General features: G+C 37.1%; 1 protein-coding gene across 4 annotated transcripts; it reads right to left on the bottom strand.

The window, feature by feature from the left end:
• Positions 1–72,571: 72,571 nt before the first annotated feature.
• LOC150092847 (LIM domain only protein 3-like) lies at positions 72,572–284,739 on the bottom strand. 4 transcript variants are annotated; one of them, XM_090414552.1, is made up of 5 exons: positions 284,502–284,739; positions 144,882–144,955; positions 114,144–114,408; positions 88,512–88,637; positions 72,572–73,628 (listed from the first exon to the last, which is right to left on the bottom strand). In XM_090414552.1, the coding sequence occupies exons 3-5, from the start codon at positions 114,398–114,400 to the stop codon at positions 73,424–73,426; spliced, it is 588 nt and encodes a 195-aa protein (XP_090270678.1). In that variant the 5' UTR covers positions 114,401–114,408; positions 144,882–144,955; positions 284,502–284,739; the 3' UTR covers positions 72,572–73,423. The 4 variants fall into 4 exon arrangements, with proteins under 4 accessions (XP_090270678.1, XP_090270680.1, XP_090270679.1 ...); XM_090414554.1 differs by lacking the exon at positions 284,502–284,739 and adding an exon at positions 245,616–245,700; XM_090414553.1 differs by lacking the exon at positions 284,502–284,739 and adding an exon at positions 200,724–200,874.
• Between the last annotated feature and the right edge of the window lie 3,619 nt (positions 284,740–288,358).

Here is a 288,358-nt window from a genome sequence, read left to right as displayed (position 1 = left end):
GTTCACGCGATGTCTCCAACACTCTTTGTATGCATTTGATATCCACACCGTTTCTCTATCGACGAAAGAAGCCAATTACTGTTATTCTGAATACACCAGTGGACTTGGGCCTTTCTCTCTGTCTTTTTACTGTTCGTATATTAAGCTGTCCAGTTTTTTCGTATAGATTTTTTTTTTCTTTATGGGCCTCTTCTAGTCTGAAATAAATCGTGTAATGTCTGTGGAATCGTACTTTTCCATTTCTAGTGGATCATCTGATTGTATCTGATAAAATTCCAGACCTTATTATTTTCTACGAAAATAAAATTCTTTGGTAAAAGTTGCTTATTTTGTAAAGCCGTCAAGAGTGGATTATGGGCTCAACTGTAAGTTGCCTCCACTCAATGCACCGATCTCTTTTCATCGCATTGAGTTTCCTACTGACGAACTTCTGACCATGGTTTAGTACCACCATCCGAAGTAGAGGGCAGCAGCAGTAAAAAAAGTATAGAAGTCTTCCACTGTATGGAACTTTTTATCGAATATCAATTTGAATTTGTCCGAAAATACTCTCCGCTGGTCACTTGATATAGTTTAAAATAATGCAGCACCGGTCTTGCTAAAAATTCATCATTACCATCTTCCAAGTACGGTTAATCGAGTCTCCATAGTTTCTTATACTTGTTGAAGCGTATATTCTTGGGCTAGTTTGTCTGTTCCGAGGGCAAATAAAGCCGAGTTTTTTTTTTTTTTTTTTTTGGAAGAAAATGCCTTACTCCTTCTGTATGAGATTGGCTAACTTACCCCTAGTCGAAAAGTTCATTATAAAGATTTCTTGCGACTCAGAAAAGATCAAACTAAGCTTTCCTGCCAAAGGGTATTATCGCTAAGGAAACGCCACACTTTAAATTTTGAAATAGTGAATTTTAAAATTATCACTTCTATTTATAATTAAAAATTAAACTATAATTATCACTACTATCTATCTCAAACTTGGAACAGTTTCAAACATGTCATATGTTTTCTGGCCACACGACGTATATAACAATTAATAATTTGAATGCGTTCAAAGAAGCTAATTTAATAATATTACTATATAAAACTTTTAAAAGTGTATAATATATTTTAGATTTTTTTTATGAAATTAATTTAAGTGTAAAGTTGCACTTTTATTTATAAGAAAATAATATTTATTTCTTTTTTGATGAATTGCAAATTGTGTAAAAATCTGATAATCTTCCACTTTTCAAAGTCTTTCAACTTTTTAAAAAGTGAATACAGTTTTTTTTTTTTTTTTCTGTAGGGATATTTTTAATACATTTCGTGATCTCTGCTGGAAAATGCATCCCGAGAAAGACTACTAGTTGTTCCCCAGGAGATTTTTTTTGGGGGGGTATCCTTTGGTATAATTCATTAACATAGTTTTCGAGCTTGTTAAGATACATGAGCTGGTCATTGTTCATTTCTACGAGCTTGAAAAGTTTGTAATACAATAAAGCATAAAAATGAATTGTATCAATAATCACTAAAAGTCATTCGTGAAAGGATTCTTCGGGATTGCAGATGCGTGTCGTGTGTGAAGTAATTAAAAATTTCGTTGCAAAGAAAAATTCTACTTCAGAAGATTTCCAGCTTGTTATTAATATTGTTATCAATTATCGGTTGTCGTGGTCAGGTGACGAGTGTGTGCAAGGATCGAATACTAGTACTAGTACACAACTGGTTACGTAATATTTGTTTTCCATATTTTTCTTAGTATAAAGCTGGTTAGTCTCCTTATTTCTACTTTTCTTTCTCAAAATATATAAATTACAAGGAAAAATTCTCATTAAATTTATCATAAAATATAATTTTATGTCTATACTAGCCCCCCCCCCCCACTGGCGCCCAACCCCCCGAGTTCCGGGCTGGTAAGCCGGTTCTCCTTCAATCCTGATGACTCGAGACATGAGACAACAATGTGTTTGTCTCATGAAGGCAAACACATTGTTGGACGTTTCAAAACAATGAAGAGACAAAAAACGTGTCAAATTTCGGCTTATCTTTTTATATATATAGAATAGATTTGTTGTCCTCTTTTTTTCAACAAAGAAATTATATAAATAATATATTTTTCTTTAGGTTCAACTCATAATTAAAAGACGTTAGAAAACTTGTGATGTTTTCATTAATTATATTAACCCGATCAGATTAGGATGACGCGCCAGGCAATATTTTGTAACCTCAGTCCAATAACAGCAAGTAAAGAACAGAACGTACTAGGTGAGAAATACAATAACTTTCATTAGGACATGGAGTGCGACAGAAAGAGAATGAGAGAGAGAGAGAGAGAGAGAGAGAGAGAGAGAGAGAGAGCAAAAATAACATAACACTGTCGACCCTATGTCTCTGTCATTAGAAGAAAGTGGTTGATCCTCCCTCTTTTGTTTCCAACCAGTTCGGTCATGTGAACCAATCTCCCCCACTGCAGCCTCCCTCGCCTCGTCTCAGTATCCCTCCCCTAGCAGACTTCCATTTCCACAGGCCAAGATGGGAGAAGCGATAGCCGGACATCTCATCAGCGGAGTCTTCCTTGTGGTCACAACCTAATCATCTCCCTGCCTCCCGGGATCCATTAGCTCGAGCTGCCCATCGACCCCCGCCACTTTGATGGACACGATAATTATCTCTCGTGTTCCGACGATCACTTCTAATCGTCTCCGAGGCTCCCCCTGCTCCGATCGGCCTCCTTGGACAGACACCATCCGCTGGCCCTGACAACCACGTACTGTTCATTAAACGAGAGCTTTCCAGCTCGGTGCCCACGAAAGCCTGGAGCCAGGATTAGCGATTGTGACGTCACCGAATGACGTCAGCGATCACGGGGATAGATGTGAACAAACGGGTAGAAATATGCAATCTCTAACAGACGTATAGAGTACCGACCTTTGCGATATAAGGAAGATTGCTGGCAGTGGATTTATTTATTTTGATTATCAAAACGGAGAATTATGATTGGTTGGATGCGATTGGATGCCTGATGAAGATGGAAATACGTAGAATGGGAAGCCAAATATTTTTTTCGCGTTAACCGTAACCAATTATCTGAAAACGCTAGCGGACTAAATATTGGGAGTTAAAAAAAAAAAAAAAACACTTTTAACTTTCGGCTCTAGTGTCAAGTTGACGTCAGTAGAAGGCGAAGAACGCCTACTGTGCTTCCGTTAGCAAGTGTCCGATGCGTTAATCGTTATAGAAACAGCAATCACTTTGTTATGCTGAACATCGCCATGATGGATGAGGCTGTCCTACTACAGTATTCTGTAATGTTTTAGAAAATCGGATAAGATAACGACTGCAAATATAGACGTTTGATTAGTCAACTCGTATCACTCTTTAACCCTCCCCCTCCCCCGTTTCTTCCATGTCTGCAGACCAATAGGGCGAATCACTCGATGTAGTTGGAATTCATCGTCAGGGTTCTCGGGATATTTATTTCGTTTTAGTATCTTTTAGAAAAGTTTTTCTTTTTCCGATAAGCAGCTGATTGAACCCGAGTTTATATCTGATCTGAGGAGTAAATGTGAGAAATGCATTTATGTATACGCATACAGCGGATAATTATAGTTTTTTTTTTTTTTTTTTTTTTTTTTTTTAACTAAGAGTGAGAGATAAGGGACCATCTTTAAACGATCCTATTGTTTGGGACTCTATTTCATTTGAGTTTGACTCACAAATTATATTTTTTGATTGACTGCATTTCATGCTCAGTTTAAACGTAACGATGAGGTGCATCCTGATGAGGCGCCACATATGGAAACGTCTAATTACAAGAACGAAGTGCGTTATTTTTTTTTATGTCTTACACATTGTTCAATAAAATTAAAGTATGCCATAATCACGCGACGTGTGAGTGGATTCAAATAGAATATATTTATTACATTTATTACAATAGATTGCCGATTTCTTATATAAGGAAGACATTTAAAAATTATAAAAAATAATTAAATATATATTTTTCAAATTAAGTGGATATTGAATCTATCATTATTTCAAAGCCGAATAGAGAAACTATAAAAGTTTCGGCGGATCCAAGCGTAAGCAAACCTTTCGTGATAGGGGCAACTCGTAGTAAAGGTGGTGCAAGATTCGATCACTATCCTTAGTATTTCCCATAATGTAAAACACACCTCCTAGCGGACATGTATGATGTTATACATTATGGGGGGGGGTATCAACTCGTATGGTAAAGTATATGAGTTCTGCATCACTACAACCTGAGTATTTACATTTACATCTGGGTCTAGCTCCCACTGATGAGACCTCAAAAAAGGTCGAAACCAGTCTGGGTAGTGACCCCCCCCCTCATAATATATAACCTCATACATGTCCGCTAGGAGGTGTGTTTTACATTATGGGAAATACTAAGGATAGTGATCGGATCTTGCACCACCTTTACTACGAGTTGCCCCTATCACGAATAAGCTCTTTCATATAAACCTAATGAATATAATGATAGGTCTGTCATAATCTACATAGTGTGGCTGTCTCCTGTGTTGGACAAAAAATAAAAATTTTGGGGAGGCAAGTTCTTCCACTTCCGTATAAGACAGGTTCGTACACCTTCCAAAGAAAAGTGTGCTTCACGACCTACACAAGACTCGAACAGTGGATTTTCCAAACAGAGAGTTGTTGGTTATAAAAATTATAAGACACTCTTACAACTTTTATTTCAGCTAAAAAAAATCAGCTAACGCCTTTTTATTCCCGTATAGGGAGTAGGCGAGGCCATTTAGCCCTATACAATTTTTATTTACTTATTGTTAATTTTTTCCACCCTGAATACTGCTACTAGTGGGAAAATGTTTTGGCACTGGAAGGCATAACAGCAAGGATGAAAGCTCAATGGCGATGGTTTTGTTTAATAATAGAAATGGGGGGAAGTAATATACTTTTAACCAGGTTTACTGATATTAGTCTTTGGTCAGTTCGTACGATTGAAGCACAGATGAAACTGGAATACCCAGAATCAGCAGTCCATATCATTAAAAGATGGAAATATGATGATGGGGAAAAAATCAAGAAAATTCAGTTGTTGGTGTTTACAATTATTGAAACAGTTTATTCAGTGTTGTTGATGATAGTTAATTGTTGAGGTTCGATGTAAATATGATTGTTGGTATTTAATTAAATGATACAAACATAATTGTTAGCATTTGATTGTTGAGGCTCTATATATCCTGCAGACAGCAATCACATACTATAAATATGATTGTTGGCCTTATTAAATTATAAGAGCGAGGTTAAGAAGGGTGTAAGTTCTTTCCGAAGTAGTTTAATAAAAAAAAAGACGCCACGTTTGGTTGGTCAGAAGTTAAAAACAAATTATATAACTCTTGGCCATAGTGCTAAATATATAATATTTAAAAACTTTCATGAATGGAGGTTAGATGAAAAAAAAAGAAGGGGCTGCCGTGTTTGATTTCTGATTTTTTTAATCATATTATAGCATCTTATTTATTTTGTGTGCTACGTTATAGTGTGGGAACGTTCTGTTTCCCCTGTAATTGAGCGTCAAGGATTGTTGACCTTCTGGACAACTCTGCGTTGCGTATACTGTGATTTAATTCCACGAAAACAACCTACTCGACTATGCTCGTGATTATACACTGCATCACACTGCAAGAACTGCGGCGACATAGTCGGAGAAAGTACAAGTGTGCTAAGATTGTGCAGCGTAGAGTCTCAGTCTGAGTTCTACAGAGCATCTGAGAGAAGGGTTGAGATGTTATTTGGTGGGAGGGTAGGAAAACCATCTGCTTCGCTACAGGAACTAGATGTGCGATAAGAGGGCAATGGTTGCTGGAGAAAGGGGGTGGGGAGAGAATATGCAATATTCATAATGGCGTCAGCTGTATACTGGGGTTTGAGTAAATGAAGGGTATTGGAAATAATAGGGCACCATTAACCAAAAACTTCGGTAAAAAACAGACATTTCAAATAAATAATTAATTGGCACTGGCCTTTATGAAAATGAGTTAATTATTGATTATAAAAATCAAGTGAATATTCGATCCAGCATTATTTCAAAGCCGGATGTAGAAACTATGAAAGTTTTGTAAAAATAATGCTGATGATGCGTAGATAGGCAGGGCAATCAGGGATGCTACTGATAGTCAGCACTACAAAATGATTTCAATAGACTGGAAATCTGGGCAAACGAAAATGGCTCTCAGTTTAATGTTAGCAAGTATAAAGTTATGCACTTTGGCGTGAGTAGAGATCCAGAGGCATATTGTATTAGCGGGATTATGCTACATGAAACTGAAAAGGCAAGGGATTTTGGTGTATTGGTGGATAAGAATTTAAAGTTCCAAGGTCACATAGCAAAAGTTGCAAATACAACTCGGAGGATAATTGCGATTTTGAAGCGAACCTTGACATGTAAGGATAAGGAAGTGATTTTGCCTCTTTATAAGGCTTTGATAAGACCACACTTCGATTACTGTACGCAGATTTGGTCTCCTGGGTTCCAAGGGGATAAAGAAGCTGTGGAAAGGGTGCAAAGAAGAGTTACAAAGATTATATCCGGATTATGGGATATAGATTATAAGGACAGATTGAGAGTATGTGAATTGCAGACTCATAACAGGAGAAAGAGGGGTGATATGATGGAGGTCGATAAACTTTTGAATGGGTGTTATAGCATTTCAATTGATGAAATTTTTCATTATATGGGAGAGAGCACGGGGGGCATCCATGGAAGTTAAGGTTGTTCTCAGTTTTTATCTCACAGAGCAGTGAGTGAGTGGAATGATTTGCCCTTAGGGATAGTGAGTGCATCTAGTGTGAATGAATTTAAGGGAAAGTATGATAGCTGGGGCGGGTACTTTACAGCCTCCCTCGATGAATTCTTGACTCCCTGCAGGTCTCAGATAATAATAACAATAACTTGACTAGAGAGCTTGCGAGAATACACTTGCTGGCATTTACGAGTTGCCATATCGCGGACCATTTAGAAAACATGAACGCTGCCCAGGCGTTCATATATTCGGTTTCTAAGTAGTCCATTTTTGATAAGGTTTCACTGGCCTGATAGCTGCTTCGAACTGGTTGGTTCTCTTCAGAGACCAGGCAGTGCTCTGAAGAGAGCAAAAACTCTCTTTCGATGCTAAGGAACTTGAAACGTCGGAGAGGTGTATTTTTCGTAAGCGAACTCTCGGTCGGTGCGTAAAAGTATTTACTAAAATAAAGAGCCAAAAAGCTGCAGATTTCGGCGATGCAAAATTATAAAAATATTTTGATTTTTATAAATTTGCATCGCCAAACTGAAGCCTTTTGGCTCTTTATTTTAGTAAATGAGTTACTGATTTTTATGTTCAATATCGGTATTACATTGGCAGAATTGCAACCTTCCCATTTCTCTCACCCACTTGCGCACAAAATGACCACTCAGTTCTTCAGTCCACTCCGCCCGTCACTTCGATCGGTGCAATTTTTGTTGGTCACTCTGACAGCCGTTTCATTTCAGTTATCTCTTTTTATTAGTGAAGAGACAGAACGAATAAGTTTCTTTCTTTTCTTTTTCTTTGCTTTTTTAATATAAGGATGAACCTAATACTTAACACTTTAGTGGAACCGAATTCCCCTGGTAAGCATTATCCCCAAAGTAGTCAAAACCAAATGCTACCGCATTCGACCTTAATCTCTTTTGACGTCAGAAACAGGAAGTAGCATTTGTGATAATTCCTTCACAAATCAAGTTGATCGCCACATACGCCTTTTCACACACCATGGAAGTAAAAGTTACAAAAATATGTTTTGTACATTACAAGCATATAAACTTTAGAATTCAGAGTTTTGTATTTTGTAATGCGAAAGCTATGGAATATAGATTTTACAATTAGTTCACTTAATACGCAGAAGCTATGCACGCATTATTGTTGGTGGTTCACAATTATTGAAACAGTTTATTCAGTGTTGTTGATGATATTTAATTGTTGAAGTTCGATATTAATGTGATTGTTGGTATTTAATTGTTGAGACTTGATATAATTATAATTGTTGACATTATTTTTGCGGTTCGATGTAAATGATTGTTGGTATTTAATTGTTGAGACTTGATATAATTATGATTGTTGATATTATTTTTGAGGATTGATGTAAATATGATTGTTGGTATTTAATTATTGAAACTTGATATAATTATAATTGTTGACATTATTTTTGCGGTTTGATGTAAATATGATTGTTGGTATTTAATTGTTGAGACTTGATATAATTATGATTGTTGATATTATTTTTGAGGATTGATGTAAATGATTGTTGGTATTTAATTATTGAAACTTGATATAATTATAATTGTTGACATTATTTTTGCGGTTTGATGTAAATATGATTGTTGGTATTTAATTGTTGAGACTTGATATAATTATGATTGTTGATATTATTTTTGAGGATTGATGTAAATGATTGTTGGTATTTAATTATTGAAACTTGATATAATTATAATTGTTGACATTATTTTTGCGGTTTGATGTAAATATGATTGTTGGTATTTAATTGTTGAGACTTGATATAATTATGATTGTTGATATTATTTTTGAGGATTGATGTAAATGATTGTTGGTATTTAATTATTGAAACTTGATATAATTATAATTGTTGACATTATTTTTGCGGTTTGATGTAAATATGATTGTTGGTATTTAATTGTTGAGACTTGATATAATTATGATTGTTGATATTATTTTTGAGGATTGATGTAAATATGATTGTTGGTATTTAATTGTTGAGACTTGATATAATTATGATTGTTGACATTATTTTTGCGGTTCGATGTAAATGATTGTTGGTATTTAATTGTTGAGACTTGATATAATTATGATTATTGACATTATTTTTGAGGTTTGATGTAAATATGATTGTTGGCATTTAATTGTTGAGACTTGATATAATTATGATTGTTGGTATTTAATTGTTGAGACTTGATATAATTATGATTGTTGATATTATTTTTGAGGATTGATGTAAATATGATTGTTGGTATTTAATTATTGAAACTTGATATAATTATAATTGCTGACATTATTTTTGCGGTTTGATGTAAATATGATTGTTGGTATTTAATTGTTGAGACTTGATATAATTATGATTGTTGACATTATTTTTGCGGTTCGATGTAAATGATTGTTGGTATTTAATTGTTGAGACTTGATATAATTATGATTATTGACATTATTTTTGAGGTTTGATGTAAATATGATTGTTGGCATTTAATTGTTGAGACTTGATATAATTATGATTGTTGGTATTTAATTGTTGAGACTTGATATAATTATGATTGTTGATATTATTTTTGAGGTTTGATGTAAATATGATTGTTGGTATTTAATTGTTGAGACTTGATATAATTATGATTGTTGACATTATTTTTGCGGTTCGATGTAAATGATTGTTGGTATTTAATTGTTGAGACTTGATATAATTATGATTATTGACATTATTTTTGAGGTTTGATGTAAATATGATTGTTGGCATTTAATTGTTGGGACTTGATATAATTATGATTGTTGATATTATTTTTGAGGTTTGATGTAAATATGATTGTTGGTATTTAATTGTTGAGACTTGATACAACTATATTTGTTAGTATTTAATTGTTGAGGCTCTATATATTCTGCAGACAGCAATCATAATATAAATATGATTGTTGGCCTTATTAAATTATTGAATCTTGATTAAAATATACATATTGTTGTTCACATGTGTATATCAGCGATATTCTGTTAGTATATGTGCTAATTAAAATAATTATTTAGTGTCTTCTTGTTAGAACTTGCAGTCGCATTTTCGTTTTTTTCTTAAATAGTTTTATTACTATATTAAGATATTATACTTACAAACCGTTTATACTTTTAAAAAGGCGTATTAGTTATTCCGAATTATTATTTTAGATCTCCTTGGTGCTTGAAATGAAATCGCACAATCAATTAATGATTCCCACTGGTAAAAAGAAGCGTGTTTTTGATAAACGATAGGAAACTTAAAATGTCCAAAATTTTGGAAGGTTTCTCTATGCTAAAAGTTATATTTGAGGCCTGTTTAGTATACAGAACATTATTATATCACTAGAGATTCGTATATCCACTAAGAAGTTACTAAAAGGATCTGAAATATGATAAAAATGAAAGGTGAGTTGTTTCTTTCAAACTTTTCATCGAAGCATTATTGAAAAAGTAATTTAACCTAATCCAATAACAGACTATCTATCAGAAATTAATTCAGATCCATTGAAGTTAAAACGCTTTTATCATTTGAAGTTTATACTTCTCTCTCTCTTTCTCTCATTCCCGGCGGAAAAGCAAAAATGATCCGGAACCTTCACCGAAGAGCATCTAGCAGACGCGGTACATCTGAAACAGTTCCAGTAATCACAAAGTTACAGGCGGTAGAGAGGAATAAAGAGGGGGGGGGAAGAAAGAAACGAAAAAAAGACAAATGAAATATGGAGTAAGCGTTAGTTGATAGATAAACGTCTCTCCGTGAGGATCGATTTAGAGTTAGGAATGGAAAAGTCGTTCTTTGATCCGGCCCACAACGAAGCAGCCTTCAGAGATATCAAACCACTTTCATGTAAAAGGTTCGCTACAATCTTCTGACAATCTAAGCGCTTCGGCTGTATTGAATTCGTGCAGTGACACTGCTAAAATACACCAAATTACTCTTTCTTCTTCTTCTTGAACTTCTGCCGCCCGCCAATAGCTGCTTTAGTCATAGAGAAGATTAGAAGCTTTGATTTTTATCGGCAGACGTTTTCTCTTTCTTAGCGTAGTTTAAAAGAAAATTAACGATTTTATCATAGGATCAAGGAAGTTTAGTAGAAGAGGAGGAAGAAAAAAAAATGAAGTTTGCTAGTTTTAAATAATTGTTCATCTCCTATCAATTTACCGGAGTTAAGTTTTTTTTTTTTTTTTTTTTTTTTTTTTTTCCCCTACGGAACTTAATCGATGATTGGGGAAAGACGAATTTAATTGATCGTAGATGAAAATTCCGTTGTGCATGTACTGCTCGGAATAATTTATGGTAAAGTCAGATTCTTCCTAATGTATTGATTGAAGAGGAAGATACTAAATAAAAGAAAAATCTTATTATGCTAAAGACAAATTATTTTTTGAAAAATTGAAGTTTTAAATTTCGAAAGATAGACGACGAACTTTCAAGAATAAGTTTTTGATCGTAGTCTTTTGATCACACGATAGTTATTGTTGTTGTTGCTGCTGTTTTCTAAAATTAGATAGCATAAGTGGTATCCAAAACGAAAATATCACAAATTACGTTTTTTTACTGACCTCAACAATCATGAAACTTGATTTTCCTAACAGCATTGTTATGACGTCATTTATGATCGCAACAATTGAACTTTCTGAAATACATAAAGCCGTTTTAAACTTATTCATTGTTTATTTAACTCACTGTAAGCCATTCGATTTTTTTTTTTCATTGTTACTCGTAACAATGAAAAAATACTTATACTTCCACTGGTATTATTCGATGGTAGTATTGTTGATTTTATTTGAGGCTCCAAGCGCCTTGAAAAAGTTCTCTGTGGTTGAGTATTTTTGAGATTACGTAATCTTAACCCATCCACGTTATACTAATGGGCAATAGCATTACAACTTTTCGTACATGGGACATCCACTTTCAGAAGTGGAAGGATATTTAATTTTGTATGGTTTTTTCAGAAGTTAGCTTGACTAGAAAGAAGCCAAACTTGAGATGATTGAACATTTTTTAGAAAATATTCCAAGTAATAAATTTCATTAAAATCCAATTTATACCGGCGGATAGACAAAAAAATCCAACATATTTTTAGGCATTACATGAAACTCACCTAAAAACAACTTCGGTTGAAATATTGAAAATGAAACAACTCCTCTGGTTCCTTCTGACGAACAGCATTTTGAAAAAAAAAAAAAAAATGGACACAGAAGGAATTACATTACGAAGAACCCTCGGGCATTATTACAGATAATTAGCTTCCTTATAAATGCTACGACAATGTCAACAGGAAGAACAGATTTTATTTTGCATTTAAAATGGAATCTCTTAACTTTCTAAATGTATGTTAGGCACTAATGGATTGTAAATTGAAGCAGTCATCGGTCTGGGAATGCGAAAAATGCAATGAATTCATTAGAGCCCATTATATGCTGCAGGAACGTACCTCTAGAGTGGCCCAAGTAGATTTATTGACCGTACACTGACTCTGGACTTTCGGCTGGTATCGTAAACTGCTCTAATAATAAAACGAAAGAGAAGCTATAAATTGTCTCATTCGTTAAAGTGTGATTTTCCTAGGGAATTAAAAGTCATCGTGGTGTTACGAGGGTGGTGATGGTTCGGGAAGATAAATAACTGAAAGGAATTAAAAATCTTTCGAGCAAAATCAGCGAATATCGAGCTGAAAGGATGCGCAAAGAAATGACGATAGTTATAATAATAAAAATCAATTTACGACCTTCTATGACTTAACTAGTGATCAGTCTTATTATATAACTGGACAGGTATCGGGTGCACTATAATAATTGACGAGAGAGGGCACTACGATCAGTTGGGATAAATACGATTTTGTGGTATCGTGGAAACCAATCTCCTTTGTTTCTCCACAAATTATTATTATTATTATTAATAATTTTTATAGATCATAATGATGTCATGGTAGTGGGGGGGGGAATACACATATACTAGGGGATCCCCCCCGGCGCCCAACTCCCAAAAGTTCCAGACTGGTAAGCCAGTTCTCCTTCAATTCTGATGACTCGAGACATGAGACAACAATGTGTTTGTCTCATGTCTCGAGACATGAGACAAACACATTGTTGGACGTTTCAAAACAATGAAGAGACAAAAAAAGTTGCAAATTTCGGCTTATCTTTTTATATATATTGAATAGATATATGTGCCACTTGAAATTTCTGGTAAATAATTTAAATAAGTAACTTAATATTACGTTATAACTCATATTTTTAAATTATGATATAAGTTAATAATTTATATCGAAAGTAACAGTTAATCTACATTACATTAGCTTAATTAATTTGCCGATTGGTTCGATTCACTTGCATTTAATAAAGTTCCAAAGTTGGTTTGGTAACAAAAAAACAAAACAAAAAAACTTGTTCATTATTACGAAATTATCTGTTATCAATAAAATGTTATCATTCACGCATTTAGAATAATTAAAGTGAAACCGACTTATTTATTTACTGTTCAATAAGAATTTTCCGGGTTCGTACTAGTTCTATTAGAATTTAAATTTTTTTTTTATTAATTTATTTATTATTTTGGCTATATCATACATCTTGATGCCAAACTGTATATATCCATAAATGAATGTGATGTTGGTTTAACACTCAGCAAGTCCTCCCACAAAGAAAAAAAAAAAAAAAAAAAAAAAGAACTGACCAAGAAATAAAAAAAAGCGAAACAAATTTCGCTTCATAGATCAGTCTAAACAGGGCGCATCTTTCGTTATTTCGGGATATCTCCGAGTGAAATTTCTGGAGATCATTATCGTTATTTTTAGGTACTATTTTAGATGCGCGCGCACGCCCACGACGCATTTTAAAAAATTGTCCGGAGTGCAAAGTGGCATTCTTATCCGATCCAGATTTCTTAAACGAATCTTCTCCTACGCTTCTAAACAGCCGATAAATGAAAACAAACAGCCTGCCACAATTCAAAGTTTGTTCAGAGAGCACGCGTATTCAAAGTGACATTTTTCAAATTATCGGTACGTGGCGCCCTCTGCCGATCATTTTTTTCAGTCCCGGCTTCGGTAAATTAAATCAGCCACCAGAAGTGACCTTCTTGACCCGTTCTTGTTCATTTCGTCTTCTGTCTTCTCTTTCTTCTCTTTGCTTTTCGCTCTCCCTATTAGCCGTGAGAGCTGTTAGCAGCCCATTTCCCCTGACAGGGTCAAGGGAGGGCGATGCGCTAGTATCAGGCAGAGTTTCTCCAATCCTTTTCATCTGCCGTTGATTGCCTACTTCTAATCTTTTCTATTTCTCGTTCTTAAGAGCAGTGGCAACCAAGTGTCCGGCCCCATCGTTGTGATTCATCTCTGCCTCTAAGCCCGAACCAAGGCGGCATCCTGCCCCCCCGCACACCAGTTTCTTCCCCCTTTTTTCCGTCGTGTTCTTTCAATAAAAGCCATTAGCGAAAATGCTCCTTCGCAATATGAGACCAAACTTGGCCGCACAGACTTGATTGGAGCGCCAGAAATAGCCAGCTGGCTACGCAATCGATGCGCATCACCGCGCGCAATCTGGAATGCCGCGTTTTCGATTGTTGCCAAGAGCGCGTGTGAACCAAAGAACTACAGCCTTGTGTCCAGGCTAAAGGCTCGCTTTCCCCCTCGCGGTATGAAACGCAAGGACACGCGCAAGAAGAAAGAAAGAGAGCGAGGGGGGGGAGAGTACAAGGGGGGTACAAAAGTGAAGCCTCCAGTTGTGCGACCTTATCTCCGAACTGGCCGCTGCTCTCGCTTTTTCGTGGGTTCCCGCGTTTTCCTGTACATTAGGTCGGCGCGCCGCTCCATTTCCGGTCTATCGTATCGTTCACTATCGACTTGGAAGTGATGCCCTAGTCGGAGTTGAGGATTCAATCTTCTCCGGGCTCAGACAGAATGGGCTGGAACTGATCAGCGCCTGCGACAGCTACTTGTAATCACCCCGATAAGGCCTCTCCCAACAATACCCCGCTAGTATAGATCTACTTGAAAAGTCTGTGTTGGAGCAACTCTTTGATTGCTCCTCGCTACCTTTCCTTGGGCTACTGGCGATTGTAGAGTGACCTGCTTTGAACAGATTCTCTTACCCGAGCCTGTACAGCGGGTATTAGCGGACTCTCATTCAATTTCATCGCCCGGGAAGACTATCTCATAACTGGGGCAGAAAAAAAAAAAATGATAAAAAATACCCAGTAAGACTCTCGTAAGTGTCCTCAATAAGTTTGTTCCATCACAACTTGTTTTTGTTTGCTTATCAGATAGGTGGCGCTGTTCTAATCAAAGAGTGGCCTCGGGGAATAACCGAATAGAAAGAGGAAAATTCGAGCACTTTTAATACAGCTATTGAAGCACCTAAAAAAGATCTATTTTAATCTTTATTCACTAGCTAAGCCGTAGATTTAATTCTCTAAGATTGCAATTATCTTGTAAGCCTATTATATGAAGTTAAACATTATAATACTTACAAAAAGGCGGCGTCTCGAATGGAGCTGTCGCTCTTTGGAGATTCTCGTCTAATCTAACTACAAAGGCTTTCAATTATTGAAATTAATTTCTTCTAATTCTGGATACGCTAACCTAATATAACAGCGAACAACCATGGTATGATATTTAATAAGACTCGAATTGTTATTAGTCTGATTGTTCTTCGCGGTATTGTTGTCTGCTGCGTTATTGTTTCCCAGAATACTCGCAATTAGAAGTACCATGGAATATAATTGAGCAGACGCCATTATTTATCCATTGTTGAGACAATTAATTAATATGGAATGCAAGCGAGTTTTGTACGTTGATTTGAGTATATTTTATTTTAGGATTGCGTCAACACAACCGAGTTCTCACATTAAAGCTACAGTTTCACGAGCATGCTGTGTTTTCTACAATTTAAACTACACGGATACTGTCATGGATTATTTGTGTTTCTCCGTATACAATTTCTTTCCGAAATTGTTGTCTTGGTATGTTTTGGTGAATCCCATTTAGTTCCAAACTAGCCCTATGTAGTCATAAGTTTTGAAGTTGTCAAATTGGTCTGGTCTAGTTACTGGCATATCTGCTTATTCTCCCCTTGATGATGTACAGTCCACGTACGTTTATAGCATGCATACACTTTGATAAATAAGAGACAGTTTACGCTTACAAACTTTACTGATTTATTTTTATCATAAGCATCGTCACACACCATTGCTATAAATCGAACGTGAGAGAGGAATAATCGACTAAGATTGCGATCTGGCTAAGCTTAAACCTGGTTAAATTGGCTTCGCTATAGGAAAAATTAACTTTATTTTGATTTGAAGTAAATTTAATCAGAAAGAATTCGAGGAACAACCAAATATCCAACGCTATCTGGTGGCAACATCAGCAAGATTTTAAACAGCGCCCTCTTGCTGTAAGAGGAGGAAGGACGCATGCCATAGTTCCTATGGATGTAACATTTGCTTCTGTATAAAACTGCAAATTAAGTTTACACAAACGCACAAAGTTTTCTGAATATCTTTGTGAAGTGTTTTGACATTCTCTGTCTGCCTGGAAAAGTTGAGAGCAAATGCACGTGAATCGCAGCTAGTTTGTTGAGTTTTCTTTAAGTGTACTGTAAATATTTGGGAAGCTCGTTTCATGGGATTTTGCATGAATGCGATGTGTTGCCAACTGTTAGCCACATTTAGCGGCTGTCTCAGATTTACTTCGAGTCACGCGACATAAATAAACAATTTTAACATTTTATAACTATCATCGTATTGATTATTTTTATTACGGTCTCATATTCGAAAAATCCTGAATCCGAGACGAAAGATATAAGTAACAAACCATTTGAGGTCTCCGATAAGCAAGGTAGTGGTCCAGCACCGGGTGGTGAAAATCATGTACCATCGAAATCAAAGTGAAGAAAATATAACTTTGATAATGCAACTATTATCTGTGATAATCATGCGATAAGGTCATTCTGCGATCAAGCATGGTACATTATCATATTAAAGTTAATGGAGGGTTACGGCTACCAACTTGGGTTTCTTAAAGGCATTTTTTATGTCGCTTCCATTGTCTGCTATATGTGCGCGCGCGTGCTCCGCTGTCGATTTGTTTGTAACGTGGAAATAAACTCTTCCGCTTCCGTGTAAGATCTACACCCCACCTTCAGTTGAAAAGTCTTTCCATATTCCTTGTGTACCTTTTCGAGTGAGCTGCAGTTTCTTGAGAAAAAAACATAATATGCACCTATCTGTTATATTTTTTTATTTCAATTGATAAAGTATTTAAAAAAGAAAAATAGAAGTACGTTACGCAGAATCCGTGAAAATTTTCTTATAACTTCCAATATGGCCGAAAAAATTAATTTTTATGTCTTTTTTTTTTTTTTTTCCTTTTGCAATGTCAGTCCAACTCTCAGGAATGTCCAAGAAATGAAATAATATTCTCATGCTATTAATTCTGCTTAAATAACTACCGAAAAAGAAACTCCATTGAGGCTATTCATAAACTACATTTTTAAAAGTATGCCGTAGGATTTTTTGAGTTGTCATGGCAGCCGGTAAACAATACGCATTGTTTGGACGGTCATTGTTGGGCACGTGCAACAACAATTAATCGCATTCAAACGAACTCATTCGTCCAATGCATAAATTTTATGAGACAACGTTTATTTTCCCTCTTTCTTTTTTTCTTTTTTTTTTTTTTTTATTGCGCCAACCCACCTATCTTCGGCATCAGCATCCAGGGCGAAACGTATCTCCCAGAGTGGCAGCAAGATGGAATTTTAATCCTCTCCCCTTCGCACTCACACAATTCCCGGAATCCGTGCACTCTATCCAAACGATGACTGGTGATTGCGATGTTTCCCAGAACATCTCTCGCATCGATTACGGAACTGTTATCCTCCGCCCGCCACACGTGGCACCGTAATGTCTTAAACTGTAGCAGCACCTGCTGCGCGCATTTACCCGCTATTTATACCTGATGCAAGTATCTTAGCAACTGACGCATGGTCACATATTAGCGGCTGCAAAATACATGCAGACATCCTTATAGGGTGTAATTTTATCTTATCGGGGATCATCTAAATCATCCTCACGGAAATGTGAGGTGGTGCGAGGGGGAGAGTATTCTATGCGCGCGCTAACGCACCGCAATAACAAATAGGCTGTTGTATTAATGAAATAGCAAACCCAGAAATGATGACCCAGTCATAATCGGAATTCAGGAAATAGATGTAATTTTTATTTCTTGTTTTTGCGTATCTCACAGTGTTCTTAAGCGACATCTATCGGTGCAAAGCAGAATTACTTTTTTTTTTTTTTTAAATATAATCATAGAATTAATCATTGCTGAAGAAAAGACAGAATCGTTATGACTTCCATTATATTTCGGATCTTTTCATTTAGCTGGAAAGATCTGGGTTCGAATCCCGTCTGTGAAAATGCGAAAAAGATGGGCGAGTCCTCTCAGCCGAAGGTGACAACCGCACCGGGGTCATACGGAAGTGGCAGAATTTTCTCTCAATACGAGATTAGTTTTTTTTTTTCAACCTATTCAATAAAAACTCACAGACTCATAAATCGAATGAAATATCCAAAATAGTTTTATTATGTACGCATCAACGTATAAAACATTAATAAATAAACAGCGAATAAAAAAAGAAGAAATATATAAATTGTGGTTAAGTACCGATGAGGTGAAGAAGTCCGCTTAAGCGAATGGAAAAACAACACAATTTATAAATATTGATTGTGAATGTTGGAAAGTATTCAAATTTATTTTTATTACGTGTAACTGTTTTACACTATTTTACATTATATGTTCTCTGCTGGTTACTTGTGATTTCCTCACAGTCCAGATAAAAAGACTACGGAGAATGGAGCTCGGGTTGTAAGTTATCGGCAACTTAGGCAACTGCCTACATAATACTTTAAATAATTTAACATAATCATTTCGAACAACTTTACATTTATAAAAAAATCATCATCATCATCATAACACTAATTATGGGTATAGACCATATTGGTCTGTTCCGGTCTCATTATCCATCCAACATCCTTTTTTTGAGGTCTGCCCTGCCTTCTCTTTCCAATTGGCTTATATTTTAGTATTTGTTTAGGATGTCGGGTGTTGGCCATTCGGTTTACATGTTCAATCCGATTTTGTTTATGATTGTTTCGTTTTTCTTCTATTGATTTTGTTTTTAGTTCTTTTGAAATGTCTTCGTTCCTTTCCGGATCTAATAATGTGTATTTTGCAGTTCTTTTCATAAATCTCATTTCACTTGTTTTTTTTATTCTTTGTTTATCTTGTTTGTTTATTGCCCAAATTTCACTGCCATATAATAATGTACGAACTGCTAAAGTATCGTATATTTTCAAGCGTGTATCTTTTTTGTACTATATTAGTACTATATAAAATCATAAACGCTTATATAATAAAATGTTGTTGAATATTATGCTTAAATAAAAATAATAATATTAAATTAATCTTATATTTGTGTATGTGAAACATTGTTGAGCTTCAAATACGACGAAATGTGTCCTTGAATAGCAGGCATTATTTTTCCTTTGTCATAAACCCGTATGAAAATATCAAGGATCGTCGTTCTCGCATAAGACTCACAGATTATAACACTTCGTAACTTCTTTTGCTGTTTTGAAGTCACCTGTGAAAACGCTAATCCAGCTTTTCATCTAAAGTGACTTAGCTGGCCTCATCAGGTGATTGCAAGTTTTTTCCTCCTCAAAACAGGGCAGAAAAAATTTCTAGACAGTTATGTTTGCCTTTATAGCTTAAGCTGTTTTGGCGTAACATAAACAATCAATCAGCCGTGCAATAGTTTCCTGTTTCTGAGTTTCGCTGAAATGTTTGATGAAAAACTAACAGAATAACCTTTGAACATGCGCAAGCTTCCTTTGTTTTGATCCGTGTTCCTTTTTCTGTCATGTTCATAGTTGTTTCTGGGTATGTATGGTCAAATAACTCGCTTGAGGCTGGTGATCAAAGCATTCTCAGCATAACGTATTGGAAATCAAGTTTGTGTGTCTGAACTTAGCTTTTTCTGAACTTTATGTGTCTGAACTTAACTTTTTCTGAACTTTGTGTGTCTGAACTTAGGTTAATAAGTTTGTGTGTCTGAACTTAGGTTAATAAGTAAAAAAAGAATCCTTCTTTTTTTGCTTATTAAACGCAATGGCATGTTAATGGCCAAGTTACTTGACTCATATGAACCTAATTCTAGTAAAGAAAGGCTGGTTAATCCTCTATACACAGTCCGCTATGTCGGGCAATGCACGTGTTAACCGTTTTCGGTTTCTTTGTCTTCCTGGATGAAAATCCTACCAATTCGTATGAAATCGATCAACTCACCTTCAACTGAAAAGTCTTCGTCTGTAAAACTTCCTCTCGTCCTTGACAGGTTGAACCCAAGCCTTTCAAACCAGAAGACACGAGGTGTTTTTGGAAAGACTACGAAGGCAGTAGATATATTTAAATATATCTTTTAATAAAGTTAAATATATTTAAATCCTACAGTACCTTAAAAGTCATTATTGTAAAAATAAGCCACGGCAATCGAACTTTTGAGAAATGTTAACACTGGTAACATTGCCCCTCGTAGCTCGTCAATTAAACTTCTTAACTACCTTTTCTAACTTTCTAACTTTTCTGTTGACAAAAACCGAAATAATTTATTCATTATTTCGAAATTCTGTCTTTTCCACCGCTAACAATCGAACAACAGATATTAGTTGTGTTATGTCGGCTGCTTGTGCCACAACAATGAAACCAATATAACAATTCGTGTGTTTATTATTAATTATTGTTCATAATTTCAAAAATTGCATTGGGAAACTATTTAAATACTTTACCAAAGAACTAAACTCAACTTAAAGAAACACAAGGGGAAGATTTTGATTTTATTTATATATCTTATTTATATAACTTATTATATTTATATATCTTATTTATATATCTTATTATATTTATATATTTTATTTATATACATACTTGCTTATTTAGTAAATTGAGCCTCCGTCTCGTACACCCATTGTGCATTGGCTTCGCATTTTACCAACCCTTTATATTATGTAAACCTATTTTATATTAATCTTTTAAATGCAAATGTCCATCGTTACTTAAATATCTAAAGGATAGCATATTTGCATTTCCTTCATAGGAAGAAGAGTCCTTAACGAATTTCATAAAATTCTCTTGATGAAATTATGCAAATCCAATATTATATTTTCATTATTTAAATTAAGGGGATATTAACTCCCACATTGTTTCAAAACCGAATAAGAAACTCAAAGATCGGAATCAAAGAGTTTCATGCCGAATATAGTAAACTATAAAAGTATCGGCGAATCCTAGCGTAAGTCAAAGCACGTGGTACAAACTAGGGCAACTCGTAGCAAAGGTGGCTGCCCTAGTTTGTACTACGTGCTTTGACTTACGCTAGGATTCGCCGATACTTTTATAGTTTACTATATTCGGCATGAAACTCTTTGATTCCGATCTTTGAGTTTCTTATTCGGTTTTGAAACAATGTGGGAGTTAATATCCCCTTAATTTAAATAATGTTACATCGCCGAAGTGAAGCCCATTGGCTCTTTATATTTAAGTAATTATATTTTCATGTTATTTCATACAGTTTATTAAAAATAGTAAAATAGATGCGAAATTAAAGTTTATCATTGTAGCAAATTTTTTGTCTGTGTATAGGCATGATGAATAGTATTAGGGACTATTTCGCCATCTATATTTTGAAGCGCATTAAATAAAAATCAAAAGGGGTAGTTGGATCTTCTGTTTGCAGTTTTATCTTAGAAATTTTTTTTTTTACTTAGTCTCAAAATTTAGTAACAAGTTGTAATAATTTTTTTTTATGAAGAAAACGAAAAGATAGTAAATTTATGAATGAATACATCTCAGAGTTCTTGTGATAAAAGGAAGGGGGGGGGACGACGAATAGAGAGAACACCCATCTGGAAGTTTCAGAGAAAAAAAAATCAATTTACGATGGTCGACTTAATTCACTGTTGGCTAGCGGGTCAGGATATTGGTGTGCTCCCTTTAATCAGGCCTCGCGACACCGTCTCGAGCGTGCACTTCCTCTATTCCACAGCGCCCTTCGCATTCATTGGTTCATTTAGGGTCACATGACCAAAAAACTGGCATTCTTGGCGAACGGGCTCCACAAAAGGAGTTCGACACTTCGCTAACGAAGGCTCGCTCTCGTCATTTGTTACGTGTCACTCGCGCCTCTATCGGTCGCTATTGTAATTAGAAAAATTTCCCCCAATCAAGCTTCGATTTTCCAGCGCCCTAGCTCGCTCGCTGGGTGCCCCCTAACGACGTGTCTCACGGAACCATTGCAGACAGCGGCCCGAAAAATTGGTCTTTGTCGTCTCGTGCGAAGGTTCTCCTCTCCGAACTGCCGGGAAATTGGGTGGCTTCGCGGAATGGCCGACGGGGGCGACCAGCGTGAAATTGAAAGCAGTATGCACGGAAAGTGGCGGCAAATGGCAGTGGCCGGTAGGCTTAGGCGAACAGTCAGCCCGTGATAATCATCCAGGTTTCATTTCTGCGAAATGTGGAGAGGCAGCGAAATTAGGGTCGCCCGGGCCTCACTTCTACCAGGGCCGCTGTCTGTCCAGGGAGCGCACACAATATTGGCAACCGCGCGCCTTTAATTCCCTGCCCTGCTGTCACGCCAACCCCCCCCTCCCTCCCACCCACCCCTCTTCATGTGCGTTCGAGGCCCACAAATAAGCACGCTTGATGATCGCCCATTTTCCTTCTTTCGTAATCGAATTTCGCGCGGTCTTCTGCCAACTGTCGCCGTTCTTCAAGGCAGCAGTCGTCGGTCGTCGCGTTCCAAGCGCACACAGCGCGCGTGGAACGCAGGAGGGGGAAAAAAAAAAAAAAGGGGCTTCGAGACAAACTGCAGAGGATAGCTTTGGGACTGATGTTGTGACTTAAGGGTCAACAGTCTTTCGTTGGAAGAAAGGGAATGCGGGAGAGTTACGGCCGCCTTCGGAGATCGGTTTTCTCTTTCAGTGAGTCCAATCCGATTAACGAATGTGAACGACTAGGATCTAATTATAATTAAAAAATAATTTTAATTTGATTAACTGGTTTAATTAGAAAAAAATTCATCTGTTATTTGGTTCGACACTGTAATCGCTTGAGACCGTCACACCGTAAGTATTCGGGATATCGTGAGGCATTTTTTAAAAAATGATTTATCAGTTTTTTTTCTATAATTATATAACCAATCAATTAAAAAAATAATGGCAGAATCTCAACAGTTTTTTAATACATTTCAGCGATCTAAACTGTTTTGAAACTTTAAAAAATTAAATATTTTTTAAGAGCGCATGCGCTTTTTTATCACAGTATTTCTATAATACTCGTACAAGCTACAAGAAACCATTTTCTTTACATAGATCTTGTAATTACTGCGCAGGAGCAGCTAAGCGACTACGCTATAAAACGTCCACACCTATGAAACTTCGGTGGATCTATCTACAAAACGAATAATGGGAAAATAATGCAGATGGGAAACACAGCATGTCTGTTCAAACACGTGCAAATAAATCTGCATATTAAAAACGAGACTTGTTCTCAGAGATTTTTTATCTATTTGCTTATCTAGAAAGCTAATGGTGTGGAATACTTCATTCTGGAATCGAATATTGGAGTAGAACAACGGGTGGATTAAGCCGTTGAAGAGATGTTTCGTCCGGTTAGCGCTGAAGCGAATGACCTGTATGCTGTCTTTCGTTTCACGTAACCGGGGTCATCAATGTGTTTTCCAGAATGTTGTTGGTTATTTGTATTGGATTGACGGTCCTGTCGCTTCCGCACAAGACCAACTAACTCACCTTCGGTTGAAAAGTCGTTATAAAGATTCTTCTAGTCGTAGACAAGATTGAGTCCTTCCAACTAAAGAGCATCGTCCATCTATGGAGTTTCTCCATAGATGGATAGTTTTTGGAGCGGTATCTGCACTTTAACATACCTCAATAAAGATAGAAACCGGTCTGGGTAGTGTCCATTCCCATAATACATTGCATTATACACACCGAAAATGCTTGCTTTGCATTATGGGATACTAAAGCAACTGATGTGAAATCATTAACTTTTGTATACAAATAACCCGGTCGTGAAGATACTTGATGCTCAGACATTGTTTGCTTACAATGGGATAAAGGATTAAACCAAGAATATAATCTCTTGGCATCATTAATTTACTTTTATTATTGTTATCTTTTATTTTTAGTGGTCTGTTCAGGGTTTTTTTTTTTGCCCATCACATCTTTCATGTCTCTCAATCGTGGCATTGAAGTCTCCATCACCATTAGGAGGTCCTTTTTGTTCATATTGTCAATAAGGTCGTGTAGTTGCTTGAGAGTATCTAATTCTTCATCTTCGTGTAATTTATCTAGAGCATAAACTAGACTAATTTCGATGAAAAATTCCTTTTTCTTTTAATCTAATTGTTATAATACTGGGACCATGTGATTCTATGGTCAAGCTGGAGTTTAGCAAGTGATTATCGATTAATGTTGCGACACCCTCTCTATGGACGTTGTCTTCTCTTTCGGAGTAAAATAGGTTTTTATTCTTCAGATTTACCACATCTTTTCCTGACCAGAATGTTTTGGCAATGCCTATTATATCTCCCTCTTAATCCTCTCTAGCTCTTTCTCCATCAATTACCAGAGATTATTAAAGAATTGCAATTTTTATGCAAGGTCAGGAGCATCCCATTTTTTTAAATGATTTTCCACAAAAAATACAATAGTATGAGTAGTTAGAAATGGTTAACATTAGATCATTAACTGTTTCTTGATGTGGTTAGTGATCCACAGAACCATAAAATATTTGGTTGCAATTATTATAATCATTGTCAAATCCCAGGATCGAATTCTCAAAAAAAAAAAAAAAGAAAAAACTTCGAATTACTGGAATTGATGCAAAAATTAGAGTAGCAGTTAGATAATAATACTGGACAAGTTTTCAAACTGAAGGTAGGCGATACTTTTGCTACATTACATATTTTAGGAAGGATTGCAATTTTTTTTATATTTTTTTTATTTGTAATAATGTTCTCATATCGATGTGTTTACTTCGCACCGGGAAAATGAGTTAAGTTATAAACACGCAATTGCAACTCTACAGAGAAATACAGCATAAAAAACAACATAATAATAATTATTATTATAAAATATTTATAATAATAATAATTATTATTATAAAATATTTATGACTAAACAAAATAAAATTTTATGTTCATTAAGAATATTGGTTTTACTTACATGTTTAATGGTAAAAAAAAAACTTAACTGCTTAATGTTTTTTTATTATTAATGGGAAATTGAAGCATACAAAAACTAAGGTATTGTTTACAGTGGATGCGAGATGAAAGTTTGACAAATTTCTCGTATAAGGCAAGGATTAAAATACGAAGAGGTCAGGTTATTGGAAGTTCGAATATTCTGATTTCCCACAGGAGAAAAAATTAAGACTTAAATGGATTGTATATTGGTATCAGTGGCGCACTCATGATTTAATCTTGGGGGGGGGGAGTTGAGTAGACGATTTGAGAAAACACCCTACTCGTTGCAAACGAGCTATGACTGAGCATCTGCAATGATCGCCAATGTATGATACCCACGATGTCTGGCCCGGCTTGGGCAAACAAAGTATCGCCCGAGCATCACTTCGTTCGCCTTGCGTTCACAACGGCCGTGATTCTCGAGAGCCAGAGGGTATTCTCACCTTATGTGACCTCTAATTCGTAAGTGGTATAGAAATAGAAGACACAACGACATAAATTTAAAAAAAAAAAAAGAATTTTAATTCGGAAAAGATTTTTGGAAATTTTTCTAGTGTTTTTTTCCCTTTTTCTATTGGGGGAGCCAGTACCCCTTGTCCCCCTCCCTGGATGCGCCAATGATTGGTATAAGAAAGTTTCTTAAGATTAATAAACTATCTTTTAATTTCACAGGCATCAGTGGTAACTGCTTTTTACTAAGTTCTGTTGTTTGGTCCCATTCTTGTTTAAATATATATTTCCCTTATACTTTCCTTTCCTTTATATATCTTATCCCTTTTCTCCGCGTATCTTCACTTCCGTACTAAATCTAAGCTCTTGCTCCTCTTAGTATCCTAAAGCATTTATTTTTTAAAGCTGCACCATTTAGGACATTTAGTTTATAAAGAAATTTAAAACAAGAAGCAATTCCAAAATAAGTCTAGAAGTGAAATAATCATGCAGTCGTAACCTTGATCTTTTCTTCCCTCCCCCCGCCTAAGTTCGTACGTTATTACAAGCGGTGCATTGAATGGCAATCTCAGACAACTGAATATTTGATAAGCAAAAGTTGATTAAATTCATAAATACAATACAGTACATTAAAATCTAAAAAACTACAATTCACTACTAAGATGATGCAATGTTAATAAGACCGGCCAAATGCTAACATTGAAAGTTTCACGCTAACACGTGGGAAAAACTGTTATGCCTCCACAAAGGACTCGACACACACAAGATAAAAACACTTTCCCGTCAATAATTAAGTTGGCTTAAATCTTTCACCCTCTTAAGCACAATAATATGACACAATAATTCAATTAGACCCAATTGGATTACACACATTGATTTTCAAGAGTCACGTGGGCTTAGCAATTCCGTTTCTATAATGAACGCCACATTCAATTCTCTTTGACCTTTCTCAGTTAAGGATAAATTACATATACTAGTATCTATACACACTCTCGCTCTTTTAGTAATACTGATAAACTACTTCCCTCTTTCTCTATACTATTAAGTGAGCTAAAGTCCTAGTTCGAGTCTCATTCAAGTCCTTCAATTGCTAAGTAATACGAACTACAATTACAGCCATTTTAGATTAACAGAATTGACATAAAATCTTTCACAATACCGTTTGATGAAGCTCTTCTACTAGACGTTACTTGTCTGCAATTCCTGAAAAAATATTCCTTCTGTAGTGGGACATATCTGGGGTACTTTGGATCATGAGGGCCACCTCGGTTCCACCATATCAGGCTTCTAAGGAAACACGATCTATCTGCTGATCTGCAGTCATAAGATTCGCCATGAGGATATCCACAATTTCTATTGATGATCTCCTTCCTTTAGACCAGGATTGGCTAAGTATACAGTAAATACCTTTCTTCCCGACCATGTGACGTCCTTTGTTCTCGATGGTAGGAAACGGGACCTCAATCCCACCTACTAATGTTCCATGTCGTGACGGACGGAGGAGACTCCGGTCCGTCACTCAGGAAACTCATAAGGTAACCTCCAAACGAAAACTGGCAAAAGACCTCGTGGAGGGGGGGGGGTTCCTAACCCTTTTATATCATGACTCTACCGGTACCTTCTGCATCTAAATCCCCCCCCCCCCCGACATTAGGATACGCTTATCGTAACCTGTTAGGGTTGTGTCTCCCTTCTGAATTTTCCATCTTTGGTGGGCCGTGTACACGCGACTGACCCGCAGCATTGTCTAAATCGGGAACCGTGACCTTGGACGTTACTTTGGTTGTAGTGTTAATCCTATGAGTCAGCTTTATCAAACTGTATCAGCTCACCCAATTTTTCTAAGAATTAGCATAACTTACAATCTCTTGTTTGAAGTGTATAACAAGCAAGCCTTCTACACGAAAAATCCTTATAACTAAATACTGTAAATTAATTATCTTATTTTTCTAATGTTATACAATTAATGTTCTTATGAGAGTTAACAATTATTCTTTTCAATATATTTATTTCATTTTATACTTAGATGCAAGCACGATTTTCTCATTAAGGTTTTCTACTTGTTAAATTGTGATCAAGTAAATTCTCTTATGATGTTTACAAGGATCACAAATTTAAAAATGTCCATGTAGTAGAAATCCGTATTAGTGAAATCATGAGATGTGGTCCTCTTTCTTATTTTTTTATCAAAGAAATTCCCTTAATGTGTTAAGGACAAAGCTTGCCAGAAATAGAATTCCAGTTCAATACTGTACGAATTTTTCATCGACTGGTGATTCATTAAAGTGTTTATATTCACGAATTTGAATCCTTGGTTACAAACTCCATTACGGACCAAATGCATTGAATGAAGAGCTGAAAGGAATGACACTTTTGAAACCAAATGCAAAACACTTTATAATAGACATGGGGAAATATTTAATGCTTAGAATGGAAAAAACTTCACCTAAAGGACTCCATTTTTATAAGGAACTTTCTCCATTATCCAGCCTAATATGCTAGTATAAAATTAATTAAGAACTCCTTTGTTAAATAGAAGCCTCCTACAAGATGACTCTTTTTATATTTCCCTGGAGAGAGTTCCTTTTTGTTCTGATTCAAGCAGAGCACTGCTGTCACCATCAGAACTACAAGATCACAATATTTAAGAAGGTTCATTTGCTTTGAGTCCTCCGTCATGGTTAAAATTGCTGTCTGAGCAACTAATTCATGACAAGGCAAAAAATTAAAAAAAAAAAAGTTTCATCAGCACTTAAAGTGAGTAAAGTCACATTTTTGCAAATGCTAAAGAGGAGGACAATTAGCAAGTTATTGAAGGAAAGGCCTTAATGACACCACTCACCCCCCTTCCCTTCCATTGGTGAGGTAAACATTGTTTTTCCTCCTATAAGAAGTTTCCTCTGATGGTCACATGAAATAAAGCTATTTATTTAAATATTCCCTTCAACCTTAACTTTTGTGCATACATGATGGAACTCCTGGGGGGAAAAAATATAATTTAAACAACCGTATCCTGCGAAGCATGTGAAAAAAAAAAGCCCTCGTGTTTTTATTCGTTGTGCAAATTGACAAAAACTGTACAGTCGTTAAAAGACCAACAACAAAATGCTATTAGCAAGAGTGAAGAAATCCCCAGAAATAGACTACAACGAGAGAGTTAAATTAGATCAACTTCACCCGATTAACTTGCTAACTGCTCTTAATGAGGAAATAATGGAAGCTCGGACATTTTTTGGGGAAGATAGAACAAATGTACTGATAACTGTGTCCTCTGAAGTCGCGTTACTCACTAGAAGAACCAATGGAACAAATAAACTAATTACCGATGAAGTAGCAGTTTCGTTTTTGGATTCTTGTGCACTTGAAAAGACTGAGCATAACTTCACTTGTGGTCTCTTTGCTTGCACTCCTGATAAGGAGGTACAAGAAAATTGAGAAAAAAAAATTAATTACATGACTAATTTTCGTGGTATAAATTTTAATTAGTTAATATTAGAAACATGTACGTCTCATACAATAAGAGGTGTGTTTGCATCGTAAAAATAATTAATGTTTTTTGGCTTGTTCTCGTCTCTCCTATAAATAAGCATATGCGATTTAAGTACATTTAAGAATGCATTTATTGAAAATTAGCATAAATGCATTTTATTTTCTTATCAGTCCAGTGGGTTCTTACGACTGAATAATCTGGCTTTTTATCAACCTAATTTTTGGGTTGGGTTGGGATGAATTGTTTTGGAATTGCGCCAAGACAACTAACGCTATGAAACCAAAGAGTTTCAAGTCTCTTAAGTTCGTGATCTTTTGGCTGGTTTGTCTGCTTTTCGTGTGAACCCTGATACCTACGTATGGGATCCCACTTTTGATACTCAGAGGATTAATCTTGTCTGCTGTTTATCAGTGGGAATATTTTCTGTCCAGTTTTTGTCAGAATACGAAGAATTTCGCGAAGGCAACAGTCTGCCACTTTTAAATTAGGGACTGGTGAGCTCACGTTTAGTTTCCAAGATATTAATGAACACAATGCTTCGCTTTTCGATAGGAGTAAGCGTTCTTAATCTCAAGATTGCACGACGAATATCATAATTTTAAAATTTTATGTTAAACGCCAAAAGATTCATAAAAGACTAAGATCTCCAGTCAAACTATCACGTTCACTATTCTAATAGTTGTTAGAGTCCATGGCATGGATGCTGTACAGGACCTTTGAACATTGCAGGAGGTGTTCTATATCACGTCGTCAAGATTTCTTCTCGTAGATCTGCGGATGTTCCAGGATTCAAATATCGGATCTCTCAATCTCCATAATCCTAGAGATGGGTTATGAGATTAGCGAACTCGGCGGCTATGATAATACCTGGAAGTTGCCGTCGTTACCAATCTTCACCGGCAATGTGGATCGACAGATTATCCTTCTGCCATCTTGGAAGACAATCACTATGAAGGTGTGTGTGTGTGTGTATGTGATTGAACAGCCACAATGGACAGGGACTGTCCAGCATTTATAGCGCTCCTGCTTGTTTCTGATGGACCATGACATCGATGTGATTCCTCTTTACAGGTTTTCGCCTAACATTTCACCTATCTTCTGCACGATATAGTTGGAAATGAGATTTATCCTAGAAAGCAACTTCTTTCTTGACTTCAACGGTCCGATGACCTCTCACTGATACAAGTTGCAAACGTAGTCGTACATAATCAGCCGTTAACGTAGGTACATTGATAACGTGCCTACTTTAGAGACCCACGCTGAAGAGGGGTAGGTCAGATTGTGTTCGTCCCCACTGCAGAAATTTTATTGTCAGTCATTGCACAGAGTTATTCGCCCATGAGTTTGAATAAAGCGAAACAAGTCTGTCAGAGCGCGAGACTTTCCCATGTCGATTAGTAACTTCAATGTATTGTATCAGTCTATATGATACTGGTGGTATGACACCAGTATCATATAGACTGATACAATACATTGAAGGGTACATTATATGATACTGGTGGTGTCATACCACCAGTATCATATAGACTGACCTTCACCATGACACGAGCACCACCTGAGGGAGTAAAATGGCTAATTGTGAAATAACGGTGGTCATAATATTTTCTGTGGAGTGTGTATGAAGGTCCGCGCGGTTAGCCTAGTGGCTTTGCGCTTCGCAACCATATGCCTGGGGAAGGAGTGTCTTAGGTTCGATTCCCGTCGCCCACGTGAGGAGCTTAAGGATCTTTCTCAGTCATAGCCAAGTTAGCCAGTCTTGGGCGTGGACAGCAGGGTGTTCCCCCTAGTTTATCTGGGGTTTTTCATCCCAGAAGCAGGCAAACCGGTCCCTTGAACACACACAGGGATACAGCCAGGAATATACTTCGAGGCATAGGGGTGACCATTCTATCCATGTATTTCGGTTACGAAATCCAAGCATGCTTGGAGGGTTGTGGGCCTTAAAGGCCTGTTAAAGCCATTGAGATAGATAGATGTGTATGAAGGAAATCGAATCCAGGTCTTTTCAACCAGAGAGAGAGAGAGAGAGAGAGGTGTTGCTGTTGAGTACTAGAGATTTGAAGTAGGTTGACAATCTCAACTTTGCATTAATTTAGTTAGTCGAATCTACAACATTTCTGCTGATCAATCTCTAAACAGTTTCAGAGATCTCATGCTGGAAGAACTTTGTGGAAGTTTTGAGGTGGAAGATGTTTTTCATCCTAAGAGATCTCAACCCGACTTATTGGATGCCTGAAGTATCACAAAAGTCCAAAAACAGGTCTTCAGAAAGCACGATTCCCGGATTATATAACCTTTAATTCATCGAATACAAATTATGCATTTTTCAGCAAAATTTTTAAGAGTAAAAGAAATCTTGGGAAAATTCTGGCAGCTTCTTTGACTTCGTTACATGAATTATGTTATGGAGAAAAATAATGAAAATAAACTTTTACTTATCTAATGGAATATGAATGAATTCTGTTAAAAATAAATATCTCAGTTTAATATTAAAAATACCGAGGTAATATCTAATTACATAGATTCGTGCTGAGTCCGTTTCCCATTATGTTTTCAATACTGTTTATTTTACACATTTTTTTTTCTTTATTTTTAAAATTTAAATAACAAAAGAAGTCCTTTTGAAGTACCTATTTCTCAAATACGTAGGCTCTATCAGATTAATTTTGTCTGTCTGTCGTTATGAAAGTTACTGCTTCATTGGAATTTATATAAAATTTGTTGGGCAACCTCAATTTTTATTTTAATCGGGTTCCTGCATTGGCAAAATCATTTCGAAATTATACATCGTTAAACTCCGCTCTGGCTGGGTGAAATTTAATCCTATTTAGTAATTAGGATCGCTGTTAAATGATGTAAGTTCTTACCTATTTTGGTTTCACACGAGCCATTCGTAATCACCACACTAGGCAAAATGAGATGATATTGGTATTAACACCCTCAGTCCAAAAAGAAACGGAACTTTTCGAAAATAGAAGAACCTAGTGGCGCCACCTGTTGTATCTTTTTGTTGTCGAAAGCGGCAACCTTCATTAGTGTTGTATCAACTGTTTATGACATTTGTTTCATTAGAAGCCGAGTTATAGTGCCAAGAGTGACAGTGGGTTTTGACGAATGGTCGGTCAACACGCTATTCATGCCGTACACGACAAATTCTCGCTATCAATCGCTTCAAAACTTCGAGATAAAACTCACCACTGACCGTTTGGCCAGGCGGAACGAATTCTTTGTGGATAATGCCCTTGGAATCGTAGAAACTAATCAGCATTGTCTTTACTTTTGACTTCTCCAAGCGACTTTTTTCCCAATGCTCCTCTTCTGGTGGCTCCACTCAGCACTCTGGCGCTTTGTTTCGGGCTCATACTCAAAGCACCGCGTTTAGTTACCAGTAAGGATCGTTTCAAGAAAGTTTTAGTCCTTACAAACGGTTTTAATGAGGTCCTTGCAGTGTTCAATTCGATACATCTTTTGGTCGTGGGTCAACTTGTGAGGAACAAATCGCGAATTCAATTTAAGAAGGCATAAACCCTCGGCCAAAACGTTGTGCACAGTTGATTTTGGAATCCCGAATTCATCTTCAATCAATCTCACGGAACGATTTCGAGTTTTCTTTGATGAAATCACGCACTTTTTGGATGTTAACTTCGCTCAGTCCAGTTTTTGGACAGCCTGGTTTTTCGTCGTCGACCTCAAGCGTCTCATGGCCACTTTGAAATCGCTTAAACCACTCGTAAACTTGAGTGCGGGATAAACATTCATCACCATATGCTTTTTGAAGCATTTGATGCGTTTCTGTAAAACTCCTACCGAGTTTAACACAAAAGTCAATCGCAGCTCTGTTTGAAGCTCATTTTCCGACCGTTCGTCAAAACACACTGTCACTCTTGCCACTATAACTCGGCTTCTAATGAAACAAATGTCATAAACAGTTGACACAACACTAATGAAGGTTGCCGCTTTCGACAACAAAAAGATACAACAGGTGGCGCCACTAGTTTCTTCTATTTTCGAAAAGTTCGGTTTCTTTTTGGACAGAGGGTGTATATTGTATGTCTAAGATACATAAAATATACGCACAAAACTATCCACGTTTCCTAAGATGCGTTATAACTAAGGCAAAATAATCAGATTATTAAAAAAGGGCCATAGTCGACAGAGTTCTTTGAATGCAGTAAGATTTGTCACATAAATCGTGATAATTCTCGAAAAAACGACGAAGATATTGGCCATGGGAAATCTTGATCCCGAACACTTTCAAACTCTCACGAGTGGGATTGTCGTTTCTCTGGATCAGATGCCTTCATGAAAATAGGTAAAAATATTTATTTGCTTGTGTGAGAATGTCAGAAGAATGCCACTTAACGCAGTGCATTGTCAGAAGATCATAACGTTGAAAATTCTCAAATTCATGTTCTATATATATATCGATATTTTGACAATTCCTTGATACTTTCAGGTGGTAGATGACATTGATTCTTCGATATGAAACCCATTGACAGGCATCTTGGAGAACGGAATGGCCTCCAAAAAGCATGTTGATGTTTCTTGGATACCATTCAGGCATTAACAAGCCATTAAAAGTTTACAAGCAATTTATTAAATGGCTTGCAAAATATCCATGTTTGTTCTAGAGCAGGATTCGCGGATTATCTACCCCTTCATTCACTCATGATACTGTCATGTGATATTGTGATAGGTTCTCAATCATTGCTACGTGGGATTCACATAATAAACCTTCCAAAATGACTATTTTAGGAATAGAGAAGCCATTTCACCAAAGAGCGACACCCAAATGAGTGGTGCATGAATGAAGAAGCGAACGTTGTTCAGTGAATTGATTATGATGTTCCATGATTGCTGCTCATGTCTCAAGAAGATTAGAGACGATCTTGGGAAATTACAGATGAGTTCCTTTTATAGTTAGCAAAATTAACTCTGAATCCTCACTGAAAAAATGTTCGGTGATCAGCATAACTGGTGAAAGGCGGACCATAAGATCGAGGCTTATTGTAAAAAGCATCTTAAGCCAATTGGATCAGATGCCTTAAGATATTAAGAACAATTTCTCGAGTTACTCCAAGAAAAAAATCCATGCTATTTGTCTAGAGGTAAGCGATATAAACAAGATGATGCGTATAGTGGATGTGCAGCTGTGACATCCATGGTGATAACCGTTTATTAACAGAGACGTTTCCAGATAACGTTTAAATACTAATTCAAACGTTTCAATTTGAGATGCCAGTGGAGCAGGAAAATGAGAAAGTGAACAGCTGTGGAGTTCGACACTTAGAAAGCTTCGTAAATATACTTGCCCATAGGACTCGAACACATTTGGTGACGATGTTCATGACAATAAACACAACTTGATTGCTTCCAACATAAAACTATCAATTATGAAAGAATTAGAAGCAACTGCGCAGCTTACAAAGGCATGAATAATTTCTCAGTTTAATTCTGAATAATTTTATAATACATTTCTATCTAACATCTAAAATATGTAAAAAAAAAAAAAATTGTGTATTCCACTTTTTTTTCCTAGGTGGCGCTCTTAAGACACTGCGTATTTCTCCTGTTTCTTGCTTTCTTCTTGGTGTTACGATTATGTTGGGCGTAGAAACTTATTTTGTTTGCACTATCTATTCTTTCGTATGCATGTGAATTGTTCACAAATCTAAGTTAATTTCAAGAAATATCCGTTGTAATGCTGATATCTACTAAGTGCACCGTTATTCGAAGAATCTCACTATGAATGTGTTAGTCATTTATTACCTCCCCATTTTGTTCCTTTCTTCCGATTTTTGTGTTGCAGCCAAGTGGTGGGACATAATATTTTACGCCATGTGAATGATTGAGGTAAGTGATCTTTATAAAGCGTAATTTTGATGATTGAATGCATTGAAATGTATTATAAGAGTTAAAATGAAAATAATAAAAAACGTATAAATATTAATTACAATACATGCACATATACGAAACTAAAATTCTTAACAATGTGGCAGAAAAATTAACATAAATTCCTAACAATGTGACAGAAAAATTAACATAAATTCTCAACAATGTGGCTAAAAATTTTGATTCCTAACAATGAAGCTGAAAATTGAATCTAACTTCTTAACAATGAGGTAGAAATCGTGTACAATTATGACAATGGGGATGTAAATTCAATAATACAAATTAACAGCATTTAGAAATTATACTAAATACGAGCATTTAGAAATTATACTGCGTAGGTATATTCTGCAGAATACTTGAAAAGGAAATTAAACAAAAAAATGTCATTTGCATAACCTTCAATTACGTGCTTACCTTCAGATTTTAATTTTCGAAGGTTTTCATGTGTAATCCAAAAGAAATACTTCTGCAAATATCGAAGGCCGCTTTTCTGAAAACAATAACGACTCTCGTCAAATGTTTGAGTTACCAACATACTCCAGTTCTTTTAGTGAAGATTTTTACTCGGATTTAAGACAAGCTTATAAATTAACGAATTAAAAAAAATGAGTATATTTCTTCTTGTACAAATCCTTAGTGCAATAATTGTAATCCGATTTTAATCTGTATCATTTAATGCTTAGGAAAAGAATAAGGAATTGGATTAATATACATAGTGCATTGTTAATAATTAAGATTTTATTAATTAAAATGATAAAAATAGCTATTTAAGACTTTTGCAGCAAATGTCTCAGTTGCAAAAATTGATGGGATACGAAACGTAATTATGAAAATTTCTTTTCTCGTCAGCTTAATTTTAAAGCAAACAAATCGCGAATAAAAATTAATAAAACCAAAGCTCTTTGAATTCAGCGCAGATCTCTTAACTTTTTTAATTAAAGAAATCTCTTCTCTGGTCTACGCGAACCGGGAGTAATCTCTTGAAGGGGACACTCGTTTCTTAGCGGAGGAAACAAGCACTTGGTTAAAAAAGAGAGCCACTGATGTCAAACACCTTTCCACGTTCAGTTCTCTGTTCATGCCGACTAGGACGCGTAAGTTGCCGCTAGTGTAGAATATGGACCGATGATTTTTTTTATCCTGCTTTTACTGTATTTATGTTCCATTTTTTTTTTTTCACTATTCTTATGAAAGCATTTGATGTGACGTCACCCGATCTTTTTATTGCGTCATTTTTGCATTTCTTGTCTCGTTAAAGAATATCCCATTGTGTTTAGAACTCACCTAAATTTCTTTAAAGGAAGAAATATTAATATATCGAAATATCAAAGATAAAGACAGTTATGACGTCTTCGGTTGTAGTCTGTGGGTACGAACATGGCCACTCTTCGTGTGGTGTTAATTTACGTGCGTTGACTGGTTGAGTCAGGCTACCTAGCGAGAGCCGAAGGCACGAAGTGTGCATTTACACGCGGAGCTTTGATTGCATTATAGTTGGAGATGGTGGTGGATCGACGTCACCCCTTTACGTTGATGCAAAGAAAGCAGGACGTTCTTTTGGTAGAACATCTTGCTTGTTCAGAGCCAGGCGAGGTAAGCAACCGCGTTGATTAATTTCTACAGTTCAGCTCTTGTTGAAGTTTAACTGTAAGAATTTTCTTTACTTTCTTCTTCTTGGCTTCCCGCATGAGGCAATTGTTTGCCTGTAACGTTTTCAAGGGTTTAAAAAGTCATCTGACCATCTCCTCCTGGGTCTTCCTCATGATCGGTGTCCCTTTACGCTATTAACTGAACAAAATAACGACACGTCCGTGCTTTTCCATCCTGCCACAACGAGTACCACAAAGAATCAGTTTTCGGGCGCCATTTTAATCAGACTAGCGAATAATACAACAAATCAACCAACTAGTAGAAGTATACGATGCTAGTGGAAACGTAAGCAAAGCACGTCGCCTGTCGAAGAGTGTTAGTGACGTCCCTCTAGCGATCATTGCGCCTCCTAGCGGAAGAAGAGAAACAGTGGATAGCCACGCGGAAGAATAGAAATAATTCTGCGAATAATTTTCTTTTTACTAAATGTTATTTCGATTTATTTCTAACATATTTTTCTTCATAGGGTTTCTTGCAGTGAATTTGTTGTAATGTTATTTTGATTGTGTTGTTGTGGTCTATTTATTTTCGTGGATTTTTTCTTTATTATATAGTTTGTGTGTGCACAATATATCAGGAAATCTGAGGTCGCTGAGCGACCTCAACGTCCAACTACAAACGCACCGAACCTGCTTCTTCTCTTATGCTTTTATTCCATCTACCTATGTCTCGATCCTCATTTGCACCTCACACACGGCACTGATGTGCTTTATAGGTCTCTTGACCTCACGTGTAAGGGATCAGTAAAAAAAAATAATTCCTTTTTGTGTAGACAGGTGTGCAAGGTTGTGTGCTTTTTTTAGAGGTGCTCAGGGGAGTGTGTTTCTTAGGCGGATGGCAGCGTAGGCGGGTGCTTTCTTGACAAGGTCGGAAAGGTGACGGGCAGACTGGGTGGGTTTTAGAAGGGTAGGTATTTTTTTGAGGTGGTGAAGGTTGGTGTAAATTAGGGTACTTCTCGAAGGCTGCATGCAAGAAGTGTTTGATTCTTGATGCCGATTTCTGATATTGATTTTTTTTTTCATATTTTGGGGTTTTGTTTGTGTTGGAGCGGAAATGACAAGATATTCATTTTACTGACTAAACGGCCAGGTTGCATCTCTGAGGGCCAGAGAGGTACCCCCCTCCCCAAGGCGGGTTCCCACTTGATCATATGACTTTGCTTACGTCTCTGGTATCGGGAAGCACACTAACACCCTATTCTTAACCAATTTAACTGTTCGGCCTTACCATCAGCTATCTAATTGTCCAATCTGCTGATGATAAAGGCATTTTTTTAAACTTAGAAAATGTCTATGTAAATTTGAGCTTAGAGCAAAGTAATATTATTTGTGGAATATAGCGTGTGTGTATGAACCTCCGTAATTCAGTCAGTATAGACGAACCCCTTCGGTCGAAAAGACCTGGGTTTGATTATCGTCTATCACGTGAGGAACTTTTATCTGGCTCTTTCGACTAAAGGTGAGTTAGCCGGTCTCATACGGAGGTAGAGGGTTTTTTAACCAGGAAACTCGGGTTTTTCGTCCCCCATAACAGGCCCCTTAATTTCTCATTAGGAGGGCTCAACCCCTTCCCCCAAAGGGACGGGGAAGAAAAGGAGGACCCTAAACGATTATTACAAATTTGTAGAACTCCGCTAATATTGATTTTCCGTTATTCGAGGTTTTTTTTTTTTAGTTATTTTCTCACTTACCTACCTTATATCCATTCTATCACTCCATTTTTTTATTTACTTATCTATTTAACCTTAGTAGGCAAATGCAAAATGATTCAACGGCTGATTCCATTTTTGTTTTCGTTTCAAAAATTCTGTAAGATTAATGCTGTTGGAAGAACTTGATTCTGACAACAATATCAGGTACTAATGTCGAAGTACCATCAAAACTGAGCTATTATACATAGCTGATATCATTACATTTTATTGTATAATAGACATTTCTATGCTTTTCAATTACTCATTACATTGAACTTCAGTTATGCAATACTTTATTGTTCTGGTATCCTAGTATTCCAGATCGAAACATAATTTTCACCAATCTTCCCTATCATTTTATTTTTTATCTCGAATCCTGTACATTTTGTGGTCTCCTCTACTTCCACCGTAGGATCGAAAATCCAAAACTTCAGGGCCACTGTTTTAGGATACTTTTAATGCAGAAGGAGAATTTAAAAAAGAAAGAACTGCTTTCACTTTCAAAACCCATCCGAATTTTTTGGGCAATGTCTTTCTTTGTTCTGATCACAGCAGATGTGTAGAGTGGAGAATTAAATAGTAAGATAAATTGCGTACTCTGGCTGCAAATATGTTGAATTCATCCACAAAGGAAGCAATGTTGTCAGTGTGATATTCTTATTCAATTTCTTCGTTTAACTTTCTCCATTGAGCACAGAAATGTCGGTCCCTCCCACGAAGAAATCTGATGTTTAACCCCATTCGTTATATGTTGATAGATCTCATTGCTATCAATATAAGACCGCATTCAAATCTTGAGTGTTATCTCATTTAAGATATTTCCAAAAATTCTTGTCGCATCCTGAAATATTTCTTTTATTTGAAATAAAATTCGGTTGATGGATCCTAATAAATCAGAATTGTTTTAGGCGTCGTGAATAAGAATATTTCATCGCACACGAATTTAATTCCAGTTAACAAAATTTGGTTAATTGAAGTTAATTCCTTTGAAAGTAGCGTCCTTTAAAAAAAAAAAAAAAAAAACTTCGAAAATGTGAACATTTCCAGTGGCAGTCAACGAATGATTTTTGAAACTTTTATATAAAAGGGAGAAGAACAAAGCATAAAAAAATAATAAAAAAACTGGAAGTTTTCTCCATTGCTCATTTTATAAAGACGTTAGTGAAGGGCATTTTTCCGACCAATATCTAATTCTCTCTCTCTCACTCACACACACACACGCACGCACGCACACATTCTCCCCCTCTCTTTCTCTCCTTAATATGTGGCCTCGGCAATAACGCTTTGTTCTCGTCTCCAAACTTCATTTCGTCGATTTCCCTGTGATCAAGGCTCTTCCGAAATTAAAGTCCTCGTTGCTTGGCCCCAGATCCCATTGTCTTGACCAGGCTGCAGTGCGGTGTCTAGCTCGTGACCCTACTTACTGTGATTATACCGCAGACCCCACATCGCCGTCTAATGCCCTTGATTACTCATAGTTGTACGGTAATAAAACCGGGATGCCTTCGACTCGTGCTTCGCTGCTTCTCATCACCGAGCGCCGTCCGTTAATCGAGATTTTATGAGATTTCGCGAGATAATGGAGGCAAACGAGAACAGTCAGGTAGCCGTGTTTGGTCGCGAGACATGAGACTGGGCCTCGCGAGGTGTATCTGGTTAATATCATCCGAAGCTCGGGGTTGTCTCGAGTGCCGTCTAATGAGTGCTGGTCGTCCGCACGTTGACAACAACCAGCTGCCACGAGGAGGCGCATTCATTTGGCAAAACTTTCTCCATTTCTCCCTCGTATCCGGCCGTGGCGTCATCAGATTTCTTTCCCCCCGAGGGAATGGTCAGTTGGTCTGTCCGTTTGGTCATCAAGCTGTTGATGAACATGGCAGAAGTTACTCGTTGATGACATGTACTGTTTCGCTATTACGGCGAAAGGCGGGGCTGTACGTGTCTCGTGCGAGTTTCTGGTTGTTTCGTTTCCTGAGTGCTTGCTTTTTTTTTTATTTTATTTTATTTTATTTCTTTGACACTAAATGGACAAAAGTCGTTTTACAAAATAGCCAAAAAATGTTATGCAAAAATTTCTATTCCGATTTGAGAGGAACCTGAAATAGATTAAATGACGCGTTGATTTTTTTTTTTTTTTTTTTGGCTTAATTTAGCTGGAAAAAAGTGGTTCGTATGCACTGATGGTATGGTAATACTGAACATTTTGTTAATATTAAAACTATACCTTTAGTGGATATAATATAAAGTGAAAAAAATACCAGTTGCCAAATATCCATCGCCTATTTCATTCTTGATGTAATGATGCATACATATCACAACTTTTATATTCTTCGGGAATAAGTATATACGTTTCTAATCAACAACAACAAAAAACTATTAAGAGAGGAAATTGTTTTAAATCCCGCTACAAAATCTTATTAACATTTATCCTAATTTTTATTCTCTCTAGAGAGAGGAGAAATTAATTTTTTCCCCTGTCTCTAGGGGAAAAAAGAAAAACACAGATGGGACCGGTTTGCCTGTTCTGGGAGACGAAAAACTCGAGTTTCCTGGTGAAAAAACCCCCTACCTCCGTATGAGACTGGTTAACTCGAGTTTAGTCAAAAGAGACTAGATAAAGGTTCATCACAACAGACGGAAATCGAACCCAGGTCTTTCCGACCAAAGGGCTTCGTCTATATTGACTGCGCTACCCAGGCTCTAGTTAGTTAACAAATAGACTAAATCTGAGATTCCTATATAAGGCTTTGAAATCACTAATGGGAACTTTGTTTAAAAACAGTATTTTTATGCCACTAATATATTCCCGGATGCGGAGATATCTTGGATGGTTTTTCTCTTCTTAGTAAACGAAAAATGTAAGAAGAAATAAAGACCTTTTATTCTGTGTTTTTCTTTCTAAAATACATTGCAGTTCTGTCCTTGGCTCGCGACATATCATCCCCTATCCTAAAAAGCAATGTTTTATACCACTATAATAAATTAATTCAAGTGCAAAAATGGATTATGTTGAAAGAATGCGAAAGAGTTTACGAGGGTCTTTTCCCAATCCCGTTTTTACAGCAAAACTGAATCTCTAAAGTCTGTAGATCGTAGAAATGCAGTCGTTGATGGAACTAAAAAAAAAAAAAAAAAAAAATCTTTTTATCGGCCATTGAAAAATGCTCATAAGTCTGATTTGTAGTTATTTATTTAGTTGCAAATGCGTGCGCTAAAAAGTATAAAAGCTTCAAGTTTGAATACGCATAAATATAGGTTTTTCGATGGATAAGTATCTAGTCCTATTCTTTACCCTTCCCCACCCACCAAAAGTAAAGCTAAACGATATTTAACATATACGAAAATAGATATTTTTTTTTCACACATGAAAATGGAAAGTGTGAAGAGAATTTTTATAAAACCACGTAGTTTAGATCCATGAACATATTGTAATGTAAATAGAAACGACAATCACATTTCTAAATAAAATAAACGGGAATGCGTACATAGTATTTTATGTATTGTATATCGTTAGCATTGCTAATAAGATTTTAATCGCAAATAAAGTTTTATCTGTTCGGGTTAATACAGCATTAGTTACGTAAACTATAATCTTATTATGCAATAAAGACAGCTGCAAATAAACAATTTCATAGGAAACGCTTCTCCAAACTGACTGTGTTAGGACTCGAACTAGTCCTAACACAGACGACTATGTTAGGACTAGTTAGATGCTTTCTTCTTGCAATAATCTTGACAGGCTATGGGACTAAAAACTTTCAGAATGAAGGACCGATATTTACATTCATTCTTCCAAGTCAAGTCTAAGAGATACATCACTGCATCTCCTTCTGTATAATAAAATAGTTTTAAGACAAATGTCAAGTCTTCCATGGCAGATTGGTCTTGCAGTAAAATATTTCAGCTTGAGTCTCAGGCTAGTTTGATATTTTTCTACGTGAATTGTACCTGCGATACAGTGGGAACTTATGGTACTCCAGTACCGCGGTGGGGTAAGGGTTAGATAATGAAAAAAAAAAAAAAACTGCAGTAAAATCACATGGCAAGGTATGGCCAAAAAAAACAGTACTGAACTTTGACACTCCCCCTTCAGCACACGCACTATGAGATATGCCGTTAGACTGCATGCATATCAATAGAAGGGCAGGTGTAGAGTCTACACCATTACATTTAGCAATGGGGTTGACGTTGGAAGAAAAGACGTTTATTGTTGAGCATCGTTTTAGTTCATACGGAGTTGGTGGAGCAAATGGTCCAAGCCTACAAGTTGGTGAGCTGCTTGTTCGTCGTCCGCCGTCAAACGTTGATGAACTAGCAAGGGATAAAAATTACACGATATGTCCCAACCTTGTTCTCCAAGTCGACAGAGAAACTTCGTATGTGCTAAGAAACCTGTCTTGAAAGCAAAGGGCTCATTTCGAGCACGTAATCTACCATTTAATTCGACCAAGATTTTATCGATTGTTGTGGATGAACATGTCATCACGAGTAAACATGTATTTCTTTGTAAAAAAAATCGGTGTACTCCACAACATATCGTTGTAGTTATCCAATACTTTTTTTAGCGCCGTTTTCAAGCCGTTCCTTAACAAGTAGGTGGCTTCACATCCTGCTATGACTTTACTGCACTGCTTAAAAAACAGATCTCACAGTTTAATACTCAGCTCAACGACTTTCTTTGGTAGGAACAATCTGGGTTCGAATACGGTCTACGACTCAAATAACCTTGTATAAGGTCTTTTCGACTGAAGGTAAGATTGCAGAGATTCTCTTCTGGTGACACTTGTTTTTTAGCAGCAAAAAGAGGCAAACTAGCCGAAGAACACACGAAAATAGGCAATGAACAGATTTCATAACTGATTTCATTGCGTTAGTTACTTAGGTCCGAATAGTAAAATAACATATGTTATGGTACAGTAGATGGATTTCGGTTCCGCAGAATCAAAATTTATTTGATTCTGTGGAATCGAAGCTCCACAAATTCAGTGATATTAAACGCGCCACGAAATCAAATAAACTTTTAGCCTTCTAGAAGTCTGCTAAGGAATCGGTCGAGGATCTGAATGAAGACGCATCCGACTTCATCCATCTTCTTACGTGCCATTACCTGAGCGCGATATTGGACATTTAGGAACCGTCGACAAACATCGTCGTATATGGCTAGGTAGCCCTCAAAGTAGACGTGTGAATGGCATAATAAAGCCGCTAAATGGAAACGTGCAAAAGGTCATTATTACGGAGTCATAAACGGAGCAGTGCACGTTACCTTAACCAACGCTACGAATTGCCAACGAGAACTCCTAGGTGGCGTTGGTTATTTCAAAACTAACAACCGTAAAGAGGTATTAACACTTAGAACCACACAGATTTTTGAGCTTTACGCACCCGCACCACTACACGCATTCCCCCTTCCTCCCCGTAACGCATCGAGAAGACAGATGCGACGAGGCTCCGAGGATATATGACTGTCATTTGTGAACTGGAAATTTTCGACACTAGCCAGCTAACACATTATCGTGTGTGTGTGTGCTTGGGCGCACTAGCACGAGACTTTGGAAACTCTTCATTTCCGTCCATTTCCACAGCCAATCTGCCTCTTGTAATTACCCGCAGTTTCACATGCTCTGTCAGCGTCTCCCCCCCCACCCCCCACTCTCCAACCGTAAGCGCTGTCTTCCTGAAATGGCAATGGTTCACTTACATTTAATTCGTCTTTAACTGCTTCAAATAGCTTCAGGAAATGGCGTAGCTTGTGAGACCGTGTCGACAAACCCTCCAGGTCTGCGATCATTAAGAAATGCCTACGTCAGTAGCAAGCGTCCATTAGGTCCCGTGGCAGGAACCCAACCGGATAATGCCACAAAACCCTACCTATCTTTCGCTACCCCCCACTAGCGCGCAACCACCACTGATTCCACATTAGACTCCTGGTTATGTAAATCATTCAGCTACTGTGACCAATTATGACCGCCGATGATAACCCACAGCGTTTCTCGTGGGCGGCAGTTCGTGATTTAGAAAGAGAGAGACGGTCGTCAACACAGAGATCCGCTATTTTCCCTCAACTACTGAACTACCTAGATTAACGGAAACTTGAACCATTACTAGTGATATATTAATTTGTTCCCTGATATGATGTTTTTTAATCATTTGTTTCTTATGTCCCCTTATCAAATAAATTCTTAGGCAGACTTTTCCATTGATTTCATTGTCATCGACAGGGTCGTAAGATTTGATTATTGCTGCGATAGGATATTCATTTATGTATGCATTCGTATTGTTACGAGTATCCTTATTTTTTAAGGAAAAGAGTTTACGATTATTATATCCTCCCCCAAAAATCTATTAGATCACGAATATAACTCTTTTTAATAACTCCTAAAAGAGTTCGTAAAATTATACAAATTATCTTTTCAAGGCTTTGCTTCATTACATAATTTGATTAACTTCAAATCATTATGGTGTATTAAGAATTAAACAATTTATTAAACAATTTCTCAACTTTTCAGAATAATAAATAGAAAGTTTTTATTTATAAATAAATTAAAATACTTTTTCTAATACTTTTTTTATTGTTTATTTCATTATCATACTCAAATAATTTCTTGCACAAAATTAGTAATGGAATAAAAATATTACGCAAGAATGTGGAAATCTTTCTGATGTCCATATTTTGAGCCTTCCTTTTCCGAAGGTATTCCTAATTAAGTGCCATTTTCTACGCCACTAGTCAGACACCCAATTTTATTAAGATGGTTCTTTTATATTCTTAAAAATACAGAAGATTGTTCAATTGACGTTGCAAGTTATTTCGGCACAAATTATGATAAAAATTCTATAAAAAAGTAAGAAAATTATTATAGTTGTATTTCTTCCGGTTATGGACTTCTGATAATGTACAGAAAGGATCAGCAAGTGGCAGAGAAAACGAATGAAATTGGAATGACGGATGATGCAATGTATATTTTTATAGGTGCCGATTCCTTGAAAACATTCCTAGAAAATGCACGTGGAAGGAGTCTAACAGCTTTTAATCTGACAGTTGAGAGTGACAGGAATAATTAATGTATCCATCTGCTCTCTACTTCATAGGTAATCTTTTTTTTAAAGCCTCCATTCAAAGGTGGAAACAGTATTCCACAGTTGAATGGACTGGATCAGTGGAATTTCAGCTCATTCCAACGGGATGTTTATTTCAATGGAATGTTTTAGGATTCCTGATTTTAAAATTAAAAAAGTGACAGGAGCCTTTGTAACTCCTTTGAAGCGAGGATTTTTTAGCCGATCTCATTATGGAGGTAGCAGGTTTCTTTACCGGAAATGTGGGTTTTCATCCTTGTACAACGCGGTTTCGATATAACACGGTCTACAAACTGTAGTAACCCTTTATCTTTTCATATATTTTTCAACGCGCGACTTAAAAATCAAATTTTATCTTCGTTAAATTTGCGTCTGCCCGAATCGCGCATGTACTTATAAGTAGCGAATTTTTATTAGGGGAAATGCCCTCTAGCACGCTTGTATGTCAATTGTTTACCGCAGCGCTTCCCAAACTGTGGGCCGCGGCCCCCTTGGGGGCCGTAGGTTTTGTTGAGGGGGGCCGTGAAATAATGAAAACAAATTTAAAATGTTTTAAAACTAAGTATATATTTTTTATTTTAAAAGAAACGTATTTAACTTTTATTATTTCTTTTTTGTTATTTTTTATATTTTAATGGAAAAATTCACACATTGGTGTTGGTTCACAAACTTTGCTTCCTGCGTATTTCGGCGCTTAACGAATATTAGTAAATATTGCTTATTCATATGTTTAATTTCAAAGCAGTGGTTAATTGTATTTACTTCGAATATTCTCCAGGGAAGTTCCAAATCTTTCTGTCCCTTTCATAACGCGTTCGTAATCAGGGACTGTTGATATTGACTTTATATACATATCAAAACTCGTTTTATATTATCACTGTCATCCGAGCTAGTTTTCTGTTACCAATAAAAGTTTCGCATATACTTCACACATGAAAAAAAGCTGAAACATGTTCATGTGGGGAGACAGTAACTCCCTTACAGCGGTAAACAACACGCCCTCCCTAACAGCCACTATACTGCAGAGGCAATAAAAACAAGTACTTTTATTATGCCAGCGAATAAGGTATGAGGAGTCTGTGTAATATATTTCTCAACAAATAGTGCAATTAGAGACAACTGGGATAAAAACACACTAATTAATGAATCATATGTCCCCCTCATACAGAAACTATGCTGTATAGACTGAAACAAAACCATATGTCGCATGGGCAAACACAGTGTCTAACTAAAAACTATTGTTATTAATTAGATGTGTGTGAGTTCGATTTCCCAAGGCAGCAATAAAATTCTACCGAACGTGTTAAAATTCGTAAAAGTGTTAAAACTAAGTAATATATATATATATATATATATATATATATATATATATATATATATAATGAATGTTATGGCAGTTTCACATATGGAATTCGGTTGAAAAGAGTTAGCATTTCAACTCAATTGTTGGCTATGCTTTTATCTTTCGGTTGCGCGATCTTTTGTTAATACCGCACCAATCATCTGCACGTTTTAATAACCTGCTTTTGCTGTCTGTTTCGCGTTAGGCTTAATTACCGTAAAAGGAGAAAAGTCACAAAAGAGAAAAATGTTCCTGGTCCAGGGATTCCCTTATTCAGGTAATATTCACTAATTTCATGTTATCAGTCTGTGGTGTGCCAGTATTGGTAAGTGGTAATATTATTTGATCTATTCTACGTTAAAAAATTTAACCCTGAGATGGGTAAGTGGTTGATAAAAAATAAAAATAAAAATCCCGCGAACAATCAGAAGAAGCAGAAACAGACTAAAAAAAAAAAAAAGGACAGTATTTCATATTTTACCAGAACAGCCCGCATCGTCTTCAGAACCAAACGGCAAGAGGCAAAAAATGTAATATATGCATTTGATTTTTGCAATATTCGCTGTGTATGTTTTGTATTGAATATAAATACAATAAATATTATAATATATCTCTCTATTATGTTTTTTTTTCGAGGGGGGGCGTGAAATATTTTAATTTTGCAAAGGGGGCCCTGACATCCAGAAGTTTGGGAAGCACTGGTTTACCGTATAAAACGTTTACTGTTGAAAATTGGCTTCGTTTTCTGCTAGGAAAGCGCATTAAAAATCATAAGTGTGTTCATCTCAAGTTGAGTACTTTATTTTCTGGTGAGTTACATACAATATGTAATGCTTGCTTTTTTTAGGTAAAAAAAATATCTGTATAGTAATGGCCACTTACAGTTCTTTTGCGATATGGTTGAAAACGAAATTAGTGAATTAATTTATGGGGGAAATAGATTTAAATGAGGAGGAACTGGTACAATTAATAGATGTTGTCGAACCAAATGGCGGCGAAAGTTCAGCCGAAGATTCTGATTGTGATGAATCCGGTAAAGAATTCAGTTTAAAGAAATTAGCAGAAGGAATGGACTTGGCAAGAAAGTTATTTTATGGATAATGATCACTCAATGGAGCGCTCCGGTAAATTCACGAGACAGTTGGATATTTGTTTAGCTCCATATTATGAACTTAATAAAGATTTTCAGCATAGTGGTACGCAAGGCCTTATTACTAACATTACTAACTTCTTGATAACTAAACCAGCCGAAGTACGCAATGAGAATTATACAAATGATGTCAAGAGATTTCAAGTGATGACGACGTCTGGCAACTCGTAAATAAAGAACATCTACGAAATGTTAGTGTGAAGACGATTAAAGTATGCACTTTATTTTATTTTGCCTAAAACATTTATGCGTTACGGGCAATGAAGTTTACTTACAAATCGTATTTTTATAAGTTTATACTATGTATTTTGTTTCGTAATTTATGTTTTCTTAACCTGAATTAAATAAAAATATTCTTATTGGATACGTCATTGTTGTTTATATAATTAAAAAAAAAAGATTTCGGAACCTAACCCTACTTTTTCTATGTGATCTGAGACTCGCATAACGCGATTTATATAACGCGGCATTTCTGTGGAACCTAACATCCGCGTTATACGAGCGAGGGTTACCTGTACCAAGATTAATGACAGAATGCTACTTTCTAAAATTAAACCTACGGAATGTTTAGTTTTGGAGCTTATTTCTAAAACAATTAGTCTTAACTTTCTGAAAATTTTCTCCAATCAAACAAAAAATATAAAAACATAGCAAATTAGCAGTTGCCATGGTAATGAGTAAATATGTAATTAAGAAAAAAGTAACCCTATAATGTAGAATTGGGATTGTGGAATGCATTGCATTACAGTCCATTCAATGCGCTTTTTCACTGTAGAAAAAAGTCCAAACAAAAGAGGATGTAGGAACGACATTACACGAATAATTTGTCAATGCCTTGGACAGGCTATCAGCCAACGACCATTACTTTAAAACAGCTGATCTACACAGGAAAGAACGAATGTTAATCAAGTGGCAGTGTGTTTATAGAGTGGCCGTAGATAAGACGAAGCTACAAATGTATTTATAAAAGCAGGCGATTTTTACTAGATGAAAGGGAGTTTGCATGTTTTAAGATAGTGATGGCTTTTCTTCAAATACAAAACGACTGCTCAACACGTAAATTAAAAAAATAAAGTGATTTCTACGTAAAATGCTTATCATGTTCGTTATTCTTTAAGGAGAGCGATTCCCAGCGGAAAACTTGTATCTGCAAGATGTGGGTGATTTTTCTGAAGAAAGCAAACCCGAACTTGGTCTTTGCAGTTTCCTAAGGAACGGCAATCATGGAAAAAAAAAGAAAAAAAAACTCTTTCTAAATTACATTTTGTTGTTGACGTTTATTTCCCCCGAGGACACAAAACCGTAACGAATTAGCATTGTTTGCTAGCTGACAAGGGGGAAAACAAATAACAATAAGAGGTTGCTATGCAACAAAACCAGTATTTTAAGGATAATTTCTTTAGGGAAAAGAACAATGACTAAATATGGTCGATTACTTGTGTACATATTCACAATGGACAACACCAATTAAAGTCAAACATCCTTCGGTGGTATGAATACGGAAAATGCAACGCTGTTCTTAGCGGCCTCAACTACACCGTATAAGAGCGATGATTTTTTTTTTTTTTCTTTTATATCGGACAGATCTCCTAAATTGATTCGGGTGTTGTATAGCGACTCGATTTTTCCTAATATAAACATTCTTTAAATAATTAATTTCAATTCTTTATCGGGACGCAAACATTACAGAATTTCCCTTGCGACAAATATCATCCGATAGCTAATTAATACCGATTTCTCAGTTTTTAATTACTTGTTGGCTTATTCATGATGTAATTTGTCACGTGACAGTGTTTGTATATTTCTACACGCTGTTTCTTTCGTCTAATAGTTCTCATTCCCAGTGGATACTTTATGATCAATAGTTACCGAGAAAATATTGCGACATTTTGGACACTAGGTGGCGCATGGCAAATGGTCATCAGAATGCACTTGCGCGTTTGTTGTAGAAACACGCAACGCATGCTGTCCACTCAACACGGAATCAATGTTATCGTTTATCTCAGAAGAGACAGAATATGTACAGCTGGTAGTAATGGCTGACAGCACGTGCTGTTGCCTTTTGACGGCCACGTTGTAATGATGGACAGGTAATGTAAATTATGGGCAGCTGTAATGACAAATGAGCGTCCAGTCTTGATTACCGTCATCCCGGTTCATACAGTTTAGAATAATCAGATATACAGAGATGAACTTTAACACAAGTGGATCCACCCATTCTCAGGCGTATTCAAAGAATTTTGAAGTTGTATTGGTGCAAAAGCATTGTGGAATTTCCTTTCCTCCCATCTAGAATGGGATCTTCATAAGAGGTTTTCTTGTGAAGGAAGTGGCAGGTTTTTTCATCCCACAAGACAGCCAAATCGACAGAAGAACACACGCAACTTACAGATACAATACACTGCCTCATGGTCTTAGTTGCTACAACTCTAAATTCAAAACACAAACTGAAAGTGTGGTAACGGATCTCATAGAGAACTACGTGTAATTTGTAGAACAAACTGACTTTCAACCTTGTTTAGGTTAGCGTAATAACAACATAATGTTAAAGCATTCTCCAATTTGCTCGTGACTTGAAATCGTGGGGGTGCTGCAACTTTCGAAATATACATACACATTGTAAGTACAATGTGTACGTGTTTGGATAAAATATCAAAATTATGGTAAAAAATTAAGAAAAAAATTAAACATGAAAAAATAGTTTATTATCGATAAAGTTATACAGTTTAGTATAATTCAAAATCACTTAAAAATAAAATCCATTCCTTTAATTGTAATAAAGGAATGGATTTACAAATTTTGGACATTACAATTAAAACCTTTTTAATTGTAATGTCCAAATATTTAAAGAGACGGAGTAAACACGATAAGCACTACGAACACTCTACTACTGGCGCAAACTGCATATAAACAACAGTGGAACTGCGCGACCAACAGTGCTGCAATACGCTAATAGCTCGCATCTCACTGTGACGTGCATATGCTTGCGCGCGCAGCAATATGACACTGTGGGAAACACAGTGCTGCTAGCGCCCTCCTAAGTGCTACAAGATGGATTTTTATTATTTTTTATACAAATTAAGAGAATGTATAGGATTGTTGATGATGAAATGAAATATTGCAAGCAAATATAAATAAATTTATAAATATATTTATATATCGTGAAAAATTGGGGGTGCGGCAGTTCCGTAGTGCCTATGCACGAGCCGCCCCTGTTCACCAGTTAGCATTCTCCAGAGTGTTCTCCAATTACAGCGAAACAAACTTTATTCACAAAAAGCCTTAGCCGGAAATAGCGCATTAGTATAGATAACAGAAAAAAAAGTTGAAGACAATGGGGAGAGACACACACACAGATCATTCAATACATGGAAAAGAAAGACAAAGATTATCCTTCTTTCTGCATCTATTAAATGCCTATTTAAAAAAAAAAAAAAAAATAGACAATCAAACAAAAAGATTAAACAAAAATCATAAAGTGAGATTAAAAATATGAATAGAAAAGTGTGGGCTCTAAGAGGAAAGCTTTTTAGGACGCATGAGAATAAAAAAAAAATACACCTCTTGTTATATCCCTAAGGGTGGCCTTTTAGTTGGCTGGTAGCGCACCAAGTAATCTAATTCTCCCATTTTTTGTGGCTTTTTTATGCACTTTGTGAATATTTCGGTGCATTAAAATCACTCCTCTATTTTATCTTCGCGGCGAGGGTGGCGCTGATGCTACTACCAATTAAAAATCCATTATTTAATCACATTTTTAAATCACAGAAGAGCTTAAAAAAAAGACAAATGAAGCTGATTTTGTGAGGGCTTCACGTTTCTTGTCTTACATGTTAATCCACTCGGATTGTGTCGCTCTTTCCCTCTACTGGGAAATCATCTCTATTAGTTTTTTGTTTTGGTTAATCGCCCGTTGTGCGCCATGTTTTTTGTAGCGACAGATTTTAGCTCTGGTCAGAGTTAATACTCTAATTACATTACCAACAGCTCTTGTACGGTGATGAAGTTTTAGGAAATGAGAGAGAGAAGGGGAAAAAAATAAAAAGAGAGAGGGGTGGAGCCTAGCAGTACCTTATTTTTCCACCACCTCTTCTGATCCTAATTAGATCGGTTATCGCAACGACATTTTTTTATTCTCTCTCTCTCTCGCATCAAAAACCTCGATAAAGCACTTCACAAAATAATTCCGCCAGGGGATACGAAAGCCGTTATAAAAATTCTCGTACGGCCTCTGATTACGCCTAAATGCCATAATATTTACACAAAGTGGTGAAATATTCTCAACTTATGTTAATAACATCAATAATCACACACACAGTTCTACTTTACCTCGCGGACGAATACAAATCAGGGTACCCTGGTGGCCTAATTAATCATTACATGATAGCGAAGCAAACTCGAACGCTGATCGTCATTTTGCATGTTTCCAAACGGCCCTCAATTTGATTAGGCCAAGAATCGCACACTTGAAATATAAGCTGAGTAATGTTTGCGGGAGTCAGCACCAACTGGCAATTTAATCAAAGGTGAAATAAAAATTCAATGAAAGCAGAAGACACTCCGAGATTATATCGAGGACTGCAATTAAAATTAGTGAAGCAGAAATGGCCGCAGACTTAATCACCTGATAAAATAAATTTCATTAGCAGAAAGAGTTCTTTGATTATAACAAGAATAACAGTGGCGCAGCGGGCTATAACAGAATAAGAGCACTTTAAAAGGCTTCGTTAAAAAGATGGGCGCGACATCTGGTGATCAAGTCAGTGACTGATTTAATATCACTAGTTAAAAAAACATGACTCTGACAATACAGTTTGTTAAAATCACACTAAAGAAAGTACGAAATAAAGATAAAAGAATGAAGGTAGCGTGAAAAAGAAAGATTGATGAAAAAAAGAATGAATTCTTTTCAATTATCGGATACTTACTTTTCTGTCTTGCAATTCGATAAACCGGTCTATCAATCCATCCAATTGTCGTTATTTCTTAGAGAGGGTTGAGTCCCCAAATTGGGCAGTTTAATGCATCCCTCTTCTGAACATTCCGAGTTCGATTTTATTTTCATTTTAAGTTCGCAGATGTTCAAGGGTTTGCCTGTTTTGAGAGATATAAAACCAATTTTCCGGGAGAAAACCCTTCATCTTCGTAAAAGACCATCTAATTCACTTTTAATTGAAAAGCTCTGATCAAGGTCCTTCGCGTCATAGACAGGATTCGAACCCAGGTCTTTTCAACCACCAGGCTTCAGCAAAACCAAGTGAGCTACAAAGGCTGCAGAACAGATAGTGTAAGATGAAAATTTCCGGAATGTATATTGGGTCCACATGAATTCAGGGGACATAATCTGAATCTATAGAATCTCTTAAAGTTGGATTTAGGGTCTGAAAGTGGGTGGACGAACTTCAGAAATATCGGAAACCTAAGTAACTCGAGTGTTTTGGCAGCGAATCTTGAAATGTGGTCCACCCATACAACCAACAACTTTACAGAAGTTACAGACAATAACATACCTAATTAAATACTCCTAATTGAAAGAATAAATAAATATCACTTGAAAAAATGCCTTCATTAAAGAGGTTCAAACAGAAATAGGTACGATTATGTACCAACCACCATTCAAAACATCTTAAAACAATCAGATGAAGTTAACTACGATCTCCCCACTAATGTAGAGGTTGTCGTGTGCTGATATTTAATACCAAATGTTCATTTAGAGGCTGCAGAGTACCGACATAAACATCTTTATTTTTCTTATCTGTGGATGACACGAAAGTGCTGAATACGGAGACACCAAATGAGATAAATTTCATCATAACCATTAATTCTGAAATATTAGAGTCATAAACATTTGTAAAGTTACTGAGGGCCACCGATTAAAATCGCTGGTAAAGGAAGGTTGTTTATGCAAATTATGGACACTTAAACATACAAAAACATGGTGAGAAACAGAAATGGAAATTAAAGAGAATATCACAGCAATGGCCAAAATACGTGAAAATGTAATGTTTATGGGGAAAGTACCCCACACAGAAATGCGTATAAAATAATTGAAGAAAAATAAAAGGTTTGCAGACTGTGAATATGAAAGAAAATGCAAGCAACATAAATATGAAGACGTGTCTGATACTTCTACAACATCTGCGTCAGTAGAATTTCCAGAGTCAGAGTAACATTTTTCTCATTACTTAACTATACGCATCGACTTCGGTCGCTAAGGGTCATATCTGCTGGTATATCCATAGCATTCGGAGTTCCTTCTATTAATTATTTTTTCGGGTAGCGATTTCATTGAACAGCTCAGAAAAATAGTCAATTAGCAGGAAGATTAATGCTTTTTATTGCAACAATGTAGACTGGTCAGAGATCTTTATTTCAACAATGTATACGCCTCTGTAGCAGTCTGGTAAGTGCTTTTTATTGCAACAGTGTAGACTGGTAAGTTCCCTTCATTGCAACAATGTAGACTGGTAAGTTCCCTTCATTGCAACAATGTAGACTGGTAAGTTCCCTTCATTGCAACAATGTAGACTGGTAAGTTCCCTTCATTGCAACAATGTAGGCCTCTGTAGCAGTCTGGTTAGTGCTCTTTATTGCAATGATGTAGACTGGTCAGTGCTCTTTATTGAAACACTTCAAGTGTATCATTCATTTTGACGACAATAAGTAATGCGCAAACGCGCCAAACTAAGTACAACATAAGGAATCAGGTAATTGAAATATGTTACGATTGAATAAAAAATAATTTATTTCGCTCAGCAGGCGTCACTATACATTTATTCTTTTAGGATATATCCTTGAAAGCAATACGATAAAAGGTATGCACAAAAATCTCTTTCAATATTTGACCCATTGAAAAGTTAACCAAAGTTAACTCTTCAATATTTGCTGAGCCCTTTTCCACGCATGGCAAAGTTCAGACATGGTAGTTGTTTTACGATTGCTACGATATTCAGGTTTTGTCCTTCATTTGTCCCAGCGCCTCTGTAGCAACTATTGAAGCAACTATGCCCTCTGGTGGGAAGCACACGAATTCCAAACTCACTTGAACGCAAGGAATAGCCGCCTTCATATTTTTTTTTTCCTCCTCGATTTTACAATAGCGCTAACCTCCCTGTAATGAGGCAAGCAGATAAACCAATACAATGTAAATGTGCTCGCTTCGTTACCAAGGTCTCTTGGACTTAATTGTTTTGAAAAAGTTATCTTGATCTGAAACAGCTGATAAAATTGACTGTCGCTAGCTATCTATGACAAATGATCGCTGTAGTTTAACATCAGGACTGGCTACTATTTTCAATAACGATAGATGGATTGTAGGGCAGCTCTACCACCATGAAGAATACATCCTAGTGAGGAATAAAACAATCTGGAACGCACAATCATTAAGCCTTCAGGGAATACAATAAGCAGAGTATAGTCACGTGCATGAATTCTCCAAAAATGCCGGTCATTTATTTTTCTCTGAATTTAAGCGCTTATCGTAGCATTTAATTCGCTTATTAATTTCCATTCTCTTTCAGACAGCGCTCTACAAATGAAATGCGTCAAGATGACCGAGTGATTTTTCCACCGTCCAGCTTCGTTTGTCCACCACCAGGTGTTTATTAATCCATCTAGTGACATTTAGTGCCGTTGTCCATCTGAGGATAACTCTTTTGCGTGTATACACACCCGAGCGCGCGCGCGCGCACACACACAGTCTTGCTACATTCTCTTTTCCGACGTTTCTTCCTGCCTAGCAGGCGCTGCTACCACGTAACCAGAACGCTCGAGCTAAAGAGGTAGCGTTGCAGCCTTTCATTGGCATTTGTTTAAACAGGCTGACATTTAGGAACACAAGAAAGCTTTTAGTGTAAGAGCGTCCACGCCGCTGATTACAATACGGCTGTCTTCAGCAGCGCAGGAATCGGATTGGGATCCGACGGCTCAGCGGAGAGAACTTAAAAGCTTCGCCTGTTTTAGTGGTTCCGGTTGGCAATCCTGCCAGGAGAAATTAATGCATCCGGCTAGGAGGTGCCTATTTCCTGGCCTGCAGACAGAGGGTGTAGATCTGTGTGGGAGGGGGGGAGGAGGTGAATGTACAGGGGGATTGTTATTTCTGGTGTAGTGGGTCCACCGGACGAAAAACAGGCGTATTGGACCCAAATGCGAATGTCTTTTGGTAGGTGTATACGTAGCACCCTCTAGTGGTGAGAAATGTACATTTATATTGCTATCATTTCCTGTTGGCTAATGCTACTTCCGTTCGCTTCCGGTTAAGCTCACTAAACCCACTCTAGTGACGAAAATGGGTTCGGAACCTTACTCGGTGGTTAAACTAGGCCCAGTGTCCAGAGGGTGTGGCAAAAAAGGAAATGAAACTATCGGGAAAAAAAAAGCGATGTTTTACGACATTTAATTGATAGGCAGAATGGCAGAATAATGTGTGTTCTGGCCTACTTTGAGTTTCGGGGCAGTCTCTTAATAGTTACTCAGTGCAAGTGTACCCACATATTTAACCGTACCGGAATCAGTTCTGAGTAACTATAAAAAAATAATAAATAAAAAAACTGAGTATTGAATCAAGCTGTTTGAGAAGTATTTACAACGATTCTCTTTTTGCTATTTCTTCTGAGCATTTTTAATGCCACACGCTGAGTTCAAATAGAGTGCTCATTCTGTCTCCCAGAGAAAAAGATTGATTATTATACACTGGAGCGATCTAGCGCATGCGCTAGAGATCTTGGATTTCTTCTGATTGTTTAACAGTAATTCTAGGAAAAGCAAAATACGCTTTCGATACAAATTTTAACGCACCAATCCTATTACTCTTTTACGATCGATATTTTTTTTATTTATGCAGAAATGATTTAAATATTATTATTATTGGAGATTGATTTAATCCTACGTATAGACGCTAGGTGGCGTCACGGCTCTCCCACTTACCCAAGTCATCTGTTTCACGTGCTGATGGCGCACGTTAAACAAACACAGTTTGATCTCGTCGCGAGGGGTTCGTTAGACGTACGCTCCATGAAGATTAACTAATGCCTTTTGTTGCCGCAGGGGGGAGCTAAGGTCAGCAACACTTTCTCCATCGGCACAGGGGGCTAAAGATGGTACTTGGACGCAAGTTGTTTGCCCGCGTCTCTGGCGAATGCGAAGCATTAATGTTACGGCAGAACCTGTGTTTGTTTTAAGCCTAATGACAGGAGCGAGCTAAATGGACCGGGAGCTGCCGTACATTAGGCTTAGCTACAGGTCACCGCAAGGTAAACTGTCAGAGGGAACTCCACCATTACTGGAGTCCGAGCTTGATTAAAGTGACTGTACCGTGTTTACTCTCTCTCACAAATGGTGCTCCTGCCGCTGTCTGACTCCTACGTTCCTCGACTAGTGGGTTCCGGGGGCCCGGCAAAAGCATCCTCAATCCATTTACGTAGTCTTCTTTCAGAAGTGGTGCGTGCATTCCATTTAAGAGACCCTTTCTGAGAAACACGTGGCCCTGCCATTGAGGGGTGGGTTGACAGTGCTAGTCAGCAACCACCATTACGAACATGTTTACCTATGGCACAATGCTAGGATTACGAGGAACCTGTCGGCTTTGGCCGTGTTTACTTTCGCGTTGATGGACGCTAAGTATTTGTGGTATATGTGCCCCACTTAGAGAGGATCCATGCTGATTCTTCACATCCACTTTCTAACCTGCTCGGTCTGAAAGAGGCTTTTATTCTATGGTTTCATTTATGGAACTTATCTTCACTATGAGTGTTGTTTATACTGTGCAGACCTTTCAAGGAATCTTGAAGTTGATCTTATGATCTTCCATTAGTTTAACACGTGGGTTGGACGGTCGGGTCATGAAAACAGTCTTAAAGGAATCATTAGGTGGAGTAATGCTTGAAAGAAACTTGTCATTAAGATTTTTTTTTTTTTTTTTTTGTTAGAAAATTTTCTTAGGATTCGTTTTTTTTTTTTTGACATACATTATTCATTACAAAGTTGCCTGGAATGAAACTAGTATCAAACACGAGTTCTTAAATTATTTTATATCACAAAATTCAAAGGAAGGTCATGGACATAATTTATAGAATTGCAAGAGGTCAACAAATGTCATAATTTTACCACGTGACTAATTAATTTTTATATACGAGTGAGATCGTTTTAGAACTGCATGAAAATTTTAATGAGCTTCTGTAGCTACCTCTGTTTGGATGATGTTATTGGGTTGGAAAGAACTGGGGTTCGAATCTGGTTTATGAAAAAGCCTGTATCCGGGCTTTTTAAATGAAGGTGAGTTAGCCGTTATCATTCGCTATTGGAGAGTTTTTCATGCCGTAAAACAGGCAAACTGGCTAAGAGAACACACGCATTTCACATACACAATAATTATTATTATTATTCATAAAATTATGGTTATGAAAGCCAACGATAACTGGCGTAGGTTGTGAAGCATCTTGGATTCTTACTTATTATGACGTGAATTTAAAGTCGATTAGAGGAAAAAAAATACGTTTCACATGAAACAGTTCTTAGCCATCGATTACAAAGTATCTTCTTGTTTTTATTCATATCTTACTGTCCAAGTAAGCAAAGAAATGTTTACGAGTTTAGTATCTTCACGACTTCTACTCGTATAACAAGAGCAGCTGGCTTCGTATCTATTTGTCCCAAGCATTTCATGATGCAACATCCTTCCTAGTAAAAATCGAGTTTTGCTTCCTTTATGGAGAATCAATTCTTAGACTGCTTTATTGAAGAGTCATCGGTGGAAACTGTTAAAATACAGAAACTAACTCGCGAGTAGTCCTTTCATATACAAGTTTTGCATATGGAGGAATTGTATGCTTTCGATTTCAGAATGGAAGTTTTATTTTTCCCGCTTGGTTAAAGAGTTCATCGTATTTGACAAGAGACTTTATTCTAGTTTCTCCATAGCTCAGTCCGAAGCGACATTTGCCCTTAGACCGCGAAAGACTTGGTGTTCAATCCTCTCCATGAGCAAAGATTCTTATTAACGATTTTGTAATGGAGCAATTCCAGTCAGTTTTTCGTTTTCATCCATATAAGCAAAGAAAGTTTGTGGGAGAAATATCTTGACGATCAGCTACTCAATATGGAACTCAATAAAGCATCTGTGCTTTAGTCGATACGATGTGTGTCCGATTCAAATTCTAGTTGCATAGCTGTTTGTAAACCAGACCGAGGCCTGGTTTGACTGAAACCTTTTCGATACAGTCTGGGAATTGGACTAGAAATGTCAACTTGATGCACCGTACATGGCCTGCAATGGATGGAATGTAGGTGTGAATAACGATGATAATGAGATCCAATATTTCCTGTTTTAATTTATGATCTGACAATAAATGTCATGCACAGTAATTTTAAGATTAAATAATTAACTAATTTATATATTTAAGTGTAAGATTGTTTTAAGTCAGCTACAGAAAGATGGGAGTATTTTCGTTTTTAGACCATTTGCATTTTTTTTCTTTCTGTAAAACTAATTTATATCCATGGTTGTCGTCAGATGTCTCTTTGCTAAGATCTCGTCACTGTCATTTAATTTACATTGGAGATGGGCATCTTAAATGCAATGGGCCTTGACGCGAATGCTGCTGGTATGACTCAGAAACCGGAGAAGGCATCCAGAAGCTTGGAACCACAACTTGGAACTAATCTCCAATTTCAGAGAGACGAACCCACAGTCATTTTCAAGATTTTGACCCTATGCACGTGTTTAATGGAGAGGTGAAGCAATTCCTGCCAAAAATGGGATCATTGAGCCAGGACAATATGGCGGCGACTCATGGCAGAACGGGTGCAAGCCCAGGTCATTGAATATCGCTATATTCAATAAACCTTTTTTAATGACGATTTCAATTCTATATATTATCATAGTTCCCATGTTTTCCAGAAAAACAGGTGTTATTGTAGGTTTCGATTGAATATTTTCAACTTGTGGTATTCCAATACCACTAATAAGTTTCGCTACCTACTGAGTAGTGGGATAAATGAATCAACAAGGGTATATCATTTTGACCATTGCTGCCTCTTTTATGTTACACTTCCTGTTGATATTAAAAAGTATCAGCAGGAAATGAAATACGATCCCTACTGGAAATTTGTTCTTTCATTTAGTGCAATATTTAGGCCATGTTTTCAGGCTATTTCGCTAAAAGAGAAATGACATTTTGTTTTAAAAAAAAATATTCTATCATAGTTACTAAATCAATTTGAGACATTGGCAACCACAAATGTTTTAACTTGAGGATCCTCGTTTCATTTGAATGCTAAGCCTACCTAACCACGTCTTTGTCAATTCTCCCATAACGTAGGAAGGTTAGAATGCATTCATTTTGTACAATGCTCTGAATGTAGAGAATACCCCTTCTCCCAAAAAAAGCAACCCCGCGATGTCAAAGCCCCAAGAGTCACTTTGTCTACTCGCATGATTGAACAATTTTGAGGGAAACCCTACCGTCGCCACCTGCGAGACGTAACACTGCATCGTCCGTAACTGAATCGGAACCCAGACTCGCCAACCGAATGAAATTTCTATGACACACACCACAGAAACATCATTCCAGATTATCAGAGGCTTCAGTAACCGTCAATAGAAGTCGTGGCTTATATAGCGGGTTTAAAATTTGTATTGCGGGTGACCTTTAAGAATGGGAGGTCACATACAAACCAATTTTTGAAACTAATTTCTTTTTCTTTTTAAATCGCTTGTCCCTCACGCACAACAAAACGTGTAACTAGAAACATCCGCTGCCAGGAAATATTCTGGTTGCCTGTCAATGGTTTGTTAGCTTAACCGTCTTCATTAAAAAAAGGGGATGAGATGCAGCAAAGTCAATGCCTGGCAACCAAAGAGGAAGTACAAGTCCACGAATATCCGTTGAGTAATTATATTAATCTAATTGAACATCTTTCGAAGATGTCGCATTTACTACAGCCTTAATAATGTTTTTACACTCATTAAAATGTTTTCAGTTAAAGAGGCAAATAATTGAATTTATTTTTCCCGGAAAGATAGCAAAAATAGCGAGAGATTTACAGCCTTTTCTAACTTAGCAGAAAATTAATTATGCTTAGTAATGATTTGGCTCAAAGAAGGAATTAGCTTACACCTCGTGGCATAAGACATCCGAAGATGTTCGTCTTTATAGTCCTCGTGAATGCTTTTGCTTCGGCATTCTTTTTACTGCATCTTTTGGAGAGCAAGGAGGAAAAAAAAGGAATGAAAGGAGTGATTGGTGGGTTAATCTCGTTCTCAGTAATGCCTCTTAATCCCCTTGCCTCTTTTTAGTGATAGATTGGTCCGAGAGAGTGACCACAGAGGGTTTCCTTACTAAATGACCGTCTTCCTCTCCACTTCTTAATCCACTTTGTCCCCACCCCACAATGGTGTCCGTACTGCGTTCCGGCACGGCATGCCAACAGCTGTTGTACTTGTCGTCCTCCGGTGTCTGGGACAGATTGGCAGCACGGGCGGGCGTCCAAGTGGGCGGCACCGCCTCAACTCAAAGGCCACAGAGGTTAATAGGCCTAGTTAGCCTGAAGACATCTGCCGAGTGCGCACGCGGTGATGGATCACTTCTGGGCCTCTTGTCTCGTCTGGTCGAACGCTGGCACAGCGTTCTGCCAGCGATGGCCTCGGGAAAAAGAAAAAAAAAAAAAAAAAAAAAAGGCCCAGGTCTGGAGCTCCCTCTATGCAGCTAATGAAATAACGAGATTGGCGCGCGTATTTGTAGCCCCCGTCCGCGGCTTCTGGTCCCCACGAGACGGGCCGCGCGTTCAGCCAGATGGAGCTGTAATCTGAAGTTGTTAGAGTTGGCAGAGGGGCCCATCGATGTCGAGACAGGACCTGATTAGGTTTCTTTTCTATTTTTTTTTTTTTATTTTTCTATTCAAGACTGGTGAAGTGAGTAGTTTGCCTGTCATTACCAGGTCTGAATGGATGCATTGCAGAGCCTTCTCGTTTGGAAATATACCCCTATATTTTCTTTCTTTCTTTCTTTTTACTTTTGAGGAAGTGAATTCTTAAGAACTCTGTAAAGTGACATCTTAAATCAACTTGAAATGAAAAAAATAAAGTAACCGAATTCGCCAGATCCGATCTTTAGAAATAGTCAGGCGACTACGAAATAATAATACAGTCAAAGTAACTGGGATAACTAAGATATCATCATCTCACTATGATCATAATGAGATTGTAACTAATGAAATCAGATTATAAAGATGGTCTGATGAAAAGGATTATTCTCGATCATGTTTATAGCTATATTTAAAAAACCTCAGTTATTAGAATTATTCTCCCCATATTTTTAATTCATTAAGCCTTTTGCACATCGATCATAGAGAAATGGCCAATAGGTGATCTTAATGGTATCCGATATATGTGGGGAAAAAAAAATTAAAACAAATCTTGAAACAATATTGTAATATTAACCTTTTTTTTTTCTTTTAATTTAACTTGAAATAATTTATTTCGAATATATATCTGGCAGTTGAGCGAATAGAATTTACAGCGGTGTCTCCTTCCCGATACACAAATATCGCAGCAATCCAATGATTAAGAACACTTTTCTATTGCCAGATGAATGTCTGTGTTGAGCTGGTATTCCCATTTTCTCTATCTATCCATCACTCTCACCTACCTGGGGTGTAGTTTGAATCATGTATGACACCCAAGAGCTAAGGTTAGAGGGATAACCACAGTACTCTTTACTTGAATAATAATATATAAAGAAATCAATTCGTTTATGTCGAGGTTTTTAATTTTGTGAAAAGAAGCATCAGGGAATATCGTATAGTGATAAGATATTAGCTGATTTAATGCTTTCTTCAATTAAGCTCATAAGAAGGCAATTAGAACTAAAGTATAACACTGTGGATAAGTCGATTTTCGCTATCCCCAGACCCTCTAAAACAGAAGCCTAGCAAGAACCTTTGGCCACAGGATAAAGCCAAATAATAAAATCCAGCTTCTAAAACGATTTAAAATACGCCAATTAAAAAAAAAAAGGTAATATTTTGAACAACAAGATCATATTTTTATTATTTAGTCTTAGACTAGTTAAAATGTACGAAACAGTTCATTTTGAGCCACATTTTAACTTAATGGTCGACCAATTTCGCCAGGTATTTCAAAGCAGCACTCTTTAACCATAACTTGCGAAATTTGACTTTCTTACGGATCAACCAACAACATCAAGTATCTTGAAAGGGCATGGCGACCTAATATTTTTCTACCTTTCCGACTTCTATTAAGGAGAATGGAAAGATCCGGAAATTTCTAGTTCAATACCAGAGGAGAGTTCTTCAGTAGAATCGATACCATGTCACACTTACGTCATTAATCTTAGTCTTAACTAATTAAGAATTATTTGCAGTGAGCGTCGTCGAATGAGGGAGTAATTTCATTTATTTCATACTTTTCTCTTGTTCAGGCAAAAGTACCTTCTTATTTGCTATATCAATAGAAAGAGAATTTTCTTTTTATTTACGTTAACTCATAATTACTTCTACAGTAATCTTGGCTTCTCTCGTATCGGTATTTCATGGGCAATATTTTGAATTGGTCCTCATCTTCCTCTTTCTTTCTTTCAACATTTATAAGAACAAAAGCAGATTCTGTCCGACATCCACTTATTATCCAGACTTGAACATCCCTCCTTCTGACTTCCCCCAAAACCACAACGTTCAATGTTCAAGCAACATGTTAACGGATAGTTTGTTGGTTTAGCGAAACTAATCTTTGGTTAACCCAACCTTTCATTTGTTGGTTTCGTTAAAAAAAAATGGTTTAACTTTGCATACAATCCACCTGGTTATCGCTAATTTCATTTAATGGTTTGCTTGCTGCACAGAAGCCTTCATACCTCAGGCAGTATTGACGATTGAGTTCGAATCCCATTTGCGATCCGAAGACCCTTTTAACGACTTTTCATTTGAAAGTGAGTTGGCCCGTTTCATAGAGAAATAGCAGGATTCCCTACTCGGATTTTTCATCCCACAAGCCAGAATATATATATCCAAATTACAACATACAATTGCATTAGTTGCTTCAGCCATACACGAAATTCCTGCGTCCTCCACGGACCAAGTATAGTGTGAACTAATACCAGGCTAATTGTGAAGAAATGGAAGATACAACAGAGCAGGATGACATGTTTGGTTCAACTGTTTTTCAATTTTACTTTTGATATAAACTGCGTTAATCGTAATAGAAACGGTCGACAATATGCTATTATTGCCAATGTATAAACAATGCGATTCTGTAACAATATTGTCTCATTGTTGAAGAATTAACATGGAATATACTAAAACTATCCAACGCCTGATTTTTTACTTTAAATCTGAAAGAGAACTTCATTTATATGGAATTATATTATCAACAGCATCTTTGAAAATTTAAAAGATACACAGCATATGGAAATTTTCACAAGTTAACATTCCATTGCAGCATATATTTATTTATTCTTACATTGGCTTCCATTCTGCCATGAGATCTTTATAGGCAATGTTTCCGCATTCTGCCCCATAAGTCAAAAGTTCTTTCTTCTCTCTCTCCAGCTAGTTCTCCGGGCTTCATAGTCAAAAACAGAGCGAGCGCATATTTCGTGATATCTTGACCCTTATTTGATGATTCTCCTTTCCCCGTAGGATTCTGATATCGTGTTCTGATTCAAACTTCTTTCACCACTAGAGGGAGTGATGACCTTTTCCCATCACCACTGTTGTAAATGATTATTTAGTTCTTTTTTGCTGCCTGATAACTGTTTTTGTCACATCTTGTTTTAAACTCTTTTCCCAACAGCTTTTTATTCCTGTGAAATAAGTTTTTTTTTTTTTTTTTTTATTAGAAGACAGCTTCGGTGACTATCTTGGCATTTAAAGTTGAAAACAGATCACCTTCGAAGAAACTTGCCACGAACTGAAGGATATCTTAAGCAATTTATAAATTTCATTTTCTTCCCTCCTCACCAAGGTAACATTGTTATCTTAGTGAGGTCAAAACTCAAAAAAGGTCAGTCGAAATTCCAAACTCTTGGTAACAGTTCATCCTTTTTTATATACCTTAAGGAGCAAAGTTGTGTTATTTGTATATAGGGGTGAGCAAGGCACCCATTCCTGTATGAATGTCCAACTTGCCAATGACTTCCGTCTTACACTATTCACACACGTAGCACAACTAAACACTGGGAACAGATTTACATTGCTACGCCATAACAGCAAACTTTCCAAATAATAAACTTCTCTGGTACTTCAGGTACATAAATTAAGCGATCTGTAACATATAAGGATGCAGTATATTAGAACCAATCAGATTTAAAGACAGGATTGCTTACATCCACCGTTCATCACCTTTTCTTAGTAAGTCGATGTTGTTTGCATTTTATCATACAGATGCGTAAAGTACTGAGGTAGAAAAATATCGGCTATGACCCGTGAAACTCAGAAATTTATTAGGTCAACACATACGCAAGTGCGTAGATTCTCCCGTCCCTGACTCTCAGAATAAACGAATATCTTCCAGATGATTGCTACTCACCCATCACCTTTTCTTGATTTTCGCGTCACTACTGCTTCTCAAACTTTGATTCTGACATTTCTACATTCCACTCATTTCTCCTTTGTGTGAGAGATGTCATAAACAGAAGTACATGCAGGCGATTAAAAGGGGTGCGTATCCAAGTGAATGTTTCGAAAGAAGACGATCTTCAGGTCAAGACAAATTCAGGGTGGAATGAAAAGTGTAATTGATATGACGATGAAAAAATTGTGAATTTTAAGGAGATTGATTTTAGGCGTCGTCTTTCGCGAAAGATAGACTAAGAGAAAGAAATACATTGGCCCTTATAGCAGTGGCGCACTCAGGATTTAATCTGGGAGGGGGGGGGAGGCGATTTGAGTAGATGATTTGAGAATATACACTACGCATCGCATACGACCGAGCATCTGCAACGATCACTAATTCATAAGTAGCATAGAAATAGAAGACACGACACAACATAAATTAAAAAATAAATTTTAATTAATAAAAGATTTTTTTGAAATTTTCTAGTGTTTTTTCCCTTTTCCTTTGGGGGTGCCAGGATCCCCTTGGCCCCCCTCTGAGTGCGCCACTGCCCCATAGACTTAAGCAGAAGATACGCTAGCTCATAAACAATTGAGTATTTACCAAAAGTGTTCTGTTAGCATCGCTAACACTCTTGAGTGAGCACTTTGAACAATTTCTTGCTAAAACCTTTGTAACAAATGTGCCCGAATAGAAGAAGGAATGCATTCATATTATGCTTGACTTTGAGGCTGGTTATAGCTCCAAATAATAATGTCATTCCCAACAAAGCTAGCTGCCAAAATTTTGAAGATGAACTCCAGATCTTCATTCAACTTAAAGAGCAAAATTACACCAATTTCCAGAGCTCCTGAACGGAAAATTTTGTGTGTGTGTGTGTGCGTGTATGTGTGTAGTCTTTGTTGTGAATGGATACGACTTCACTGAAATTAATGGAAAAGAAAATTTCTTTGTCCGTAACTCAATATTAAGATTATGGAGTACTAGACAGATATGATTCATTGAGCTCGCTTGCGCCACATATTGTGAAAAAAATAATTATTGAAATATTTATTGCCTGTTTCCTATTTTGTTTAGCACATTTCCTGTTAACTCAAATAAGGCCTCATGTCACAGAGGAAGGAACTATTGCGACAACAGTCCTGTTGCGTCATCTTCATTATTATTAAACTTCCTAAGCCTAATAACCTTGTATGCATTGCCATATTCAGGAAATTGACATGTGACTACTTTACATGACAATTGACTTTTCTAAAACATGTGACGCCTGTTTTGCATTTCCACGAGAATTTGGCGTCTCTCTCACCTTGTACCATATACATCAAGTAATGTTAAAATAATATTTAACAGTTTTCCCAATAGATTTTTAGATCTGAAATGGCAGATGGTGTTTTATCTATCTACATTTCAAAATATTTTTTCTTCACACATTAAAATTAGTTGTGCAAAACTGTGTAATCAAAGTACGAACACTTCAGATAAGTTGCACGAAAAAATCGGATTTATTCAGATCGGATTTTCTGATGTTGATTTGATTCATATCAAACTTTTTGCAGCTCTTTTTAGCTTTTATTCAGATCCTAGGAAGTGCGACTAACTGCATAGCCAGACAATATGCAACTGAAAATTATGGATTCAAAATACTTTAAAAATAACAGTGGAATTCGAATCCCGGTATCAAATTTCTTAGTTCAGGCGACGTGCGGACATTATTGAAAAGACAGTTAACTCATGAAAGGCAACTGCGTGCTGACTTGTGCAGCAGAGGTGTTTGTTCTGCACGTTTCCGCAGACACTCCCACCGCGGATTTGTTAATTTCATCTCCCTCTAGTACACAGATGTTTGGAAATATTTTAAATATTAATGATTCTCATGGCACAGTGCGAGATCACCACGTAGTCATTGGAGATTTGAACAAATATCATGATTGCTTACAGAAGGGTCCAAGATTTAGATGAACAGCGGATGATTTTCACCTTTAGATGTGAAATTACACTCTGCTTTGGTCTTTAGAGCACAGAAACTGATTACATAATCCTTAACCCATCTACGATACTGAGTTCAAAACAAGTTTGTGTTCGTTAGGCTTGTGGGATTCATATACAATAAATGCATTTAAGCAACCAGACAGAGGGGAGAATTCACAGAATAAAGTTGACATCAAGTAGAAACACTGCTGGAAGAACCACATAACACTAGATGTTCCTCTTGGTTCGATTAGTATATTCTGATGGGTGAGGATAATAAATCTGTACCTCACAATACAATCGTACAAGGCAAACAATGCCTGAGCATTTCGTCATTCACCGGGAGTCAGTTGCGAATCACAGCGGCCATTCCATCTTCAGGCCTCCCTCTGCTTTCCCGCCCACGCCCCCTACCCTTCCACTCTTTCTCACCCCTCTCATTCCTAGAACAAAAACATTGATTTGCTCGGCAACTGATACTAATGAGAAGATTAATCACTGATCGGGGGGAGGGGGTCAGAAATTATACGAACATGCCCGCCCAGCGAAGACATCGAACCTCCATTTCCTACCATTCTCGCAGACAAATGGAACACGCGACGGTTCGAAGTGATTCCCAAGCAGATCTCCGGACGGCCATTATTCGATACCGGTAAATGGTGAGCAACGCTCATAAACAGAACGCGAAGATCAGAACAGAAACGATAAATGGGGGATAAGGGGGAGGGCTAATGGCAGGTGTCCTAATGTCACCCTCCCATCAGACCAGCTTTGACAGCCCGTCAACAGCACCCCTGACGACTTCCACGGTAATTACGGACCAATTAGCCCGCTACTCTGACCGTGCGTTCGTTTCCGCCACTCTATAATTGAGATCCGTGGAGCGTGACGTGTCAGGGCACGTGTCACCTGCTTTGGAGCACGAGCTGAGCTGCAGCATGTTGCCTTGCAGCATGGACACAAGAAGCTGGAGGGGCTGTTGGGTTTCGGTAGCAAAAGGTTTGATTAAGAAAGCTGTTAGTGTAATGGAGGGAGCAGGAGGGGCCTTCCAAGTTTGTCAAACATGTACAAAAGATGAAATTTTAGATCAGCTTTATTTGCACTTTCTTTTGAATCTGGACTTTCGTAGGTAACGTGTAAATGGATGTTTTTGTTTTGCACTTTATACAATAGTTCAAACCATTTCGAATTCTGATTCATCCTTATAAGGAATTGCGTGATGTTATATTTTTCGACAAAAGTAAATTGTAATGTTGAACTGCAATGGGTAATGAGTCCATGCCCATCGCTATTGCAATACGATGGACGTTGTCAAAAGTACTACGAACTTGCTCTGTCTCCAGTCAGTAGATAAACTGATGCATTGCAAATAACACAAGACGTTTGGATTATCAGAATTCTGTAGACAATTTTGAACTAGTGTTTTAATAGTGACACGATTAAGGCTTACCGAAGCTACTATTTTGTCCGTTAATTGTGCATGTTTTGTGGCGGATAAATTTTCTCTTCAGGGGACTGCCATCTCTGCGTAAGACACCTGACTCAAAAGGTCTACGAGTCGCAGATGTGTTTGGGAGCCACATTTTTGTGATACCATATACGATAGGTTGGACAACGTCTAGTAAAGTAGGCAAGGTAGGGCTAAAGTAGGAATGGCAAGGCACTTCCGAAGAAAAATTTAATCAAAAATCAAAATCATGATCCAGAATTGAAATACAAATGTTTTACGTGGAAAGAGAAATTCAAAAATGCAGTATAACAAGTAAATATGTTAGATTTTAATGGAAAAGGTCATCAAGAATAGGATCGGTTTATAAACAGAAAGCTACAACAATCGAAACGAACGTGGAGCAAACACGTGAATATAATTGCAGAACTTCGAATACAGTTCACATTGTTGGGGGAAAAAAAAAAAAAAAGAAGAAATCCACGCTAAAATAACAATAACATATTTTGATCTGCTAATTGTTTATTATTACGTCATACTCGCTTGAATTATTATTTTTTTTAATTTTTAATTATTTGCTTACATCGGAATGGATAGTCAAGAACCAAAACTAACATGAGGACAATATATAATGGGAGCAAGATACTTTCTGCGAGGATCAGAGGAGCTGACGAGGATGGATATCATGGATTAATACAGGGAAAGAATCAGAATTGTCATGTGATCAAGTTCACTTTATTGCTGACTCGTAAATTATGATGCCACAGCTAGAAACGAATTGTTTTTATTTAGAAAGGGGGGATAAGCTGATTATAGGAACAGCCTCCCTGAGCTTGGAAAAAAAAAAAAAAAAGGCAAATTGTCGGAAAATGAAAATCAGAGTAAATAATAAAAAATATTGGAGTGAATTAAAGAGATGAACATTTTTTATCTTAATCATTTAAAAGTGCAATAACGATATATGCAAAACTTACCTGGAAGAGGTGACATCTTGATTTTGAAATTTCCTCATCCGATGTTATATCCTTCTTCCGATTTGCAATGGGAGTGTTTCAGCTAAACAAGGAATTAGCGCCGGTTGATTGTGAATCTTAAAAAAAATTTTTTTTTTTTTTGACAACTTTCGAAGTGAGACAGGAAGCTATCATTAATAAAGCACACTGGCAGCGATCAGTTGAGTACGATACTCAACTTGAGATGAGCATGGTAACAACCGAACAAACTGTTACTGAAGGCTACGAGCAGTGAAAAGAAGCAGCCAATCATAGATGGTCTTTACAGACTTGCTCAGAATTACGAGTAGCGCTAATTGAAATGAACGGAAGACAACTTTCAAAAGCCATTACAGAAGGGAAAACTTTTTCACCGAAAAATATAATTTATCCCGTTGAAAACTAACATTTTACGGCGAAAATTTTTTTCTCTTACCGGTGAAAAACCACATCGGAATAAGTTGGAAAATTTTATATTAAACTGATAATTTTCAAAAATTCGTGTGCTGTTGACTCATGAAAATCTCAGTTGTACGTGGGTGTTGATCCTTGCACGTGTAACGCTTATTAGTAGTGTTTCTCAGTGATGATAAATCAATTACCACAGAAAAAAAAATCAAATAAAAAAACTCGGTATGTTATAGAGCCGTCAGACGGCGCAGATAGTCATGTTTCCCCCCCAGTGCTTTTGTCTATCAGTGATGAAACTCTGTGTACTTCTTACTTATTATGTCTGCTAAAAAAAAAAACGTTCCTCTTTTCTTAGTATGCTTAAAAAGCCACCACATGCTTCCAAGATATGAGCACTCGAGATAATTAAAACGAGAAATCCTAGAGGAAAGCATTTATTAGTTTAATTACGAAACGCTTTATAAGGAGCTTCCTACCTGCCCACCGTTATAAGATTACACGGATAAAGTCTAACACTCTAATGATCGCCTCGTGCAGATAACACTTCCTTTTGCTTCATTTAGAAAGACGTAGGAGTCGTTTTCAGACTTTGTTCTTCCACAAGAAATCAGTTTTTCTTGAGGTTTTTTTTTATTTTATTTTATTTTTTTCACTAATCAGATTTCTGAAGGAAAAAACGAGCATTTAAAAAACGTTCCCCTAATTACAAAGTAGTTTTTGAACGCCTGCTAGCGTTTTTAAATACTCATGTCCTCTTATCTCTAAAGCACAAAACAATCGCCTTTCGTAGACAAATAAAAAGTTAATTAGTTTGGTCTTTTCTGCCCGAAAACGAAGATTCCATTTCCTCGTGCTTCTAAATCTCACTTCTAAACTTCAGGTTCTGATACCGTTCGTTTCTTGTTTTGCACGATAGGTGGCACTGATAATGTTCTCCCATTTGTATACACGTACAGAAACACTGGAAATTTACTTGAATTTTTTTTTTTTTTTTTCATATGAAAATGTATAAAGAACGAAATATTTTAACAGGTTTGTTTGTCATTTTGGTCAACTTCAGCACTTGACACGCCAAGGCCACCAGAGATTCTAAAAACTGGCGTTTTATTTGTTTGTAAACACTTGGGTTCGATTCCCGTCTGATGTGAAGAAAAATGTATACCAGATTTCCAAATTAAAGTGAATTTGGAGTGTCTGAGAAATAGAATCTGGGTGCGTGTGTGTGGAGGGGGGGAAGATGGTGAAAGTTGCGCATAAAAATTAGATCATCTCACATGTCACTAATGAGCGACATGGAACTCCGTAATAGCAGAGTTCACTATAGACATGCATTTCACCCATGATCTAGTATCGCTTGCTCTTTAAAGTGAAACCCATGAGTTCGAAACTCGCTGTCGCACTGAACGTTTTTCGGTGGTAGATGATTTTTAACACTCGGTGGGACACCGTCATAACTTTTGAAACTTTGCTAGTGGGACTGACATAAAAATATGAACATATCCAATAGTGTATTATGTTGGTAAATTGCGTATGTTCTTTGGCCGATGGATCCATTTTGTAGTGTGGTAAAGTTGCTGGAAGAAAAAAAAAAATCACGTATGACTTACCTGAAATTTTCTTATAATCATCTCGTTCCAGATGGGATTCGAACCCTGGCCTTTTCCACTAGAGAACATTATCGTGTAGATGGAAAGAATGAGCTAAAGTCCCATATTTGGAGATGTTCTGATTTTTTTTTTATTATTTTTTTTGGGGGGGTGTTTGCAACCGAGAGTCAATCGGGGTGGTTTCATTTGCAAATACAGGGATTATTCTTCCCGAGAGATTTCAGTCCTCTTCTATTCTTAAAAAAAAAATAGAATTAACGAAATAAGATAAGGCCATCTTATCTATTTCCTTGATTCAGTACTGACCAAAATAAATCACAATTTGGTGGCTATGGCTGCAAGATTTCCCCCAGGTATATTCTGGTTTCATAAACGAATAATTCAGTATTATAGTGACAATTAATTATTTAGAAATGAATTTCATCGCAATATTTTTTTCTTTTGGTTTGAGCGTCTAATATGAACTTGCCAATTTCAACGAGATTCTTTGTTCAAATATATATATATATATATATATATATATATATATATATATTTTTTTTTTTTTTTTGTATGGATACCAATTTGTAGTAACGATTGCCCTTTAGAAGCAAATTGTTTTAGCACACCAGTTTATATTATGCATTAGTTATATAATTCGTTATAATTTTAAGTTAATGATTGTTTCACGTAATTCTCTTGGCAATAATTCATCAGACAACATCATATAAAGTTGCTTATTTGTCTATGAAAAAAGAAATAAAGAGGACCAATGAAAATACAGGAAATCTACAGTTTTAATTTTGTATACAGCTGTTCTTTACATAAGCACATTGCGACTATCTGTAATCATGTTAATTTATATACATTTTTTTTTTTTTTTTTTTTGGTATTTCATGTATTGCCTAAACTGTTTAAATATATTAGCTAGGCTAGAGCAGAGCAAAAGAAACCAAACAAAACAAATAAAACGAGCTAGGAGCTAATTAACGTTGACTAGAGCCAAGCGGCATGACTATAGACTCTGAGATGTTTAACAATGAAAAAAATTACAACTTTCACAGTTAGTGTTGAATAACCCGTTTCACACGTGCACTCTCAGACGTCACCGGTTTTTGATGAACTCGCGCTAATCGTCCAAATGGAGTTCGTCACGTGACAAACGCTACAGTTGCATATAACTTATCGTGCAGCTGATTTCAGCTAACAAACAAATATAGAAATGAACTGCATTTTTTTTTTTCTTTGCTTAATTCAAATCCGGCATTTGTCTTTTTGTCCCGTAAAGTTTAGGACACAGTTTTATTGGCAAACTTTCTTGAAACACAACACTACAAAAAAAGTCTTTGTATCACTACACCTGATATGTGTCCATGCCACTAGGTGGCAATGAGTACAGCACACAGTGAGAAATTCTGTGGCTATTGAGCACCCCTTATCTGCCATAGAGTCATCGACTTGGCAAAGAAATCCTGAAATAGGAGTTTTTTTTTTTTTTTTTTCCATTCTCCATTCTTATGGAGACAAATTGAGAGAAGTCATTTTACAATTAAGGATGTTAACTACGGAAATTCTGGTTTGTATATGTACACACACCCACACTTCAAGAAGTCGTGTGGGGTGGCTTTAGTTGTCACTTTCCCTCGAATACTGAATCCGCGCTTCCGTAACCGCTTGAGCGATCATCAGGTCCGGGACCTAAATTCTGGGTCTGCCTTTTGATGAGGGAAATGCTGTTGACGGTGTAAGGGAGATTGGCGAAGACCATACGTTCTTCGTAGTCGTATTCACACAGGATCTTGTTTTCGTGTAGATAGAATCGATCGCCCACGCAAAACCTAGAAATAAAAAAAAAAAAACAATAAAACATGCTCAGCTTCCTCTTATGAGTTTCTTGTTACTAATTGGTGACTCAATTCTATAAGCTATGATTCATTGAAAAGAAAGCGTGAGACACACTTAGCCATTATAATGTCACACTTTCTTCTATGAACGTAGTAAGCAACTTCTAGATAAATAAAAATTCTTGTGAACCAACACATTCATTTAATTTTACAAGAATACCAAATCCCAAAACGAAATTATTTTGAACAATCGAAATTTGATCACAATTGTTCCTTTTTTTTAACAATGAGAAAAATGGTTCACGTGTTTTTGAGAGTTGGTGATTCATTAATAATATAAGCACGTTTCCATTGTTAACTACAACAATGACTACATACCAGCTGTAATGGCTATAATTCCTCAGTGTCTCACTTACCGAATAAGAAACTTAGGAAAAATATATTTAATATCTTTAGATGATTTAAATAAATAATATCGTTTAAGGAGATCAAAGAAGTGAGGTCCTATGATCGGTCTAAATTGCATTCAAATCATTTATCGTATTGGTATTGTATAAATATCGCAAATGTCTTTCTGCCTCTGCTCACGTTTCTCCACTTCGGTTATTAACAGTAATTTATTTGTTCAACTGACTCAGCAGAAGGTTTTAATATCTTTCCTATTTTTTTCTGCTTTCGTTCTGGTCGGAACAATGTTGGCAGGTAACCGGAGAAGTTTTGCATCCCAACTTAAACAGTCAATGTAACTGCATCTCAGAGACAGTTTGAGAATTAGCATTAAAAGCCCATTTCTTATATTACAGCCGTCTTATGGCATTGGAAAACAATGAAGAAGGCGCCAGTCACTTGTGCTATTTGCAATGCAGATTTCAGAGGGTTGATATGGGCTACCAGAAGGATAAGACTTTGTAGCCATCCAAGCTATTGGTGTAATTATTTATAAGATACTTCAACCTCATTCTTTATCACCTGTCCAATCAACTCGCCGTTCCCCTCTTCTCTCTGTCTAGTAATGCTATTCAATAGTGAAGTTTAGCATTTGCGAATATGATTACACTCATCTTGCGTCATATTTCAAGCAGCTGACGTCACAATACAGCTTTGAACATGTCCTGTTTCATCCATCATGTTGTTTTTTTCTTTGGGTGATGCGTTTTACTTCAATGGTTAACGACATCCAGAGCGTGTGAATGTATAAAAAGTGAGCCTTTTAAAATATCCCTTAAATTAGGAAAAAATAATCTATTTGAGCATATTAAGTAATAAATATAATTCTTGAGCTAATAAAATAATTAAATTTTGAATTTGATTTTTTTCGATCGACATAAAGGAATATGTTAATACGACTTGGATAGATAGAAATTAATTTTAAAATATTGAACTAGTTTCTTAAGGGTGTTGTGACGTGGAAGTAAGACGATGCTTAGGAGCAGAAAGTTTGGGGGGCGAAAAATCGTATCTCAGCAATTAAAAACACCGATTTTACACACGAGCTCGCGCCCGCACAGTTTTTTTGAATTTAGGGTTGGCACAACAGTGCTTGCCTAGGAATGGCATATACGTGTTCTAAGAACGGTCCTGACGATCCCTATTGTGAAAGGTTTTCGGTTACAAAATCCATCTTTTGAGACAAATCTTAGAGCAAATTTTATAACTCACAAATGAGATTTCTCCCCCCTCTCCCCTAGTAAAAATTTTTATTTGTAAGCTTTCTATTATAGTACAAAATGTTGAACAATCCTATGTGTAACCTAAGAGCAACAGCTCATCCAGGTTACGATATGCATAAAGTTACAAAAATTTAAGTAATGCATTTTCATTATATACACATATGTACATTCATATAATATACATATTATTATAATATAATTACACAATAAAATCGCAGGAGACATGCTAATATGTACAGAGAAAGTTGCATAACAATTAATTAGGAACAAAATAAAACCAAGCAGTTAAACAGTATTTACATTTTTACGTTTTGCACATGAGACTGGATCTTTGAATACAAACATGCTAAAAACCAATAATTTATACAATTATTTTGAACACAGCTTCCTCATTTCTGTGGGAAAATAAATACTCTTTGATTCGAGTTTTGTGTTAGTTTCATTTCTTATTGTTAAAGGTAGTGTTGAATACTTTTGGCGCTAAATAAGTATAATATTTGTGTATTGCTTCTTTATTTGCTTTTGGAACTATATATTTTAGGCCCTTATGTCTACTAAGGAAAGCCTCTTTTTTTGATATTTACGTATTCGTTGTCGTTTTTTTTTTTTTATGAATAATAGTACCCTATAGACGTATAAATATCTAAGGGGTAGTATGTTTAGTATGGTGTATTTATTACACATTGCAGTATCCTTATATTTGTTTCTAGTTACGATTTTAATTACTTTATGCTGAGTCGAGACTAAAGGTTTCAACTTAGTGCGATAGATTCCTCCCCAACTTAATATACCACATTGTAGAGTGCTTTGAATCCAGCAGAATATGATATTTTTAGCATATTTAAATTAAGAATCTGTTTAGGTAGTAAAGTCTGTTTAACATAATCCTTACTTTATTTAACCTGGAAATAATTGAAACTGGAAACCGCATATTACCGATGTAATATGCGGTTTCCAGCTTAAACTACTATCAATTTATAATCCAAAGTAAGTTATTACACTGACTTTTTCTATTTTCTCGCAGTTGCGATTTGAATTTGTCCTGCAATTCCAATCATGCAAAATTAATTGTGCAGTGAAGTTCATTTTTCCAGTTGTATTTCTCAAGTTAAAATTTACATATTTAGTTTTTGAGACATTCAGACTGAGTTTGTTTGACTGGAACCAATTTGTTACTTTCAAAGGATCAGCATTCACGATGGTTTTCATTTGTTCGGCTGTGTCTGTATAGAAAACTAGTACGGTATCATCTGCAAAAGTATTTATTTTACTGTTTAGTTTAAGATTGCAGAAGTCATTGATATAAATATTAAATAAAATTGGTCCCAAGACAGATCCTTGTAGTACACCGCAGTCTACTGTTTTGGAGCTGCTGTTGCTTATTTTTACAATTTGTAATCTGGCATTTAAGTAATTTTTGAACCAGTTTAGGGCAGTACTTCGCATTCCAATGACTTCTCATTTTTTTTTTTTATTAAAATTTCATGTGATACAGAGTTTTGCATGCACCTTTCAGATTTTGAATCATTAAAACATATAAAAAAGACGCCACGTACTCCTAAACAGGCCACTCGCTTTGATTAGATGTTGACTCATCATTTAATCCCACTTTCTTTCCATCTTTTAGGGTTGAAATATCTCAAAGAAAATACATTTTTGTTTACTTGCAAAATGAATTACTTCATTCTTTAAGGCTATTTTAATGAAATTTTCCGAGGCACTTGAAGCAGCGCACGTCTCTAAATATTACAATAACACCATAAACCACTTATGTTCAAGGTCACGGTCATTGCTATTAAGGGGGGAAAAATACCGGAAGTGACGCACACAATTTATAGGGGATGAACGGTAATTGCACAGGAAGTAATCTTTAATACTAATAACGTTCTTAGATTATTCCTTCTTGGTGACGCAATAAAATATAATTTTACGTGATCCATTCCTGGTCGTTCTGATCGCCCATCATTCAACTTTCAGTAACTTAAATTCCTTGGCTTAAAGAATGAGAAAAGTGCACTAAAACAATTTTTGTTATAGAACGAAATTAAAAATTGAGTTCTACTTGAGGTGCTTTCGACAAATCAAAATCTAGAAAAGCCCTGAAAACAGAGAGCGATGATGCAATAAACTCAAGTGTTGCATTCCTATATATATATATATATATATATATATATATATATATCCTATATGCGATAATTCTATTTATTAAAACAGTATCTAAATATCCAGTCCGATATCAGAGTAGTCCAAACAGTTACTATCAACTCAAATTGATAACCAAAGAGTGTTGGATCTTCGCATGCATCGAAATGTCTTGAAAACTTAATGCAGTGTCACGTTTCATTCTTGTCTATGGAATAATATTTTAAAATTAGATTATAGCCCATCAAAATGACAGACAAAATAGTGTAGCTGGAAAAAGTATGAACATAAACTTCGTTTCTTGACTTTATTGATTGATTTTAAGGATAGAAGGAATCCGTTAAACGTATTGGAATTCTCTACACGTCGTAAATTTAGTAATTTCTTATATGAACAATTTTAATAATAAAAAAAGGTGTATTTATAAAACTATTTATTTAACTTAGAATTTCTTTAATAAAAGTTACTTTTATAATTTATATTTAATCATTATTTATTTCCAATTATATTTAAAACATTTATTACATAAATTTAATATTATTTTAGTTTTATAGAACATTTTATGATTTGTCAAAAACGATCTCTTGTTAATACGTATTATCCTGTGGTTTCGTCCACTTTGGCCGAATAGAAATTAACTCCTCTTTTCAACTTGGAAATTTGAATCTCACAGCAGGCACGGATGATTGCAGATGTCTTTAGATGCTTTTCATTGTTCAATATAAGAACTCAATGCTGCTTATTGAAGGCCTGAAGTGGCTTGAAAAAATTTTTTGACTCTAGCGCATTTCTTCATTATTTAAGCATTGCTAAGCAATGACATTAAATTTATGTAATAAATGTATTAAATATAATAGGAAATAATAATTATTAAATACCAAATATAAGAATAACTTTTATTAATGAAATTCTAAGTTAAATGAATAGTTTTATAAATGCACCTTTTTTATTATTAAAATTGTTCTTATAAGAAATGACAAAATTTACAACATGTAGGTTGATACGAAATCTGGATTCATTTAATCCAATACCCTTGGAGGGTAATGAATGGCAATGCTGTAGCCAATGAAGTTCTAACTGAGGCTCGGCTATTGCTGTTACCCTCCTGCCATGATTAGAGCTTTAATTGCTCAATAACACCTTATCCCTACACTGTCCTCTATAGATAACGGGGAAGATGAAAAGCATTCTTGCTTCGCCCCTTTAAGCCAGTCCTTATAAGGAATAACATGTAGGTTGAATCGACCGTGAGATGCGGTGATTTATAACCCTTGGAGGGTAATAGATGGCAATGCTGTACCCAAAGAAGGTCTGAGGCTCGGCTATTGCTGTTACTCTCTTGCCATGATCAGAGCTTTTATAGCTCAATAACACGTTATCCCTACACTGTCCTCTACAGATAACTTGCTTCGCCCCTTTAAGCCAGTCCTTATAAGGATATATAAGGACGACATGTAGCGAATTCCAGTAGGTTTTATGGATTCCCTACGTCCTTCAACTTAAGAAGCGAAGTCTATGTTCATTTATGTAATAAATGTCTAATATAATAGGAAATAATAATTATTAAATATAAATTATAAGAATAACTTTTATTAAAGAAATTGTAATTTATATAAATACACTTTTATTATTAAAATTGTTTAGATAAGAAATGACTAAATTTACGACATGTAGAGAATCTCAGCAGGTTTTATGGATTACCTACGTCCTTGAAATTAAATGTACTACAATAATACACCCTTTCGTGGCTGGGATATATTTGATATATTAATATATAATTCAATATTCCATGCTTAATGCATTCACACAGCGAAGATGATATTTTCTTTTATACTTTTATGATATTTTAATATTATATTTAATTTGTTTTATAATAAAGCTCCGTCTACAACGTGAAAGGAATTAGTGTTAGCGTGTATATATATATATATATATATATATATATATAAGATCCTCTTCTCTTTCTCTCATTTCAAAAAAAAGAGGAGGAAGCTACCCAAGGGGATAATTTTCCCTTATTTCAAATATAGAAAGTACGTGCCAAACCCAAAGAAATCACTTCATCTGACACGTTTTGGGAGGGGGGGGAAATCGCTTTCACATGAGTTGATGATCACCTTTATTATTTAAACACATAAATGGGACCAATTTAACCTTTATCTATTTGCACTGCAGTTCACGAACTTTGATAGGCTTTGCAATTGCGCATTCGTGGATTACAGCTAATTAACTGTGCGAAGTAATTCTATTTGATATCTGTTGTTTAACTGCCCTCTCGGGTCGTTAGATGACAAAAGATACTTTCTCCTCGTCTTAAGTAACATAATTAACTTAAATGCATTTCGATAATTTAAATTTCATCCCTAGGTAAACGGAAGAACTTATCACAAGCGTTTTTCAGTGCTGCTGGGGGGAAAAAAATGCTCGAAGATTATTTCTACGTAAACAGTTTTAACGGAAAAAAAAAAAAAACAGTCGCTTCTTCCCATGTGCATTTGTAATGCGTACTGCTGTTAGAATTCTGTTGCTACAGCAGTAGATGATTTCTGAAAAAAAAAAAGTGATTTTTTTCCCCCCAAGATTTTTTTTCAACCACTTCGTTTTTCTCTTATAAACAAACAGCCGTTTTAAAAATGCATAACTGTGAGATGAAAGTAGAATTTGTATGATTGGAGTATGCAAACACGAAGTGTGGAATACTTAGTGAGAATGACTTTTTCGTGCTGCAAAAAAATCTGCATGTCAAACTATTTTAAAGCTTCAGCTATAACAGTGAACATAAGCATTCCTCGTTGAAGCAATGGAGGTAGGAAAAACTTACGTTTAGCACTAAGTAATCGCTTACAGCATAGGAGGCCATGCAAAATATCTTTTAAACCTCAGTACATAATGGTTTAAGAAAGTATGGCATATTTTTATTTATCAAATGACCAGTAATTAAATGTAAAAGACAGTAGCATCATCAAGAGGATTTTAAATGGCTTGGAGTCCTTCCTACAGCATAGCATTAAGACCCTGCTGCAGAGGCGTAACTAGGGGGGGGGGAATCCTCCCCAGGCGGAACTTTGAACCTTTTTGAACTTTTGCAGTTAATTCTAAAATACAGTCTTGAGAATTCAGTTCCAACTATTGTAATACTACTGCGAATTTTCCTCACAACTGCTATAAGTGTTGCTAGTTGTGAGAGGAGTTTTTCTAAACAAAACTGATTAAGAATTACCTACATTACTATGAAATAGACTTCGCCAATGTCACCGACGATTTTGCTAACAGAAAAGCAAAAAAAAATAACATTTTAGAATGTTGAAATTAAAGTTTTACTTCAAAAATAAACATAGTGTTTTAATTTATTTCCCTATACAATCATTTTGACTTTTTGTAGTATTTTTGGTGTGTATTGAGAGGGGCGACAATAGCTGTAGCTCTAGCTACACTGCCCTGCTGAGAAATGAGAGTCCGCGCAGTTAGCCTAGTGGCTATGCGCTTCGCAACTATATGCCTGGGGAAGGAGGGTCCTAGGTTCGATTCCCGTCGACGATGTGAGGAGTTTAAGGATCTTCCTCAGTCATAGCCAAGTTAGCCGGTCTTGGGTGTGGTCAGTAGGGCTTATTCCGCCAGTTAATCTGAGGTTTTTCATCTCACAAGCAGACAAACCGGCCCTTGAACACACACGGATTACAGTCATAAATATCGCCCTTAGGGGATGCAGCAGAGGAGTGGCGAACCGGCTGCATTAATATGCCAGTAACCCCTCATTAGGAGGGGACTCAACCCGTCCTAGGACGTACGAGAGAGATAGGAGAAATGAGAAGAGGGGGGGGGGGGAGAAGCGCATTTTAATAAAGGCGACACTGTAAAGAATGGTTGGCAGGGTAGAAATCTTGTGACCCTTCATGCTTATTGTTGGGATGGCATTATTTGAAAGAATGATATTCCTGGGGAGAGAGTGAACCATATCCCGTACATCTTCCATCTTTGAAGAACTTTGAGAACTGGAATGACGATCGTATACATTTTTTTTTATGTTGTTCCCACCCACGAAAGGTTATTTGCAAAATAGTACATTTTGTACCTTGGGCGGACTAGGAATATTTTTTCTATTTTTTAAAGCCACTTCAGGTCTCCAGTAAGCAGGGAGGTGGTCTCACGGCAGGCAATAAAATTCATTCCTCACCTAAAGACAATCACAAACATTCATGCCCACAGCGGGATTCGAACCCGCATATGTTGGAGAGCGAGTACGCCAATCCGGCTGATTTAAAGGTTTTCTTCTTACTCCACCAACAGCGCTCATTTTGGACAGAGCGAATAAAAATTAAAAAAAAAAAAAAAAAAGAGATTACGATGACTAAAATAGTAGGATATTCGCAAGAGTTCAAGTGGGGTGTCAGCTAGGACATAACCTCCGTAAAGCTTCTAGTTAGTTCTGCGTTGTGTAACATCACCGAGCCTATCAAAAGTGTTCGTTATTAATGCGGACAGACTGCAAACGTCTGTGCTCTGTAAGTTGCTTGTTCTGCTCTCGGTCGCCCAGACAATACGGTCGGATGTAGGCAAACACACTTCAAGGAGGGTAAACAAACAAACTCCGTAATTAATGGTGGACGGTCGTGAAACGCGACTAATTGCCTGCTTAAAATTCCGGGTCATAATAGTTCGTGTCCCGTCTAATTAACCTTCATTAGGCCTAACAAGAGGGTCTCTATGTGCCCGGCCGTCGAAGATGTTGTCCGACTTGCCCCAATACACTTCTACATATAATACATCCTTGGTGAGCTCATTAAGCCTAATTAGGCTTAACAGGCTCCCGTTCGAAGGCTGATTGCCTGGCCATCGCCTGTTTAACCCTCCTGCTTCCAAGCTATAACTCTTCATGAAGCTGCTGATTAGACCTAATTGGAAGTATCTAACAGACTGGCCGGGAAGTGGAAAATTCTCCTTTCATGAAACACAGACGCGTTTGTACGCGAACACACACACACACACACACACACACACACACACACACACACACACACACACACACACACACACACACACACACACACACACACACACACACACACACACAATCTCTGGGATTCGGGATAATTAGACCTAAAGGGTTTCATCGTTCGACGCGAATCTCACTACCGCCAATTGACTACGAGTGGTGTTTGTCAGTGATCACGCTAGAATTGCATGAATACCGTCCGTGCATCCCGACCACACTAATGACTATTGCCCTGGTGTCGTTTATAGAAGGTAATTACCGTTAGCCGAGGGAGTACCAGTAGGACCTCTTAATTGTGTCTTGCAGTTCGAAGTCTCATTTGTGTGTCTGGTTTGCAACGGCGAATTGAAGAGCTTTGAGGTTAGTGGCGGCCTCTTCGTCGGGGGGCCCTTTTTTGCGTGTCCAAGTGGCGATGCGCTGAAAATTTGCAGATTTTAAGAACGGTTATTAGTGGAACGGATTAATTGGGAGGTGCCTACCCGATGGTTGGAATAAGCATTCAGTTTTATATTAGCACCTCTGCTCGTTTGGGTGCGCGGTAGACTAATTGGAACCTCCTCGTAACCGCATGTGCGTTAGCAGTTTGCCAGTAACTGCAAATTGATACTTGCTAATTGGATTCAAACTCAACCAACAAGTTTTCTGGGTTTCATTAATATAAAACAGAACTCTCCCCCCCCCCAAAAAAAAAAAGTATTTCCAGTTGATCTTGGCACCTGCTTTCGTTCCCTGATTTGCATTTTTATAAAAATGCATCCTGAAATTCTTTTACTAAATCTGACTGAACATTTTAAAAAAGTGGACGGATTTTACTGGAATTTGAATTATTCCTAAAATTTCCTATCATTACAGTTTGTTTTAACTCGGACTATTGTAGGGGAAACATTCGATTTAAAAAAATAAAAAAAAGTCGAAATCTTACAAATGACTAAATGAAATGTGTTGACAGTACTTTTTTCCCGACGGTCGATGAATTTTATCGCCGGTGTGACTCATCACCGGGCGGTTTGCTGTTTGTATCAGTGCTTGGTCCCTAGAGTAGAATTTTAAGACAGCCCTACATAAAACAAATGCTATATAGTCCCAACTTTCTTGGGGGTGAGATTCACAAGGGAAAACATTCTGTGTTTGTGCGAGGGGGGAAAACCTAAGAAGAAAGAAATAAGGTAGGGATAGTTTTCTTGAGCAGCTAGATATTTCAAGGAAATATTATTAGAGAGAGATTAACAGCTAACCGGATTGTCTTCTTGTGAACAGTACCACGCATTCTCAAGGAGGTTTTTGTGCACGACGCCAAATATGGGAGCAATAATTTAAACATCTGTGGATTTGGGAATTGCATGCTGTCAAAAGCTTCAGGTGAAAGTAGTCTTCTTGAGATGGGAAAGGATAAGCCTTTTTTTGGTGGCTAAGGATGTGTTTGTGCCAAGACTACAGGTGGTAAGCCAGCGAAGAAGAGGAATCTGACTTGTCTGCACATCCGGGTAAGGAAAGGGCAAGCGAGGGGAGATCTTTCTTGCTAGAAAGAAGACAGAGCTATATAGTTAGAGTAGCATTAAAGTTTTTAAATTCCCACACACTGGATTGCAGAACCCGTAGCATTAGTTGGAGTGGAGAGTGGTAAAAAGAGAAAGTATCCATTCATATTATTTTTCAAGACAGTACTTATTTTGGGAACGAGGTTGTCCTAATACTATTGGAAAACGGCAGAATCGTTGATTAAGGCTATTTTGAAGTTGGAATTGTAGTTTGGTTTGTCAGATGTATAGGAGGAAGGATGTACTGTCAATGAAATCGAAATGGCATTTGAGGTCAGCGAGAGATGCCCATTTATGTGTATATGACACGACATGGTAAAGGACCAGAAGAAAACTTGCATCCCGATTATAAAGTGTGAAAGTGGACCATATCCTAGTGGCTTGCGAAGGTCGGTCTCTGTTAAGATTAGACTAAATGTCTTGCGAAGGTCGGTCTCTGTTAAGATTAGACTAAATGTCTTGCGAAGGTCGGTCTCTGTTAAGATTAGACTAAATGTCTTGCGAAGGTCGGTCTCTGTTAAGATTAGACTAAATGTCTTGCGAAGGTCGGTCTCTGTTAAGATTAGACTAAATGTCTTGCGGACGTGTGGAGCAATTATAAGTTTCCACATCTTTCCATGTGTTGTTGGCTAGGAGATCCATGATGATTTGGGAGTGGTCCGCCTCCAAATAGTGAGGAATTCTGCCATTGATGACCTCAGTTGTTTCGAGAAGACCGAGGCGAAACAGTCGGACAATAATTAGATGGCTGACTCATCCATCCTGCTTTTGATGGGACTATGTTGCCGTCAAGAAAGCTTCATACCAGGAGGGAGGGGGGGGGCATGCTATGAGCTGTTCTTTGTATAGTGCGAGATCTTCCGTGGTGTTTTTTGTGTAACAGATGAGAGAGAGTGATGCCAGGTCAATCTTATATTTGGATGATGTTGGGTGATATTACGAAAGTTGCAACCAGTGGTCTCAGTTTGAGACTTCTTACTCTCACTCATTCTTTCTTCAAGGAGGAGGTCTTGAAAGGGATTTTAATTCGCTGAAAGTTTTGCAGCTGTTGTGAGTTGCGATAGAAGCGAAAAACGGCTCCAGGTCTGTGATGCCGAAAGATCTTAAACATATACAAGAGAGCGTTGTACGCATTATAGACGAAACTCGTCTTTCGATTTTCAGAACGTACAGCAAATATCTTAATAAATAAGCTCTGAAATGATGGAACGTGTTTTAATAACTTTCTACTCTGATAGAGTAGAAGAAACTGCTTGTTCTCCATTAGCCACTACTCAACTTCAAGTGCATGACATCATTGGTTCGTGAAACACGTGATGTAAACGCGGATGGAGTCCTTGCTTGAAAAGTGTTTAATTGTTTACTGAACATAAACTATTTGATCACATGTTTTCTTTCTCTTTGTTCCAAACAAACTTTCATTTAAACCATTTCGCGTTATTCGGAGTGTCATCAATAAGTGCTTCTGGAACTGACTGCTTTTAAAAAGACTGAAAGATTTAATCTGTGCGTCCTGGATTATTTTCAAAAACCTTAACGAACACGTTAAATCTACAATCGCAAAGGATTGTCTTTTTAAATAACTTAAGAATTACCATAAACCTAATGACAACAGTTCGTTTCTTATTGAGATAATCAGTCAAATGGGTTGTCGTAATGAATCTCCGAGTTTCGCTTTTTGTACCATTCGAAAAACAAAGATTAAAACATATCATACTAATTAGCAATAGTTATTATCTACGTGTGCGCCAGCACATTGAGGATTATAAGAACGTCTTTTGATTTGTAATTTTAGGGTATTATATTTCGGTATTCTAACAGATAAACATCTTCATTTTTTAGTTCTATATATTTCTAATGATTCATTTTTTTATTCTCTTCTATCTAGTTGGGCCGTAAGTTATTACGATTCATTAAACGGATTACTTAATTTGAACAGAGGCCTTTGATGTTGAAATATGAGAAGCTAAACTTGCTTGCTGCTTGTTTTAATGCAATCTAAAATTGCCTAATTGAGCAGAACTGTGCGGCTTAGGAAAGGGGAATCAATCGCGAAGATTGGGGTAAGACAGGGAGCAATTAAATTCAAAATCAGGATTAAAGTACAAGCATCTATATATTATATGTGTGTGTGTGTGTGTGTGTGTGTGTGTGTGTGTGTGTGTGTGTGTGTGTGTGTGTGTGTGTGTGTGTGTGTGTGTGTAGAAGGTTTTTTACCTTGGGTGTATTATACGTTAAAGATACCAAGAAATTTTATATTTGGTTTTAATCCTTTCCCAAGTAAGCAAAACAAGGTTTTGCGCGTGAAATATATATATATATATATATATATATATTCACGTCTGAGCTACTTGTATATAGAGGCTAATGACTTCATATCACTTGCCTTAGTATGTATCCCATAATGAAAGCATACCTCCTTTCGCGCGCAAAACTTTGTTTACTTTGGAAAGATTAAAACCAAGAATAAAATTTCTTGGTATCTTTAATGTATATTACATCCAAGGAAAAAAAATTTCTCTTATCCAGAGATTTTAATCAAGAAGGTCAAGCACCTTTTATCTACTTGTATATAAGATATATATATAATTTCTGCATTACTTCAACTTTGGTATCGACACTGAGGTCGATTAGTACCCTTGGAGGGTAACGGGTAGCAATGCTGTAGCCAATGAAGTTCTAAATGAGGCTCGGCTATTGCCGTTACCCCCTGCCATGATCAGAGCTTTAATAGCTCAATAACACTTTATCTCTCTACAGTGAACGGGGAAGATGAAAAGCACTGTTGCTTCGCCCCTTCAAGCCAGTCCTTATATAAGGACTTTGGTATCTGAAGATCGAGTAGAGTCCTTTTTAGGTCTTCCAGGGTAACAAATGGCAATGCTGTAGCAAAGGAGGTTCGGCTATTGCTGTTACCTTCTTGCCATGATCAGAGCTTTAATAGCTCAATAACATCTTATCTCTCTACATTGTCTTCTACAGATAACGGGGAAGATGAAAAGCATTGTTGCTTCGCCCCTTTAAGCCAGTCCTTATAAGGACTTTGGTATCTGAAGATCTACTCGATCTTCAGATGCTTTTTAGGCCTTCCAGGGTAACAAATGGCAATGCTGTAGCCAATAAAGTTTTAACTGAGGCTCGGCTATTGCCGTTACCCAGCCATGACTAGAGCTTTTAGCTCAATAACATCCACACAGATTTTCTTCATTCAGATGACGGGATAAAGAGTCAAGGACTCAGTCCATTTCCCAGTTCTTTTACGAACTTTGGTATCTCTCTCGGGTCAGGCTCCCACTGAAGAAACCTCAATAAAAGTATCTCTCCTGGCTCTGGATTCCACTGATGAGCTTTTCAGCTGAAGTGGTTGCTTTCCTTGAGATATGAGTGGCTCTGGTCAGTGGTGGGGTGAGCAGAGCTACCACTAAGGGTTCTTCTCAGTGACGGGGTGAGCCTGTCACTGAGTGGGCCGCTGCTGCGGTAAATAATCCTTTGGGTCATGTCATTCATTGTTAAGTAATCTGCGGGATTGTACGAGTTTTTGGAGAGGTATTCCCACACTTAAACATGTCTCCATAAAGGTCGAAACCGGTCTGGGTAGTGGCCCTTCCTATTATGCATTGCATCATACACGGTGGTGTGCTTTGCATTATGGGATACACACTAAGGCAAGTTGATATTAAGTCATCAGCCTCTATATACAAGTAGATGAGACGTGAATATATTTAACGCGCAAATCTTTGTTTTGCTTACTTGGGAAAGGATTAAAACCAAGTATAAAATTCCTGGGTATCTTTAACATATATACATACATACAGAGGAACATAAACTGTTTTGTGTTGCTTTTTCTTATCATTATTCCGTTATCCCTGTACAGCAAGTTGTATATGTCCTGACTCATCGGAAACGGGAGAAAAAGGACGATTGCCTCTGACAAATGAAAACGATGAAATATTAGTCTTTCCTGTAAGATCACAATCGCCCTAATATTGGTCATTTGCCTTCTTTCCCCCAAAGTGAAGTCTGAACCCGAGCACGGTAGTATTACTCTTACAACAGCCTCACCCCTTTATGGTAAACTATACTTTTCGAAGAGTAACAATCAAACCCTTTCAATCATTACGTAATCGGTCTATTTCCTGCTATTTAAATTGTCATAATTATCATAAAATATGAATAATATTGTTTGGTGACGTCATGCAACAATTACGAATGTGTGCCATGTCCTTAATTAATTCTATACTCGTATTTATCGTTGAGTTAATATTCCATATATTATTAACTAGTTGATAAACAGAAGACCAGCGGAGCTGAAAATGTGTCGTTTCATCTTTGGTCGTCACATCTTTTGCCGGATGTATTATCAGTTAATAGCAATAAGTTATTTGTTGCGTTATATCCTGCTGTTTCTTTTCCAGAACAATATAATGAATAACAAACGTTTGATAGCGTAACAATGCCATGTAATAATAAACAGTAATACCACAGCAGGTGGTGTTGTTATACCTGCGTGCTATTTTACATATCATCTACCTACCTGTGATTGCACTGTTGACAGGCGAAACATTCGAGGTGGTACACATTTCCTCGAGCTCTCATAACCATCTCGAAGGCTGGAATGGTTTTGTTGCATGCAGAACAGAGTCCTGTTGTTCCGAATAACCTAAGTCAAACAAAAAAAAAAAAAAAAAAAAAGAGTTTTATTAACAGCTTAAAGAATTTTCAGGCTACATCATGTTTACGTCGTAAATTGAGAACAATGAACTTCAATTTCATTGTTCTAAAGTAAACAATGCAATATTGTTGCATCGTTTAATTTATTGCATTTACTGATTACAAGAAATCATAATACACGTTTTTTGGCTTTTAGATTCAATTCGTTAATACGAATTTTATTTTAGCTCACTTTGTTTGCTTTTAAATTTTACGAGATTCGATGTCACTGATAATTGATTGTTCACTTAACAACTTTCTTTTATGAATATTGAGTTAGATGAGCAATTAGGGACTCGAATAGGCAGAAGATGGCGCCACATGTAACCTTTTATCTATAGAAAAAATATATATTATAAATAATTATTGTATGTTTCGGAATCCGAGTGAAGACTCGAAAGTACAGGGAGCTAATTAATTTATTTAAATGTTACACTTATTACACATAGATAACAATCATTTAAACAAATTTCTTGAGTTAGTGAAGAGAAAGATAAGTACGTTGAGAAAGATATCATTCGGAAAATTCAATTTCTTGTATCTTGTTCATAACTTCCTTTTCATTTACTCCTCGTAAGGTGTTTCTTTCTTCCCATGATGTCCCTATTTGTCTTCGGTTCCATATCGTTGTTGATATTTTGTCTGCTCGTACTTCCATTTATTTACACATGGTGTTTCTATTTGAGTGTGTGTGTGTGTGTGCGCGCACACACACACACACACACACACACACGTACACTCATGTCGCTTAAAGTCACTTTCACCAGCGCAATTTCTTATCCGGGTAATTTATTATTGCGTTTATTTCCTGGTTGTCTTATCTCGACTGTCTGTTGTGGAATTGCCGAGTTCATCAAGCCCCCCCCCCCCCTCAGTGTTTGAATCCATCTGTTTACCACTAGTAGGAGGAGGGGAGGTGAAGAAGAAAAGAGCCACATCGCATTCCTCAAACACACGTCTACAATGTATCGCCATTACCCCGGCGCGTGGATGGAATAAAATAAAACAAGTCATTTATGTTTTCAGTGAGGAAGGATACAGTGGGCATGATTAGGGGATCATTACGGTGCCATTTGGCGCACAGACACAAATTATACGAGACTTCTAATCGACTCTTTAAAGACCGGCATTTTTCTCCGAAGTAATTTACATGTGCGGGGTAGCAAGAAAGAAAGAAAGAAAAAAAAAAAACCCGAACAAGATGAGCATATTTTATATCCCGATAATCAGCCCCAACGAATGCCGAGAGTTAAGCAACTTCTAAATGAGGACCAGTTCGGGCCAATCTCTTCATCTTAACGACAATAGCCTCATTACAGGGCACGGTGTCTTCGTCGTTGAGGAACGCAAAAGGAGACGCCGCGGCCACACATTACGACCACTCCACGTCATAGAGACCTCTAGCGATAAGTCCTCGGTCCTAATCTCTCATGGAAATGAGCCAATTAGCGCTGGCTGTCGCTAGACTATTAGATCATATTACACCAATTAATTAGAAGGACAGGGCCAACTTGGTAATGATGGCCGCAGCAATAATGGCGCCAACAGCTGTCATTCTCTTCCGCGAGCTACTCCGACACCCCGTCATTATGTGTCGCCAACGTGTCAAAGATGAGGAAGGGGGGGGGGGTTGAAGTAGAAAAGATCACCGAATACCGCTCCTAAAAGAACAACCCTAAAAGGACTGCAGAACGGGGGGGGGGGGCGGTAACATAAAATGTAGGAAAGGTAGAGTGCAGATTACTAATTCTTATTGACAGCTGGAAGCATTTACTGTGGTGTCGTAATTAAACCAATTTCCCTGCATGCATGAGGTCATCACACACAAATGAGAAAGAGGAAATGCGTGTATTTTTATATATGCGCATACAAATTATGAACCCATTAACAAGGCGGAAGGAAAGACGCTGCGGGCGTTCAGCCATTTGTTAACATATTAATGAGAAGGGTTTGAGAGTCTTTCGATATTGAAATAACCATAAGTGATTCTTTTTTTTTTTTTTTTTTAAGGGCACTAACAAGGGTGATTTTTGCAAGAAAGGCAAGTATGCCTAGGCGCCAAGTACTTACATGCGTTGTTATTTCGGATGGGAAACTATTAGTTGTTCTAAATGATGGCGAAGTTTGAACAAAAATGTTTTGTTCGTTTTACAACAATGTGAAGAAAGCACTTATTATAAATTCATTGTTAGAGAATTGAGAGCTTTGATTGTTTATAAACTCTATGTAATTGTAGTATGATATGAATAAGAGTGACGCAACAATTGCACGTGTTTTAACAATGTTATTTCTCTGACACTGTTGCATGCGAAAAATGCAATTCATCGAGGGAAAGTAGGGCGTTTGATAATTAGTGTTTAGGATGAACAGTTTAGAATTATGTCGTGAAAAAATCCTAAGGACAATTTTTTAATCTTGAAGATTGGACCCCCCCCTAGTTAATTTGGTTGAACGCATGCAACTTTTTTTTTTTGTGACTCCCACCCACAATAGGTTACAAACCTATAGCACATTAATATCGTGGGTTTATGAAGGAAGATTTTCTATTTTTTTTATAATTTAAAAATTACATACGAGAACTTTAAGTCACTCCAGTACTCCAACAAGCTGGGAAGTAGTGTCACACCGGGCGATGAAATTCATCTCCCACTTAAAGACAATCACAAACATCCATGTTCATGGCACGTGACCAACCAGACTGGGAGAAAAAAAAAATCTAAAACTGTCCAATTTATCTCTGAAAGTAATGTTTATAATTAAAATGCTTCTGTTTGTCCCTGGGTAACCGCTAATATGTATTCTTACTAGCAAAACTATACAAAGTTGATGGAGCCTCAGCTCATTTAGTTTCCTCTTCCATTATTTAAAAAAAAATAAAGTAAAATAAAAATTGACTGCTTTTTAGACTAATGGTTCTTGGAGTACTTTTTTACTTAATTTCTTTAAGATGTTTGTGTTAAAATGATCCATCAGGTGCCATCTTAAGTCTCAGCTAACGCAAATTCCCATCCATGTGTGACTTAATGGATTCGAACTATTGGGAAGTTGCAAAATGTTTGTGATGTCATATCCAACGAAGTTAGGAGACCCTCTGAGTAGGTTTAATAGCTTTTCAGAGGCCCTTGTAATAATGTGAGGCCGTAAGCTGTAGTAGCTTGTCTAGATTATGCGTAAATCTGGCCATGATCTGTGTGTTTATATCGTAAACAAACAGAGTAGACTTGAAATTATATTCTTGTTTTAATCCTTTACCCAAGCTTTGGCAAACAGTTTGCGCATGAAGTGTCTTTTACAACAGTGAAAACAGCGATTTCACAAAAACAACAACAAAGCTTAGTATTTCATAATACATATCATAACTTCCTTTCGAAGATGTGTATTGCTGTGTATTATGGGAAGGGTCACTACCCAAATCGCTTTAGACGTTCATTGAGGTCTCATCAGTGGAAGCTAGATCTGCTCTTATTTTTGAAATTTCAAAAAAAAAAAAAAAAAAAAAAAAACGAAAGAAGAAAAAGAGAAAAAATCTACATCCCCACGATAGCGTTCTCTGTGAAAACGGGGACGAGATCCACCAGATCAAAACGCTGAATCCAAACTATTGCAGACGGTTCAAAATTTTGATGATGCTATACTCAGCAGGTGTGTATTTACGTTATAAACAAGCGAAGACCGATCGTCACACTGGGTTATCCGAATACTTAAATAGGCAGAAACCACGTGACATTTCACAAACAGAAGAAAAATTGGCGCCTTTTGTGCAAAGAAATTTCCGTTGCTTCAATGTAGATCGATGTAGACAACAAAAGAAATTTACTTCTTCGAAAACTCGGAGAATCGTTGACTTGAAAACTGCAAACGTTTTTCTTCAGAACAAACTAAACGAATAGGGAAAAAAAAAAAGGTTAGAAATACACCCCCTTTTAGATTAATTCCAGGATTTATGAACTACTCTAGACGCGATAGGATTCGAAAATCCTTTTCATCTGTTTGCAGTTCTTATTCGGAAAGCCTTCTAACGTCATTGCCCCCCCTCGCACTACCTCGACAACAAGTATTCCATCTGCACACCTAATACTGGGAGAACGGTGACGCTTACGAACACACCAATATTTCCCAAAGCTTCCTCTTTTATCACTAGGAGCTTCGTAACCCCCCCCCATTTCCCCCCTATTAGACGTTTAATTTCCACCAGAACACTCCTGTCCTTTATCACCTGCGACACTACATCCCATCGTGGACACGATGGAATATTGCGTGGTTTTAAAACCTCATCTTCAAGGAGGTAGAAAGGGGATGAAGGGGGGGGGGTGCGTGGAGGGGGGGGGAGCTCGAATTTTCATCTGACTCCGATGACCGCTTATACAATGATTGCTCCATGGAAAGTTCGGCGCCCGAGGCGGGAACCTGGTGTGCGGCAATCACTCCGTGTCGCGATAAAATAGTGCCGGGGAATGAAAGCTTTGCACGCGTTTATTGGTCTGCTGCGGTCTTATACGAAGGGTCTCGAGCGAGTGATTTCAGCCGTAATACCCCATCCGAAATGGACAGCGGCAGGGAAATTGGAAATAAGAATGCAAGGGTTTAGCAGTAGCACCGTTCAAAATCCCCCATCGTGATTTCTTGCCTCAGGGGTGCTTCTCCCCCCCCCCCCCATACTCCAGTTCTAAAAGTATATGCGTTCTCTTTTTACCTCCCCGCTCTTATTCCATCCCCTCTTGTTCGCTTCTCGTAGGCTACAAAACGTGATAATGATGAAGGACGCTGTGTAGAGCGGCGACACAGCCATGAAATCGGAGGATGTTTATTCAGAAATTTTAGGACCTTTCAGGTACGAAATGGGAATTCACAGTTTACTGTTATGGCAACAAACCACAGAATCGACTACTAAAGGAATTATTTCATCGAAGTCCTTTTTTCAGGGCACGAATATTTGCTTTTTAAAGGGCGCTATTGCCAAGCAACAATCGTAAAATAGACCATTTGCCTAAAACATGTTTAGCCGGCATTGGTGCTAAAAAAAAAGATTTTAGCTCATTGTGATAACATTTTCCAAAAGGTTTGCATTTTTACAAGTATTAGATTTTTACGTTTGTTGTCCGAAATGGCCAAAATAAACACATTTTATAAACAAGAGACTTGCTTGGGAAATTGAACCGTTTTGTGATGTCTTAATCTATAATACTTGAGGATCTTGCCCGACCAGCTAAAACAAACAGGGAAATAAAAAAACAAAGTTTCGGAGAAATATAATCTTTCTAACCCGTCTTTATTTGAGTCTTCTTTATGAAGACATACGCAGTCATAGGATCTGCAGAAAATTTTCCGCGGGAGGGGGGGAGCTTGGAGACAATTATATCAATCAATTTTTATTTAATAATTTAATTTTTTCTTTCACAAGTAGACCCCGGGGGGAGTGCCCGGTTTGCCACCTCCCTCTGCGAACGCCCATGTACGCAGTTCAATTTTAGTCCTACCTCATCAGGTATACGATAGGTGTTTCTATAACTTGCAGATTGCTTACTTCAAATGGGCATTCTTTGCTGTTAAATCCAAGATTTGACCCATTTTTTGGGGCAAAATTTCAACTGTCGGCAAAATGTTATGGCCTTCGGTTCCTGGAAGAATTACTGCACCAACCAATGCTACAGCATCGGCAGTGAAGCAACGACAAATTCTCTCTTTCGTGATCGAAACTCACTGTCAATCACATTGATAAGAACTAAAGCCCATAATCAATTCTCGTAGTAAAACTCCCGAGTGAATGAACTTATGGACAAAGTATATGCATTAAAATGAATCGTATACTTTATTCTCGGAGGTAGTCGGATACTAACATGTGGACTGACCTTCGATCTTATTGACAGCAGTTGCCCTCTACGAAACACTGACAATGTTTCGTTAATGACAGCAGGCAACTAAAATTTCGGAGAATACCATTTTTAATGCAGTTGCGATTCTGATAATGACGGCGTATATTGATTTCGTTCTGATTTGGTGTTTCAACTAACCCCACTTCAAAATACATCCCTCATGAAATATACGTCTTGAGCTGCAAATGCATTCTTGGTCGCGACACTTCTGAATTTTTTTTTTGTTTCTTTATTCTTGTATTAACTTCAATTCTTGGTCTTTTCCCAACATCGAAAATACATACTTTGATGTACAAAATGACAGATCAGAATTCTGTGAGCTCCTTAGCAAGATACATTCTAGACTTGGGTGGTGATATGTAGTGCTCCAGCACGTTTGCTTTTTCTTATCACAGGTTTTACTAGTCTCAATCATCATCTTTTATCGATACTGTTGAGGGTATTATTATAAAAAAAAAAAAAATCAACAGTTTCTTCATACATCCCTGTAGACATTAAAATTGCGTTTTAGATGCGCTATATTATTTTTGATTTAATTTATATGAAGATCGTAGGGAGTGAGTAAACTCTCTACTAAAACTGTAAACCATTTAATGACATGACTTCGGTAGAAGAAGAATTGATGGACGTACAGAAGGGATGGTTACTCGAAATTTGACCGAAGTACTAGGAGTGTCATACGAGTGTATTATGGTGTTAACTGAGTATGCCCTTTAGGCCAAATCTGCGTATTTCGGGGAATAAAAATCATCGAAACCTTCATAAATTTTAAACTAAGATATGGGCTGACCATATCATGAAACCAAAATGTTGCTGGCTGATCTCATGAAATCATTATCGGGGATCGTGATTTCATGAGATCAGCCAGCAACATTTTGGTTCTTGTCTATATTTATTCCTAATATCTTGCATTTCTCACATAAGTGATCGAGTTAAGTGAAACAAAGTGCAAAAAGCGACGAAGCACCGAAATATAATTTGAGGTCGCCGAAATCAACTTATATTGAAAGATGAAATAACGTGCGACCCTATGAAACTAGGACGTAATCAAAGTCCAGTTTATCTGATATACGCATTTTTTCTATAACAAATAGGGAAAGGGTGAATTGGGGATGTTTATTTGTTGTGAGTGGCGAGGAGGGAGTACGTAACTTCGGATTTTACATGGATGTGAAAGAAAAGCAGCAAACTCTTCCACATCTGACTTTTGGGATAGCAAGCCGACAGATTATTGAGATTTCGGATTTATGAGAGAGATTACTTACTGAGTTGAGACACAACTTTTTGAAGATGGCTGCATATCGAGTCCACCTTGGTGCATTTAAATGATGCTTACTAAAAACAGGGTTAAGACCATTTGATTGAAGCCTTTTCAGGATTTCTTGCTCACCTAACAGCTACTTTGGGGTTCACTTCATTTGGCAGAGTGTTGTAAGCTTCCAGCTGGTATATTATGCAATGGATTGGCCACTACAATTGGATTAAACGCGATGACTCTTTGGGGAAAGTAGTCATTATGACAGCATTTGTGCTTATCCACCTTTGCCATGAGTTATCTGTGTTGCATTACTTCAGACATGATTAAAATATTGATAGTAGGAATTTGATATTTTCTTCCATTCATCTTTCTAAGGATTAATTTGGCTTCACCTTGCATTTTGAGTCGACCTCTAGATTACCTGAAATGATGTCCAAGATCCCGTGTTAAAATCCAGTGGTTCATTTGATTTAATCTAAAACTGAATTTTTTTTTTGCTATATTTTAATAACCGTGATAAATATTGGATTTCATTTAAACTGTCCTTGCATCGCAAGCATCTTCAGATGAATACAGAAAATCCTAGCCTAATAAGTTCGATGGCATCTTGTGGAGGAGATTTTTAAATGGAAAAATAATGTATTTATATCAATATTACAAATGTAGTTCCTGTAGTAAAAAAAAAAAAAAAAAAAAAAAAAAAAAAAAAAAAAATCAAACTTGCCAATTACGTCATTTTGTCTTTATTGTTAACCTCCAACAAGGGATGTTTGTAAGAGGAAAAGCTTAGGTGAAACATGTGGCCAATACTTTTAAAGATATAATGCTACCCCCCGTATATGAAATTTTAGGTTTCATAATCAGTTCAAGTCAAATGAATGTCTTGTTTGAAATTAGGCACAGCGATGTCCGTTTAACTGTGTTGAGGCTTTGGACTTTTGATCGCTGATTCATTGTTGCATTTTTTTTTTTTTTTTTTTTTACTTTAATTCGCACGTTCCACTGGTATTCTCGCTCTAATAGTCTTCTGAGGTAGCTTTAGCAGTGCAAAAGTTAATACTCCCAAAGCGATTATAAAAGTCCTTAATGACCATTACCGTAAGGATCCAGGTGGTCCTTTCTTCTTTGCCCGACAGGCATCATTTCCACCGTTTCCTTAAGTTTTGATTTCAGTCACGAAGTGTTTTATCGCTTTCGTTGTTTAACTAAGCTTTGTGACTGGCAAAGGATGACGAGCTCTGTGATGTGGATAATTCAAAGTTTTAAGGATGGAGGCGACAAATTATTAGTTTTGTATTGAAATTTCATGAGGAAAATATAAATTTTTTCATGAAAAATATTGCGCATAAAAGTTTTCGTAAAAAAATATTGTTCGTATAATTTTTTCATGAAAAAATATTGTTCTCATTGCGCTGAACATTAAAATGCGAATTACCGAACTTTTAAAGGGTGAAACAACCGAAAGGAAAAAAAAAATTAAATACGAAACAAAGGCTTGATGTTGCATACAACATGTCGATTCTCCGTGTTCTTCATCCCACAATTTAAGGTCGATCAGTTCGAGTGATCGGTAATTTGTTTTAGGTCAAATATTCGTTGTTGTAGAAAGCTACATTTTCATAAATGGACATTCTTTTGAAGATCCATTTATGAAAATGTAGCTTTCATGTTTTTATTTAATGTTGTTTATTGCTCATGAAAAGGTTTACGAAAATATATTATGAAATAATAAAGATTATCAATGTAAATTAGATAATGAAGATATTGTCCAGAGTTTGCTCATATCTATTCAAGGTATATCTGCACTATCCTATTCCTTAACCCTGAGGAGATCGCAGTCGAAAAAATTGCAGCGTAGGTCGCGTATATCTGAGAAATACGTTCATTACTAGTATGTGCTAAAATGCGATCAAAAAAAACCGCAGATATAATACACGATGGTTTATTTATTTTCTTGAACCGAACAAATGCCTACGAAAATCATAAGAATATAACATCAGTAAGAAGCCAGAAGAGACATCCTTACGACGCCATAGTGGATTTTTCTTTGCGCAATTATTTTATTCGTAAAGAATAAATTCGCTCAAATGAACATTCAAATGCGAATTACCAAACTTTTAAAGGCTGAAACAACCGAAAGAAAGAAAAAATAAAAAAAAAAACATATTCAGATGCATTTGAAGTCTATCGTGCCACCAAGCATTTATGAGAAAAACAAATAAATGCATGCACATTGCCAAGAAACTCACACTTAAGTGTCTGATTCATATGATGGAATTCTAAGGAGGCTTGAATCCATAAAATCGCTCGGAAATATTTTATGTTTTATTTTAACGGGGAATGCAAGAAAAGTAACTTTAGATCTTTTTACGATCGCTTTGACTTTTTCTCTTGCAACGAAAGAAAGAAATCCTGGTGTGTCTTCAGTCCAATTTCTCCTCTCTCCAGCAAAGGCATTAAGATTGATCTAAGCATGGCGGCCGTCAAATGGCACACGACAACAAACAATCCGAGCACGTCTCCTCCCTCAGCATCACGGAGCGGCAGCCGGCATCTTCTTCCGTCCTCGGGACGAAGCTGTGCATACAAACGTCTCATTTACAAACAAACGATTGATTAGGCCGTAGATCGTCTACCAGGACGTCCCGAGGCGTTCCTCCAGGGCTCAGAGCGCGACTCGCTAGTGATCAACGGACGGACGGGGCCCCATGATACCAGCTACTATTGCTCACCACCCTAATGGCTGTCTGGGGGCTCTTCTAAGTGTCGTCTGCATGCTACACGTGCGGCCACGCAGTACGTAATGTGGGCGAGATTGTAATGTGCCGTGTCCTCTCGGCGGTGGTAGGTCATAAGTTACTGGCTGCCGTAATGCTGTAAGTGGCTCAATTATGGTAGGGGGAGAGGGGGAAATGATGAGCACTATTACAGGAAATGTCCGTACCTCCCCGAATCCCCTCTATTTTACATGTTAACGTGCCCATATAAATTACCCCTACTTGCTGACTGTTAGACTTTCTCAGTTATTTGATGTCGTTATCTTCAACCATCTTCTTTAAGCGGGTCACGTTCTTTGCTCAGCGGCCTCACCTACCAATGGACATGGGAAAAAAATAAAGAAAGAAAGAAAAAGGAACTGGAGATAATGGCGATGAACTCTATCTTATATCGTAACGAAAATTGCTGTTTGAAACTGATTGGTAAATCTGGCGATAAACATTCCGAACTTCAACATCCCTGACGAAACAAGAGGACGTCATTCCTAATGTAATGGAGGAACAGAAGTAAATAAAAAAATAATTAAATCGAGAAGAGAAACCAAGCTGAAATTGTAATCTTAAAAAGAAATTTAAATACGGTTATTTATCTCGAGTTTCTTTAACTCCTACAATCAAAATCCATTGAGCCACCGTTCTATTAAATATTTCCATCTTATCAGTCTTTTAAATGACTTGGTCAGAAAGCTTCGTCCGCCATCATTCCAATGCGTTGCCAACTGTGATTGTTGTCATCAGATTTAGCTGCTTTGTTTTCTGCCGAAACAGAATGTTTCAGCCCCATCTCGAAAAGACCTTTTTCACTATCACCGCGACGTGCAAGTATTCCCGATGCTCTCTGAAAACGTATGATTGAATACACAAATAAGATCATCACACGAAGAAATGGGGATCTCCGAAATGGTGTTGGAGAAACTCGCTTTCAATTCTTCGTCTTTTTCAAAGGAACTGCTGAAACTACAATCAACTTTACCAACACCGTTGGTAAAGTTGATGAGTCATTTCTGACCCAGCAACATTTCTGTTGCTGGATCCAGCAACAGCAACACTAGCGAAAGAAGAAACATCACGTTGCTTTTAACCCACTTGAAAACATGGGTGGCTAATGATGTACCCACAATTCTAGCCAACAGACGAAATGTGGTCGAAAAGGTTTCAGACTGGAATCATCAGAAATGTTTCAAGACGTCATCATATCCACTTGCATTCATCATCGTATTAACTTTTTTTACCTGATGCCTGAACGATTTCGATTCGGGCATTGGTTTTCTTGAATTGTTGCCATTTAAACAAGTCCGAGAATAAATCATTTAACTTTTTGAGAAACTTGATGGACGCGCTAAAGAGTTGTGAAATGCTTAAAGCAGCGTCAACAACTGTTTTCGTGGATCTAAGTTTTTCTGGTCGAAAAGTCTTCATATAAAATCTTTAAGACCATCCAATCTCCGCATATGAGTACATAATTGTAGAGTTCGAGGGAAAAAAAACAGCGGAATAGCCGAAGAGAGGGTTTCAATTTAAGAGGGGAATTCATCAAACCTTATTACAAAAGATTAGAAAAACATCTCGTGCATTATCTCATGAATGTGGTATATTTATAAAAAGTAAGGTTAGAACCGATTTTCCTAGGATGGAAATTTGATCCTGCTAACACCATTTATAAGGCAAGAAAATCATCCACGTCAAGAGTGTGAAGAATTAGAGGTTTGTTGTTAAATGTTAGTGAAGTTAACAAGAATATCCTTTCTCCACTGGAGCATAGTACAGGGATAAGCATTTGAGGAAACGGTGCCAGAGAGACGTCAGATGTTTTTATTTGTATAGTGAGGTGATTAGCAAATAACTCAAATCGACGTCTACTGCAATCAGTCTATTTTCAGAGAGAAAAACTGACTGAGCTCTTTGCAAATGGTAAGAAGAGACTTAAAAAGAGTCGCTGAGTCCTAAAAGGATAATACTTTATATCTTTAGCAAGGCATTTGTGGATCGCTGTTATCTTGCATGTTATCTTAAAACCAAACTGATCTCCACGATCATCGGAACTAATCATGGGATTAGTTTGTAATACTTCATCAGATGCTCATCTGAACAAGCGGTATCTATTCGCATTTAATCACACGAATCCCCTCAAATAAGGAACTTTTCTTATTACAACTCCAGGGAAGGGGGGCGTGTCCATAGCGCAATCAGTAATGACAATGCTTGAATGTTAATAACCTGTTCGGATCCCGTTTAAACATGAACAGCCCAAACTAGACAAACCCGTCATAGAACACACTTAATTAACAGACACAATACAGTAGTCTCAGTCTATTTTCATGTACGTAGTCTGGAGTGAGCGAGTATGTTCATTGCATCTTGTCATTGCGCGCGCAAAAAAAAGGGGGGGGGGCGGAAGCACATTACGATCTTCGATATTTCCAAATACAACATTCCTGCCTACATCATTTATGCTGAGTATTTGAAACTTGATCTGCTTTTTGATTTTTGTAATTATTTTCCGTTTAGAATAGTCTTGGAATAAATTATCTCAAGAAAGGAAGTCTTTTACTTCCCGAAAAGATAATATTCAAATCAAACCCACTCCACAGCGGTGGAGTTTTTGAAGTTGCACCGAGAAATACTTGCTCAGTCTCACTCCTTAATGATGTTTCTATTAAATCTCCGTATTAAACAAAATGAAACATGATGAATTACTTTTATATTGTCTTAATTGCGTTTTGAGCGCTTTTTTTATGAATTAAAAAAAAAAAAGAATACGACTCAAGTTAAATATCGGCATCATCTTGCAAGAAACCCAGGCAAAACTTTAAAAAAAATTCATTATTTTCTATTCCCTCGACAGCTTGAGAAAGATTATTAGGGTTATATAAAAGAAAGTCGTTTTGGATCATCAGTTGGCAGACAGGCAAATATTTGGCCTCTTTCCTCAAAATGTCGTGTGGCAAGTACTAGCGTTGGCAATGCATTTACACGCAATTTCCAGTAAGAAGAATTATGGCAGGCAAATGGTTTCAATTTTTGTTGCGATCACCAAATATCTTATTCAAATAATTCACCAGAATGACCAAGATGTTTCCCTCTCGTGTCTCTCCTAGATGCAATTCAGATCGCAGTTATGTACACCTTTGCTATTCCTGACAACTGCGGGAGGAGTCCCAAAGTATCTCCTCCTCGTGGCATTTTCTACTATAACAAGGCCAACCAAGGATAGTTGTCTATCCTTGGTTGGCTAAGACCAAGGATAGTTGACCCTATTATAGTGACAAAACAATCAGTAGCGTTTCCTCTTCCTTCATTTGGCACATTATTGTTATTTATCCTCCAAATTTTAACTTGTTCTAAAGGCATTAGCGATATTATTCAGGAAGGCAGAGGATCATAATTATTTCTTTCGATTTGCTTCCTTTGTTTTAGTTCAAGTTCAGGAAGGCAGTTCATAATCGAAATCAAACTCCATTTTGAGCATAAAGAGTGAGCTCGAACTATAGCTGTGAGTTTGAATCGAAGCGTGGAGACGGATGTCGGAATGAATTTGGCGATAGATGAAATTCGCGTACCACCAAAGCAAGCTGATGAAATCATCACCCTCTTATTGTAGACCTGAAGAGACTCAAAACTTTCCAAGTTCGGTTTCTAGAGCAGTGCTTCCCAAACTTATGGATGTAAAGGCCCCCTTTGAAAAAATTTAAATATTTAACGCCCCCCCCCCATCGAAACAAAAATCGTAATATAGACATATATTATTAGAATATTTATTGTATTTATATTCAAGATTTTGCTTTTATAAGCTTTTTTTTTTTTGCTTCTTCTCAATACCTTTGAAATGAAACTTATATAAATAAACAGATATTTACTAATATTCATTAAGCCTTTCGAAATACGCAGGAAGCAAAATTTGTGAACCAATACCAATTTGTGATTTTTTACATTAAAATATAAAAAATAACAAAAAAGAAATAATAAAAATTAAATACGTTTATTTTAAGATTAAAAAAAAAACTACTTAGTCTTAAAACATTTTAAATTTGTTTTCATTATTTCACGCCTCCCCTCAACAAAACTTAAATCCCCCAAGGGGGCCGCGGCCCACAGTTTGAGAAGCGCTGTTCTAGAGCATAGACTACCCATGATTTTAATACGAATGTACTTAAGGGTTCACGGTCTTTCGGTGTGTGTGTGTGGGGATTGTAATGAACAAAATTACACGCAAGTCCAGCAATTACCTATTACCTCGCTCTTCGTGGCCTAATATATTTATGCACCTGTGAATGTGTGTTCTCGACGATCTGGTTTACGACAGAAAAGCTTTGGTACCCCCATCACGAGGTCACAAAACCAGGTATCTTATCAGTAGCTCTCAACACCCCACTTCATAACTAGTCGCTCTCTCCTATGATGCCTTCTTATATTCGTTTATTTCACTATTAGCTAACTGCATCTTGGAAATTAGGCCATAATCAGCCTGTCCTATACAGTATCCTCCGTAGCTCGTGCATTACGAAAGATTCTTTGGAGAGATCTGTGTCTCTCCAAACATCGTAATCTTAGTTGCTTCTTTTTTATTCTGGAGATTCTTAATCATTATTTTTTTCTATTACTGATTTCATAACAAAACAACTTACTAGAAATAACTTGGATTTCTTAATTATAAATGCAAAGTCACGTCCTCTGAATGACTGTTTTTATTTTAATCCAGTTTCTTACACCAGCTTCGAAATTTCCAGTCGCAATAACCCAATTAATCAACAGTAAACATCTTAAAAGAGTATGGAAATAGAAATCGCGTGTTTACAACAGTGAGAATCTCAGTATTCAACTAATGCATTCTGTATATCAAAACCGAATCGATTTTGCAGCAGCCCGATCCTTCCTTTTGTGCCCAAGATCATTTATGTAACCTCATTCCAGTAGACAGTTGTTTATCTACGATAAATAATTCTAAGCAATCAACTGGTATGCGCCATCCAATATTCTCGCCCCCTCCTCCCCTACCACCATTCCCAGTACAGAAATACAAATACGAGGAGAATGTTTCTTAGAATAGTTAATAGATTCGCTACCAAATATTTTGCCACTATTAATTATTCCAATGTTCGCTCGTGTATTACGCGAGCGAGTGTGCTACGAGCGTGCTTATATGGCAAGCACGTTGTACAACACCTCGTTTTCATTGTTACACAGCGCAGACTACGTGAAACGTATTTAGCGCTTTGCCATGTATTTAGATATCAAGCTAATTAACTACAAACTACCTAGTCCGCTCCTATTTCTTGGGATGATATATCTCTCTTAATTTCAGAACGCTGCCGTAGTCCGCAGTTAATAATGTACATTCGCCCTCGGCCGCAGCCTTTGTCGCTTCCTGCTGCTTACCAGCCAGACTTCCAGAAATTGAAATAATGCCATTTTATATGGTCGTCATAGAAGGCATATCTCTCGTGCCTTTAGCATCACGCACACTTGAGATGAACGGGGTACAGAGAACAGCCAGTCGGCCTCCATAAAATCTCCGAGAAAGACGGGAAAATCTTATAAATGGACAATTTAACGAGTCCTGAGCCCCCTTTCTGAACAAGAGCAGCTTCATCGTCTGTTTGTGTTGTAAGTTTAGTGCTTAATTTCATCGTCGTCCTTTCTGCATTTAATTATGGAAGATTAAACAGGAGTCTCTCTTAATGCTTTAATTAATTACGTAATTCCTTCCCAACAGACTTCCCAACTATTCGTAGCCCGGCCTTAATGGACGCATTTTCAATAGCTGGAGCTAGTTGGGTCCCGCGTCACAAAACCTGCCTCTAATTTACAGTGCAGCCCACGGTAAATGTCCAAACTCTCGCGTGTCATCTTCTGCACTTAAGGAATTGAGAGCTTCCTTTAAGACGGCGTTGCCTTACTTGAAAGGGGCGGGAAGATGAGGAAGAGAAAAGGGAGAGTTCGGGGGGGGGAGGGGAGGGGACAGGGTGGCGGCGAAAAGAGAAAAGCTGTTTTCCGAAAACCCTTATTTTAAAACCGTCGGCTAACGCACAGACACAAACTCCGTCAAACTTATAAATCTCGCAGTTTTAATACCCACAAAACTTACTGTTTAGGAATAATGTGAAATTTGGCAATGTCCGGCCATCTATTTTTTATTTTTAATCATTCTGTAGTCTAATTTAAGGCTTCGATAAGATGGTTCGCATAAACATAGTTCCAGTAATTGAAGCTTTATCGCCCGATAGTGAAAAATCATTATCACGTGCCTGCCCACGTTAAAATGCCAATATCACAGAAATAATCGATGGCTTCGAACCATTGCGGGTTTATATTTAAAGTCGAAATAAAATATTTTTTATTCCTGGTGGGAATGTCATGATAAGTAATACCGAGTTCATTGATGGAAGCTTTTTAAGAGTAGTTATTATTCGAAGCCACGAGAATGACTTGGAAATAAATTTCATTAAAATATTTTTATTATTACGTAACACTTCCAGAGAGTCCAAACACTCATCGAGGGAGGGTATCTACTCTACACCTCTCCGTCTCCACCAACTAAACAAATACCTTCATCTACACCAGTGCTTCCCAAACTGTGGGCCGCGACCCCCTTGGGGGGACGTAAGTTTTGTTGAGGGGGGGCGTGAAATAATGAAAACAAATTTAAAATGTTTTAATACTAATTAGTTCTTTTTTTATCTTAAAAGAAACGCATTTAATTTTTATTATTTCTGTTTTGTTATTTTTTATATTTTAATGGAAAAAATCACACATTGGTGTTGGTTCACAAATTTTGTTTCCTGCGTATTTCGGATTAATGAATATTAGTGAACATATGCTTATTCATATAAGTCTCATTTCAAAGGTATTGATAAGAAACACAAAAAAAAGCTTACAAACGCAAAATCTTGAATATAAATTGCATTGAATATAAATACAATAGCTATTATAATAATATATGCCACGATATTACGATTTTTTTTTTTTTTTGATGGGGAGCCGTGAAATATTTAAATTTTTACAAAGGGGGCCTTTACATCCATAAGTTTGGGAAGCACTGATCTACACGATTGCCGACTACCACCACTAGTATTTTCACAGACAATCACAAACATCCATGCCCACGGTGGGATTCGAATTCGCAGCCTTTTGGCTGGAGAGCGGACAAGCTAACCACTCGGCCACCCAGGCCGGCTTAAATAAAAATAAAAGCACAATGAGATTTCCTTGATCAGTAGGACCATTTTTATATTAACTGTATATCAAGGTAAGTAACAGTTCATGATAGTATTCTGCAAGACTGGTTTTATTGCGGTAGAAAAAGATATAAAAGTCAACCAATACTTACTAATTAGTAATCTCTAGAGACAAAGCATATTTTCAAGCCAATTCAGGTCTCCAGTATGTGGTCTTGCACCAGACATTTTTTTTCTCTGATTTTAAAAATGTTCCATACTTTTTTTAGAGTAAGATTTTGAAAACGGAAAATTTATTGTTTTATAGCTGATTGCTTTAAAAACTTTTTAAACTTTTTTTTTTGCGATTTTGAGTGCGGGTTGATATCTTATGTTTTTTTTTTTTTTATGCGAGGTTACGTACAATAAACCAGTTTACTTCCAGGTTTCAGCCTCGCTTAGTTATAAGAAATCGTTCTCTATTCTAGTAGAAAAATTTTAAAATCTCGTAATTACTTTAAAACGCTATCTCGGTTAACTGCGTGTGTTCTTTTAGCCGGTGTGTCTGGCTTACGGAATTGGAAATTCTACAGCTTATGAGAACGGGTAATTTACCTTCGAAAAAAGACTATAAAAGTCCTTTGCGTTTTTAGATGGGATCGAACCCAGGTCTTTCTAACTAAAGTTGGATACCAATGGAGCTACGGATGCTGTAATATACATTAGGATAGCATAAATCAAATGAACTGACACATTAAGTTATACGTGTTTATAAATTAATTAATCTCAGTAATTTAATCATCAAAGATCCTTATTCGGAATATTTAATCGGCTGATTAATACGAAGAATTCGCTGAGATAAATCAGATGTTGATATACGGCAATCAGTAGCCTTTTTGATCAGTCATATTTCTATTCTCTTTATTCTAGCACCGCTTCTAAGTTATTTTGAGACAACTTGATATGCTAACAGGCGCATTTCTACTCGACGTTAATGTAGGCTGTCCTTTTTCCCCCCTTTTATTCAGTTCGAGCTTCCACTTTGCTTTAAAAGCTGCATTAAGCAAATGTTTGTCACTCTGCCTGATATTCATCTTGAAGTATTCTCCTTGGCTTCAGATCAACAATTAATGGTTGCTGTCTAATCTGAAGCCGGCCAAGCAATTCTCTAATTGGGAAGTTTATGAAATTAAAATTAAACATTATCCTACTGATGGAGGAAGTACGACAACACTATAAATTTTAGAACGAAAGAGATTACAGTTCGAATACGAAATCTTTCGCGAATTCTGTTTGAAGAGAGAGAGAGAGATCGTGTCGATGGATTTGAAAGGTAAACTTCACTTTGTATAATTTATCACACGGACTTAGGGTTTTCTACAAACTACTCGTACTACTTAAGATTTCAGAGACATCCCTTAAGCTGTTCCGCAATAATTAGATCGAAATCTTAATAAGTCTGAGGTATAGCTGTAGAATGCGGTCCTCGTATAGACAGCATTAGACAACGATAGACCATATAACATAAGGCTAGGAGCTACCCTCTTCCTCAGCAAGACTTCTGTCTTGCTGAGGAAGAGGATAGCTTCTCGAGGATTCCTGTGCATTGTTTCTCTGAGCTAAAAAACAGTCAGTGAGAGTTTACTGGATTCATTCATGACTTAATGTCTTCGCCTAGGTTCGAAGCGATTCCTTTTGCCATTGGTTTATGATAAAATGTTAGTCTCATGTAAATGTTCAACTAAGATTACGTTATTTTTTAGGTGAAAAAAAAGTTTTTTGAAACCTACGTAATTTATGGACAACATTTAGATGCAACAAAGGTTGCTGAAGTATCAGCAACAAAGGTTCAACAACCGAGCAATACTTCAGCAACAAAGGTTGCTGAAGTATTGCTCGGTTGTCTTTTCGGAATCCTTCTGGTATTCCATTCTTTTAAAAATGGGTAAGCAGCTGTGATATATGCGGAGAGAGAATTTATTTAGTGAAAATAAATTCTGAATAGTTTGAAGGGATCATTACGAGGAGAATGTTCGACCGAGGATCTACACCATTCTATACGACCAATTCATTTGTTTTTCTTCATCCCTGTTTATACTCGCTCACAGTACTTAAAGAATTTTAGATGGTGCAACAAAATGCCTTCACGAAAGTGGAGATGACGTCTTTGCCATGCTTTGACAGTAAGGTACATGCCAAACTATGAAGTTTGGCAAACACCTTAATGGTCATCGACAATGTTTTGCATTTAAGCGACACCAGGGGGAGATAAGTTCCTCTTGCATTCTAGATATCTTTATTAACATTTAACAAAAGGAAATAAGAACGAGAAGAAGGGATTGGCGCAATGTCTCTCCCTAGTGTTTATCTCCTGTCTTAGTTATTGGAGTTTTCGATGAAGGGAAGACTTCTCCATAACAGGAAAAAAATAATAAATTAAAAATTCCTGAAATGCATCGAATTTAAGTTAGCAGACAGACAACAGTGATGATCTCTCTCTCTACACACACACACACATACACCCTCTGTCCGAAAAGAAACCGAACTTATCGAAAATAGAAGAAACTAGTTGTGCCACCTGTTGTGTCTTTTTCTTGTTAAAAGCGGCAACGTTCAATTAGTGTTGTGTCAACTGTTTATGACATTTGTTTCATTAGAAGCCGAGTTATAGTGCCAAGAGTGACAGTGTGTTTTGACAAACGGTCGGGAAATGAGTTTCAAACAGAGCTGCGATTGACGTTTGTGTTAAACTTGGTAAACGTTTTACCGAAACGCATCAAATGCTTCAAAAAGCCTACGGTGATGAGTGCTTATCCCGTACTCAAGTTTATGAGTGGTTTAAGCGATTTTAAAGTGGTCGTGAGACGCTTGAGGACGAAGAAACGCCTGGCCGTCCAAAAACTGGACTGAGCAAAGTTAACATCCAAAAAAGTGCGTGATTTCATCAAAGAAAACCCGAAATCGTCCGTGAGATGAATTGGGGATTCCAAAATCAGCTGAGCACAACATTGTGACCGAGAGTTTGGGCCTTCGTAAATTGAATTCGCGATTTGTTCCCCAAAAGTTGACCGACGACCAAAAAATGTATCGAATTGAACGCTGCAAGGACCTCATTAAAAACCGCTCGTAAGGACTCAAACTTCCTTGAAAAAATCGTTACTGGTGACAAAACGTGGGGTGTTTTGAGTATGAGCCCAAACAAAGCGCCAGAGTGCTGAGTGGAGCCACCAGAAGAGGGGCATCCGAAAAAAAGTCGCTTGGAGAAGTCAAAAGTAAAGACAATGCTGATTTGTTTCTACAATTCCAAGGGCATTATCCACGAAGAATTCATTCCGTCTCGTCAAACGGTCAATGGTGAGTTTTATCTCGAAGTTTTGAAGCGATTGATAGCAAGAATGCGTCGCTTACGGCATGAATATCGTGATGCAGGCAGCTGGTCACTCTTGCACGATAATGCACCAGCTCATCGTTCGAATATTGTGAGACAGTTTTTGAGCAAAAACCAAGTTGGCGTGTTGGATCACTCGCCGTATTCACCTGATTTAGCACCCCCTGACTTCTATCTCTTCCCCTGACTTCATTTGCTGATGATAGGAAAGCGATACGACACCATTGAAAACGATCAAGCGGCAATAACCCAGACCCTCAACACTATCCCAAAAACGGATATAAAAAACTCTTTTAACGAATCAATTGACCTTGCCAAACGCTGTATCGAAGCTGAGGGAGAGCATATGGATTGAAATAAATGATTTGAATAATTATAATTGGCCTGCGTTTTATTTTCTATCAAAAGTTCGGTTTCTTTTTGCACAGAGGGTGTATATATTTATTCACCCCTTTAATTTACTCCAAATCCTCTTGCATATTCAAGGATTTAACCTGTTCGTTTGAAAACGTTCTGGTAAAATCTGTTAGCTGTTCTACACTGAGGTAATCATTCTGGTTCATGACGTAATCAAATGTTTTTGCCACATTTCGAAAATTCAAACATTAGCGACTCCCTGTACATTCGGTTAGCAAACAAATAAATGCAGAGTTAACGTTCAGAATACCGTTTTCAACTTGTTCCTCGTTTCTTCATTTTCTTCTTAACATATTTCATAAGGAAAAAAAAAAAAAAAACTTTTACAGGTAACAGCAAACAATGCATGTCGATCTTTCATCAGAGATGAAAGATTTCGTTCCCCTCTCTTTTTTTTCTTGTTTTTTTCTCCCGCTTTCATTTTTATTTAGAAAGAGAACACACATACGCTCAAAGCAGCATGATTCACACCCGCCTCACTTGCGAATCTGTTAAATGACTAAACGTGTTGTGAAATATTAAATAATACATTTCAATCTAGAACAGACGGCGAAAAAAAAAAAAAAAAAACTTTTCAAACTTGGAGGCAATTTCCTGCTACCCATATCATTTTCCTGTAATGCGAAGTGGAGAAAGATGATGACCCACCAGAAATAAATAAATACGAAGCCCGTGCTCTGAAACTGTACCGTCACGTCCGATCAGAGTGTTGGGGTAGCCTGCAGTTCTTGCGGCACCACGAGCCTATCAGCGTCCATCACACCATTTCTCAGAGACTAACATGTTTAGGCTTAGTTGTGACAGGGCCGTTATGGGCCTGTGCTCGAAGCAGCGGGACAAGGAGTCGCTCGAGGCGTGATTTACATGATCGGCACGTGCTGTTCAATTACCTGTCGGCACTTATCAGATGGAATCAATAGCGGTCCATAACGGCGCGTGCTCTTCCCACCACTCCCGGCAATCCGACAAGCGGTACCATTCAGTTGACGAGGGACCACTCTGTGATCTGGCGTATTAAGTGTTATAGTCTCCCAGACTGAGGTTTTCATCGCGAATAACTGTGCACTGGTCATTGGCTGGCGGTCCAATTCTTTTCTCCCCCCCCCCCAGCTTCTCCACAGCACGGGCATCTTCTGGTTTCCATGACAACTATTGTACATGGACACGCTGTTATCGTACGATGCTACGCGTGTCGCTGGTGTAGCTAGCGATGAAGATTCCCCTCGATAAGAACTAGATGGAGGACAGGGGGGGAAGAGGAGCAGGGAGACGGTGGTGGGGGGGGGAAGAAAGAGGAGAAATACGACCATGTCCGATTGTCACTCCGGCTGCAGCGGAGGTAACGACACATAACCCTAGACCGCTCCAGTCCCCAGGGATTTTGAGCAAGAAATACAATGCGGAGGGATAATGGAAGTAGTGTGGTGTGCTTTGGAATGGTTCTAGTCACGGAGCTGATATAGTCTCGCCAAACACACAATAACGCGCCTGTTACCGACCCCAACAGATGGGCGGCAAAGCCGGAGACAAACGTCTTTTACTTCCCCCCATGTGCATCTGGTGCTGAGATTGTTTACATCTGTTTATTAGATTTTGGGATCGAGGCTGCGTACTTGAAAAAGACCGGCTTTCACAGTGAAGGAAAAAAAAAAAAAAAAAAAATTGAACTACAAAGAATTGAATGACATTGCACGACTGAGGTCAGTGTTCGGCGAATACCCGACGGGTAATGTCATTAATTTCGAATATCGGTTAAGAAATTTTGAAGTGTCTTAATTATCTCAACGATCTTAACCACCTTACCGGCCATTATGGATCAAATACACATCCTCATACGCTTCGTATCCATCATATATTTCAATGTAATACCAATGTATTACAATTTTAATATGCACTTCGCATCCATGATAACCTTGAAGTCTTCGCCGGTAGCATACAACTTTTTTTTTCCCACTTAGTAATCATTTTTGTGATCATTCTATCTCAGTTGAAGACATTAAAAAAAAAAAAAACATTAAAATAATGTTCTCCTTTTAATTACACGAACCAAACCTTTCTAAGAAAAACATTTTTCTAAATGAGTTCACTTCAAATTATGCAGCTTGTCACCACTTGAGGCCATAAAAGATCCACAAGAGCTTATGAATGTATCAATGAAGATTCCCCTCGATACATCTGTTTAGATAGCTTCAAATACCTTTCAAATACTTAATGCTTTTGAAAGGTTTTAAAATCTTTAAAAAAAATCCAATCATATTAATTTTCTCCAATATTTAGTCCATTCACTAAATGCAACGAATCGAAATTTAGACACAAACATTACAAACTTTTTTTTTTGTTCCTAGAAACTACGACACCAGACGGCGCTGCTAACTTAGATACGTGCTGTCATTGTTTGCAGCGAATAGTATCTTGTCTACAAATATGCACGATAACATATTTATCTTCGTGATTTGAAAAAGGTAGGCAGACAATCCCCTAGCGTCTTGTTTCTTCGTATTTCTAAGCGACTCAAGAGGATTTTCCTGTCTACTTCATTCTTTATGCTCCAATAGCTTTCTTAACTAAGGACTTCTGAAACATCTGCTGCAGACGCTGTTGATCCGATTGCCAGAATAAAGGATTCAGGCGTCTGACCTTCCGATCATCCTCGGTATCATTTTGAGGTCCCTTCAAGTAACTTCAACTAGCGATTTTCGCGTTCTCAGTTGCTTCTCCTTCCTCTATCCTTTCCTGACATCGCAATTTCGGTTTATTTTCGAATAAATAGGACTAATGTACAAAGCGTGTACTGATGCTGTATGATGAGATGCAGTTTCTTAGTTTCCTGATCTTCAACCTTCTTTCTCTTTTGTGTTCTTCTGCCGCGAACATTTTCGTATCCTCTGGATATTGAATCGCGATGAGAATTTCCATATTTTTTGTATAATAAGAAATATTCTAGCGATGCCGTTTTTAACTTACGTTTCTGACATTTTTATTCTTCTGTTTTTAGAAATTTAGTTCACGATAATGTGAATGCTGAGCCACTATTTCAAGAGATTAAAGACAAGTCCATAAAGTATATTTTACGCTAATTTGTTTGCAAATTATTATTTTTTCTTCCAGTGCTGAAAGCAATTACAGTTGGTGTTGAATTTTAGCTCATTAATTCCCTCTTGGCTTCAAAAATAAAAGTGAAACTAATCTTTTATTATTGTTGCGATTTCTGTCCCGAAATACTTTTAACTCGTATTTTTAACTTTGCTAAAATGAAAATTTAAAAATATTACTAATAAAATGATACCAATAAAAATATAAATTGGTAACTGATATCACAACTCTAAGAATGAAAACTTTATCTTAAATTAATGGGAAATATTATTTAAAAAATTAAGAGAAAATCAAAAGAATTAAACTTCGCAGCTCGGTTTGATTTTCATACCCAATTTAGATATTAAAATTCAATCTTTACTGAAAATTTGATTTTTCTTAAGAAGCCACAAGGAGATTCTGCTGACTTAGCTCTCTTTCGCCTTTTTTTTACTTTCATGTGAATTGTTTTATATTCGATATAAAATGCTGATGTAAACAATAAGTTATTGAAATATAACACGAAGCATATTAGCTTTATTTTTTTTTATAATAAAAGAATTAAAGTAATTCAGAAATAAAACCTTTTTTTGCACTGATTTTACATATAAGGAATTGCAAGCCGAGTTACGTCCACTTTCATTCAATACCAACGGTTCTATACTGCACGAAATCTAATGAAAGCGGCCATCCCCAGTGCAAAGCAGCTGTGTAAATACTTACTTCAAATACCATATGTTGAAGCAGTGTTTCTTTTCTATAGCATGTGGATAAGAGGATTTCTAATAAAGAATAGCACAAGGCGCTGCAAGCAAGTATCTGTAGAAATGAACGAAAAGTAATTGGTTTATTCTGGCACCAAAAATTATGCTATCATGTTTTACGAGGTTAGAATTTCAATATTACTTGATAACTTATTATTCTCCCAAAACATAAACTGATCAGAAAATACGCAATTTACAGACACAACATAGTTGTCTCGTGGCTTTGTTTGCTTCAGCGGTATTCCAAATACGCCAGTATGATTCAACAAATATTACTTTTATTTACGCGATAAACAATGTCTTTTTTTCTTCTATACTTTTATTTGAAAATAAAGAGAAATTCAGGATCTGGAAAAATTGCAGTATTGTTTATCCAAGTAAGGCACCAGACGACACTTTTGAATTGTTGCTTCAACAATCAAAGTGGAAAAATTGATCTTTGTTTAACTAAAGTGAATGCTACGTAATTCAAAACAATGGAATATTTTAGACGTCTCTCATCCAATAGTATTTTTTATTTTTTTTTGCAGAATGTTATATTTTAACAGCGTTCAAAATTCTAAAATAGTTGATTACGCTAACGAGCATACTATATATAACTCTACGTGGTACTTTCGGCACTGTTGAAGATCTGCTTTGGAATATTTTGTATTTTTCATTACTGATTAATTTCCAGACTGTTTTACAAATTTACTTAAAGGAGGATAAGAAGCAAATGAGTGTAGAACCTACTCGGTTATTTAGTTGACTCACCTCAGGTAGTCTCTCTTACAGAGGATCAGGTTGGCTTTAGTGAAGAGCGTAGAACCGACTTCTCCAAGTCTACAGTCACAGCAGGCACACTTGAGACAATCTTCATGCCAGAATTGGTCAAGAGCTTTCAACAAATACCGTTCTCGGATTGGCTTTTGGCAGCCCGCACAGTCGGCACTTTTGTTTACTCCCGATCTTTGACTACTATCGCCCGAAACCACTGTTTTCCTCTGCTGACTCTCAGCTTTCACTTCCATGACGCCTTCTAAAAGTAAAAAAAAAAAAAAAAAAACGCAAAACATTAGTAATGATAGTACAGAAGTGCGATTTCATATTTGAAGTTGAGCGAATATTAGCAATAAAAATACATTATTCTACCTATTAGTTATCAGAGCTGGGAAAGTACTCTAAAATGTGTTATGAGTACCAACAAGTACTTTTTAACCCATTAACTCATTTCGTAACCAATCGTTATAAAAAATTACAGAATGTATACTTGCGATTGTTCTTTCAGTTTTATTCTTTTCATTTGTTCATCCTGTTCAGCCGAATAATCAATAACTCTCAATAGATTGTTTTCATTCTTTCTCGAGTCGGGCAAGAACATATTGGTTATCACGAATCCAGCTAAGAAGAATAAGCAATAGAATGTGACGAAGGAGGCATATTGCGCATGATCGATGTAGAATAATTATCTATTTTACTTTTATTGTGTATACTGCGTGGCCGCCATGCTGTTTCAATGTTCCACCAACAATGCCCGTGAATGTTATTGTTGTGAGCAACGTGAATGAAATCTAACAATTATTCAACTGTCGCAAATTTCTTGCCTTCAGCAAAGCAGTTGTAAATTTATAATCGCAACTTTTGTGATGGTTAGTAAATGGCACGTGATCTTTATTTGGGAGTGGTTTCATAGCAAACTATTGTCTCCCTTGTTTCTATACCGCTATCTGTTTCTCTCGGTGGCTTTGCTTCTGCGTATCTGTCTCTCCCTGTTAGAGAAAAACATCTCTGCTTTCCATTCATTTATCTTTCTATCGCTTTATCTATGTTTATTTCTATTTCAGTTATCTTTATCTTCCATCGTTCTTTTATTGATTTTCACAGCTTTTTGTTCTCTCTTTCCCTGTTATTTTTTATCCTCCCCCTCTCCGGTGTTTACCCTTGTATGCTCCCACCCATCATTCTGTCTATCCATCGATCTATCTATTCATGTTAGAGCTAAGTAATGAGAGCGGTATTTGCCTGATAGTGTGAAAGCATAGAAGCACACTAATGTCTCTCTCGCCACTAACGACTTTAGCTGACTTCTCCCCAAGTTGTGCAGCCACACAGTATGGTAATAGAAAGCTGGCCGAAGATGACAGAGCTAAGCCTAACGGCCTTAGACAGACTTTCCATTGAGCCCCGGCTGTTTTATCATAGACAGGAGTCATTAAATATGAGCGGGTTGGGTTGGCAGACTCATCAAATTTCTGGTGCGACTCAGAAATAATGGTGTGTGACGGGTCCGTGCTGTCATATCTACCAGAGACGACACATAAGGCTGGCCTGCATGAATAACAAAATCCGCGCGCTGATAGATAAAACGCCTGCTACGAGATTATGGCGCTCAACGGAGCCTCGAATTTCCGGTCATCTCCGTGAGAGAGTGGCACTGTGATTCCGCGGCCGATAAAATGGCCATTTATCATGTCGCAGGTGGCGCGAAGATTTAGAGAACGCCGCGTCTCTGTAAACATCGGGTTTAGGGCGACAACGCCGCGCCGAGATGCAGGATAGAAGAGCCGGTTATGAATTCATTCCCACACTACTTAAGGCTGCATCCTCGGGCTTCTATTGTTACCGCGGCGTGTTGTGATTGGGCCACTGTTGATCTCCGTCATAGCACGCTTATCTCCGCACGAGCCCTCGTGTGCCGCGTTTCAGCCAAGTAGGCTTTGCATGTGTTAAACGTGTGCATTGGAAAACAAGTGTCTTCGGGCAAGGTGTGACTGTTGTCGATGGTTTAATCTCCACTAGATACTGCCGAGGTGGGATAGCAAGGGAGGGGGGGGGGGAAGAGTCCGATGATGATGCTCGCTCACTTCCTGATCTGTATGGCGGTTAAGTTCGTGATTATAGTCCACTGTAAAGCCATCCATCGTACACAACCCCGATGTGAAAAGGCCCTTCAAACACCACATAAGGAAACGAAGGTCCTCACTGGACATACATTGAATTGCTGATGCATTCCGATCTTCAAATTCAACGCACTTTATAATTTTTGTTCATCACCTAACTCGAAGTTTTTATAATTTTGGAGCAAAATATCTTCCACCTTCCTCCATAAAGATATCCTCATTTTCACTGTATACACTCGTACATACTCGTGCATTTACTTCACCGTGACCGCATGAATCTGGCTCTCTCGTTCACTCGTTCTGTTCAATTCATAATCAATGACTTATCAGTCTTTCTTTCCAAAAGAAACTTTTGGAAAGACTTGACTTAACTGGAATATAACTTAACTGGAATATAACTTTACTGTGGGTTTCAGATAAACTAGCTTTTTTGAGCCTCCATAATTGTTAAACAGTCTGCCTCGTTGGCCACGCGGTTAGGATTCCCCTCTCCAACTAAGAGCCCCACAAACACCCACGGAGGGAGCCGAATTTACAGGCTCTTAGCCTGTGGGTTCGGCTGCCTGCCTCCGTGGGTATGTTTGTGATTATTTTTCATGTACACAAACACCGTTCCAAGAGGGGCTGTGTTACCATGGGAGAAGTAGACTGAACCCTCCAGCATTACGGAGAGGTCTCGCCCAGCAACGGGATTCTAAAGGCTCATCATAGCATGTTAAAGGTATGAAATACTTAAGTATAAAGAGCTAATAAGCTTCATTTCGGCAAGAAACTCTCTGATTCCTATCTTTGAGTTTCTTATTCGGTTTTAAAACAATGTGGGATTTAATATCCCCTTAATTTTAGTTAGGTATGAAGTACTATCAAATGCACTTTTTGTCCTGTAACTGTTATTTTTATTTCGTCTATCCCCTTGATGGTAAAAATGTCGTGCATTACTCCTTGAGTGGGTTAATTTTATTATTATTATTTTTTTATTTATCTTTTGCACAGTCCAGAAACACCTCTCCAGAGACCAAACACACAACTTTTGAAGCCCCAGTAGGTTGGGTGTTGGTCTTACACCTGGCAAAGAAATTCACAACCACCCAAACCCACGGCAAGATTCAAATCTGCAGCCTGTTAGTTGAAGATTGAATACGCTAACTATTCAGTTAACAATCTAGGCGGAGATCTACCTTCAAGATCCGATAAAGTCATTCACGAAGCTAAACATTAAGCCATCTTACTTGTCTCGGCAGGAATCAATCCAGCTAACTGCAGTCAACTATGAGATCCAACAGCAGCATCTGTTTTAGCCTCTTGTGCTGAAGTGTTTGAATAGGAGGTCCAATTTTTTGATTGCATTTGTGGAGTAGAAAATTTTAACGCGGTATATGCTACAGACATTAGAAATGGAAGGAGAAATATCAGATTAAACAGTGTCCTAGAAATCAGCAATTACTACAGCATGGTGGGTTTCGTCTCCGATTAACGCTTTAATATACATTTGTTGTGCGTAAAATTCTGCAATTCAGAATTTCGAAATCAGATTCAAGCGAATCGAACAGAGATGTCAATTCTGTTTCTTATTGACATTGCAGAAGAAGGGCTGGTCCTTGATTTTTGGAAGAGTGATGTAAGAACTTTGTCGGATATTGTTTGAACTTGAGACGTTCCCACATTATACATTCTCACGCTTTGAGTTCTTGTCCGATGAAAACTGACTTTCATCTTTTTCACAATTAAGGGGAGTAATCTGTGGGTATTGAACACAACTTCCCGTCTGTTGAATGATATTTTCACAAGAGAACTAACGAAAAAATAGTCGGCAAGATTGTTTCATTTCGGAATGTGTTGATGAATTAATAGGCTAAAGTTAGCACGAACTTTGTATTTGCACATCGTGTAAGAACAAATACAAATCCCAAAGCTATTGTTTTAAATGTATTTAGAACATCAGGATACATTTCCGTGAGGTTACCTTCAAGAGGCAAGCATGTGCTATGACAGGGATCTCAAATGCAGCAAAGGGTCAGTAAGTTAGATGTATATCTGATGCGGGCCGTATTCAATATTATTCTGCGAACCAAAACATAAACTAAAAAAAGAAAGGCCCTAACAAAGGCCCTTTTGTTGCTGGGCCTTTACGACTTACGTAAACAGTTACACCATCATTTAAATCTATAACCATTTTTATTTTTAAATTTTAAAAATAACAAGTTCGGAAAATAAGTTAAATTACATTTTATTCATACTTTAAGAAAATTATTTAAATACATAATTTTGACTTACAAAAATAAAGATTTTTATCTACGAGTCCTTTTTTTTTTAAAATTTGATTTTGATCCTGCAACCTGACATCTTTACTTCTGTACTAACATTTCAATATCTACTTTTTCGTTTCGTGTTGCAATATGAAGCATTGCATTTAATCTAGAATCTGTTATCCGTGAGCGGAACTTTGGCTTATTAAGTTTCATAATTGAAAATAATTGCTCGCATCATAGGTACTTCCAAAGATTGACAACATTTTTGCACAATAAATTTTATATTTGGGATGCTTACTGCCGAGGAATTTATAAAACTTCGTTATATTTATTTTTTTAGTTCAGTATTGCACTGGAGTTCAATTACTTCCATTTGAAATTCTTCAACATTTTCAATATTAATTAAAAAAGTGAAATGAATAATAATAACTCATTTTCAAACTGGTTGAAATCAGACAATCTTTTTTCAAATTCAATTTTCAATTCTTCAGTTTGAGGAATGTACTTCTCAGCATCGTTATTATTTCGAGAAATCGATTGAAGTGTAGGAAAGTGGGCTAAATTATTCTTTGCCAACTGGGGTTGCCAAAGATAGTCTTGCCAGAAATGACTTAATTGAGTCATACATATGACATATTAACTCACGTCCTTGCTGAGCAGTATTCCAAATGTTTAAGTGGCTTTTTATGTCAACTAAAAAGGCCAAGTCTTTGCACTAATCTTCATCTGCGAGCTGAGGAATTAATTTTCCTTTGGATGAAGTAAAATGTCAATTTCTTTTAAGAGTTCAAAAAATATTTTTTAAACGACGCCACGACTAAGCCACCCAACCTCCGTATAATACAGCAAACTTCTGTATTGTGAATCCAATTCATCCAACAAAGCATTGAACTGTCGATGATTCAAGGCGTGAGAGCGTATCCAGTTTACTGTTTTAATGACTACACTCATGACGAGTTCCATCTTTAGTTTTTTAGCACAAAGTGACTCCTGGTGTATTATGTAATGAAACGATTTAAGTTTGTCCTTGCACAACATTTTCTTTTTCGTTTGTAATAAGTCCGACGTTAACACCAACCGTAGCACGAGCCTCGTCTGTAGTCACACTTACTAATTTTGACCAGTCCGCGTGAGCATTTTCAAGACTGTTCTCAATACACAAATATAAGTCATTCCCTGTCGCTGTTCGTGACACTATATCCAATAGTTCTTCAGTCACATTCATATCGTCATCAACGCCACAAATAAATATTGCTAACTGGGAAGTATTAATAATGTCTGTATATTCGTCAATTGCAATGGAAAAAAAACTCTTTATTTTCTCACGCAATATATCTTGGAAGGTCTGTGCTATATCCTCAACACGCTCAGCAACTGTATTTCCTGATAGGCTCATACTTTGAAATGCTTGCTTTTTTTCCGGACTTAGGATCTCGACTGCACTTAAAATACAATTTTCAATAAATCCTCCATCAGTAAAAGGTTTCGAAGCCCGAGCAATTTTTTCACTTATGACGTCACTGCATTTAACAGCAGCAGCATCACTTGTTATGATAACGTTCGAAAAGATCCTCTGTTGAAACTTCAGTTCATATTTTAAATCTTTAAGTTTGTCCTCACGCATCTTTTCTGTATATTTATCACAGTTCATAAGGTTTGTTTCTTAATGGCGTTTTAGATTATATTCTTTCACCACGGCGACACTTGGTCTACATAACAAACATGTTGGAATATTTTTTTACTTCCACAAAGAAATATACCTTCTCCCATTTTTCTTGAAAAGTTCTGCCTTCTTGATCAATTTTTCTTTTTTTTTTAACTTTAAATTCAGACATTGTTATAGGCAAAAAAAAAAAATATAAGTTATTGAGGTAACTTTTTATTAACCCATCATATTACAATGGTAATCCGTAACTTATTGACATTGTATCACGTGGCTTAAAATGGCTGCGTGACAAGTAACTTCCATTCAGAGTTGCCAACATTGGATGATAGAAACAGGTACAAAGAATTGTAGTAATAAGTTTTACTTTTGTTTAAAGCTGTCATAAAACATTCAGAAATTTGAATTTTCCTGTTTTAATCTCCGCAGGATGTTAGAAACATTGATTTTTAGAAAAGAAATCATTAAGGTCGGGGGCCGTATTCGGCCCGCGAGTTTGCGACCCCTGTGCTATGACAATTACAGTACTTAATACGCAGGAGGATTCATTTTTTATTCCCTAATTTAAATTATCGCAACTCCAGCTTTTCCTTATTCTATTTATGGTTTTGATATTTACTTTCGGGCGGATTAAAACTCGGAACTACTAAACTAAACTAATGCTTTCGACCAAATAACTAAGTTGAACGTCATAATTGTGCGTTCGCTGAAAATAGATATTTTCAACGAATGTATAATGTTTAACTGGATGACACTCCATACTGTGAAGTTATCCAGTTAAACAATGCGTCTGCTATTTGCGTAAAATAACCAGGGAGACGATGAAAAGTTGACCAGCACAGGCACACATTTAATAGAACTAAAAAAATAGCCATTGTCATTGTTTACGTAACAATAATGGGAACAAAGCGGAACTTGTTGGCAAAGTTCGCGTTACCAAATGAGAATAGAAAGAACGGAACAAACAAAAAAAAAAAAGCATCAGTGCCGAAACTACGGTAGGGTGAGCGGAACAGTCATGTAAGTGCAGAAAATTAGAGGCATAGCAAACGTACAGGAAAAAGAGTTTTTATTGCTATTTTCCGTATTAATATATAATTTTTGAAGACACTAGGATGCCCTCTTCGTTCTGGGGGGGGAGGAAGCATATTTAGCATTTTGTTTCGGGGTCGCACAGGCCCTGAGTTAGATATCCGCAGATAATAAGTAAGTCTCGACAAATGCTTTCACCCACTAAGCCCCTGGCTAGAAGACAGACTGGACAAAAATAGAATAGTTTTATTTAATAAAAAATATTCTAAACAAAATCTTTTTAAGCAAAAACCGATGCGACATCACTAATCATTTTATGGAACTCCTAATGTAAAATTTATCATCCTATTCTTCATATAACCATGAAGAGTAAGTAAAGGTCTGCTTGTCAAGCGCATTTTCTACAATGACTCATTAAAACAAGTCCCACATTTTCAGAAAACAAAGCCGTTAACTGAACGCAAGAAACCCTTGTAATCCAAGTCTACCATAATATGCTGATTGACCCAGGAGCAGAATGACGGCAGTGCGAGTTAAAGTATTAATAATAGAATAAGCTGAAGGAAACTGTCACTAGAAAATTAATAACTCTATAATCTTTTTTCAACTTCCATATTTTAGGTAGAATAAATCTTCTCCAACTTCATTTGCACATTTCAGATTAGTAAAAGTTTTTCCGTGTCCAGTATTGAACTACATTCATAACCAATGGCGGCTCGTGGCTTGAAATCGTAGGGGTGCTGCAACTTTCGAAATATACAGACACACCGTAAGTACAATGTAGACGTGTTTGGATTAAATATCAAAATTATGGTAAAAATTAAAAAAAAATTAAACATGAAAAAAATTGTTTATTATCGATAAAATTATACTTTTTGGTATAATTCCAAATTACATAAAAATAAAATCCATTATCATAACCCCAATAATGTTCTAAAATAAAAACTATAACAAATGTTATGTCTTTAATTGTAATGTCCAAATATTTAAAGAGACGGAGTAAACACGATAAGCACTACGAACACTCTACTACTGGCGTAAACTGCATATAAACAACAATGGAACTGCGCGATGGACAGTGCCGCATTACGCTAATAGCTCGTATCTCACTATGACGTGCATATGCTTGCGCGTGTAGCAATATGACACTAGTCAACGCAGTGCTGCTAGCGTCCTTCGTCCTCCTAAGTGCCACGAGATGGATTTTTATTATTTTTTATACAAAATAAGAGAATTGCACAGGGTTGTTGATGATAAAATTAAATATTACAAGCAAATATAAATAAATTAATAAATATATTTATATATCGAGAAAAGTTGGGGTTGCTGCAGTCCCGCAGTGCCTATGCCCGAGCAGCCTCTGTTCATAACTAAATTCTTTCTAGATGTTTCTACTATTTCTTGTTTCTTTGGTGATCCTTAGAATATATTCATCTTGCATTTTATTTATCTCCTGTAGGCTTTCCATTCTTCGAATAACATCTGTTTGGCTATTTTCACACATAACTTATCCCCCCCCCTACATCTTTAATAATGTTCTTGAAGAATGCAAGGTTGATTTATTCGCCATGATTTTTTTTTTTCTCCCCAGATAATTGAACCCCTTAATGATTTATCCACGTACTTTCCGTTGGATGTTTCTTTGAGCCTTCAACCCGCTAGAAAATTGTCGGTTTTCTATCTTTTGAATCAACCTCGTCATAAACTTAATTGCGTCTATTAATGAATTCTTTAAGTTTCCACATTCATACTCTTAAACATCGTTAGTATAAATTCCACCAAGAAAACTACGAAATTTTCAGTAGAGATCAAATTAATCGTTTTCGGAATGTGTATGAATATCCTCTCCTAACAATCCCCGTCGATTTTTTTTTTTTTTGCTAAACATGCGTGCAAACACATTGGTAGACTTCAATCCATGTCACAGTTTGCAACGACGTAAATTCAAAACTTACATCTCTCTAAGACATTCATCATGTTTTGTACAATTGGATTGTCTCAAATAATAATTTTGTGACTTACATTTCGAATTGGTTCTTTATATAGATGTGTATATCACCTAAATATCTAATTCTAACATCATTAACAGCAGTTTCCTAGAGTGTCCTAAAATCTCCCAAACCTCTAGTCCGATTTGAATCAGATTTCTGACTTCAGTTCCGAATTTTGAAAGATTTGCCTTTATTTGCTGACGAATTATGCCTGTCATCCATCCGCCCGGAAGCGCACACAATATATTCAAATTCCAGCGTAGTCTATCTTTTTTCTCCCATTTCTTTTCTGTTTAAGAGCCATAGAATTTAGTGTCATAAGATAACTCAAAAATAGATTCTTTTCAAAGCCTTTGAGTTTGTATATAATCTTCCCAACCACGGTGGTCAGATTCATGCATCGATGTTCATAACAAAAATGAAAATTTTTAGTCTGATCATTAACGCTTCTATTATTCTATGGTTTACTTAAAGAAACCCGTTCTCTGCATTTACTCTTCTTATTCTAACCACAGAATAGTTTTCTTGATGTTTGGATTTTCAAGTAAACAACTCAAAATTTGGGTAAAGAACAAAAATCGATATCAATATTATTCATTAACCTCCCGTAGAGAAAGATGCTACCGCAATGAATAGTTAGCAATTAAGAAGTAGTTTGTCTCAGACAGATCCGTATGTAGACACACTGTTTAGAAAGAAGTCAACGGACATCACAGAGTGAGGAACAAACAGCCACGGCGCCCACCTTAATAAGACGAAGGACCTCTTTTCACTGCGATGACTGCAGCAATCCAATTTTCGACACGCGTACGATAGCGATCAATGGGAATTTTGGACAATTCTTTCTGTAGGCATGTAATGAGGTCCTGGACTGTTTTGGGGCGGACGACCCTTGATCTCAAGTGTGGTGACGTTAATGTCCACAAAACCACGCAGTTACAGAAGCAGCCTTATGACACGGTGCATCATCTTGCTGAAAGAAATGATGGTCAGGCCACAAAGTAGAGAGCACAGCATTATCCAGAATGCTCGGAGTCCAATGTTCGTGGCACCACAAGCACAGGTACGATGCCAAACCAAGAAAAACAGGATCACGCTGTCACACCGGTACCTCTGAATTTCATAGTTTGGGGTTACGCACTCTGGTAATTCCCCTGACAACCGCCACACCCGTCCATCTACTCGGCAGAGGGTGTAGCGTAACGCAGTGCTCAATAACAGTTTCCAACTTCCAAGTCCCACTGTACACGCTCTTTGCACCACTGAAATCGACACTGCATGTTGGTTCAGGTAATTTGACGCTTGCATATTGCTTTCCCTGCCATGGAAACTCATGAGTTTCCAAGGCTCTGAATGTTTTTGTGCAGATTCGAGTTCCAGTCGATGCCCGGAACTCCATGTACAATAGTTCGGCCGACGAATGATGGTTTTTACATATTACCCTTTGTAGCACCCTACGGTTACGTTCGGTGAGCAGGATGGGTCCTCCACTGTGGATAGCACTTGCAGTTCACTCACTGATTACTGACCTGGGGTCAGTACAGTAACGAGGATATGAAGCACCTGTGGTAAATGTCTAACTTGCGCCTCCCCAACCCAAAAATGACAAAAATTTAAATCTAACAAGTTAAATTTTACTAAATGCAATATGTTAAATATTTACTATTAACCCCATCAAAATGAACTGCAGAATTTGTGTGTCTAAAGCGGCGTATTGCCGAAATTTAAAAATACAATATAAAATAGCGGACTTTTATATCTATTTATTTATTTTTATTTTTACATTTTTTATGTTTTGCGCCCCAAACCTAGTTGCGCCTCTTTGGCCACGCCCTCGTTACGGCACTGCCTGGCGTGGCTTAATTTGCCTAACGTATAGGCCATAGGCCTGCGACAATGCCTTTCACACTCCATCAGTTCAAGCCTTTCAAACCTGCTACAACACGTGACTTGTTACATGGCACGATGCACCTAGCCAATAGGGGTGTCTGTTAACTTCTTTCCAAGCAATGTATATGCCATTTTAAGGTCATTCCCATCTATCAAAGGATGGTAATGTACATTTTAGTATTGAGGATAATCTATAGGTCTGGATAATCTAGAAACAGGTATTTTCCCAGACACTTCAGACCTTCAATGAGCAGGTTGGCAGTCTCACTCATGGAAAATGCAAGTCACCAAGACTTTCACAAACACTCATTCTTCGCAGATTATTCTGTGCAAGTTCTTGATTAAAAATATACAGTATTTACGCAAAAAAAAAATTATCTTGTTTTAACATGGAAACATTTATTGAAAAAAGTAAGCTACTGCAATAAATACCCGGAAGTGAAGTTTTGGTGAGGTTCGTATTTGGGAATTGGTGGTTGGGAGGAGGACTAATTCATTGAGAGTTCTTTGTGTTGATTGGCATGCTTTCAATCCACGCAACTCAGCTCTAGCCACGTGCAGTTCAACATTTTTGATGTTTATTTCTGCCATAATTTGGTATATAACCTAAGATCATGTGATGATGTCATTTACTCTATCCTTAGACTAGTTTTCCTGTTTTGATGGACCCCTTTATACGAGACTAGCTACCCACCTTCATTTGAAACGTCCTTGTAAAGATCGCTCGCATTTCAGCCAGAACTCGAACCTTCTAACCAAATACAGTACGGAATAACTGATTTCAAGAATAAGTAGGTGAAGGCTCCCTAATTTTGTCTCTCTTGTTTTGACGTCTATTTTTATGAAAATATTTCGAATAATATCCTTCGTTCAAGTGACACAGTGGTATCTTTCATGATTTCGTCCAACTGTTTGGCAGAAGGCTTCCACTTTGGTTCTCTGTAGGCATGCATCCATGCCCATCTATCATCTTTAGGTGATAGATGAATTTCATCGCACGGTGTGAGACTACTGTCCCGCTTATTAAAGGCCTCAAGTGGCTTGAAATAGTTCGGTGTTTTGTTTCCGGATTACTTAACCCTTTGCCCATGGTATTGATGTACGTGCTCGTATTACAGATTAATTTTTCGTGGATGCAATTCACGGGAAAAAGTTTAAAAGAATTGTTAACAGTAAAAATTCTTTTCTGCTTCTTCCCTTTATCATTACATTTCTTTTTCCTCGTTCTCCTCTCCGTTCAACATCGATTTTTCTTCTAAATGGTACTTACTAAGTTATTATTTACAGTTCATTTTAGAAATTATGGAGAATTTACAACCGTGTTATAAATAACCCTTTTAATATCCCGACGTTTCGATCTTCATATTAAGATCATTATCTAGAGCATATACAAAGACAAGTTGAGTTACATTACACGGTAAGCTAGAGAAACAATGATTTGATCACCGGCTATTCTACTGGCATGACCTCTAGTGGGAAAAATACAAATTCATTAATTTAGAAACTACATCAAGCTAAATTCTATTTAAGGTAACATGAGAAAACATTCTTTCTTATGTTACCTTAAATAGAAATTAGCTTTGATGTAGTTGCTAAATAATTAATTTTTTTCCCACTAGAGGTCATGCCAGTAGAATAACCGGTGATCAAATCATTGTTTATCTATCTTACTGTATGTATTTTAACTCAGCTTGTCCTGTATATTTGTATACGCTCCAGATGATGATCTTAATATGAAGGTCGAAATGTCGGGAAATTAAAAAAAGTTATTTTTAACACGGTTGTAAAGTCCATTTCTAAAATGAATGCTGATCACCATGCACTTATTATTATTAAGATTATTATTTACAAACTTATAGAAACTTATGACTGGATATGATAAGAATGAAGTGTTGAAATTAAACTGTTTAAAACTTGAAGTAAGAAACAATTGGCATATATTCCATTCCCCCCCCCCCCTCCGTTAGGATGTTTTTTTTCCTATCATATAACTCAATACAAATCCATAGGCCAACAACGTCACAATATCCTAGCAGTGAGATTGCATAATCCGGTGATAAAGCGTCTGCTTCTAAACTAACAATCACTTGACGTTGAATAAAGATGTCTAAAAATAAAGGCAAAATTTTAGGAAAAAGGGACTTTTATGTAAGAAAACAAACACTATAAAGATATCGCCGAGAAGGCAATTTTTTTTACATACATTAAGGGGGGGGGTGAAAAGAGAGTAGAATAAAGGTTTTCCTGGTCTAAACCCACAGAGAGAGAAAAAGAGAATTTCGGGTATATAATGGTAATACAAAGTCAGTGACAGGTTCCCACCTCTCTGTGTGCTGCTAACGTGTTCATCTATTCTCTCCAAGACATCCATTTCCCCTCGACTGTGCCCGTACTTTCTAATCCGGTGTAGCGACATTTAGGTGTTCACACTGCCGAGGTCTGTGACTCGTCCGTTACTCTGGAAGCTGTAACACGTTAAGTTAAAAAGAATGTTCACTTTATCCACCACGGGGTGCAGGATAAGTACTTTCCCGTGTTGTCCCTCTAAATGTAAATAGGCTGAATGTTGTTTCCCTACTAAGATGTCGGACTGTTTACTTTCGTCAAGTGCAGATCGTAGATCGCTGTTCCAGTAATCCAGAGGCAAAGTTTACTTTGACACAATTCCTCCAGCAGGCATCTTACAGTTTTCTGCATAATAGTGGATGCATGTACCGGAGAGAAGAACGATCTACTGGACACAATAATAACATCTGCCGGCGAAAAGAGAAGAGTTAGAAATTCTAACAGCCTTCGCGAATGTTGAAAATGCCACCATAATCTTACTCAATCCTTCTCCCCCCCCCCCTATTTTCAATTTAGAGTTTCTTGAAAAAGGGTCTTGGTTCAACTTAGAGGACACTCTGGCATGATAAAGTAATAAATCGATTATTTATAACCTCTTTGTGGAATGTCACGTGTTTGATGCCTCATCGGGATTTAGTTTTTAGTTATCCGATGAATATTTCAACTCCTTTCCGTCTCCAGCTACAAAGGATAAAAAATAGTTGACTTAAGAAATTTTTTTTGTTTATATTGACGTAATTTCAGAGGTGACTTGCCGTTAGAAGAGAAGGAATATTTAAAAGAATTTCTGCTATTAGTTCAGAATGATTTTTATAATTATATTATTGAGAGAGACCTTCAGGGAGTCAGAGACTCATCGAGGGAGGCCACATACTACACACCCTAGCAATCATACTTATTCTTGAATTCATTCACACTGCTTGCACTCACAACATCCAATGGCAATCCATTCCAATCACGCACCACCCTCCGAGAGAAAAATCTGGCCCTTACACCCTTCTTGGCAGCCTTCATTCTCAGCTTCCAAGGATTCCCTCTCGTCCTTTCCCCACCCTTCATAAATTTAAAAATCCCATCATCTGAAATCCTGTATGACCCTTTCAGCAGTTTGTAAGTCTCAATCATATCACCCTACCCCTTTCTCCTGTTTGCTAGCGTCTGTAATCTACAAATTCTCAATCTGTCTTCATAATCAGTATTCCACAATCCTGATATCATTTTAACACTCTCCTTTGCACTCCCTCCAATATATCAGAATCACAACAGAATCCAGACCTGCGCACAATAGTCCAAATGAGGTCTTATCAAGGCCTTGTAAAGAGGTAAAATAACATCCTTATCTTTACATGCGAACATTCGTTTGAGCATTGCAATTGTCTTTTGAGTTGTATTTGCAGTCTTTGCCACATGGCCCCTGAACTTCAACTTCCTATCTATTAACAATTAATGTTTCCCAATATACTGAAACAGAATAATGCTATGTGCATTTCTGTATATTCGGCATGTTTTGATTAACAGTGTTTGGCCAGTGACGCAAATAATACCGGGAGAGAAACTGCCCTGTAGCTGATCATAGACTGTGAGATAATCTACTTCTCTCCAAATTGCGTCAAGAAATGTCACATGAGAGAGATTAGGAGACTCAAAAGGCTGAGAGAAAGATGGAATCGGAATGAGAGAAAGTGACAGAAAGAAGCAAAACCTCTTAGAGTAGGGAGAGCTCTTGCTTCCTTGATATCTTGTCACCGATCCTCATCCTCTGATTCCCCCAATATAACGCAACATATCCTTCCACAATTACTCCTGATAGTGGAAAAATCGGTTCTGTGCACTAATCTGAACTAAGATCATTAAAAATATTTTTCCGAGCTACAAATGTTAACACCAGATTACTTGGAAAGTAACCATGGAGACCTGTAATATCGTTTTCTTACCAAAAGTCTATAAAATATAATTTGAAACATAAGCGCTTATTTTATTGTGGAAGAATTGCGCAGAAGTGCATGACGTGTTTGATGGAAATAGTAGCTAATTAAGAAATCTAATTAATATTTCGTGTCTTGCTTGATTATCATAATAAACAATTAACTTTACTATCTAATCAAAACCAAAACTTAATTATACAGCTATCGCTAATCTGTAGCGAAAATTAAACTCAACTCACCCATGCGCTGTTCGGTGTATTTCTTTGATAAGAACATTATCTTTTTAATCTTTCTTTTTTTTCTTTCGCTTTTCTTTGCCGTGTCTGGTCGTTTCTTTGAAAAGACACGACTTTCGTCTTAATTATAAACTTCCTTTACAAGATATTGGCTTTTAAAATTCTTTAGACGCGACATAATACTTCGTATACCTGGTCAACTTCGGGGAAAATGTAGTGAATAAAAAAAAAAAAGAAGAAAGGATGGGGGGTTTTCGCTAGATAAACTTCTAATAACCGCGCATCTAATCGTAAAACAAGCAACGGTAGCATCTCATAATCGCCCAGCCTTTGCCAGCTTGCAAAAGGGTAAAACTTTCGTTTCCAGATGGCGTTGTCATCGACAGTGGCGAGAACTACAACATCGGCTACAAAGCCATTCCTTTGGAGTGAAGCTAAAACTTTCTCTTGTTTCATGGTATTGGTAATCAAATTTGGGTTTTCACGTGCATACCCTTGCCCTCCCTTTCCTAATCCCCCCCCCACCCTGTCCGCTATTTACCCCTTGTTAACGGTTAGATGGAAAGTGTTGTTCACTGGCTGGCAACGGTTGTTTTTGCTTCGTTACGTCCATGGTTCCCTCTCCGTGCATGCTTAACTTAACGACTTAATTAATTCGGGATGGCATCTATTAATTGTGCCACCGTCTCTGTACCATCATATGGAGCAGAAAGATGAGCTTTAATAAGAGATCGACTAGCGCTCTGTGGCATGCCCACACACATACAAGCGCACACACAGTTTCCTCAAGCGAACTCGTATGTCAACGACGAGGGTGGGTAGGGAATGTGCGCGCGTATGCTGGGGGGAGGGGGGGGATTAGTAGATGATCACCTTTTAAGTCTCGTGAATATTTAGCAGTGTCTAAAGAACGGCCTTTTAAAACTTTTGTTTGTATCCGAACGAGCATCCAAACGGTGCTCAAAAGCGTGCAGTTTTTAATACCGAAAGGTGTACGAACCGTGGGTGGATCAGTGACGTCACCAACACGTTAAGGATACACAGAGAATTTTTGTGGTGTGGTCTATGCCTAAAATCATCATCCCTTTCTATCTATTGCGTAGCCGGGATTGAAACAGATTGAAATCTGCAAAAGTCTTAGCGATGACTAACGTGAATCTTTTTATCTGCACGCTTCTGTATACTAATCAATTAATTTGTTCATTTGTAATTCACAGCTTATCAAGAATTGATACGTTCTGAGGCGAGATTCGATGAAAGGAAGCGTCCGTCTGACAGCCAGAACTAGTGCCCCCTGGTTGGAAAGATCTGCATTAGAATCACGCATTATGAAACTACGCGTTTATAAGGGCTTTTTACTCAGAGGTGAGATAGTCAGTCTCAGACAATTTTTCCTCTCAGAAAGGCAAGTTTCCTCCACCACAAAAAAAAAAAAAAATAGACAAGTCCACTGAAGAAGCACAACCGCTCTTCTTCGCCATTGTGAGCCTTCGATGGAAGGCGCACAATTGTGCTTCTTCGCCCTTCATTGGCGTAACTCAAACCGGGAGAAAATGATCACGTCCTAAGAGCAATTACATCAATAAAGGAGAAGGAAAATGGGCGAATTCGAACCTCAACTTTGGAATTCTTCTTCCGTGGAACTTCTCCAACAACTTAATGCATTGCTGAGAAATTTCGAGACATCGCAGGCATCCATCGTTTAACGAAAGAATTCCATTCAGAGCTCTTCGTTTAACGAATCCTATTTTCCGATTGACTACCACGATGTAATTTGCGATACATTCCTACACTTTAATGTTTCCCTATAGCACAATGAGGAGACAGAATGCCCCAAGTATTTAACCCAGGTAGTGAAAAATTAAAATAATCTTTATTAAATATGAATACATGATGCTGTCATATATTCCTGTAATATAGATGGTGTAATAATTATGACATGCTTTTGCGCATGCGTTATTGCTTCATACCGAGACAAATGAAATGGATTCATTGTTGAACATTCTTGGATAGTCAGCGATGAGCTAAGCAGACAGAACTGCAAATTCGCGCTATTGCTGCCATTTTTTTTTAAACGTTTTTCCCAATCAGAACTTGTCAGCCACGTACTTTTCTTCTACTTTGCAAATATTAAAGTTTCGCTATCCCCGAAAATTCTTAGAACCTTTTTTCCTTCTTGTTCATCTTTAATGTTAGATATTTTGGCAAATTTCCTTCTAACATTTTGTTACTTGCATACAAGAAGTTTGCATAGTTCGTTCGTCTCTCTGCATCCTTGCAGATAGTGAGAAAAGTAAGGTGCATGAAGAAGAGCATGAACGCCTTCGGTGGTGCAGGAGAAAGAGAATTACGTACCTAATGTAGATTCTATATAGGTTTTTGCAGCAAAAGTATGTGTCGAAATTGTTGCCGAGATGACTGTAGTCTCTAGTGGCGCCCTCATACGACTGTATTCTGACGAGTCATTTTAAGTTTTCCGCTTACATCTCCATCCCAAGCTGTATCTTGCCCTTAACGTCGAATAAACTTCTCTGCTGCCATTTTCATCTTGCGTCCTAAACTATACCCTAAAGTCTGACAGCAGATGGCATTGGAGTCGACAGTGTGCCATCAGATTACGTAAATGGGTCACCGGTGACTAAATCCTGTATTACGGAATGAACGGTCGGCAGGAGCCTCGCGGAGCTAGTTCTCCTCATCTCTCTGTCTCTAGCATACTACCGCTGTACAGATAAGTACGGCAGGATGCGGAGAACGTTATGATGTTCTCGCCCACAACTTGGTTAGCTAAAGGCACTGCTTCGGACTGTGGCTCGACTTACATCACGCTCTTTTTTTTTTTTTTTTTTCATTCCCTCCCATCCTCCCTACAGCTCGTTACTTCTGATGATCCGCATGCTACCAGCGTGCCTCCGACATCTCACCTACGAAGTAGTCGGGGATCAGACAAATGAACCTATCGACTACATGCCTATCCGGTAGTGGAAATGGAAGAAGCGTATGCGCTAGCAATCCCAGCTGCTTGTAGAGGAAGGTTTAGTTTAGTTTTCGAAGTTGCGTGTCGTAAGCCATGACAAGTTACAAACTTTTCACTTTTCTCTCATCAAAATGAATACTCGCATCATCTGTGGGAAAATTATTATGCATCTCAAGTTTCTGTGTCAAAGTCGGAGATCGTGGAGAATAAAGCTAAGATTAAAATCGGAGTTTTAAATTCTGAGAAGTTTAGATGATCACGGCTGATTGCAGTTCCTCCCCATCCCTCTGATTATTAGCATTCATATCTTAGAGACGATTTTGTTAAATATACTTTTATTTCTATTATTTCTCTCCAAGAATTTCGGATATAAATCGCAAGTAATTTACATGCTTGCTTTTGTAATTTTTACGTAAAACAATACAAACGACCTCTTACAGTGTAGCAGAATTACCTGCAGTAATCCATAGCAAATCCACATATGACTCTTATCCACTGTCTTCAGTCATCTACCAATGCTAAGTGTGCTACACAATTACGGCATTCACTAGAGCAGCCTCGTCTACATTTATTTTTATGATCGGTAAAGACCAGGTCCACTTTCTCAACACAATACAGCACTTGAATGCGCACTTTAAAATATTAACATAACGTTTTACCTACAATAAATCCCCTTCGCCCTCTTTTGTTGATAATAGTTCAGGGAGTGTCCTTATATAGCGCTTACAATGCACAAAATACGGGAAGGCAATGAATGCACGTTAATCATTGACTACTGAGTGGATTAGATATTCCTATTCCGTTAATAGCTTTTTTTATGCGGAGGTTCGTATGCACTCTGATTCAAAGACCGAGCAATTCCAAATATTGAGATTGTCGGTGTGATGGCTTTGAAATGCTTCTGCTATTCTTGCATGTAAAAGACTAACAAGCCAATTGCGTTATGCAGATTCAAACAAACCTCCATGACGACAACATAACATGCCCAGAATTTTATATTCTGACTTCCATGCAGACTTATATCAAACATGTATGGGAAATCTGGAATTCAAAAGCTATTTTAAACGAAAAAAAAAAAACCCATTCTTATCTAATTGTAAATGCAGGTCTGGTTGGATATTCCCAGGTTTAAATCATTCACTGACAAGAGAAAGCCGAAGCTGGTTCATCTGGCAAAATTCTGATTTTACAAGAGAAGGTGGAAGAATAGACCAACCTGGAAAACACATGGAGTGGGACATCTCACAGACTCCGCATAGCCTTAGTTGCCTCTACACTAATACTGAATAATCCATTCCCACATATTTCAGATGCCATTTTCATTTGATTTCGAAACGTTTTTGCGACTCGTATGCTCAGAAATGAGAATAAAGAATGTTATTCGCATTTCAAGAAGCCGAAAAATGAAATTCTTAATGAAATAAATAGTTTTGAGAACTCTTGGAGTAACAACTTTAAGTTCTGAGAGTTTTGCAAAGAATTGGCTGTAAACCAATACCATATTAATATCATGAAAGGACGAAATTTCAAGTAACTCCTGTCAGGTACTGGTCCTACATGCAGGTCACTCACCTAAAGACATTCACAAAACATCCATCGCCTAACTGGATTCGAACCCGCCGACTGTGCGAGTAGGTGTCTATTAAGTCAGCAAGCCAACAGGTAGGTTAAATGGTTAGATAAAACATTTAATTTATGAGAAAAATGAGAGGGCCATTAGTTGCCCAACCAGTATAAGATGTTGACCTTTCACCCGAAATAATTTCATCGTCTCTTTTGTTGCTAATAGCACAGGAAGTGTCATTGTGTAGCAAACGATACACAAAAAATCCCACAACAGTAACTAAACTAATCAAATTATTGCGTGGTAGAGACTATATTACTATGGCAACCACATTTTCAGCAACAATGTAAACACTATTCGGTAAGCCAACAATGAATGATTGTTGTAATGCCTGGATAACGAGTTTTTGCAATTGTCAGGTAGAAAGAAACAGATGAAAGTTAAGAGGACCAAAATTGTCATAGTTAGGAGCATGTTATCTTAACAATCTTCCTTCTTTGTTGAACGAAGACATTTTGTTACCTTAAATGTTTTCGCTCAACAAGGTTTGGAAAACAGAGGGCAAACTTAAATATAAAACATCTTTGTATGATAAAAGTGCAATTTGTCTCATGTTGCGTGTGTGCTACAAGAAAGGGACTTTTTAAATTGAAAATTACAATGTTTGTTTCTTATTTTCAGCGAACAATGCTCCGTTATGAATTTCTAATTGATTTTTTTGTTGATCGTTCTTTCAGCTGCTGATGAATTATTTTTTCCCTTTGTGTGAAATCGAGATCAAAATTTGTTTTCTCTACAGAACAATGGAGGATATCGTGTGATCATTGAGATCACTCTTTACACACACACACACAAAAAAAAAAAAATAATAAAATATTCTATCTTTCATATCCACGAAAGAAAATATCAAGAATCAAAATTAAACGCAATATTTTTTTCGTTGGTTCATTGCTTTCAAAATTTCGGATTGAGTTTCAGTGAACCAGAATGCCATTTCGGTTCGCAGTTAACTACAAATGACAGAAAACATAATGACGTCGATGGATGAGCACAAATAATAGATATATTGAACTCGCAATATGACCCGAGTTGCTTGAAGATTAATCGTTAATAAATTTGCTTGAATTTATGCAATTTCAAGTATTTTCTTCATTTTGTTTTGCACTTCTGTTACAAAGCTTCGGTAGCGTTTTGATGGGTTCTTAATTGATTTGTATCGCAAATATCTCGCTTGCCCATATTTTCCGTTTCAGGCAGGTGAAAAGATGCGGTGACCGTTGCGATTCGCCACGTTAATCTTCAATTCACAGTCCTCCTCCTGCGTACTTCTTAAATCCCATTAACTTATGCTTCAGACTTCGAGCACTTAATCCATCAGCGTCTGTCTGAGCTGCACTGAATTCCAACAACGTCTAAAGAAGGGGACGAAAGAAAAAAAAAAAAACAAGCAAACCCCTTTAACCTACCACTAACCCTGACAACATCCCCTCTCTCCCCCCCCCCCCATCTGATGTGGTGGTTGTGTGGGAACACCGACGCACGTTCACTTCCATCTCCTCCCGTCAGGGATGGCGCAATAGCGCCCGCGCATACATACACACACACACAAGTATAGGCCATTGTTCGGGCCTACCTCAATCCTTCTGGCTTTAAGGGCGCGAGAAGCGGACTAGAGAGACGCCGGCGGAGAAATTGACAACGGCGTTGCATTCACTTTAAACTGGTCTCCGATCGCCGCTAGCACATAGCCGCGTAATACATCTGCATTAGGCAAGTTTAAATTGACTCAGTCGGGCTCAGCACGCGAGATAAAAGCCTGGGATTAGAGGTATGCGCCGCTCTCCGGACAACCACTTAGGCGAAGATGAATAGAGGCAGCTTTATATGGATTGCCTGAAAGAGCCCGGCCCTTCAGGAATGAATGAGAGCCTTGTTTGATTTAGCCTTGTTTGTAATACTCGCGTCAGCCTTAGAGTCCGGAGCGCCTCGCCTTTATAAAATTCTCTGGAAATTGCTTCGTGAGCAATGGGCAGGCTTAAGACGGGACAGAGGGAAGCTTTCCCTACCGCCATAACACTTCGTCCTCGGTAATGGCCTGATTTATTGTATTTCTGTGTGTGATCGCACGAGGGCTCTGTGTCAGCCGACGTCACACAACCCCATAAACATCCGGTTGGAAATGTGCCGTGAACAGTGTGCCCGTGATGAAGTAGGGATTTTGTTTAAACAGGTCTTCAAGTCGCAGGCCCTTTTGTTTTAGACCCGAAATCCTGTACCCATCAGCCGGCAGCCACATGGCACGTCAATTTCGAACCCCGCATGTTACCGTAAAGCCTGATGGTAGAACGCCCTAAATGACTGCATTCAGAATGGGTGTAGGGAGCATGAGGAAAGGGTGGGTGGGGGAAAGGCTTACAACAGTTGATGATGATGTCAACTGTGCCATGCTAGTAAAAAGATGCAGGATAAAAGAAGACTTTAGAACACAGACTGCGAGTGCTTGATGCGAGAAATAGCGAAGGAAGTGCATGATGAGACCCTACAAAGAAAATAGATAAACAAAACCATCCCATCTCTTAGGCGATGTCCATTTCAACGAATTAAGTCGTTTCTGTTTAAGGTGCCCATTTCGATGCGAACTCGCAAGAAGATAAAAGGCTACAATAGATAGGTCAGAGAGATGCTCTTGTAGACGTTATAATTCTTATCTTTCTTTGTCAACCAATCGTATTCTTTTTTTTATCCATTTTCTCTCCAACACTTCATTCCTATTCACTCGTTGTATTTGAGGCGAATTTAACGATTGACAAGGTTAACCTTTGCTGAGGTTTCATGTTTGCCGACGTTGGCAAAATCGCAAAAAAAATGGTTCGAGTTTCCTCAATTCCATACATTCTTATAGTTGCAAATATGGAAAAAAAAACATCCAAGAGTTGCAAATGTAGAATGCAGCAGTATATTGTGTAGTTTCATTTTATTATGTCCAATATATGTTAACTATATTCCTTTCTCTGAATATTTTATCTATAATTACTTGGTAACGAGAATAGCAGAAATGTTATTGTTCATTCCGGTCCAAATTATAAAATCTCAACAACAACATGAACATGTTTCTAATCAGAATAAACTTAAAACCAGACGATTTGAAAAGTTCATGAAAAAAAAGTAAATAAAGAATTTCAAATTTCAAATTAAAATAATCGGAGGCTTTTAGAATACTTCAATATAGGAATTACATTTAAAAAAATAATTAAAAAAAACCCGGCATTTTTCGGACTCCTGTATACTGATTTCGCCCTATGAATGGCTACAACACACACACACACACACACACCTGATCTCAAATCTTAAAGGGTGAAACTCTCCAGCGCTCACCGTTTATTATGAAATTGCGATACATTTTCCGACTGTCAACTTCCTCAGTGACAGTGCAATAAGGTTATTAATTACTAAATGCAGGAAAACGTTCCATCATATAGAGTTGTGTCAACATAAGAAAATTCCGGCTAAAAGATCGCAAACTGAGGCCATGAGAGTTCACTGTGAGTTTGAGAGGTCATGCACCAGTCGATAAACATGGAAAAGGATCATAATCAAAAAAGGTTTTTCAAATGTTTTGAATATTTTTAATATCGTAAATCCTAATACTTTTAAATAAATACATATCAAAATATGAACCTGTGGACTGGGATAAATTCAATAATTAAAATCGAAAAAAAAAAAAAATGACAAAGAATAAAAAAAAGAAAAAGAAAAAAAAAAGACAAATGCAAATTCAGAAATAAATGCACAAAACGAATATTATATTTCTAACAATCAGATATAGAAATCAACAAAACAGTCGCTTTGCATACGTAACAATCAGTACGTGTTATTATAGCGTAATTATTGCAATTTCATTAATGACGTCACACAGGATATCTGTCGCTGCTTTGTATAAAAACAAACTACTACACAAAGCATGGACTAAACCATGGAATCAGAGTTAAGTTTTTATTTTAATCTGGACAATATAATTTACCGGAGCTAAGATTATTTTTCAAGCAAATATTTAAATTCTAAATTATCCATTTATGAGTTAATTTTCAATACCCTTTGGGTGCATTTCTAAATATAATTAAGTTCGCCTTCTTACTCGCAAAAAAAAAAATGGTGATAAGATTTTAAATAACTCGGTACACCTTCATCGTACAAGTTCTATCTTCTCTTCATTATTTTATTAATCCTGCTTTTGTAATTTACCCCGTGTTGTACTTTTACTTTTGTAGCGCGCCTCGCTTTTAATAAGTACATACACCTTTATAAAAGACCCGCAAGGTCATAGTGAGTGTTCATTCAAAGCCTAACTTGACCCCACTGCGTTCCGCGATCCAATTAAGTCTCTTAATTACACAAGATACACCTTGCAACATACCATGGATGTATACGACTGGGCAGTCACGACCTACGGAAAATAGGCACATTAATTGTGCTGATTTCATGGACAGCTAACCCACAACAAATTTGGAGCGCCACCTGGATAAGAAATATGCTTCGAAAATGAGATGTAATAAATGCTAATTGCAAAGCAAAATATGCACATGAAGGTTTTCCTAATGTTTAGAATATTTTTAATATCGTAAATCCTAATACTTATAAATAAATACAAATCAAAATATGAACCTACCGACTGGGTTAAATTCGATAATTAAAATCGAAAAGAAAATGACAAAGAATAAAAAAAAAAAAACAAATGCAAATTCAGAAATAAATGCACAAAACGAATGTTACATTTCTAACAATCAGATATAGAAATCAACAAAACAGTCGCGCTGCATACGTAACAATCAGCACGTGTTAATAATACAACTTCGAACATCAAGAAGTGAACTATCGTTTCAAAAATCATTTACTCATCAATAATGTTTATTTCAATTTTTAAACATGCAGAAAATATCTTTTGGTTTTGTTTTTAAATAAAAATTCCAAATACTTCCCGAAGTGGGGCGTCTGAAAGATGCCGCGTGACTCAAAGCGACGTTTCTTCATAGTGTTACTGTCGAAGAACAAGCGGCACCGTGCAGAGCGATCGGAATGGAAATTCGATAACCTGGATGTCAAAACAAGACACACCCATCTAAGGAAAGCTTTCAACACTGGATGAAAGTTAACGGGCAGAGGAAAAAGAACAAAAGAGAAGGAAGTTAGCAGGAGCATTGTACCTGTGGGTTTCTTTCAGGACGACAGGGAAGTCTCGTCTTCTGCGGAATAATTCCTGCTCTTTAAGGCGTCTCACTTTTCGGATCTATTCCTTAATATTAGATAAGGATGCATTCTTGCCGTTCCTAAGACCATGGGTCATATTCGACCAAAGAAGTCAGATTAATATGAATGCCTAGTTTTTTCTTTTTACAATCTAATATCAGAGTAGACATTGCCTTAAGATTTTTTTTTTTTTTTTTTTTTGTCCATATTGTACTTATCGGATTGAAACAATGATTGGGCTTAGAGTAGTGAATGCAATAAATACTGGTTTCTGTCAAGAGAATGCTAAGGTTTATCACAAATATTGGTTATAAAATTAGTGCAATATTAAATACACTATTTTTTTTTGTTGTTGCTGTTGTTCTATTCAGCAGAGCTCAATAGAAGAAATAAATAAGGAAATTAAACCCTCTGACATGTTCCGAGTACATTATGACGACTAAAACAATGGACACAAAGAAGACGAAGATACCTTTGTTCAATAAATAACTCAGAAAGTTCCCTTATTAGGTTAAAAAAAAAATATGCCTGCTTCAAAATTAGTTATTCCCACCCCTCCCGTAAATAAGCAACTGTAAATATCAAGTAAGCAAAAATATTTGCGCATTGAAAGATATTTATGTATGGTCGTTAAGGTTGTAGAGAGATGTCTTAATGTTGAACTACTTAAAAGACACGAACTCTGTGAAAAATTTGGTATGTTTGGTTTTCATTACTGGCTTTGATTAAGGATTTCACTCTTTGACAGCTGGTTCGAACCAGCGCCTTATCTACCATTTTCGATTAACATTTTAAAATCTATTGAATACATTTTTTTTTTGGGGGGGGGGGTTCTAATAGATTAGGATTTCACGGTATCAGAAAGGTTAAACAGTAAGGGGTAAGAATCTCTATTGAAAATTTCCAATTTTTTGTTGTTAAAAACTTTATGAACTTCCTCCTCCAAGACCAAATATCTCGCAGTGAATTGTTCTGTCGTTCCTAAAGAGTCCGAATTTTAGCGGGCGAAAGAAAACTCAATTCTAATCATGAATAAAGTTGTAAGAAAACAAACCTACATATGTCAAAATCCAAATAGAGGGTAAGGAGACGCATCGGTATAAGAAAATGTGGGCTTCCGTTTTGGCTATCCATCTGCAGATCTCGACATCTCAAGAAATACAGTATTAACTCTACATTAGCATCTAGAAACATTCGAGAATTAAATAATATCCTACGTGAACTTTGCTTTTTAATGTTTCTGATACATACCTTTTTTTTTGTTTTTATTTTGGTCATCCGCAAATCTTGTTTGCCTATTTGGTATGAAATAATAATGAAAACGTGACAGTTCGCCAAACGATCGAAACAACAGCTCAGTTAACAATCGGATGAATTTTGTTATTAACGTTATGCCCCGCCTACAAGAATGACGTCACAATACTCGATATTATCAGTTCACTGAAATTGCCTATTCTAATTCTTTCGATTCGTGAATTGGCATTGTTATACAAACGAGGAATTCATTGCTTCTGCGCAGTCTCAAACAACCAATCAACGTCACTCCAAACTCGGAACATATTTTCACTTTCAAATACTGGCGACATTATTAGGAATATTCTCACTCACTCAATCCATACGATTATGACTCATGTAAAGCCTCCTGTGAAGTTTCAGATGGCCGACATATTTCTTCGGATCATTTGAGTTCGACTCGGTATGCTATCTCGGTCCTGTTTAGCGTGTACTTCGCGTAGTCATTTCCATGTTTCCACTATGGTTGTTGCTAACCAGGCTTAAATACCATGATTCCGCGTGCATGAAATATGCCGTAACTATGCCTAGTGCGGTTAACAGACACCTATTAAGGTGCACGAGGCTGATATTGCCTGGGTCGTTTAGACCTGCAGATGTTAAAGATAGTGTATTAAGGTTAGAAGTCAAGACAAGCAGTTATGCTTCGTAAACGGTCCTGCAACAAACATCGGCGAAATTACTGAGAGATTTACTAGTTTCAGCGCTAACATAAAACAAAATGAGATTCTAGTGGAATGATCGAAAGGTAGAATAACGAATCTCTTACGTGGTTAGATGGTCCTTGCTATTTACCTGGCCATTTATGTTGGAAAGGAGAAGTTTAGATTTTACGCAATATTATTGCACGGGAACAAAATTAAACATCGATATTTTCACCATTTTCAGAAGTCCAGAAGAACTACGCCAAGTAACAATTAGATGAATTTTGCTATTAACCTTATGCCCCGCCTACAAGAATGACGTCACAATACTCGATATTAACAGTTCCCTGAAATTACCTATTCTACTTCTTTCTATTTTTTTTTTACTAGCATCACGTGAATTGGCATTGTTATACAAACTCGAAGGTTTAGATCTCGAATTTTGTACTATTTAAGTACTGCAATATCACTAAAGAAATATATATTTCTACTTAATCTATCACCTCACTACTTCAACATGTATAATGCACTGGTTCGGACCACTAAACATGAATGCGACAAACCGCGTGAACTGTTTTTTTTTCGGTGTTTCTTCAGAATTTATGGTCATGCGAGATTAAATTATAAGGCTGATTTGCGTGGAACTGCTGCATATCTTGCAGCAGCAGTTTTATTAATTACGACAATTTCCTTAAGTGTCAGCAGACGCCATATGGTAGCATGCCTCATGATACTACCATATGGTGGTATCACTCCGTGTCTTGGTAGTATGTCATACGAATTCTCGCCTGGTGGTCCCATGCCGGACTTTTCTTGAAGCTTTAAATCTTAACGAGGGGTTTTCAACACACGGTGAGAGGTTAAGACACTAATTGAGGGTTTACCACTTCCTCTTTTCGTGGGAAAATAGGAAGTGGTAAACTCTCCATTAACGTTCTCAAAAGTTCAATCAAAACAGGAAATATTTCCTGTTTTGATTGAAAGCAAGTTGAACCAATTCTAATGAAAATATCCTGTTTATAAGGAGGCAGCGAACGAAGACAACACACGAAAAAGTAAAGACTGTGTGCTTGTAAGCATACTACAGAATGTCCTAACGTGTTCGCTATGTCATCACACTTACTGTATAGTTCAAGTCTAAATGTCTTCCCAATTTCCGGTGCTTATTGTGTCTCGTGCAGTCCAGAAGTTAACTTGTCACTTGCGCTTTCTGATTACACCATTTTTGAATAGACTCTGGTAAGGAGTGATCAAATCTTAGATAAAGAGATTAGCATTTTAAATCGAAGAAAAGTATGAATGGGTGGATTTGTATCATAACACATCCTTGACCCCCCCCCCCAGTCAGCCGACGCGATCATTAAAATAGTTTAGAAATTTCTCTTCATACACTCTCCAGTCCAAATCGTCAAGAAAATATACCCATTCCTTACGTCAACGCGTCCAATCACGTCCGCATCCTCATTTTTTATCCTCCTCCACACGTCACTCAATTTTCAGTGGAATCTCCCTTACGAAAAGTGTACTGAACTGCTGTAGATATACAGTGGAGGCTGCGATACAGTATCTTACTTATTCCAATCAAGTTCCACAATTACATCTCCAAGAACGGGATCTTCTGTAACATCCCAGGAAACTTCAAACACGCGTGTGACGCGTCCTGCAACTGATTGCACTTGCGTCCTGGACTGCGACTCGAGCACCTGCAACCACACATCTAGCTAAGAAAAGTACTTCTTAAAATATTACCATAACGCGGAAAGAAAATGAACACAAATTCAACGAATAGTGGAGACCATTTTCTGGATATCGGAGAAAACAGTGTACTTCGTGCAGCTGAGGTGAATTGTAATGTTTCTTCCATTACACGATTGCTGGATCCCACTTCTTGTTATCGTAATTTGCCTCTGTCCAATTTTCCATTTTAATGTTCCTTTTTCTAAGTTAATATTTTATTTCCTTTCATTCAAATGGATATTTTACCAAGTTAAATACTTTTATAGATTTTTTTTTTTTAATTTAAGATAAACTAATGAATTTTGATATCTTTCGTGCTCCATTCTAGTAGAGTACAAGCACGAGCGTATTCTGAGTACTGAAATAACGAATAACAGAAATAAGTACTTGTATTTCATTTTATAGTTTAGAAATATATAAAACTTCGAAATATTTCAGAAAGATGCATATTTTTGAAATATTATAGGATGCGAAAACAATATTTGTCATCTAAAGTCTTATTTTATATTTCGAAATTATGGATACAGCTTCGTGTAACTCAAAATTTTCCTTACTGAAGCACGGGATACGAACTTTTATGAGTAATTTCAATATTCCTAATTTAGAGTTCTTTTTATATACTTTTTTGGGGGAAGAGGGGGGGATGTGAGGGAAGAGATGAGTATGGAAAGAATGGGAATCTATGTTTTGCCGGCTTGGTTGGAGGAGTAGTTGTGTGGTTGTAGCCTTTCGGCTGTTTAGGGAGAGCTAGATATACTCCACCATCTAGGGAAGTGACTATGAGCAAGGTGGGTTCTCGTTGCCTTCCTTGCGTATTATATCCTATGATTGTACCCTGTGTGTTCACGAACTGGTTTGCCTTCTTGCGGGATGAAAAACCTCAGATAAACTGGTTAAAAAACCCTGCTGTCCACCCCCAAAACAGGCTAACTTGGCTATGCTGTGGAAGATCCTTAAGCTCCTCACATCGGCGACGGGAATCGAACCCAGGACACTCCTTCCCCAGTCATATGCTTGCGAGGCGCATAGCCACTAGGCTAACCGCGTGGGCGTAGTTATTGTATCCGCTTTCAAACCAACAGGTCGCGGGTTTGAATCCTGCTGTGGGCACGAATGTTTGTGATGCTTATTTTATTTATTAATTTTTTTTGTAGGATAAAATACGCAAGAACTAAAGTAATGCAAGTTTTGTGCTGCCAAAGAGTCACAAAAGTAAAAAGAGTTAAAAGTTCCACGGTCATCCTGCGAGGGCTTCATTGAAGTAGAAGTTAGTCACGGCCATACGAAGATGTTTTATCGTTAACTTGATAGTTTGCAAGCATAACTTGAAAAGTAGGTTTATTGATCATTACGGCTAAATGATTTTTTAATCATTCAACCGTAATGTCCACTCACACGAGATCGTTCTAATCTCTAAATACGTTCTAGAACAGTTTCTAAATGAACAATTACGAAAGTTAGAAAGTCAAGGTCGTCCTGACCTTTCGGCGAATTTTTTTCCGTCGGTAAACTGCACTGTCGCCTTGTAAAATAACACAAGCAGCTACTGATCAACTTTTGTTTTGGGTGGGTAGAGCTAAATTGTACGATTTAGCTCGATCCAACCGATTTCTTATCCTTCTCTTTGATTTGAGCTACCCCTGTTCTTTAGAACATCCTTCTTAATACTGTTCTCCCCAAGAACTACAACTTCCAGACGTTTAGGAACATTAGCGGTTTTCTTTTTTCTCTTTAACCACTTTCTACCGTATTTATTTCCTCATAAAAGGTCGCCCGATACATTTTAGTTAATTGCAATCGAAGGCATTAAAGGCTACTCACCAAATCCACTTTAGGTAGTGCTCCTCCTACCAACACTCCTGACAATGAGCTGATTGAGAACCCACCACGAGTTTCTGTAAAACACAAGAAAAAGAAAGAAAGAGTTAGTATACATTTCGTAATAACATCTAGTACAGAAATTATTCACATTTTCTGTTTTGTTACGTTTTGCAACATCTGTAGGCGAGGACAGCTTTATCAGTATGTATTAATAGTCCCTCTGGTTAGACTGATTAGAAATTATTGCATCAGGGATCTCTAACAAAATGTATAGATACTAATTCATTTAAATCGAACCTAGCTTTTTATTATTTTAATCGAACCCAAGTTGGGACTGACTGTAATGAAAAATTAAAAGCACTTCGTTTGTAAGAGGACTGTAACATGTCATAACATGCTCTAAAGGTCATTGTATTCACTATGTGACTATGCATCGAATCAGGTTCTTTATATTTACAAAAACAATAATTGTTCATACTCACAATAATTGTTCAAACAATTATTGTGAGTATGAACAATTACAAACAATAATTGTTAATACTATGCATCGAATCAGGTTCTTTATATTTACAAAAACACGAATTGTTCATACTCACAATAATTGTTTGAACAATTATTGTGAGTATGAACAATTACAAACAATAATTGTTAATACTATGCATCGAATCAGGTTCTTTATATTTACAAAAACACGAATTGTTCATACATTTCCAGATTTAACGAAATATAAAACAACCTGTACTTTCTGCATACATGTCATCGCATATTTGTTATTATATCATAATAAAGTAATATAAAACTTTGTTATTATGATAACATAATTCCCGCATCTCATTTACACTCAATTGAATCATTGACTTATTCCTATCTACACGTTTCCATTCCAGTCAAATGAGGAATAAATTTCTACCTGTTTATTTTCCTAAATAGATGCATAATTTTTGGAGAAAAATACTTCATTGGACAGTACTTAAGTGCTGCATAAGTTCATTGGCATTCCTGATGATTTTATTGGGAAACTCAGATACTTGGAGATTATCATCGATATCTGCCACTCTTCACCAAATGGGCTCTCTCCCCTGCGATATTTTAACAAGATTAACTTCATTTGGTTGCAGTCGATTATCGGTTTAGATATTCTGTTGCCAAGTCATTTAAAAGTGGGAGTAAGAGCGATTTGATGTAATCCGATTTATTGTTCCTAATTCCCGCATATCTCATTTGTATCAACTGCATCAATCACTTAAGTAGGAATAATTATCGTAATGCCAAATAGCTACGATTTGGAATGATATTTTCTAAAGGTTTCTCGCACACGTCTAGCAGGCAACTTTTCGGAAAGATTTATTCCTCATTATATGAGATGTCTGTATCCATAGTTAACAGTAATTTTTCCGTACATACACTCACGGGCCAGGACATTATAACCACCTATTTAATGTCGTAGTCAATACAGTTGAGTGTCTTTTGACCAAGAAAACCACTTGAACTCGTCTTGGCAATGGCCTCACCATGCCACTGAAGGTGTCGTGAGGTATTCCAGATCGACTAGACAGTTAAAGTCCTCGGAAGTCAGCTACCGAGGGAGACAGTGACGTTAACGGGGGGGGGGGGGATGTTGCATTCCACATGATTCTACAAATATTCGATGGAATTCGAGGCATCCAGGGGAGCAGAGAGAATGACTATTCTTGCACAATGTGAACATTGGGTGTTGTCGTGTTGGAAGACTCTAGAACCATCGGGCTATGTTGTCATTAGCTGGTCCAAAAGAACAGGTAAGAATTAGCGGTTGTGTTGAGTGGATATGTGAGAACCCAGTGATGTCAAGAGAACAACCCTATACCAGAATCGCTTCTACCAGCCTGTTTCTGGTAACGGTGTACTCTATTTGGCCGAAAACGGGCTGGATGATCACAATGTCTTGGCCCATGATTGTGCAACATGCTTTGAAGAGTACACACTGTCCGATATTGATTACTTATTGCTTTAAGTAAGGTTATTTTAATTGTTTTTAGTTTCGCATTTGCGGTTAGAGGTATTCTGAAAATAGTGAAGGGTTTTGGGAGCTACTTTTTCAAGAAAAAATCGGGATCTTGTTCATGGAGATGGTAGCAGTGAACTTTTGAATAGGCATATTGAATTTCTGACGTTAGCCAAAAAAAAGCAAATAAAATATGGGCCAACATCCAAAGTAAGACCACATACTAACTTAAAAACAGCTTTTGTGATTACCCACCGAAGTTCGTAAGAAAATATTCACCCTTTTAGAAAACATACTCCATCCAGATTTGACTACTTGCTAAGCTTTATTGAGTAGAACAATTGCCGAAAAGCAGTTCAGAAACTTCAGTTTAAGATCAAGAACTATGTATGCTGTTCAGGGTAAGCATCCCTTGTGCAGAGGACGCTGATCTTTTCGACACTGACTTTTGAATCCCATTTATGAAGTGAGAAACTTTTAAGCTGAAGTCCAGTTTATATGAAGATGGTAGATTTTCTTCCCGGAAACAGACAAACCCATCCAAAAACACACAAGTGATTGACGAACAGAATGAACCAGTAATGGTCTATCAGTCGCTTAAATATACTTTTTTGTATAAAACTTGGACTGTATTTTTAAATGAATCATTATTCGTTATAATAAATTTCTTATTAATTACGCTGGTGAATTTACGGAAATAAAAGATTGTTTTCACGATACCCACTCCTTTCGTAAGTTTAAAACAGGACATAAAAAATCTGACGTAATACAAGGGAAATTTTCTGCTTGCAAGTTTATTGCAATACATCTCTTTGTCGAACAAATCTAGTAGGAACTAAACTATCCACAAGGGGGTCCCTTCATCCACCGAGCGAAGATGAAGGGTGAGAAAAAGTGTGAGAAAAAGTGAGAGAAAAAGGGTGAGAAAGTGTGATGAGAAAATGTTTTTCTCTTGATAAACAGCCTCCCTTTAGACGCCAAGGTTGTTTTTGATTTAAGAAAAATGCACCATACTTATCTAAATCGAAGTTAATGTGTCGACTTCTTTGACTTTACAGCTGTAAACGTCCTTCGAGAGCTTTAAATTTTTATCGGCATTTTCAAGGGCAACAAAAAGAAAAAAAAAGGGGGGGGAAGTACGACAACTGCCTGATGGGAAACAACACAATTTCACTCGGCATTCTAATTCTTTTTTTTTTTTTTTTCCCGTGTTGGAATTTTTCGCAATTGCAATGACCAAAAAGACGCTATCGATCCCGTCAAAATCCATATCAAAAACTTCTAGACTGATCAATATCGATATGTCTTCCAGACCAAGTTAATAACCATATCGATCACTGATAAACTTCTTAGATGATTTTCTGCGGTGGATTATTGGGTGAGAAGGAAGTCATTAGGGCGATAAATGATATTTCGGGGATTAACTGCCCTAAATATAAGAATTAAATTGAAGAGAAGAAAGCATAGTTTCAAGTTTTGACGCGATTTAAACTACACGTGAAAGTAGTATTTGGGGTGCGAGAGTATCACCCTGCTTATTGGAGGCATGAAGTGGCTTGACAAACTGGTCTTCGGTGAAAGATTCTTAGATTATTTAATCCTTAGCCAACTAGTGGATTTAAAGTGCGCAAGTTTACAATCTTTTGTAGATGGATTGACATAAAAAAAATTCCCTCTCATGCGTATTAATTAGTTTAACTAGTTATGTGAATGATAAAAGTATCTGTTTTTATCGGATGCATAAATTACATTTTGTATTTTTAATAGAGTAAAGAATAATATTTTAGGTGCGAAGAAGCCCTTTCCTAACTGATGCAGGTTAACAAGTTCGAAACACTTTATATATTAAGAATACGAATCTGTGTTGAATATAAATAAATTGATTTTATACTTTAGAATAAAGTATCTTTCTTTCGTTTTTTTTTTTTGTAGGGGGGGGGGGTTATGGGATAAAAGAAGGGGTCGTTTTTGTCACATGTAGAAGAATGTTATGAAGCCAACAAGTTCAGTTGTTTTTAATTGGGAATGACGTTTGCTGCGAATAAAAGGACGCCAAAAATAATTTTTATATTCTGTGTTTAACTATAATTTGAACTTTAACCCCGTACTTGAACTAACTCAAATTTAATGGAAGAAAAACACCATGAACAACTTCAAAATACAAATTTTGTTTTATATTTTTATTAGCTTAACTGAAGATTAAATAAGTTGGCGCACACTTATTTCAAAAGTTTAGCAACTTCGTGTGCGATTTAAATAATCTGGAACCACCGAAAAGCAAGCATCATGCAGATTAAAAAATGCGTTAACACTTGACTCAGTAAATAATGCGATAGAAAAGGGAGCACAAAACACTTACCTTGACCATATGGTTTATCCTGCGTTCAGTTAATATATTGTTAGCAATGGAAACGCTGTTGGTATTCACGAGCACATGATTGCACACACAACGTGCATGACGTCATCTCGTAACTTTATAAAAAATGTTCCTCATTTGTACATCTAACATTAGCGCTGCATTATTTTTCATGATAAATATAAAACTCGTCGTCCGATATTATTTTGCTGATAAAGCGAGCAACCGAAACAGGGTAGAATAAACTGACGCGGGCGTTCCATTAATGTGCTGGATACGCTAATAGCCACACTGTTGCGGCATTTAGCAGCGGCCATATGTTTTAGCTGCCTTCGCCTAACAACAGCGATGGCAGGGAACGGAGGCAGCTAACGGCGAATGGCGCAAAAGATGAGACATTTGCTCCGCTATATTAGAGTCTAAAATCAACTTGACAGGACCACACACGGCTGGGAACGGGTTGCGCCAAGTTCGGCCTTTTAGGGGGTTCATTCTTTCCTCGACAATCGTGTCTTTCCGGGGAAAAATGTCACAGCAGAACAAAGGCTGTCCGCCGCACGCTGCCCGGATGATAGGATTGGGTTTTAATTAAAATGTGGCGCGGCAAGCGACGGAGCCAGCCGAGCGAAATGATAGATTAGGCGTTGCTTTTGTCCGCCGATTAGTGCCACGTCATTTCACCTTTCCCTGGTCGCTGATCCGAGCAGCCGCGCCGCTTGTCGGTAGGCTCCTCCGCCGCTGGGGACGAGGGTGCAGGAGAATGTAAGAAAATTGTCGCCAAGCGATGAGAAAACCGCCCGCTGTAGAATAATGGCTTGCGATCCATGACGTCAGCGCTAGGAAAATATGCGGAATCGCGCGCAGAACCCCTCCTTTTCCCCCGCAACAGTTTCTGCATGGCGAGGTCTCATCCAGATGTGACAAGATATCCTCCAAAGAACTGCATTATTCACTTCTAGAATTTTAATTTTCGCTGTTGCCTTTCGTACACTACGACAACCTCCCCAGGTGGCGCTACAGCTGTGTCCATAACATCAAACTTGCTGCCAGTATTTTTTATTTATTTTCAAACATTAACTTTGAAATCAAAAGAATTTACTTTCTCTCCTCTTTCCTGCTAATATTTTGATTTTTCTTCTATTCGTGTAGTCTCTAAGACTGATCACATTTAGTATAAAATAAGCATTTTGCCACATAATAAAGTGTAAATGTATTGAAGACCATACGCTCATCACGTAGCATGACTTTAGTTATCAAAGATGACATAATAATAATAACCTCATAATTGAATATCAGATTGATATTCAATTACGAAAGATTCTGCCTGTAATTATATAAGCTTTTCCCCCCCGTTTGTTTATGGCAGTCCTACCGTGTCGTGTGTCCTGCTCAAAAGTGACTCATTTATGCAAGTTTGACACCACTTCATAGATTACCAAATAATGTATGTTAAAAAGTCTTAAGATTAAACAAGATTAAGATTAAGGATTCCTTGCATTTGATATCCCATACGAAGTGGGAACTTAAATCCCTTTATGGAAATACAGTTGAATAAAGGGTAATTCATTTGGTATAGAAAAATCAAGGTTCGATTTCCGTCCAGGAATGAAGTATTTGTGTGGGTTGTAAAAAAATCAATGGGAGTGATGAATCAGTCTCGTGCATGCAGAGAGTTCCTTTCATAAACTCGGAATTTTTATTCCTTATAATATGCAGGATTTACTGAAGCAAACTAGCGGATGTTGCAAATACTGTCGCAAGAGGTATCGGGCAGAAGCACCGAATCTGTCACTCTAGGGCGGAAGGCATTGCTCGCATATTATTACAGAAATATAAAATAAGTCAGTTCTAAAAAATAAAAAGTATGAAAGTAAAAAACGTGATTAAAATAAAGTGAAAACACTCCCTACTGCTTAAGGGGTCCATAATTGCTTAATTTATATTTTAATAAGAAAAGCTTGGTAGTTTAATATTTCGATAAATTACGCAGCCTATTTGGTTTTGAATGATTCTTGGAGTAAGACGATCATAACAGACAATGATAACTTTGGTTTTTGTGAGGACCTAAGCTGGATAATTGGTACAATGACTTTTTTGGATTCCGTGATGGCATTCCTGGAAAACTTCAGAATGTGCGTTCTCGCTTCGAACAAGTTGGTTCAACCACCTCGAATATCAGCGAGTAGAGAGCTGGTCGTATCTTTTTTTTCTTTTTTTTTTTTTTTAATCGCCATCTCGGCTTGGAAACACACTTAGGAGTTTCTTTAATGTTTAGAATCCATCCTACTAATTGGAGAAAAATGTAAGACATTTTCTATTAAAGAAAATACTCGGGCGTCGGAAAACACGTGTAGATTTGACCTAAGAACTTGCTTTTAAAATCTTCACATTCAAGTTGTGTTTCGCATTGTGGTTAAGTGAGCTGTGCGTGCGACAGTCAGTCTAATAAAATACGGGAATCAAATCAAATTCTTTGAACTTAAGATTTTTCGGCAAATGTGTATTGTCTTTCCTTTTTAAAATGCAGAAAAAAACTGTTGGGTTTTTCTGTGTTTTAAAACCACGAGCTCCATGTTTTCTTCACCTACCGTAACCTTCTAGTTTTTTTTAAAAGTGATAACTGGACTTTTCAAGAAGAAAAACTCTGCCATCACCACCTTCGTCAACCAACCACAGGTGAGAAAAGCCCTTAGAATAGTCCTACAATGTGGAAAGATTCGGGGATGGATTCAGTCATTAAACCGATTCCATTGGATCCAATAACTGAGAACAACAGACAGAAAATAAATTGAAAATCAACTATTGATACTATTATTAGCATCAAATGCAGCTGTACATAAATGTAACATAAAAAAATGACAAAGGGTTGCAATTTTAAATGTGTGACTTCTCTGGCTCAACAAATAGAATCAACGAGATGGAGAAGGATTGATTAATTAAAAAAAAAGTTACAATTACTGATTAAGCAATTTCACTGCACGTTTCTTTTCTTAATGAATTCATATTTCAATTAAGTAATCTAAAGTGCATACATTTCATATACTTTAAATTCTATGGAAGAGTTTCTACGCATTTTCTTCTAATCATAATAAGTACAGATTCGGTTAGCTGCAATGACGCAGGAGAAAACACTTACTGCTCATCCGACGGCCTGTCTTATGATCTCTAAAACCCATTACGGAGTTATTGTTCAGATGACCATTTTGTGAATTGTCTGTGGACTGAAAAGACAGCAGATGGTTCAAGATAGACTGGTCAAGTCATCAGTGACGGTAGAAGAAAACCTTAAGGGGAAGAACTCAATTGTTCAGTATATTTCTCCCCGATAGTTTACAAACCCGGCTACTGAACCTCCATTAACCTGTTTGAGTATTTGTACAGAGCCATAAATGTACGCATCACGTGACCGTAAGTGTCTTTTTTCGCTATTCCGAGGAGGTTGATTAAATTGACACTGTCGGAAACATCAGAGGCATAAACTGTACTTGTAATAGTAGCGATGGTCTGTTACGAGAATCTACAAAACCACTTGGGATTGTTAAAAAAAAAAAAAAAAAAAAAAAAAAAAAAAAAAAAAAAGCTCTAAGCTTAACAACCTTTCTAAGACGCGGAGGACCAACTTGGTTAATCCTCTCTTTACAATCTTCGTAATAACCAAACTTAATGAAACCAGGGAATGTTATCCTGTTTGTTTTGTTATTTGCATGTTAAGGTGGAAATAGAAATATTTCTTCCGAATAATAATTGGAGAATAATTTATCAACTGGCCGAGTTCGTATAAGAAGGCTTGCGCATGTATAAATGCAAGAATTGTCGGCATTCGTTATTTTTTAATTATTATTATTATTAATGAGAGCCTCCGTAGCTCAGTCAGTATAGACGAAGCCCTTTGGTCGGAAAGACCTGGGTTCGTCTCGTCCAAGATATGAGGAACATTTATCTGGTCTCTTTTGACTAAAGGTGAGTTAGCCGGTGTCATACGGATTTTTTTCAGCAGGAAACTCGGGTTTTTCGTCCCCCAGAACAGACATAGGACACACCGGCAGGCATAGGGTTTAACCAGCTTATTCTCGGGACGGGTATGCTTTGGAAGGGCTAAGGACAGCTTCGTAACAGGCCACTAGGCGTAAAAAGGAAAAGAAGAAGATTATTATTAATGATATTATTGCAATTTCTTTTTTCTCTCCAGTAACTCGTCATGAATGTGGAGAAGTCATCACACACGACATGAAGGGTATTTGCCTTTTTGTCTTCTGTCTCTTTTGTTGTAGAGAAAGCCTGCGTTTCTAGGAAAACTTGCATTTCCACTCAAGAACAATGTCGTAGGCCTACATGAACTTCGAATTTCCATTAGCCTTAGCAATTGAAATTTTTTTTCCTTTCTCAAAACCAAGTAATATTTGATAGATTCATTGCCTTATGTAGAGTCATGCGAAAAGAACTAAATAAGCAATTAATTTCTTTAAAAAATGAAATGTTAAGACTCAAAAGAATCGCATAGTGAAAGCAAAGAAGAAAACAAAAGTAAAGAGAAATGAGATATAGCAAGAGAGAGAGAGAGAGAGAGAGACAGAGATTGAGGGAAAAACAATGTGGGTAAGAGGGATTGAAAGGAGACAAAACAAACCAGGTAAGAGGAAACAAACAGGAGAGATTGACAGAGGAAACAAAACAGGACAAAATTACAGGAGATAGAACAGGAAAGAAAAGAGAGATTGAGAGGGGCGAAAAAACAGGAGAGAGAGAGAGAGAGAGAGAGAGAGAGAAAAAAGCTTTAAAAATATTCTCAAGATGTCACAGTGCACATCTTACAGATTCGTCTGCCTTTCAAGATTGTGTTTTTTTTCTTTTATTTGAAATAATAATGGAAAGAGAATAAAAAGGGCACCGAAAAAGGTACTATAGACAAACCAAAATTAAAGAAAGGAGAGAAAATATACCCATGAAGTGGAGAGAGAGAGTTAAATGCGGTTCCTGACTTGGGAAATACATAAATCACCACTATCTGTCTTTTATGATAAAAAAAAGAGAAATTTGTTATTATAATTCTCCCTTAGAATAATAAGCATTCACTTATGGTGTTCGCATCGCTCATATTCTAAGGCCGGTCACCCAGCAGATGATTTCGGCTCATCCAGATGGCAATCCCACAATCCCTCTCTCTTTGCTCGGTGTCGAATACCTGCACGTGGGTCTTCAGCAAACCAAATTTTCCTCGTTTAGAGGCAACGAATTGCGGTTTTGACTACCTGTAAGTAACACTGGAATATCGCGAATTCGTCACACTGAATTTTCTTCCTTTTTGGCTTTCTTAGTTGGAAATAAAGCCCACTATTTTATTCAGTATTATGGAAATAGAATATGCCAGCCATTCTTATTTCTCTTTTTTTTTTTGTCATCGCAGCCCAAATCACTACGTTTCGTCCTCGAAGCTTCTTGAAATATTTAACACATCGGTGTGTGTGTGTGGGGGGGGATATTTTGCATAATCTGACACTTTTCTTAGCATATCAGATAAATTTCCAGCTTTGGGCACAGACAGGGTTTATCAGTTGCAGACCAACCGGTAAAATTTTTTTTTTTATTATTACGTCACGTGCTGTTTTGATTTAAAAGCTGACAAAGAATTGTCCAAATCAAGTTATTTTATTTTTTATTATTTCGAGCTCTCTTATTTGCCTATTTTGTGGATATTTTGTCAAATGCAACAAGGAAGTCTGAGACTTCCTTGTTGCATTTGACAAAATCTCATTTTTATCTATTTCCTTGCGTTATTTTCTTTTATACCTACACTTAGTGATCAGTTTATTAGAACAGCCTTGACTAGTTGGAGTATGGACTTCATGAGATGCTAAAGATTTTTCTCGGATGTCGGGCCATTCAGACTCATTGAATCCTGCAATTGCATCAAAATGGACAGAAAAATTCTTAAGATTTTTACCTGAGATGAGACTAGGTGCTTACAGGCCGATGTTCCTAGAATCATATTTAGAATCATGTTCCTGGAAACGTAACTGAATTCGTAGCTAATCCATTTCTTCCTGATGACATGCCATTACTCTACTTGTAAAAAAGATAGTTTTAAACCTGGCATAATCGACCCATTTATTTATATTGCTGTCGTAATACCCTTCCCATACTATGAATTTGTGGAATGAGATTAGTCTAACTAGGCGAACATTTTCCAGTTGTCAGCATTTCTTTGCAAATGTAGCAACCTATTTTTAATGAGATAAATGGAGTTGAATCGGGTTATCTGCTTTGCACTTAGTGAAAGGGTCCGATGCATTTTGTGTCTCTTTGCTGACTTCTGTTGAATTGTGTACCATTTGACTGATCGAGGCCTGTCATAGAAAAAGTACTTGAACTGTTTATTAGTGTTTATGAAGATGTATGCTGAAGACAGCAAAATCAAAAAGTCCACAATGGTTCTTGTAATGAAGGGGAATGACTGGGAAGAAAACGTGCTTTGGAGAATCTTATCTTTAGTATCAATTCATTTTTGAAGAAAGGCAGTAAAAAGAGGCAGTAAATCACTAAAGGGAGGTCATGTCTGATCAATTTGCTCGCTCATATTTTATAATAACGTTAGGATCAGTTGGATTTTTTTTATTCCTGTGGGGGTTCGCCCGTTCCTCGACCGCCCTCTCTTTAGGTTGAGCCCTCCTAATGAGGGATTAAGTATGTATTTTGACTGTAGCAAGGTGTGTTCACGGTTTGCCTATTCTGAGAGACGAAAAACCGGAGTTTCCGGGTGGGGAAAAACCCTCCACTTCCATATTAGACTGACTAACTCACGTCTATACCGACTGAGCAACGTAGACTCTCATCAGTTGGATAAAGGGTATGGATACACTATGATACTATGGAATTTGCTAAGTCATTTGATAGGATACCACATGAAAGATTGTTGCGTAAAGTGGAAAATATGGGATTTGAATGTAAATGATTGCTAGAACAAGTGGGTGTCTGACCAACAAGTGCCAGAAAGTGATGTATGGGGAGTGTGAATCTGCCAGATTTCAGGTGACCAGCGGTGTGCCCAGGAATCCTTGGACTACTGTTGCTTAATCTCTACATTAACGATATTGGAAAGTGGCTGACAGGAGATCTTTAGTTGTTGCTGATGATGCAAACATAGAAATTTACAGGGCGATTTGAACAAGCTGGAAATGTGGATAAACGATAATGACTGTCAATTCAATGTTAGTAAGTGTAAAGTGCATCGGTGGAAGTTAAGCTTGTGTGCAGTTCAAGGAGTGAGAGCTGTGGGTGGAACAGTTTGCCTGTTGAAGTAATGTATCTAGTGTGAATGAGTTTAAGAGAAGGTATGACAGCGAGTGTGCATGATGTAGGACCTCCCTCGATGAATCCTTGATTCCTAAGAGGTCTAATAATAATAATTATCATCATAGACTTCTAGAGATCAAGGACTCATCGAGAGAAGCCAAAATATCACGCACACTAGCTTTCATACCTTCTCTTAAAATCCTTCGTACTAGATGCACTCAATCACTGCTCAGAGACAGAGAGAAATCTAGCTCTCACCCCTTCCTTAACTGCACACAGCTTTCCAATGATAATCTTTCCAACTTCCATACAACGAACTAAATTAAATAATATCCTACTATAACGCCTGTTCAGAAGTTATAGGTCACTATCATTTCTCCTGTTTACGACTGCCCGCTCTCTTTCTACACACACACACACGCACACACACACACCATCTGGTTCCATTATCAATATTCTATACTTCCGATATTATCTTTGTAAATATTCTTTGCACGTTATCTAAAGCTTCTTCATCCCATTGGACTCCAGGAGACCAAATCTACACTCAGTAATCCAGGTGAAGTCCCAGGAAGCACCTGAATTTAATTCGGTCGGGATTTATTCGCTTCTATCCGAAAATATATATTTTTTCTTTTGGTTTAAACAGGATGCTCTATTCAGTATGATCAAGGATAATGATAAGGAGGTATTTTTATGATATGGGAAGATGCTTTTAAAAAAAAAGTACACGAAATGTAATACTCAGTGGTGCTGATCCATAAAGCATCAAGTGATGTACATTAGCAACGTACTCGCCTCACTTGAAAAGCAAATCAGTATTAGGTGAACAACCAGCAAACATTTCCCGCTGTTCTGTTAGGTAAATGGCTCACCAACAAGCAAGTCGTTTCTTAAACCTTATAGTTTAATTATGCGATTCAAACTCCTCATCAGCAAAAGCTGGCATCAATCTGTCGGTGAATGCCTACACTTCACGGATGGGAGATTTCTTCTATTATATTTCTGAAAAGAACGAAGAAACGGAAGCTAAGTTGAATAATAATAATTGAAAAATGTGTTTACAAACTGTATTTGGACACAGATACAGAAAAAAGAACTTTAAATGTGTATATTTTACTGTGTGGTTTGCTTCAGTTCTCCATACATATTTTTGATTAGGTTAAGTGGGAACAAAGCTGTTAACTATCAGAATTTTTAATATTCAATTTTAGTAATAAATTTAATAATAACGAACTGGGCATAATACTAGTATGGAAAAGACTGAAGACAATCATTTAAAATATGCGTTGGACAACAGCATTCTTATATACCAGTGGCAGCATTGAATCAACTGAAGCCCATTAAGTCTAATTCTATTTTTGGTACTACTGCGAACAGTTTGGGAGTATTGAGGAGAGTTTATCCTTAGCCCACCCACTCCACTAACAGTATAGGTTTACAACGGTTCGTGGGTGGGAGTCACATAAACATTTGTTTACTTTGAGATCATTTTGCTTAATTTTTCACAACAGATGGCTCGATTTAAATCAAAATTTGAGATCGTTGGGACAGTTTAGTAAATATTATAAATATCACCTATCAGTAGAATCGGTCCAGGTACAGACGGTTGTTTTTATAATTGTATCGAAGGCCTAAGCGAATCTAATAAGGATATTTGCACTTTGATCTGAAAAACCGATGTATTTTAGCTTTTTCTTCCTGTGAAGTTAACATTTCTACACAGATTAACATATATCACTCTAAATCATATTAATTATGAATATTTTAACTTTCAGTGCAGTTATACTTTTTTAAAAATATCTCCACTGTTGGGTAGGAGAAAAAGTCGGAGTAGATGGCTTTCTAACGGTGCATGCATGTAACAGCTTTGCATTCAATCATCTCAATGAAAATGCGATTTCTGTCCATTTCACTAATCTTCTATTTTTATATTTGAAATTAAATTTCTCGGATGCTTCATTTATTCATCTACTCAGGCAAAGAGGTTAATGGGCGTAACCGGAAGTGTCCTTTCAAGTGCAAAGAACTTCATCAGGGGTCTACCTAACCGGCTGGATTTTTTTTTTTTTTTTTACGCTGCACAAATAAATGAAACAATGTTTCAAATGGACCATCTTCATTAATCATTTTGAACGATGACCGAAATACCGGGATAAAAATCCTCGCAACCGTTGTGCGGGTGTTTGCAAAATCGAATAGCACCATTACTCTGATGAGTGGGCTTTCGTATGCAGGGTGCCGAAATGTGCGACCGCATTGGCCGTGGAAGTATTTATTATGCGTTTAAGAACGGATACATTCCAAATTTCATCGATTGAGGATGCGTGTCATCCTCATAGCGTGACCGATGGGGGGAGGAGAGGGTAAAGGAACACATTTTAAGGAAGAAAAATGCGAGGCGAGAATCTTTAATGCAAATCATTGCAAAAAAAAAAAAAAAAAACACTTGAGTTGCTTAATAGCTATCTACTAGTTAAGGCAGTGTTCCGAGCAAAAAATAAAACTTCCCCTCTTCCCCCCTAAAGTAAACAATCCCATTGCAGTTTTCTTTATTGCATTGTAAGTGTGCTAAATCTGGCAGCCACCCCCAGACATTTCGCTATTTATCACTGTACGCGTGTAAGGAAAAAGGTCTAAAACAGCAGCAGCAGAGAAAATAGAGAGATGGATGAAGAAGGGAGAGACAGAAATATAAATTGCATTTGGGACGTCGACTAACTTCTTGCTTGTCATTGTATAATGGAGCACTTTGCGACTAAAAGAAGAAGGAACAAAAAATTCGCACAGTCGATGTGCCGACAGCGGGCCATATTTTACCCCTAACCTTTTAAGTTGATTATGGAGCTAAACAGAAAAGGTTGTTCCTATTTAGAGAGGAAACAACGTCACTTTTCGTATCAATGGTCCTTCTGGCAACATAACCGGTACTTTATCACCAAGGGAGAGATAGCGCACTGTTAGCCTACTCGTTTCGCGAAGCCCCTCCCAGGTGTGAGGCCTCCTAGGTGGCTTACAGTAGTTAGTGTAGGTGACGTATTTGATTATTTATCTTCACAAGGCAACTTAAGTCTCCCAAAGCGCGTTTTAGTCAAATAGTTGCTTTATCCTTATTCAGTACTTGACCAACATCTTTTTGAACTTTCGTCTACGACTACTGCTTACATCTAACCGATTTCTCCTGGGCATCTATTTTAGCTACTTTTTTATTTTTAGGATGATTCATTTTCTGTAAAAAAAAAAATACTTAAATGTGCATAAATTGGAACAAGTTCCTGTCGCCTACATAACGTAGTAAGAAAAAAAAAAAAAAAAAAAAAAACATTTTCAACTTTAAAGACTAACTAGAGTGATCCGAATTGGAATTGTTTTCCCCCTGTAAACCGAAGTTTTCGCAAAACAGACTGGTTGATAATGGTTAGTTACGGAAGAAATAAAACTACGAAGTCCGTACATCGTCCATCTTCAACTCATCGGTACCTTAGGATGGGTCCCCTTAGGATACCCATCGAGTTAGGGGACGCCGTGGATTAATGCAGCTGGCACGTTCCTCCTCTGCTGGGCATTTCTTAAGGGCAAGTATGCCCTTTAGATCTGTGTTCAGTTTGTTTGTTTTGAGGGTCAAAAAACCCGTTTCTGAAAGAAGCCCTCCACTGCCGTGTGAGACCGGTTAACTCACCATTTGATTGAAAAGACCGTCATGGTTCTTCACGTCATACATAGGATTCGAACTCGGGTGTTTCTAGTCAAAGGACTCGTCTTTATCTAGTTACCTTGATGGACCCGTGTTTCACTCAAGGTGTCTTCATGAGTGCAGGTCACAAAGATGCCTCCAACGATCTCGATCTTGAGCCTCTCTCTTCCACGTTATACCCATAGGTTTCACTAGTGGATGTTCCCATCTTCTAGGTGGTCTTCCTGGTTTTCTCTTTATTCTTGATTGCCAGTTGAGTATTCTGTATGTCCATCTCTTATGTCCATCACATAGCCTGAGTCTGGCTATGTGACCTGCCCATCTCATCTTGCTTTCGTATACTGCAGTTACCACATCTTTTATGCCTGATCTCTTTCTTAGTTCCGTGTTTCTAACATGTTCCATTCTGCTGATGTTACAAATCCTGTGTTCTATTGCACGCTGAGTTATTCTGAGAGTCTTCTCTTCTTCTTTTTTTGTCGTGTTCCTTGTTCCATATGTGAGTGATGGAAGAATGTCACTATTAAATAGTTTTGCCTTCGCAGAGATGTCAAGATTTGGATCAGTAAGTGGTTCTTTTAGTCTGTTGAATGATAGCCATGCAGCTGTCTTTCTTTTTTGCTAGTTCTTCAGATAAATCGTTATTCATTTTTATTGTTTGTCCTAAGCAAAGTTTGTCCTTTACCTAATAAGATTCCATATTGTCCATTAGATATACATGTCCTCCACTAGGCGTGCCTATTTTACGAGTTGAAAAACATGAGTTTCCTAGAAAAATCCCGTCTCTTTCATATGAGATTAGTTAACCATCTTAAGCTATTACAAAAGTGCCTCAGGTTTGAATGGGGATTCAAACTTGTATCTTTCTAATTACCAAAAACAGATGCATCTACCTGATAGCCTCAGCTTCCTACCAAATTCTAAATAAAAAAAACCACTCGAGTATTTGTAGCTCAATCGACATCGACAACACTCTCAGGATGGAAAGATCTGGGTTCGAGTCCCTTCTTACACACGAAAAACTTACCTTTATAAGTTTATTATTTGAAGGTGAATTAGCCGATCTAATAAGGAAGCAGAAGGTCATTCCGGACACTCCCAAAACACGCAAACTGGCCCAGAAGAATTTGAATAATTCCTAAATATAACCCAGCGACCTCATAGCCTTAGCTGCATCGGCCATAATTTTCAAGGATTTCTCGTAAACCAATCACCTTCTTCCTTTCTTTTATTATTCTTTCTTTCGTTCTCGCTCTATTTCTATAGTATTTATTCAAACCCCCTCCTCTGCAAATATTCAGTTCGAAGGTTAAATTAAGAAATAAGTATTTTCCTTGTTCAGGAACATTAGACAAATTGAAGGCGAACTCTTCAAAGGGCTTTACAATAGGGAGTTATTAAAATAATCGCCGTAACTTCCTCTGTGAAGAATTGAACTCAGTTCTGACAAAGGAATCAAGTAGTACTTCATCTAATTTTAACTCTAATCAGAATATTATACTTTGGAAGCGAAGTTACAAAAGTGTAGCAGAGTTGTAGTGGAGATGAGAAGCACTTGAATGCTTCTGTCATGGAATTGGCCGTCTTAATATTCGAAGTGCTGGAAATTACACTTTTGGACTGGTTTAATTAGAACTGTTATCATCAGATTCTCCAATTTCAGTTAACGGTAGAAATTATATACAGTTGTAGAGAGATGTACTGGTTGAAGGTGCTATTTTTGTCACCTGCAATACGTTGGAGATCTATAATTCCAGTTAAAGAAACATTAATTAAAGAAGGTATCGAAATAATAAGATATAAACATAAAAAGGATAAAAAATTTTCAAAAACTAGGTTTCCTGTCGCTTCTGATTTAAAACAATTAAAATGGCAAAGCATATTGTGTGATGGAACGATCTGATTGGAGGAGCAAGGAAACTACGTCACTCAACAATATTCGCCTTTTTGTTTGTTATAGAAAGGTAAGTTTTCTGATAGTATTGTTGCATAGAGAACCATTGATGACATAAATGAATTTAGTGTTTGATGTTTATAATTAAGTAATTGACGTTGTTTGTATCTTTTATCTTTGTAGTTTTGCTACATTTTAATATCGCTACTAAACACGATTCGATTTAAACCAAAATGGATGTGAACGGACCAATTTGAGTAATGGTTCGAAATACTGACTCATTGACGATTTCTCGTAAAATAGTTCGTTTGGAGTTGTATCAACTAATCGCACAAGAGGGGTTGCAAGACTCGAAAGACACATCAGTCCATTGTGTGTGTGTGTGTGTGTGTGTGTGTGTGTGTGTGTGAGAGGCAAGAGATCAAGGAGATAAAGAAGAATCTCTTGACTCGTTTCTTGAACCAATACAAGAAGTTGGTATCGTAGATTTTAAACTTAAAGGTGAACGAAAAACTATTTTGTGAACGAGCCAAATGATGGTGCGTTAAATAAAATACCGAGTGAATTATTCAAAACATTTGAGGCTCATAATATCAGCATTTAATAAATGCTGATATTATGAGCCTTCGTAGCTAAGTCAATATAGAACGAAGTCCTTTGGTGAAAGACCTGGATTCGATTCCCGTCAACGACGTGAGGAACTTTTATCTAGTCTTTTTCGACGAAAGACGAGTTAGCCGGTCACATACAAAGACGGGGATTTTTGTCACCCGGAAACTCGGGTTTTTCTTTCCCCAGAATAGCCAAACTGGCCCCCTGAATACACACGGATCTACAGTCATAAAATACATACTTAATCCCTCATTTAGTGGGCTCAACCCCTCCTTAAGGGACGGGGGAGGAAAGGGGGAACCCCATACGAAATAATAATATTGATATTTCAAATTTCCGAGGTAAGCTCCAATACTTCGGATTGTTTTTAAATTGACTCACTCGAAAGTTTTCACTGCAAATATTTTCGGAAATTTCTGTTTGTTTTTACTAAAAACCCTTCCAATGTTTCTTGAATAGAAATCTCTTATTTAGACTTGCGCAAGGTATACTTTTCTCTTCCCGTTCTTTTTCAAAAACAACAAGAATTCACATAAGTCTTCCCTAACTACCGTCAACATTTGTTATTAAACTTGAACAATTTTTTTTTCTATATCCTTTGGACAAAAAGAAAAAAGTTTTGTGTGCCAAAATGATCAGAGTTTTCGTTGAGCAGTTGTTTTCGCAACAAACGTAAAGTCATCATTATGAAAAGGGACAGAGCGATTAGAACAAGTCATCAGCCTTTACTAATGGCTAAAAGTTTAGGACAAGTGAAATGAAGATGGAAAAGCCAAACCTGAAGACGTACGCAGTAAAATCGCACTTGTTTACTTATTCCACAGTCGGGGAAGTGTGAAGACTTGAGGCCTCGATGTCACAGGTGATCAGCGGACAAATTACTTACACAAGACACCACAGGTAAGGAGAAGAGATCGTAATGTGTTACTTCGTGATCCCTGAGAAACGCGCAAAAATTATAGATGGCTTTGTTTTTACCACCTTCGTACAAACTTCACCTGGTCGCAACGAGAAGTCAGGTGACTTGCGACTACGAACCGAGACGACACTGTCGGGTATCCTCTAAAAGACAGCCTGTCAATAAATAATAATAATTTCCCCTTCTCTGAATGCACCGCTGACGCCGAGGGAGGAAAAGTTAGAAGCTAATGTCCTCTCACCAAGGATTCAGATAGAGAGAGAGATGGGTGTAATTTTAAATTCTTAGTAACAATGATGACACTTTAACAAATAGTTTGGGAAAAACTTCTTGCAAACAGAACGAAAAAAACAACACTTGTTTGTAAAACATCTGTTTTTTAAGTCGCCAACTCTTAGAAAGAAGGGAAATTTTTCTAATTCTAGTAATTAGTATTCGCAGAGAACAATAGTCGAAAGAAAACATTAAGATAAAAATGATAAAACTTGGTGAAACTTTAAATTAAATCACAACACCCATTTCAAGTGAAAACAAAGCTAGGAAATGATAGTCAAAGGAATGTGTGAGAGAGAGAGAGAGAGAGAGAGAGATCGCTAATCAAATGAAAATATGCACATGAATCTACGAATGGATAAATGACAATTACAATGCAGTACTTCATCGTATAACAGGATAGAAATAATAAGACATAGTAATGATGGCTCAAAAACAAAGAAAATTTAGTATTGAGTCCAAGTTAACTCCTGTCCATAAAACCTTTAACATCGTTGCATGTCACCCAGGAACTCGACCACCATTTCCCCTCAAACAGCAGAAACTTTATTCATAGAACATGTTCGCTTGTGATGTTTACGATGGAACTGAGGCTTTGACCAGAACAAGGCAAGCATTCCACGTTGTTTCTCCCAAATCAGAGTATTCTGTTATGAAGCAGAATCTCAAGAGATTATAAATGCAGACAAAGCCTGTTGTCACATACAGATATCCGGAAGGTGACCATAAGCTTTGGAATCCAGCTTACGAGCTACGATTAAGTTTAAGCAGACAACATCAATCATTCTGGAAAGGTCTTGTGCATTTACTGCACATATATCCATTGCCCATCAGGCACTACACAGCGCACATCTCGCTCTGTAGTATAATCTCAAACTTGTGCGTGGTCGGTGCATTATAAGTCTTGAGTCGTTAGGAAACATCCTAGATTTATCAACAGTTATATAGCAATGCTCCATCTGGTAAAGGTACTCAATCCAAAAGTTGATATTTCTGTTCTAATATTAATGTCATAACGTCTACCCAACTTATATTCTACCCCTTTCATACATTCAGATGAAGTATTGTGATATATATATATTTTTAGACATGCATATGCTTACTTCTTTAACACAGAACGGAAGCCATGGAACTTTATTCAGGTATCGAATCTCCTGCCTAAAGACAATCACAGACATCCATGCCCACAGCGAGATTTGAACTTGCGCTGCAAGTGAAAAGCGAATACGCTAAACAGACGGTCATCTAAAGAAAATATTCTACGCTGATAATCTTGAAAAACCGGCTTCTTTCACAAAGTGCCCCCAAAACAAGTTCTGCTCTCTTGGTTCTTTTAATAGAAATAGAAAGATATACAAGAATCTTGACTTGTCTAGATACTGTATTTAACTAATCATACGTTTATTTCTAGTCTCTAATATTTCATGGATTCTATCCTGCATCTCAGTCTGTATCGATACCCCCTGGTTGCAATGACCTTGCGTTCGAATCTAGTTTTCGAAAACGCTGTGAATTCAAAGTTTTCCAAACATTCCCATCCACGCCTCGAATGTTAATCTTCCAATGAGAGAAATGCAATCCAGTCTGCTCCATTGCATTCAGTGACACTCATGATAATGTCCAGTCCCTCCTTTATTTACTTCTTATCCGATTAACATTTAATTTTGGATTTTTGGAACAAAAAGGTATAATTTTTATAGGTAGCTCCACCATGAAAATCATAATCGCTCATCTGTCTGCACTGACATACCCTTCTCGCCTTCGAGAAAACACATTAAAATTCCGAAAGATTCTTGATGTCCAGAAGAGGACACTTCTCGTGATCATCTTATACTGATTCAGGTTGTTCTCTCTTCAAACTGCTATTATTTTGGCTTGTCCTTCTCTGCATCCATAATCCATGTTGTTATTGAGATAACTCGTCAGCATCCATCATAAACTTCTCTTCCACTACGTCTACTTGTGAAACAACCTTCCTCTTTTTTACTTTCTTGAGAATTATATTTTTCGGTTATTCAATAAATTTTAAACGACTCATTTACTGTTCTTAATCTCAAGTTATACCTTTCCTCTTGCGGAACTCATAGACAGGAGCTTGTTCATGTTATACAAAACGCAGTCATACACTTTTGAAATATAAACTTGCGTTTTGTCAAATATTTGTATAATATTTGTTCAAAGGTAGCTGGTGGGAGTAAAATAGTTCTAAATTAATACTGATATTCATTCATTTTTATTTTTAATAATTTTATATTTTACGTACTCCAGACATCCTGCTCTTCAGACCATACATGGAATTTTTCAAGCCGCATCAGACCTCAAACAAGCGGGGTAGTGATTTCCTATTACGCGATGAAATTTATGTACCACCTAAAGACAATCAAACATCTACGCTAATGGAACTCGAACCCTGAGCCTGTTGGATGGAGAGCAGATACACTGTCAGTTAGGCTTGCATGGTAAAGAGTGACGTGATTGGTATACTAGGAAGTCATTTGCTGGAACCAATACGGAAGGTGTTGATCAATTCGCGTATTAACTTTGTCTTTTAGAAAATATTCAAACATGGGAAGAAAAACTAGGAAAGATTATTTAGAACAGCTCTGAATTAGCCAAATTTAAACGTGTTGGACAATTGTTTTTATCGCCCTGTGCACAACTACTAACTTTGCTCATTGCACACTCGAAGGACTTGAAAAAGCAAAATATTTCATTTCTTTCTTTAGTAGGGAAACCAGATCTGGATTATCTAATTTATCCCACATGTGGTAATAAGTAAAAGATAGGCTTCAAACATTTCATCGTAGGATTTGCATTTAAAATAACGTTTCGTATTCAACTTGCATAGTGTACATCTTGCTGCAATTAAAGAGCAGGTCATTTGAAATCGGTGAGGTTGAAATAAAGAATCGCCAGGCATAGCATACATGTCAGATCATTTAGAACGTGATTTAGTATGGCTACAAGAATACGATCATTCACCAGAGTGTTCTTTCACTTTCTAAGTGTGATTGAGGAAGCCTTATGGCTCGAGAATGCTGCTTCTGTGTGATATGACGATGTTCCAAGAAAGGAATTCTGGACAATTGCTTGTACTTTACACATACGAGGATTCCATTGACAAGATCCAGTCAAGGTAATAATGCACGGAGTAATAGAACTTGGTTTAAGGAAAGGTAAAGGTTAGTGGACAACACAAAGTTTCAATCTGAACTCTAAAAGGCATTTTTGGAAAGAGACATCGACTAAAAGCGAATCATTTGGGTAGAGAAAGAGACCAGAAAAATCTCGAGGAACATTTAGTAGAAAATCTACTTAGAGTGGTGTCTAATCTTGGTTCAAGTGGGCCAACATATCCTCAGGAGATCTACATAAATATTAGCAACATAGTGGATATCGCGCTTCGTTTAGAATGTGGGATGAAGATCTGCATCTTTGAAACAACTGCCTTCACGCGAGATAATTATCGGGAAGTTCATAAATGAGTCAACACATATTGTTGATGCATCGGGATGGAAGTGCTCAACACATTGTTAATGCATCGGGATGGAAGTGCTCTTTTCATGGGGTATCAGACTGTCATCTGTAAAGATGAACAGTATGTGGAACACAGCTCAGTGAGAGAGAGAGAGAGAGAGGGGGGTGGGAACAAAGAGCACCAGTAGGAAAGTGTGGAATTCACTTTGAGTCGGGAAAGTACTGCAAAGATAGATTCATAGGCGTTTCATATTTTGACATCTTAAACGACGATGTATGTTTATTTTCTTTTATTTTTTAACTCTGTATAAGTAATTAACGTACCTAAAATGATAAACGAAGTGTGCTGAATAGTTGTGATAATCACCATGAAGGAATTAACACAAACCATGCAACTTGCGCATTATTTTACATATTCCCCACGAAGTGTTATACACTTCTTACAAGCTGCATCATTTGCAATCCTCTGAGAAAAAAAGTCTTTCTCTTGTTGCACCAAACAGTCATTTTTGTTCTAGGTGTTTATCAGAACTTTCTCATCCTCTCCCTTACCATGATGTCATACGTTTTTATTTGCGGTAATGTATTATTTTGTCTCTAAACTGTGCGTGTATTTTCTCCTGGCCAATATGTTTGTTTGGGAGTAAAACCCGAACTCAGGCCCTTCCAACGAAGCCAAGCCAACCATCGTGTATACTTGAATTAACCCAAGACTTTTAATACTGTTGATTTTGTAGACGCAGCAGCATGCTAACATAACACAACGATACATGCCTTGCTTAGACATTGAATTTCTTCCCAGTGGAATGATTGTTCAATCCATCTCATCATTCTCATTCCATGGATGAGTCTGAATCCTCTTAGGGATAAGTGGTCAAGTTCTGACTGTAAATGGGAAAAAAATAGAAGATAAAAGAAGCCCCTATTAATAGCCGCTAAGCTATAAAATCACCCCCCCCCTCCTGCCAACAATAACATGCACGTTTTTAATACTTCGCATGTTCGGTATGCAGAGTTGCGATCTCATATATGACGTGATAGCTACCGCTTATTAAGAAGAGAAGTTTATCACTATTTTTAATTGTTGTCAAGGTGCCTGTAGTAAATAGCCTTGCAGTTAATTCGCTGCAGTGGTAGGTCTGCAGAACACATGCTAGTACATAAACATAAATAACAGTAAGGATTCTGAACATTGTCTTCATCCTACTTGTCACAGAAATGCGCTATAATGTGGCGATGAAGGATAGATTGCTAGCTACTAGTTTTCAAAACATTACGGTCAAAACAATGCTGTTTACTTCCTTGGGGGAATGTGGACATGTTAAAGGACTTTGTTTTATACATTTTGAGTACGCAGATTTCTCATTATTTTTTTTTTTCATTTTTTTTTCTCCTTTCTCATTATATAGTGATTTCACTATATATTTAAGATTGTTTTCTCCTGAAATACAAGTAACCTATCTTTCCATCCCCTTCACCCAATAATGAGAATCTAATTAGTGCTAGTGCAGCCTTGGATAATTGGCATTTGTTGCCATAGCGTTAGGCTCTCCGAAGAAAAAACTGTTATATAAGTCCGATTCCGGTCACTGACGAGAAGGACTTTTCCAGTCGGTGACCTTTTCTACGCCTTCCTTCGGCAGGTTCTAGAAGTTAGTCAAACTTTGGCGAAGTAGGAATTTTTTCCTCCATGAACTCGATTTTTAATTCCTGGTCTAAAAAAAAAAAAAAAAAAATCGTAAATTCTCCATTATTGCAGACAACAATACGAGTATTAGAGTTTAGGAACTGCGAGATATCGGAAGTTATCCTCCATTTTCTCTCTCTTCCTGAAAATCATGGTTTCATTGATAGCTTTGAGCTCACTATCAGTGAAATCTGAAGACTGGCGACTCGCCTCTTTTCAAAAAGTTAATTAAGGCTGAAGGAGCTCTTCTAAAGATCTAATAACAGACGTTACAGTAGACGTTTAGAAGAATCTGCAATCTTTATTAAATTGACAACAGAATGAATGCCGTCAATATCCTAATTCACATGATGAGAAAAAAATCGCAAATAATGAAAACTGAGTTTGTAAATCAGTTTGGAAAGTTTAACAACAAATAAAAGACGCCAACGTTAGAAAGCAATTGTTTTAAGGGAGAAAGCAATTAACTTAGTCACTTTTCTTATTACTTCTTGAGTTCTACGATTTAATTGCTACACCTGGTATAATAAGATTCTTTAGAAGAGCTAAAGACTTCGAGCAAAAGTTTAAAGGAAATTCAATTCAATTAAAAGTAAACCGAATATGGATCCGAAGTGAAGATTTTCATGTTTCAGTCAATTTTGTTGCTGAAAGGTGCTTCTGCGAGAGGTTTTGTTCTAATTTGAGTTGCATCTTTTACTAGTCACCAAGATAAGATGCTCGGGAACAAGATGACGGGATTAATTTCTTAAATAATGGATACTGCAAATCTTGTAGCTTAATTATCAGTGCACGTGGAACGTCCTTTTCAAAGTGCGATTTGAGAATTAAGACGTTGTAATTTAATTAGTGGGATGTAGAAGCTCTCATTTCATTCACTCTTTACATTTTTAATCTGTTCCACTTTCTTACAAAATACTAATTTCGTAACCGTAAGAAGAGTCCCTTAGCTGTAAAGTTCGATGAATAATATACGAGGCTGGAATTTTCAGCCTAACTGCAAAGTGCCTTGCTTTGATGACAATCGCGAAAATCTTTCCGATGCTCATCCGTATTCCGATTTTATTTACTTCTTAAACGTCCCAACATAGCTCGAATTTCTCTCATTTTCAGATATTTTATTCTGCTACTAATTGCATGATTTGTGCAAAAGATATGCCATCTAATGCCCTTTCAGAGAATTAGACAGAATTTTAAGATTTAATTCTAGAACATCTTTCACTTAATAGAACATGCTGAGGCAGAGAATATGATTATTCTGATATTGTTTTAGAAAGTATTCTATTATTAGGTAATACATGGAAGCTACAGTCTGCCAGGAATGACGTAACAAACACCCGCGATCATAAACAACAATGCACTGTCAATTATTAGAAACTATTGGATTGTTATGAAATATTTGCTAGCTAAATTCTTCTACGAATGACGTAACAAACACACGCGATCATAAACAACGAACTGTTAATTGTTAGAAACTATTCCGTTGTTATGAAATATTTGCTAGCTAAGTTCTTCTACGAGTGATGCAACAAACACCGAAAACAAATACCAGCTGGAACTAAAACAGTGAAACTTAATTGTTTCAGTTCCACCCAGGTCGTATTTAATTTCAGTGTTGTAATATTTTAGGAATTATTTTTTGTGCCTTAAGGAGAACTATCTACCAATTATCCCATCTGTTACCTTCATTTAGTTTGACCATGTCTTTGTACCTAATTTTTCTATAATTTCCTATTATTCTGATAGAAATTTTCGCAGCCATTTCACCTTCGTATTCAGAATTTTTTCCTTACTATTAAACTTTTTTTAGTGCTTCCTTATTCTTTCTAATATTTATATTATTATTTCGTGACATCTCCAAGGAGTCCAAAGACTCATATAGGGAAGGCGTTTACTCTACAACTCTATCTCCACCACTCACAATCCACCACCTACACCAACGCCATCTACCGCCCACCACTACTCGTATTTTCACAGACAATCGCAAACATCCAAGCTCACGGCGGGATTCGAACCCACAGCCTTTTGGCTGGAGAGCGGATACATTAACCACTCGGGCGGCCAGTCAGACTGGCCAAAACTTTCCTGTAGTCGCTGACTAGATTTGAAACTAAGAAGTCTTCCTTCGTGCGGTCAAGCGCCGTGGTGTGCACATCCACTGAGCTACATGGGCTACAAATTTACAAATATATTTATAACATAACCAATAAAATTTCCAATACTTGTCTGATTTTCTTAATTTGTTTGGCTTCATGTATTTCATAAATAAAAATACTTATTTAGATGAAGCTAAAAATGACTTATATGCAAGTCCTTCACATCGTCTACGGACTCTCCGGTGTTCTAAGACCTTTCATTTTTAATGCATTGCTAACTAAGACTGCAGTAGAGGATGGGTATAACATAATTTCCATATTAAGGAAAATGGTATCATAACGTAACTTTACTGCAGATTTTGAGGACCCTCTATTTTATCAGATTTGAATATCATACATGCTATATTACGCAGTGCGTTTTGGGTAAAATGAAGAGACGTTTTCACGTCGCGTGGGCCTCCTTATCCGAAGAGCAGTCTTAAGGATTATAACAAAAGGAGAGTCCAACCAATTTAAAAGCAGAATAACTATTAAGATTGTCCGTTTAGGAAGTACGATGCTAAACAGCACGTGGACGGTCCTTTACCCATAACCTCTATCAACATGCTGTCCGGCATTTCTGCTTTATATCGGCTGGACCAATCTTTAGGAGTTGGAGAAATTAATATTATGGTGAGGTAAACATCGGAAAGATTTGGTATCTGGAATTCCAGCAGGTCAAGGACAGAAAGGATGAACTGAGAGGAAATTTGGCAGCCCCCCCCCCCCCCGACTAATCGGTACAAGTTGGTAAAAGATAAATTAACTTCAAGGAAAATGATTCCGCTGTTAGGGAATTAGATGAGCAAGATCAACGATTTCGGAGGTCAAACGTGGCGAGTAATTAGAAGAGTTTGCAAATAGACACATTTTATGCATGTGATGTTTTACACTATCGTTCTTTTATGATTAATAGCGTGGAGTTATAAAAAACCGCTTATCGGATTCAGAATGCGTGAAACTTACACACCAACCTTTCAATCCATGAAAGGATTCCCATAAGACTTCTATTGGACTATGGATGGCTCACAACTTTGGTCACCCATGTTTTTAATACGATGTCAAGCGAATCGAAGCATTTCAGAAAAGATTGTGTTTAACTCATACGCAGTACTTACTACGAGGTCTGATGATGACAATTGCAAGGTCAGAGACTGTGGTTGCTGAACTGGTTGATTTACCTCCGGATGCTCCGGTTTTTATCCTTATATATAAAGCTTGTTTAGAATACATATCGGTAGAAGTGCTAGACGTCATTTAGTTCGGAATAGATCAGGAGTTGGCGACTGGAGTTCATACTGTTTCCACCCTAAACGAGTAATCTTGCTGATGCAAGATTCTAGATGAAGCTTAATTTTCAAAAGCCAGAACTAAGGAATACGATGAGCCTTATTAAATTGATGGAGAACTTTTCTGTGTATGGCAAGTTTTCCTCTCTGACAACACACTAATCAGCTGTCATTTGAACGTTCACAATCGCTCAGGATTGTCTTAACATAATCCAAAGCCGAAACATCCTTCTAGCAAAAATGGATAATTAAAGCTTTATCTATTCTGCTACGGATAAGAGTACATAAAGGGAAAAAAAATTTTTTTTTCCTCCAGAGTAGTCTAACTACTCTACTTGCTCACCCACGATACTCCGTAATTCATCTTGTGAATCTTCAGGTATCGTCAGCATTTAAGCTTATAGAAACCGAGTCTTTGAAAGACGGCCGAAGAGGATGGAGCATCCACCCACGCTATTGTTGCACGTGTAGTTTTACTGACAGAAATCTTTAATCGCCTGTTGCGTGTGCGTTTTTTTTCCCTCTTCTGTCCCCACTTTGGCATCGGTGGATTTATTTTTGGTTAAGTACATTGAAGAAGAACAATCCGCATACTTTAAATGATGCCAATAAAATGTTCTGTTTTTGAGCAGAATATAAAACTGTCGCATTCGTAAAAGAGATGTTAGCTAAAGCGTCAATGTGAGAAGGGAAAGCTCTTTCTATTGCGGTTAGCGAATGATTTCAATAATGCTTAAAAATGCTGTCACCACACATCTCGACAAGGGAAAATATGTTGAGTTTCATTAGTGAAAGACATTTCTACTCGTGCTGTTCAGAAGGGTTCTTCCCTTCCATTATATCTACTGAGCTATCACTCAAGCATGGACAGCCACTTTCAAATACGGTATGGCGCAAAAAAAAAAAATAAAAAAAATAGAGATTTTGTAATACATACTTTGGACACGTTATTTCTTTGTCGCCCCGAATATAGCTGACCTGAAAACTTGGACGGTCCGACATTTTCTTGTAAAAGTTTCAAATAGCGAATCTGAGTAAAATTCATTCCATAATAATTGCTGTATCGAAGTCGCTTGCTAGTAACAATACTACTACTAGCAACAATAATAATAATGGAGCCTGCGCAGACTGGGCTTTTCCTCACGGAAGCGGGCAAATCAGTCCCATGAACAGACATGAAACAGTTATCGGACAAGAAATATTATAAGAAACCATATTGTTCTATAATTATTCCCTATTAAAGTAGCATTGCTATCTCACTCTGTACGGTTCAATATTTGTTCTAAATGGATCACTTTTATCATAACACTTTTGAAAATTTAAAATTTTCGGTGAACTGTTTTTTCGATGAATTGCATTTTCGATGAACTCTCCGGATATCCTAGGGATGTTAGATGGTTAAGGAAGATATTCAGACAAGTATCGTAAGGTATTCTCACCTGCAAGTTACAAGAACTGAATCATAACTTCCCATGCTTAAACAACTGGATGACAATAATTTTTCCTATTTTTTTTAAATGCTAAGGTTTTGTTCAGTTATTACGATGATTACCAATTGTAATAAGTGTAAACCTACAGCATGTTGGCTTTCGTTCACATCAGAAAGTTTCTGAAATAAATTTTCTGTTAAGACCCATAAAAACAATGCAAATTTTGTCTTTCATGATGGGACCTAGTGGAGTTCTCTTATCAGTAAAGAATGTATTTGGAGAAAAAAATTATTTTGGCTTAGCAAAACCCCTCTAAAACTACTCAGTCTGCTCTTTAATCAGATCGAGGTGTATATTACACCGGCAATCGTTTTAATTTATTTTACTCTTTTGGGGAATTAGAACTTGCTTACCCCCCACCCCCAACCACCATTGTTCTCTCATATCGAACAATAAATTCAAGTCTGAAGGGGCCCATCCCACAACTGCAGTTAATGAATATTAGATTCTCATCGTGGTGACCCAGCAGAGACATTTTATTCTAGGAGTTCGACGACTAGCATTAAAAAAAAAAAAAAAAGTGGCTGGGTGTCCTTCTGGCACAACCCTTTTCCTGTCAAACTCCTAACATTAAAAGACATATTAAACACGATGTCTTATCAACTGAAAGTGGAAACGCTAATATTCTTTACCAAACCATTCCCAATGGATACCATTTAATTTCGTTAGATGGTAACATGAGCGCATGTGCAACAGACAAAAAAAAAAGGGGAATAGGAAAAAAAGAAGAGTGTGCCGTGTCCAGAAATAAAGACACATTTAGGAAATGAAGTCTTGGCGTGGGGCTGGCGTCCACAGATGGAGAACGAGAGTAGAATGACTTGCATCTATATTAATTAAGGCCGGTGTAGAGGCTGGCAGGTACACTCCACCTCGCCCAGGTGCTTGCACGTGACGCTCCGCAGAGCCGGTAATGGACCATAACTTCCACGAGATGGGGTGGTGATCTGAGTGACGGATGGCGCGCCGTCTCCGACAAATGTTGCAGATTGCAAGAGGCTCATTTTTCCAGAGTGGTTTAGATGGTGGCAGCCGTGGGCAGACCCGCCTGTGCGGTGTGTATTCGCGTGTGTGCGTGCGTGTGTGCTTGGTCGCCCGACAGACCTCGAAGGAGGTGGCGTTTACTGCCGTCCAGAAACTGACAAAGATGAGCAGCGCACGTGTCGATTTCTGTCTTGTGTAGCGTACGCCGAGGAAACGCGGGGCGGTCACGTTTACCACGTACACCACAGCAGATCCACAGGTGTACTTTACACCAGTAACTGTCAGAGGACAACGAACACAAAGCCGGTGGCCACATCATTAGCTGGCAACTTTTATTTCGGTTGCATCTTCCTGGCCAGCCTCTGTCATCAAGTACGCGCTCATTCGTCATCCTCGGAGATCTTGCTTCGATACGTGAGATTTTACAGTAGCCTGTAATGTGCTAGTAGCCGTGATAATTCTCGTATAACTGTTGGTCATCCACTCGCTCCACTGGCCACTTCCTGTTACTCACGCACGGACATAAAACCCCCAAGAAACAAAGTTAGGTAGCAGCAAGACTCAAGAGCTCATCAACAGCCCGCATAGCGTTACCAAACTTCTAGAAAACGCCTTTAAATACTTTAGTAGTATAATCTGGCTAGCAATAAAGCAAACATTTAAGTTGCTGGTCTTCAAGCTGTACAAAACATCAATAGGAGCCAACGTGATCATACAGACAATTGGTACAAACGCACTTTAAGCGTGGCGATTTACGCAATGTTGGCACTTTTAGCTATTTCACGTTTTTTGTAAGCGTGTACTACACGAGATTTTCTAGCCAAATACATCGTCTGCTACACTTCTAGATACATCAAACTACATTGTTGCTTACAAATACTGCAAAAAGTATAACTCGTGGCTCGATTTAAACAATATGAAGTCCGTGCTACTGTAACAATGCTGCAGTTAAATATTATCTAAAGATATCGTACTATTTACCGAACTGGTTTTTGATTTTGGTGCCGTTCATATTCTTTTATAGAGGCATTAGAGGTTTTTTTTTTTTTTTTTGTTGGAAATCTCTGAATCCAGCATTCCATTAAATTAGTTCAACTTAATTGATATCATGAAAAGTTGAAACTGATTGTAAACATACCGTTGTAAACACAATACGGACGTGATTTTGATTGTGTTTCTATGACAATAACGGTTCTACCAACGTATACTAGGTGGCACTTAACTGATAATTCGTTGTCTTTTCCCTACGAGATGTTGATTGTAAAAATGAAACAGTCGGAGCTGTAATTTTTTGCTTAAACAAAATGAAATAAAAAAAAAATTCTTCTATAAAAGAGCAATTGTTTACATTACCTGTTTTAATAATGAACTTCGACCAATTTCTTAGGAAAAATCCTAATTATTAAAAAAAAATCTTTTTCTTTACAGGCAAACAGTCTGAGAACACGTGCATGTTGCAGCCATAGACTATAGTGTAGTGTGTGGCCACCTTATGTTGTCACTTCGGATCGAATATTCATGAATTTTTCAATATTTTGATAAGAAGAGCTACAAAATACAACCGAGGAACAAACAATACTGTGTGTGTGTGTGTGTAAGTAAGTTAACACTAGAATAATATTGTAGCTGACTATAGTAACAATACACATACTGGTCACTGAATTAAAAACTTCGATTTAATACCGTTTTGGACCTGCTTTAGCTACTGCCATTCCTTTCAATTCCCTATTTCTAAAGCCACAGTTCGGTGAGGTGCGTGTCGGAAATAGCCTTCCTTAAATGCTTCGGTCAATTTCTGCACACAGCAAGTTCCGCTTGTCCAGACAAGCCTACCAAGACGATCTTGTTCCTGACAGACTGTCTTAGGGCAAAAGTTATGCCTCTAAGACAAGCCAAGTGAGTTATTTTTCCACTGATTAAACAACCGGAATATCTCAGATTTTAAAAAACCGCTGTTTTCAAAATCGTGGTTCCAGTTAGACTTGTACCGTCAACAATCCCTTTCTCGAACTCCGAAAGATTCTTTATTTTTTCCCAATTGTGATCGACACTACTACATTCTTCAATAGTTGCCTAGAACACGTGGGTGACGCACGTGACCAAGTATTTTGCATGTACACTGAGTAAGTGGCGTTTACGTACATCTGCATGAAGGTTTGTAATCCAGTGACCGGTATGTGTACAACATAATACTAGGAGATTTTTGTAATTTCTCTATTTATGTTTTTTGTTCTGGTTTATCCATCACCAGCATCCTTTGTTTCAGAAATTCAAAATCTAAAAAAAAAAAATAATAATAATAACTAAAAGGGCGGTTTCAATTTATGAATTGTCTGTAATGGGATGAATTTATTATGCTTTTTTACGGATTGAACGGCCAATGTTTGGCACTGATGAAGTCTTCTCTCGGAAAGTTGAAAAGAAAAAAAATGTTGGTGGGGAACAGATGCAGTTGACAGACATATAAGGGGCATCCACGTGACAGTCCTGCGGAATTGAGTAATCCTCAAGTACACGTATCAGGGATAGCAAATACCAAACAAAACTTAATGAGATCTGAGTAAATGGATAGCATATACAGAATATCAAAGGCTCACATATGAAAGCCATGGATATCTGATTTTAGAAGAGAACCTGGTTATTTTGATCTTTTTATCGCTATGCTATCAACCAGCGCGTTAAGGCAAATGAAACCGCTGCTAGTAAAACCCAATTTCAGTAAAATATACTTGCAACATAGCACTGTCAGAGTAGACAGCATTAGTGATAGAAAATCTGTGCTGTTCGTAGCAAAGGTTAGACTTGAAGTCAATTGAACGACAGCAAATTCAGCGGGGCGAAGTGTTGTTAATTGTAAGTATGTGAAAGAATACAAGCGAGTGATAGCGACTCTAAATAGTATCCATCCTGTTTTTATTTTGCAGAAATACATTTCGGACCATCAAGGATCACCGAGGTTGAAAGTCGGGAAGGCTATTAGGAATAAAAAAAGAAACGTGCGTTTCAAATGCCTTGGGAATTATTTGAGAAGGGAACTAAGTATCACAAAAGAGTTTTATATCACGTGTATAAAAATCTTAAACGATGTTTGGGATCTACAAGAAACTTTAAATTTAGCCTTTGTTTCAATATTTGACGAGATAATCCGGAGCACATCTGAAGAACTACATAACATTTAATTCGTATTTAGCAACTTATCTCTTGCGAGTGAATTTGTAATATTTGTCCACCAAGCAGATCTTTTAACTCAAAGAACAGAATCACATCTTCATGCTGATATCTAAGAAAAACATCCTTTAATCAGTGCTAAGCCTATTTTTATCTATTTGAACATCCAATGGTGCACACATTTTCTTTCTTAATTCCGATATTAATATCAGTTATCTGATATTGATATTACTGATTTTAGCGATATTAATATCGCTGAATTTAAATAAAATCGGTGGTTTACTTATTTATTTCGCAAGTCCATCAAAAGACTGTGTGAAATATGCGACACTGTAGAACTAGAATAAAAACGTTTTTTTGGGGTCACTTCGACCTTTTTATGGCCATCGGTGAAGGGCGCAATAAGTTGGCAATGGCAAAGAAAATCTTAATACGGAAGTGAGATGAAATGTTCAATGCAACACCACTTCGACCAACAGCTGCAGTGGAGCACCGCGCCATCTGTCAAAATTGTCATGTGGTATCGAGTGCTGTCTGTCAGTTGGTTCAAAGTATGAATTGGACGCACTTATAACTGCTAGAGATCGCGCAGTGGGATAGCTGTAGGCTTAGAATAGGAAGATGGCGAAGGCAGAATCGCTCGATGATATCAGATGGTCAAATCCCAGTCATGTCGACTTTTACATGACTTGCTCACTCGCCAGTCTGCAGAGAAGACTTGAATGGGTTTTGGATGTTTCGAGTGCTTAACCACCAACACAATTTTTCTAGCACTGCGTAAGCTGGAGAAGCAGTCCACTTAATATAAAAACCGGAACTCTAAAAAAAAATAATAATAAATAAATAAAAAATAAAAATCATTTATAAACGTGAGGATATAAAGCTATATGGGAGTCACGTGACTCTTCGTGAGTGTAATTATTCTTCTAGTTGATTTACAGGATGGCTCGAGCTTCGGACATTACCTCGAATTTTTTGTCATTGCCGACTTTCTCCTAACATGTAATCTAGCTCGGTCTAGTATTTACAAAACCGGGATGTGTTAATTTGTGCATAAGTTTTGTGGAGCGATCTATTAAATCCTATCATTTGAGGGCTTTAATTATACAAAACTGACTGAGATATTTCTCTTTAAGCAATTTTACATACGCATTTAAACACGTAACAATTAGCTCAGAAGAAAAATGAACTCAACAATGTCGTTTATGTTAATTGTTAAGTTAGAATAATAAACAATGGTGTTTGCGGCAGCCAATGGAATCACACGATAGATCTGCTGTTTGAATCATGTTGGCAGTCTGCTACATTAGCCATTGGATGGCTGAATAGTTCTTCACTTACCCTATTTTATCTGGCAGCAGCAACTCATTTTGTTTAGTTGATAGAACAAACTAATTTCTCCAAAGCAATTTTCGAAAATGCAGTAACAAAAACTCAGTATCTATAGTCTACACAGCCCTAAATAAAATTATACGAAAAATACAACAAATTACATCGAGTTTTATGGAATAATTTCCCTTTATTGATCAAGGCAATTTTGTGTTATGACTAAATCGTTCATCTCGTGCAGGCTGAAGGCACTCTTGCCGCTCTGTTTATGGCAAACTTCATGCAATCCACCAAATTATAAATAAACTTTTATAGCACTTCAGCAGGGCTATTTGCTAAAAGAAAATTTAAGTGATTGCTTCAGCACACTGCACCGGAGGACTTGCTCACTAACTTACGTCAGCCCGGTCGGTCCATTTTTTCCACCTAGGCGGACAAATACATTAGTGTAATGAGAGGCAAGTGATTGGCTGTGCGGGTCATGGGAAACAGGATCGGGCCCAGGCCATCTGGGAAGTTTTATAACAGAAGGAGTTTTGCCGAACGAGCCTCGTTCTATGTGAAATAGGCAAAATGGCGAGCGATATGGAAATACGGCACATGCTTTTAAGTTAATTTTTGTAAGCATACGGGTGCTTCAATAAATAGCAGCCTTCGGCAGTACGGCGAAGGAACGCGAACCAATAGAACGTTGATATGATTGCGCATCAACAAATGGCATTTGGGGAGGATGGAAAAAGTTTTGTAGGCGGATTTTTATTTTTTATTTCATGTGGTGGAAATGCTATGCAATCTGGTGCAAAGGTTCGGTTGCTTTGGGATATCCATTTGAGTGTATTAGGAATATCAAGAATAAGGTTTACTTAAGCATGTAGTCTTTGCAGAGAAGGAGAAGTGATTTATCTTCTTAAACTATAGGCTGCTAGGCGAAATTTAAGGTTAGTCCAATCTCAAAGAGAGAGACCTCGGAGCTGTACTCAAGGTTTTGAGAAAGAATCGCAAACGATCTAAGACATCCATGGGTGTGAACGTTTGTGATCCTCTGACTATCCATTCGGCTAATCGTGCGGGTTGGATCCCGCTCATCTGTGGCATTCGTGCCACAGCTAAGTGGCACGAATGCTACTTAGCTGTGGCACGTGCGATGTAATTGAAGAATTAAATGCTTCGTTTAACTACGCACATCCTTGCTGTCCAAACGGATTCATATACGAGATATTATCGCCAAGCTTCAGTTTAAAATGACCTCCGTAGCACTGGTCAAATATCCGTCTTACTCCTAGACTGAAGTGGATTAGGTATACCACTAAATTCATAACACAATCGGATATTAAAATTTCTTTTACTTATCCGTATAATCTTGGAAAGTTCAGAAAAAAATAGAAAACTGTTTACGATGTTTAACAGATATTTAGTTTTCTTACGGAAATTTTGAACTCAAATTCAGACTAATTTTTCAAAGTAGATAAATCTAAAGACATTTCGTTATCGTCTTAATTATCAGTGGTATATTTTTGTTATTCCGCGAATGATTTTTGTCATCCTTTAGCTGAAAAGTCCCACATTCGATTACGTCATAGTACTAAGGAACCTTTCAAAGGGTTTCTATTAAAGATGTGGATTATCTGGTTTGATACCAAGGCAGCGGGTTTTCTCTCCTGGAAACTGAGGTGTTCCATTGCTCATAGCATGCTGAATCGTTGAGAGAACTCCTCTCCCCACATTGTACACAAAACACACTTGTTTTGATGTAATCGTAACAAACAATCACCAAGCTTATCTTATGAATTATAGTAAATAACTTGGGTTCGAATTCCGTGAAATGCTTTACCAATCTTCCCTGGCCCGTTTTCGCTATAATTACCAAGTATTTAACACTTTCATTAGAGCCAAATTGTTTAATTATATACGAGATACCACCTTAAATGCGCATGTATTCATAACACTACATCACAAACGACGACAAGCCCGTATTTTTGTGAGTGGCCGAGTTATAAGAGTAAACAGATCAGTCTCTGCAATCCGAGACACCAAAAATAGCCTAAAGAATAGACAGCACTTGCTAAAGCCTTGATATGAGGGATTATCATGAGAGTTATCTGGCAAATGACAGACGGACCGATGCCACATGGGATGTTATGGTTATCTACTTCAGAATATTTGCCCTTTTCTGAATATTTTCTGGGATAGTTCACGTCGCTAGTCAATAGTCCGGAATGAACGATGAATATTAATCCTTTGGATCAGTGACCTGATTGTAGTGACAAAAACCATACGGTAACGGCTTCATATCGTTTCTAATTATCTTAATAGAATCTCTGAATGTGAATAAACGGCAAATTCATCTATAATCTTATATTTCACAGAAATCAAATTTCTTATGTAAATAACTGAGCAGTTATGGAAAGTTGAATGTTTTTTTTTCCCTCCCGAAATCTTCAACCAAGACCATAAAAAAAACATGGTGTTACAATTTTATTACATTGTTGTGAATACGATACTGTCATTGGTCAGTATTTTGTCCATTCATGAAGTGACGTGTAGACACACTCTCGTTAATTCATGATCGCGATTTAATAATATTTTTTTTATTCGTGTAAAAACATTTCTGCTAATGAATGCGTGCATAAAATTCTTTCAAAATGATAGAAATGTAAGTTAGAATGAATAATATAAACCGGAGTTTCCGGAGGAAAATCAGTTTTTAAAATCAACAGTTGAGTTAGTCTAACATCACTTTGACAGCAACCGAAACATGAAAATAATAAATTATTCTTTTTTAAAATCATTTGTAGCTATTTATACTTAAGAAGATTTCATTCTAAAATTGTCGGTGATCGCTTGCAGGGTCAAAAATCCTGCATTTTTGTCAGCTACCGTTAAATAGTTTGGCTTGCGTTAAATCTATATTTATCCACAATTTTTACACACGATGGTACTCCTATATATATAAGGATAGTAGTAGAATACACATAATTTACTCCATCTATCGGATTTATCAGGGTTCGTTCGTTCACGTGTTATAGATGAGGTGATATTTCCCACCTTTTAAAACCATAATTTACATCGCTCGCCATACAAAAAGGTTGGAAAAAAATCGGCAACGCATAGAAAGTGGAACAGATGGCGCTGTTGTAGTTAGTGGTAACACCGACAGGCCAGACACATTGTAACCCGAGAAGAGTGAAGAGGCAGAGAATGAGAGCTGTCTCGTTATAGTGAGGATAACAGAAGCCACCGGTTGATGAAAAACCCTAGTGGGGCAGAAGCGGGCGTGTGTGTGGCAGCCATTAATTGGAGGAAAATAAGAGCGTGCGCTCCGCTGTCAGTGAGAGAGAGCGAACTGGGAGAACGAGGGGCAGCAGTGACGGCTCGACGGGCCCCAAATGAAGGCTATTGTTACAGGTGCATGCACTTTTAAGCCTACTCTTTTCATGGACGTCTCCTCTTTGGTCAGCGCGTGTTTGTATATTCTAGGGTGATGCGACATGTTCCTTTTTATTCTCCCCTTCTCTCTCTCGCGTTCATTGGTACTCTCCTATGTCCTCCCTTGTTAAGATCAAATCTAGGTTTTTGTCTCTACTGCACAACTAACAACCCAACTCAAAAGTCTGCACAACAGCCGGTCTAGTCCCAATCATTAAAAGAGGTCGCGTCCTGAGGCGGTGCAGTCGACATTGTTGTCACTTCCGTAGCAGAGGAATTATTTTAAGGGTGTGTGGTGATGCGGCTTAGGTGTGTGAGACTTGTCAGTCTTCCCGTAGGTTGATTGTTAGCCACATTGTTATGTTCATCACTGTCAAGAATGGGCTCATTAGGGACCTGTCTGTAAAAAGAGAAAGGAGAAAAAAAAATTCTAAAGCACAGAGTGACCTTTGTCAGACAGCGCTTTCTTTGTCGTTGCGAGGAGAAAAAAAAAATAACAAAAAAAAAAAGGCGAAAGGATGGCCATGAACGGAACTATCGCCAGTCTTAGAAGTGCAGCCAAAAATATCTTTGAGAAAAGTGTTTGGAATTCGAACTCGTTATTCGCATCCTCTAGATGCGGAAAGAAAGTTCACGTAATAATCATTTCAGTGCACGACCTCTAGGATAAGACTTCTGATCCTCGTGAGTGTAATACATACGTCACTCTTGGTTAGATTTAAGTTAAGCCTAACTTATTGCGCTTAGAGTAGCATATTACCATTAAGTATAAAGTAGTCATACCGGAATGGGAGAAGTGAGTTATTCAGACATCAGTTTTACGTTAGCTGCTAATAGGGGGAGCTTTAATTTCCCACTCTCCATTTCTGAGGTGCTTCCATGACTTTTTTTTTGATAGTTCAAATCCCGTGTTTAACGTCTACAGAAACATAACACATCTAAGCGAGTTACCCGTTCTTATACGAAGGTCGTCGTAGGCTTGTCTCTTGTGAAGCAGACAAATCAAGGAGCATATCCGCCATTAACAGACATAATAGAAATACATCGTGAAGTCAATCGAACTGAAGCAACAGCAAAGCATCTCACACAGACTGATTGATTTCAGCTGGTTGGAGGAGTTAATAAATTTTTCCTGCAGTCTAGTAAAAAATGTAACGGTTTTAGACATTGTTATTCTGCTGCTCATAATCTATTTGAAATGGTTACTTCTAAACCCAGACCATAATTTTGTAAGTTACATAATTGTTAGTGAAACAAAATCTACATGAAGGGGTATAACATGCGCATGTACACTCATCAGCCAAAACGTTACGACCCCTACTTACAGCATGTTTGGGGTCTTCTTTGCCCAAGATTACTGCTTTGACTCCACTAGACCATGGAAGGTGTCCTGAGGTATTCTGGACCAACTAGACCGGAGGTCAGCAACCAAGAGAAGCACTGGCGTTGATCACTGAGTTCCACATGATCCCACAAATGTTCGAACCATGGGTGCACAATGTGAGCCTTGGGACAACGGGCAATCTTGCTGGAAGAGTGAGGATTCATCGTGTCACATTGTCGCCATATAGGACAATAGCAATACTTGGTCCTAAATAATCACCAGGTAAGAATTAGCGGTCAAGGCCTGTTCAGTGGGAATGAGAGGGTTCAATGATGTCCATAAGAACAATCGCACCGCGACCATCGGCTGTTTACAGCCGAATTCATTCGTGGTGAGAGGGATGGTCATGAGTTTGTTTGGCTCGTGAGTGTATTTGAATATTCTCTTTCGATAACCCCACCGTATCAGTTTACTTTATAAAGATAATATTTAAACTAATTAGATTTATTTTGCTACGGCGTGGAATGGATGATTTGAAAGTCCATTGAATCATTTTAATGACAAAATTTGGCAGAAAAATGATACAAGAGTACATGTTGCAATTACAACAATCTGCATCACATAAGCCAGAATCCACAGAAGTCAATAAATATAATAATGAACTCAATAAACGAATGTTATTGTTGAGAACCATTTATTGCACAACGCCTGCCGAAATACTCTCACACCACATTATAGTAATAAAGAAGGGCCATTTTTGAAACGTGTTTTTGCTACACTACCTTAAATCTACGTAGCCTTCAGGTTTATACATCGCCACACATCACTGGAGTTTACCTATTTTAATATTTGGCTTTTTTGTGCTTAACATTCTGATTCAAGGCAGTTAAACTTTCTTAAGACATTTCGATGATTAAGAAGTAGCTGATTACAAGAATAAAACACCTATGGATAAAGACAGTATTTATTTACAGTCTTCATTGCATAATGACTTCCCATCCTCACTAACTACAGAAAACAGGGAGAAGCTGATATCCTCTCTCACCCCGCTTCTGTTGAAGACTTACATCCTGTTCAACCCAAAGTAAACGCCACCCGGTAGGAAGTGTGATTTTTTACTAAATCGTTCTAACCACGCTTCATTTAGCATTAATGTAAGCGCAGTAGGGAGTTCATAATATGGAATAATTTTAAATTACTTCAAATTCCAAAGGCCCCATTTTGTTGCTAATCTTTAGCCATGATTGATTAAACTACCTGCTCTGTTGATGCAGAAAATTGGAGGAAAATTGAAAGGAAATATGTTACTGCACTTCTTGGTCTTTTGTTTCGGTCTGTTAGCTTGCCTAGGATGACTAAAGATATGTTCTGTCCTTCGTGCGACGACACAACACTCCCCTAACGACCAGTCTAAAAGCTGTACGCAAATATCTGCCAGAGGTAGTCACAAGGTTGCATGAACTCGCGCGCGTGTGTGTGTGTACCTTGGGAACTAGGCTATAACGAACTATCTTACTCTATGCAAAATTCTTATCTATAGCTCAAGAAAAATGGATTGAGAGAGATTATTAAAATCCACTGACATTCAAGGAATCCGGTATTATCTTCCCCTGTTCTATGCAACAAGAAACAAAAGCGAACGATCCTAAAACCAAAGGGTACTTGAATTAGATTCTAAATCGAAAATCGTGTGGGGACCGATTTTATTGTGTCGTTCAATAGTAGTCAACTAGATAAGCATTCAACCCTTTGGATTTTGAAACTGCTATTATTTTATTTATTATGATTAATGATATACTTTGAATTATATCTTAGAATATTGTTAATCTCTTGTTAAGTCTTTAGTTAATAGGGAATGTTTTTATAATAAGTTAATACACCTTTTACTTATTTGTATATAGAAAATATATAAAACAGCCGAGTGAGATAATTAGAGATTCACAAACTTATCTCATCCGGTATCTCACTAAAAATGGTTCATCTAATCCGTTCATATCTTCAGAATAGATCAATGCAAGTTAAAATTAACGGTTCTACATTGTCCCAGCGCCATATCTTTGCTGGAGTGCCGCAGGGATCTCTACTGGCTCCATTGCTGTTTTCTGTATACATGTCAGACATCCCACACAATCCGATGACTTCCATTTTAGCACTGTATGCGGACAATACGGCAATACTAACCAGATCTCTCAGACCCCACTTCGTTACCAGAAAGCTTCAAGAAAATCTTCTAAAGCTGGAGGGTTGGTTCTCCAAGTGGAGATTGGAAGTCAACCCCCTGAAAAGCTCAGCGGTTCTCTTCTCAAAAAGGCCAATGTCTCCTGCAGGAGATGTATTACTATTCAATACTAAAATTCCCTGGCAGAAAGAAACAAATTACCTGGATGTGATTCTCGACAAAAAAGCTATCTTTCAACCAACATATCAAGTCTGCATGTGCAAAAGCATCCAAAGCCATAGCTCAGATCTACCCGCTAATTAATAGAAATAGCAAACTCAGCAACAGAATCAAATTGCAACTATACCAGATGACGATTCGTCCTATAATCACCTATGCCTCTCCGGCCTGGAGCCACACCTCTAATATTAACATTATTAAGATACAGCGAGTGTAGAACAAGTGCTTGAGAATGATTTTGAACGCCCTGTGGTATGTTAGAAACAGCCAACTCCACAGAGACAAATATTCCCTATATTCTCTCTTATCTACAATCCTTAGCTTCCAAATTTTTTCTAAAGACGTCCACACATCCCAACGATTTGGTTCAACAAGCTGCAGCATACGAGCCAACGGACATATTTAAATATAGACGACCAAAAACTACATTAGCCTCCTATAGCGATACATAATCTCCATGCCCATTCAGGGCGAGCAAACTGCTCGTAAATTTTACCCTCACTGTAACCACGACAGATAGCGGGGAATATGAAAAGCATTTTGCTTCACCCTTAAAGAATAAATGTCAATTGTCAATTAGAGATTCGCATTGCATCTACAGCTTGATCAAAATAAGTAGTTTTTTATATTTCTACTTATTTTTCTTCGTGTGCGAGTCATTGGAATTTAGATTTTCACTTTTAGCACGCAAAACTGAAATCTACCAAAAGTTTGTGTTGTTGAAACTACGCGAAAATTTCCAATCTATTATTGAGCTATTTGAATGGATTTGACCACACGTAAACATCTTGCTTATTATCTTTCATCCCTGCTTTATTATTCTTTAGAGGTATTTAACATTTACCTCAACAGTGTAACATTACAGTACGCATTATTTACACTTAATGCATATCTGAAAACAATTTAGTATTATACGGGAGTAGAATACGACTACCAACAGCTCTCTACGAGGCAGAAACTTCGAACTTAAAAAAGGAAACTGGTGGCTTTTGAAATGAAGTGCTTCAAGCAAATAAACAGAACTCACTGGAAAGAATATAAGACTAGTGCTACAAGATTTGAATAACCATAACTGAACAATTCGTCCTCCTTCTTATACGTATGTTAGGCCTAGTGGCCTATTACGATTTGAAACTGCGACCGCCTCGATGATAAGATGGTTAGCCCTATGCCTCCGGTGTGTACTGAACAATTCTTACCACTATAATAATTAAAAAAAAAATCAATACGGTTGGTTTGGTCACTTTGTGAATGGAAAGAGCTTTCTATGGACAGAAAAGGGTGGTAGGCTCTTACCCACGTGGGACTTAACTGATCTGGAGGACGGAAGAAAAGAAATATATTTGAACAAGTTTTTTCATGTTAACATCTTGATGTCATTATTCCTTACTTTTTTCTTAAGGAGGAATAAAAACAAAACTGCATCCAGTGCTTAAAACTTATTACTGACAGGGTGATTTAATTGATCAACTAAAAGAGTTCAACTTTCGGGAGAAAAAATTGCTCTTTAGACTTCTATCACTCGAAGTCATTCAACCACAAGTCCAGTGGCATTCCAGAAAAATGAAAGAAAACTCAAATCTTTAAAAAAAAAAACTTTAAAAGAATATTAAAATCTCTTAAGATATTTTTAAAGTAATTAAAATTCTTGACATACTTCTAATGAACGTCTTAAAAGAGGAGGCAGTCCCTTGATAAACTTACGGAACTGCGTAGAATAGAAAGATAAAAATCCACTTCGAATGAAAGGTATTGTAGAGAGAGGGATGGAATATGTATGTGAAACCACCCATTATTAGAAGCAGTAAAAAAAATACATTACATCTGAAATAAGATAAAAGTAATTGACTTGTCGCGTGAAGAAGAAGCTGAAATGGATGCATGATGTCCAGTGACTAATGACAGCCGATGAATTCAACGGCTTTTCAAGGATTTATGCAAGAATACAAGTAAAAGACTAAAGATAATCGGACTATAAAACATTGCTAAAGCTCCTCAGTGAGAATATCGGACATGCGAAATCATCAAAGGATGTGTTATGAAAGAGGACTTTGATCACATCCAAGTGAACGGAGATCTCTTAATTCGTTCAAAGAAAAGGCGTAAAAATGTCGAAAATGATAGATTCGGATGAAATGCAGGAACAGTTTCTTTCTCGAAGTTGATCCGAATTCAATTGAGATGAGAGATGTGTTGACAGAGTGAAAAATGATAACGAAATATTCAAAGACCATCGAACAGGCGAAAGTTAGACCTTGCAGTCAGTGAATTACAAATAAAATGGCGACAAATTCAATCTCTGCAGGCGATGATAAATGTGTAGCAAAATCCAATGTTTAACTATAACGATTGATGACAAAAGTATTAAAAGAACATCCCCCCCGCTAAATTACATCAAAGCTTTAATTATTCGTTAACGGAGGCCCATCAAATTCCTTACAAGAGAGCCCTTATTATGCCACTACTTAAACATCACAATTCCAGTGGATTCAATGAAGGTTTACTCTAAATCCACATTCTTGAACGTTTATTGTTGCGCAAATCTGGTCCAATCTTTCTTAACTGTGGTCTCCAAAGGAATCTTAGGTACCTCCTTTAAAAATCACCGCCACCACCATCATTATTCACGCCAGAGGATTATTGAGCCGAAGAAATCCAACAAGCCTTAAACTCCGTTCTTTGTGTTCGTAATCAGAGGGATATTTTTCATGCACACTTTGTGTACATTAGTAGCAAAACGGCTTTTTCCTTCTATGAAGCTGTCATGGGTGCTTTAAATATCCTCGCAGATATTCATGGGGGAATGATGAATGTCTTCAACACTGCTTACACCTGAGTCATTCCCTCTCATCTGTATTTATTTTCATTTGCAACATCCTTTTAATATACAGATTTTAGGGATTAGTTTTGTGTAGTGTAGAATGCGTCGAATCGCTCATTTTGGGGGTGGGGGTGGAGATTCGTTGTCATTAGGTATGAATATCCAACTAATGTGAAGTGATGTTTAGTCTCGTCTGTTACACGTTGCAGTTTGATTATACTTTGATTTCTGTTATATTTTATCTATTTCTATTCAGACGATGAGCCAGTAACGTATCCTTATAGGATAGAAGACATTATAGGTTTTGATCGCTCCAAAATCAGTCAAATAACTGTGTGTGTTCTCTGGATGATTTTTGTCACTTTTACGGTGGATAAAATCAAAGTTAGGGAAGAGAAAATCCATGCCCTCTATTACTTTGTATGACCATAGCACACTTTTAGCCAGAATGCCTTCATAAATGTTCTTGTACACATTACAAATTAGGGCGTATTGAAATCAAAGTATATTTAAGGACAGGAGTATGTTAAAATAGCCCTTGGCGATCATCGGTGTGCTAATATGCAACATGATCGTGTGTAGTGAAGAAACATGTCACAGGCTGTTGTAGAGAAGTGAGTGTGTTTATTTCGTTCTTAGTAATGTAATATTCTTGTGTATTTCATCTACTCATATGTCACAAAATCGTGACGTCATATCCGCCTTAGGTGATAAACGAACGAAACTATAAACTATAAAGAAAGAAAATCGCGGATCACAAATACTAAAATGCTCAGCGTATTAAGGAAGACAGCTAGTGCTCTCGATATATCTTTTTTTGAATTATGGAAGGTTTGGATTTTTTGGAATATTGATATAGACTTTCCTTGATAAGCAATCGGGAGATCAAATGGATATCTGAAAAAAAAAAAAAAAACGATGTGGTTAAAGATTGGTGCTAATCAATGATTGATCAACGATTCGTATGTTCTTTTGCACACATTTTTAAGGAGTGTTTTGAAATGACATTTGTGCTGAATTTTTCTTCACTTGAGAATTATTTACATCCACTTATCCTTTTATCTTATATGTTCCTTAAGAATTTGTTTCTTTTATCGATACATTAAATCTGTAGAAGAGAGAGAGTACTGTGCAATAACAATTTAAATCAGATGGAATTCCTGTTAGTTTTGTTAGGGAAAAAAGGTAGGAAACTTTGCACATTTTTGCAGTGTTTGTTGTTCGTGTTGCTACTTGAAGCAACAACAACGAACTCCAAGCCAGGATGAATACAAAGCAAGGCCTGTGTGGCTTGTTTTACAGACAAAGCAATTTTTGCAGTAGGAAGAAACAGAGAATGCATGCATACCTCTGTGTGTGTGTGTGTGTGTGTGTGAGAGTGAGAGAGAGAGAGAGAGAGAGAGAATGTGTCGTGTAGCACTTAATGTTGGAATGTTAGGAATTAAGAAAAGAAATTAAATAATTAATTGAAAACATGACAGCCGGTGGGACGCAGAGACAGCCCAAAGAGAAAAATTGACTTTTGTGTGGTTCAGTTACAACTCAAAAGGAAAGAGGGAAGCGCGAATGTGGAGCATACCATTTCCACTGGCAGACAGGACTCAGCAGAAATATTTTATATGACTGGTTTTTCCATCGAAATGTTAAAGAAACTGATTTCAATAAACGTTGCGAAAAGACACACATTGATTTTATGTCTTTCTGTAGAGTAAACGCACCCATGGATGTGCTTAAAGGAAGGTTTTAAGATAGCCGGTTTTCTGAATAGTCCGACCATCTTGTTATAAATATATGCCCATAGTGGCGACCTTTTCTGAACATTCTCTTAACACTTCTGACTTGTTACTTTTATAATCTTTTAACATATCCAAATATGATGAAGTGAAATCTGGACAATAAAACAAAAAGACAAAGATTAGTAACAGCAGAAATGAAGTTTGAGAAAAACTGCAAAGTATACCCTATTTGATCACAAAAGAAACGAAGAAATTATGAAAGAATTAAACCAAGAACCAGTAATAGAAAAAATTAAAAAATATAAACATAAATGGATGGAACACGTTCGAAGAATGAAAACAGAAAGATTACCAAAACAAGCCTTAAAGTGCAAGCCATTAGGAAAAAGAAAACCAGGACGTCCTCTTAAACGATTCAACGATGACTTCTAAGGCCGGAACAGGCCATGATAAGCCTAAATCCTTGATATGCATGATGATTCATGTTTGAAATCCAAACCGAGGTTTATAATTCACATAAATCGTGTACTATATTAACCATTACAGAATACTGTGGGTAGTTTTGTATGGTTATTTGCACACTGAGCAATAACAATTAGTAGCACTCCCATCTCTGTCCTAATATGAATATATAGCAAACATGGATTGCAATCAGGTAGCTGAAAATAATAAAGGAACTATTATAGCTGTTGATCCTTTGCTAATCTTTAATTCAATCCATACCCTTGGTTATCAAGTGCGTAATGTTTCTGCTTTCTAACTATTACTCCTTCGGTTTTCATCTCACTGTAGAGAAGGATTAGATGACCAATGCTCATCTCGTTAGAGACCTCTATTCTGCTTAATGAAGGCCTAAAGTGGATTGAAAATGATTCATATCTGGTCTCTAAATCAGACAGGAATTTACAATAAAAAGTAATCGACACTGCTAGTAGGGAACTCTTAAATATCAAATATTGTTACGGTTAGGATAATAGACTGATCGAGAGAGACCCAACAGTAAACTTTCCATCAAACTGCTTTAACTGACTGTTGAGATGAACCAGAAGGACCCGCTGTGAATTCAATGACAGAATTCTTACTGCCAGTAAGTGTTAGACATCTGTAGAGTGAAATTCAATACAACTCGAGTACAGTTTGTAGGACACTGACATATCAAGTGTTCCGCAACATCGCAAGAGATTTCCAACAACCCCATTAACACGTTCGCAAAACACGCCTTGGTCATTTGGCAGCGGAAATTTTTTAATGCCGGCTCACGTTCTTTCTAAGGAAATCTGCTATAAGCCAGCACGGACCACGTGAATTGAAGTATAATTTACGTGTAGAGCGTGACCCAAGGCATAAGTTAGATAATGTATTGTTTTTCACTGCATGTGTCCTGTCATAATAAACAGGAAACAGACGAAGGGAAGTTATATGGACCCCATCTAATCGGAGGAAAAAGGTGAAACTAACAAAAGGAAGGTTAACGTGTCCACCCACGCAAAAGTTCTTCAATAAGCTATGTATACGTAGGAATCTAACAAAGTAATAGACAGATATCTCATCGGTATTTCTTTGGTTTTTTTAATGCATTTTTTCAAAACCCAATCTTACATTGAATAAAATTAGCAAGAAGGTTATCCAGATGTCAGAACTGCAGGATAAAGTTGACGTAAGTCACTGGTGGGACCCAACCTGATTGGGAAGTTTAGCTGCTGATGAGATGCTAACAGACCTCGAAAAGAGATAGCGGGCATCTTTCTATTTCAGTAAGTGGGGGATGCATCATCAAGCTGAAGCTCGTCCAACGGTGTCAACATCCCCATGTGATCTCGACATCTAAGATAAACCTTGCTACTTATAGTTATTAAACAATCGAGTCATGTTGAAGTATCCCATCATAGAAGATTACGTTCGAGTCAGTCCGTCACAGTTTCTGACCCCATGTCAACACTACCGGGGTGGGTGAATTGGATGAAGGGGAGGGGAAAGTCCAGATTAAACTCTTAACGTGAACAGCGACTCGGGTGATGTGGGTTGTTTACAACACGTTCATAGCACCGATATTGGCAAAAAATAAAAATAAAAAAAACTTTCAGGGATGCATCTGTTGACGCTCCCAACAGTTTTCATCGCCTGGCGGAAGAGCCGTTTCATTTTGTGACGGCGTGTCGTTGGGGTGGCTGATTTATCCTGACAACAGCCTCGCGCCGTTTGCGAGAGGCTCCGCTCCTTTGCTTAGCCATAGACGTGGCCCCGTAACATGGTGTGTCGCCTGTCGAGAGAGAGATGTCGAAGATATTTAGACTAGGAACTTCTGACAACAGGAGACGAAGTGGAGCAGAGTTTTCTTAGAAAAAAAAAAAAAAAGACGTTGTACCAAGCAAAGAATTGCAGAAATCTAAAATGATTCCGCTTTCGCTGAAAAAACAATGCGACTCCAGTACCATCGCACAAGCAACTTTGTTGTTCTACATCTATCTTCTGACATCTCAAGTCTGATAGCAGTCCTGATACGTTATTATGAAAGGTGTAAAATGATAGCCGTTCGCGACCTATGTACAAAAACACATAAGTGTTGACCCGTCTACGTGGCGTAGTCGGTAGCAAAGATGACCAGTTTGGAAATGCTTGGTTACCGTTACTTCACAAGTTTTCAAAGTGATAGAGAAAGTTTAAGTAAACAGAAACCTTCGTCATAAACTGCCAATATTGCGCTAATGAAAAGAAGCTGTATAAGATCTCATATATTCGTCTTTTATTAGTGTTTTGATTGCACTTTGCTGGCCTTGCAGCCGTTTCAAATTGCTCATCTGAAACTTGTAGAATTTGTCCTAAATTATACTAACCTTTCGATTAGCTGTTTTTCTCGTCACTAAGTAAATAAGTCAGGTGATAGATTTATATCATTACTTAATTCATCCTGTGAATTTTCAGTTTTAGAAATCTTTGCATTTGATGGTCATTAAAAGAAAGCTTGATCCATTATCTGCATTCCATACCTAACAGAAAATTGTTTTGTAATTATTTATGAGCAGTATAAGGCTTAATTACGGCAATATAAATTAATAGAAGTAGGAGATATTATAAATCCATGTTTATTTCATAGCCTAATGTATAAAGTTTCGAAAATGAACCACAGAGCTTATGAAAATACAATCCTCGGCATCGCAGTTGCGCTGTTTCAGTACCTTCTAGGATGTGGGCAAAAGTTCTTTTAGAACAGTTGCTTGCATTAATTCATCTGCTGACTTAAAAAGAATAATCTTCTTTCTTACCGCGTTTGTGGTGTAACAAGGAAAAAATACGGTTACCCTAGAATCCAAAGTACCAACTTGTTTTCTTATACTTTATGTATGTAAATTAAAAAAGAGTGTATTATTAAATTTTAAAAATATTTCAAAATTATTTTAAATATGCTAAAGTTTTCTTTTTATTAGATATGACATTATATTTACACTATATTTTAATAAACTTAATAAAATATAAACTATTATAGTGTTTGATTATATTTACTATTCGGGTCACGATAGTTTTCGGTCAAAATCTTCTCTCTCTCTTTCTCTGTTATTTCCTACTGTCTTTCAGGGGTAAAACTGGACGAAACTATAGAAGACTAAAAGAGGAAAACCCAATTAAACATAGGATACCAGAAAAATTTGGAAGGCCACCGTATACGATACTAGTTCTCTCACTTCATTTGGCAGATCATCGAAAACATTTCCACTGATGCAAATATCAGTTCGAAACGTCGTTCAGACAGTAAAGAAACATAAAAGCCTTCGAGTAGAGTAAGTCCATCTGCAGTATTTATTTATTCAGGAGTGGAATATTTGATTACCGTAAAGTATTATTAATCAGTCGACGGCTTAGAATTCCGTACACCACCATGCGAAACAGAGCAGGGTCTTTCGGCATCTGTATTTACCCCAGCATTCGCATAATGCATGGATTGCTTGTTGTCTTAGTCTCAACAGTTTCTGCACACGTCGAAAGCACTTTGGCCAAGGATTCCACCGTTGTGACACATACGATGCAGGCGACACAATTATCACCTGCATAGCGAGACAGGCTTCGCTGTTTATTTACGGCTCTTAGCAGATTATAGTGTACTGAAGAATGGAATGTCTATCTGTCTATGTATGACGCGAACGATGATGACCATTTAAGTACTTAGCTCCAGAAGGACGACTGAACCGTTGTCCTAATGGCACGTCTACAGTTTCCATTAAAATACTGAAATACTTAAAGAAGATGGCTACTAATATTCCATAACATCAAAGAGGAAAAATTTGGAAGAAGTTATTTTTCTCGTTTTCAGCTTAAGTTTTTACATTTTCGATCTTTTTGTTTTTTATTCTTATTTTCCGACAGTGATTCTATTGGACATTTATGTAGAATTTATTCTTCTGTATATTCATTGGTATCTCTCTGTGACTGCTTTCCCATCCCGGTCTCTTACGCAGATTGGTGTCTTTTGTTCTGCGAAACAAACAAACCAGCCGCAGAACACACCTACACAATTAACATGGCTGATATACTGCCTAATAGTAGTCCATCATTATGATATGAGGCAGTCTATTATGCATAATAGCTGCTTCGGCTGTAAAGCAAACCCAAACTCCAATCCATGCTAACTATCTATCTATCCATTTTCTTGCTCTGTCTTTCTCTTTACATATTCCATAATATGTTCTTTTTCACAGTTTATATTTTATTGCACGTGTTCGTGTTTAAAGGCATTGTTATTCCATGAAGTTGTCGACAGTACTGCACCTTATGGGTAATTTAGTACAGGGAATCAATGCTAAAATGTCAACTGAAAAGTTAAACGTCCATGTTGGATGAATTAATCTATTTCACGTAGACTAAAACACAACAATCTGCTGTAGATTGTTGCATATGTTTTCAATTGTTAGTGATATTTAGTCAGACTACAACAATACTGCTGTTACTGATAATTGTTGACGATTCTCATTAGAAGCAGTTGGATTTAGTTTCGAATGCTATGCAGCAAATCATGGAATTTTAGTGATTATCATAATGCGTTTATTTTGGGAATTTTTTTTTTTTAATCTTGATTAGGTATGAGTGAGATTATGGCGCGATTGAAATTATCATTCCCAGTGAATTTTATGAATGACTTAAATATTTTTTCCAACTTTAAGATCAGAATTTTGACCTCATTTTCAAAAGGTATTTATTTATAAAACAATATTAATTCAAGATTTCCTGGTCTTCTGAATCTTTATAAATATCGTTTAGTGTTCTAATTTTAATATTATAATTATCTTTTGAACTGAAAATATTTTTCTAATTAGGTTAAAAGTTTAAAAAGTGCTGCGAACAATTCTGCAAATAAATAATGTGTAGGCAATCTGAAACAAAAGAATGATTTCGGACTGGATGAGGGCCAAATTTAGGTGTGCATAAAATGTGTTTTTGCACCCAAATACGTCATAACAGTAACTTTCAAATGCCCCGATTGCTCTTAGGCATAAATTCGTGGTTATCTAGGAGCAATAAAGTTTAAGAAACCAGCAGATTACTTATTTTTAAGCTCTCGCAATGTTTCCAGATGCATAAACATTTAGAGCTTTGGGGGAAAGATTCCAGATCACCAATGAACCGTTGCTCTGTCAAAGCAATTTATCTTGATGTCAATGGAACCAGCTTTCCTTGCTCCTACTAGCACAATCACACGCGAATAATTGACGAATAAAAGGAATGGGAAGGATAGAACGACATCGTAAGAATTGAATAGATGTTTCTGAAAAATATAGAAAAGACTTAAGAAAATGTGTGGATTTTTCCTAAGCTCAACCAAGGACAAGATGACCGTTTCTAAGTCTTGCTAAATTAGGATGAGTTAATCGGTCTCAGGCAGCTTAACTCAGTCGGAAAGATTGCTAACCTCATAGAAGAAACAGCGGTTTTGCAGTTGATAAACAGATAATATTGACCCCCCCCCCCATCATTACCAGCTGCATCACCAATAATTTTTGATGTCCATCCCAAGTATCATTTCGTTTCCTCTTGCAGGCTAAATGTAGATTTAGCCTGTAAGAGGGAACGAAATAATGTGTGCTGTTGCAGGCTAAATCTACATTTAGCCTGCAACAGCACATAATTAGAATGTAAGAAAATATTCATATTTCATTTGCGCAATTTCGAACTCCTTTTTATGTGGTTCCCATCCATAAAAGGTTAGCAAACCTATACTGAATTTATACGTGGGTGAGCTAAGGACTTTTGATTTTTTTTCCGAACATTGCTTCATATATATTGGTACACTTTATCCGATGGGTCATGAAGTGTGTGAAGAAAAGCTAAAACTTAGTGGATATTTTAATAATTGCACATAGAAGCCATTTCCAATTTACGCAAAGATTCTTACGTATTATTTTACTCATTGTTTTTACTCATTATTTAATTGTATATTAAATAAATAATAATAAAATAAAGTCAGAAAATATATTTTCCGTTATAAATGAAATTATTTAAATTAAATAAATTTGTGTAGCCAGTGGGAAAAAATGTCTTATTCGTAATAAATCATTTTAATATATAAATATTTTATTTTTAAAATCAAGTACGTAGAAAGCACGGAATATTAACAATTTTCTGTTTTATATTATTGGAGATTATGCGTTCGTAGATTATTGTTCAGGCAACCAAATACGATATGAATAACCAGGGACAAAATAACAGAAGGAAAGATTTCTGATGAGGAGAAAAAACTGGTCAAGGAAATTCGACATATAAACCTTGAAACAAAGTTGTGCCTACCTCGCTAAGAAAAGTGTTTAAATGTGGGTTTAAATCCCACAGCCGATCATGCTTATGATGATGTTTACGAATATCTTTGGATAGTAGATGATTTTTATCTCTCGGTGTGAGAGCAACATCACCGAAGACTTGAACAAATACCATGTTAGCATCATATATGGAGCAGAGTTTGTGAATTATGCTACACATCCCCTACCTTCGGTGGGGATGTTGGTGTGCCTGCACCAACGGCATTTCGTGGGGCAGGTGTTATATAAATCTGGGCTTTTCATTAAAAAAAACATCATGTCTGTGATTGATCCCCATATTAATAGCATGCTCTTTTGCGTTCTCGCATAGACAGTTTACAAGGAGAAGATAGTCCCTAATCCGATATGCAAATTAGAGGTACACATTTTTCAAACAAGTCCTTTGAAATGTGAGCAAATTAAAAAAATAAATGAGTGCTAACGTGCAGTCTTAAAGCTGCCGAAATTCATGAACTCAAGTGATCTTTGATCACGTGATTACAATGAACCTTCTATTTTGTTGATTTCAGTTGATGGATGAGTTTATCCTGATGGATGACCTTTTAAACTTGCATCTGTCTGCATGATGGATGCGTACACCGAAAAAAACTTGGAAAAGTTTTTTTTTTTCTAAATAACATAAATAAGACAGATTATTAGTATCATGTGAAGACAGACGTAAGGAAGTATTATTACGACAATTAATATTTTTCAGGAGAAAAGTCGTCGCTATACCAAAGCTTCTTCATATCCGCTTTGAAGACTTTGCAATAACTAAAAATTATTTTTGATAATTTCGCCTTCTTTGAGACTTTTCAATGAGTATTATATAATTTCAGTTTAAAATGGACTGAGTTTCAATGCGCTTTTGTTATTGTAAATTCTGTTGGTATTATTTGTAGAGAGGGAGCACCAATTATAGATCCCAATACTTGAGTTATGGGGATGTTTTAACAGAGAATTAATACGAAAAAACGAAGCATTTAATGGTGGAAAGGATTGCTGAAATAATGTCTTCTATCAGTTGCTGTACTTAATAATCTCGTGCATTTAAATAATTGCTAATCTGCAATGAGATAACTAATTCTTTTTTAAATGAAGTAGCTGATATGAATAATTAGTTCTTTTAAATGTTATAAACACGTATTATAGATGTATTTATGATGTTTACTGATAATTTAATTTGATTCTTACATTGGAAGGAATTTCATTGTTTATAAAGTTAATTGTTACATTTTCGATTATGTTGCGCAACAATGTGCAACCGCTGTGAACATTATTGAGATATTCGTACTGGTTTGATATCATGTTTCTACATTCAATATGCTCCGATTGTTACGAAACTAATTGACAACAATACTCTCTCCACATAGATTCTCATAACATTTCAAAGGGTTTATAATACGATAACATATGCATGTAGATTTAATACGATGGTGTCACTGATTTTGGTTAAAAGACACAACCATTCATTTTACGTTGGTACTGATAGTAATTGGGGCATAATGTGGGATTTCACAATGGAAACAAGGGCGTAATATCCTCAGAAACAGTCAACCTCTCTATAATAACATTAATCAAAAGTCACATAAGTTTTTTTGTAAAATCTATTTGAAGATGTCTCCCGCTTTAGTTTAATTTCACAGTTTCGAAATTTTCCTAGAAGAAACATAAAGAGATCACACCCGCATGTAGACTGACACCTGTTATCACGGAGAAGTGATGTGTTGAAACATATTGCATCGACTTTGTTTGCATTTATTAATGCAAAAATACAAATTTATTAGCGATTTGCTGCTCCTACACCAGAATATGCTATTAACGTTGAAACCAAGTTGAATCAAGGTACTGTAAGGAGAATGCGCTCTGACACATGCTCGGCATTTAGAAAACAGGTAAGTTATGACAAAGTATTGACCACACGAAGTGTTAAAGTACGATTCTGATACTTATCCGAATCCTTCCGATTATTATAAGTCAAGAGTCTTGACATCACTATACAACGTGGTAACAGAGCCATTCGGGAGGAGTACAAGAAGATACTTGAACTTTGACCTTAATGTTCTCCGAATTATAAAATTAGTTGATCATAGTGTTTGCCTTCGTTTATTAAATTGGATGTTATTGAATGATTTTCTTTTATTGGACTTCGTTTTACGATGCACGGTGTAGTCTGGAAACAGGTTGAAGTATTGAGGCGTATCTGCACAAAAATTTCCAAATATTTTCGAAAGAGAGAAGATTGGATTATCAATATTTTCAGATTATCCTTAACTGTTAGGTCAAAGTTTACATTAAAAATATAAATAAATCTCCGTTCGCACCCTACGCTATTCATTCACTGAGCAATTATTGTCAAGTTTCGTTTTTGTGGAGGTTGACGTGGTTCGTCAAAAAAAAAAAAAAAATTTCCTTAATTGGTGTGAAGACTTCCCATCCCTTCATCGTCCAGTCTGTTGCTAATGTAAACTCATTTCGATGAGCACAATTTCTAATTTGTTTATTTCTCGCAACCAAAAGGGGCAACAATTTTGTCATTTCTTTGGCCACGAGATCCTCAGGGAAAGGGTTGTCCAACACCGAAGCTGTTTGGCAGCGTAGCGGTCGCTCTTCGCTCTGTGCGACTATTTCCCTAATTCGGTAGCACATTTTGACACGGAACAGTGGATACGCATGACAACGGCAAATTATGTTATTTTAAGCGTCGTTCGCTATCGCTGTTCCGCCATCGTACTAATACTTTTAATAGCAGAAACACCGAGAAAGCGACTTACCTTGGTTGAGGGGTAGCTAGCGGTAACGGGATGTTCAGAAACTTCTCCAGCTTCCTAGATAAACAGCAGTCCTCACAGAGCCACTCACATTATCCATTATATCGGTGTCGAAAGAGGGCGCTGAGAGCGCTTGCGTTATTCAGCTGCCGATCATGAGCTCCGAGCGGAACGCGGTAGAAACGTCGAACTCACGCGCCGTGGTGAACTACAAGTCCCCGCGTGCCACCTCACGTGCACTGAAAACTGCTGCCAACTGAAGCTGTCAGGCCCGCTACCCGTAGTTTATCTTCCGATGGAGCGTACTTTTGTCGCCTCTGCGCATGCGTTTTGCTTTCACAGAAAAGGGGGGGGGGCTGGACGTCCGAAGCTGCGCTTGGTGAGTACGGATGATATTCTAGCTTGCAGATTCTTGTTTCTTCCCTCTCTCCACCCCCGTTTTCACTTTCCCCTAGATTTCCCGAGAAGAGATGGTTGCGAGTGACGTCGAAATTTTCCGGTGGTACGGACGGAGTTTTTGGGAGATACTGCGAGGAAAGAATGGGTAGGAGTAGCGATAGCTGGTGGCTCGCTCTCTAGGCTGATATGGTAATGGCGCTGGCGAAATATGATTGATACGTTTGGTGGCTGTTTCTTCCGTACTGTTCTCTGATAATCCTTAAGGGTTAGATGCATAGAATTAGCCGTAACAAAAATGCGAAGCATTCATCACTCTATTGAATATTCATGTTTTTCTGCGCGGAGTAAAATTTGAAACAATTTGCACATCACTTTTATTTTGCATTTAAACAAACGGATTTTTTTTTCTCTTTAGATTGTTATAATCCCGATTTATTATACTGTCCTTTTCAACGATAACTGCAATTAAATAGTCACAAAAATTATTTTCGTAAAAATAAACTCAGATTTAGAAAATTTCCCTTGTCTCTTTCAGACACATGGAAACCACGTGTTCATTGTGATTAAAAGTTTGAATTTCTTAGACAAGTTTTCGTGTCAAACTTATACTATCGGATGCTTGAGATCCGAAGGGCGGATACGATGTACAGAGCTTGAAATAATCACTCTAATTTTTTTAATTATTTTTTAAATTTAAAAAATTTAAAATGTGAAGCTAATATTTTAAAATATAAATATACTTATGTTGTTAAATGCTTGTATTTTAGCTTATAAATTGAAACAGATTTCCTCTCTTTAATAAAAAAGGTAATTATCACGAGTTAACATTGTTGATTTCCATCAACAATGAAAAGATTATTTCATTGTTGATGGAATGATGTTTGTGAGTTAAAGATTCACTTTAAAACATAGGGCACTGAAAAATGTTCCTCATCAGCCTAATCTTAATAAATGACACGGAAAATAACTGATTTTCCGTGTCATGTATACTAACCGAACTATTAAATTCTGCACTAAAGACATAAAAATACCTTAGTGCAAAATTTAGTAGTTCGGTTGGAAATACGTCAGTTCGAATCCCACCTAGGATATAAGGAATTTTTATCAGGGTTATTCACTTGAAGATGAGTTAACGAGTCTCATGGGAAAGATTTTTTTTGTTCCTCTCGGAAACACTGGTTGGGTCATTTCGCAAGACAATGAAATTGGTCAGTAGAACAACCAAGACATCAATAGGCTGGTCTCTTATTTTTAGTTACTTCGAGCGTCATTTCATTCCCACAAGCAATCCCCAATATCCGCGAAGAGGTCATTTTGTGAAGAAAAAATTCGTTGTTTGTTTTTGTTTTCATTAAAAAACAAACTAAGTTTGCATAAAATGAACCTTTTAACTGGTTTTAACACTGTTGTGCTAAGAAAAGTTAATTTAAAAGATGTGTAATAAACCTACAGGTTTGTTTTAATAAGAGATCGACAATATTTTGTTTTTCTATTTCTTCTAGTGCATGTAGACGTTATTTAGCTTCATATTGCATATTTTTTTCTTTCTATCGGTCCCCATTTTTGCTTGGACTCGCATTTTTATTCTGCTTGGTTTTGTCTGTAGTCCAGTTGCATTTACACATCTCTCCATCCCCTACTCGTTTTCTGTCAATACTTCCTATCAAAGAAAAAAAAGAAATCTAATCATGCCTCACTGTTCTGCTGGTAACTGATTTCCTGCTGAGGTTTGAGTCCTCACCCTTACACATTGACATGCATCCACTATGAAGCCTCACTCATCGAACACACTTCCCTCAATCTTCCTACAGCCACTAGTATGGGGAGCTTATACGAACAGATCGCTATCTAATGCAGGGTGTTGGCGATAAATATACAGCCAATGTTCGCTAACGGAGGGGGGGGGGTGTTTTCCCCCGCAACCCCGGCTGTCAAGCGTCTCTCAGATATTGAATGAGCTTTATTATTCTCTACCAGGGGGGGTTGGCTTGAATGAAGCTGTATTTATCTAGAAATCGAGGGTAAGATGAGAAAACCAATGATTCTTTACAAGAACCATGAGAGGGAGAAATCAATTTCCTGAAGTTTAAAAAAATCATTTTGGGGACATTCAGGACCAACTAGAGGATAAGGGTTTCCGACCATACACCGACACCGTCGATCGGTGAAATAATCTGCAAATTTAATACTTTTTCGGCAGACTTTTGCTTTATTAGAATAAGTGTTTATTAAGATTTTATTATTTAGTTGGATTTCTAGTATTGAATTGCACTATGAACTCTACCAGAACTTTAAAAAAGGTAAAATTATACCATTTGTACAATAAAACCTGTAAAATTCTTATTTTAACGATATCTATTTTCTATTGTCCGTTTTACGGTACTCTTCTAATAAAGAAAACAAAAATATACAAAAGATATTTTATCCTTAAAAAACTCTATTTTGTCTATGTGAAACATATTTTCTCCCTCAATGCCTCTACGTGCTCGAACTCGACTTTTCCAGTACATTTTAGGCAGAGACGAAAATATCTTCCGTTTCAGTTGTCTTATGTACAACACGGATTAAGTGCTGTACATAATCTCTGGAATTTGCAATTAACAGAAGAACATATACTTTAATTTGGTTGTAATATTTTCTTCGTGTATATAATTTGGCTCTTTCGTCAATTAAGATTCTATTGGCTTTAACACTTTAGCCGCCCCCTCGCTACATATGTATAAAAGTATGTATAAATAGGTTTATAAAAATCTTTCGTGTTGTAGCTACATTTAAAAAAATGTTTGCCAGAATATACAGCTGTGTTTCGGGCTTAATTCTGTCCAATCACAAAAATACTCAACTGCGTTTTAGTTTAATTACCAGAATACTCGATTGCATTTTTTGTTCAGTCACCAGAATACACAATTCTGTTTTTTTGTCTCATCAAGAGAATGCTTGATTTTGTTTTTTGTGTCTCATCAACAGAATACTTGATTCTGATTTTTTTTGTCTCATCAATAAAATACTTGATTTTGTTTTGTGCCTCATCAATAGAATACTCGATTCTGATTTTTTTGTCTCATCAAATCAACAGAATACTTGATTTTGTTTTTTGTGTCTCATCAATAAAATGCACGATTCTGTTTTTTTGTCTCATCAACAGAATACTTGATTTTGTTTTTTGTGTCTCATCAACAGAATACTCGATTCTGATTTTTTTTGTCTCGTCAAATCAACAGAATACTTGATTTTGTTTTTTGTCTCATCAATAAAATACACGATTCTGTATTTTTTGTCACATCAACAGAATACTCAATTGTTGGTCATAAGTAAATAAACAGTTTACTGAATCTTAATCTCTGCCATCCGTTTGAAGTGATACAATCAAGAAATTGTCTACACGCACACACACACACCCTGATTGTAATCTTATGCGAGAGTTTAATAAGCCCGTTATTTCGCAGTGCCGAAACAACGGCTTTTGTATCTTTCCCTAATTTGTGTGTTCCTCTAATGACAAGCGAGACCAGTCGTGTTGCATGCTAGACTGTCCACGATTGTAAGATTAAAGTAGTTTCCGCTTTCTTTGTAAGAATGACTCTAATCTCATCTGAAACACTCAATGAATTTTTTACAAGATCTTGTCTGAAATCAGCTGTCTTTCAGATTATTGGGGCTTAATCTCACTAAGTGCCTCTTTGTATGTGCAGCTCCAAGCAACCTAATTAAACCTATTAAACGTTTATGACAAAATGATCAAAGAATTTTACTCATTGTAAGGTGGTAAAATAAAAATGAAGCTCTTGGCACCGATACGGGAAGCCCTTCCTTTAATTCCATACAACGTTTGTGTTTTAAATTAGTCTTAGAAATCGTAGTTTTCTTGAAGCAACCTAGCTCATGTTCTTCATTGTTAAATACGGATAGCAATTAGAACATCGCGTGTTACGTCATTTACAGTCAAAGTAAGAATGATGAGCAGTATGGTTATGATATAAATAAATATTTTTATATTTCCTTTTAGCAAGTGGAATTTGCTGTGCTTCCAATGTTTTTTGATTCGTGTAACACATCTTAAGCAGTACAGTGAAGTTAGTTAAACTAACTAAACGAAACTGCGTGCGGCAATGCGCAGATGGTTAACATTACTAATTACAGGGAGGATGAATGCGTACACCAGTTGTCAGAGAATCAGAGGCGTGGCGGAGGGGGCGATCCGTCCCGGGCGGCACTTTGAACCTTTTTTGAACTTTTGCAGTTAATTCTAAAATAGTCTCGAGAACGCATTTCCAAATATCGTAATACTACTGCGAATTTTCCTAACAATTGCTGTAAGTGTTGCTAGTTGGGAGAGGAGTTTTTCTAAATAAAATTGATTAAAAATTGCTTACATTACTATGGAATAGACTTTGCCGATGTCACATCGACGATTTTGCGAACAGAAAAGCAAGAAAAATATTTTGAAATTAAGTTTTAAATATTTTAAAATATTTAAAACTTAATTTCAACATTTTGGAATGTTGAAATTAAAGCTTTACTTCAAAAATAAACACGGTGCTTTATTTCCCTACACGTCGTTTTGACTTTTTGTAGTATTTTTGGTGTGTATTGAGAGGGCAGCAAACTCGGGGATCGCCCCGGGCGGCAAAAGCTCTAGCTACAGCACTGCAGAGAATAGTGTTGTCTGTCTAATTCGTGAAGACACTTTCTTGAACTAAAACAGACCCTGTATTACGAAACTTTTAAAGATATTTTCTAAGATATGATGAACATAAATATTTTCGAAATGGAAATGTTAGTGACTGAACATCAATTTTGCTTGTGTATCGCATCATGAATCCAGACGAAGCTAATTAACAAATAAAACATTTTTTTTTAAGTTAGTTAAACACTGCCGATTAATTGGATATCTTTTGACTCCTATTACATGTAACAAACAAAGATTGATGATTGGATAACGATTTGATGCGGTTCTAGGAACAATCCTGTGTGTTTATGGGTGAGGCCAGAGCCATTCTTAATAGACCTCGCCCACTTCCATTATCCCAAATACCCTTCATCTCTCCCCCCCCCCCTCTCTCCATGGCTTTTCTTCTCGCCACCCTTTTCCTCACATCTCTCTTACCTTTGCAGACAAACTGTTCCACATACTGTGATTGTAATTGGTCTCAGCTGGAGTGTTTGCGTTCTTTCCTGGAACCTGTGATCGTGCTGTCCCCTCCCCCCTATCCCCCCCCTTCCCCACCGCCAAGATTGCTTCTTCAATGGCATGGTGTGGTGGTGGTGGAAACACCATTTGCCATGCGGGTCTTTAATTGATGGAGGCCTTTCGCAGTTTTATTACCGGTCTTCTTGAAAATTAGAATATCGTCAGTTATTGCCATCTGCCAAGCGGAGGCATGCACGTGCCTTTCTGCGGCAATTAGAAGAAGCGTTGCCGAGAGTATTGTTTCAACAGAGACCGTCTAAACAAAAGGTTTGCGTGCGAGATGACTACGTTGGTCTATAAAGTGCCACACACACTGATTGAAGAATCCGGAAACACCTCCTGAGGTTCGCGAGTCCCTTAATTAAAAAGGAGCTGTCTCGGCCTTCAGTGTCGCAACCTGACACACACACGATTGAAAAAGTGATGTTGCGAGATGTTCCTTTCAGGAAAATGGCGAACGTCAAACGATTCAATTATATTAAACCTTCCACCTGGAGACGTACGTCATCTGGGAAACAGTACGTTGGCCTGCGCTACAGCAGTACTGGTCGAAGTCGCGATAGAGCAACAAGCACGCATGCCCATAAATCACCTCGGCATACGAGAAAATCTGCGATTCAAGTGGAGAGGACAAGCAGATGCCCACACGGGAAGACAAGTGGCTCACCCCACCCACACAACGGCAACAGAGTTTGCAACGTCGATACAATTAATTGCGACGTTGTGACCTCTTCCACGAGGGGCGGAATGCTGATTTTCGAAAAGTCCACACATTCCCCTTCCTCCACTTTCTCATTAATTAAGATAGTTTTCTAACATCTTTTAATAGTGGCCGAAACGTCATCTCTCGTGGCCAGATTGCTTCTCGAGGAAGGCGTCGGCTGACATGTACGGCACAGCCATCCGGCAGGGTGGTGATAGCGCGCGCGAGGCGGGATCTCCCACTAATTAATTACACAGGTGCACGCGTCTGTGTAACCGAAATCACGGCGGAGTAGGGTTAGCAGGTTGCCTGTCAAGTCGAGGGCGGGCACGCCCCGGTGTAACCGTAGAGCCGAGGCGAGCGGCAACATGGCCATTAGGGTTAGGCGTGCCGCTAGACCACCCTGTCATTACCTGGGTTGGCAGCGGCCGTGATGAGGGATGGGCACGCACGAGAGCAAGGTGCACTGAGGGGCGGGTGCCACACACCGCCGTCACGCGACACGCACGGCGGATGCGAGGCTTTCGTGGGGGGGAGGGGGGAAGAGATGTTAAAATCTGGACGTAGACTCGGCGTGCCTACTCAGCACGCGCCATTAATTAAGCCAGCCATTGTTAAAGGTAATTTGTTACGGGCAAGTACCGGCCATGGTCTCGAGACCCGCTTACAGTTAAATTACGCAGCCATGGTGGCAAGGGGGTTGTAAGAGAGCGTGCAACGGGCGTTAGTCGAGAAACACCCTTGTATGTTTCTGACAGGTACATAGATTTTGCATGCTCCCCGCACTTTGGTGACGTGGCGATAGAAATAGTGACCGTGTAGCATAACCATGGCCGGTTCACTGGCATTTCTTTCAGACCAGCATGTCGGCAGCTTACGATTCTTGAAGCGAGTTTACATGGAAGTGTCGTTAGGGAGATCGATGGCTAGCGGGGTTATCACACTCTGAAATGCAGCCCACATGAACCTAACCCTTTCAGCAGTCTGCCTAGAGGGCCAACTTGCCTCTCCAAAAGCTCACACTCAGGGAAAAACAATGTTGAGGGATGGGATGAAAGAGGAGAGGCACATCGCAACGAATGTGGCCACAGTGAATGAGACAAAGCATGCCCCCCCCCCATCTATGAATTCATGCAACAATGACGTATAACATTATCTACTTAATTCGTAAAATTAAAATAGAAAAATGAAACAACCGTTGCGAGTTTTAACTATTTTCTAGAATATTATCGACTAATTATGTAACCACTAGTTTCGGTCACAGTCACCGAGGCCCTTTCTATCCTCGTAACTCAAATAGCTGATTAGCAGTTAATATTTTCTGTGCTTTCCGACGAGTTCCCAGTGTGACGAAAGAAAGCTTAAAAAAAATCACTGGCACACGTATACACAGACATACGTGACAATTATGAAGTAGACGCACTTAATATACACCCAAAGAGAGAAAGAGTTGATAATTTCTTAGACACTGAAATTAATCTGCAAACTAATTTTTTCTTTTTTCTTTTTTTGGTTCGTTTTTAAAACAGCGAAAGCATATGCTAGCTTACGAATGTTGATCAATACTGCGCTCATTTTCGTGAAAATGAAATAAATAAAATATTGCGGTGCTCTTTTTTTAGCTGTTTCATTTCTGATGGTGCTCATCAGCACAAATTTTAAACAATGTTTTCACAACGCGTCCTTGTAACTAATGGACTCGCTACAAAATACAGCTTTAAACAGAGAAAAACTAATTTGAATTTATTACCTTGACATTCCTCTCGAGATAAAAAATAGTATGTGAATGTATGCTAATGATTCCAGCGGTTTATTTTATTAATCCCCAAGCCAAAAGCCATTATTAGAGTGATAACCAAGGTTATAAGAGTTTCTGTGTCTCTTTTATTGTCTATCTCATCTGTATTGATTGCAAACAATCAAATTAAGATGACGAAACACCCAACAATACAGCATCGCATTATCGTTTGGTAACTCAGCACTTTTAGAATTAAAAAAATGTTTGTTTTTTTAACTCTTAAACATATATGCTTTCCGTACGATAGAACACTTTCCTCACAAGTCTTTTTCAAATCAATGAAAAATATTATACTGATTTTCTTCGCAATGTACAAGGTTTTGCACCAATAACGATATTGGTATACAATGTTATTCTTCGGAGTCCCGTGACATACCACAAATATCTGATCCATAAGAATTACGCGTGAATCTTCTCAAACCCTTATAATCCTTATGGACGACCATTAATCTATAGTCATGCAGATCTCCTCACACTTCTGTAAGATCCTGCATGCTGCATATCTGATCACGTGGCACTGATCCGCCAAAAAGACCCGGATGACCTGATGATGTGTCTTCCTTTCTTTATATATTTTAAATGAATATCCATAGACGTAACACATTGGAATCCTGGTGTTACTGCGATAACAGAGGCTGGAATAATAACAGAGGGGACGTTATGGAGTACCTACCTGGCAGCAAACTCTTCTTACTTCTAAACCTCTGCATCCTTTACATTTTTTCTAAGCGATTTTTTTAATCTGTAGCTTTCTTGTTCGCTTAACATAATCTTGGCGGAACCAATCGGTAATACCTCAACTGATAAAGTTATCTGATAGAATTCGATCCTATTGAAAAACCTAGAATAAGAGCCCATGATACAATATGCATATCGGAGAACATTATCCAAACAGTCGAAGTTGTTTCCGGAATTGTGTACAAAACATTTAATATAACGATCACATGAGCACAAAATGCGCCAAAGTTGGGACAAGATATTAAAAACAAAGTACAAATACATCTCGCGCCCTTCAAAGATTTTTGGAACAAAATAATATACTACTATTTGTTCACATGAAAATAGCAACAATTCAGAGAAGTGCTTCTGTTGAACAACAATTCAGAGAAGTGCTTCTGTTGAACAACAGTTCAGAAAAGTGCTTCTGTTGAACAACAGTTCAGAAAAGTGCTTCTGTTGAACAACAGTTCAGAAAAGTGCTTCTGTTGAACAACAGTTCAGAAAAGTGCTTCTAATCTTCGATATTTCTATTTTAAAAACGTGAAGAGGAAATTTTTCTTTAAAGTAGTATCCTACAACTGCTATGTTTAAATGACTTATCTTCTAACAATAAATACTCATTGAGACCAGCTTTATTTGTCCAAGATCGTAGTTTATTTTTTCCTTTTTTTTTTTGTATCAAGCGAAACTTTTATGCACACAAAGTAGCGTATGATAGTTTAACTGCAAATGCGCTAACATTTCCTAAAAAATATAAACTTATTTTTCATGCACTGAAATCATATTAAATTCTTCATTAAATTGCATCTTATAAACTTCACCCCCCTTTTTTTTTCGTTATTTATCGAATTTCATTAAGCTCTTGTTCTTCCCTCAGTGTTTGCCCTTCTTCTTCGAAAGTGCCCTGTGGAATTCATGTCCAATGAACTGGCAGAAACGCAGCACCGAAATTTGGTCATCTTCATTTACGAAGCATCCTGGGAGGAATATTTTAACTCGCATACCAAAGCAAGTAACGGAAGCGGTTGACATGGTAATTTCCTGCAGCGCTCCTTGTCCAATTACACTCATCAAAATAGACGAATGCCTGGGGTTCTTTGCAACGATGTTTTCATAAATAATATTCTATTTAGTGGCTGGAGGAAAATTGCAGTAAAGGTGCGCTCTCACATAAGCTAACGCGGAATGCTTAGAATTAGAAACACACAAACATCTCGCAAAATTAAGAGGATAAACATTAATTCCTCGCTCTGAGGTGTGCTTAAGTCGCTCGTGCAATATGAGATACGTGACCGTAACGATTTTCGGAATCACCCGACTGCGGTTATAAAGGGGGAAATAATTTTTGCTTTTTAATCAAGAACCTGATTTTACTTCTCGTAGCGTAAACCCTCCCACGGTAACAGCCTTGTTGCATTGCCGTGTTTTAACTTTGCTTTTTTACAGTTGTTTTTTTTTCTTCTCTAAATAAAGTAACCTCAGCAGTATGGGGCTTGCAGTTATGTCATTTTCCCCATTTCTCGTGATTATATTTATTAAGAATCTTAATGCTACTAACATTCCAGGAATGCACCTGTAAATGCCATTTAAATTAAACACTTGGAAGCCATAAATAACTGCGTAGTATTTGTAAGAAGTCCATCCAAGAATAAGACAGTATAAACGAAATGAACAGAACCTTCATAGACTTTCTTAGACACATGATAGAGCTTTGGTGGTTGTAGCAATTGATGTTTTTCAGCGAAAATATACATTCCTTTGCTAGTATACGCAAGCAGAGCATATTGTTGCCATGGAAATAAGCAGCTTTCATTGATATAGACAGATATGCACAGAAGTTTATATATAGCAGGAATTTCTTCAAAGTACAAGTCAGTTTAATAACCAACAGACAAAATTAAAAGTGCAATGGTAGAAACAAACAGCTCATTATGTTAATCATTAACATGGAAATAATAATCGCCACTCGCCTAACGTGTACTCTATGGAACTGTTTTGAATCACCGGAAGGCAACTCAGCGAAGTATTTTTATTTAGTGTCTCAACTGTCTGTTTACTTATTTGTCTTAAGAGAGAAAAAAATGCTTCCATCTCTTGATTTATTAATTATTATTTTTACTTTATTTTGTCTTTTCGGGGAGAACGTGCAATTGATAAGAATGCTAAGTTATTCTCTTAGCATTCTCGAAGATGATTATTATTACATTTTTTATTTGCATTCTACTCCAAGAAAAACTGATAATCTGTAGTACATTGATGTTCAAAATTAATGCTACAAAGTGCATTATCCAATAAAAGTTTGTTACAAACTACAAAGAGAGAAAACTAAGGGGTCAAATGTCAAGGGATTGATCTTTAATTTTCTATGCGAATGCAGGTCTTATCTCGAAATTTTATTTTAAAATTGTCATTTCGAATTATATTATTTGAATTCCTCAAGCCTTCAGCCTTTGGATATAATGTGAAAAATTTGCATACGTATCCCTATCGAAATTTGGTTCTGTGTTATTTTACAAAGTGATTCTGGTTGCTGCACGAAGCCTCACTTCACGTAATGCGAGTCTCATATACATTGATGTACAAAAACGTAAGGAAGAAATACATTTTTACCGGTATCTGGAAAATATTTTCATGACTACAGCCAAATGTGGAACACAGATTTATTGCCAGCATACTAATAAATTATATTATACAAAAAATAATTTTTGTGTGATATAATTATTATGAATGTGTTATAAATTTCGTACAAATTAAATTGTAGTAAGCTTTGGCATATAAATTTCCTAAGGATGTAGCTAAAGATTTAATGTACAGTAATTACAGAAAACTATGCGAAGAGACATTTCAGTAGGGAATATGCCCACCCCGAACTGTAATGCAACTCTTACAACGATGTACCGTGCTTAGCACCGAGTGATGCAGGAGTTCGTGAGGCAAACTGGCCCGCTTCTCCTTTAGAGCAAGGATAAGGGCCTTGTTTGTTTTCTGAAAGGGAATTTCGAGCAGCAATGCTTCTCTCTCTGTTGGGTCCGAAACGTGTTCTATGAATGAAATCTTGTGAACGTGATGACCACTCGATTCGATTAATATCCTCGGTCTCGACAAGTATCTGCACTGCTCGTGTAGGTGTGGTATTGTCATCCACAAAAAGGAATTCTTCGCCTGAATCCGTGGGGAAAGACATCATCTAGATGATGTCTTTTCCAACGAAACAGTTGAACATGATTTCGTTGATTGGTGAACATGATCGTTCACCAATCATAGTCCCTTTTTCCAGCACTTGTAACTCGGTGCGTCCATTAAACATAATACCTCCCCCACAGTATGACTCCGACACCCCTAATCTATCCATTTCAAGAACATTCTTGCGATGATAAGCAGTACCACTTTCACGCCAGATCAAGTGTCCCCTAGAATCGAAACAGACAAACGACTCTCATCTATAAAGAGCCCATTGGTCCCTTGTCCAGTTTTTATTGACACAACACCACTTATAACGTGTTCTACGATTATCTGTGGATAAAGGGATGCAGACCACGGGGCTTGGAGCGTATAGCCCTACTTGTCGTAAACGTCATGCCAGTTTGTCGAGATATCCGCGTACCTGTGCTTAAATGAAGCTGACCTGCTCGTGAGTCGATTACGTTTTGTTGTTATAACCGAAAATTTGTCTTCATGGTAGCGCGAGGGCGAGCTATTAGCAAACATCCTGAATCACATTCCATTAGTTTGAAACGCTGCCCAGAGCCTGGATACAACCCTATGAGAGATTCTAAACTCTTTGGCAATATCAATAATTCTGCGGTCTTCTTCAAGCTTTCCAGCAATTCTTCACCACATGAAATCATCTAGATGACGTCTTTGAGACATTACAAGACATCCAAGTTTGCAACTTTCTTCCTTCACGAAAAGAGCTTCCTTCAAACACAATTCGCTCGGCGCAGCCTTTTGAACCTGTTAAGTGCTACCACGTGACTCCTTTGCACGCGATTTGGAAATTTGAATGTGTATCCGCTTTCTACTTGAAATCTTCAGTTACACAAACTGCCACGAGCTGATTCGTCTGAATTTGCAGTTGTAATCTTCAGAAATAGTGTTCGTCCTTAGGTATAAGGATATACACAGCAGTGTATATCCTTAGTACTCCCGAATGATCTTCAGTAAAAGCAGCTTTTGCAGGGGATCCTCATAACGCCAGATTACATCGAATTCGTACAGTTCTCGGATGAGAGGGAAGTACAAGTTTGTTCTTGAATGAAGATGAGCGTTTTGGTGGTTGGAAGTCTAATCCAATACTTTTACAAGGGTGCCGCAGGAGATGGTTCTGCTTAATTGGAGAAACACTGTAGTGATAGGATGTTTTTGACTGTCAGTTATCAGTTTGATCGTAGAGGAATGTGTGAGAACTCCTTATCGTGTCTGATGATTTAGGATTGTGAGAAACATACATACTGTTTATTAAGCGACTCTGATTATTCCCATTGAGTCACAGTCCCAGTAAGACTTACAGAGCATGGAAATACGTTTAAGTTATTCGCTGAGTGATTAATCCGAACCCGAGTAAGCTTCGCTCTCTCCAAATCAATACCCACCACTTTATCGAACGACCGAAGAACAGAGAGAATGAAGAGTTTGCCAATGCGTCTGAACTACAAACACAATTTGGAATGCTTTTTTTAATAAAGAAAGTGCTTAATTTGTGTGTGTGTGTGTGGGGGGGGTCAATTGATAGAAACCGCTGCATATTTATCGCAAAGGCCGTCGAGTACAGTGAGTTCACGGAATTAGCCAATCAGAAAGCCCTGCTCTTGAGGCTTAACAAGGAAGTTTTTCAAGCCAACTTAAAAAAAAAAAAAGCGAATTTATTACGAAAGTTCCATTCATTGTCACCAGGGATACACTGATATAATAACTAAGCTGCCTCAAGTGCCAGCAACTTCCTCCTGACATTATTTTTATAATAATGTCGGCAAACATTTGCCAACAGAGTATACCTGCGATCACAGCTGCGCCTGGATTCCGCATGCGCCTTTTTTCCACATTTCACGGTAACAGGTTGCCGAGTACTTTAAGGATATATCAAAATACATGAAGGACAACGAAGGACAGTTAATTCCATAAGCTCGTTCGCAAGCCGAGTGACATTCCTATGCTGAATACGAACCAAGTTGTCATAACTTTCCTGTCCAGTTACCAAAATGGCTATAGGCCAAAGCTCCTCAAAGCTGGGAAATGTACCCATAAACCTTTTTCCTGTGTCTAAGTGATGGTTTATTACAAAAGTTCTATCCACTGTCACCAGGGACACACAGTGATATAATTACTAACAGACCCCACTGCCGGTTGAGAGAGAGAGAATGTCTACCCTGACACCATTACTCTATTAGGTAATTCTAGAATACACGACAAGGGTGAAGAAGGGGATACAGAGAGGGGGGGGGGAGAAAGGAACAGCTCGAGACGAGAAAGGGAAAGCACGCGTCGAGGAGTGACGGGTTGTCAGGAGTGATCTTCTTTCAGTCTCTTAACTGGCGAGTCGTTTCAGCACATGTCGGCCATGATGGGCGCTAATTGAAGCTCGCATCCCTTCCATTAGGCTTAGCGGTCTGGGTCTCTCCGTGCCATCAATGTTTGATGGAACCTTCCATTAGCAGTAGTCCGGCAAGCTTGGGGCACTGAAGTTCGCCAACAAGATAAGCGATATTTACTTCTCGAGCGTCTCGTAGCACGGCGCTATTATCACCCTGGCAGCAGCAGCAGCAGTAGTAGGTTGGTTACGTCACGCCACACGTGCGCTCCGACCTTCCCTCCGGCTCGTCTTTGTTTTGACACGATTCTCGCCTTAAATCCCCTCCTGTAGACATGGCCGCCTACTTAACTGGACATGGTTTCAGACTTACAGGGGCAAACAGAACGCAGGCCAGCGTTTCCCCAATCAAGCCCGGCTTAGACCACTAAGCTCCGGAAATGCGTTGCGGAGGTATCAAGAGCTGACGACCCGCTCTAACGGCTTCGCATCAAAAGCCGCGCTTGGGAGACGCAAATCCCACGTCTCTTGGAAAACGCTAGGCAGCCGGAACGCTCTGTCCTAGGCAGGTGGTTAGTTGGTGACCGTTTCCGGCCAGAACTTCCGGTGCGCTGATGGCTCCAGTGACCACAGTCCATTACCGTCCATCTAAGTACGGCGACAAACAGACCGTAAACTTGATGACTTATTACTCCCTTCCTTCTGCAGCGACTACCGACTCTCCCGCTAAGAAGCCACTCTTGGAAACATTTCTGCCTAATAACCAGCCCGGATTAATCCGAGATGTGGATTGTATTACCGGAAACCTTTTACGAACTTCCACTGAAACCGAAAGAAACAGATGGGCGTCCAAATATCCATCTGCTGTTTAAAATCGCAATTATCCTGCAGTAACACAGTCTTATATTTCGTATAAGCACTCCCTTAGCCACTCTTGACTGAGTCGCGCACACACACACACACATATAAAGGATACAGAAGCTCATAAAGACATCTTCAGCTAGTTTTTTACTGCAGAAAAAGATAAAGCATTACTAAAATACAAGAAAAATCACACACAACAAGGGGTAAGTTATTAAGAGTTATATCTACATGTTCAAAAATGGTTAACGTTTTGTCATTAATTTTAGTTTCGTATTCAGGACGATCCTTGCAGCATTCTGTTCACGATCTTAAAGAGTTAAATACGAAGTAACAGATTACGAACTTGTAGAGGAGGCACGCGCAACTAAACATCCCAGATAAAAGTTCACACACTTCAAGAATTAAGTAAGGCAAATGACCAAGTGTTCTTTTAAATCTTTTTTTTTTTTTTTTAATGATAATCTTATTCACAAAATCTTTTAACCGAAATCTTATCTTGGTACCAAAAGCAAGAAGTTTACAATATAATCTTGAGTATCCACTGTTGAAATGAAACACGTGGGATCCTGAGCCCTCCAACGAGCAGAATGATAGCCTTACATCAAAGGGAAGAAATCGCTTATTACCTGAACAAAAATTTTTATCTGAAAAAAAAATAAGTACGTCTGCTGTGGCTGAAATTTTTTGAGGACCTAAGTTTAACGTTATAGTGAAAGATGAAAATATCGGCTATAATAATAATAATCAACAGTAGAGTTCCGTTTCAATGAAATTCTCTCTGTGATGCGCCCCATTGAACGATTCTAAAGATTTTTCACACTTCTAGGGATCGCCAGCTTACGAGTACGTGAAGTTTCTGGGAACTGCCATGGGAAGGAAGTAACAGAGTAGTTTCTCAGAATGCTCGCTATCTTCTCATAGTAGTAGTAGCAGCGGATAGCTCGTGGAGAAAAACTTACAGCAAAAAAAAAAAAAAAAAAAAAAAAAACTAAACTTTAAACTACTTGAATATTCAATCTATTTCGAATAATCCATAACAATCTTAAAAAATTTCTTTGCAATTTATAATAATTATCATTTTCGAAGTCAGTGGAAGTTAGTTTCGCAGTTGCTATCGTAAAATACGCCGTTCAAGGTCATATTACCAGTTAATTTTTTTTTATTAATATATTTCCCAATTTAGACAACAAATACTTTCCTCCTAAGTATATAATATTTTTATACCTAAATTATTTGCTTATTAAATACATTTAATATTTAAATACTAAAGTTAGAATTGGTCTTTCGCTGATCGTATGGGGAAAACAAGGCAGCTGTTAGTATTATAAACTTACCTGTGATACCAATAAAAGCTACAGTCTACTCTATAGAGATATAAAATGACAAGCATTTTTATGTAACGTTTTTGTGTTGTTTGTCCGACTTCTTAATACAAAATATATATGTTATATATGGTTAATACAATCCTTATAGTCCTTAAAAGGACTGGCTTAAAGGGGCGTAGCAAGAATGTTTTTTATCTTCCCCGTTATCTGTAGAGGACAGTGTAGGGATAATGTGTTATTGAGCTATTAAAGCTCTAATCATGACAGGAGGGTAACAGCAATAGCCGAGCCTCAGTTAAACTTCATTGGTTCAGCATTGCCATCCGTTACCCTATATATGGGCATCTCATATAAAATCAATCACCGTAATGTGTAAGTAAAGGTGATATCTCAAAAATATCGGACGATCTCTAGGCCACTCATTCGTGGGCGAAAGACCGTCCAAATCTCAGCGTTGGTTCTACTCAGTGAACCTCGAGTACCGAGCAGAACCGCTCATTCCGAAGAAAATAATTCACCGGCACGTACCCCTCAGCGGGCCGCGACGGAGAACACTTTCCCCGGTAACTCAAAGTGCTCCCTTAGGGCAAAACCTAAGAGAGCGAACTCATTAACCCAGGATAACAGCAACAGCCGAACCTCAGTTAAACTTCATTGGTTCAGCATTGCCATCCGTTACCCTATATGGGCATCTCATATAAAATCAATCACCGTATGTGTAAGTAAAGGTGATAATCTCAAAAATATCTATCGGACTATCTCTAGGCCACTCATTCGTGGGCGAAAGACCGTCCAAATCTCAGCGAAACTTCTACTCAGTGAAACTCGAGTACCGAGCAGAACCGCTCACATTCCGAGGAAAATAATTCACCGGCAAGTACCCCTCAGCGGGCCGTGCCGGAGAACACTTTCCCCGGAGACTCAAAGTGCTCCCTTAGGGCAAAACCTAAGAGAGCGAACTCATTAACCCAGGATAACAGCAACAGCCGAACCTCAGTTAAACTTCATTGGTTCAGCATTGCCATCCGTTACCCTATATGGGCATCTCATATAAAATCAATCACCGCATCTCACGGTCGATTCTTCCTCCATCGCCGGTTAATAATATACAATATTTAATATAATATATATTTAATAGTAATTAATATTAATAATAATTTGGTGTGGGTAGTGTAAATATTTTTATAGAAAAAAATTGAGGAAAATAATATTTTTTTTTTAAATAGAAAACTATTAAATGTTGCACTATTTTTATAGTTATTTTTAATTATATAAAAGACAAAGCCAATATTGAACAAAAATGGCTGTTTCCAAGTCTTAGCGAATAGTGCAACATGAAGGCAACCTGGAAGTAGTGCAAGAAGGAGCAACTCGCGGCAAAGGTGGAGCAAGCTCCGAGCTTCTGATCCAAAAATAACGAGCTTACCAGCTCAGAGAACCGGCTTACCAGTCCGGAACTCGGGGGGTTGGGCGCCGTAGGCGCAGCCCCCCTATAAAAATATAAACTACTATTAATGACTATCCTATAGTAAGCAGTGCTGAATACAGAAAGTTTGAAAACCTATCGAATGCTATACATCCTCACTGCCAACAAGAGAAGACTTTTTTTATTTTTAATGCGAATCCAACCCACTAGATTATAAATCTGCCGTACATTAGGTGGATTATGCCTTCTATAACCGGGAACCTTGCTTTTGAGATTAAACATGGAACTTTTGCGATCCACTTTTCTTCAATTTGGCCTAACATCAGACTTCTCTCTTCACATATTTAAAATATTAAAGATTCTCGAAAGAATAATTTTGTGGAAAATTTCGCTAATGACACATAGCAGGTTTATGTCCCCACCCCAATTATTACAGTTTCCGAAATCTCCTTTCTTTGGTATTTTTACTATTATTCCAATCACCAGGGAATGTCTCCTTTTCCAAGATATCTTGGAATAGTGGGTAGAGCATATCTGTGACTGTTGCAGTGTCCGATTTTAGAACCTCCGCCATGTCCTGCCTCTTTCCCATTTTTCATTTCTTTAATAGCTTTCTTTTATCTCCAATTTAGACGGTGGGCTGGTATCAATTTTTAATTCATCTACTCCTTTTTTTTCTTTTGCATTCTATCACTGCCATTGTTCAAGATTTGACTGTAATGCTGTCTTCACCTTTCCAATTGTTCTTGTGTTGGCACGAGAATTTTCCCATTGAGATCCTTCACTGGGAAATTCTTTTGCCATCTTCTCCAAAACGTCTTCTTATAATACTGTGTCACTCTACTGTTACATTTGTCTTCAGCTTGTTGTGCCAATTCTTCAAACCATTGCTGTTTATCTTTTCTAGCACTTCTCTTAACTTTTTTATTTAAAATCTTATATTTGTCTTTAAGTTCATTTTCCTTTGGGGGAGTATTTCTTGCATTTCAGCTGTATTTTTTCTCTTTCATCCACTAGTCTCCAACTTTCCATTGATAACCATTCGTCTTTCTTTTAATATATCCTAAAACATGTTCCACTGTATCATTAAAGTCTTTTTACCTTTTTATATTTAGCCTGTATATCTCTTTCCTTGTATCCTCTCCTCCATCAATCATCCATATTTTCCCTTAACTTTATTTTAAACTCATTAGAGTCTTCAGCATTTTGTAATTTAGCAATAGATGATTGGCGAATAGAAATGTTATTCACATGGCCAACAAGGTTGTCACTTTACATATCATTTACTTGAGTAGTCCTCGTTTAAAATAAGCGAAACCTATCTACTTGTCCCATCTTTATGATTCTCTACTCAAAACTGAAAACATTAGCAACTTTTAAACGGTTGTCAGTGCTTGGAATTTCTTGCCGTGGATTGATTTGTCTGCATAAGTATGTAGGCTTAAAGATTGAGGGCGACTTTCAACATCTATAACCCATTACAGTCCATTTATCGCAGCTAGGAGTTCTACTTCGTGGAGAACACTACATGAGGAGATTGTTCAACAGAATAGATCAGATAGAGGGAGAGAGAGAGAATTCGGTGGGTTTCAAGATGAGCTGTGATTGGATGTTGACAAAAATAAGAAATGGTGAAAGCCACACAACAACATCGATGGAAAATCATTTGAAGACGGCCTATTTCTATCTTATTCCTGAAAGGAAGAAGGTATAGACTGTCTATAATCAATATTGGATTTTCCTTGTATGATTTCACTATTCAAAAGATTGTGGACGTACAATCCCAAATGCGACAACAGTATTCCAAAGTTTGCAGCGTATTAAGTATTAGCGACGCCAAAGACTTTAGAGAAGACTTACGATGCTGTGTTTTAAATGGCAGCCATTTAAAAAAATGAAACTATCTTCTATGGAAATATCTATTTTAACATGAATTAATATTTGAAGCAAGTGAATTCCTTGACTTCATCTCGCGTGCCTTTTCGGACTTTTTATTTTTGTCAACTTTAACTTTCACATCATACTATGAACTCATTTGTGCAACAATTTCCGCAGCATGACTATCCTTGAGAAGGGTTGATGCGTCTTGAACAAAAGCAACCTATCAACTGCTTAGTAGTGTCAGCTGTCCATGCTACACTTCCCATTTTGACAATGTGTTAATCCTGGCACTGGGAAAGATATTTTAATGGTTTTGCATACAAATGACGTGGATAAGGGCTTTGAGTATTTATTTTTGCTCCAGTTTTTTAAACTAGATCACCTCGTGCGACTTGGGTAGGCTGGGAGTCCACAAAATCGAATGAATTTGATTTGAATATCAGTAAAATACAGTTTTCGGGAAATGTAGGATTCCAATGCTCCATCCTTCGAGGGACTTATCTAATTGATCACGCAATTTCGATGATTATTTTAAAAATATTTTCACTGCTTGAGACTCCGTTAATAGTATATCATGTGACTTATAAGCAGAGCCGGTTGAAATATCATCAAACCTTTGGGCTTCTGAACTCGTTTAGAATCAAATTCACCGACATTAATTCATGTGAAATCTAAATGCTTCACGTGAATAAATATCAGCGAGTTCAAATTCTTGCCAAATCATGGATAAGTCATGTTTGGTGTGCCTTCTCAAAACAGTGATGGCAATTAAAGATCTTCACAAATACAAATTGAAGAAATGCACAGTTGTTTCTGTTTGGATTAAGTGTTAGGACAACGACAGAGCACACAGTACATAACCGTAATTCCTCTTTGTGTGAATTATGCTTTTGTTGCTTCATTTCAAAACAATTTTTCTCTTCCTTACAGATATCTACGGCTTTATTGGATTTTCCTTATCATTTCTTAAGGTTCTTATCTCCACTTATTGATCAGGACTTTACAATTAGAACCAAAACTACTTGTGTTTCTATTTCCTTCTTCATTACGCACTCGAAGTTTATTTCTTTATTGCTTCCTTGTCGAATGAAACTCTTTATTTGGTGATTACATTTTGATTTTTCATAAAAAAAAAAAAAAGAAGTACACTAAGCCTCTTTGTTTGCTTTTAGCTAACCAGTAATACCAGAGATTTGTTCTGCTATCACAGTCCATTTTATCTGTGGCTCAGTTAAATGTTATTTGGAAGTATAACTCACAAAGAACAACTTCATCGAAATTAGCATCGTTCAATACTTTTCTATTAGAAGAAACACTTCCTGTCTACTTGATGTAATCCAAATATTTCAGGTATTGTGGTTTGTTTATTCACTTGGCACTCTAAAAAATAATGTAATAAACTATTAATAATTATTCTCCACTACCTCCCTATTTCGTCTGAAGGTGGTATAGTTTTCAGATAGAAACTCAGGTTTTGTCCTCCATAATAGAACGAGAGAGAGAGAGAATAGCACTGTACCAGTTACTGTGTTCTCAGTCTAAGCTGTCTCTCTCTATTGTACGGCACTGCATCAACCATTGTTGATGCCCTAATGAAAATATTGTTGTTCATATTGTTGCTCTAATGGAAAAACTGTTGATGTTCGCATTGTTGTAATCAATGAAAAACAAATATTTATTTCAGGAGTGTTTTTATTATCTAGACGTGAGGATCATTTCCCGGATAATCAAATAAACAGGAAACAAAGAAATTTTCTATTTTAATAGATGGATTCTGTACATAAAATGATTTGGGACTAGTATTATTGATGATACTTTCAAGACTAATATCACCTACTCTATAGTACATTATGTGTACGCAGAGAGTGTCACTAACATAATATAACCAACCAATCAAATTCTTTATTCGTTTTGGTTCACCCTTAGGAACAAAGAAGGTTTTACCAAAAACCTTCTTTGTTTGGATTGGAAGTAGATCCGTACGATATAACAATACAATATAATTATGATACACATATTTACATAATTATTAGTTATATTCTGAGGGTTTTTTTTAACTACCAGATTTGAGTTTGTAGATCTTCACCTAGCAACGATTCAAGTGCTATTCAGAATCTACTTTTATTAAATGTATTAAGGATTGACGAAATAATTGATAACAACATCGATTGTTGGATTGATATTACAACAATGCATTTGTATTGTTGTAATTGTAATTCTTTCCTACAGTGTTACTGATGACGTTTGGAAAAAATGCTATTCGCAGAGTTATGTCTTTAAACATCAGCCAGGGTTTGTTTTCAATAACGTTTAGGATGGACTCCCATGTTAAAGCATCCGTCTCCGAAATGGTCTTTAATATCCTTGAAAAATTAAGTCACACAGCTAGGGAAGCAGCGCAGACGATCAAGTGACTTTCAGTTCAAAAGTCACTTCCAGTTCAAAAGCCACTTTTGAACTGGAAGTGATACCCTGTAGGAAAGCATGAGTAAAAACCTTCGCATCTCATAATCAACAATAAGAATTAACTTCATGCCAACCATTAGTTTCTTGGATGTTTCATTTTTACGTTCTTAGACTAAGTCTCATGGAGATTGAGAGATGCTGTGGCAAATCAGCATCTCAATCGCGGAAATGAAACTGTGTTCGACAGTAACGTTAGCTGACACTGCTGTTTGACTGGAGATAATCTAAGACACGCAATGATATTTGGCCACGCATGCAAAAAATACTAGAAAACAGTGTTTTCAGTTGTATTTATTTATTTATTCGTGTGGAGTTCCCCCACCCCGTTCCTTGACCGCCCCTTAAGACTGGTTGAGCCATTAATAGTGAGGGATTAAGTATGTATTTTAGGCCTGTACATCTGTGTGTTCACGGGTCGGTTTGCCTATTCTGAGCGACGAACAACCCGAGTTTCGGGGTGAAAAAAACCCCTACCTCCGTATGAGACCAACTAACTCACCTTTAGTCGAAAGAGACCAGATGAAGGTTCCTGACGTCATTGACAGGAATCGAACTCAGGTCTTTCCGACCAAAGGGCTTCGTCTATACTAACTGAGCAACGAAGGCTCAGTGTTTTTGGTGAATGTCATGAAATGAGTTCCATCTGTATCAATAGAGCTCATTTCGTAAGGTCATTCATCCGGGTAATTATCAACATCTAATTGTAAGGACTCCTATTTTTGCCTAAATCTTAAGAACAATAATACGGATAACAAGCAAATCCAGATATCAACATCAATAAATAAAAAACCAACTTAGATGGTTAATAGTGATCTCAAAATTTCTATTTCTCCTCTTATACACGTTATGCAGTAAAAAACATTGTTTACGGAAGTTAATTCGTGTTATCATGTTGTATAAAAGCATGGATATCGTAGAACACTCGATAAAACCAGACATAAGCACAGATATCATTCCCTTCAAATTTTAAAATCCCTTTAAGTGGCTTAAATCTGGAACTAAAAAGTGACTTCGAAACTAACAGAACTATTTTTTTTTTCAAGCAAGGAACTGTTTTATTTCAAAGAATCCCAAGATGTTCCCCAGCAGCTGTTCATATTATGACTTTAAAGAAAAGCACCAAGTCCCTCTGGTAATACGCTAATCTTATCGGAATATTTATTTAGAAGGCAAAACAATGTCTGAAACCTTTCCATCTTCCCTATGAAGGCTATCTTTTATCTGCGTAACATCACAAGTCCAAATAAAAACAGCAAACCTCATTTAATTTGATGTCAAAAGGGGAATGTTTTAAGGGGGGGGGGAATGTCTTCTAATGCTGTAGTCAATATTCCGGGACATAGCTGTTGACAGCAATTTTTTTTCTTTCTTTCTTTTGTCCTCCGAAGACGAGTTATATTTACAGTTCGTTAAACTGTTCTTAAAGAACACTTAAATTATAACATCGCGAGAAGAAAAGAACGAGCTAACTTTTTTTACACCTAATAGAAATCTGATGCCTGAGGCGAGACGTGTTATCGGTAGCCTCTGTGCGTACTACGAAAGCGTTATTTCTTTTAGATCTGAAAACATCTCTGTGACTCAATTAGCAAATCGAACTGGTGCTAGCAAGAAGATGGCTGCAGCTAAATTCATTTACTTTGCTCATTTAACTTGTACAGAGAAAACTTTCAACAGTTCCTGCCTTTTAAAACGCGGTGTTTGTTTTCGAACAAAATAACGCACGCGCTTTCCAGAACGCAATAATAAAGTACGCTATTGGAGCATGGTAAATACAAACATCATTACAGAAAATGACATTTCTTGTGTAGCTGCCTTCGGCTAATTACTCTATTAAATTCATTTGCTTACAGGCACAGAAATCTTTCTTTTTTTTTTTTTTTTTTGTTTGTTTATTAGTGGCGAAAACTGCTGCATGAACTCCGGCGATGGAATAGAGTTTGCCTTTAATGAACGTTGAAAACAGAGAGGGAGATAATGAAGCAATCTCCGTTTCGCTCTTCGCTAATTTGTAAAAAAGTGATCATAATGAAAATAATGACACGACTAAAAAATTATTTATTTGTAATTTTTTTTAAGTTTTCAATCGATACTCATTAGCTGCAGATATTCGCAAACAATGCCGAAAGCCTAATTTATGAATATCCTTCCATCGAAATAATCCTATTTTCATGATAATAAACACATTTACCCACTTGGAAATGAATATAATGAATATTGTTATTTGCAACACGTAATTCCATTGATAAACGTCACTCAACAATGGACCTTTGCAACAATCACATTCAAATTTAACATGGTAATAATTCTTTTTTTTCCCCATTTGTTGTTTGTTGTCTGTTCATAAGTTGATTTTTTCTTTTTATTTATCTATATTGCTTAAAAGACAATTGTCTTTATGCAAAATATTCATTTACAATTTTAATCAACAGCGGGGATTATTTATTATCAATCAGCGAAGCTGTTTTTCGTCCACATATCGGCGAATTCTACTCTCTCAATGTTACATCTAGTAGTTTTGTAGACAATGCACACAATTGTCTACAAAAGAGGCGTATTGTTTGGGGGATGACTACAACTAATTGAAGGATTTTTGGAAGCACCCCGCATATCCAAGAAATTAAATCTTATGCTACACAATATCTACAGATATTGAGTAGCATAAAACAACATTACCTCTCAAATGCTGCCACTCTTCAATATATCAACATCGACACATTTATTCTATCAACACGGTCGTAAGTCATGTCCAAATTTTAGCTTATCAAGAGATTCTGTAACTGAGTCGGTAGACAATGTCTTTTGGTTGAAAAGAGTTGGCTGATTCGAATCCTAAGAAGCAATTAGCCTTTATAATTTTGGTTGGAAAGAGTTGGCCGATTCGAATCCTAAGAAGCAATTAGCCTTTATAATTTTGGTTGGAAAGAGAGTTGGCCGATTCGAATCCTAAGAAGCAATTAGCCTTCTATTTTTTTTTAAATCTGAAGGTGAGCTTACTGATCTCATACGGCGGCAGAGGGTTTTTTTCCGAAAATTAATAAATCGCATTTGTTTATTAACTACTTTAAATATATTAATATTGAATTTATATAGTTAAAATAACCGTGCCTTATTGTTTTTAAATAGTGAATCATCCTGCAATCACTGGAAAATATAGTATCATGTACTAGAAAGAACGTGCATTTCTGAATATCCAAATAAGTAATTCGTATTAATTTGTTTATTAATTAAAAATGAAGACTGCGTTCATAAACTAAAAGTTTGGAAACGAGAACGGCTGCATGAATATTACGACAAATTTTATTTTTCACTTAATCTTTTCTGTATATTTTATTTCATTACCAATACAGGAACGAGCGCATTCGTACGAAATACGTTACGAAATGAAATAACTGAGAAGTTACTCATCGTCAACATCACGCGCCATATCAGCTAAATCCGTTTAATATGTAATGAATACAATGCCATTTAGGAGCATCCGATATGCTTCGATCAGAGCACGTGTAACGATTAATTAATATTTAAAATGTGCAGAATGAAAATACATCAGCTGTTGGATGAATAATATTTTTCGACGTTGAAGGACATGAAGCTTATTACACACAAATTATATGTTGTTGCGTGGCGAATAATGTAATACTAAACATTTTATTTGGGAGTGGGGAGATAAAGAAAGCATTTCCTTGAGATGGAATCCATCAGATTCCATCCTTCAGATGGAATCTGAAATCCAAAATTTCCTTTTTTTTAATTGAAATAATTAACTTGCAAGATTTTGCGTATTTTGTAGACTAGTAAAAGACCTGCAGGGAGTAAGTGAGATGTTAAAATTTAAGTCAGCATACCACTACGGTAGAGCCTCCGTAGCTCAGTTTGTTTCGAAGGAACCGATTAGCAAGAAAGGGTTCGAGTCTCGTCTATAATGCGAGGACCCGTTATCAGAAATTTTCGATCAAGGGCGAGTCAGTATGGTAGCGCAGAAAACTAGCATCGAGTTATATTCCGAGTTACGTGATGGCTAATGAACATTTACAATAAGCTTCTTGGGAATGACAAATACGAACCAGGCGGCACGCGCCACCTCACATAGAAGAGCTAAGTAATCGGTCGTCCGACGTGCAATTGATCTCCCACAGATTGGTCATGCTTATTGGAAGCTTGAAAAAGTTCCATGAAACAGTAGAAAAAAGTTACTATTAGATGTGGATTTTTACTTATTATAATCTATTTCCGTAAGAAACGATCGACCTTTTGCCAATGAAACTTTGAATAATTGTAAAGAAAGTTTATTTATTGAAATTGTATTGTGATTTTTTTCAACTACTTTGCTCCTGTAGTTGAGCAAATGAAGACCTCTTTGTCACCAGTAAGTGATATACTTTAGGGTCGCAGCGTGTATGTGTTTGCAAATAACAAATGTCTTGCACATTCTACGAATTGTCTTTTCAAAGATTACTTAAAATCTCTTGTTTACCAGAACGAATATCAAGTAATAAGCTGGGTGTTGTATAGAACATCACACAACAAAACAAAGATATAGGAAGCCAAGCAGCCCACTTAGTCTATTGCAAATTAAAGTACCACATCAGTGAAAAATATAAAAGGAGTAGTTCTCGGTGGAGTACTATCAATGCTCTAAGTAGATTGCTTTAGGTGATTACAATCTTTACACGTGCACATTGAACACCATTGTTCGTACACGTCACAATCATCATCTCTCCATAAGCATTATGGAGCGCCATCCTAGATTAGCTAATGACTAACTAATGAAATTTCAAATCAAGTTGCGTATTTTAAATGAATACGTAATAATAAGATATCGTGGGATTCCTTTAATATAAAGAAATGACTAAACTTTGCATAAAATGCAAATGAAGAAAAGTACTGTTATAACTCAATTACGTTTGCGTAACAGATTCCTTTTTTTGATGAAGCAAAGATCGGACAAATAACTTGAGAAACAAAACACGTACGATATTAAATTTGTGTGACGTCTAAAAGACATTTTCATCAATAATAATAATATTTTTTTTTTTTGTTTTTCGCGAAAAAATTTTCCACTTGCTCAAAACAATAAGCACAACACTTTGGTTGTCTCACCTGTACCAAATCCCGCCAGACGGCGCTGAGAAGGAGACGTCACGTCAAAGAGTAAGAACCGATGCTCTCTCAGAGATAAGTTGAAGCAGCGAAGGCTTATGAAGGGAGTAAATTAAGCAAATATCCCGAGCAGTAAATTATCTAAATTAGAAACCATTACTCCAGGGAAATCACAGATGAGGCTTAGCGATGAATTATTGAAAGGACGAGAAAATTAAATAAGCGAGACGGCTCGCGCTGCGGCTCCCCGGTCCACTGAAGTAATGGGACCATCTGACAAGATCTTTATTTATTTAAAACGTCGACCGAGTTAAAAGACGGATTAATTATGTTTAAGCCAGCACTCTGTTTAATCTGTTTTTGTGATAGCTGTATTCCCGATAAACAGTTGCGCCTTCATTTAGTTTCCATCTTTCTTTCGTCCTGTCCTGTCCCCCCCCCTCGCATCCCTCTACTTCCCCTCTTCTCATTCACATCTGCCTTGGTACACGGTTTTTCAATACCTGCTATCAGGTTTCCACGTGCGAACTCTTCTCCCGCCCGAAGACATCACCGACGCCAGGTACCTTGCCACAATGGAAGCTGACAGAAAGAAATTACCTCGATAATATGTCGGGGGAGGTAACAGGGGGGGGATGGAAAGAGAGAGAACTGAAAAGAGAATGCCCGATAAAAAAAAAAAAAAAGAGATAAAATCAAAGCGTAATAAGGAAGATTTCGGAACAAGGGAATAAGCTGTTTTTGGCTAATGAAGTGATTCGCTAAAAGCGACAAATGAAGAAGTTAAAACTCTCTCAAGGATTTATCTTCGAAATGATTAGAGTTATTTTGCGTATCATGTTGAATGGCAGCTCTCCGTGGTCTGCTACATTCGGGGTTTCTTTTTATAAATAAAATTTCCATCAAGTAAAAAGATTTTTTTCTGAAACCATCAAATACTTGGATTGTATAATTTAAGTAACATCTCCATTCACATTAAGGTTTTCTCCATTTCCATCATCCAAATTAAAATCGAATAAAAAACGTATTAGAATATGTATTATGCATTGAAAAAAAATCAAATGGCCAAGTAGGACAAATTAAAGTACCAGCGATTGTGATAAATGAAACTTCTAAAATCCAGAACTCCCCGAAGGTCTTTTTGACTGAGGAAAAAAAAAAAAAGAAATATTTCTTAATCATAAGAGAATGACTCTTGTTTTTTCTCCTTAGCACTTTTTATATCTAAATCATCGTTATAGTTGATGTCCGTAATTTGAAATTTGAGACTCTTTAAAATATTAAACTTGATTTACATTTTAAAGCAGAAGTTACTTCAAATTTAAATCGCGTAATAATTGAAATTGTTTTTAAGACAATCATCAACTTACGCTGTTATTCCAGCAATATATGACGCTTGCATTCTTAAACATGCACGGAATTAATTCAAGCTACCTTTTTAAATGAAGATCAAATCACCAAAAATTCTCCATCAATTTTGGCGTATGCATTTTTAATTTTTTCTTTAACACCGAAATCCAGTAATGGATGTTGCAATAATATTCAGAAGCTGGGGACACACAAATTCTCAGACCTTCTCAACAAACCACAAAATTCTTACAAAAAACAAACTTATATCCTATTCTCTCAGCCATGCGGCTGGTGGGGGTAGCTATATGCTACCATACTAGGAAGAAGATTATGAGCAAGGTGGGGCTACAGTCATAAAATGGGTGTGCCCCATTTTATGGCCGTATGTGTGTGTTCACGGGACCGGTTTGCCTGTTTGTGAGGGATGAAAAACCCTCCACTTTCGTATAAGACCGGTTGACTCACCTCCAGTCGAAACAGACCAGATAAAGATTCCTCAGGCCTCTGACAGGAATCGAACCCGTCTTTCTGACCAAAGCGCTTCGTCCATACTGACTGAACTACGGAGGCACTATGAAAACTTCTAGAAACCTCAAAAAATATGCTCCCAAATTATAAGTCCGCATACACTCGCTTGATGAAGTTAAAAATTCTCATTCGGCTTACATTGTGGCCTGTAACAGATGCAAAAAACAATCACCTACTCTAAAGCAGACTTTATAAGAGCTCGTTTCTTGCTCAAATGACACTTCTGATTCCTTGCCACAGGACCAAGGGTCGACTAGAAGGTGTATGCCCCATTCATTTAAAGAGCTTTTTCCACGTGTCTCCCTCATCGTGATGTTACGATGGTGACATTTTCTTTAAAATAAGGCAGAACTCTTTTCATCAGTCGTTTCCATTAACTCCTGTTTAGACGACGAAAGCAAATTTACTTCCACCAATTTACGCACCACCCACAAAGTATTCCTCCTCTGATTTTTCTCCAGAAGAATATCAAAAAAAAATTCTCAATAACCTTGATACAAATAAGCCCAAATGGCATCTTCCAGTTGTTCTTCAGCATTAACGTCCACTTGTATCGTATTTATAGGCTGTCATACTCATCTCGCATTCAGCAACAGCACTGAAGAAAGATCTAATCCACCTGTTTCTAAAAAGGAAGATAAGTCATCCATCTTCCTGTTGCTCTTACTTTATTACTCTCTAAACATTAAAAAGATCTTTAAATGCTAACTACACTACTCGGCGAGTCACCAATTAATTGCTAACTCACAATGTAGATTCCCCCATTCTAACTCCTTAGCAAATATCTTATCTAACGTCATCTTCCTTTTGACAAAAGCCATGAAAAGTTGAAGAAAGTTCGTGGTTGCCCTTGATATTTCTTATTAAACAACTTGAGTCTCCTTCCTCTCTGTCGTGGTTGGGTTGCCAGCTTCTTCAGTGTGCCATAGCGGATGGTTTCCTTCTTATTACATTTTTAGATTTTTTTTTCCTCAAGGTTGGAGCACCTCAGAGTTCTGCGTTTCCATCTACAGTCCTCCTCCTATAAATAAGTGATATTATCTTACTAACGTCACTGCTCATGACTTAGCTGGCGAATGCCAGTGCACTCATTTCCTCTTCGTTCATCATGTAATGCTAAGATGACTTTGGCTTCAAGATATTCTATAATCAACGCCTTAAAAACTCGTTCATTGCAATTCTGAAATTCAGTGAATTTTAATATTTTCGGAAGAAGGAAAATGCTTTACTCTTGAGAATATTTCACCCTCCTCGCCAACAAAGATCACGTTTCTTTTCTTGAGTTCATTTACGCATCGAGCCGATTCCGGCACAAACAAATCGCATTCACAGCCTCTTCAGTTCCAACACTTTATAAATGCCAAATCCTCCTGATTATTAGAATGTTGTTTTCAAATTTGGGAGGGCTCGCCAATAACCTTCCTCACAATGCTTGACGGTATTCAGACTAAAGCTATTCGCTTAATATCTGGCCCCGTCTCACTGACGTCCTCCATTCGTGTTCTCATAAATGCTCTTTCCCTTTGAACTGTCTTTTCTGTATTTCCATGGACGATGCTCCACTGAACTTGCCATTTCTCCGCTTTCCTTTAATAGCCAACATCTACAAAAGGTTCAGTTCCAAACTTATCCAACCACCTTATTCTCTTCTTTCATTCTAACTTCTATTCTTTGGAACAGAGTTCCCCATTTCTTTTTCTCAAATGAATACAACTTCCATCTTTTAACAGCCCTACACACGAGGTCGTCTTTGTGTATTTAATATCAACTCCATACACGAGAAGTGGGTAATATGAAATAAAACAAATTTCCTATGAAGCATACAGAACAGTGACGTACGTTATTGTATTGTACAAGCCCCCATTTCGTTATACAAAAAATGAAATTAATATTTTACTAATTTCAGAACAATATTATACTTAACTAGAAGCTTTTCTTTTCATCTACTTTTAATATGTAAGCAAGGAATTGAAGTAATGCTGCTCCCAAATGTTTATTTAGAAATAAAAATAATGCTGCTCCCAAATGTTTATTTAGAAATCAAATATTTCAATTAAGACTAAACTTATCTTAAAATTAATTTTATCTTAAAGATTTTAGTCCTCACGATCCGTTTATCTTATTAAATACGACATATATCTGTAAATATTGAGAATTGCGCTGAAAAGTTAACTGAAATCTCAGTCTAAATCATCTTAAACTATAATTTAAAAATCTTCACTCTCTAAAGACACCGGCGTATCAACCCATCTTTCTTGTTTTAAAACAACAGCCTAAAGCTAAATTTGCTCACGGTGTACGTAAGTGACACCCGTCAATTCGCCTGCGACAATTAACCAACGTGCCATATATTTAAACAAAGATGTGTAGAAAAATAGCATTTTTTTACACACCCGTTACCAGCACATTGTCAGTGTAGGCCCGTGATAGAAAGATGTATAGTTCCCACCACCCCGTACATCATCACCAGCTTTCGTAATGCAAAAGAGATAAATGAAACTGGGGTCGTGCTATGTCACTTCGTTGTTTGTTATTGGCAGACAGCCCCTGTGAATGTGGCTTCCCGGCACAATAGATCGTTACTGCGGGAAAATTCCCCACTGTTAAATTACTTACTCCACGTCGGTGACTCTTTCATTTTCGCGTGTCAGCACGCACTCCCACACACACACACACACACACACACACTTTAAAAGTGCTTGTAAATTCATTGGCATTTATAAGGTGTTTATAGAGCAACCAGGAATTTCCATATACCATTAACGATATACCTTGACATTAATGTGGTAAACTACAACGTTAGATTAATCCTCGAATTCCAGAAAAACGATAATAAAATCTCCGCCGTATTTGCACCAGCCTTGCGAAATGAGCTGGGAAGAAACTCCATCAATAGTGTATGTGGAGAACACCAATAAACTCGGCAAGATATTTAGAGCAGACGTTGGTTCTTCCGACAAAATACTAAAACATCTTTCCGCGGAGATATAAACAAGTGGGTGAAGGGGAAAAGCAAAGATAAAAGATTCTTGGGTAATAAGAAAAAAATCCGAACAGGGTTGTCGAAAGAAAAATACTAGATTGATTCCAATTTTAATTAAGTAAAGATTAAATTATTTATTACATAATTTAATGATGTGAATTTAAATATAAGGTGTTTCAAAAAGAATGACCCGATTTCAAATAATTTATATTTAATAATGAAAATGTGGTACAGTTACAAAATAAATTACCAAGTATAAAGTATAAGTATAAAGTTTCACTCACCACAATTACAAATGCTCAGGTTCCCTCCTCCTTCTGCACGAACAACATTAAACCGATAGCTGAATTCATTGGGACATTCTTTTTGGAACACCCTGTAGTTTATCTTCAATCCACTTTTCTATCATTTATTTTCATAAAAAAATCATTTCCAGTCCTATCCAGATAAAAACTATGCCACTCTACAGTGAAGCATTGCTAATGTCATTTAACAGTGCATCATTGAAAGCAATGTCATTCAAATTAATTTAAAGTTGGGCAGCGATAAAGCATTTTCGGATTTATTGTACTTCCAAAATACAATGAGTGGCCAATTGAATAGACCCTGTATCCGATAATTTAACATTATCCTTTTCATCACTTAAAATATTCTTACCTTCTCAGAATGAATTCCACTAGGTGTCCATATGGATTTTCTGAAGATGTACCTTGCAATGTGTACAGTATTGTGCTGTAAGATGGATGCATTGAAAAGTGGTTCACATTTACTAAGCAGTAATATTTATCAAGGTACTGACAGTAAAAGAGCACTTCATTGGTATCATAAATTTTAACGTATGCCAAGCAAACTATTTCTGTATCATGGCACACTCCAATTAGTAGCCTATAGAGTTGTAACCTGGCACGATGGAGTCCACTGATCCATGCTGCTGTTGCAATGCCATGGTCCAAATTGCCAGATGACTTTCACTCGTTAGATGTCCAGTGTCAATGATCCTACCATTGACCCCTTTACTGCTTGTGCCTTCATCCTTTGTTTGATATAAGAAGTAAATTCCATAGATGAGTGTTTCTAATAAACTGACCACTTAGTGCAATGCCGCTTCGGCACAACTTAACACTTTGATTCCTAATGTAACTCCACCTCCCGCTCAACCACTTAGCTAGAATTTAGTCAACAAAATTCATTTTATTTTCGCATTTAATGCTCTCACAGCACTTCTTATTAGACTAATGGAATATTAGTTGTGTAAAGGAAAAACCAAGTACTAATTATAGTACTCGCATCTCATACATTTAAACATTAAGCGAAAAATCATATTACAAGAATAAAAGGATGAAAATGTAATAAGAACTTGAAAGAAAATTTTAGTTATTTTTCAGAAAAAATAAATATTCTCAAAGAAAACGTATCGTCTAATAACACAAAAGAACACTTAGTATGATCAACAATTTTATTGGATAGTACGTCAAAAGCTAAACTAATGGTTAATAAAAACAAGCAGCAAAAAGCGATCGTGTTGCATTTTAAAATACAGGAAGTATTCTACTTGGGAAAAATCAGCGCAAGGCAACTGCAAATCGAAGTATGAAATGCTTTGAAAAATATTTTTCGAAATGTAGCCTTCATAGTTTCTGATTCATTTCCAGCTCCCGATAAGTGTTTAATTTACAGTTTTATGTTACTCTCTCTCTCTCCCCGAGAGAAGCTAGTATCTCATACACGTTTAACAGAACTTTCGTCAGCGAAACATTGGAAACCTCGAGTAAATTAGTTACATGCATGGACTCGATATGGTGGAACCCATCCTTCAATGTTACATATAATATGTAATAAAGATGCAATGTGATAAAATATTTATTAGAATGGATTCCAGCAATAAGTCCCCAGTAAATAATCTAATAGGATAAAAATTAATAATTATATATATTTAGCAATCTATATTTTTGAAAATTAACTTTATAAGATAAAATTCAATGAAAAAAATCGGTATAGCAACAGTACACCATTAAAAAATATTAATACCTAAAATACAATCCAAATATTAATAATTTTATACTTACAAATGCAAAAGACTGAAGGCTATTCTACTCCCAGCTGGTTATAACTAATACAACTGCCCCAGAGGACGAGCTTAAAGCTCACAAAACTCCCTTTCCCAAATAACTTCATTTACAGACGAAGGGGAATATGAAAAGCATTTTTGCTTCACCCATTCTGACAGTAGCGTTATATATGTTTATACTTAACCCCGTGTGGTGACCGGGATAAGAATAGTCCCACTGCAGCCCGTGCATGTATGAGGCGACTAAAATGGGTACCTAGGGAGGTTAAGGGATTGCAGTGCTATAGTCGATGAAGTTTTAGCTGAGGTTCGGCTATTGCTGTTACCCTCCTGCCATGATCAGAGCTTATAGCTCTATATTACCCCATTCATGCATTTTCTTCTACAGATAATGGGAACATGAAAAGCATTTTTGCTTCACCCATCTAGCAAAAAAAAAAATATATATACTTAAGTTGCTTTGAGTCAAGTGGGATGTTCTTGTTTTGCAGTTTAAAGTTAAAATTAAATTTGATTAACTGTCTTGCTTTTATATATATTGACGTATTATGTTTATAAATAAAATTTTTAAAGTAAAATATAGCGATTATGTGAAATTCGATTTTTTTTTCTTAAAGTAGTTTACAGTTGACGAATGTTAAGCTAACCTTAATGAACGTTACAATAAAAAAAAAGTCCTTTTTGGATTCATGAAAAACTGTAATGCTTCTATGAAAAGTCGAATTTTGTTGAATACATTGCTGCTTACTACGAATTAATATCATCCTTACAATTCCAGGGATGATAACAGAATAAAAAAACAGATCTACAGTATCGAGTTAACAGACATGTTTACAAAAATAAACTGCTTAGTCAAAAGAATTTTTAAAAGATGGAATGCAGCGCAACCAACTATAACCAATAAAAGAGGCCGAAAAAAGTTACTTCATAAGTTAAAGAAAATCGTCTAGAATAGAAAAAAATTGTAAATATTTAAAATTCACTTTTAAAATCTCTCGTAAAATTCTTGAAAATAAACGTATAATTGTATAAACATAGGTTATAAAGGAAGCAAGAATCTGTTTTATTTTTATGCCTTCGACATGGTGTCAATTTGATGCCAGATTATCGACAGTAAGTTGAAATAGCGCAATTCAGAGGAATTCAAATCTCACAAATACCTTAAAGGCGTCTTTCTTTAGTCTTTTTCCCCCCTTCAACAGTATTATTTTTTCAAAAAAAATGGGCATTTTGAACCACTTGTCATTCAACATGCGCGTGCAACATTTAAAAAAAAAAAGTGTTCAACATGCTCGTGCAACAATAGTATTACTACGTGTAGTGGTACATGGAATTCCACAATAGTATCACTCCATGTACCATTGTTTGCCCTGATGTTGTCAGCCAAGTTTATTCCACATCACTTTAAACAAACTATGTTTGCATAACGCCTACAGTGCATGATATTTTATTGTGCATTACATCCACAGAACCTGTAAATATTAATACCGTGGATGGTTTATGCATTGCACAATCTGGAAACGCTGCTCTAATCCTAACAGGAAACATTTTCAAACCACTTCAGGATTGCAATAAGCGGAGGGACGGTCTCATACTGGCTGATGAAATTCACCTACCACCTAAACAAGCATCCGTACCCATAATGAGATACGAACTCAGAGCCTGCTGGTTGGAGATCAGCTATCACTGAGACAATGACATGATGCATTGTGAAGTTGAAAGAATCAATTCCATTGATATCTTGTGGCAAAGATAGGATAAGATGCACTATCTGGAAGTGTTGCATAACTACCAACCGGTCCATACGCTACAGACCCAACTCCCACCAGGGGAAGCAACTCCACACCATTCCACTTACTCTATCTAATCTAACTGTTAGAATAAACTGACATCACTCTATTTAATAGTCTGTTGGATCACGGTGAATCATCAGGATAGTCTCATTTAGTCAGTATATGAACTCCATGGTTCCAAACACTTACAAGACGCCTACCTGAGGCGAACAGAATGAATTCTTGCACCTTCATCAAATCTGAGAGCTGTGGCTTCGTAACATGAACATCTTTTCACACATTCAAACGATACTTAATGGGATTGAAATCCGATAAATAAGATGCCCTAATCCACTAGAGCCTCATATTTTTCGGAAGCTATTCCTGAGTTCTGACGCATCATCCAGTTGGAATTGGCCTTTTTTACAATACTAATTGTCACCCTGAATGGGTGTACTTGGTCGGCAACGATATTAAGCTACACATTCAGCACCTACCATCAAGGAGTAGGACTGATGAGTGCCTACAAACCACCTTGCTTTGCTGGGATCTACTGAATACAATGGCTCTTTGGTTTTGTCGTTCTCCCTCCGTATTCACAGGAACTTGGATTAATCTCCCCATACAACCAAGTCTTCTGTTGTTCATTCTGGATGGTCGTTCACTCAGTTTAGTTGTAGCTGCTTGTATTTGTTCGATAAGTGTTGTATGGTGTTCTCAATGATCGTATATTATCAATCTACATTTTCTGTGATACACGGTGCATTTAGATATGAGGATAGTACATCCAGCAATCCATGGCATTTTAGTTGTACCTTACAGTCATTTGCTCATATATGTGATGCCTATTGGGCTTTCTGTCAATCCATCATATGCCTCTTATATTGGCAAGTTGTTTCCGACATACGTTTAAAGTTGATCCGGCTAGGATTGGATGCATAAGAGTGTCTTAGATATAACCGAAATAATGTGAGAAACTAGTTATCAGTTTCTGCGACGCTCTTATCTGAGTATCCTCCCTATTCTAAGCCTTGATCTTTGCTTATTATCCCACTTGAATATCGTTTCTCACACGAAATCTACTGCTAATTGATGCTCACCAATGTTCCAGTGTTATGAATCGTGTATTAATTGTGTATTCCAATTAGCATCCAGTGTGTGTGTGCGCGCGCACACATATAATTCGGTGACTCATTGTCAGTATCTATCAGTAACACTTCAAGTTCTTATCGTTAAAGTCAGAAATAAACATGGGTCTGACTATTAATGGCTGTCGATCTTGGGTATTAGAAAAGTATCGTGCACATGTTCACCAGCAAGCCAACTCAATAGTAGCACTTCGGTTAGCTGTTCTACATTGTGAAACAGTTGAAAGTGATTTCCGTTATTACTGTTCGGTAAATTAGTGAATATACATCCTCCTCCAATCTTATGGATGACTTTTAACCAAAAATTGGCGCATTGAACAGTTGGCTCTCTTTGAGCAAGTTGCCCCTCGGAGAAAAAAAAATTATACCACCAACATGACGGATTACCACCCCCCCCCCCCGTACACGGAATTTCTCTAGGAATATCATAGAATACCATGCCATGTGACACCGCTTAAATGACACTGCGTGATCCCCAAAATCGCTCGTCAGAATCACAGGTTGTTGGATTTATCGTGCAGACTTTACATGAAAAATAAACTGTGATGGACTTTAAACTAATTCCTTGCATTTTCGAATTTGTAAGACTCGTTACGTTGCCATAGTTTTCATAAGGTTACAGTTCTCAGCTGAACGAAAAACGGATCTGCGTACCCTCGTGGTATTCTCCATGACGCTAGTTGTACAGGAAGGTTCTAATCAAGGCCTAGAGGAACTGGTATGGCTTTGTTGCAGCCAATTCCAGAGTTAATCGCCATTTGGTACAGTTATCGATTGTTGTGAAAGTAAACTACATTTCAAATTCTCATTAACTTCGATAGCCACTAAAAATCAGGACAATAGTTGGACGATTTCTGTTTGGAAATAGCCTTAAAAAATAATATCTTCAAAGTATTAAGCAATCACCGAATATCTCCTCACCTCTGTCTATCGCTATGTGTCTGTGTGTGTGTGAGAGAGAGATGAATAATTATTGTAGACAAAGTTTTAAGAGTTTTAAGTTTTAAGAGCTTGTGTAGCTGAGTGGATGTGGCGTTTGCCAACCACGGCTCTTGGCCGCACGAAGGAAGACTTGGTTTCGAGTCTAGTCGACGACTAGAGGAAATTTTTCTAAGCCTTTTTTCGACCGGTTCCCGAGTTAGTCGATCTCTGGCACGGGCAAGCGGGTTTTTCCTCCCGGAAACTCGGGTTTTTCGTCCCGTAAACTCAAGAAAATCGACCGTAGAACCCACATTATTTTCAGACATTAAATATATTGTGTTAGGGACCACGAGATGGTGGCACATTTGAGCCGTCTCTCTTCACTGTGTACCACTTAATTAGTGATAGCCTTGGGCCATCTATCTCTGATTGGTACCAGTGGAGATTGAACTGCCCACTCAGTCTTCAAAAAGTTAGATAGGGCTAAATGGCCTCGCCTACTCCCGTATTCGGGAATAAAAAGGCGTTAGCTGATTTTTTTTTTTTTTCTGACAAAGTTTTAAGAGATTCATCGCAATATTTCCATTTTACCATCCTACAATCTTATATAAATATGCATATAAACGACCCAGTTAACTCCAGAATACTTAATTATGGATTATGCTCAATCAAGAAGACTGAGTTACAAAAACACAAAGTTATCGTAGCTTTTTCTATTGTGTATGCTTAACAACTCGTGATAGACCCAGAACAAACTTCTACTTTATACGATAACTAGAAATGCGTTCGTAGTTGATTAAACAGAGAGATAATAGAAATATTAATATTAATACACCCATTTAAGACTTCGGTTGCTGAGTAGAATCTCTCACCTCATTATTTGCAAATTTGTGAAAAGAGAAAACTGATTATAAGCTTGAAGAAAGTGCCCACGTTTCATTATATATTAATAAGTCCTGAAATAATAAATGAGAAAGCGAAAACGAGGCAGATAATAGCAGGTAAATAAAGGATAAAAGAAACACCATTTAGAGGTTTAATAAGTGTGGACATAATTGTTAATCAAGTAGATAATAAAGAGAAAGATTAAGCAAGAATGGCAGTTCTCTCGCTTCTTGGTTGTTCATAATGGTAGCATTTTCTCTAAGAGAGGAGGGAGGGAGGGAATACCCTCATAATCATACGTAACATCTACGAAGGAGTGTTGTTTACCAACTTCTTGAGTCATCTTTTAAGAAGCAAATTTATTATTGATTTTTGCTGAAGTGAAAGAACCATTATCAATATTATCATGGGATCGACTTTTTTTTTCTTAGATTAATAACAGAAAAGGAAATAGAAATCAGCGTACGAGGCTAGACCACTGTATTTGTATCGCAATTAACCCTCTCTCTCGACTTTTTTACGATTCTGTGAAACTGTACATCATAACAGAGGAGCGAATAATGTAATAACTATGCTAAAAACTAGTCAATCATATTTACTGCTTTTTTGAGGTCAGTAGTGTGGTAGCGAAAAACTCGCTGATTGGAATGATCTTTGCATAATATTGTAGGGACATTTGCAAACGGTATTTCCATCTAAGGTGAATTGCAAATTTCAGCCATCGTATTTCCAACCCAAGATGTGTATGCATTATCTTTTGAATAGTTAATTACAGTTGTAGCCCAAGATGCTTGAAATACAAGCAGCCAAATTAGAAGCTAACTAAATGATTGGAATAATGAATGCGACCGTCGAAGCTTAAATGTTAAACTAAATATTTTATTTTTCTAACGTATTCCACATTTTAAATTGGTCTTTACGTTTTTCAGTTGTTTATGAAGAGAGAAAGTTATTATATGCACAATAGCAAAGTTCATCAGTATATATCTCAAAATTAGCTCTAGGTTCATTCGCTTACGACCAGTGGCTCACCCGGTGGGGAAGGAGGGGGCAGAAAAAAAAGAAAAAGGAAAAAAAAAAAAACTAGAAAAATTTCCGAAAAATCTTTTTCTAATTAAAATTAATTTTTTTTATTTATGTTGTGTCGCGTTTTATATTTCTAGACTACTTGTGAATTAGAAGTCACATAAGGTGGGAATACCCTATAGCTCTCGGGAATCACGGCCGCTGTGAACACAAGGCGAACGAAGTAGTGCTCGGGGGAGGGGGGGATCGAACGCTACTTCGTTTGCCCGAGCCGGTCCAGAGGAGATCACGGGTTTCATATATTGGCGATCACTACAGATGCTCATACTCGGTCGTATGAGGTCATTGCATACGACCTCATAGATCGTATGCAATGCGTAGTGTCTATTCTCAAATCGTCTACTCAACTCGGACATCCCCTCCCCAAGATTAAATCCTGAGTGCGCCACTGTTTGGGACAAAGAAAGATGGTATTTAAGAATGCCATTTTGAAATGCATCGTTTCCATAATTATTTCTGTATAGCAAGCTGATCATTTTAGAGTACACTTTCCACTGTGATTATGTTTGTTCTTCTCAGATAGAAATTATGTACATAATCTTATTGATTTCATTCTCTTCCCGCTGCCATGCCCTTAAGATTTGAAAAATTTCAAATCTTAAATCTTCAAATTTCAAATACTTCCACTTCTCCATAATAAATATTAGTTCTCCAAAAATAAATATTTCTGAAACTTACAAAAATCAGCCATAGAAGTCTCTTAATTAATTTCAGACAGTAATACAAGTTAGTGTTTAGGATCATAAGATGGCAGCAGGTGTCTTATGTGCTCTCTCGGAGTGAGGATACAGAATAAGAATTCTCCTTCGCACTTTGGGAACAAATGAAAATTTTAATGTAATGTCTCATCAAAAGATATACCTGAATGGGAAAAAACACTCTTATGGAGATTAAAGTCGACCTTCCTAATTCAGTGATTAACACAGTAAACAGATTTATTTAATAATTCGTTTTTTTTTTTAAATTTTACTTGGGCGGTATTTAAGAGAATCTACTTAAAATGTCTCAGATATGTTTTATACTTTAGAAGGGAAAGATTTAAGGGTTAAGTTTAGCACGCATGGGTATTACAGTCAGATGGTAGTATGAGAGATCTCACTAGAGAGAGAGATTGAATAACCTAGTAAACAAGTGTTTAGTTAACAGTAGGTTGTATTAATGATTAGTAACTTTCTTTGTTAGATTTTCTTTTACAACATTTTGGATCAGTTCAGACCTCTGGCAGTCTGTTTTCTATTTGAGAAAATTAATAAAGTTGTAGAATTAAACAACTTCTACAAAGAGAAGAGAAGCTTTTTGTAATGCGAACTTTTCCACAAAACATGAACGGAGTTCTACAGAACTTTATTCATGAATAAACACAAAGTTATTCAGTTCATAAGTCAGCAGTATATTCTACAGTTTAGGAAATCATGAAGTCCGTTCAGCGCATAGTAAAGACGATTGTAATTGGAGCCCATCAAGAACACTCTCAGTACTGATGAAGTTTTCTGATTATTTTAAACTGTCTTTCTCTTCAGTATTGCTCGTTCAAAACTAGCTATAATGATGAGCTAACCCAGACAGCTGTTTATATATAGGAAATGGAATCCTTCCACTTCTCCATTCATCGAACATCAAAGTATCAACGTGTGTATTTCTGTTGGATACATTTCCATCAAAACACTGTCGCAAGAAAGAAATAAACCTATTAGCCATGTCTGTTTGAACTGCTTCCATGTGAATTGGAATCTAATTTGCTAACAGCCAAACCGATAGTGTGATGTTGAGTCGCAAAGAACGGAATGGAATAAATCGATCCAAATAAAGATAAAAATCAAACGATGATAACAACAAGCTGGTGAATAGAATCTCTTTAAGCGAGGCAATAGTCCTTAAGACATGTTTTGTACTCTGCTCTTTTTTAAAAACAGCAGGTCTGGATATTAACTTTTTTAAAAAAAAATAGTCGAGTAAATGAAATCGAACATAAAACTTGCGTTTCCATTAGTGTAAAGTGACAAATTTTATTCTATAAAGAAACGAGTCGAGTAAGAGAGAGATTGACTGCAAAAATGTTATTTGGTTTTAAAGTGATTTTTATAGAGTTGCATCAAGATTCTCGACACTTTTGCTAAAGTCATTTGCGTAGTATTTCATTTTTCTTGCCTTTACAGTAAATTCTGCAAACAAAACGATATAAATTGAAGCAATCTATCGAACATTAACGCCATCTTTTGTCAATAGAAATTTTTTGTCTATAAAGGAATGAAACTAATATTTAAATCTGGTGTAATCGGGATATTTTATACTGCAACATATTTCTAATTATTGAAATCTTAATAATTATTGTCACAGTTTTGTAATGTAACACTAGATCATCTGAAATTTTTGGGGGAAGATGGACCGAATCCTTGACTCTTTATCTGATTGAAGAAAATATGTGTGGATGGGGTGTTATTGAGCTAAAAGCTCTAGCTATGGCTGAGTAACGTTAGCTGAGACTCAGTTAAAACTTCATTGGCTACAGTTTGATTCCTACTGATGATTCCTAGACCACTCCATAGTGGCCGAAAAACCGCCCAACTCAGCGTTGGCTCCCCCCACCACCGAGCAGAACCGCTCATATTCCATGGAAACGCATACACCGACAAAGCCACTCACCGGGCCGTGCCGGAGACTCAAATTTGCTCCCTCAAGGCAAGAAGCTTAAGAAAGCGAAACTCAAACTCTCGAAACTCAGCGTCCCAGGGGGGTAAAAACAACAGCCGAGGCTCAGAACTTCATTGGCTACAGCATTGCCATCCGTTACACTTGCTATGATCGAAATCGACAGTCTGATTACCTGTTGTTAACTTCCGTGGTAGATGGAGTGAGCCCTTGGTTCTTTATCCCTTTATCTCTATTTTACTTGAGGTAGCTGGGTGAGTATTATGCCCGCTCTTGGTGAGCTTTTCTAGTGGTTTTCATTTTAAGATGGCTTTTGGTCTTCTGTGTTTGAAGTGGTCTGTTGGGCTGTAGTTTGATGTCTGTTTTAGTAATTGGTTCTTGTGGTTTTTTGTTATTGTGAAGAATTTTTCTGCGACGCTTTTCACGAGTGTCTTGATGCTTGGTAGTTTAGTATCGCGATGAAGTTGAGCGTTTCTGACAAACCAGGGTGCGTTTAGTGCCATCCTGAGACACTTGTTCTGAGTTGTTTGCAATTTTTTTAATGTTTCTTTCTGTCGTGTGTCCCCAGGCTGGTGAGGCGTAGATTAATTGGGGTCTTATTACTGTCTTGTATATGAGGATTTTGTTATTTTGGTTTAGGAAGCTTTTCCTGTTTAGGAGTGGGTACAGCTGTGCGATGGTCTGGTTGACCTTTTGTGACGATGAAGTCGGTGTGCGTCTTTAAATTTAATTTCCTGTCCAGGTGTACTCCTAGGTATTTTGCTGTCTTCTGCCAGGGGATTATTTTTCCAAACATTTGAATGTTGTCTTCAGGTTCTGTTTTTCTTCTGCTGAATAATACTGTAGTACTTTTTGTTGGATTAATGGCTATTCGCTGTACCAGCTTTCTAGGGTGTTGGCTACGATTTTAAGTTTCTTGGTTACGAGTTTTGGTCTGAGGGATCTAGCCATGATGACCGTGTCATCGGCATAGAGTGCAGTGATGGTTGGTGATAAGTTGGGGGAAGTCTGCCATGTATTACCTGTTGTCCTTATAAGGACTGGCTTAAAGGGGCGAAGCAAGAATGCTTTTCATCTTCCCCGTTATCTGTAGAGGACAGTGTAGGGATAAGGTGTTATTGAGCTATTAAAGCTCTGATCATGGCAGGAGGGTAACAGCAATAGCCGAGCCTCAGTTAGAACTTCATTAGCTACAGCATTGCCATCCATTACCCTCCCAGGGTATTGGATTGAATGAATCAATCACCACATCTCACTGTCGTATTATTACCTGTTGTTCTTAAAGTTTTTAAAAGAACTGGGCGATGGACTGAGTCCTTGACTCTTTATCCCGTCATCTGAATGAAGAAAAATCTGTGTGGATGGGGTGTTATTGAGCTCAAAGCTCTAGTCATGGCTGGGTAACGGCAATAGCCGAGCCTCAGTTAAAACTTCATTGGCTACAGCTTTGCTATTTGTTACCCTGAAAGTCCTAAAAAGGACTTTTTTTTATTACCTGTTGTAGCAAGAGTACTTCCATTTTATTATAATAGTTTTAAATTTAAAAATTGGTGTATTAATATTCCTCTAAAGTTTTCAAAATTAATAATATATTTAAATATTATAAGTTATAAAAAAATTATTATTGTTATAATTTTCGAAATAATTTAAATATTAATACTGATTTTTTTAATTGTAAATTAAAATTAATGTCTTATTACATGATTTGGTTATGTGCAGCTTTTTATTTAGTTGTTACGTAACAAAATGATTTAATAATACATTTAATTGGAAAAGATTGAATATACAAAACTATGACACATTAAAATAATACACAACTACACATAAAGATTTCTCGAAAATTATTTTAAAAACAATAACTCTTTCTATAGAACATTTTTGAAAAATTAAAAGTAATTCACATATTACTAGATAATTTTAAAAATATATAAATTATTACTAATTAACATAAAATCTATATTTACAGTATTATAATTATTAAATGAGTTTTTTATATATATATATATATATATATATATATATATATATATATATATAAATTTACCCCATTGAACGTCAATAAAGATAAATTTATGCTTTTTCAAAGACAGCAAAGGAATTCTTACTTTATCACAGAATCATAATGAGAAAACTCCTTGAAATATTCAATTAATAGTTTCGTAAAATAGCGCTGATAATCATTCACCCTTAAATACTTTCTTATATTTATCAACCTTAGCGTTTGACAAGCTACGCAAGAGTGTAGATCCCGATAACCATAGCTAAGGAGTCGCACTTCCGACAGACGCGGAAGTAAAGCTAAACGTGTCCGAACAAGAACGCTGAACAAATAGATAAGTTCGATTGATGGAAGCCATATCTTGGGATTGTTCCTGAGAAGATTGAGGTCATGGTTTCCTTGATAACGCTGGCGTTTCATAAAGTAGTTTGTAAAAATCATTGTCGACAGGATGCTAATCTCGGCCCCCTTTGTCTGCAGTAAAGTGTCATTTATATGTGCGAATTACTCTAAGCAGTATTATTAAACCCTTTCTCATTAACTCCGCACAGGATATTCCATGTAGCTTTATAAGGAATTAAAGTTTGTTTCTGAAAATTTGAAGCATAATTTCCGTGTTTAATTTTTTTTATATGAAATTGATTTTGATATTGATAAGCATTAAAAAAAACGCATGTAATTTTAGGTTAATTCTAAATATTTGCTTTCATGTAAGCTCATAGTATATGTTAAAAATCATTGTTGCTCCGTTTCTGTCTCCTTTATTTTTTTATTAAAATAAGTATAGAATTAATATTTATTTCTAAATGAAATACCGATTAATTTAAGTAATAATTAATCATTACTCCAAGGAACTTGTGTGAGATTTTCATTTGAAATACACTAAATTTTAATCATATTTTTCATATATTTTATTATTATTAAATGAAAGGTGTTAAAGTACATAATAAAAATAATTTAAAATTTCCGATTTTAATAATATTATTCTCCCACATATTTATCAGTAGTTAATGATACAAAGATATTTTATAAAGATTGATTTTAAGACAAAAATAACACTTGAGTTTAAGAATCTTTCTCAAACATAACCAAGTTAGCCGGTCTTGGGCGTGGACAGCAGGTTTTTTCTCCACAGTTTATCTGGGGTTTTTCCTCCCGCAGCAGGCAAGCCGGTCCGCGAACACACGAGCTACAGCCATGGAATATACCGGAGGGATAGGGCCAACCCCCTTATCCTCGGAACGGGTACGACCTATTTTAAGGGCTTAAGATAGCTCTGTAACAGGCCAGTAGGCCTAACACGTAGAAGTGAGAAGAACAGATTACCCCAATAACAGTTCTGTCGCTCATGTTTTTCACGAAGGTGTTAAATCTCTTGGTTTATTTTGAATTTATCAAGCATTGATTATTAAATAGGTGGTGGTGAAATTTTTTCATTAAAATAAAGAATAACAAATATTCGTTATTCTTTTCTACTATGGACAAACAATTCTTCTTCTTCCTTCAACAGTGTCAAATTTTGAAAATGATTGAGAGAGAGAGAATGAAAGGACCAGTTTAGTGCCTCCAAGTAGCAATCGAGATGAAGTTGTGACATTCGATTTGTGAAACATCTGGGTTCGAATCCGTAATATGGACAAGAAGAACCTCTGTAAGTGATTTATCGGCAAAATTCTTCCACATCTTTATCCATAAGATAAGAGGCGCAACAGTTTTTTCCTGCAAGAAACTCAGATATTTCATATAACGCAAAACCAAACCGATCAGAAGAACATGCGCAGATCACGAACATAAAGTCTCGGGTGCTTAGGCCATAATTTCAGCTTTTCTAAGTCTGAATTAATGAAAATGCAAATCTTTGCTTTGCTGTATTCCAAATCTTTTTGAATAAGATTTCTGCACAGATACGAAGATTTTGTGTTTCAGTTCATTTACGAAAACTACATTCTTTCAAGCATTGAATCATCTGAATTTCTGAGTTTTTCCCTAGCATCTGACACAAGCACGCGCTTTGAACATACACCATTATTCAGCTGCCCTTGAGAAGAGCCAAATGCTGTGATGGCACGCGTTGTAACACATCGAGTGCCTTAACAGTATTGCCATGTCTTTACCATTGCACAATATTTCGAACATTTAACCATCAATAGGATACTCACTTATACCCTTGAATACGATTGACCTACTGCCGGCGACGAATTCTCGTGCCACAGTCCTGAGATTCTAAGACATTTTCTGGAATCATTTCATTGATGCGATCACCCATTGACATCAGATATATCATTTACGATTATCCGTTAGCACTTATGGTGTCTTGGACAATAAAGTAGTTTTGTAATAATCACTATCATCGTTAATAAATCACACCTTAAGATTTTAGTAATAATATTTAGTGCTAATATATTTTTATATAGATATATATATATATATGACAATTAATAATCATACATAAATAATCCATAATTAAATGCGCACTCGTCTCATCATCGTATGCTTAATGTTAATACTCTGTGTGTGTGTGTGTGTGTACAGCAGCACCGATTTTGACAAACTGTTACCAGCTCTCATAAAAACCTTCAAATTTAACAAGTGACGTAACTCAAAATAGTTCTCATCCACCCCAATCTGGTCGCAAAAACAAAACAAAAAGTTCCCGTCAGTCACACACGCAATAATTTATGACACCTTAATGTAAGTGCCGTTTCTACGGCCGTGACGTTAAACGCCTTTCTATACGATGGCAAAATACCGAACGTCTTCGAAAAGAAGAAAAAAAAAAGGGTAAAAAATTGCCTAAACGTAGAAGAGGTTTTTCACGAGATGCGTTTAGTCAGATCACTTACAAGACTTTCGTTTCCCCCCCGTCTTCGACCCTCCCTCTTGCAAGGGTAATTTGCAACACATTTCTTGTTCTTACCTCCACATCACCTTCCATCTGTCTAATTAACGCTCCCTTCTAAAGAACATGTCTCCGGGCTTAATTTTGCAACAATAGATGCCTTGAAAAACTCTCTTTAGCAGAACGAAGGAAGATAAAATGCTTGTGACGTTCCCTACATTGGACTTGTAGTTGATGTCACCCCAGAAAGTGTCATCATCTCTTCGTGTCAACCGAACGTATATGTTACCCTCAGTGGAAGGAAACTTTGTTTCCTCCGTGCAGAAGAAAAAACACGAAGATGCTCCAGGGTTTTTTTTTTTCTTTTTTGCATCCCCGTCATCAACTAGGACAGGCGTTTTCCTTAGCTAACGGTACAATTAAAGAGTAGTTGTTACTTCCCCCGATGTGCTCTTCCCCCACCTACCGACAGACTCCCTAGCATATCCACCAACGAAGGAACTCAATCTTGGCCATTCAAAAACATTCTACTCTGATGGGTTGTGTCACTTTTGCATTTTCTTTTCTCCCCTGGTTCTTTCCCTTCCCCCCCTACTCTCTACTGCCTCATCTGCGCTTCGCTGCGGGGTGACGAGAGTAATTAAATTTCGACAGGACCACCTGGCAGGAGACTCCGCCCTAAACATGTCGGCTACGGCGGAGCTCCTTTCTCGCCCCATTAGTCTGGGCCCGGCGGACATTTAATCCAGACCCTTTGCATGCCGGGCGACAATGAAATATAATAGCAGCGATCCATCTCCGTGCGAGGAGGACAAGAAGATGCGCAGCCAGCGAAGAAATCGGACGGCCCGAATTACCGTCGAATGACGCCCTAACCGCAGATGTTAATTTAGATAGGAGCCCAGCGCTGGCTTGTATTACGGTCTGGTCTCCTCACTTTACGCAGGAACTACTGTATATAATAGGCCCAGAGCAACATTCAAATGTCTTGCTATCTAATGAGGTTCCTGCCGGGGGTAGGCAGTGAAAGGGGTCGGTAACGGAGTGTATTAGCATGTGGCGCTGCCTCACCGGAAGGCACGAGGCATGACGCCAGCCCGCAAAATGCTGTTCAACTTCTCTTATCAGTATCTTAGCGCCATTAGGCAAAAAAGGAGAAAAACTCCGCCAGTTATCAGATGCGGTGCGCGTCGGACGGTGAAAAAGGACATTTATTATGGAGCCTCACACGGTCGCAAAAGTGATTAATGTCGCGTAACTTGCGTCGAATTAAGGCTCGCATCTATTACCCGGGGATCAGCGTCTCGCGCGTGTTTAAGTAATGATGCCAGGAAATCTCTCCCTGATTGCGCGCGTTTCTTTGTTCTTCCACTATCTCCGGCCCCGGAAGAGAAATGGCGGAGATCTCAACGGCCCATCCTTGACGCAACAAACAGGATTAGTGCCTCAAGAGGATGACATGTAACGTAATTTTCCTTGCTACGGATCTACATCATTAGGCTTAGCTGCCTGCCACAAAAACAGTGGTTGTCCGGGACACCACATTAATATACACGGGATGTCAGTTTGCTGGAATCTAATGACATTAGACACTGCCTGTGATGTTGCTCAGAAAAAGGACTGTACAAACAAACCCGTATAAACCTATTAATACCCACCCAGAAGAGAAACAGAGTCCTCACATCTGCGCTGTACTACTAGAATTAATTAACAACAGAGTCTGTCAACAAGAGGTTTTTTAACGCCCATTGTTTTTCCGCATATAGAACTTTAATTGTTATTTATTGATAGCGGGATTACAGTGCGAGGCTTAGAGTCTTAGAAGGAGCTTTAAAAGTATCGTAATCAAACCTCTGTTGTGGTAACAGCAGTGAAATTACTCAAGATAAGTGGCTTTTCATAGCGGATAGTCAGTGTCAACATTTCTGGTAAACAACTTTTTTTCTTCTTGTTCTTTACTGACCACAATGTAATTCATGCACCGTTTGTGCTTCACTGGCCAACAGTGCAAGCCGTAAAACACACCTGGATGAAGGATTCGAATCTACGATTACTTCAAAGGAGGCTGCCATCCAATTAAGAAACAGCAATTGAGAAAGCGTCCAAAAATCCGCTAGTTCGATTGCTTAAGATAATCTTTCTCTTTCCCACGCACACATACACCACATTTCTAATTTCTAATTACAATTAGCATTTGGAATTAGAAACCACTTACAGAAAAATGACCGTAAAGGAATATTTCATTATATTATGGAGAATGAAGATTTTTCTCTTTACCGATCCAAACATAGTGACTTCTATCAGTTACCAGGGTTCGAGCCTATTCCACTAATTTCCTGTGGTTACTGATATAGTTCGTCTTCAACCTATTGGTGTCTTACGACAGGTAGTCTCGAGATCACGACGAACTCCTCTTCCTGCATCCCCCTAAGGGCAAGTATTTGTGGCTGTAGATACGTGGATGTTCACAGGTCCGGTGTGCGTGTTCTGAGTGACGAAAAACCCGAGTCTCCGGGATGAAAATCCTCCACTTCCGTTAAAAGACTAGCTAACTCACCATGCGATTGAAAAAACATATTCAAGGTTCTTCGTCATGTCAGAGACGGGACTCGAACCCTGATTTTTTTTTCAACCACAAGACTCATCTTTACCAACTGAGCTACGGAGGCACCACTCGATATCGTTACTAGAGACAATAATAAAATAATTTTACTCTTTCATCCTTACAGAAATCCATAATTACCAATGAAGATTGTACCTAGTTTGCCCATTCTGTTTCTCCCAGTGTAATTGTTAAACAAAATTGTACAAAACTTTAGCCTGTCATATTGTTGAAATAATAATCTTACTTATGGTCCACATCTAGATGGTTCAAAAGACAAAGATTGCTTGTTTTCCAACCAAATTCCATTTCCCCAAAATAATATTAACCAACTGAAGCATATTTTCCTCATTTTAACATGATTAAACTCATCGATACGAAAGGAAGTTGTTATTTACAGGAACTTCTAGTATAAATATGGATGCCTCGTAAATCTATCTGACACATTTTTAAGATCCTTTAAGGCGTTCAAAATTAACGTGAGAATATAGCTTAAGTCGAACAGAAAATGCTACAAATTGAAGGCCAGAATCTTCAACTACTAAGTGATTCTTCCTCCATTTTTTCATATAAACCACTTACCTATGTAGAAGCAATAAAAAGTAATGTGTTCACAATACATCCCTTGATATCTATTAAAATTATATTATGTAGATTGAGCCCGTAATGCACAGCAGGTTTCGTTTACTTCACTGATGGAAGAAAACTCGCTAAAGGTAATCATTATTCTTGTTACGGTTAAACTTAGTGGCTTTAAAACACAAATAAATAGCACGATCACTTTACTACCTCCGAAGTATTGCCTACACGCCTTTAGCGATGGAGGTTGAAAGCGAATATGTCAAGAAGAAAAACCACGATGCAAGCCGACTGCGGTACTTAAACGAAAGAAGAGAAAATTAATCTCTAATAATTATTCCCTGTCGTCTACGCAAACAGACACAACAAGATCTTAGGGTAGTCGTGTAACGCCTCTGTTGATTCAGAATTATTCCATTAATGTCATTTCATAAACACGCATTCAATTGAAATGTTGTCTTTCACTTAAAAAAAAAAAAACTGTCATTCCTACACAAACTGTTCCTGATGACGTAATCGAACACGTGAACTTGCACGAGCACGCGGATGTTTTAAATTTCTAATAATGTTTCCCATCGTGTACACGCGCAACCGTTATATAACGGCTCGTGGATCATTGTTAGCTTATGGCATGAAGCGTTTAAAAAATAGTAACAAGTGCAGTAATTAACTGTAAAAGCTACAGAAATTCGCTGTATCTTATGCTGTTAAGTAAAGAATAATTGCTCGAGAGAGAAATAAACAAGGTCTGTATGCATGTAGGTAATATTAGTGAAATTCTTCCATTAGCGCAGGATAGTACAATAAATTAAAGAATGCTTAGAAAATATCACATTTAAATGAGATATAAGATAGAGATAGGAACAAATGCAGTGAATATTACTTTGCCTCGAAGGCGAGAAAAAAAAGGAAATAAAAGAAAGTAGTTAGGTAGGAACTCATTAACAACTGCAAGAGAAGGAAGCGAATTAACGAGAAATGAGATCTATCCTAAATCAATCAGGTGGAAGATAATTAGAAAGCCTAATTTGCGGAGCGTTTTCCTTTTCTCTTGTGACGGGAAAATAATTAAGGAGCAAAATGAAAATAAAACCATTCTTAGTAATTATGAGACTTTTCGATCTGGTGCCACCCCAGGACCGAAGAGAAATAATGGTTACAGAGGTAATAATGCATTAGACTTTTCGGCATGAAAGGAGGACGACAGTCAAATAATAAATAACAACAGAAAGATTAAATGCAGTATAATTGTCTCTCTAGAGACTTGCCAATGCACTCTACTCATCAAAGGGTTTTAGGACTTAAACAACCAAGCATTAAGTTTATTAACATATTTGTCGTTATTATCCACAGTCATGTGACTGAACAGGTGACGTAGACAATTCTACATCACTGAAAAATTAAAATAAATATATTTTAATACACAACTCTTAATCCTTTTAAGGACTGGCTTAAAAGGGCGAAGCAAGAATGCTTTTCATCTTCCCCGTTGTCTGTAGAGGACAGTGTAGGGATAAGGTGTTTTTGAGCTATTAAAGCTCTGATCATGGCAGGAGGGTAATAGCAATAGCCGAGCCTCAGTTAGAACGTCATTGGCTACAGCACTGCCATCTATTACCCTCCAAGAGTATGGTGTCCTATCGAACAACCAACCACAACTTTTAATCCTTATAAGGACTGGCTTAAAGGGGCGAAGCAAGAATGCTTTTCATCTTCCCCGTTATCTGTAGAGGACAGTGTAGGGATAAGGTGTTATGTTATGTTATTGAGCTATTAAAGCTCTGATCATGGCAGGAGGGTAATAGCAATAGCCGAGCCTCAGTTAGAACTTCATTAGCTATAGCATTGCCATCCATTACCCTCCCAAGGGTATTGGATTGAATGAATTAATCCGGCTCTCTTCCCTCCCACAATTTTTAATATTAATGCTCAAAACTTATATCTTCCTTCATAAAAAAAAATAAAAGGTGTATTAGTGTTTATCATCTATAAATTAAATTGTTCTATTTTTTTGCTTCTATTATCTTTAGTTAACATTTTAAATAAAATTTGCAAAAATATATTTTAGGATAAGTTAGTAGATTTTTAATGGTTTTTATTTAGTTATTCCATAAGATTGTCATATACACGTCAGAGAAGATTTATTCCCGATGACAGATTCGATTAACTGAATGACCGATTGCGCTGTTGTCATGGTAACATGCATTTATATAGTCTATTATTTATATGAATATTTCCTCCAATCGCAACGAAGTTTACTAGAAGTTCTACATCGCATTTTTGATTATTTTGTTAACGATATATTCCACCAATAAGGGCCAAGTATGGTTTAATATAATTAAATATATGCATTTATAACGTAAATGAAATATCTCAAAGGGTATTAAAATAGCTTACTGTAAGAAAAATATTTATTACGATTTTTATTTTAAAAAAAATCAAATTTTACATTATTTTGATTTTTTTTTTCTCTTGGATGCTTGCCGCGAACCAATTTTAATCAAAACCTCTCAAAATTGTTTCTAGGACTGTTCTTGAAATGTGTAAAAAAATCTGATTGAAAATCAGAGCAGTTAAACTATCAAAAATATCTCTTACTCTAAGAGAAAGCGTTTTTGGCTCCCACTCTACACTTTATTCGCTCATTCTAACCAATATTTATCGCAAGCTGAGTTCTTTTACACCTTACTTTTTTGGAACAGCCCTCGTATGTATTATTCAACAGCTATACATAAAGAGGCGTTGCTTTTGCAACAGCGATATCGTTTCTATCAGAATCGAGAATTAATCGCGTATCTAATAGATATTTGCCTCAAGGTACGATATTCTTTTTGTATTATTTCTTGTTGGGTTCAGTCCTCTTAAATAAGAGTCGTGTACTGTTTTTATCTAATTAAATATGTAATTGAATAAAACAGCTTGATTTAGGACTAGTTTTTGACAATATCAGTGCTTTTCGCATCTTTTATTGAAATATTCATCAGATATACAATGAATACATCGATATGAATAAAATTACGAAATACACAAAAATCACAAAAGATTTTAATAGGTCTGATTTTGACTATTTAATTCAACAGGAGGCGTTTTGAAATAATAAAAAAATCACTGATGTAACATTGTATGCAAGAGAGGGGAATATGATTAGGGCTTCCATTATCTTGGAGTACATAAGTGTATCATCAAAGCTTCAATAGGAAAAGCGAACAAGATATTTAGTTAAGGCAATAATAGAATCTTTCCGTCATGTTGTAGGAATTGGTTATGAGGGGAATGAGTGATCGCACCATGACATTCGCCGCCAGTGAACTATTTCAACTTGCATCTTAGATTTAACAAGACTGATACCTTTCATCCGATGTTGGCAATTCTGAAAATGTAAAGCAATTATTGGAGATTAAATTACATCGCCGTCCTTCCGGGTCTTTAACAAGGCATTCTGCTTCCCAGCTGAAAAGACGTCACTTATTGTCTATCGGGGAAACAAAATTTCCTCACATAAGTAATTAATTGTAGCCTTGGTAGTTTGCGATGTTTGAATTAATCGCAGTAAATGTTACAGATCGTTGATCTGGAAGTCTTTGGTGGATTATTCATGACACGCCGGCGCCACACGGGAATGTCAGAGACACGGAGAAGTGTTGCAGCTCACTCACGAGGAGGGGGGTCCTTGCGAACAGTAATCTTATATTCATTATTAAACATCTACTGTCAGCTGGAAACTTATTTTGCGAAGCAACATCAAGAAGCCCCCCCAATTCCATTCGAAGATGATCTATGGACTTGACGAAGATGCAAATAAAGAAGCGATAATTAAGACACGCATTGATTTAGTGGGCCGCTACAATAGTGTGGTGATGGTGGTGCAAGTTGTCATCTTTCTCTGTTTCGGAATGTTGAACAAAGGAGAAGACATGTCGAATAATTAAATAAACATCTCCTCCCATCCTTAGCTTTTCATTTTTTCCCTGCAAGCACAACCTTTAGTAGCTCAGTTGTAACGATGATGCCCGTTGGTTGGTGGGTTCGAATCCCGTTTAGGACGCGAAAGATTTCTTTACAATAGACATAGTTATGCTGTATCATAGAGAGATGGGAGGGTTTTTTCCTCCCTCGTTCTTTCGGCCTCGGTTTCAAACAACTAGTTTTCGAACGTACCCCCCCCTCTCCCTTAGCACTAGACAGTAATTATACTCGCATATGAAATACTAATTGAAAGGAGCTCAAGATAATTTTGTACATGGCTCTTATTAGTTCATTGGATGTGAAAATCATAATGTCTCTTTAGCACAGAGGTTTCCCAAATATAACCTCGTGCATGTTTTACCTTTGAGAATCTCGAAGGCGGACGCAACTAACTGAACAGCATTTTTGGAAAAAAGGATTGGTTTCGGCAGTTTGACGCTACACTACAGAAATGAATCGAAAAATCAGTTTACAGAAATGAATATAGTTTAATCTATGCAACTGGGTTCATAGATCTATAGAAATTAATCTATACGACACTGATTTATTGCGAAAGTTAATTTCTATTAGTAACGTGCATGAACATTTCTTCATGTGCATTAGTAGGTGTCGCATCGTTCGATCAGTTTCAACCAGCTATTTTTCGACTCTTTTAGCAAGTTCATCTAAAAAGAAAAAAAAAAGGGAAATCTCATTAAAACATCGCACATGTAATAATTGAACCAAGTACTAAGGAAGAAGCTGTTTCGAAGCTACTTTTTGGCTTCCATTATTGTTTGAACTGATAAAGAAAATTCACCTCTCCTGAAAGAGCCTCTATAGCTCCGTTGGTAGCAATAACACCTTTGGTTGGAATCCAGTCTAGAACTCGAACAACATTTATAAAGACTTCTAACTGAAACCAAACATGTCTCACATGAAGGCGGAAAGGTTTTGCAACCCCCCAAAACAGTGAAAACTGACCAAAAAAGACACACATTTAACAGACATAATAGACGGGCCTCGTGGCCTTAGTTATTGCGACCTTAATTTCAAATATCAAACCCCTTTCCGAAATGCAATCAATATCATAGAATTAGAAGCAACAATAATATCTTTAATAAAATATTTAAGCAAAACTTTTATGTTATATATATATATATATATATATATATATATATATATATATATATATATATATATATATATATATAACATATGGAGATATGAGCTCTGTATTACTAAATCTTGGTATTTTCTAGCCTAGCTCCCACTGATGAGGCCTCAATAAAGGTCGAAACCGGTCTGGGTAGTGGCCCCTTGCCTTTAATATAAAACATCATACATCCCCTTCTTGGAGATGTGTTTTGGCATTAAGGGTAAATATTAAGATTAGTGATCGGAGTTTGCCCCACCTTTACCACGAGTTGCCCTGGTCTTGCACTACCTGTAGGATCAGTTAGACTTGCATCAATTGCAGGCGCAAACTTGACTTTTTGTCTGTTTGCTTACTTGGGAAATGGAGTAAAACCAGGTTTAAAAATTACTTGGTATTCTTAACATTTATTATACCCAAGGTAAAATACTTTCTACACATATATATATATATATATATAATCACTTCATTCTTTTTTTTGCTTAATTTTTAATTAAAAATGCAGTTGAAATCAAAACACATATTCTGATCCAAGAGTGCGCTATAACATAAAAACGTTGCTTATATCAAATATTAGAAAAGGTGCAATATGAAGTCATCATTAATAAAAAGTAATGTAGAATACTTGGACATTACTTTTCAAAATTAAAAGCAACCTATTTTGCAGGAGTAGTTGGTTCACTTTTATATATGATAAAAATGAACCCTGTCAATTCCGATCCTCTTCAATTCCTTGCGCGTAGTTCGGTGCAGTATGGGTAGGGTCTTTATTAAGTGCTTCCGTTAGTTGCTGCACACAGGAAGTTCGTTTGTCCGTACAAGTCTTCTTAAACTACGGCGATCTCGTTCCTGATAGACTGTCTTAGGACCACGGTTATGCCACTTAAGCAATGTGGGTTATTTTTCCACTGATTAAACACCCGGGATATCTCCCATAAAGCATATTGAGGTCTCATCAGTGGGGGTTCCCAGTGATAAGACCTCAATAAAGGTCGAAACCGGTCTGAGTAGTGACCTTCCCATAATGCGTAGCATTATACATACCCGTAAGGATATGTGCTTTGTATTATGGGATACTAAGGCAAGTCATGTGAAGTCATTAGCTTCTATATACGAGTTTCCCCAGTCGTAAAAATAGTTCAGGTGCAAACTTGTTTGCTTACACTTGAATAAAGGATTAAACCAAGTATATAATTTCTTGCTATCTTTAATTTCGAATATAACCAAGTGGAAAAACTTCCAACAGACAGATTGGCTGTCGCCGCACGACAATGCGCCTGCACACTGTGCGTTTAATATGAAACAGTTTCTCGCTTCCAAATGCACCACGTGATCAAATACACTCCGGACGGACGTTTATTTTGTTTTCGAAACTGAAAATGAAATATAAAAAATGTCGGCTTGACTCATTGGACCTTTATACGTTTAACAACACTGTTTAGGAAAATTTGTAATCGTGGTATTGAATTAAGAGGAAACTATATTGAAAATAATTCATCTGCGTGTAGTTGCTGTTCATTTTTTAAACGAATTTTGTCTCGTTAATTAATGGTCAGACTGGATATTATCTTAAACGAAAAAACAAAATCTGCACTGACTTCATGAGGAATCGCATCCAGTTTAGATGAAATACTCTCGGACTAAGTTGTCTACTTTTATCAGACATCATCCTTATTGCTTAAGGATGAAAACTAGATAAATGGGAGTACAATTTTACGTAATCTTTCCCTCTGTCAGTGCAAGGAGGCAACATCTCTGATGCACCCAAGATGTTAAAGAGGTAGTCCTTGAAAGAAAGGATAAACTTGACATTAAAATCGAAACTAAAGATATTTATTCTGGAGATATCTGCGATAAATACTTTGAAAGAACGAAGCAAAACGTGAACAGAACAGTGGGTGAAAATATCCAAGAGAAATGCAACCAGGAAGAAATACTAAATGTACAACACGACGCCTTCAAAAGGCTGAAATGTGGAAAGACAGATGAAGCAAATGTAATTGACCACAAATGCGCAAATAAGGAAGTATAAGGATTTTACAGCGGGTACAATTCAAAAGTCCTGCTCTGAAAGTGGAATTCCAGATAATTTCCAATTGGCTTTCAGATTTAAGTCTATAAAAAGGGAAATAAAACTTAATGTGAGAATTAATTTCCCTACTAAGTGCCCAGGGTAAGATTTATACAAGTATTCTTGAGAAGAGGTTAAGAAACATTGTGGAAGAGAAACTTGAAGAAAAACAGTCTGGGTTCGATATGTATTCGATAAACATATAATATTGTTTTGTTATTAAAACGGGTTCGACTGAAACAAAAATTAGGTTTAATGGACATGTTTTAGTTTATTCGAAATCGGATTTATTTAATTTCCTCAAGACACAGCGAATATTTTGTAGAATTTTTAAAGGTTTTGCTCAATTTTGGTCGTTGATACGTCTGATAGAAAAAACAATTACTAAGATATATTCTAAATACTGAAATAGGCACGCATGCATGTTGACCATGAGGGAATTAAAATATATAACAATAAAATGTTGAGCATTGTTTCAAACTAAACAAAGATTTTTTTTTTCGCTGTGAAATTTAGACCTTATTGCCTTCATATAGAATAGCGCAATCAATTTAGAAAAAAAAACAAAAAAAAAACACCAACATGTTCACGTAATTCTTCAAAATATTCGCTAATAATAAAAGAAACGACAATTTTAAAAAAAGTTAATAAGCTGTGATGAATGCAATTTCTTAAAAAGGACAAAAACTGAAAGTGGCCTTCACGTACTATTAATTGAATTGTAATTTAATGTCCAATCCCCGTACATTATCACACGATATCGAATCACCCTTTTTTAAAAGGTCCTTTTTATTGAATCTAATATCGATAATATTAACATTGCGACCACTTTAATTTTCCGTTTTTGCTGTTTTGTATTTCCCTCACTGTCGACTTTTCTTCATGTGGTTGGTCAACTGGTTTTTCCATTTGCGCATGCCTGGGAGGGGCAGACAGGCTATTATTAATAATTAGATTTGGTGCTCCATAACAATACGATGTTGCAAATCTGTTAGATTTCGTCGCTCAAACATTAAGTGTGCGGAGCTATTTGGGGGGGGAGGAGTACATGGGTAAAGACAAATGACCATGATCTTGTACTACGGACTAAATGATGCAACAAGCGCTGTCTCTGTAGAACGAAGGAGAAAATGCACATAAAGGATCCTCTTAGCGAGAAACCAACTGGTCAATGACATCCCCAAAAGAATATTTTTTTATATAATAATAATATTTTTAAAGGCATTACCAGCCTGGTTGGTTGAGTAGTTAGCCTATTCGCTCTCCAGCCAAAAGGCTGCGAGCTCCAATCCCGCTGTGGGCATGGATGTTTGTGATTGTCTGTGAAAATACTAGTGGTGGTGGTGGGTGACAGATGGCATTAGATGATAGTTATAGTTGGTGGATTGAGTTGTGGTAACAGTGTTGTAGAGTAGGTACCCTCCCTCGATGAGTAATTGAATGCCCTGGAGGTGTCACGCAATAATAATAATATCATCATATGTTACTCTTTTACAGTAATCCACCATCTGTAGTTTCATCTCATTTCAACCAATCGCCTCTCCTGTGTCAGTTTCCTCAATGACAGAGCACATCAAGAGATTTCGTTTTCAGTTGCAATTGATATTTCAACAATTATATAAGGCTGGAACTACAATTATCTAAGCCTTTTAAATCTGGCATTCTCCTAGACATTATGCAATATCATGTCTAGGAGAAACTCGAGTCCGATTCTATATTATAATATAATTAAGAACACTTTTCCCTATCAATGGAATATGTTATTTTCTTGTGTGTTGTAAGTTAATGGCCCACAGGTATCACCGCCCCCTCCCATACACACACACACTTCTAGATTCCCCAAAAAGCAAGCAAATTGGCAGAAAAATGCCACTTAGTTGCCCAAGCGTCAGTTGAACAGTTAACTCATTCATTGGTCTACGATCACCTGCCTTCCTTCTGGTCAGTTATTTCAAATTCTTGACGGTAAAACATAAACTTTCTGGGTATGGGACTTCCTGATGAATCTCGAGACCATGCTTCGAAAAGGGGGAAAAATAATTATTATTTGAGAACCTCGGGAGGGTAGAAGAATTTTAAAAACAATGTAACTCAAAAGTCTAGGATCCTTGCAACTTTAATGGGTTGTGACACCGCAGCATTAGATGAATCTCAACCAATCACAGCTGTAGCGTACATTCTCTCCCCCCCCTGTATGAAAATAAACTTTAGCTTTAAAAAAATCTGAACGATGCTTCAGCGAACTCCTTCGCTTCGTTTCTTACGACAGTGTTGTGACGAAGCACTCGATTATAGCAATCGCAGGAGTCCCAAGTCGATTTTTATTATAAAAATAATTGAAATCCGGAGAAATATATTAAATGCGCGGTTTCCAAAGATGAGTTCTTCGAGAGATAATGATGCAACATTCCGAGTGAGTGCCTAAAAAAAAAAAGGAAAAATCAAAATGGCGACAGATAAATCACTCACTTGAAGGTTTGTTAAAAGCTCCCAGCTTGTTACCGCCAGTTTCTCTACACTCTTAGCAAGTAAATCACTCTTGGCTCTATCTGTTTATACTTGGCATCAACATCAGCTGTTTAGCTGGGTAATATAAGTCAACCAACGAACTTTTTTTTCTCCTCTCGACTCCATCAAAAAGCCTTCGGATTTCTTGTCTTGCTGGTACATAAATGATTAGTTGTGGTGGTTGCAATAGTCATGCAGTTCCCGCCAATTAGCTTAGCCCTGACCTCGGGAACGTCCGGCCAATTTTTGCATGCTGTCTCTCTGGTTTTAATGAAGCAATTAACGTCCATTCATCGAGGAAGTTGTGGGGGCGACCTCCGACCCTTGCCGCCACTAGCACTTCCGAGGGCCGCCAATTAACGCCACCCCCTCCTCCTCCTCCTCGTGCGCCGAAAGAGTGGGTGACTTCCTGCCGAGTTAGGCCCAGGAGGGTGGGGAAGGTCTAGAAGGATAAGTGAAAGCCGACGCTCACGGCGAAAAAGGCTAGCGAAAAGTGACGGTGCACAAGTGACAGGTAATTAGGCCTAACTAAGGCCTTAATTATGTCTGATTGCCAGATAGGGAGATGGCTGGCAGCTGAGGGTTCGTTAGATATATGTATAGCAGCAGTTACTTCGTGTTCGTACCAGTTTTAAGTTACCTCTCTGACAGCTGGGTAGGCAGGGTATGGCGACACGAATATAGTCACTGTGAGTCACCAGTTATTCATACAAACATTCCCATTTATTTCAATGCTTTTTATTTTTTTTTCCCTTCCTTTACAGATCACAATTTTACAAAGATAACAGCTGCATCGGTCGCGAGATATAAAACAAGGACATCTTGCCTTGGTATTCCCTAAGCGAAACCAAGGCTCTCTTGAGATTTGAGATCTATGGCGGCGCATTTGAGTTGGATTTATGTGAACGTGCCTAAAAATCCATTTCTCCCTGTACTTTGACCTCAGCTAAGTGTTTAGTGCAACCAGTTTTCTGAAACAGCTGTTTTAGTATTCTAAGCAGATAATTTTACGGAGACGGGTATATGTTTAGGAGTAATAACCCTTCCACAAGTGATCATTAAGTCAAGTATATTCTAAAGTCTGAACTATGTAGTCCCTTTTAATATAATTTGTTTTTCAAATCTGCTGTTCCATGCTTATAACAATACATTTTTAGATGCTTAGACTCAATTGTTGACTCCCCCCTCAATAATCAACTACAAATTGTCGCGCTTATCCTAACAGACGAAAAAATAAAGCAACTGTTAGTAAATTGGCCACATATTCTGCGAATAATAACAATAACAACCATTCTTATAATAATACTAATAAGTCATTCAGCTCTCTGCCGATGCATCAACCATACTTGAAAACATTACTAAACATCAGCTTCGTGTAAACAAAAAATATTATTTTCATTGGAATATTTGTAATTTATTTCGCAGTTTAGTTTTAACCCTTGTCTTGCAATGTTCCAGTTTATTTAAAAATATTCCTGTTGACTGGTCCTTGAAGAAAGAACTTGAAGGAAGCAAGGCATTAAAAATAGAATAATAAAGAAATATCAAGGTTAAAAAACAAGAATATGATTTATCCATGATAATTTGTTTCCTTCTCATTTTTCCATTACATCTGTTGTATTTTTTGCAATGATCCCATCTATGAAATCTTGGAAACTAGAGCATGGAGGCGGTCCGTAGAGTAAGAGTTTGAGAGTGAAAGGCCTCAGTGCTAGAAGAATTCCATCCAAATAGTCATCTTCTAGTTCAGATCACTTGCGTAAGTTTTGTAGGTGATGGTTTCCACAACTTCACATCCGGGCACTGCAAGTATTACCTTCAATAACCGAGGAATTCATCACACGCTTTTGTATGATGGACAGAACAAAAAATACCAGCTTTCTTTAATGGATACATTTTTTGTGGATTTAAGTGAGTGAATAATATTAACTTTCCAAATTAGCATTTTTCTGACAGCGCCTATGTTCAAATACTTGTGTGAGTGTAGTGTAGGGAAAATATTTTCAAGGAGGAAATAATTTGTTTAATTGGTTTTTGAGTTGGTTTTATGCTGCTGCCAGTCCATCCGGACGACGTTAGAATAGGACACTGATGGGAATTAAAATCCTGAATTATTGCTGCTTGGAACTTACGTGCATTCGAGAAACTCATAAATGTGCGTACATGCACTTTCGTGAGATAAAAGTAACGACCTCAATTAGTCTTGGCTGTAAGTCGAAACAGGCATATGCACTCCATCAGCTGCCATTTTAGTAGACTACAGATGGCCTAACAAGTGATTTATTTGCGTGATGATAATTGGTGCCGAGGAGCAGAAGGTGGCCAAGTCAAATAGATTTATCTGTGTATTTGTGAGGGCACCGGAGCGTTGATAACCAATTACGAAACAAAATTCAAAAACAAAGCATTCTTGGGAGTCCACGCATAATGACACGCTACGGAGAAAATGACGTGAGAGAGAAAATCTTATCGGATTTGAATTAGTTCGTTTAGTGTTTGGTTGGAATTACCTGACGCCACCAAGACTACACTTATGTCTGTTCGCCAATCTACCTTTTTGGTTGGATGAAAAAAAAAATTCCCCGGGAGAAACAGGATTTTCTGATGCCCCTCGGAGAAACCTGTTTCTCTTTCAGGTAAAAAGTTTTTTTTTTAAATCTCAAATCTGTATGAATTATAACAGTTCTTCATCTTCTGAAAGAGATTCGAACCCAGATCATTCAAACCGAAAATTAACTCTGGAGATCTTTATAAAAAATCTTTAGATCTTCTTCTTTCCTTCCTTGTGATGATACACGTCTGTGACTCCCCTTTACGGGGAGGGACGGCACCATCTAAGTCCACCCAAATTTTATCCGGCTCCGGAACCGGCATAGCTGACGAATCAGACCTATGGCTAGGTCAGTATTCCTGACTGTAATCCGTGTGTGTTCACGGGGCCGGTTTGTCTGCTTGCGGGATAAAAAACCCCCAGATAAACTAGTGGGAAAAACCCTGCTGTCGACGCCCAAGGCCGGCTAACCTGGTTATGGCTGAGGAAGATCCTTAAGCTCCTTGCGTCGTCGACGGGAATCGAACCTAGGACACTCCTCCCCCCATAGCCATTAGGCTAACCGCGTGGACCCCACCCTCTGATCAGCTTGTAAGTATTCTCAACATTTAATCAGCGTCCCTAACAGACGCTTCAATACTTACGACCTTCCAAGTATCCTTTGATTTTGTAGGACATGCGGTAATGCGATATTAAGAGGACAGACCGATTGGGAAATGTCGCCATTTATCAGCGGAAACTCATAATTTATTTATTTTGAATATAATTGCTGACTAGCAGATCATTTCTTTATTCCTTTATAATTGGTATTTTTCATCTAATAAAGAGTCTTCTTGTCTGATGACTTCGGATGGATTTTTTCATCACATTTCTTTATTTTTCATATAATATCAAAATATAATCAAAACATAGTCCGTTTTCTAGCAGTAAAACATGAATAATTCATTGTTAAATTAACACACTCATTCTCTCTGAAAAATCATTTAATACTGATTTTTAAGCAAAATTAACAAATATGGAAATTTTCGGAGATATTCATAAAACAGGTGCATTTTGCAATAGCATACTTGTATAATGACCTCTCTTATTACACAGCAGCTGAACTCACAGCTATTACCTTATATGTTATTTATGGCAGTTAATTTATCGTTATATCTTTTTAAAACGTTTGTCACTAAAATCGGTCTTACTGAAAGTAACATCGAGATGACAACTTTTAGTAAACACTTCATGTGCCAAATTTCATCAAAATTCTTCAAACTAGTGAAGATTTAAGTTAAGGGATATTATATCCCATATTGTTTCATAGCCGAATAAGAAACTAAATAAAGTTCGGGGAGTCCAAGCGTAAGCAAATACCTGGATAGTGCAACACATAACCCATTTGGTAGTGCAACACTGAGGCAACTCATAGTAAGGATGGAGCAAGCTCCGATCACTATTCGTGGTATTTACTCATAATGTGAAACCCAGCTCCCAGGAGCTGTATTGCTGTTCTACATTATGAGAGAAGGTCGCTACCCAGACCGGTTTCAACCTTTATTGAGGTCTCATCAGTGAGTAGGTAGACCTAGACACCTTCTTGGCAATTCTTATAGGAGGGTATGTAAGTTCTGTTCGCTACAAACTTGGTATTAACTAGGCCTACCTACTCACTGATGAGACCTCAATAAAGGTTGAAACCGGTCTGGGTAGCGACCTTCTCTCATAATGTAGAACAGCAATACAGCTCCTGGGAGCTGGGTTTCACATTATGGGTAAATACCACGAATAGTGATCGGAGCTTGCTCCATCCTTACTATGAGTTGCCTCAGTGTTGCACTACCAAATGGGTTATGTGTTGCACTATCCAGGTATTTGCTTACGCTTGGACTCCCCGAACTTTATATAGTTTCTATATTCGGCATGAAACGCTTTGAGTTTCTTATTCGGCTAAGAAACGATATGGGATGTAATATCCCTTAACTTAAATAAGTTCACGTCGCCGAATTGAAGCCTTTGGCTCTTCATATAATTAGTGAAGATTTGTTTTCTGTTTATGGAGGAAGTAAGAGAATGTAATTGATGCTTCCAAAAAATCTGATTATCTGCCTCTTCCTGGTGGGAGCTGATCTTTCTTTCTTTCTCTCTCTCTCTTCTCTGGAATAAGCAGATAATTTTCTACTTAGTTGAAAATAGCTTCTACTTGTCCGAGCACTAAGAGGAAGCATTGCTATATAAATTAACTATAAAGGATTCGAACCAACATCTTCATAAAAATATACTTGTTACCGTTCAAACTACAGATTGAAAAGAAATTACCCATCCAATGAAATCTCTTGGATTCATCACGCGAGGCTTTTTCCACAGAAACACTAAAAGAGATGTATTTTCATAAATATTGAATAAGTTATTTAAATTAAATAATTGTATTTCACTGCCTATTAAAAGAAGTTAAGAAGCGAAATCAAAGAGGATTATTAAGATAAAGAAGTCAACGAGCAACAAAAAAAATCCTCTTTTGTATCCTTTACCGTCTTTTTCTAATGTAATCTGTACGCCAGTCGAGACGATAGAGCAAGTGGCTTATTTCTCGTAATGAGATAATTAAAATAAAAATACTGGGTGGGGGGGGGGGTTGACATATAATAGCGTATAGAACTTTCCTATTTCATTCTATCGTTTAATCCGAATTATGTTTAGTTTTTAAAATTAACGATATCTTTTAAAGTTCAAACCAGTTCTAACTAGTATATGTGATAGACAGAAGTGATTAGACGATGAAAAAATAAGAATTACTCGCTATTTATCATCTCACTTTCTCTGATTCGTTCTTCTTTTCTTTTCTTTCTTGTCTTGGTGTGGATCAAATGAATTCTCCTTAGATACGTAATTATCCGTGTACATAGATCACTGATGGAGAATGTTCGCCTTCTTTATTTTCTTTTTCGTTGACTTTCCTCTTTTTTTTAGATCTTGATGATTAGTAGACGTCTTACAAGAATGCCAGGTACATCAGATTATATTCTTATTTAGATCAGATGTGAGAATTAGTGCAGCAATTACTTCTCAAATGATAAGAATAAAAGTTACAGGATATAAATGTAATGAAATCTTTACTTAACTTGTTCTCCTTCTTTGCATACGTAATAAAAGTTTAAAAAAATGATTTAATGGAAGTTGGGATGGCTTGCTTTTGTCCATGCAGGTTTGTGTCCTTTATACGCAATGCATAATAAGATTTATAGCCTAATAATAAAAAAACTCCAATATTCTATCTTTGCCTTCCTGATTTGCAGATCATCGATGCGCACTTCCGAACAGTGGCTGCTTGGTTTCCCATAAACCAAGTAGCTGAGCTGTGAACCAAATTCAGTGGTCCCTTCAGCGGAAGGTGTAATCCCATACGAAATCTCGACATCACAAAGATATCCCGAAACAATGTCTGAAGTGACAGTACCCAGACTTCATAAAGCGCCATCTTAATATCAAAAATGCGGAAAAAGATTACTCTAAATGAGATGGTATTACTATCTAAAGCAGAGACAAAAGGTGGATGAAAGGACCCAAGTCCACTAAGTTATTGTGGCCAAGCCACTATTAGCATAGCTGCTCAATGACTGATGCAATATCGATTCGATTCATTTCAACAATGGACATTGAAGAGAGTCTAATGGCCTAGTCATTCTGAAATTGTCGTTATGCCGAAAAGAACTTTTCAGTTCCATGATATTTGAAAGAAAATCAGTCGACTGCATGCCGCCTATAGCATGTGACACTCTCCCAAGTGATGATATTCTTTTGGATCATGCACCCAAACCTTCTTCACACATACAGCTGATAGAACATGTTTGATCGCTTATTCTACATCGTGTCTACAGTGTCATTCTAATACCTTTGTTTCCAGCATTTAAAAAAAGAAGTAAATTGTGGACAAAAAAAGTGGGTTTGCATTTCCGAAATATACTGGATTTCAATATAAAAAATAATAATAAAATGACAGCTTTGAAACGTCTGTGTTGATAATAATATAATCCGGGTATTCCATCTTTTGGATGTTTTGTGGTTTCCATGCAGTTAAATACCTCGAGAAGACCATGTAATTATCTAAATTATATCATTAAATGTAACTGATCATGTTGAATACACATATTTATTTTTTCTTTGTGCATATACATTAAAAAGTATGTACGAGGGACTCGGTAGAGTATCTGATTGATTTTCTTTGTTAAAGAGAGTGGGTTTCTTATTATTGAATATTGTTCTTATATCGAGACTGCCATAAATTTTCTCCCTCCATATTTTGAGCTTTCAAAACCCATCCCTAACTTAGGATTCTTCACTCAACAATAAATAACAACCCAGTGAATTCCTAACGTCACTTCAATGGTTATTTTCTTTATTTCGTTTTGTCACTTGAAGAGACTACTGCACCAATTCTGACAGACTTCATTATTTTTACTGCATCAATACTATTTATAAAGTAGCTGAGTAGTATGAAGTTGTTGGTTGCCAGACAGCTAGAGAGAGAGAGAAAGTTCAAGCTGTGCAGTCATCATATATCCCTAATGCCATCGGTGCCAGCTTAGCAACTAATACCGTGGAACATGATCTCCCCTTTTCGGTCCTCTATATCCATCAGAGGAAGCGAACCAACACCTCTAGTAATCACGTCAGCGCATGCTGCACCTCCACCCCGTAACCACGATCAACAAGGCCGCCACCCTGTCAGAGCCCAGCTATCACCTGTCTTCTATCTCTTTCTGCGCCTGGGATGACGGGAGATGCCCAGCTCCGGTCTCTAATTATCCTTTCCACACGACATCTGAGCCTAGAAACACAGAGTCCTGCTTTCATTAATTAACGCAGGGTTGCTATGGATACAGTGGCCAAGACAGAAACGTCGCAGCTAATTGGCAGTCTGATTCTGATGGCGTCATAGCTCTAGTCTTGCTTCGCTACTCTGCCTGCTAAACAAAAAGAATCTCATTCCTACATGCTCGTTAAACCTGCAGTCCCGAAAACGAACTTGGCAGAACTGACCGGCCTTTGAGTGGATAGGGTATGGAATTACAGCACGTGAACATGTATGAGTGAACACAGCAATTATCGCTAGGGTTACCGCAACGGAAAATATATATTCCCGAAGATTGCAATTAGGTAATGAAAGGGGGGTTAAAAAAATGGCGACAGTCATGCGACTTTGGTTTGCAGGAAGACTAAACTGGAAACCGGTTTATTTAATCCAGTTGAGAAATATCCTACTTATCAACAGCCTTTGATAAGTAGGATAGTTAAACTTTGATAGTTTGAGAATTTTTGGTTCCAGTCATTTTACAAAGACAGCGAATGTTATTGTTTTAAAATGCTATAAACTCACAAGTAAACACTTTCAATACAACGAGGATATTTAAAGAGTCCTATTTTACGGAGTTACGTTACAAAGGTTTATAGATTTCAATAAGAAGTTTAGCTTACATAGATTATACAAATTGTACTTATTTAAAGGCCTTTATACAGAAAATAACTTACATTAAAACACGTGTTTAATGTAAGTTATTCCTAAAACTAACGGGAGGAAAAAAAAAATCAAAAACTACAACTTTACGTTAACCCATTTAATCAAACTTTAACAACAATCCATTTACTATGCAGACTATAAAACAATCGCTGATTTCTGTATAAATGAAATATTCAACACGTGATCATGCATCCATTACAAGGACATACTTTTTGGTATACCATTATGCTTATAAGGACTGGCTTAAAGGGACGAAGCAAGAATGCTTTTCATCTTCCCCTTTATCTGTAGAGGACAGTGTAGGGATAAAGCGTTATTGAGCTATAAAAGCTCTGATCATGGCAAGAGGGTAACAGCAATAGCCGAGCCTCAGATCTTCATTCTGTACAGCATTACCCTCCAAGGGTATTAATCAACGCATCAAGCTCTTCATTTCCATTTTAGAAATTTCCTTCTCACCATTATGCTGCTTCCAGTACCCATTATATAAATCAAATTATTAAGTTAGGTGTCATAAAGTTTTTAATTATTGTTTTTTTAAATCTTAAAAATATAAAGTTGATTCGAAAGAGTTATGTTAATTATAAACAACACAAGGTTTCATAATTTTCTAGTTTTTACTATCTAAATGAATATACTCATAGTATTTCAAAATGCTCTATATCAAATGTTTATGTGAATGTTAATACAATTAAGACCCTATCATGGTAAATATACTTCAACACGAGTTAATAAAATTCAATTTAGTAGTTTATCTGTTAATAAACTCTAGGTGGTAGGAGAAGAGGGCGCTGTAATCTGTCATTTTGAAAAATTGAAGATATAGTTGTAAAGGGATTTGTTTTGATATCTTTCACTACTAATTGACGATACTATTGAGGCAATAGCTGAGAGATATTCAACAATTATCAGACGAACTTAAACATTGACTGATAATTGCGTAGTTAATGTAATCTTATGGCCATAAAAATCACATTTCGTATAGAGGAATCCAGCTGTCTTCGTATAAGATAAAATCAAACTCATTTGGAAAGCTAAGAGTGAATTGTAGGCCTAATCTAAATCCGGTTTTATATATATTCTGGATATGTGCGCATGCTCACTCGCTCTAGATTGTTGTGCCAAGAACGAAAACAACATTTTATGGTGGTTCATCTTATATTCTGCATTAGATAACATTAGCGAAGCAAAAATTATCTTCTTTAGAAGAAAATGAATAGCAAAATGAAATATCATATTTCATAAGGTCCCGTGATTTTTGTTCATGAAAAACGTGATGAAGAAAACCTCGTTGCTCTCACAAAAGTATGTGGTAGCTATAAAAACTTAACTAATGGCTTACTTCTTAGTCACATGACCTTGTCTAACACTTCCACAACGTCTACTTCCACAAATTACTTTTACAGTGTACGAAAACGCCTTTGGGGTCATTAGCATCCAAATTATTACCGCACCAAAGTACAGCTTCCGACTTCCGGTAACTCCTATTAAATCTCACTTCGTCAAAGGGCTTATTAAAATTACCAGGATGTTGTATGGTACCGTACAAATTAGTTACGGCACGTTGTCGCTCATTACTGGAACAAACAAGGAGGGCGGGAGAGTAATGCAGTACGTCATGTGACTCCTTTTCCGTTTCATAACATGAAGTCCTAGTGAAACTGGATCAATGTTCCTCTCAAAAGTGCCAATTGAGACCGTGATTCTTCATATTCGGTGAACTAATGGGAAAAAAAATGAAATATTGCTCATTGATATTGTACAATGTCTTCGTCTGAGGACCAAAATGTATTGTGATCTGAAGGCTAATCTATGAATACTGAACAATAATAGCTAACACAAATTAGAACAAGAAAGTTTATAATATGGTTTTACATAATCTTCAATACAAAACGAAATGCAAAGTACAATTATACAATGTAAAGCTCAACAGAATAAACTATGAACATTCAGAAAATGAGAAGATATAAATGAAAGGAAGGGGCAATGCACATTATAGTGGACCTAGACGCGAACTACTGTAAGTGGAAGTCGAAATGCATATCGGTGACCCCACCACCAGTTAAAGCAGCTTCCAGATGAAATCTCAGATTCTTAGTTTTACAATAGAGCCTCCGTAGCTCAGTTGGTACAGACCAAGCCCTGTGGTTGGATAGACTTGGATTCGATTCCGGTCAGTGACATGAGGAACCTTTATTTGGTCTCTTTCGACTAAAGGTGAGTTAGCCGGTCTCATACGAAAGTACAGAGTTTTTTCATCAGGAAACGCGGGTTTTTCGTCCCTTAGAACAGGCAAACCAGCCCGTGAACACACAAGGATTAAAGTTTTATAATTCACGTAATCTGATTTCCATCATTCTCTGTGATTTCATTGCTTTGGCTTTTCGAATGTGGATGTTATGAAAGTTATGTGCAGTGGTGTAGCTAGAGCTTTTGCCGCCCAGGGCGGACCTCCCCCCAGCTACGTCACTGGTTATGTGTGAACCCCAGAGCACAACAGCTCAGATCCTTTAAAATAGCAATAACAGGCCAGTCCGATTATGCATTAAGATCCAATATTACCTTTAATTTGAGCATTACCTTAAAATGGTTCTATACACGTGTCGCTGGTATCAGACCAACTCTTGGATGCTAAATTTAGAAGGCTTTCTGATAAAGGGAGGAATCGAATTGTACTTCGCTCGGCGAAATCGTGTCGGAGTTGAGTGTGGGTATTGGGGAATAGTAGTGATATAAAGGCACAGCAGGAGTTTAGGTCAAAATTAAAAATAATTTTTTTTTAAAAGAAAACGTCTGAATATCTGAATTCTGATATCGTATTGGAATACATACATTCATCTCCAAAGTTTATGAAGTAGAGTTGCTGCTAACCTGAAAGATATTAACGCTTTCTATTTGCCATGATGCGACAATTGAGAGTTCAAACATGAAGTCCATATATTACAGCATACTTTTTCGTACTTTAGAATATTGTAGGTCTCTGTAATTTGAAAGTACTTAGCTTCTCTTCTAGAAAAAATTATATTCTTAAGGAATCCCTCTTTTTTTTTTTTTAATGAAAATCACAGTAAATCAACTCCGTTCTTCTCAAAGTTCCTATTGTATGCTGAGAACAGTACGGCAACTTAATCCATGGAGGCCAACACTTTGCTTTACCCAACCAATTTGTTCACCAAAACGATCTAAAAATTAGTCAACATCTTGTTGACCTGGTACCAGCAATGCAATGGAATGGAATATTAAATATGTATAAAGAAAATTATGACTTTTTATTTTTCGTTTTTCTATTCTTTTTCTTCCCATTTCTTTTCATTAATGTAACTGGCCAAAGGAAAAATTATGTGCATCTTCTTGATAAAAGATGCACATTATTTAATAAGTCACTTAATTTAACTTATCTGTGAGACTCGAATAAATGTAAAGGCTTCTCTCTTAGCAATATAGACAATCAGGACCTTTAATCCAATAAAATATATTGGCACAATTCACGAGCCATGTTTTAGGTTGAATTTTCTTTCAGTTAATCCACCAAACTCGGTCCTTCGGATTAACAATTTATTCTGCAATCTTTTAATCTTCATGTACTTATGGTTAACTCCGTCTAGACGAAATCCACTCAACCTAGGTTACTGGTTCTAAGATTTTTTACGTGTTAATGAGGCATCCCCGTCCCATATTCAGTATGATATTCCAGATGAACACTTTTTTTGCGTAGAATGTCATATCCTTGATCAGTTTTAGGAAAGTAAAACTAGTTTCCAAAAGTTAGAGGCAACACCTTGTCACCTACGTAACCAAGAACTCGCCTATCGCCGAAACCTTATCTTTCTGATCATTAAATAGCAGAATCACCTTATCGAAATGGAAAATACTAAAGTCCTTTGCAGGAGGCATTTCCAACAAGGAATTTTTTTTCTTGAAATGCACTAAAAGAACCATTGCGTCCAGAATAGCCATGATTCTCAACAGATTTCTAAGTACTGAGAACCGTACTCGTGAGTGATACCAAAAGGTGCAAATGTTCAATTATATCTACGCACGAGCGCATGCACTTGGTATGTGATAGTGGATGATTTCATAGTTGTGTGATGCAACTTTCTGCTTATCTGAAGTAGCTTGAATACTTGACAACATTTGATCATCTGAGGATTCTCGGACCATTAACCCTTAGCGCACCTACGGCATTAAAATGTGATATATGTTTACAACAACAGCCGGAATGAAGATCAGTGTGGCCAAAACCGAAACATTTGTGGTGTCAAGACAACGATCCCAGTGCACTCTACATGTGAGTGGAGTCCCACTGAGGCAGGTGGAGAAGTTTAAATACCTTGGGTCCATATTCACGAATGATGGAAAGTGGGACGATGAGCTAGATAATCGGATTGGCTCAGCAAGCGCAAAATTGCGGAAGCTTGGCCGTTCGGTAGTATTGAAGCGGAAGTTAAGCCAGAAGGCAAGCTGGTTGTCTTCAATACAGTGTATGTCCCCATCCTCACCTATGGTCATGAGAGTTGGGTAATGACCAAAAGAATGCGAACACGAATCCAAGCGGCTGAAATGAGGTTCCTTCGAGGGGAGGGGGCCTGACAAGACAGAATCAGAAGTTCTGCAATTCGGGAAACCTTCAATACTCAACCGTTGCTTTTCCGTGTTGAAAGATCACAGTTACGTTGGTACGGGCACCTGGTCAGAATGCCACAAGAAAGGCTCCCTCAGCAGAGCCTCTTTTCCAAGCCAGAGGGTGGAAAGCCAAGGACTCGCTGGATAGATTATATCCAAAACCTTGGGTGGACATGTTTGGGAATCCCACCAGAACACCTGAGCTTGGTGGCAGAGGATCGTGACCATTGGAAGTTCCTCTTGCAACTGCTGCACCCACAATCCATTTAAGAAAGGTGGGCCTTGAAAATCGGTGAATAAATGAATATGTTTACAACTTTTCATCGTGGGATTGCTATTAAAGTTCGATTTTGAGAACTTATTAATTATGAGATTGCTTTGTTGCCTTGTGGTGACAGGTCCTTAAACTAAGATTACAGAAGAGTGCCGTAGGTTCCATCTATACGTAGACCGCTGGAACTTTTCTATAACCTATGAAAACTTGGAATTTTAACCCCGCATCTCAGAAATATTGACCGAAGAACGTGCTCTGGGTTTTCAGGAATTCGAGACGATAAATGTCCACTGCATTATCGCATCCAAAATCTTCAAATGACCAGCAGCCATGAACTCAACTATCGTGACCGACTGATGGTTTCTACCTACTACTTAAAAAAAAAAAAATAAAATAAAACGCTAAAGCCTTCCACCTACCAGGAGTAAAAAAAGAGTTAGAGACATATGAAACGTCATCTGCATTTTAAACCAACTATTTTTCAATTTACTTTCGACAGTTATTTCATTTTACTCTTTTTGTCTTTAAGATTACAAAATTCATATTTTCTAAAAATAGTTTGCCAACACGCAGGAAAAAAAAATCGAGGTTCTTGTACAAAATTATTATTATTATCTGAAAAAAAATAAAGTCTGAATTCTGATATCGTATTGGAATACATACATTGATATATTCATCCGACGATTTATCCGAACAAAATTATCGTCGTTGTTTATGGGATGCTTTTAGAGTAATTAGCAAAACACCAATATTATAAGTATTTTGAAAACGTTCCGATAAATTTATCCTGAAAGGTTCATTACCCAACTGATGAATTTTATTCAATAATAATGTTACATTTAAATAGAAAGCTCGCAAAACTACTCATTGGAAATTTATTAGATGTATTTTAATTCTTTATACGGTATATTTTTATCCCATCTTTCCACTTTGTTTTTGTCAATATTTCTATAAATGTCTTTGTTTTCAACACGTAATTATGACTGATATCCATCCTCTCCTAAAGCACTCAAATCAAGGATTTGTTAGGCATAAATTTTTGAAACGTATCTCTCGTTAAGAGTTTTAATAGTTCGCTTCATTAGAAACGCCACACACAGTTATTCTGTCCGCCAAAGACGTTAATCCTCAAGGGGGGGGGGAAAGGGAAGCAAACATATCAAGTTGTACTCAGATGGCAAGTTCTTGTCGTTCTAGTGCAGCTAACGAACAACCCCTCAAGTTACATCTGTGGCGTGACCAATCAAGAGTCGCACTCTAATAAACGCAGCACAAACGTGATGGCGAGCGTAACACGAGCCTTGTTAAGGTTTTTGTGGCGGCGGAATGCAGAATTCAACACCAATACCACCCACAGATTTTTTGGAGGTCTCCTGTAGCTCTTCAGTTACATCCACCACTAATCCCGTGATAGACGCCAATAAAAGTTCCCTACTTCAAACAGTTCTTCATGTAACGTGACCAACGCGTCTTGCTGTAGGCCACACGCACGCGAGACAGCTAAATGATCATCTAATAAGACACGTGGACAATATACAGAAATTATTAGTCGAAAATCAAGAAAGGGTAAAATATCGATGGTAAAAATATTAATGGTCAAAATATCAATGTAAAAGTGGTCGAATTTTAGTAGTCAAAATATTATATCAATGCTCAGAATATTATCATCGATTAGTGGTCGCATATCGATGATAATAAATATTATATTAAGATATTCATATAATATTATTAAAATATTAATGATCCAAATACTATTGTTCAAATATATCAATGGTAAGAATATTAGTGATCAATAATGGTCAAAATATTAAGTGGTCCAATTTTAGTGGTCAAAATATCATTATAGCAATGGTAAGAATATTAGTGGTCACATATCGATGATAATAAATATTATTATATTAATATATTTGTATAATATTATTAATATATTAATGGTCCGAATATTGTTCAAAATATCAAATATATCAATGGTAAGAATATTGGTGGTCAAAATATCGAAGTTCAGAATATTGGTGGTCAGAATATTGGTGGTCAAAATATCGATGTTCAGAATATTAATTTCTATATCATACAATCCGTCATGTTTTAAGCTCGCTATTTTTATCTCGAAGTAGGGTGTGAATTTGAGACAGTCAAGTGACTGGAAAAAGTTCTATATTCATCTGTGTTTGTCTAAGGTACTTTAAGTTTACAAACTATAAGGAATAATTTAAAAAAAGTGGGTCATAAATATGATTCTTTTAATTTCTATATTAATTTGGAATAAATTCAGATTTCGGATTTTTCGTAATAATCTCTTGAGGTTCACGTTGATATATATATATATATTCTTCCTCGCTGATGCTGAAACAGAAAAAGAATCGAAATAAAACAGTCTAACAAAATAGAACTAAAACAGCATGAACCAAGCAGTTCATCATTTAAAAATTAAAGACAACTGCTGCTGACCTGCGCCCTAATCGCATTACTACTTCTACCTTGGTTTTCCCTCTAATAGCGTCTCGCATGCTATCAGCATGCCCCTCTTCACCAAACCCATGCGCTGTCCAATTCCCTGAACTCCCAGCACGTTTAAGCACGTTCTACGTCCTTCCTGACCTCCTGTCCGGGTTTGCCTTCCTGTTTCCGCGCTCGCGGCCCGCTACTTGCGCTATTCGTCCTATCGGAGAGAAAGATGCTGCTCCAGACACTCGATCCACTTCCGCTTGTGTGCTACTTGCTGTTTCCATGGTGACCACTGTGTCGATGTGGCCAGTTCGGAAGATGTGCAGCGGAAGTACAGGGGGAAGCAGATGTCAAAACAAACTAATGTTCATGTTTGCCTTTCCAAGTGGAACACGTGCAGATGATATTGCCCCGCATTGCTCGCTAAGTCAGCAGACATCCTAAAACGTGAATGCAAAAGTACTGTCGGGTAAAACTGTTAGGCCTACAACGAGGATCCGGTCGATCGCGAAACATATCTCTGTTTCCGGTTTATAAAATACTTTCATTAATGTTGGAGTGATTTTGAAATTTGTGGATTTTTTTATCCTATTAAAAAATGACATCTCTTTCGTTTCTAAACAACCACTTATAATTATCAAAAACATTTTAAACAACATATCAAATGTTCGTGGTGTATACTTCAGATTTTTAGATTTTATGCTTCCTTTTTATAGCCTGTACAGCTCAGTTGATTTAGACCGACCCCTTTGGATTGGAAAAACCGGGTTCAAACCAAGTCTATGACATGAGGAACTTTTATTGGGGTTTTTAATGAACTAGATGAGCTGGTCTGACACGGAAGTGAAGGGTTTTAAATCCCTCAAAACAGGAAAACGGACCAGAAGAATGCATTCAAAATACAGGAATTATACTTAACCACCCTATTCGGTTGGATCTGCTTTCGAACGTCTGCGGGGTGAAGCGTGGGTTTATCCGTGAACGCGAATCGGGAAAGATGTTTCACGTATCTTTTTTTTTTCTTTCCTAGTTCTCATCAGTCATAATTCTCTTCTAGTACTTGGATGTCTTTTTCATTTAATAAGCAACCGCGCGCACGACTACAATTTTTAAAAGACTTAAAACTTTTAAAATGAAGACTTTAGATTTTTTTTTAGGAACATCGACAGATCTTTAAATTAGCTGAGTTCTTGAAATCATTTAAATCATTAATATATCACTTTTGAAAACTTTTAAATTTTGTATTCTGAGCCAGATAAAGTGCAAGAGTCGTTTGAAAACCACTGGATAGAACCCTCAACTCAAAACAAGTGGTCTACTCTTTCAGCCCCGCTTTACAAAGTTTTCTTTGCATGTTCCCCTCTTACGAAATGGATTTTCCTGAAAATAAGCAAAAAATAATCCTCATTTCCTGGTGTGACTTCTTCCTACCTTGATTTCTGAATAGTTACAAACTCTAGAGCAGGATTAGTGGGATTGTAGTTCTAAAAGTGTCGCTTATAATGCTTAATCGCTTTTTTTTTTGTTTAAAAGTAATATAAAACAGTTGATTCGCACAAATGTTTCATTTAGGAATTGCAACTATGGCTCGAATAACAATAAGAGAATCGTAAATATTGTTGAAACTGATTCAGCGAGCATTTTTAATTCCTGGCCTTGGCAATATATCTATTTCTTTTCTATGTATATATAAAAAGATAAGCCGAAATTTGAAACGTTTTTATGTCACTTTTTTTTGTCTCTTCATTGTTTTGAAACGTCCAACAATGTGTTTGCCTTCATGAGACAAACACATTGTTGGGGGGGGGGGGGAAGTCCCCTAGTATATATATATATATATATATATACAGGGTGTTCGGGATAAATTTGACAGTTTCGTAAGGAAAAAGAAAATCTTCTTTGTATCTATTAAATTTAATGAATTGACAAAAAACATTACAGGCAGAGTTAATTACAATACTATCAACAAGATTTACTCAAAATAACCACCATTAGCATCGATCACAGCTTCAATTCTGCTTCGGAACCTCGAACAAGCTGATGCTACAGTCTCCCTGGGAAGGGCCGCAAAAACTGTTTTAATTTTATCCATTAACTGGGCTTTTGTATTACTGGAAGTGCGATTGGTGTCTTTTTCAACTGCGCCCCATACAAAATAATCCATGGGGTTAAGGTCTGGGGAGTTTGGAGGCCAAACATTTGGACTGGTGAAGTCGTAGAAATTTTCAGACAACCATTTTTGACTTTTCGCAGAGGTGTGGCAAGGGGCCGAATCCTGCTGCCATACATACGGCCTACCATTGGCTACCCTTGTTATCCAGGGCTTGACTACAGTTAGCAACTCCACGAACAAAGCCCGAATTCCAATGCCAGGGTTCTTCAACACCTGTTCCTGCAGATTTGCGAGGAATTCTGCTGTACGAACGCAATCAGATCGTCTGCTAGGGATCTTTCTTCTTGCTACATCCTCGTAGTCACCATTGCAAGTCTCTAGTTCATGCCTGATTGTTTTTACTGTATTCAGGGAGCATTGGGCAGCAGTCGTAATATCCTTATTTTGATGGCGGGCACGAATCATCATGATACAAGTTATTCTCTTCCATGATTCAGGTGGGTTCCAGCTATCCATCCTTTCTGACATCTTGTATATGAATGAAGAAGGGTCCAAACTTTTAAATGAAGAGAAGTGTGTGTTAATACATGTAACTTACGGAAAAATATAATTAATTATAAATATGTCAAATTTATCCCGAACACCCTGTATATACTATCCAAACAACTGTTTTATCACAACATATATATATATATATATATTGCTTTTAAAATTATGAAAATACTTTAAAAAGGTATTTCAAGACTGTTAAGATTTTATTAGTTGCTTTTGACGCTATATTTTCATTCTCAAGACAGAATTTTCTTTAATGGTAAAAAGATGTAGGATTAAGGAGGGTGTAAAAGGAGACATCTTTCCTATTAATCATAAAAAAAGATTGATCTTAGGCCTTGATTTGATTGATCTGCCCTGATTGAGCAGCTAGGCGAACATCAACTAGAAATTTAGACTTTAAAACCCTTTTGCTCTGCATTTCGAGCTATAAATTAACATCGAAAATAAATACATAAGCGGATTCTTATATTTCGTATTTTACAAATATAATTAGGACCTTCTATATACAGATATCTTACACCCGGCATCTAATGGGCAGAGAATAAAATTCCGCATACAATTGGAACAACGAAAATACTTAAACACCATCCAAACAACTGTTTTATCACAACAAACACGTCCGCTTAGTTAAATCTCTGGAACAGTTTTGTCTCCTTCAACGTATCTCATTTTAGTTGGCAGAAAGGCATTTCAACTCCACTGTTTATTCAATAACTTATTTCTAAATTGGAACTAACAACTTTTCACACAAATCAAGAAGTCATCAGCGGAAGAATTCTCTCTTCGGTTACAATGGGCCTGCGTCTTTAATTGCGGAGAGAGGAAAAGGATGATGGAAGTTATTTTTAGTACTCTGAGGACCCTCTGTTTCATTTTCACCAATTAGAAGTGTTCCGTCTGTGTGCGAATATCTATATGTGCAGTTGGTTATTACGTTGCCATCCACCATCGCCATGACCGTTGTATTGTCGTTCGCTTTGGCACTTCTCCAAAATTCTTACTCAATCAACTTAGCGTAACTAATAGCAATAAGGTAACTTAATTTTGAGTATATTACAGCGAGACTCTATTAACAATGACGGACTGCTTGCAGCTTCATGCCCACGGATCAAGAGGTGATATTGAACTATAATGGTTTCTATTGTTTCATTTATGCAAGAGGTTTCGCTAAAATTAGCAGACAGAATGTGTGTGGCGATTGCAAGATATGCACACAGACTCCGCGTCTCCATCGTGCAAGACCTTCTACGATTCATTAACATCTACATCAGTCTGAAAGGTAATATCTAAGGAAATCTTGTAGAACGTCAATTATTATTCAGTTACAGGAGAGAGAGAGAGAGAGAGAACGCTTTGACTAGACAAAATAATTATCTGACAATAGCGTAGTAGGTAGTTTATGCATCATGCGAATACCATTGAGATAATTCATCTGGAACTTAGATCGAGTGAGATCCAAAATCAGCAATGATTGATACATTCATTTGTTAAGTCCAAATCCTCCTTCCCCCTCCCCCATTTTTATAGACTACGGAAGAGCAACAGTGCTTATCATCCCAAACCGTGAATATGTTTTTATTATTACTGGCATCCTTTTGCCAAGAAACACAAAGACCGACAACTATGGTGACATTTGCATAGGCTAAGAATTACCTTAACAACTGGAGGTAATTCTTAAGGAATTAAAAAAAAAAAAGAACTGAAGAATATGGGACCAAACCAATTCTCCTTAGAATCTGAGATTATGACAATAAAATCAGCTCAAAAATTGGAGATAATTCTTAGAGGACTGAGGAAAAAATTGGTGCGCCAAGATCGAAACCGTATATGAACACTCATAGCTCATCTTCACCCTTTTCTTCATTCTCTTGACCCCTTTACCTCTCCATTTCCTCTTTGACACTATTAATAGCAGTTTCTTAATTCAGCTAACTATTATATTAACCATTTTATATTATTACATTACAGAAAATCTCTCATTGGATGTTTCACCTCCCATAATGCTTTGCAAATTCTAGTTCCGGGAACTATTTAAACAATATTTAAAGAACAACTAGAATATATTCCACATAACGAAAACCTCCCCATTGGAATAGTCTTACTAAACTAAGTCGGTCGTTATCATTATGCAAATTATGTTATATCCAGATCGGAGTCAAAACCGTTGACTTCTCGCGTGAAAAATTGTACCAATTTTGAATTCCATGCATACAAACGATTTGCTACGTAAAAACGAATTTAAAATGCATGCCAACTCGGCCAGCTTCGGACTACCGTGGACCAAATCATCAGCTTGGACACTGATTCATAATGCTCTATAAGATTAAAGAGGTGTGAACATAAAATATTTAAGATTATATATTTCCTTCCTTGGCCAATGTTACACTTAGGTCCATCCCTAAGAGAGTTGCCTTATATACAAATATATAACCCGACTGCTCAACAACACGCAGGGTGAAAGGCTATTTTAGAGCCTAATAAAGTATGAAAATTGAAAACAGTGAGCAAGGTGGACATTTCATTGTCTTTGTATTGTTAGGAGGAAAAACGTAAATTCGTCTTCCGGAATCTATTTTGTGCACTGCGTAAACACTGCTGATGTCTTCCTGGTTTAATATTTAGCTTAACTTAAAGAATCATCAAGCTATGTTTATTTATGTTACCATCACTGAAACACCAGCGCCCTCATAGGATACTTTGAAGAACGAAGTGCCAAAGTGGTCGGGGTTCTTTTCCACCCTGTAAAACAGTCCAACCATCGGAAAACACGCTCAGGTAACAGAGATTATAAAGCAATGCTAATGTGATTAATATTCTCCCCTTTATAGTTTAAAATTTAGGGTCTATTATTAAAACATAAGGAATTGCACTTGTATTGCTTCAAAATCATTTCTCGAACAATATAGAAAGTGCTGATTGGACACTCTAACAATCATAACACATGCAGTTTGTAGCGAGCATTGTTGCAATAATTCGAAAACATTCATATTGTTACGAGTAGTCGTTTGCCGTTTTTAATTGCATTCTTAACATTCAAAAACGGCAAACGACTACTTTTAAACAATATGAATGTTTTCGAATTATTGCAACAATGCTCGCTACAAACTGCATGTGTTATGATTGTTAGAATGTCCAATCAAATACGAGTATATTAAAAATGATGAACTATATTAGCATTTTTACATCTGGAAGTAAAACCACGTCATCTTTTTTGGAAATCAATGTGGGACATATCAGCGCATGTGTATTTCCCTATTTTGTTTCAATAAAGCAGTGTTACATCCGGAGATACAATTAATTAAGCATTTCCTTAAGGAATATCTTTGAGAAATGCCTTTAGTAAGAGGGGATTTTCTTGTAATTTTCAGCCTCACCTTTTCACCAACCTTTCCACTAGCATCATGCACTAAGATCCCCCCCCCCTCCCTTTACCTTTTCTTGCATCTTCGGTCTAGAACGGACACGTACAGGTACTTTGCGATGGTTTCAAAATAGGGGAGAGTAAAAAACTCCCCTTTTTCCTTCGATGCCATTAGAGATACAGCTTTTCTGCATAATTAATTATGCAAAAAATATCGCCTCGTTGTAAAGCTCTCTTGGAAGGTCGTAAAGCTTCAATTAAAGTACTCTTGAAACCTCCATTAAAGGTGTGTCTCTTACTCCACTCTTTGCGTCAAAGAAATTAGTTTTTATTAGTTTTTTCGCGCTTTCGAAAATTTCTTTAATTACAGTAGAGGATGGCAATCAGGCACTACACCGGAGTAATACAGGAACAGTCAACGCACCAGGGAGTTCGCCCCCCCATTGCATTATGGGAAAGGCAAATGCAGTTTTCCAATTTCAAATAGGTAGCCTGAAGAGGTGGTTGTAATAATAGTACGCTGGTATTTTAATTTATTTCTATTCTCTACACAAACAAGGATTTCTTAGATGTCGTCTTAAAAACCGATCTAAGGAGACTTGGTACTTAATAACGTTTTGCGAGACCGCTTAATAATATAATTCAGTCACGTGGTAATTGAGGCACAGTGAAAATAACCTGAAAAATTACTGCGATTTGGTTTTTTTTCAACATAAGCCTAACACCACTCTTATGTCCATTTCTTTTAGTGCGACATTTCTCTATCCGAGCCCTTAAGACACATCAGAACCGCAAGTAAGTGTAATGGAAATGTTTTTTTCGATTAAAATTTTCATAAAGGAATGTTAAAAAAATAAAAGTAATAACCGGGGATTAAAGTACTGTGTTTTTATTGAAATAAAAGTTTGTTTTAGCCGCTGGTTTAAAGTACTCTTTGTGGAATTAAATATGCGATAATTAACCCCGGAGTTTCTCTCGGGTTGTGCATGCCTTGTGGCAGAGTTTTCTTAGGTGAGTCACTATTTTCTTCTTATGTTCCTGTGCGTATTTGATAATTGCTAATAAAATCCTGATCTTATGCGTATTTATTGTTTGTAGCAGTAATTTTAATATTAGTAAAATTCGTACAATAGACTTGATAATATTAGCAGCTTTTGGAAAGACGATTTCCATTTTATGGTAAAGTGGGAAGAGAAAATTAAGCCAAAATGGCACGAGTCCACTGTATATAGGCGTCTATCATTCTGTGACGTCACAGAAACGAAGTTATCAATTAATTGGTAACTCCAAATGACGAAAATAACCGAGATTTACTTAGCTTGTATGAGATAGTAGTAGTGGTAAGGACTTTTTATTCTCCTTGAAACCTATTAACCAGCCTTAGAACACACGAAGTTAATAGACGTCATACTCTGACATCATCTGAATGCCTCAGAAATAATTCTCCACAACTGCGAAACCTGTTTCATTTTTCTTGTTTCTTAAAAAATTCCAGATTTGTATATTAATAAACACTTCTCCTGTGTATACCATAAAAAAGTTAATAATGCTACCGTATGAGAGTTTAGAATACAGAGTGACTGGTTATTGTACTAAACAATGATCAACTGTTTTATAGAAATACATCAACAATACTCAAGAGTCAGTTACCAACAATGATTTAATTAACAATGAAAATAAAACTGTACGGAATTTGTTAAAACTTTTACTTGTTTTTTACAGTAGATTCTTGTTTATTCTTCCTTCTCTCTCTCTCTCTCTCTCTCTCTCTCTCTCTCACACACACACACACACACTTTGTATACGAGATTTTGTTCGTGGCTAAGAGCTCATTAAATTAAATTAATCATATATATCGGTATCAACTTACATTTATCTCCAGTATTAAATGCTCCGAATTTTCCATTTGGAACAGACACCGTCTTGAATGGTTCTCAAACATCCTTGGGTATTAGATTTCTCGAGCTGCTAATGATTACCAGGCTGTCTGGGCTTTAGTAACCATTAATTGCTGGTTGCCCTTTAAAATAAAAGTGATAATTCTTGTCTAATGAAGCTCCTTCCCATGCGACGACAACCCTTTCACCGATGTTTTCTGTCAAGGTGTCTCGCTGTCCCGCCAACTCAGGGCAAATGTCGGCATCATACGAATGCCCGACCCGACGTCTTGACGCAAGATTGGGGGCGACATCGAGGCCGACAACTCCCCAATAAAACGGAAGTCGACACTGTCAGGGTGAAAAACACAAACATCCTGGTTATGTTGATGGGCTGATATTCATATGTGGCTCTGGATAGCCACTCGTACCGGATGCCATGACCTTCCACTACTTCTAATAATTCCTGTGGTTATCTTCTTATCCTCGTGTACAGCCGGCCTCTGTTTCCCTATACAATCATTGGACACAGACTAAAATACTCCGAAAAATTTCAATATGGTATTGATATTCAGCTGTGCTTGTAGAGAGAAAACATAGAGAAATATACACAAATATATTTCTCCAATAAAGCTGCTCTTTTAAATCATTTATTTAAATAAACAATGTTCGCTTTATAATTGACTATTTTGTTTCATTAGACAATTAATACTAACTTCATTGTTTAACACTGTACAGTTGGCTTTTTGTTGCATTACATAATTAAAAGGAACTTCATTGTTGAACACTTATACAGTTAGCTATTCTGTTGCATTAGACAATTTCATTGTTGAAAATAAACTTCATTATTGAAGAAATAGCTAATTGTTTAAATATGAACATATATTGTTGTGCATTTATATTGTTAACTTGCAATTACCATTAGCATTTTGTTCACTTATTAGAAGCCAAACACGCAGACAAAAAAAGTGATAAAAAATCTTCTAAAATAGCTCTGCAATATTATTATTTAACAGATTTAGTGGTTTTATACACAGTGGATATCACTGTAGGATTATTCGACTATTCCTTGGAATATAAAAAAATGTTAGCTTTTTTTTTTCCCTTTGGAATATTCTTCTGTTTTTCACAAAGCTAATCATTTGAGACTGCTATCTAACTGAAAGTGAGTAGTTTATGGTTTAGAGAAGGCATCAATAAGCGGAATAGTGACTGTTCTATGGACACTTACACTCGGAACAGATTCTTTAACGAGAAATAGTCGAATACTTGAGAAAACATCCATTTTTAACCAGTAAATGTGCGATACTCGGAATCATTGTTCGTCTGTCATTGGAATGTTATTTTATCTCCGAGAGACTAATTGAAGTGGATTCCGTTCGCGTCATTTCATGTATCCTTCACCCGAATTCAAGACAGAAGGAATTCCAGGAGGAAAGATTCGCAAAAGAATGAACTCCCAACTGCCCCCGCTAAAGTGCTAACGGAGTTTAAGAACAAATCAGTCAAGATAATTTCTACCTTTTAATTTACATGCTTATTGGATGAACAAGAACAACAATGCGCAAAAAAAATATAAAAAGATTAGTCGAGTAACGGCAGAAGACTCAGAGGAAACATTTTTTTGGAGGTACTGTCGTAGTGGAGAAGATAAAGTCCCGATGGGAAGAGGACAAGCAGCTGAACTGCGCTGCTACGTTTAGAGCTTAAGAATTGGTCATTATAATTAAAAAAAAAATTTTTTTTTTCTAAACCTCGACAAAGATTTTGAGGGTCGTCATCATAACGATATATGGATGGCTCTATTCACAACGGTAGGTTTAGCACGTGTAAGATTCCATAAATACAATAAAACGAAGTCTCCTAAAAATAGCAGAGCATTGGTGTATATAGTACGTCATCTAATGCCCACGCATGCGCAGTGTGCTACACACATACACACGGCTTCGATGGACAGTATTACCTCTCCGCGTACTAGGCCGTATGAAGCTGATAAGAGATAACATGTACACTCAGTTAAAGGAAATAATGAACGGACAGCTCCACCTGGGATTTCGAGGATGTCGTGATAGTCGGCGCCATTGTATCTTCCGTGCTACCTTTTGCCCACGTATCCCAGAAACGGCTCACTCGCTAAAGCGTGTCTACACTATGGGATGTATAGCGTACACTGAAAATTATCCCACAACCAGAAATTCCCATTCAAATTTTGTTGTGAAAGATCACATGATTAAAAATTTATATGGTAACAGATCCTTCAAATCACGTTGAGATACAACGGGTCTGCAGACTAGTATATCAAAATCCACTACGAGTAGGATTGTGTCACGGATTGAGTTATAGTAGCAAACACATTTTTTTGACAATAAGATAAACTTATTGTTAAATGATGATCAACAATACTGTGTTGGTCAACAATACTGTTTATTGTTGACCATAGTTGACCGAACTTTAGCATTAGTCACATCGAATAAGCTCTTAAATGGATTGTTTCAAGATAATTAACCCATAACTCCTGTTATTGGAAACTGATTCAGAATTAAGCTTTGAATTCTTTGTTTCGTGAACAGTAGAAAGAACCTATCAGGAACTTCTATACTTCACTACGTTGGCAATAATTAGAGAAGTCTTCATTGTTGTGTTTGTTCTGAAGAAAATAAGAAAACCCCTTCTCGTACAATTGAAAGGATAATCTCACTCGTTCGTTGTTCTCCGTGTGATGGTGTGCACAGTTCAGTCAGAGAAGGTGTGTCAATTATAATTATGAATTCCAGACTTTCCACACACACACACACACATGGTAATAAACATAATTAGATCGCAGCCCACTCATGAATATTCAAATCAGGAATTGCATGATATTCGACACACAGGAGCAAACTGTTAGTTGATGATACAACTGGGTATTAGACGAGCATGCGCTGTGAATGAAAGGAATTTTGAAATAGCAAAAGAAGACCGCTAAAATACTCCCTTTTTATTTTTCAAAATCTGAGCAGTTAAATGAAATAATAATAATGTATTATTATTTATCCCTAGCATTGAACGATCATAGGTTGTCCATTTAAAATACATAGGATTTTTTTACGTGGACAAAGAGAAAATGGATTTTGGGCTGTTAAGTCTTGCGTGAAAAAAAAAAAACGACACATAAATAAACCCCTTTTTAGTAGGTGGACTCGTGATAAATGGTGTGGCTTAATTGTTTCTGCCATCTTAAAAACCACCTAAATACAGACCGTGTAAAACCTTCGTACTCTATTAAATTCTAAGCTCATCTTGTGAACATTATTTCTTCCATAGGCCTGTGTGTATGTGTGTAGCTAAAGTTTACCGTAATCCTCCCCTTATCAGAAGAATCCATCTTCTGCCGTTGGCAAAGTATGAAAACAAATCTGCTTCCTTGGTGGTAAAAAAAAAAAAAAAAAAAAAAAAAAAATGAAGTTAAAAAAGAAATCGACCAAAGGCATAGTTTAATAATAAAGTGCCAAACGGTCAGGGGCGCGTGAGTATTCATTAAATACACCATTTTGAGAAAAAGCCTCTTTTAATCAGCGTCTTATCACCCTGAAATAATTAAAAATTTTTTGTTAATGTTCGAAGCTAACTTAGACGCGCGTACACACGCACGCACACACGCAGGTAAGTAAAGGCGTCAAAAAAAGAGAGACGAGGTCGGCAATTTTATCCAGATTACAAAACAAACTATTCGGTTAATAAGTTAGTCCTGGCAAGATACTCATTCTGTTTGTTATCAAGATAGAAAATAATGGATGCAAAAGGTTGCATTATTCTTCTGGGATCCATTAATCCAGTCTCCATTAAATAAACTTTGATTACAACAACACGA

Source organism: Typopeltis vanoorti, chromosome 25 (assembly GCF_054136105.1).
Source record: "Typopeltis vanoorti isolate ZY-2024b chromosome 25, IOZ_Tvanoo_1.0, whole genome shotgun sequence".
NCBI lineage: Eukaryota > Metazoa > Arthropoda > Arachnida > Uropygi > Thelyphonidae > Typopeltis > Typopeltis vanoorti.
The sequence above is the reverse complement of the archived record's forward strand: the minus strand, read 5'-3'. Positions and strand labels throughout refer to the sequence as shown.

Excerpts from the sequence above, each read along its gene's own strand:
- LOC150092847 (XM_090414552.1), bottom strand. The coding sequence starts at position 114,400 with ATGGAAGTGAAAGCTGAGAGTCAGCAGAGGAAAACAGTGGTTTCGGGC. Across the intron at positions 88,638-114,143 it reads TGTAAGAGAGACTACCTGAG|GTTATTCGGAACAACAGGAC; the intron begins GTGAGTCAACTA and ends TGTTTGACTTAG. Across the intron at positions 73,629-88,511 it reads TGTCAACAGTGCAATCACAG|GTTTTGCGTGGGCGATCGAT; the intron begins GTAGGTAGATGA and ends TTTTATTTCTAG.